The following is a 288,358-nucleotide window of genomic DNA, read 5'->3' on the forward strand; positions in this document are numbered from 1 at the left end:
AGGCTTGTCAGGGTGTATACTTTATAAAGGTAATCTTGCATGATATTACCTAATATACTATCATAACCGATTTCTTTCTTAGAATTACTTTATGCAAAAGTTTTAATGTTAGGGGCATTAAGTTAATGTAAAGCAGTTATTTGTTATATGTTAGCTTCATACGGCTGTCTGTTCATCAACATGAAAATGTTAGCATAAGAAAAAAAAGTCAATAACCCGAAATCTTTCAGCAGGTTGACTTTCCTTCGTTAGGGTTAAGCGGTAAATGAACATTGTAGGCATGTTTTTTAGATATATGGTCGTAGTAACGAAAGTTAGGCATTACGATTTTTTAAGAATGAGCAAGATGGTAAAATAGCACGTGTTTAAGTGACAGGACATAAAGAAAAATAGTAGATTAAAATAACCACATATAACAAGAACGGGTTAAGAAATAACACTGAATATGTGAGCGATTGGAAACAAAGAGAGAGGGTAGTTTGAAACAACTACATTTAACAAGAACGGTTTAAGAAATAACACTGAATACGTGAGCGATAGGAAACAAAGAGAAATGGTACTTTTGAAATAATACTTTACAAAAGTATATGTTAGGTACTAGAAGTAAAGCTTAGAGCAGTCAGGGGTGTATTTTTTATCAAATACAGGATCTAGAAGGGTGAAAAATTAATAAGAAACTTAAAAAATTAAATCCAAAAATAATAAATATGTTTAAATTATAAAATTAAAAAATAGACACTAAAACTTCTAATCGAGAGATTAAATAAGTTTAGTTAAATAATAAGAGTTAAAACGTTACCAATGTTGTTGTGTTTTTAAATCGTTTTAAAACAGAAATTCCTGGGATTTTCCAGAAGTTCTGAGTTAAAAAAAAAAAACGAACGTTATTAAGACGAGGGTTAAGGCTCATACCATATAATGTGATAGTATTTTAAAACCTTCTGTTCCTCTGACGATTTCTGACTTGAACTTGATTTCATTATTAATGTGTTTGAAGGGATAACATGGCAGGTTAATATATGGGACAAAAGGAAGGTGTTTGTTTTTAGTTTTTACAGAAAATATATGGTTAGTATTAACTTCTGATCAAAGGAAGTTAACTACGTAGATCAAAACTAGATATATTTCCCTTATAAGTTAGTATAGCTAATTAAATGTGATATTCAAACCATATTACTTATAATGATTAAAATGCATTATTTACTCTATTGGATACGGTTAGTAAACTGTTGTCTGAGAGTATTCTGGGTTTATTCGAAAATACGAAACCCTATATTTTTGTCTTTAAATGACGTTTTCAGTCTACGTGTTTTCCCTGACATCGTGCTGTTGGATTGTCGTTTGTGTGTTATATGTGTTTTTCTTCGCTCTATAAGATAAATCGTGTTTTAATTTTGAGTATACAATGGTTTTCTTATACCATTCTGGTTTTTTCATATTGTCGTTGTCGTTAAGAGAAAGTACTGGTTGTTTCTATAAATTATTGTACTAGTCTTACATGAGCTTTGTTACAAGGCGAACAGCCACTCTGCGGCACAACATAATTCACTTTTGCTTGAACAAGGATACACGAGGTTGTTAATAAGAGCTTCCGAGTGAGAGTAAAGAAGTGTAATAATACGTAAATTACGCTATAACTCCTATATACAGAACCTTTCGTCTAATGTCAGGGTTCTTCAGACTCAATAAAGATTGACATTTAGTAATTGAAGCAAATAATATTTATGGTTAGGGCTTTGGATAATATATTATGACCAGAAAAACTGGGTTACTTGCACGAGGTCAGCTTGATTTAGAATAACAGTACGTAAAATATTGTTAGATTTTTTTTCAACTTGTTTTATATTCTAACAATCTTATAACTCATTTCTTTTACGAATATTTTAGCGTCTCATCGTGTGTTTCGTAACCGTTAGTATAGATCTTTAACTATAATTAATATTTTGTTTGATTGTTTGTTTGTTTGTTTTAATTTCGCGCAAAGCTACTCGAGGGCTATCTGCGCCAGCCGTCCCTAATTTAGCAGTGTAAGACTAGAGGGAAGGCAGCTAGTCATCACCACCCACCGCCAACTCTTGGGCTACTCTTTTACCAACGAATAGTGGAATTGACCGTCACATTATACGCTCCCAAGGCTGAAAGGGCGAGCATGTCTGGTGTGACGGGGATTCGAACCCGCGACCCTCAGAATACTAATCGAACGCCTTAACCCACCTGGCCATGCCGGGCCATTTTGTTTGATGTGTTCTAATTTGTCTGTGCGTTTTTTGTACAAATAACTGTGTATAAAGTGATTTTTAGGAACACGCTGACATTAAGAAATTTTGTACGTATTCGAGAATTTCTAGTATGCATTTTATTGGCTGATAGGCAGTATTTTTATAATAAAGGTTAATGGATAAGGTTTGGACAGTTCACATGAAATATTCATAATCAATGTATTGTTGTCAGAAGTGTAAATTGACGGAACTTTTCTCTCGGGTTGGATTTTCAGTCCCACCCATAAATATGCTTGTAAAGTTAGGGTCTATTTTAATGTTCACAGTAGTACCATTAATTTGAATTTAGCTATTAGTAAGAACTTCCGAATAAGACTAAAGAAGAGTCTAAAATAATATCTTTGTTTCAACATTACATCCAGCAGGAGTATATACCAATATGTAACCAACACTATATCCAACACCTACAAGGTTGTTCGCCAGGGTTCTTGATACAACAGACACAGTAGTGGTTGCTACGCTATTGTTCGTAGTTGAATATAAAATCATTTATGGATAGAAAAATGCTGGTTAAGTCAATTACTTTATTCAAATCAGAGGCCTTTAAAATAGTTGAGATGGTTATAAGATATTCCAGCCATTTCTCATGTAGAATATCAGTGTCCACAGCACAAAGAAGGATGTTAAAAGTGGACCATGTCAGTGTCCACAGCACAAAGAAGGATGTTAAAAGGCAGTTGATCATTACCATTGATATTCTGAAAAATATTGACACATTGGAGATTGATAGAAAGAAGAGTACAAGGAATGCTTTTTATGTAGTGACCAATGTAAGCAGATAGCTCTTTCAGTAGCCATGTTAGTGTAGGAAGTTTTGGAAGAACAGAATTGTTGGGTTTGTGTACTTTTGGGGGGAGGGTTCTCTCTGAGCAGGTTTGTTTGATTGTTCAAACATGTTTTTTACCACGTTTGTTCGTCTAGGAAAGTAGCTTTATTAGAGTTACGGTAGTTCAAGTTTTAATCACTTATGTATGAATGTAATATTACACCAATATATACCTTTCTCTTTGTATAAATCTTACTATCAGAATATTATCTGTAATAACATCTTCGTACGTCGCTCTCATGCAACAACGAGAAAAATAATAACTGAAAAAATACATCATGCCGATTTACCAACATCCGTATCTTTCATCCAGATACGCTCCCCACTGGCAAAGCGGTATGTCTGCGGACTTAAAACCTTGGAATGGGGGTTTCGATACCAGGAGTGAAAGAACACAATGTGCTTAATTATAACAACTTTATACAGACAAATGAGCGTGATCTTTACCTAAATTTAGTCAAATGACTCCTGATGATATTTGACCTTTCCTCCAAGTCCAACTAAACTCTATTACACGCTTTCCAGATAGTTTTTAAGTTACAAGTCCTAATTTTCGGTCATTTGGGTTTGCTGGATGATCAGGGTGAAAATATTTTTAATGGCCATATACATGCATACACTGCAGATATTTGAACTCGCCCTTTCCTGGTCACACATGATGTCCCACAAAAGTTTGATTTTTGTATGTCCGCCGGATATTGATTGATGAATGTTTATGGTACAAAACAATATTTACCGGAACCTGGTGAGGAAACATGGCGGAGAATCAAGCGTGAAAAGACAACAATATTAACATTACTCATACCGGTTTCGTTTATGTTTACTAAGCACACCGCTGACAGGTTCTCTGAAATTGTAAAATAGTAAACCAGAAACACTCAGTCAAACTTGTTACGTTCTTTCAAATTCATATGGACGACTTGGCATTCTAGTTTTAGTTCATCTAATTGTTTCTGCTTTGTCTGGTAACATGATCTTAAATAGTAAGTAGTAAACTAAGTGAAAAAAAAAATCATATGTTTTCAATTGCAGATTAAATTATTCTTACTTCCACCCATCTTAATCTACATAGGTTTATTTGTAAACTAGACCTTTCAGAGTCTATGTAGCTGCAATAAGGAATAATGTACACTGGATCTTTTAGAGTCTATGTAGCTGTATAAAAAAACATGTACACTGGATCTTTTAGAGTTTATATAGCTTTATACAAGAATAATGTACACTGGATCTTTTAGAGTCTATGTAGCTGTATACAAGGATAATGTACACTGGATCTTTTAGAGTCTATGTAGCTGTATAAAAAAAAAAAACATGTACACTCGATATTTTAGAGTTTATATAGCTTTATACAAAGATAATGCACACTAGTTCTTTTAGAGTCTATGTAGCTGTGTACAAGAATAATGCATGGTAGATGTTTTATAGTCTAAAATAGCTGAATACAAGGATGACGTTCACTAGCTGTTTTATAATCTATATTTATATAGCTTATACAAAGATAATGCACACTAGTTCTTTTAGAGTCTATGTAGCTGTGTACAAGAATAACGATGTTTTTTATAATCTATATAGTTATATACAAGAATGTCGTATACTAGGTGTTTTATAATCTATTTAGTTGTATACCAGAATGATGTAGTTTTGATATTTTATAACTATATTGTTATATGCTAGGATGATGTACATTCCATCTGTCATAATTTATGTAGTGAGATACAAGTATGATGTCCACTCAATTTGATATAATTATATACAAATTTGACAACATATCTAAATAAGTAACATTTTATCTTTTCAAACGAGGCTCATCAATTTCATTTATTTCCCCACGTTATAAAGGTGTATTTATGGTTAGGTAAAGAACTACACAGTCTAATGTACACTGGATCTTTTAGAGTCTATGTAGCTGCATACAAGAATAATGTACACTGGATCTTTCAGAGTCTATGTAGCTGCATACAAGAATAATGCACTCTGCTATCCTTGTTGTGTCCATCATAGGTGTCGAAGTCCAGTTATTGGTCTTAGAAGTCCTCAAGCTTACCACTGTGCTACCAGGTGGTTGTGGGGAGCGCACTTTAAAGAAGCGAGTGAAAGAATTACCAGTGGCTTTCCATTCCAATGTAAGATGGTAACCACAGTGTAGTTTCTATAGATAATTTAGTATTGAGGTTAATAATAATTACGGAAATTGACAACGTTCCTCACAATTACAAATACTCCATAATATCTAGTATTGAATTTCTTGAATATAGTAATCTGAAAACATTGCATTTCATAACGCCAATAGACGTTTCGCAGTTTATTGTTTATTTATAAATTTCTGTTTGCAATATAACTGGTCGATATATTTTGATTTACTGTTATTATACTTCTGCACTCACTTTTCATATATTAGACGTTTATTTACGATTGCCGGCAAGTTTAACATTCTGTCTAAAACAAACGCGAAAGGAAGTTCACGGTTAAAGCGTGGTAAACGTGTTTTATTATTTTGAAATTTGAGTTATATTTTATTTTTCTTGTCAGAAAGTTGGAGTTTATGTCAAGCTGACCACACTTTGTTAGGTTTTTTTTGCTGTTTAGTTTCCAGTCGCCGAAGGAAACATTATTTAGCAAGAAAATAGGTTAAGTACTAAGTATAAAATAAGCTTTCACTGCCGAGAGGATGTACAGCAGACTTTATATGCTAGTTTTCAAGAAATAATACAGAGGATTTCATGTGCTAGTAACAACCATATAATACAGAAGATTTCATGTGCTAGAAATAACACGATAATACAGAGGTGTTTATGTGCTGGTAATAACAAAATAATACAGAGGTGTTATATGCTAGTATCAATACGATAATGCTGAGAATTTTATATTATCTTCAGACAATAACTCAAAGAATTATCCGTGGCATTCTTCAACTTGTATAACAGTAAATTTTAGATGCTATACTGTTAGTTTTCAGATGACAGTAGTCGTTCATTAGCAGGGCCATGTACATACAAGTAAACAACATTACACTCACAAAAATGGCCGAGTCCGAATGCATAGAATTATTGGGAGTAATGGTTTTCCTTGTTTACGTCTCTGTAAGAGAACAGATCCTCCAGTCAGGAAGAAACGTAAAATAAATGTTTTGCACAAATGTGTTGATTCTCTATAGATTTTTCTTTATTACCAGCATATTCTTTTAATACCAGAAGAGATAAAGAAGTAGAGAAACCCTAGTAGGTAACATTAAAAATAGATTTTAAAAAAATTTTACTTTAATCTCCAGTGTAAATTAATATGCAGTGTGAACAGTATATGAGCTAAGCTTGCTGATTAGGGGCGCCAATAATTAAAGGTATGAGAGCAACAATCCCCCACTCTTAATTCGAAATGGGGTTCCAAAGAGCAGTTTCCGTGAGACATTTCTAGCTAGGCTGGATTAACATACATATATATCCAAATTCTCCTTAGCAAAAAGCCCCCAAGTTAGTTTTCGATTACTTTCTCTGGGACTGGCATGGCCAGGTGGCTAGGGCGCTCGACTCGTAACCTGAGGGTCGTGGGTTCGAATTCCAGTCGCACCAAACATGCTCGCCCTTTCAGCCGTGGGGGCGTTATAATGTGACGGTCAATTCCACTATTCGTTGGTAAAAGAGTAACCCAAGAGGTGGCGGTGGATGGTGATGAGTAGCTGCCTTCCCTCTAGTCTTACACTGCTAAAATAGGGACGGCTAGCGCAGATAGTCCTAGTGTAGCTTTGCGCGAAATTAAAAACAAACAAACAATCTGAAGTCTAATTTTTGAATTACATTAATTATTTTGGTAACTTGTTCCCTCACTTAAACTTTATCTCTTAATTGATTTAATGTTATTTTCAGTTACTGTATTCACACTAATATTGAATCGTAAGGTGATAATCAGTAAACCCTATTAACATGAAGAAAAAATTAATTGTTGTATAGAGGTCACTGTCCACTTCATCTCGGCCCATGCCGGTAGCTTTCAGCATAACTGTTGTTAGGCAAAACGTTATTGAGAATCGACAGAATTTACTGTTGTGGTTTTGTGAACATTATTTGGAAACACTCGGCTATTTAACTTCCCAGAATTTTCTAGTTATGAGTAAAGGAAATTTTCAATAGGATCATACCATGAAGAACACATTTTACTAAGGATTAAAGTAACGATAAAAAATAATATATCATAGTTTTGACTAATAAGGCTGACTCATGAAGGCTCTTCTCGAGGAATTATGACGTCACAAACGAAACCTCTTTTAAGAAACTGTATTACCTAATTTGGAAATACGGATTCATAGTTCATGTTTCGAGGTGCTTCTTTATAAAAAATTTTTTCTGCCGATGTTCAGTGGCTTGTATATTACTGACATATGATGACCTTTGTCACAGTGAATATATATATATATATATATACCATTTTCTTGACCGTTTTCACTCTAACAAAGAAGTGTGATGACGTAAACCGTGTTTTTTTTTGTGTTTGTGTGACTGTTTTCTACTACTTTTTACTACTCACTTGTTACTGAGTGATTTGTAACACTAAACGCAGGCATGGTGTAGACACACAAGTGTACTTTGTATGTTACACTACTCAGACTAATGAAAAAGTGCCTTTATGATTGTAATGATAAGCACTTTATTAACAAATCCATACGAGCTTTCGAACAAGTGTTTAGATCACGTGCTATATGTGTAACGTAAACTTGTCCAAAACACCCCTCTCTAACGAAATGTCTATGGACCCTTCCCCTCCTTGGCTGACTAATTTCCTTTTTTCCTCTACGCGCTGGCTTCCGTTACTGTCGATGGCTCCCTGGATGCTGTTTGATATCTCTCTATTTTCCGGCGTCCCAGCCGGCGCAGAGACCTAGAGAATTGTCTGTTTGTTATAAGAATGAAGTTTATTATGTCTAGTAGTGTTTTGAGTTAGGGATTTTTTTTTTATGTTAAACAGATACTTTCACGCCTAACGAGCGACCAAAGGATAGAGTAAGTGCTGACTTAAAACATGCTACGTGGAGTATATGTAGACAAACTATCCCATTTCAAGTTCTCAGGCCTAATGTTACGTAATCAGCCATTCGCTTAGGGCAGATATGGCTACACGTTGGTAGTCTTATGGAATTTTGTCATGCGAAATTACTTTCTGTACATAGAAAGTCGTGTTTTTTAATTGAATTATAACATGCAGAAAGTGGTAAGTAAGCTATTATCTTTCATTTATAGTTGAACATGTAACTTTCCATCCTTGTTTTAGTAGTTTCCTGTGTTTTTGAATAATATTTAAAGATATGATGTTCTTCAATACTTAGAGAACATTTTTAAACAGAAAGCTTTCATCTCCGAAACAACTGTGCGCATCACGTGATAATGGAGACAGGAATTTCATCTTGGTGTAGATCCATCCATCCTCAAGCAATTTGTATTATTTCTTTTTTACCGTCAACGATAAACGTACATTAATAGTTTTACGCTTACACGCCGCAAAAATGTTTGTACGTTTTCAAACTGTGTTCAAGCGCAGGTCCACTTCCGAGAGAAGAAGGCGTGTACCTATGTACTACTGTAGCTGGAAACTAGTTTATTTTTAGTAACAAGAACGATATAGTTTCCTTCCTTCTTGCCAGCGTCAGGCCGGCTCGTTACCATAGTAACGCTGCGAGGGTGTTCTTCCGTTAGTGGGACCCAGTTGCACGTTGTGGTAAAGCTGTGGAATTTGAACCAATATTCATACTGGTTTATAAGCACGATATACGATAAGGAAGGCCACGTATTAGCTCGCTGGTACAGAAGGTGATTGTCTGATACTGTTTTAACCACGTGACTTACAAAGTGGTGTATCAAGCATACATATTAATGTAGAATCGATACCATCCGCTCTCTTTTAAATACGTGACCAACTACGATGTTACCAAACGTTATCGATACGCGGCACATTATAATCACAAAGTTGTTTCTCTTTAAATTCCTTAACTTACCCAATCTTTGAAATGTTGTATATAAATATAATTTATGCTAATCTGGTGGTAAATATCTCAGGTGTAAAGTGAAGGTTAAAAACTATCTTACAAGCCGATTAGGCCCGGCATGGCCTAGCGCGTAAGGCGTGCGACTCGTAATCCGAGGGTCGCGGGTTTGCGCCCGAGTCGCGCCAAACATGCTCGTCCTCCCAGCCGTAAATACGGTCAATCCCACTATTCGTTGGTAAAGAGTAGCCCAAGAGTTGGCGGTGGGTGGTGATGAATGCCTTCCCTCTAGTCTTACACTGCTAAATTAGGGACGGCTAGCACAGATAGCCCTCGAGTAGCTTTGTGCGAAATTCCCAAACAAACAAAACAAAACAAACAAACAAGCCGATTATGAACGTACGCGTATAAATAATACAATAGCCCTAGAATGTGTATAAAAACAAATTAATGTATTATATTTTCACTGTTACTTTAACACTAAAGCTCGAATGTCCCAACAAAGCAGCGCCCAGGAGGTTTTACAAAATATTCAATTTTCGTTGCCCAACTTTGTGAAGCAAAGTGCGAAGTAATATCTTCGAACCTTTTCACAAATAAATACCTCAAAAAATGTCTTGCATAGATATTTGTGAAGAAGTTATAGGCAGAGTTGGCTTATAAGAAAACGGAAGTTTTGTCTTCTGGTTTGGTAACATTACATTAGAAACTACTTTACAAAATATTATAATGGCGCACCATCTCCAAATATATTTTTAAAAAGTAACTTAACGTTCGTGAAATTTGATTTTAAATATTCATTTGTTTTGGAGTATTTAAAAGATGAAACAAGAAGTCATGAGATCAAATTATTCCACCCCACATACACATAATAACAATTTATATTTCCTATTGCCAAGAACAAAGCATAAATAACTCTAAAGTAATTAAAAAAGATAAGAATCTAAAAATATTGGAAATAAATACAAAAAACTTTAAGTTTTATATTAGAGTGGTGTTTGCAACGGTAATTCTGAGAGTTTATAATGCTAAAACTTGAATTTCGATATTTGCGGTGGGCAGAGTATTGATAGCCCATTGTATACTTTTGTGCTTAATAACAAACAACATTTGATGAAGCTTAATTGAATGGACAGTAGGTACCTGTTGTAGAAACACAAGTGTAGAGGACGTTTCCTTCCACCTTTCGTTCGTAGGTCAAAACTTTGTTCTGTACTTTATTTTAATTAAAGTGCTAATACTCATACCAGCCGTCTTGAGAATACATTTTTACTTCTCGTCATCACGAATAAACTTATAATGTTTGTACAGTTTATTAACATTATCGAAATTGAAATTTTAAGAGGAGCAGATTGTGTTATCATAAATATTTGTGTCACATGCGACTTTAATATTTTAGATATTTAGATATTCGTATTGGTACATCTCAAACCCATAACTTATCCTAAAACTACACAGATCTGTGTCAAATGTATAAAAGAAGACACCACTTTTCTATACACATTTAAAAGTTATTTTCTTATTCTCTTTTACCTTTAAATTTCTGGAAACTTGAAAAAGATTTACATTTTTAATGAATGAAACATAATTTTTCGTTTTAATTCAACGGTGCTGATTCACCTTTTAAAGTTACCAGTATATGATGTCATTAAAACACGGAGTTTCAACAAGACTTGACACGAAATGACAAAGCTCGTTAACCCTAATTCTTTCGAAAGATGGACCGTTCTTCAGGTTGAAACTGTTGTTGTTTGAGAGAACCTTACAAGTAGCAATGTTTTTTTTGTTCTTTCATCTTTGTACTATTTTCACGTTTTATTTAAAATGTCTACTACTTTTAGTTTTACTGTGCAATTCACGTGTGAATATATGCCTTTTATGTAAGCCTTTTGATTGAAACTTAAACCTCTAATATTCAAGTTTCAAGATGTTCTCCGAAACAAAAATGCCAACAGAAGTGTTCATCAACCATGCTATAGTTTTTCTTGCCACACTTTAGCTTTTTCGTACCTGTGAGATAGATAATGTCTTCATCCTTGACCTCTATGTTGCAATATTATCTTCATCTTTGACCAAAATATCACAATACAGTTGGTCGAAGTTGGTTGTTTTGTTTTAACAGTATACACATATTATGCTTGAATTCTTCGAGGCTTACTTGGAGCTGGTTATTGTAATAAATGGTATTTAAGTGTTTGTAGTAAGCCTAGTTCTCAGTAAGTTATAAGGAAGATAAAATTATGTGATAAGAAAGTGTTAATATTAACATCCGATCAAAGCAAGTTACCTGCATAGATCATAGAGAAAAATCAACACAATAACGAGTATAGATGATTAAAAACACGTACAAGGATTAGGATATATATTATTTTATCAGAAATCATAGCTGTTATTTTCGCCAGTAAGAGTTTGAAATTGACACTTATAAAGTTCGAGGTCCCTACCTATAGCTCTAAAATACCACTACCGTGCAACACCCTGGCCAAGTACGTAAATGTGTTTAATGTGTGTGCGTCTCTCTCTCAAAAAGCATAAAATCGTAAACAAATATTTGTTTTGATTCTAGATAATATTATTTAAGACGGTTTTAGAGACTCACCACGTCGTTACAATACTTGCTGCCACATCTGGTCGTGCTCTATCTTATGGCTCTACATCTTGACAATTGTCTTGCAGTGTAGTTTACATTTCAAAAAGACTCGTTGTAAGATTGTCATGTTTAACACATACAATCCTGCCTGATTGGTTTCATTATGCCATCTCAGTCTATTCAGATAACAGTTTCTCATTGCGGGTTTCCACAGTTCGATCACACAGAAATTCATAGGAATTACCGTTAACTTGACTGATTTGTCTTCGTATGGAATATCATGAATATTCATTTCATTTTACAACTGCTTGTAAACTAAATTCTCGAATACAGCACAACTTGATGATCTAATTAAATGAATATTTTGCTTTGGATATGTCTGTTACATAACGTGTCTTAAAACGATAAATGCTTAATGACGTCACACTCTACCCAACACCAAACATTTCAAAACATACTTTGAATACATTCCGTTCCACCGCAACTTTACATCGGCTGCATGTCTCGTGACTTACTGATTTGCATATTCAAAATAATTTTAATATAACGTGATTAACCCTCTAAATAAAATAAAAACAAATAATAGCTGGGTTTTTTTTTTTCAGCACAAATACTTTATTGGATAATACCAGAAGTTACACCTTCATAATGACATATTTGGTGTGTCGGAGGTACTTGGACATCTTGTATAATTAGGGTTTATTAATTTTAAGAATGAATATTTAATTAGAATACTTCTGGGTTGTCATGGTGATCTACCATTACACCACTCCATTTTTGTTCTCACACATTTCTTTTTGTGATCATTTCCAGTTTGGCCTTGAAAGGTCCGTCTATCTAAAACGCTTTGATTATAGAGTTTCACATTTTTGTATTTAAATGAATTTAGCGTATCTGTGCTTCGAAAGTAATTTTTATTAATTTTCAGTTCAAAGTGCTCTTGAAATTTCATATGATAAAAATACCTTTCAGAACATGTGAAAATCTTGTACTCCTACAGGTTGTTCGGAAAGTCACTGTGCAGTTTTGAAAGCAGCGATAACAGCATTCATTCAGTCTATTTCAATCCAGCAACTGATAGCGGTGTTTAGAAACAAAATAAGAAGGATCCAAGCCTGTATTGATGCCAACGGGGGTCACTTTCAACATTGTTTATAATTGTCATTCATATTTACCTCCTGTATTCTATGTTGAAACATGTCTGTTAATAAATATATAAGTGTACAGTGACTTTCCGAACACCCTGTAGTTTCCACTGAATATTTTACAATACAAGTTTTGCAAAAAATGCGTTAGTTAAATTATTTTGTTTTAATCCATCTTTTTGGCCATTTGAATATGTACTTAAATGTGTTTTGTAAACTTTTACACCAAACATATTTAGTAAATTAGTATATATTTAACGTAGGATCTTCTATGTATTTCTATGTTTATAGTTGTTTTTAGTTAAATACGAAACTACAATTGTAGTTTACCTGTGGCGCACCGAATTTTGATGTTATAAGCCTTTAAACATACTGCTAAGCCACCATGCGGAGCTCAAAGGTCTACTGTTATATCATGTTATGGCATGATTTCTAGTGGGACTTCTCTATAACCTACGTAGCCTCTTTTATGTGTACAGTGTAAATTATCAGGGACTTGTCTACAGTTTGGAATGATAACGAACTTGTGTTTCCACACAGCAACAACTAGAGATTCCTTCGCCTTCTAGCTTCCTTAAGCCAATTAAAACTGGCTATTTGAGGAAGTATAGTCAACGAACTTGGTTTCTTCCCGGCTCTTGGAAGCGAAAATTTTGTGTTCTGGACGGAACGAAGATATATTTTTATGAAAATGAGGTATGGAACCGCATCTCTGACTTACAATAATAAATAAAGGTACCAGTTTTTGATTTCTAAATCTTCCGCAGTAAAATACACGTTGGTCATCAACTAATACATTAGTATTAAAACGTCTAATTTCCACACTCAACAATTCTAGGGGTAATAATCAGCTAACACCAGCCATACGTTTCTAATAAGTGTCATCCGATGTTTTCATTGTAACCCTTACAGTAATTGAGAAAAATTGCACTCATTACGAAGTACCACATCATATTAGCAGTCATAATAGGTCATGATCAGATGGTTTGACTATTACCATGCACCGAAACAAACTTATTCCTATCGCTTTTGCGAGCTAATACACATCAAATATAAACTCATATATTTGACTAGCACTGTTGATAGTTTATGTGATTGAATCTTGCAAAACCGTTTTTCTTGTTTATCAAGGGTCGTCAGTGTTTATGTGAAGGTTCTTAAACTATGCATCCAAAACCGAGATGAAGTCTGAAAGATTACTGTTATGATTGTTTAGTCGATCTAATGAATATGGAATATTTATGATTGATTTTTCTATACTTTACCATTATGAGCAAACACATTTCAAGTTATTTGTAATAAATTATCTGTTTATCAACATTTGTTTCTTTCTTTTTTTTAATTTGTGAGTTTATTTTCTCACCAAGACTTCAGTTTCACGGAGTAGAGTTAACCTGGAAGTCTAATCTATTTCCCATTCACTATTTCAGTTGTAGCAGACTAGTTTTGGATTCACAACACTAAAATCAAGGGTTCGATTCCCCTCGGTAGACTCAGCAGATAGCCCGATGAGGTTTTGCTATAAGAAAAACACACATACAAACACACACAGTTTCGCTAAATTCACAGTTCATTGGGGCTCATTGATTTAAGTTTTAATTTGAAGTAGTAAAGACTCTCGGCCCTATTCCACGTTTTTTTTTAACTTTCCTTGTTTCTTTCTGTCCGCTTCATTAATCTTGAGAGAAGTCACTCTCAATATTTACATATTTTAAAAAAAATCGAACTTGATGTTTCGTTTTCATTTTCGAATTATGTAATGTATCGACGTTTTATTCTCTTATCTAAGAAATTACACAAAAAATGCTAACACCTACCTGAAGTATATAAACAACTTCATTTTAGCGTTGTATAAAATCACGATTTAGAGTATAACCTGTACGTCAGGTTTTGGTTTCTTTTCGACAGAAATATTTCAAATTATGTTTATTTTTCTTTTATTTGTCAAATATACTAAATGTATCATTAACAGCCTTACTGGTTAATATTTGCTGTTTGAATTCATTATCTGTTGTAGTGTCATATACTGAAATTAACTGTAGCTTCATAAAACTAAAAAAAAAAAGAGATACAGCTGGAGAAGAGGACAGGTTTAGCTTGAACATCTCCCTTGAAAGTTGTTTGTAATATTTGGTTGTATATATCACGGGTTTAAAATTAAACATCTCTCAACGATTTGTTGTTCTCAGGTGAGTCTGAGACAAAGTTCCATGGAACTTTAGTCGAAGTAGACATAACAAGGTTGAGAATTGAACTGCAACTGCCTGTTTAATGAATAAGGGACGACGTTTAAGTTTCTTAGGTCTTTTTACGTTAAAAATTGGATTTCGATACTCCCGCTGGGCAGACCAGAGGTGCCTCTATACACAGCTTTGCTTCTGACCACAAACAAACACTTGATGGTTTGATACATGCATGGAAATTAAGTTGATTGATTTTGTTAAAATTATTCACAAAGCTATACAATGGGCTATCTGTTCTGTGCTCTAACCACCACGGGTATCGAAAGCCGGTTTCTAGCGGTGTGAGTCCACAGACATACCGCTGTGACATTGGGGGTTAAGTTGATTGAATAAGTTTCTTTGCAGAACTGCTTTTGTAAATTCTTATTTTTTTTGCTCAGTTACTTTATGGCTGTTGGTAAGTTATGGATTATCACAGTCACGCGTTTATTCGGGAATATTCCAACAGATTAAGAGTTCTTCTGTTTTGGGTTGTGTTTTTTTTTTTACTGCAATTGTTGTCACACGTGGGCGAACCCTTATTCAAGTATAACCAATTAATCATAAAACACTATCTCAAATTTTTTAAATTTACCTATCTTTACATACAACATTATACACTAGAATCAACCTAATAATAACTTATTACGTTTATTTGTATAGTTGTTAACACATTAGCACCAACTTAGAAGTTAATATATAGGTCATCTGTTGATATTTCAAACATGTTTTTTTTCAGTTGTATATATATATATTTGTAACATGCAGGGATGTAAGGGTACGGAAAGGTCAGCAGGTGTCATTAGTTTGGACTATTACGACCTCTGTTTCGAGGGTAGCACCAAGGACAACAAACGAGCTTCGAATGTCTTCATTATTTCTTCTTCCGTCCGGGGATTCTTTGATGTAAGTTAAATTAAAATTAATGGAGTAGCAAGGTGTTTGCTACACAAATGTTACATTTAAGAATGCAGACGTCAGTTTGTTTTGTCTTAAAAGTTATTATTGTTATTTGTTATGAAGCACAAAGCTACACATCACCACAGTATTGAAACTCTGTTTCTATCGCAGACATGCCGTTGTGCCATTGGGGGAAGGCCGTCTTGAAAGATATTTTGTTTTCCCTTGAGATACAGTTACAGAGTTTTCGTATTATAAATGCCTGTGTGTGATTTTAATGTTTCAATGTATTTTCTCATGTTGCCATTCAAACCTAACATGATGTTATTTATTATCAAAATTATTTCAGTTTACGTTTAATATATTAAACATCTTGTTTAACCCTCGTACAATTATTAACATGATTCTACAAATTGTAAAAATACAAATAGAAGTTAGTCATAAACAGATACAAAATACGCTAATGAAATGAGTACTGTAGGTTATATTGTCGACTTATTTTCTTCCAGCGAGATTTATGATTTAAGTTTTCCATAAAACATCGTTTTCACTGTTTATATCCAACCGCTTGCAGACACAAGACAATTCATTCTCCACCCCAACCCCCCGTGTTTGTAGTTATGCGCATGCGTATTTTAAAGAAATGTGTAACAACAACTTCGTGTATTAATGTTAAGTTTTGGGCACACGTTTCCTGTATCTCCACTAATGTAAATACAACGCTAAGGGTTTATTTACTCTTCTGCGGGCCGTCATGCCCAGGTGGTTAAGGTGTTCGACTTGTAATCTGAGGGTCACGGGTTCGAATCCCCGTCGCATCAAACATGCTCTCTCTTTTAGCCGTCGGGGCGTTATAATGTGACGGTCAGTCCCACTATTCGTTGGTAAAAGTGTGGCCCAAGAGTTGGTGGTGGGTGGTGATGACTAGCTGCCTTCCCTCAAGCCATACACTGCTAAATTAGGGATGACTAGCGCAGATATCCCTCGCGTAGCTTTGGACGAAATTCAACAAACAAAACTCTTTTGCAATATTATTTCGATAAGAAAACTAGATTCATTAGTTTATTTCACTCAGAAGATTATGATGCAGCATTATGTAATAGGTTGTAATTAGGTTTATTTGTTTTTTCTAAAGTCCAACGTTCTGGTCGCGATTATTTACGGACTTAAAACGCTAAAATTCAGGGATCGGTTTCCTGTGCATTTTACAAAGCGCAGACGGTCAGTCCATCGAGTAGTTTTGTTTAAAACAAATCTACCTACCTATCCACTGCAACTGATAGAAATATATTCGTATCCGTTATTTTGTATCCCACAACAATCACTACTTAAATGATATATTCGCAGGTTCAGCTTTGGCATTCATATTGTTTTCGTGACACGTTAGAGTTGAGTTGCACAAGCGTTTCTTGCACAAGACTTACTACATTTAGGTTAGTGGTTTGTTATAAGGTTTTTCCTATATCCCCTTCTTCCACGTGTATCAGTTTGGTTATGGAGGTTTAAAAAGGTAAAGAATTATTTACAACTGCCTTATTTTGTATTATTACAACTTATATAGGTAAGGACCAATGACGTAGTTGTTGTTATTCAGGAGGTGCAAAGCCTTTACAAATCAATAAAAAATTCATATGTACTTTGATTCCACCATAACGCCAACGGAACGACATATCTCATAATATCCGGATAGAAGAATTTTTTGTTTTGTTTTTTTTGTTTTCTACTTTCTCTTTTTTTCTAGTTAAAAAACGTTTTACAGAAATGGTTTAATACAAGCAATTTGGACAATTAAATAAACGGAAAACATTCTGTGTGGGTTACAAACATTTATATACTCAAACCATCAAAGGAAACACAAAGTTTTAAGTTTTTGTTCGCGTGATTTTTCCTGTGCTTTTCCTAAACTAAGTTAGTTATAAAATTCATTTATAATGTATGCTTGATATATATATGTAATCAAAGATTGGTTTGTTTGTTTGTAATTAAGCACAAAACTACGCTGTTCTCTACCTGTGCTCTGCCCACCACGGGTATCAATACCCGGCTTTTAGAGGTGTGAGTCCACAGACATACCACTGCGCCATTGTGGGGGATTCAAAGATCGGGGAAAAAAAAAGTTAATCTTTAACGTAATTATTCTAAATCATCCAAAAAATATCTTGAGCCTATTAGTTTCCACCAGGTGGCGTTTAACAGGAAAATTTAATACTATATTTCTAAAAGTGTTAAACAGTATTGGCAAAACTGATTTTGCGAATATGTTGAGTAATTTAATTATAAAAGTGATAATTGTTCTAATTCATCAAAAATATTTGGATCTTATTAGTTTCCACCAGGTGGCGTTTGTACATGATTATTTAATATGTTCTCACTGAAACTGTCAAAGAACATTGTCAAAAAGGAATTTTGGGCTCGGCATGGGCAAGTGGTTAGGGCGATTGATTCACAGTCTAAAGATTCGAATCCACGTCCCACCAAACTTGCTCGCCTTTACAACCGTGTGTGCATTATAATGTAATAGTTAATCCCACTATTTATTGGTAAAAGAGTAGCCCAAGAGTTGGCGGTGGATGATAATAATTAGCTGCTTTCGCGCTAGTCTTTCATTGCTATATTAGGGATACCTACTTCAGCTAGCCCCCGTGTAGCTTTGCGCGAAGCTTAAAACAAACCACACCAAAATGAATTTTATACACTTGTTGATTGTACGTTATACCTCCGGTAGAATATTTCAACATTAAAAGTTGAGGTGTTTATCCCGATATCGTCTTATTTTCCTCAGTAAGTGAATCTCGTAACTTATTTTTTGTTATTAGATGCAGCACTTGTTTTCAGCTGACACTCTGCCGGAGATGTCCGAGTGGGTCACGTTGATTAAAGAGGCGATTTCGGAAGCCAGAAGCAAGCGAAGCAGAGCTGGTCGAGCTCACGGAAAAGATAAGCGTAAAAAAGAGCCAATGAGACCTCGAAGCGTTGACAGTAGTCCAGTTTTCAAGGTGAGGCTTTTAAAAAATCAACGAATATGATTGTATACTTTATTAATGTTACAAGCTGCAAATACTGTTAGTTAAACAAAGTTAATACTTCTAAAGAAGTTGCTTTGAACTTACTGTAAGCCAGAATAATTTCTTAAGCCTAGTTTTAGATTCGTACTACTGATTTAAAAACTTGTATCTTTGAAAGAAAGTAAAGTCATAGAAGATGTAATATGTCGTTTTTAATTATACATATTATTCAAACTCGTTTAGCAGTATCAGAAAATGATAATACGAGGTGACTAATTTATTTTGTCATTTAGACCATTTTTCTTACTTGGGTTTGGTGATAGTTAATTATTGAAAATTCGATGAAATGTTTCTTATAATTTACATTTAAATAGTTTTCTTAGGAATTACAGTGTTTCCATTTTAACCTATGTTAAATAATAACATATATATATCGTTTTCCATATTAACATATGTCTTAAATAATAAAAAAAATGTGTCGTTTTCCATCTTAATCTTTGTGTTAAATAATAACACACACACAGTCACACATATATATATATCATTTTACATTATAACCTTTGTGTTAAACAATAACACATTTATAATTTATTAGCCAACTGGTTTGGCAAACGTGTATATTCTGTTGTCCTGAAGCTATGATATCATATTCATGGATTGTCTCAAACGCATAATTGTTAGGGCTGTGAAGATTACACGATTAACCGGTTACGGTTCGGTTACGAAGCAAAGATTAATCGGTTACAAAAGTCCGTAATCGTCGCAGCCCTAATAATCGTGGGTAAATTAAACCCTTTTTGTTGGAAATAAATAAGGTATTTACATTACTAATTTAAAGAAGACATCGAGGAGTGAAACAAACTTATTTGTGGTTATCCAAAACAGCTACGTACTTAAGAACGTATTCTTATGATTTATTAATACAAGTTTCGAGAAAATAAAAATTACTATTAATTTTAAAAGAAATAAAAAATGTCTTAGAGTCATCACAGACACAGTTGAATTGCGTTGAGGCATTACAGAAACAGGTGAGTCGCGTTAAGCAATCACAGAAACAGTTGAATCGCGTTAGGCTTTATTCATAATTGCACTTTTTTTTTGGACAACAATAATTACAGACAAACTCTTGTTAACATCCTGTAATAACTAGTGGTTTTACAATAAAAATTACAGTCGAATTCTTGTCAACATTATGATAAGTATAGGTATTACAGCAAATGTTACAGTCTAATTCTTGTCAGCACTGTGATAAGTGAAGGTATTACAGCAAATGTTACAGTCTAAATCTTGTCAGCACTGTGATAAGTAAAGGTATTACAGCAAATGTTACAGTCTAAATCTTGTCAGCACTGTGATAAGTAAAGGTATTATAGCAAATGTTACAGTCTAATTCTTGTCAGCACTGTGATAAGTAAAGTTATTAAGCAAATATTGGTGTAATTCTTGTCAGCACTCTGTGATAAGTAAAGGTATTACAGACGAATTACTGTAAACATCCTGTGATAAGTAGAGGTTTTACAGCAAATGCTACAGTCTAATTCTTGTCAACACTGTCATAAGTAAAGTTATTAAGCAAATATTAGTCTAATTTTTGTCAGCACTCCGTTTTAGTAAAGGTATTACAGCAAATATTACAGACGAATTATTGTAAACATCCTGTGATAAGTAAACGTTTCACAGTAAACGTGACAGACGAACTTTTGTTAACACTGTTTGTTAAATAGCACGTATTAAAAAAAAAAAAACTAAGAGAAATTGTAAATATTTGATATTGTGCCAAGAAACAAACAATCTGCACACACTCAGTAAAAATACAAAAGCTTGTGAAGTAATTGAGTTAAAAAGGATATTAAATATCGCGCCGCTGCATATGGCAGGTAACGAACATATTGTTGGTCGTTGTTTATAAAGTGTTGTTTGAGAAATAAAATTGTCAAAAGCTCGGTTTTGTTGACTTTATTTTCAACCTCTATTACTGTTGAAATTATTACGAAGATATATCCTCCCCTGAAGGATGGCTGTAAAATTATGTTACCATTGTGACTATTTTAGGTGTCTACCAATCGACCCTCGTCGCACGGAGCTCTGGAATTGCCATCTGGAGAACGTCTTTATACACCAACCAAAGACAGAGACCGAGGTCCACGTGGCCGCCGACTTCCTCAACGGAAGACAATGATGACTAGGGTAGAGTGTGACTCTCTGAAGCTCTGAGTCTAAGGCTATAAATTCGTCCAGCAGCTAGCTATAACAGTAGTAATGTTTGGCTCCCTTTTGTGTGAACTGTGTGCATGAAAACTTGAGTTGATGAAGAATGCAAACTCTGTCAGCTAGGCCTAACTCGCTTGAGTCCTTTGTTCACTAACTCTTGAGCTAAAATAGCAAATTAAGAGAATAATGGATTAACCCCTAGCATGAACCTCTGCTTGTGCATGAAACCTCTTTATGTATATATATATATTTATTTATTTATATTGTAGTAAATTTTGTTGATGTTGTTTACGAAGGGAAAAAAGTTCTTCACTGAATTATTTCTGTTCTTAATTATGGTTGCTAGTCACACCACTTTTAAAGAACTTGTGTAACCCAAGCTTTACGATACTGATATGTAGATGTATGTAATACAAGTAAGCAAACAAACAGAGATTTTGAGTGTTGTATATAGTAAGAATTTCACAATAAAAACTAGTTATAATATAAGTTCACTGTACAGCTGTTAAAAAGTGGTTTCTGGTGTGTTTTCATATAACCTTTTTTCTTTTTATCTAACATTTTATGCCCTAGTGATTCAGTGATAAATCTTTAGCCTTAAAACGCTAAAAATTTGTTTTTCAAATTAAAAGAATCAAGTTTTCAACATGCCTAGTGACTCAACTTACAGATGCAATATGTTTACGTAATGTAATTAGTCACTTCCAAATGTAATATGCTGTTTGCATAATTTAATTAGTCACTTTTAAATGTAATATGTTGTTTGCATAATTTAATTAGTCACTTTGAAATGTAATATGTTTGCACAATTTAATTAGTCACCTTCAAATGTAATATGTTTGCATAATTTAACTAGTCGCTTCCAAATGTAATATGTTGTTTTCATAATCTGAATTACAACGGGAAAAGTTTGTTTGTAAATAGGTATAATTATTCTCGGCATTTAATTTTATTGTTCGGGAAAATTATGTTTCATTTCCAAAAATAAAATAATGCCCATTTGTTCTAATGTCTAGCTCATTAAGTAATCGCAGATGTTACACATTTGTTTTAAAGAGAATCAACTAAAGTTTGTTGCCAGTTATTTTAGCAACTAAGTATTTGTAACGCAGTGTCTCGGCAATTTGCTTTCGATTAGTTCATCGTATTACTTTCAACTCCATGGATTTTGCTTTTAATGTACTTTTTCCCACCTACTAAATCAGCCTGACAGTATCGTATCGTCATCTCACTAAGACAGTACACATTTCAAACACCTTATTACTAACAAACCTAATACGTGTTTCAAAATATGCGTCTGACTAAATGCATTTCGACTGTACGTTTTTACACCGCAGACAGCTGCCACCAAAGTATTTTGTTCACTTCTGTCTGTTTGTACAATTGCAAAGTGTGTGTGTTTCAAATAGCAAAGCTACATCTGGCTATCTGCTGAGCCCAATGAGGGGAATCGAACCCCTGAGTTTAGCGTTGTAAATCCAGAGACTTACCGCTGTATTAACGGGGGGGTGTTGCAGAGTACAAAGAAGATATACGTTTAGAAACAAAAATTATGGCTTTTCTCCTTCTTTGAAAAACGTTATTGTTTTGTTTCTTGTCTTTTTGGGGGTTCTGCTTCTTCTACTCTTTCATAATACTTACAGCCCCCCGGTGGGGTATCGATAAGTCTACAGACTTACTACACTAAAATCCGGGGTTCTATTCCTCATGGTGGATACAACAGATAGACCCATGTGGTTTGTCTCTAAAAGAAACAAATAGTCGTACTTATATTATGTTGAAAATTTACTTTTAATGTGGATATAATAATTTTGTTATATTAATTTATATACGTGTGTCTTGTGTATCAAAGATGTTTTATAATAGTTTCTTCGACTGTTTAACAAAAGGCCACACAGTTTCTAAATACAAAGTTTCTCAACAAAACTACCAATGATCAGAAGAAGAATACTTATAGTTATTTGCTGTTGGACCAAACCCAGTGGCTCATCGGTAAGTCAAATGGGCAGATTTTAACGATGAAAATCGTCTTACGATAATCGTGATGGGCACAACTCTGATAGCCCACTATGTAGCTTTGTGACTGACAACAAAATAACCAAATTTTACTGTTAACAACCACGTTTCTTGACAGCATGGCCACGTGGTTAGGGCGCTCGACTTGTAATCCGAGGGTCACAAGTTCAACTGTCCGTTACACCAAACATGCTCGCCCTTTCAGCCATGGGAGCCTTATAATGTGACGGTCAGTTCCACTATTCGCTGATAAAAGAGAAGCCCAAGAGTTGGCGGTGGGTGGTGATGATCAGTCACCTTCCCACTAGCCTTACAATGCTAAATTAGGGACAGCTAGCGCAGATAGCCCTCGTGTAGTTTTGAGCGAAATTCAAACAAACAAACAAACGTTGCTTGAAACGAGAGCGCCATCAATAGTTCAGTGTTTATGTTCTGTATTAATATTTCTATTTCAGCTACAAGCATCAGAAATTACGTTCAATATCGTTTAGTGTTATATAGAAGGTTTGCGTCTCTGTCCAATACAAACACACACACACAAAATAAAACCTCACACCAACTAAACTAGGATAAAACTAGAAGAAAGTATCCTTTTACTAAACAAACCGTGTTTTTCCACTAACAGTAGTTTGGATGTTTTCAGCATCTTTAGTGACTGATACCAATGTTCAGCGGCGAATGCCACGTGCTTAGTGGCTAATATCAAAGATAATTTAAACCCTATAACCCGAGCCCTTTCAAAAGATAATCTTTTCTTGATACGTTGCATAATTTTACAAGGACAAGATCGTTTTGTAAAACACAAATGGTGTCTCTAGTGTCCGTGAATTGGTATTTATATATTCATAAAACATTAAAATAACACCATCACACACACATATATGTATCAAAATAAGATTTATATTTAGTCGTTTAGCGATAATAGGCGCATCACTAAAAATTATAATAATACTTTTCAAATATCCCATTTGTACGTTTTCTTCTTGTTTATTCGTGAATTTAAATATAGAGACATTGGAACTAGTGACAACAGGAATAAAAAAAAACAGCGTACAGACAAACTGTGTAAAATTGTTTATTGGTTCTCTTGTTGTTTGCGTCAGTAACCGTGAACGCCAATTGCTGGGCTGTTATTATTTATTTTATTTTCATTTTCAGACCAGGTTGTAGCAAGGAAGAATTTTCTACTTTATATTTGTTTGTCTGGTGATAATGTTTCTGAAGTTTTTATTCGACAAGGTTTTGGTAACTTATGGACAATATTACAATAATATATATCCTTTAAATAGATCTTTTTAAAAACGTATTGCTGGGATTAAGTCAGACTTGCTCATGCAATTTTGCAACAGCTAAACCCTTTGTTTGTTTGAAATATTAACTAATTATTCCTGAATGTTTCTTTAAATTGTTTGATTAAGTAGAATGAAATTTCCATGAAACATCTGGTAAAACCTGGTACCCATTTTCTGCATTTCTGACCATTTCTCGAAAATTCTCAATTCTGGTAGAGAAACGTTGTGTCAGATTGGAACCGTGTGCATTTTATATCTTCAAATGTTTTGTCTTCAACCTAATCAAAACGTATTAGCTGAAATTCGAATTTTATTTTTGAAAAAAAATTAAGTGTATGCTCACACAATTTCTCAGTTGGCGACTTTAAATAATTAAAGGCGAATTAAATCGACCATCAGACAATCATTTTCATGATTCACTAAGTCACAAACTACATTTACGAAGTATGTATGTACAGCATTCTACACTTTATCGTGATTTGACCAAACCATACTATTTGCAACTGAGCGAATAACTGACAATTAAAAAATACTGACACAGTTTTGGTCAGTATTTCGTTCAATGAAAAGATTTAAAGTTAATTATTCTAACCATGTAATTTACGTGAGTCATCCAAATGTATATAAATTGTTCGTGATTTTAATATATTTGTGTTTTTTTATGTGAAACGTTTATAGATTTTGCTATTAACAACTTCTATCTTTGCTTGGTTTGGAGACATCTGGTCCTTCAATAATAACCTGAAATATTTTAGATGTTTGGATAATATGTGATGTCTTTTCATCACTGAAATTATAGTTTTGGTAAATAAAAAAAATTTGCAAATAAATAAATCTGATAATTTTTCGATCTTCCATAAAATCTATTAACTTTTAAAATGGTAATCAGTTATTTATTTTATATAAGTGATGTGTACATATTGAGATATGTAAAACAGTTAGTTTAGAAGATCATTGAATCTGACTTTCATGTCTTGTTCTGAAGTTACAAAATACGAAGTTAACTTAATCCTGTATTCTGTCGGGTCAGAGACAAACTTCTTGTCTCCGTAATGTGTATTTCATTGCTTACTTGGTAAAGTCAGATTCTGTTTATGGAAGAAGGTAATACTTTTTCCCACCATTACACATTTTCAATATTTAAGAGAGAAGATTTTTTTTACAGAAAATTGTATCGCATCAGATGAATAGCATTTACTAATAAATGAGCTGGTGGTGTGGTTATTATTTTATCTTTTTGTTGACTGGGACATTTTTATAGGTTTTATACTTAGGATTTCTATTTAAGTAAGTAAATCATCTAGGGTTAAACCATTATTGTTATTTAAACACCGGTCTGACAGTCAGGTTGTCTGCCATAGATATTTCATTTTATGGTATTCCACGAAAAAATAAATTAATGTGTTTCATGTATTTCGCCTGTTGTTATTCTAAGCATCCTATAAAAGCTAGAACATTGAAGTTAGAACAATAAGATATGTAGTCAATATCTTCCCTTTCTGAAATGCCCTGCAGACAAATCTTTTCTAGTCTATATAATTATTAATTAAAATTATTTAACAATCAACTAGCTTATGTCAATTTCATACCTTAAGTTTGCACAGCAGTATTTCTGCAGACTTACAACTCTAGAAAGCAGGTTTCGATACCTGTGGTCAGCAGAGCACAGACAGACTTTTGTGTAGTTTTGTGCTTAACCATAAAGAAACAAATACATTAAGTTTAACATCTATAGCAAACTAATTGTTTTTATAGGCATCTCTTTTTCCTGATTAAATAGATTACTCCTATATTTAATGATAGAATTTTCTCTAAAGACAGAAAGGGTTAAAAATATTCCTGCTTCATCTTAACAAAGTTCAAGCTGAGGGTCACAGGACCAAACTCCGTTGCTGAACATGCTCGCCTTTCAGCCGTGATTGTTTTATGATGCGGTGATCATTCACACTATTCACTGGTAAATAGTAACCCAAAAGTTGGCGGCAGGTGACGTTGACTAACTATCTTCTCTCAAGACTATTACTTCAAACTCAGGATAGCTTGTGCAGATATTCCTCAAGTAGCTTTATGTGAAGTTTAACAATCAACGTCTTAATGTTTTATCTTGTTCTAAATGGCAAGCACCACTTGACAGCTAAAATGTTAGTGATACAGGCATCAGCCAAATGATAAATAAATTGTTCTTTCTTAATAGTGTGAAATATTTTCAATGTGTAAGATAGATACTAACGTTACCTTGATTATTTACGTGGTGTCCCAAGCTTTCCTTATAAATAACAATTGAACAATTTAAAATAAAGGTTACATATTGTTGTGAATGAGTATCCGGCATAGCTAGGAGGTTAGGGGCGCTCGGCTCGCAATCTGAGGGTCGCGGGTTCAAACCCCATCACACCAAACATGGTCACCCCTTTCAGCCGTGAGGGTGTTATTAAGTTACAGTCAATCCCACTATTCGTTGGTAAAAGAGTAGCCCATGAGTTGGCGGTGGATGGTGGTGACTAGCTGCCTTTTCTCTAGTCTCGGGTGTGGCTTTGCTATAAGAAAACACACACACACCCTATAGTCTTACATAAATTAGGGACGGTTAGCTTTGCGCAAAATTAAAAAACAAACAAACAATCTTGGGAGTGAAAATTTCAGAGGAAAATCAGATGAAATTTCAGTCCTTAGAACTGATAATCAATCTTAAATCAAATATTTTAACTGTGCATCATACGAATAATTATCAGCTAACTTGCTTATGTTGTCCATGTGGTTCCATCTGTTTATAACAATGAGTGTCTTGGTTATCATGATTTTAGTATTTCAACATTCTCAGTTTTGACACAGAAAATATGATGAATTTAACCAACCTGTGTGTAAAAAGTCTTCTGTCGTGATAAATCATTTTCACCCTTAATACTGATACATTCAACAGAGGTTTGAAAATGTTGTTTCAAAACACCTGCACAGATTTATATCAGATTCTTTTGGCAAATCATCAGGCTTAACCTTAACATCCATATATTTAACTGCAGGTGAAAGTAAACTCTCCTTTTGCCGTATTTTTTTAATTGCAGTTTCTGTTGTGTGCTTTAGTAACTTTTTAGGATAGGGGTATCACACCATTCATTACCTTTTAGTTAAAGTAAGTTCTCCTACGCCAGTTTGGCTGTTTTTTATTGCAGATTTTCTTGTGTATGTTTTGATAACTTTTTGGTATAGGGTTATCACACCATTCATCACCTTTTGGAAGATTTGACCACTGTTTATCTTTAATCCTTTTCTCGCCTACATACTGTTGAGTATTAATTAATATATTATGTATAATTGTTTGGTTGTATACTAACACTCATGAATTCCACACCAGAAATGACGTGGTTTTACATGGTTGATTTAGTTTTGACTGTTACATTTATGTCTGTATGTTCTTGCGCTATTAACCACACACAGCTTTTGGATACTTAGGGTCGGTGTGTACATGAAGTGATCTAAGTTAGGATGTGTTATTCGCAGGAAATTTATTTAGCGTATTTTCCAGTTAATAGTTTTTAGCTTCTAATTCTAGTTAATTCGTGAATGTTATCATTGTATAATTTATATACGAACCTGTAACTAGAAGCAAATCAAGCCATTTTAATGTTTTTAAGCTATTTTTTATGCATTTAGGTAATTTTTACGTAATTTTGAAATACTAGACATATGAACCGGATCTGTCAATCAGTAACAAGAAAAGACCAGCTGGTTAGGTAAATCCCATTTTTTAGAGTTGACTAACTGTTTTCCCTCTAGTCTATCACTTCAAAATTAGGGACGGCTAGCCCTGATAGCCCTTTAGTAGCTTTGCGCAAAATTCAACAAAAGAGCAAACCAGTACTAACAACAGAAACGTTGTCTTTAATCGAGTCACTACATGCGAGTAATTCTAAAAGTTTCTAAATGAAGTGATTATGAAACATTGTTTAAGTTAATAGAACTCGAAAGTGTTATATTTGAACACCAATGAATCATAGTGTTAAAATTATCAAAATATTTCTTTTTGAAGAATAATATTTCATTCCTAGCACCACTGTTAGAAATATTTTATTTTGTTTTTTGTAGCTTAACTAACTGTTAGTGTTATGAACAAAAACGATTGAATGATTAGATAAAACTTGTATTTTAAGCGCTACCTGTTGGCTACTGAATCAAGGAATTAGAAGCTACATACATAGCAGTCAAGCTTCTTACAATTCATTTAATTAAGCTCTGCTGTACGTACCACAGAAAAGTCATGTGACTCGAAACAAACTTTCGTTCGAGAGTGTAACACTATATATCACAATAAAACATACCTTTGTCCGAAGGTGTTATATTGTACATCATAAGGAGTTAGAACAACTGGGCCATTGTTATTATAAGAGTGATTAAAAGTACGGATATTTGATTATGGAGCTTTACAAGTATATTGCTTTTTGTAAATAATGTATGGGTACAATTCAAACAAACATAACAAAACTGTTATGGTAATTTTTGTCACGTGTAAGTTTGATATATGTGATGTTAATCCCAGCAGAGTTTAAAAATGGTATGCAAATTATTAAACCAAGTTTTTCATGTGTACAGTAGTTAAGATTGTGAACATTTTATACTACAGTTTGTACATAAAACATTTTAAATGTTCGAAACCTGTTACACACACAATCATAAATCCTGGAAAAGGCTTGTCGCACTAAAAATCGTGTTTTCATACCTGCAGTGGGCACAAAAACAGGTAGCCCATTATTTAGTTTAGCAACAAACAAAGAATTTTGAAAGCCATTATCCCTTCCCCAGTGGTACATTGGTATGTCATCGGTTTTATATTTTGAGAAACCTGGTTTCGATACACCTGGCGGGCAGAACACAGATAGCCCTTTGTGTAGCTTTGTGCTTAATAACAAAAACAAGAGCATCCCGTAGCTCTGTGGCATGTCTGAAAACTTATAACGCTAAAAATTAGGTTTCGATACCCGAGGTGGGCACAGCACAGCTAGTTCGTTGGTAAAATTATCATTCGTTTAATTGTGGTTGTACTGATAACATTTCGTATCCAGTTTGTTTTGAAATATGTGATCATAATGTTAGAACTTTTTATCTGTTTGTTTCTCAAACATGCGAAATATGTTACTTTTATATCGTGCCATCCACATACCTTCTAAGACGTGACTATATTGTTGTTGTGTCAGGCCATGCTTATTTTTAAAGTTCTTAATGGTAAAGTACAATATTTTGAATGGCAAACTTCTCGTTATTACAGTACACACATAAGGGGCTAACCCTTCTTACCCCTTTTTTAAAAAAAAGCGTCCCTAAATAGACACAAACGAATAATATATATATATATATAAAGTTTTGGAAGTATAAAACTTGAAACTTTCAATTACTAATCTGTAGGATGATTTGATTTTTCCTCTACATGGAAACAATTTTGTAGAACAAATATTTTTAACTGTTTTTGATATACTCGTGTTTTTAACAAATAACCTTTAGGCATTGTCTAGTAAATATTTATATGTTAAGTATCTATATAAATATATAGTTACATATACAGTTCATGCATTTTTTATTTATGTAATCGAATATTTCTTTTACTTTAGCTTGGAGAAGATGGCGACCTAAGAATTCGAGCGAGTAGCCTCTCTGCTTTAGAAAATGTTGATTCTGCTAAGTATGTAGACTTTTCTGTTCTTTTGTTACCAGAGTCATGTAAATAACAAAATATATAAATATTTATATATGCTTACCAACTGTAACAGCCATTCTGACTTCCATTTAAAATGATTTATTTGTTGGCTTTGGATATTCCGCGAAACTATCCCAAGGCTATCTGTGTCAATGTTGAACTGGAAGATTATGGGAAAGGCAGTTAATCAGTAGCTACTGCTTCGATTTTTGTTGTTTTTCTCTCTTCTAATCAAATAACAGGATTTGACCATCGCGGTTATAGCGCACCTTAGACCCTAGGGTGCAGAATGTGATTTTCCGGCTGCGGAATGCAAACCATAAATCTCCGAATTCACGCTTCAGTCAGTGCTTTAACCACTAAGTTACCCACTGTCCTGGTTATAATTAAATATATATGTACAAATAAATTTTTATATTGATTTCTGCAGGAATCTTAAGATGCTGCTAATTAAAACGTCTTGAATGAATAAAACCCAGATCTGTAAATAGAGTTTGGCCAACTAAAGAGCAAGCCTCATGTGTCTACCCATTATTTCTCAAGAGTAATAACCTGTAAACCGTTTCCACTGTCTGCATGGCAAAACTTTGTTTGTCTTAGACGCGCGCTCGTTTTATATAATAATTGATTAATTTAATAAGTTTTATTTAACGTAATTCAATTCATTAAAGTTTCATGCCGACGTTAACTTCACTGAGTAACTGAAAAACGTTTTTCTTGTGACTGACAAACAGTAATTATTTTATTGTGAAATTCTAGGTATGACTTCTTAACATTTGAAAATAACTCAATAAACACATAACTTCAACTGACCGAATAATACAGAAATTCGGTCGTTTTCATAAATGTTAATATTCATCGTGTTTTTTTAGTTAGTTCAGTTTGACTGCACCTTCCTTATGATTAATATAATAATTTAATTACATAATTTCATGAAGATGAGCTCATTTAATTCAGTTACAAATTGTAATGTAATTAATTGAACCATGTCAGTTTTTTTTTTCCTTTACGATAAAAAACCAGAAACTCTTAGGGACAGTGAAAATCAGAGCAGCCATTAATTGTACAGGGTGTTTGGAAAGTCACTGTGCAGTTTTGTCTGTTAATAAATGTATAAGTGCACAGTGACGTTCCGAACACCTGTAGTGTCTTTACTTAGACCTCGTTCTTACATTACAGAAACAAGACACAATGATGCCTAAATCCTGTTTTAATCTTACATGGGCCTGTGTATATAAATCATAATGTTCAGTCAATAGGGTTGTTAAAATGTTTGCAAATGCTCGCCCTCCCAGCCGTGGGGGTGTATAATGTGACGGTCAATCCCACTATTCGTTGGTAAAGAGTAGCCCAAGAGTTGGCGGTGGGTGGTGAAAAGTCTTACACTGCTAAATTAGGGAAAAACAAACAAACAAACAAATCAGTCAATAGGGTTGTGCGAAGAAAATATCATAATTTGTTAATACAGAATTTAATTGCATGAAGTCAAATATCCAAGTTTGATTAAGAACCAATACAGTAATATGTCATACGCAGTCTGCTAATGGCTATCACATTATTGCTAATGAATTGTATAATTTTAACTAAATTTCCGGCTAACCCTAGTCGAGTTAACGTTATGACTCTCATAGCCAAAGCTCTGCACTGTGCCGAAATTTGATAAATGATTAGAGGAAAAGTACGTGTTGTGAGGTTTCATAGAGCTCATGACGAATAATTACAAAGAAGCTAGGCCTACTTTCAGAACATATATATATGTCTGTCATTTTGTATGTGTGTCAATAGCTATGAAAAGGCATAAGAATAGTATGGTAATATATAAGACGTGTGTTTACAACACTCCGTGTTGAAAAGGGGAATTTTAACAAAATTGCGCTGGTGGCACAGAGGTAAAGGTAAGAGTTTAATGAGCTAAATATTTAATGTTCGATCTATGTGGTAGACACTTCACACAACTTATGGACTGAACAACAAACAAACAGATGTCATGCAACAAGTGGGCCTGTCATGACCTAGTGGTTAGGGAATTCGACTTACAATCTCATGATCGTAGGTTCGAATCCCCGTCACACAGATCATGCTCGCCCTTTCAGCCGTGGGGACTTTATAATATTATGGTCAATCCCGCTATCGTTGGTAAGAGAGCGGTACAAGATTTGGCGGTGGATGGTGTTGACTAACTGCCTTCTCTCTACGAGAGCTGTTCAAAAAATACGCGGACTGACGTCATAAAACAAAATGTACTTTATTTAGAAGTTACAGGTCTGGGACCCCTTCAAAGTACTCTCCTCCCCAATGCACACACTTATCCCAACGGTGTTTCCACTTGTTGAAACAGTCCTGGTACGCTTCTTTTGTAATGTCCTCCAGCTCCTTCGTCGCATTTGCCTTAATCTCGGGAATCGTCTCAAATCTTCTTTCTTTCAAGGGTCTTTTGAGTTTGGGGAACAAGAAAAAATCGCAAGGAGCAAGGTCAGGTGAGTAGAGGGGGGGGGGGAAGAACAGTGATCGAGTGTTTGGCCAAAAACTCACGAGTTCTGAAGCACAAATTTCGCAGCAACGCGGTGCATCTTCAATTTTTCGGTCAAAATCTCGTAACAAGATCCAACTGATATCCCACACTCTTCAGAAAGCTCCCTGACAGTCAGACGTCGATTTGCCCGCACCAAGATGTTGATTTTGTCGACGTGTGGGTCGTCAGTTGACGTGGAAGGACGTCCAGGACGATCATCATCTTCAATGGACTGTCGACCTTCCTTAAAACGTTCATGCCACTTGAAACATGCCGTACGATTCATAGCAACATCACCGTAAGCCGTGTTAAGCATTGCAAAAGTTTCAGTCGCAGATTTTCCAAGTTTAACACAAAATTTCGCAGCAAGTCGTTGCTCCTTCAGGTCATTCATTCTGAAATCCGCCAAACGAAAAAATCGCACTTCACTTAAAACCGCGTAGCTAATACACAAATGAAGATATCTGCAATCGGGAAATGGCGTCGTAATTAGCTGATCTGTGCAAACCTAGCGACACCAAGTGGATTCCCCTGGAACCAACTGGAGCCGCGCAATTCAAACAGTCCGCGTATTTTTTGAACAGACCTCGTAGTTTATCACTGCTAAATTAGGAACAGCTAAAAATTATTGTATCAAAAAGTGTAAAACTCAACTTTCGTCCCATGTTTTTGTACATTTCTTTGTGTGAAAATGAGTTTAAATCGTGTTTGTATATCATCTGAAACCTGTAATGATTTTATTTCGCGCAATGTCTTGGTTGTAGAGCATCGAAAATTAATGAAATTGTAGCAGTGACTGTTAATGCTAATTACCGTAGATTACATAGCGGGAACACACATGTTTCGTGTACGAAGAATGTTTAAAATTTAGACGTAACCGTCGATTTTTAGACGCTTGTTGGAATTTGTATTCAGATATAATGACACTGCACTCTTTATAAGCCACAAAGAGAATTAACTTAGTGTCTTTGTTTATGTTACTGAAGTAAATGTGTTCAGTTGTAATGTTATAAACGTTATAGTTGTGTTCATATAGAATAGATCTGGCATGGCCAGGTGGGTTAAGGCGTTTGACTCGTAATCTGCGGGTTCGAATACCCGTCACACCAAACATGCTCGCTCCTTCAGCCGTAGGGGTGTTATATTGTGATGGTAAATCCCACTATTCGTTGGTAAAAGAGCAGCCCAAGAGTTGGCGGTGAATGGTGATGACAAGGTGCCTACCTTCTAGTCTTACACCGAAAAATTAGGAACGACTAGCGTAGATACCCCTGTAGCTTTGAGCGAAATTCAGAACAAACCAAACATATAGAATAATGCATGCTAAACGTCGTTAACTTTTGCACTCGTATAAACATAACGGTGCCACTGTACGATTAGCCAGTAGGAATACCGGGTTTCCATGTGAGTAAGCATTCATACACGCCTGGACTGACTGACAAACACTACTTAATTAATTACATAGGTGAACGGTACATTCTGTTCTGGTGTTTTAAACTCCGTGTGACAATGTGAAATTTTACTCTTCTACTTTTGTGTATAATCTTTAATAAAATCCCTAAATACTATAAACAGGAATGAATCCTGGTTGAAATACTCGCCTAACATTTCTGGCCCAAGACAAACAAATAGCGGAACTGACCTAGCTTACCAGTACAGTTCCAGTGAGGACAGTGTCACGGAAGAAGACGTCTCTACGACCACTACACAAGGTTTTCCATACTCTGGAACTGCATCCTCGAGGTCCTCCACCTTAGGCCATACGCGCGGATCTGGTATGCAGAACGGCAATCACACCAAGAGAACAGCTTCAGATTCCACCAGTGCAGCGAAAGACCCTACAAGGTTCCAAAGAAGGGTTGTTCCGATAGGTTTTGGATCAGAAAACACGCAAATGAACGCACTTATGAAAGAAATGGAGAAGAAAATTGCTTCAATGGAAAGAAGTTCTGCTGAAGTAACTTCTTCACAAAGAAATTCTCTGAAACATCGGATCAGCAGCAGTGACTCTCAACGAAGGTCACGGTGCCAGGTAATGATTGAAACGATTGATGATAGGTTGTCTACAGTCCAAATGGCTGTAGATGCACTTGAAGAAGAGGTGAATGTAGCCAGGAATGACGTCAGCAGTGTCCAACATCACTTGAACACTATAAAATCGAATGCTGAAATCACGAATGAAAGAGTTGAGAAAATCAACTCACACATCCACCTGTTAGACGACAGGATGATTTCTACGTTAAAGGCAAGTTCTCTGTTCAATAGAATATCATTGAAAACATTTACATAATTCAATCATGCCTTATAAATAGTAAATATGAAGTACCTATTTAACATATTACAGGATTTTAATATTATGATAACATTTATGAATTTTAATGTGATTTTTTTGTTTTCTGATTTTGCTTTTGTGCTTAGTAATCTGTAAACAACAAAAACTGACTTTTTAAAAATGTTTAAATTAGTTTTCTAGAACTTCAAAAGCTGAACATGGGTAGTATTATGAAGTGCATTAAGTTTTGTAACTCGGGTGGAAGCAGTGATGTTAAACCCTGATACGTTCACACATACATCGTAACATTTACCACAACTCATGACAACCAGCAAGAGACGTGTTTTTTGTGTGTGTTTTTTGTTGCTTTTTTCTTATGTTTACATGATTGAAAGCAGCCAAGATGAAGACTACGAAATCACAAATGGCTGAACGTATATATTTGGGGAAAATTAACAAAATGGATTTTAATACGTAACAAGAGATTATATATAAATATCTTAAGTGATCAGTTGTAATCAGAATTAAATAAATAGTATTATGATGAGGTATCATGATACGCCTGTGATCTGTAAACACTCGATGAGGTATGATGATATGCCTGTGATCTGTAAACACTCGATGAGGTATGATGATATGCCTGTGATCTGTAAACACTCGATGAGGTGTGATGATATGCCTGTGATCTGTAAACACTCGATGAGATGTGATGATACGCCTGTGATCTGTAAACACTCGATGAGGTATGATGATATGCCTGTGATCTGTAAACACTCGATGAGGTATGATGATACGCCTGTGATCTGTAAACACTCGATGAGGTATGATGATACGCCCGTGATCTGTAAACACTCGATGAGGTGTGATGATACACCTGTGATCTGTAAACACTCGATGAGGTATGATGATACACCTGTGATCTGTAAACACTCGATGAGGTATGATGATAAACCTGCGATCTGTAAACACTCGATTTATTTCATCTTTATAATAATCATCCGTTTAAAATGAAAAAAAATCAAAGTCTAAAGTACTTTATCATCAACAAACATTACACCTACCTTTACCAAAGTTGATTTGTTTACACTCTTAACAAACAAAATTCATCGTCTCAAAAAAAATTATTACCTAGCCATAAACAAAGAAAAGAGAATCCTTGACTGCTGAGCACTTAAAATTAGTTTAGGCAGCATTAGAGTAAATTAATATATGAGACAATGTTTTTTATTGGATGGCCTGGCACAGTCAGGTGGGTTAAGGCGTTCGACTCGTAACCTGAAGGTCGCAGGTTCACATCCCCGTCGTACCAAACATGCTCGCCCTTTCAGCCGTGGAGGAGTTATAATGTGACGCTGAATCCCACAATTCGTTGGTAAAAGAATATCCCAAGAGTTCGCGGTGGATGGTGATGACAAGCTGCCTTCCTTCTAGATGATTTCCCTCTAGTCTTACGACGCTAAATTAGGGACGGCTAGCGCAGATGTCCCTCTTGTAGCTTTGCGCGAAATTAAAAAAAACAAACCTTTTATCGGTTATGCTTTTGTACAATAAAAATACCAAAGGGTGTAGGCGTAAACTCGATTCAACTTTATTGTTCATTAGGATCTATACCAACTTACCCTCACATTGAAATTCTTTCAGACATTAAGCTATGAAACCTTGGGTGTGGTCAAATATATCAATGAAAGAGCTTGACCTCCTGAGTCCACAATTGTAATTAAATATCAAATCGGTCAAAATATAACGGAGCTATGGGCTAAAAGTTTGTACTTTAAAAAAACAAACTCCGAGCTGTTTAACGAGCCTGTGTCCCGCTGATAAAAAAAGACTGTATAAAAAAACTATGCATTAATCCCGTCTATCACGACATGCATGATTGTGTTTAACACTCCTACGAAAAGTGGGGCCTAATAGGCCCCAGAGCAACTTGAAAGGTTATTAATATTAGGCTAATAAATTTGTATTTAAATGAAATTGCCATTTCATTTGATTTCATTTCATTAAATATCATTTAAATTTCATTTAAATACAAAATTATTAGCCTAATATTAATAGCCTTTCAAGTTGCTCTGGGGCCTATTAGGCCCCACTTTTCGTAGGAGTGTTAAGGATGGGAGATTACAAGTTCGTAAGTTTATGAATAGGTTTCTTTGTTGTTAAACACAAAGCTACGCAAAGGACTATGTGTGCTCTACTCAGCACGGGTATCGAAACCCGATTTTTAGACTTAACGCTGAGCTATTGTAGGTATGTTTGTTGCACCACAGCTGATAATCGAACTCCAGATTTAACCGTTGTATCATTGTGGGCCATTTTCTTAGTGTTAAATTGGATGTGTTGCACACAGGTATTATAAATAATTTTACTGATTTATTTTCCTCTTACAGTCAATGAAACTATGATATAAGTTTCAAGAGTAAAATGAGTAGAAAACTGGAAGTTAATTAGGTTTCTCAGAAGTGCTTCAGATGAAAACTAGGGAGTTCGGAAGTATGCATTTCCGGAAATGGTTAATGACTGGAATGGAAATTGAAACAGTGAGAGTTAATAGGTGATAGAAATCGGTGTGTGGGGGACACAAACACGAAAAAACGATATTAATATGAAAAACAAGTAGTTTCATGACCATCTTACATAACCTTCCTTTATTTTATTTTTATTATCTTTATTTTTATCTCTAGGTACGAAATTTACTTAAAACGGCTTCATTTGTTAATAGTGAGTCATTATTTTAGATAAAATTCGATTTAAAGAGTGTATTTCCCCTTATATTTAAAATAAAGCTTTGCCCCCCTCCATTCTTGGCTCCCCACCAAGTGCTATTCGTTTCTTTGTTGGTTTTTATTTGTGCATGGTCAAATAACGGTTAACTCAGCTAATCCTAGAAGAACAAAGTTTCACTTGGAACTTCTTATTCCATTATCATGATCAGGTGGTTAGGGCGCTGAGGGTCACATGTTCAAATCTCAGTCACAACTAACATGCTTGCCCTTTAAGCTGCGGAGACGTTATTGTGACGGTCAATCCTACTATTCTTTGGTAAAAACTTATCCCAAGAGTTGGCAGTGGGTGGTAATGACTAGCTGCATTCCCTCTAGTCTTACAATGCTGAATTAGAGACGGTTAGCGCAGATAACTCTCGTATAGCTTTGCGCGAAATTAAAAAAACAGACAATCCATTATCACTCATTCTTAGACTAGCGACTTGGTTATGTGTCACTCTCTGACATTGCAATTTCTGTTCCAACAATCTTCTGCAGAGAGCTTACAAGAGCAAACTTAAGCATGCCAAACCCAAAACCACAAAATACATTGGATTGCATCGGAAGACTTGTCAATCTTGTGGTTCAGTGGAATTTTTGCATGCTTTTTGACGCCATCTTTCTTACGAAAATAGTCGTTTTTAGGTGTGACAGGAACCTTATCAAGTTTTGACTGTCGAACCTTAGCCATTGTTCATTATCTTGTTAGCAACTCTAAAGTACGTTTGCTTGTAGTTAAGCAAATGCTGCACAATAAACTGTCTGTGCTATATTCACCATGGGTATCAAAACTCAGTTATAAGTCCGCAGAGCTGCCACTAGAGGGTCCAGAATGCGAGGAGATTTAATCATATTCACTGTAATAATTCTTTAAATTAGAGTGTTAGTATCTTTTGGTTTTGGTTTTCAGCTTGTGAATACCAGCATTGTTTCTGATTGATCTGAAGAATGTGTATTCATAGCTTGTTGCTGTGTGAGATTATAAAACTGAAATATCTCTTTCTATCAAAGTGTTACGTCACAATGAAGAAGCACAATTTGTTTCGTCGAAAGGTGGATAAGATTCCACTTTAAAAGAGTTTAAATGAGAATGGATCAAAATATACACGTATGCAATCATACAGCAGCCGTGAGCGTTACACAGGTATTTACTCTCTCGTACAATGACCCATGAGATATTTATAATAATCTCTTCAGTAACATGTACAGCCCAAAGAGAACTTTTAACATGCAGTAACAGATGTTCCTGTTCCTATGACAAAAAGAGAGACTTTAAAAAAATGTGTGTGTATATCCAATGCTCTGTATCTCCTGAATGGTTAATTATAGACAAAAATAGAAATATTTATTTTCAAGAGCAAATCACAGGAAAATGATCCATTTTTTTGCAATGTCTGAAATTTCGCATTTATCCATCAGTCTTTACATATGTCATATTCATCCACCAGTTTCTACATATGTCACTTTCATCTATCAGTCTTTACATATGTTGAAAAGATAGTTAAGAATAACTCTTCTGTGTGTGTGTGAAGGACTTTAATGAAAAAAATAAACGAACTTTCTTCTGTCGACTGGGCCCGGCATGGCCTAGCGCGTAAGGCGTGCGACTCGTAATCCGCACGGGTTCGCGCCCGCGTCGCGCTAAACATGCTCGCCCTCCCAGCCGTGGGGATGTATAATGTGACGGTCAATTCCACTATTCGTTGGTAAAGAGTAGCCCAAGAGTTGGCGGTGGGTGGTGATGACTAGCTGCCTTCCCTCTAGTTTTACACTGCTAAATTAGGGACGGCTAGCACAGATAGCCCTCGAGTAGCTTTGTGCGAAATTTCCAAACAAACAAATTCTGTCGACTGATTGAATGAAATGTTTCGAAGGTGGGAGCACGAGCGAACAGAGATGATGTGTTAAAAGGGGACGTATCTGTATATATATTTGATGTTGTTCAGTTTATAATTTTTTCATGTCAGTATTATATACATGCATGATTTTATTGGAACACGTACAATAGATTTAATTTAATTGAATATCTCCCTTTGATATTTTTTATAGAAATTATAACTTCGGTAACGGTCTATTCTTATTCTCGGTAAAATGATAAGGGTCTTTGTAGCTACTTAGCAAACCCAAACACTGCATTGTGTTGTATGCACCCATTAAATCGAACCCAAAATTTTTTCCAACAATGCATTTTAGTCGTCTCCTTTGCTTAAAAACAAAAACAATGCGATTTTTAGGGTCGGCTATAATTTAGTTATTGTAGTTCACATCAATAAGGTAGTTGTTTGTACAGTTGACGAAATAAACGACGACCAACCCACAAGTTAGTTATTGTAGTTTACATCAATAAGGTTGTTGTTTGTACAGTTGACGATATATACGACGACTAACCCACTACTGTGTCTGTCATATCTTATCTTGGGCTACTCTTTTAACAACAAAATAGTGGGATTGACCGTCATAGTATAACGCCCCCACGGCTTAAAGGGTGATCATGTTTTGTATAATAGGGATGCGAACCCGCGACCCTCAGATTAGGAGTCGAATGCCCTAACCACCTGGGTAATGTTACTTACCATCAGGGCTTTTTTCAAGTGCCTCCCGACAGTAATACAGCAATATGTCTGTGGACTTACAATGCCAGAATTCAGGTTTCGATATCTGTGGTGAGCAAAGCACAGATAGCCCATTGTGTAGTTTTGTGCTTAATTTTAAAACAAACAAATTATTTCAAGTATATTTAACACACCAGTACTTTTTACTTTATGTCAATCTTTTAAACTTTAACATTTTAAGAGTCTGTTCGATGAACTTAAAAATTCAGACTGTAGGATAACTAACATATTTTTTTATTCTTTGTGAGTTTGTATACAAACTTATTTTTGCTTCCATTTTACAGGAAACTCAAGCACTGTGTGAGAAAACTCGCGAAGTTTTGGATGATGCTACAAAAGCTAAGAAGCAATATGAGGAATTAAAAGAAGAATGCCAAGTGTTACTTCAAGAGTTAAAACAACATATTAAACATGAATAAGTTTCATATTGTCTTCAGTAAGTTTAAGCATAGTTTTTAACAAAAAATTCATAAGTCTAATCGCCTTTGTTAATACGAAGATACCTAAGCCTATTTGTGAGAAGAGTTCCAGAACTATTTTGCATCGAAATAGTCGTCTGCATGCTGTAAAGATTAAGCTTTAATATTTTTTTAAAACAAATTTCACTAGTCATTGCTTTGCAGTAATTAGAACTTGAAAATAAATTAGTTTAAAACCGAGTTTAGGGAAATGTGCTACTGTTAAAACGTGTTTGTGTTCAACTTTTCAGAGACATTATTCTGTTAGATTTGATTCTTCATGTAAATAGATTTTAATTTCGTAAAGAATGGTGTAAAAAAAAACCAATGTTCCGTCGCAGTTCATCTTGCGATAGTATTAAGAAATGTATTGTATGAAGCCTTAAATTTAAAATACCGTTCATTCTGTGATATGTTTTCTGCTAATCTCAAGATTTAGAAAATTGTGCCAAAAATGAAGAAACTACAGGTTTTTTTTAAACAGAAATGTCATCAACTGACCTAAGTGTATGCAGTTCTATTCCTTTTATATAAAATGCAAATTACGCCGTGGTATATATGTGTGTATGTATACATATGTGTGTGTGTATTCTTCGTTTAAGTCACATAGCACTACAGTTTGTGCATATTACAATTAAATTGCTATAACTAGTAGTAGACATCATTCCCAGATGTTATTACTTTCTATGACTACATCTGGTATCTGATCTTTAAGGTTCTTTTCTTCGGTCCTAGAGGATAGAACAAGCTATTCGATGTGTAACCTGTGTTAAATTACAAATTACGCCTTATTACTCATTGCGTGCGTATAGGTACATTAACAGATATATTGAGATGAGAGATTACGATGTTATACGTTTGACTTTAAATAATGGTATAATTTCTCTTGCAACAAACTGAAGTATTTTTAAATAGTTATCCGTGAGCTAAGCTAACTAAAATCCCAGTGATTGCATTTAAGAGGGTTATTTGTGGAATGATTTATCCCCCCTAAACACTGATTACCTAAAGCAGTTTATTCTAAAACCAACTGATTCGAGGAAATAGGGAGGCTGCCTGGTTTGGTTTCATAACATTTTGAAACTATACAAATATCTGCACTTACTAAAGGAAACTGTTTTAAGAGTTTACTCTTGGTAGCTGATAAACAACAGTTTATTTTGCAGTTGGTTGAGATGTATATTTAGTTGCATGTTTAATACATCAGAAAATTAATTTTAAACAACAAAAACATTCCTTGCTGGTTCTTACAGTTTTTTCCGATACTAGTTTCGGAGCTAAAATGAAGGATTAGCAGTTAACTGTTGTCTTTACTTTCAGTGTTTATTATATTAACTATCCAATGAAATGTCAAATATATTACTAAGTAAAAAAAAAAATGAATTTTGATTTACATTTATGTGTAAATTTAATTTGTCAACAAGGAAGGTGTTTGATATTATTTGTTTGTTTCGTTGCTAATCGCATAAAATCCAATTTTTAAATATATGAGCCTTCACTCTTAATACTCTGGTGGGGGGGGGCACAATTCGATCAGGACCGTTGATTCTTGTTGGGGTGGGGGACGTACCCATATTAAACACACACACACTTTATACAATGACATGCATATATGAACTATATCTATATCACCAAACGCACATACGTCATATGCATGAAAATAATAGCATTACACATAAAATAAATAGCTGCGTCGGTATGCACAGAGTTTCTGGTCCCCTGTCTCCCTATCTGGCACACACCCCTCTGAAGTATCGGTTCAGCAAATGCATTTAACTGTGTCACATTTTGAGTTGTTTATCACTTTGAAGCGGACAAATATGTGATACATTACTGAATTTATCTGTTTTATTTTCACTCCAGAAAACTAAGAAAGATAAAAAAGTCTGAAGTCAAATCTTACACTGTTTCACAGTGTTCGGCAAGAATTCTTGAGTGGGAGTGACTGTAATATATTGGTGCATTAGTTAGAACTTTTTAACGCACTCTTCTTAACAAATATTACAAAGTCTACGAATTGTTCCTAAGCCTATTACTCATTTTAACTCATCATTTATAGGATTAAGTTTTTGTTAGAGTCATCATTTGGGGGGGGGATATTTACCATTTAAAACACTCTGCCCCCATTCCAGTCCCCTGTGTAAAATGTAATTGTAGATCCCGTCGTGATTTTACAGAATTTCCCAATTTTAAAATAATCTAAACACTAAAATTAACTAAAAGGTTTTTACAAATACCAGACGTTTGTCCATGTTTCGCTAGAGAGGTCTGTTAAACGACATACATATATTTTTACTATCTTTCTCTAACGATTATGAAACATTGATTTCTAACACGTTTTCAGTTTCTTCGCAATGGCCTCGCAAGTTTGTAGAATACTGATTAAAAAGTTGGATTTAAAAAGTTTAATAATGTTTTCAATGGTTGGAATATTTAGTTATGTTTTGAGCTCAACTTGATGGTTCAAGAACTGTGTTAAACTTTGAAAGTATTTGTGAAATATCTGGTATGAAATTATGAAAGAAATTGTTTTTTTTTACGGTAAACGCTCATTATTCTCACTAACTGTGATTTTGTCTGTTCATGTTACACCATAATGTGGTTTTTACGCTTCTTTCTGAACCATCCAAACTAAAACAAAAATAATTCTCTCAGTTCAAATATAATATGTATGTGATTTGTATGCATTTTTATAAGAGATTTAAGTTGATATTGGTATTTCTAATGTATTAAAAAAACGTGTTTTTGTGTGAATTTTTTATTTATAATATTGAGTAAAAAATGTTAAATTACGTGTAAAAGTAGGAAATATTTTCTTTTCTTTACAACCAACCAATCAATCAACCAAACAACCAACCAATCAATCAATCAATCAACCAACCAGCCAATCAATCAATCAATCAACCAACCAGCCAAACAATCAACCAATCAATCAAACTTTATCGTACAGCAATTTATTTTATTTTTGATAACTTTGAATACAAAAAATACTGTATGCAAATTTATTAATGCTTAAATGGAATTATATACGATGCAATAAAGTTTCTTAAACAACTTGTGTTTGGTTTGATTTGAATTTCCCGCAAAGCTACACGAGGGTTACCTGCGCTAGCCGTCCCTAATTTAGGAGTGTAAGGCTAGAGGGAAGGCAGGTGGTCATCACCACCCACCGCCAACTCTCTTGGGCTACTCTTTTGCCAATGAATAGTGGGATTGACCGTTACAGTATAACACTCCCACGCCTGAAAGGGCGAACGTGTTTGGTGTGATGAGGATTCGACCCCGCGGCTTTCAGATTACGAGTTGGGTGCCTTAACCACCTGGCCATGTCAGGTCACTAGTGTTTGTATGGAATGAATATTGAAAAGCAGTTTTCAAACGAATAAGCAGATATAATATTCCGCTGTCATTTAAAATATATGAAATTTTTGTCATATACATTTTCAGTAAGGTCTCGTAATTAACTACGATTTTGTTTTCCTCGCCAACGTGTGAATTTCACCGAAAAAGAGATGATTTAAAAATCTAATACAATCTTTGATTCGTTACTTCTGTTGCGGTAAACTTGTTTTCCCGAATTCATCGGATCTGCTTTGTTTGTTTGTTGTTAAGCACGAAGAGACAAATGATATATCTCTGCTCTACCCAGATAAACCCGATTTTCAAAGCCATCATCAGTATAGCTTGAGCTAGCGAGGAAAATGTGTAAACTCTCATAACTCCGTTAACTAATAATGAATGATTAATTGTGACCGTGAAATCACATGTTATTCAAACACTTGAAGTGTTTTAAATATTAAGATACCATGAAGGAAGAATCAAACAAAAATGTCTGGTTAAGTTAATCGTGACATTTTTAAATAACTTATTGATGCTCACTACTATTTGTAGGCTCTAGCACGAACTACTGACCTCAGATACAAAACAATTAAGTTTAAATTATTTTATTACTACGCACATATTAGTGAGCTCTGATTAAGATTACCTAAAAATACAATATCTGAAAACTAACAACACTACCCAACTAAATTATACATAAAACTAATAACACTACCCAACTAAATTATACATAAGTTTAAAGTTGAAGAAGAAGAAAGCACGAACCTAACACCACAGATGTCAGATTATCAGAGAAGAAAAAAAAAACGTATTTATTTTCAACACTATAAATCAACCTTCCAATTACAGTTAAATTGTAACTTTTAATCAGCCATGTTTTGGTTTATTTCTCACTTTGTAGACTTCGTAGCAGAGCAATAGAGAAATTTACCACCACAGAGGTTGTGAACTGTCATGAATTCCGTTGCTAGGGATTTAACTTTCTGTTTAAGATTGTGATTTTCAATGTCAGTTTTAAGGGATGTGTAGGGGCGTTTTGATAATATGTGGTGCACAAATTAAAAGTAGATGTTTTAAAGTAGCAAATATCTATTTTTCAGAAAAGGTTGAAAGAATAGGTAGAAATAACTTAAATTATTTAATTTATCACTGAATTCACAAAGTAAGTGTATATAGAATTATGATTCGGTTCTCATGTCTTTGTAGAGTGAATACTTTTTTTTCTCTACTCAATAAAAATGCGGATTCAGAACTTTCCGAATCTAAAAGTAATTCTGTGAAAGGCAACTTGGCATTATTGTTTAATAAACTTTTAGAGAGCTAATATGAATAACCTAAAGAAACGTATCGTAAGATAACCTTATACGTTGTCACAGGAAGTTCAATCTTTAGTTCATTGTTAAGCACAAAGTTGCATAATGGGCTATCCGTGTTCTGCCCACCACAAATATCAAATCCTACTTTTAAGAGTCGTAGATCTGCAATCTTTCCGCTAAGCCACTCGAGGGCGCTACAGTAAATAAAATTCATGCGATAAAAATCGTTTGCCATACCAATTCTAGAGATATGTTAAAATTTGAAACAAAAAACGCTTTAGATTTTGATAAGAAAAGAATCCATATGTTACTTATAGTTACTTTTAAAATACAAGGAAATATCAAAGAAAACTACACAAAGTTTCCATTATCGTACTTTCAAAATTTTCGTGGAACGAAAAACGTGAACTTAATCTTTCGTGAAATGTTCAAGGAATATATTTCTAACAATGAAAACTAGGGCTGATGAAAGCAAGTCTGATAACAATATATTTCAAACCGCTGAGAAAAACATCAACTTAAAGTAAAAGCGATAAAACAAATTCTTGAAAGAAAACCGTTATGTTTTATAAGTTTTACTAATGTTCTCAGAGTTATACAGTAACAAAGCACGTTGAATATTGTTCATAATAAAACAATTCAATACAATAGTATATTGATAATCTACGTGTACAAAGCATATGTCCTTTAATACAGTCTCACACATTTATAACTTATAAAAGTAAACAGTTGAGGAGAGTCCCACACACATATCCTCAAGGCGGGACAAGTTATATATGAGTCCACGTATGCAAGTGAAATTTGAAAATAGAAACTAAATCACAAATGTGATTATTTTGGAGTCTTCTTCACTTTCACTCCTAATTTTGAAGATATTTTGTGTGTTTATAGTTAAGGGCAAAGCTACACAATGGGCTATTGTGCTGCGGCCATCACAGGTATTAAACCCATATATTTAACGTTATGAGTTCACAGATTTAAGTTTATTTTAAAAAATATAATTGAATAATAAACAGCATCACCTACTGAAAGTAAGAATAAAAGGATTAAAAATTACGCATTTTAGGAACGTACGTTTTATAAACTTCATAAAAGCGATAAATTTGCTCAGGTTTCAGTTGAAAGACCAATACGATAATTTTAACAAATGTAATTTGGATCTATCAGAATTTGTTCCAAAATATACTTAAACCTTCTTTTAAAATTCATTCTATAAAAAGATGAAGGCAAATTAAGATTAGTATTCCTTTAATTGAAAGCAGTGGTTATCGTAAGTGCTACTCTGATATCATATAAAGTGTACATGTGACCACAGTTTTTGTAATATTTGTAAGACAGTTTTACTTCTGGACAAATGATTTTCTTTAACTTTATCTGGAAACAGTGTTTGTAAATGCAGAGACAGCGACGATGATTATATCTTAAAACAACTCTTAACTGTAGTGTCTTCTGCTGGTACAACGGTAAATCCACGTTTTTTTACAACGCTAAAATCAACGGTTCGATTCTCCTCGGTGCTATAACAAAACATACACACAATTAACTATAAATGCATTAGAATAGTATAAGCCATAACACATTTGAGTTACAGGAAATTTTTGTAATTTTTGTTTTTTCTTTCCATAAAATACATTTTTATATCATTGTAAAAATATAATTCAATATATTAGACTCTTAAAGTTCAAATTTCTTAACTCGCCTGTTTTTTATGAATAAAATATAGCTTACTGTGATTATTAACAGTAATATTAATAAAATTGTTTAAAATGTTGTTTATCGTGCCGTTTTAAAGATAATTTCATAATAAAAATGTTATTCTATGGGTGATTTTTAAGCTAATATATTATCTTAGTACAATTTTTTCTGACAATAAGGCCAGGTGGTTAGAGCGCTTTACTCGTGATCTGAAGGTTGCGAGTTCGATTCCACTATATCACCTTTCAGCCCTGAAGGCGTTATAATGTGACGGTCATTTCCACTATTTGTTGGTAAAAGAGTAGCCCAAGAGTTGACGGTGGGTGGTGATGACTAGCTGCCTTCCCTCTAGTCTTACATTGTTAAATTAGGGACGGCTACCGCAGGCAGCTCTCGTGTAGCTTTGCCCGAAATTCAAACCAATCTGACAATAATATTTTCTATTTTCGACAACTTGTTAAGTTCCTACTTAATACCATCAGCAAAATTATCATTGATATATGGATATGTCCCATTGATGTATGGATATGTCCTTTTCTTTGTTGTTTTTGAACCACAAATGCTAGAAACGGAAGTACTTCATGTTGGTTCAGTGTAAATTGTTTGTTTGTTTTTTTTTGAATTTCGCGCAAAGCTACACGAGAGCTATCTGCGGTAGCCGTCCCTAATTTAGCAATGTAAGACTAGAGGGAAGGCAGCTAGTCATCACCACCCACCGTCAACTCTTGGGCTACTCTCTTACCAACGAATAGTGAGATTGATTGTAACATTACAACACTCTCACGGCTGAAAAGGCGAGCATATTTGGTGCGACGGGGATTCAAACTCGCAATCCTCGGATTACGAGTCGCACGCCTTAACCCACCTGGCCATGCCGGACCACGGTTCAGTGTAAATCAAATTGAATTGTGATCTGTTTAAAGTACCGCTATGATATGCGAAAAATCCATCTTTGGGTCTTCTCTTTCATTTTTTTTTTTCGAAACAGAAGGAATTGTCGAAATACGCGATAACATTAAGAAATGAAACTGAGAACAATTTTTTTTAAATTTGTTTAACTTATGGTATTCGTATAGAGGGCGCAATGTAAAGAGAGAGAGAGTTGGAGAGTTGTTTTAATTAACAAAGCAAGGTTTTTTTTCCCTTACTGTATCTGTTGGGGCGCACGTAGTGTGTAAACATTTTATTTAATACCAAGTTAATATAATTCGCAAAACTATTTACAATTTGGTTTTTTTTTTTATTTTGTGATTTAACTTATTAAGAAAACCAAAAACAAATCGCCACTATGTTTAGCTAAACAGCCTAATTCATGAGATATTTTGGAAATAATAACTGTATAATTTGAGCATATAATATCAAAATAATATTACTTAAAACTAACAACAGGTAGCGCTTCTATTCTATAACACGTGAACATTCGTTTTCCTGTAAAATGCAGTATTCATTTTCAGGAGTGATTACAGTAAAAAAAAAAATATTACTATTATTTTAAACACATACAATGTTTTAATGTGTAATGTGACATTAGTGTTAGAAACCTATGGCATTAATATAACAATAATATTTATTTCTCTTCTCTCTCACTTTGTAAAAAAGTTTATTTATTTACTTTCGCCAGATCAACGACTTCGTGTTTTGGAGTCATACTTGAATAGTTGCGAGTTCGAGACTGGCTCGCACTATCGTCTTTTGCGTTGAACAAGACACATTGCCCTACTTGTCCCAGACTACCCAGCTGTAGGATGGGTATCATCTGTTAGTTGTCAACCTTAAGAAGGTCGAAACGTTGTTCTGTACTTTAGCTTATTTAAAGTGTTAATACCCGTACCAGCCGTCTTGAGAATACACAGTTGTGGATTAGTCTGTGATAGACGGACTGGCATCCCTTCCAAATCTGCTTTTGATTTTTGAAACCAGAATGCAAAAGCACGAGCCCTACGTTCCTTGTAAAGACGCGGCAAGAATTTAACTTGGATAAAACTAAATTCTGAGATTGCAGCTGGGAATGTGAAAAAATTGACTAATTATTAATAACTAAAAATGTTTTAAACAATGAAATAACACTTGTAGAGCTTCAGGGTGAGATCGTCCATACTTATCATATTTGCCGCCATTGAACAACATGGTAATTCTAGAAAACTTTTACTCTCACTGTCCGGCTTTAAATTCAAGAATATACACATGTATCCTAAATATTTTAGGTCAGTTTCTCATGATGTTTCAGGCCTTAGCAAACTGACTGGCAATTTGTTATTGTTATTTTTGTTATATGTTACATGTTTATAGCATTTAACAGTTTATTTGTGGTCTATTTTACTGTTATTTTATTAAAAACATTATTTTATCCACTCCCTCAGTTTGATGACCTTGGATACATACAGATACCCGACACAACCATTTCCACTGTAACAAGGAAAGCAAGGCTAGTGTTAGTCATCAAATCTTTGTAAACTTTCCATAGAACATCTACTATACTTGGAAAGCTCTCCTGTGTAAATCACTCCACAAGTCTCTCCTTGATGGAATTGCACTGTCAAAGTATCAGGAGTTTACCGTAAGCCAAATATATGGATGTTAGACCTGTCAACAATGATGCCAAAGCTTATATTTTTAATCACATGCCACTACATCAGTGCATATGCATTACTCAAATAAAAGACAATTATGTCTCTACAATGACTTCAAAACTCACTACAAATTAAAGTCCGACTTCCTAGTTTTATTTTTACAAAGCGTGTAAGTAAAAATAAACTTTCAAAGCATTAGTCGGCCCGGCATGGCCAGGTGGTTAAGGCGTTCGACTCATAATCTGAGGGCCGCGGGTTTAAATCCCCGTTACACCAAACATGCTCGCCCTTTCAACCGTGTTGGCGTTATAATGTGACGGTCAATCCCACTATTCGTTGGTAAAAGAGTAGCCTAAGAGTTGGTGGATGGTGGTGATGACTAGCTGCCTTCCCTCTAGTCTTAAACTGCTAAGTTAGGGATAGCTAGCGCAGATAGCCCTCGTGTATCTTTGCGCAAAATTCAAAAACAAACAATCAAAGTATTAGTCAGATTATACACAATTATGAGCCTGAACAAGAACCTTCCATGGTCAAATACAATAGTTTTTAACTAATATAAAAATGTCTGTACTGGATTTTATATGAATTCTAATGTTCATGTTATCCAAAATATTTTCTTTTGATATCTCAAAAACATAGAAAATAAAATACAACAGTTTCTTTGTTCAATATGTCACCCCTTAAATTTAGATAATTATACAAAATGAATTACTTGTGGTAATAGGTAGAATTGTTTGTTTTGTTGTTGTTTTGTGTTATATTTTGCTTGATAATTTTACAAAAATAGCTAAGCCTTGTGAAAATGTACACGAAAACTAAGTACGTAGTCAGATTTTCGGTTTCGGCATTCTCTTTTACTCTTTTGGTTATATTATTTACATTCCTTAATTACCATTTACATTCCAGAAAATGCTAAGTATATGATCCTAAAACGGTTCACTTTCACTGTTACCACCTGACATTTTATATTGTTATTTTAGAAATTATTTTAATTATATTCCAAAGGAAAACATAATATGTGATCCCAAAATTTCAGGTTATTATTGATTATTCATTCATTAAGTTTAATGAAATTATCCTCATTTAAGAGCGTTTAGTATCACGTGATATTAGCTTAAGCAAATTGAGTAAATAATGATACTTAATATGGCTATACAGAGTGCATGCGGGTGATGACAAGAAACTCTTAATCTAGATTCCATGGTGTTACTATAAAGAAAGTTATTAACAGTGATTTAGAAAGGAAAAACTACCACTATGTATTTTAAAGAATCTGGATGGTTCTGTAAAATGTGGGTACGTTCCTAAAAATAAGGTTGTAATCGTATAGACAATGTTGATTATTATCGAGTCTCACTTTTTATTTGCTGTGGTTTGCTGGCGTGTATTGATAAAATGTTTTGTTTGTTTTGAATTTCGCGCAAAGCTACTCGAGAGCTATCTGCGCTAGTCGTCCCTAACTTAGCAGTGTAAGACTAGAGAAAGGGAGCTGGTCATTACCACCACCACCAACTCTTGAGCTACTCTTTTACCAACGAATAGTGGGATTGAAAGTCACAGTATAACGCCCCCACGGTTGAAAGGGCGAGCATGTTTGTGTAACGGGGATTCGAACCCGCGACCCTCGGATTATAAGACGAGTTTTCTAACCACCTAGCCATGTCTGGCCGTATTGATAAGAAGTCATGATATCTAATTAAAAACATCTTACGTGTGAAAAAGGGTGTAGCCAAAAAAGGATTGAACGTGAAACGTAGAGGAACGAAATCAAAATTGGTGGCCAAACTGGTAGCTAAACTTATAGCGTTGATAATAGCTTTTACAGCAAATATTCATTCATTACTCAACTAGGTCTCGTACTTTGTTTCACTTACCATCAAGTTGGACAAAAAACGCGGCCTAGCTGATTAATGAATGAACATTTGTTGTAAAAAATATTTTCAGTATTGTAAGTGTAGTAACCAGTTTGACACCAATTTTGATTTCATTCCTATAGGTCGTACACTCTACTTTTTTGACCGCACTTTTTTCACACCTAAGATATTTCTGATTACATGATGACTAACTGAGTTACATTTTCGAGAGTGCCATCTGTTGAAACTTTACACGACTTTTAAGAATAAAAATAACTCAATTTATTTCACGTATTCCAAAAGAAAGATTGAGACTCTTCAGTTGTATATCCGGGCTTTGCTTGCCAAGCGAACTGTAATATGAAAACATATAAGTTAACATTAGTTAGCAAAACACGTACTCTGGTCAAAAGACATTTACGAGTTGGAACAATATCAGCTTTTATCAGCCTTCATGTGTAATAGCTTAAATTTTAAGATGTAAAACAGTATCGTAGAATGTACCACAATCAAGTATGTTGACATGAAAATACAATTGTCGTAATAAAGTTGTGTTTTGTTTGGATGACTTTCTCTTCTTCTTTCATCCTTTTGAACTATTGAAACTCATGATTAGATTACTTCTTCAACTGCCCTTGTGAACAATAAATTAGCCAAACACAAATATGACGTAATTAATAATGCGAATAAATTTGCTGTTATGAATCATAGATGAGCGGCGCAAACTAGAAAACGACTACTCAAACAATTCTAAAGCAGTTCATTTGAAATGATGATCTAATTACGTTAAAAATGTAAGTATAATAATGCATATCTTGTTTACCTGCTTGCTGCATATTAATCTTTTAATCAAAGCGATTATTTTATTTTGTTTTAAACGATTCATCATTTACTTGTTCACAACAATGATACGTTATATCTTTTATAGTAGATTCCGAACATTTATTATGTACGCTCTGTTTGGAAACTACATTCTGTCTCTATTATGTTCGATTTTCTGTATTCAAGTAATGGAGTTTTAGTTCGTTTTATATTCTCGTTAACAGGACAGTGTTCCACATTCGTGTGAATTTTGTCCCAGTTGAACATCTGTTACTTTATGCAGTAATTTGTACGGTAATATATACCTATTTATACTTTATTGTGGTTTTTGATCAAATGATTGTAAAATATAAAACGTGAGGTAGTAATGATGTTTTTAAAAACAAACACACTTATTCTAACACTAACTCATCACTATTGCATACGAGTCATTATTAACAGTTACTAAATGTTAAAATTTAGGCTAGAAAAACGTAAATCGCATAAGGCAGCCTATTTATTTAGTTGATTATTATTTTTATTTAGTTATTACTTCTTTACAACCAAGATATATATATACAATAAAAAAAGTGAAAAATGTAACTATATGAAAACTAAGTCACTGCTTAGCCCAAGTTCTCTAAAATTTATGTACTCGTACATGTGGACATCCTTTTGTGGTACACGATCGCACATTGACCAAACAATAGGTCACTTTCTTAATCAATGAGATCAGAAAATCGAAATGCGATGAACAAAGACAAGTTTTTATAAATATTTTACACAATAATGGTTTGTTTGGATGGATTTATAAAGTAGGCATTCAGCTGGCATAGCATTATTGCTAACAAACATTACAGGTTCTTAGAATTATATGAACATTTATATAGCAAGTAACACACTACTGTTCATTCTCTTTGTCTACACTATATATGGTTAAAATATAAATATCTCAAAACCGTTCAATATAGGTCACGTTTCATAATTTGGAAGAATATTTTTAAATATATCTTTTCTTTTATAATATTACTTTGCAAACGAAATTAGCAATTTGAAATAATGAGAAAGAAAACAAAAACTGGGAATTTAAAAACTGGCAAATACTGATTGGTTAGTTTTGTATTTCGCGCAAAGTTACAAGGGCTATCTGTGCTAACCGTCCTTAATTTAGTAGTGTAAAACTAGAAGAAAGGCAGATAGTCACCACCACCCACTACCCACTTTTGGGCTACTCTTTTACCAATGAATAGTGGGACTAACCGTCACACATAACGCCCCCACGGCTGAAAGGGCGAGTATGTTTGGTGTGACGGGAATTCGAACCCGCGACCCTCGGATTAAGAGTCGAATGCCTTAACCACCTGGCCATGCCGGGCCGCAAATATTGATACTAAAAATCAAGCAAACAAGGCTAGAGATACTGTAGATATCATTTACTTAGAATATACCCCCCTATTTTTGACTCCATGCTGTTACCTAGAACTACATTTGAAGGAGTCAAAATAAGGATTTGTAGTTTCATTACATAATGTCTACAGTATCTTCAGCCTTGTTTGATTACTTTTACGTTTCGTATTTGTAGTCTTTAATTTCCAAATTTCTATTTATTTTGTTTACTGACATTTTCACGCTCAGCTATGGGCAAATGACTACTTGATATGGGAGCTAACTTTATATATTCTAATGACCATAAACATAGCTAGTAACTAGCTAATACGGTCCATAATGATTGACTATTTGATCACATTAATTCGAAATGTAAAACGTTAAGCTGCTACTGGAAATTGACATGGCGGTTTGTCTGAGAACATAGTATTTGTACCTTCCGTGTAACTAGATTTACTGCATATAATGCATAGCAGTGGGCAATTGTATGCCCAGACTAAGACAACAATCCCCCACTAAGCGCGTATAAAGTTTCAACAGTAAAGAAGCAGTTTTCAAGTAAAACATATGTGCCTAAAACATGGCTTTAAGTAAAACTTCGTGTCTTCTAAAGTAATTATTGTGCGAATGTGTGTTATAAAATTTGAATTTAATGTACTAATTTTGTTACTCATTCATTTAACAAATAATAGAGGTTTTGACTCCCTAAGGATACCGTTTGTACAGGTTCAAAATATTGAGCATCCTACATGTTAGAGTCATCCAATGCTCATCTCTTATTAGCCGGTAATTTCGATTTCACTCTGTACATTAGGTTTTTAAGGGACACCGGATAATTCGTAAGAAAGCTACTTCTAGGAGTATTGAAAAAATAATTTATTGTAGAATTATAATGTTTATTAACTTATGTAAAATATGGAAGAAACGAATCGACTTTTCAAAACTCTCTCGACCATCGCATACTTTATTTAGAGTATCTACAAAAGGATTAGGTGCAATATACCAAACTGTTTTTTTCTTTGAAGACTGACAAGAGAATAATGATAATAAAAATTAAAAATGGGTTGTTTTAAGTTGATTTTATTTTCCTTGTAAGCCTAAAATACGTTCTTATTTTTGTGCACCTTTACATGTGGTTTGGTTTGTTTTAAATTTCGCGCAAAGCTACTCGAGGGCTATCTGCGCTAGCCGTCCCTAATTTAGCAGTGTAAGACTAGAGGGAAAGCAGCTAGTCATCACTACCCACCGTCAACTCTTGGACTACTTTTTCACCAACGAATAGTGGGATTGACCGTCACATTGTAACGCCCCCACGGCTGATAGGGCAAGCATGTTTGGTGTGACGGAGATTCAAACCCGCGACCCTGAGATTTCGAGTCGAGCGCCTTAACCACCTGGCCATGCCGGGCCGTTTATAAGTGAACAACCTTAACAGTCAATAGTGAAAGTTTTAAAGTGTTACTTGAACTGGATCTTCACTGTCTAAAATGCTTTTTGCTTTAACGTTCTTCTAGAGGTTGTTTTTGCAATTCCTTGCGACTCCTTCAAAGTTGTTTTCTTCAATTATATTATCATTCTACTATTTTGTGTTTAAATATTTATTGGCTTAGGCTTAACCTATTCTGCCACATTTTTTGTTTTTAACTTTTATTTACGCTTAAATATTCAATTCAACTATATTTATTGGGAAAACTTTACCAATGATAATTTAATTTTGGTTAAAGTTTAACTCTGTTTCTGTAATATATGTATTATATATGTACGCGTCACTAAATCGTCGCATTTAGGCGATATTTATTTGTTAGCTTCACGAAGTTGGCGCAACTTCGCGCGTAGACCTCATTTGTCTTTTGGATCTGTTGAATATGGGTAAATGAAGTTAAGGAAATAGAACCCAAAGCAGAAACAAGATGAAAAACTGAAATAGCTCTAGCGTATACACCGTTTGTTTAAGTGAGAAATTAAAATGATCTTAATACATGAACTATTCATCCAAAGGCGAAATTAAAATTTCCGTAGTACATTAGCCGTTCTTTCGGGGGGTAGGGGAGAATTGACTATGAATCTGAGTGTTTATGGTTTGCGTCCTGTTTCAAAATCAGACGACTAAACATAAATAGTCCTAGTTAAGCTTTAAGTGAAACTCTATAAAAATAGTCACACATATTAACTTTCCTTGGAGCTTGCTTTTGCTTATTTTTTCTTTAGTTTTGATTTTTGTCAGATTCAAATAAACTTACTATTGTTCCCCGCTGGGACAGCAGTAAGTCTTCGGATTTACAATGTTAAAATCAGGGGCTCGTTTCCCCTCGGTGAGCACAGCAGATAGCCCGATGTGACTTTGCTATAAGAAAACACACATACATAGTCACTATTAATAAATTAATCAACTGGCGTAAATTAATTAAATAAATCAGGGGAATATCTAACGGTTGCAGTAAATCTTTGATTTGTATGTGTGTGTTGTAACGGATTTACTGTTGTATATTTATTTTAATATCTATGTTTGTTTCAGTTTAATATATATTAACAAATGCATATAACTTATATTGTTAAATGTGTATTTCGAAAATCACACCTATTCTCTGAATTTGTAGAACATTCTCGAATATAAGAGTCAACAATGTACAGTGGATGTAAAATTCCAGCATTGTCGCCAACTGAACTTTCGAGAACCTCGACTTAAATTTTATAAATTACTACAGTCAGTATACTATAAATCCCGGAAGCAATAATCGTGATAAACGCTTATTAATCGGAAAACTGCAGATATTTGACCAGGAACTTTTATAGATTTCGAACACTACAAACCATTAAATTTCAGAGAATTAACTTCGAACGAGGACATCATATATCTTTCTCTGTAAAAGTGAGCTTCTAAACCGCGCGCGACCAGCCAAGAATAGAACTAGCTAGCTTTCCCGTCAAAAGAAGTGTGCCTGTGTATCAACATAGAATTAATTCGCTCTCCGTGAATTGTCGATAAAAGATTGAGTTTCAGACGAGATAGAAGATTCAGGATTGTTTTTAAGGTTGTAAAACTATGTATATAAACCATTACTTGTAATAAGCGTTATGATAAACTGTATTGTTGTTTGTATATTAAAATATGTTTGTGTTAAGAATGAAATGTGTTTGTGTATCAACCTTGATAGCAAATATCATAAATTTAATACATATCGACATTCAACGAACCTCTAAATTTAAATTAAAATACCCAGCTATTTGAAATAGTAATACGTAACGTAACATAATAAATTGGAGACTCGCCGAGAAAAATTACAATACATTAGAGTGTGTAAACACAAGTTAAACAAAGTACAAACTGAAATTGTTACTTCATGATATATATAGAACTACTGGAAAGATCTATGCAACTTGTTTACTATAATAGGCGTGGGTTGATTCTATTTTGGAACCTTGGATCTCGGAATTGTCGAACTGGTTTCAAATCCATGCGACATTTCAAGATATTTCCCACACTCTAAGTTGTGAATGCATCACAACAGTAACGTCCAATTCCTAAGCATGGATGATGGATGCTGTTAACAGGCTGGTTTCCCTCTGGTAAGAATTCCAAAACTGGGTCGGTAGTAGACAGCTTTAGTAAGCTTGCCATACATACAAATACAAAGTTTCTACCATATCAAAAATAATGATGAATCTAGTATGGTACTAACCCTAAGGTTTCAAACATTTTTGTATTTGTTTTCATTTATATTATAAAAATAGCCAGTACTTTGAGAAAACAGGAGGTAATGAATGGTTGTTGACGGGTAGAGAAGTGGTTTTGAAAGCTAACAGTTTAAATATTCTTGAATTTGTTATTTAGGTTTTGAGAGGGGAAGTCTGTTATTTGGAGGATGGGATGGCTGTAGGATTGTAATATGCTGTTGTTTTTTAATTTCGCGCAAAGTCGTTCCTAATTTAGCAGTATAAAACTAGAAGGAAGGCAGTTATTCATCACTACAAACCGCCAACTCTTGGGCTACACTTTTACCAACGAATAGTGAAATTGACCGTGACATTATAACGCCCCCACGGCTTAAGAGCCTATTAGCTGGGTAGAAAAAAGATTATAAAGGCTGTTTCAACAAACTAACGCTAGTGAAGTACGACATACAGTACATATATTACACTTTTGACAAAATTATTTAAAATCCATTTAACTTGTAAATTGAGAATTCGTACACCATTTATTATGAAAACAGATAACCATTGGCCATTCCATAAGATATGCACTTGTTTTGTATTTATATGAAAGGGATTTACAAGAAACATTCACACTCTGTACAAAACTAAATGTAAATGAACGGAAAAACAATGAGTAACAGTTGAAATATTAGGCAAAATGTTTAATTATTAATGGTATTCTGATAATTCAGGTTATGAACATTTCTCCGAAATGTGAAGTAGACTTCTGTTGTATTATTTCAAATGTATATTATTTTATAATCTATCTGTTTCTTCGTAAACATTAGGTCAGTAACATTTAATCCCCCACTGGAACAGCAGATTTACAATCAGGAGATTCGATACCTCTTGGTGAACACAGCAGATAGTTCAATGTGGCTTTGCTATGAGAAAAACACAGTAGCATTTAAAAACAATTATCATTACTTCTTTTATTTTGTCTTCTACAATGACTGACCGGGATCTTAAAGATAGTTGTAGGATATCATTCGTTGATTTCGTGATATTTCAGATATCCGCAGAGCCATGTAGATGTGATGGTGTTGTCATGTTAATGTGTAGGGTTGTATGTAAAAACTAGGATCTCTTCGAGTTTTAAAATAACGTGATTATTATCCAAGACTGTTTCTTTCCATAGCTGTCCAAAAACATTTGTCATTTGACTATATAAACAAAGAAAACCAAAAAGAACACGTCTAGATGTATAAAAATACTTGCCTGGTAAGTTATTATCTCAACGATGTAAACTGCTGTATGAGATGTAGTACTGTTGGAAATATTTTCTGTATGAGATGTAGTACTGTTGGAAATATTTTCTGTATGAGATGTAGTACTGTTGGAAATATTTTCTGTATGAGATGTAGTACTGTTGGAAATATTTTCTGTATGAGATGTAGTACTGTTGGAAATATTTTCTGTATGAGATGTAGTACTGTTGGAAATATTTTCTGTATGAGATGTAGTACTGTTGGAAATATTTTCTGTATGAGATGTAGTACTGTTGGAAATATTTTCTGTATGAGATGTAGTACTGTTGGAAATATTTTCTGGGCGAGGTTGGATTTCTTTATTCCTTTAGGAGCAATAATTTCCAGAGTATAACTGAAAATTGTTACCACTTGTGCCCTATAAATATGGCTTCTGATGGACTTAACGCAAACATAATAATCCACTAGTGACTAGTCACTACGTACTCCCTACTTTGGTCAGTATTATTTATCTTAATATAAAAATGTACAAAACAATAGTTGGGTTTAATAGATAATTCATGACGAGCGACAATTTATTTAATTTGAGGTCTGGAAAAACAACAATAAAGCAACTAAACTATATCAAATTTTTGAAATATGACACTGAATGCCTGATTATTTGAAGCGCATTCAAAAACTTGTGCAACTTAAAGTGATTCGTCTTGGCTCTTGAAGTCTTTGATATAGGCTACGTAGTTGTTATTTAAACTTAAATAAACTTCAAACAGACACTGCGCAGAAAATACTTTATTCTGTAATACTCCAGAAACACAGGAACTCGAACAAACACACGTTAAATTATGAAACGTGAACTAAGTGCTTCTCAATTTGCTATCCTAATTTGTGAACCTATTAAAATATAATATTAAACACTGCAAACAATTTATGAGTGTAGTGAGAATAATTATATCGTAGTGCATCGTACGTAACAACATTTGTAGATAGGTTATAGTGGGAAGAATTATAATAGTTACACATTGCAAAATTTGTGGACATCTTGTAACAGGAATAATTCTAGTAAACTATTACACACTCTTCGAAATTTGTGAATACATTATAATAGAAATAATTGTAGCTGAGCTACATTCGATCAGTAAGTAGTTATAATTTACATTGACCAAAAAAATAAACATTTGTTTTAACATCATTTTTGTTGACATTCTATACTACGTCATAAAGTTTACCACGATTCTAAAATCAATGCTAAGACACTAAATTTATATTTAACAAAAAAATTATTAGGCGATGTCAGTATCGGAACACCAGGTTTCAATGTTTATATTTTGTATTTCACGGGGGACTTGTCCCCCTAACATGTTCAACACTAATATACTTTTAAAATTTGACGCAGTGTCTTCATGCATCGCCCGACTACAGAAGCTATCTCCCATATCAAACCAAATTTACTCCACTCTCTGTGTTTATTTTACATTGGAATGTATTTTGCTTAAATACATTTATGAAATAGTAGGTATTTATACTTGTAGGTGTGTATACTTGAGTAATTTAATTGATACGTTTTAATACATTTATCGTAAATTTGTCCAAGCGTTAAGATTATGGTGGAGACAACTTATAAGTCCGCGATTAACGTAATCATTTTATTATATTTATGTAAAAGAGATATTGCGTTGAATAAACAATATATTTTTCAATTTCTTTGTTTTTGTAGCTGAAATAAAACGTACATCAGTGAACAGTGTTTTCTAGACAGTTTTCTATAATTTGATAATTAACGGTGTTTACCTTTCAAACAACAATATTGGAAGGAACCAGTTACGTCCTGCTCTGCGACATAGTAGTAGTGGTTAACCAATATGGTGTAGTTACAAATCAGTTAAAGATGGATTTTGTTAAGCAAAACACGTCGTTAACATGCTAAAACAACAAAATAAGTAACGACGTACTTGTCGGATTATAAAGTGTGTGGATTCAAATATGCAACGCCAATATATTCAAACGTTTTAGCTATGGATCAACCCTTTGATTTAAACATTGCACTACACTGGATTTAACTGCGCAACGACGACACCATAAGTGAAAAGTGCTCCGCCTACGCTCAACAAAAGAGGTTTATCTAATGAAAAAAAGTTCCAGGCAGTCAAATTCATTTTACTTGCCATCAGATCTAGAAATAAAGAATGGATTTCGAGATCTTTATTTATATCATCCGTACAGTTATTTTCTTCATTTACCATTCCTCGAATGTGTTGAAACGACTCTGCTGAAGCCCCAGATAGCCCAGCAGCATAGAAAGTTATAGAAAGGAAAAATATGGTTGGAAATGCGTCGAGTATGAAAGATTCGAGAAGTAACAGAATTACGGCGTCGTTGTTGATACTGTAAACAAGACAAATGGTCATTTGTACAAGAGATGCGATAACAAAATGCGAAACCCATACAAACACGTGTGGAGAAAATATGGAATCCAGCTGAGAAACCGCGCTTTCAAAATTACAGTGGTCTCTCCTCAAAATTTTCAAAGTCTTCAGGTAATTCAAGCTCCTGACACCACGTTGAACTGATTCTCCTACGTCGCGTGCTTTCTGGTTCCAGGAGTCGACCGCTGTTTTGAGGATAGTGCAAAAAGAAATGTAAAGTGCTACTATACCAGACATCATTCCCCATTTGACGAAAATGTCTAGACAATAGTCAATACACACAAGGGTGTAAAGAAGAAACGACTGGTCTGGCATAACTTTCATCCCAAAAAAGCTTTCTGATAAAGATGTTTCCAGAGGAAGAAGTAAAACACTGATCACACAAGCACCGATAACGGAGATCAAAATTGACGCTTTGCACATGATGGTAAAATATCTTAATTTTTTTTTAATCAAAACCTTTTGAGGATCTTCTAGAGCTGGAGCAATGGTCTGATTGAGAAAATGTATAAATTCATCTAGAGGTTTTTGTCGACGCACCAGGATGTCTGCTGTGATGGTAGCTACAAGAGATGTCAACAAATCATTTTGGGTATTTCTTGAGATTTTGGAACCATTTCCAGCAAACCACTGGTAACCAGTTGCTAAGATGGTTCGAGCTAACGCAAGATGTAAGAACACCAACACAAGAGCTCTACACCAGTGAAACCTTGCAGGAACCTTTTCAGTGGTGCTGTCCAAAGAAGGAGGCTGAAACCCCAGAATCTGCCTAAGACCGTTCAAAGCGATAAGATCCTCGGTTAGACTTCTCTTGTTTCTGGGATTTTGATAATTTATTTCAGTTGGCAGTGGCGGTGCCGGACTTACTGTAAACACACGTCTCATCTCTAACGAAAAACGTCAACTGATTATCTAACATGGAAGTAACCTGTGAAACTATACAATATATTATGCCTCACATTTTGACCAATGAGATTTAACTTGAATTACCAATTTCTCTGACGTCACGTTACCTAGTAACTGTAACAGTTTGTAAATAACGTCAAATAAGTTAGTTTTAGAACCTGCTGTCCAATAAATATAGTTTACTTCAGTATATCTCTCTATTTCTTTTTTTTTTTCGCCAATAATATTACGAGCGTAGGGTTAGATGATTCTCATTGCGGGTAATATAAATTTCATGTGACATATTGATAAATATAAGTCCATTTTTAGAAAACAAGGAATAACATAGGTTTTCAACCGTTAAATCTATAATCTATTCGATAAAAATTGGTTCTTTGTTCAAAATATATACATAAACATAAGTCAAAGTTCCAGCATATGCATTAATTCGCAGAAATTGCGTATTAAAGTTTCAAGACGACTGTTTTTATTATTATTATTTGTTTAACGAAACTTTCAAAAACAACATTTTTTTAATCCAAGGACATGAGCTAAGTATTTATACGTCCAAGTACTTGTCTTAAAACGTTACAACCTGCATTGTGAAAAGCTCTTTTTAATAATTAAAACTAAACGGTGCATTCAAATCTTTATAGGAATAGAATATTTAATCAACTATTTTCATAACAGGTTGATTTTTATATTACATTTCTGTGACTTGTTTTGATTACTTTGGTTTGTTTTGAATTTTGCGCAAAGCTACATGCGGGCTATCTGCGCTAGCCGTCCCTAATTTTCCAGTGTAAGACCAGATGGTAGGCACCTAGTCATCACCAGCTATCGTCAACTCTTGGGCTGCTCTTTTACCAACGAAGGGTGGAATTGAATTATAACGCTTCCACGGCTGAAAGGGTGATTATATTTGTTGTGACCGGAATTCGAACCCGTGACCCTCATATTACTAGTCGAGCGCCCTAACCACCTGACCATGCCTGGCCTAGTTTTGATTAGAAATTGTAAATTACATGTATACAAGTGTTAAGTATATTATATATATATATAATATGAATTACTTGTTTAACGAATTACATATTTCTAAAAAGAATAAACATTTGTTTAATAAAATAAGCAACTGCCCGGCATGGCCGTCGCGCCAAACATGTTCGCCCTTTCAGCCGTGGGGTGTTATAATGTGACGGTCAATCCCTCTATTCGTTGGTAAAAGAGTAGCCCAAGAGTTGGTGGTGGGTGGTGATGACTAGCTGCTTTCCCTCTAGTTTTACACTACTAAATTAGGGATGGCTAGCGCAAATAGCCCTCGTGTGGCTTTGCGCGAAATTCATAACAAAACAAACAATTTCTTGAAAGTATGGATATTCAGGAGTCAATTTAATTAATGATCAAAAATATTAAAGCATTGAAAGATATTTGCATTTTTGTTCTTTGACTATAGGTAAAGTCGTGGTTTACAGCAGCTAATACAGTTCCTGCTCCTTGTCAAAGTATTTGAAGCATTTTGAGATCTATAAGGAAATAAAAAAATATCATCTCTTGAAGTAAAGAAGATTTTTGGATCACTTGTGATACTTATTGGTGGAATTCACTGTACTTCATTTATTGATGACGATGCCCTTATTGAAACTAAGTTTTAAAATGTTTGAGGCATTGGAGAAGCAAGGTTAGACTTTTCAGGGATGATTAAATAGTGCAATTTGGAAGACTTTGTTAACTCTAACACGTGAAAAATTATTTTAAGTTATCAAGTTATCTACACTATTTCTTGAGAATTATGTAAAAGAGTGTCCTAAAGATAGCATATACAATTCTGTTAGTGTTAAACACACTATTCAGTGTATGAAGTTTATAAATGATACTGCTGAATGAGTAGCATTTATAGTTTGTCTGAAGTTAAGCACAAAGCTACACAATGGGCTATCTGTGCTCTGCCAACCACGGGTATCAAAACACAGTTTCTTGCATTGTATGTCTGCAGACATTTATTTATTTGAATTTCGCACAAAGCTACACGAGGCCTATCTGCGCTAGCAGTCATTAATTTAGCAATGTAAGACTTTCAGTAATGTCGAGAAAACCCACTTGTAGAGAAATATATATGCAAAAACGGCTCGTTTGGGTTGAGAAAATATTTTACATAGAAGAGCGAACAACGTTTCGACCTTCTTCGGTCATCGTCAGGTTCACAAACCGAAGAAGGTCGAAACGTTGTTCGCTCTTCTATGTAAAATATTTTCTCAACCGTTTTTGCATATATAAATGTAAGACTTTAAGGAAGGCAGCTTGTCATCACCAAGGCTACTCTTTTACCAACGAAGAGTGGAATTGAATGACACATTATAACGTCCCCACGGCTGAAAGGGTAACTATATTTGGTGTGACTAGAATTCGAACCCGCGACCCTCATATTACTAGTCGAGCGCCTTAACCACCTGGCCATGCCGGACCTATTCGCATACATAGCATTAACAGAAGAGTTTCACAAGCCTCTGGCAGTCAACAAATCCTGAAAGAAAGAAAAAAAGAACACTGTTCAAATTAAAAGAAATCAATATAAACATTTTATAAGAATTTAAAAAAAAAATAGTTTGTTTTCGTTTAGTTTTGTTTCTGTCACCCTAACACATCGAATTGTCGAAGCGGTAAAAATAGTATAGGAGTTAAAAAATAATGGCTGGTAGAAAGTTTTTTTTTACTTGGGCGATTTTTTTAATACATTCATACTTAATTACAATTTGTCTGTTTGAAGTTAAGTACAAAACTATATAATGAGGTATCGAAACCCGGTCTCTTGCATTGTAAATCCGCAAACGTACAGCCGTATTACTAAAATATTGAAATTTGGATAGTAAATTCTACTTGTCATTCTTTAATATTAGTAATTATTTGTCGTTATATTTTCAATCTCATTATTTCGTTCATAATTATGGGCCAGTATTAAAAATTACTGAATCACAACGCTAAAATTCGAGGATCGATTTCCCGCGTTGGAAAAAGCGCAAACAGCGTGACCACCACAGAATAGTCACTAGAGGAAATGTATTTTCTTGTTACTCCCAAAGTTCCGTTATAAGTTGTCTTTTAATGCGTGATCATTTCTACCTGGAGTATACACATACTTTTACACTATACACAGCAGTTATCTCGTTATTCATACTTTAGTGATCATAATACCGTTTGCTTACAATGACTGACCACATGTATTGGTAACCACTGTTCATTATTCATTTGTTTGATGTCTTTTCGGTTAATTTCTTGACGTCACACGCTTATGAGGATGGTGTTATTTTAAATTTAGTTTATTTAAATATAATTACTTAGTACTAAAATTATTATTTTGTTTAAATTTTAAGTGTTACCAACGTGGCTGTATTTTATCAATGATAAGTGAATACACTATTCCAGTAATAATCCTCACGTCTTGCTCGAATATGCAAATAGTGAAGTTTCCACACAAATTGTCAATGTAAAATTTATTCGTCAAGTTATATCGATTACGCCGCCATCTAATGTTAAGAATATGAGATTCTGTTTGAGGTTGCACTTTGCTTTCGTTCCTAAAAGTTCTTACTTTTGGTAATCAAATGCTACAACAATTTTACCACAAGGCCATAGTTGTGAAAAAAGTATTCTAATCATTATGCATTTTGATTAATAATATTCATTCTCAGTCTCTGGTTACCACGTTGGCACTGCATCCAACTGTTAAAATCATGTAAAGTCTAGATACAATTTTAATAATTTGTTCTTAAATAACTTTAATCACTATTACCTATTAGTTTAAATTAAACTATTCCAAATACACGTATATGCATTTCAAACCGTCACTGGTCAGCAAATAATATTAAACAAAAATAGTTAGTTATAAATGTGGGATGAGCAAATTGGTTGGTTGGACTTGTAGGATCAATTAAATGGAAAAAGGGAGCTTTTTGGAATGGATGGTTTACTTTTAACTAGGATAGAGGCTGGCTTGTTTGCAAGAGCTATTAACACAACTGTAAGGGAAGTCTTAAATTACAACCTGACCTAATAGTGGTGAGGGGCAGGATAAACTAAATGCAAAACAAATATGATTTAGAGAAACGTTTTGCACAGTAAATAAAAATAGCAGTGGTTCTAAGATTAGGTGTAATTGTTACCCTTATAATAATGCTAAAAGTATATATTTATACAAATATAACAGTACTATCTGTTGTCTATCCAGAATGAAGATGGATCTTCACCAAAAATTGGTATGGAGAGTCATTAGGTCCATGCATGCATACATACATACAAGTTTTCAGTTTTGCATTTTGCAATTTCTATGAGTGTTTTTCATCACTACTTTTTCTCCTGTTGATGGATCTTCAGCAAATATGGCATGAAGGTTTATTGGGTCCTTGCATAGATACATACTCATTTCTTGTTTTGTATTTTGCAATGTTCATTGGCATTTTTGCAATTATCACTACTTCATTCCTTGTAGATGGATTTTCAACAAATTTTGTATGGAGGTTCATCGAGTCTATTTGGAGGTACATACAAATGTAAAGTTTTGCATTTTGTAGGTTTTATGGGCATTTTTGCATTTTTTTTACAACTACATGCAAGGAAAACAACTTTTTATATCTTAAGAACCTTTTATTAATAATTAAGAAATAAAAAATAGATGAATGGAGGATTACAATATAATTCAAATAACTCAAACACAGCTAAATGTAGATGATTCTGGTAACAGCAATGTCTTTGAAATATTGGGAGTTGGGTGAAGTAGTAGCTTTATATGTAAAATATGAGTTACATCCAGTTGACATTAAGAATATCTAAGATAATAGCAAGAAGACTAAGTTTATTACAGTTTCTTTTGGGTTGTGATTAACAGATATAAAGGAAAAGGCTTTTATTGGAATTTATTGCAGACCACCAGATGATAATGATAAAATTAATAAGAAACTTTACATTGAGATCAAAATTTTAGCTGTTAATAAGTCATAATTATGGATTAATATAATTTCAGGAATATAGTCAGAATCTAGAGTCACACTATGAGGGAGAAAGTTTTCTGGAAAACTGTTCAAGATGGTTTTCTTCACCAATTTGTCAATGAACCTACTAAACACTGCTATTTTATTTTTAACTTCATATATATAAAAGATTGAGAGGGTAGAAATAAGTAAACATCTGGGTGAAAATGATCATTGTTCTATTAGATTTTATGTTTTGGTACACATGGAAATAAGGAACAATGATATTATTGTTACAAATTCTAAAGGGATGTGAATTGGGCAGTTAAATTATTTGAGACAATGATCAAATGTGAAAAATTTCTTTAAATGTTCAAGATAAACATATTCATTACAGAAAGAATGGGTGGATACAAGTAGAAAAAAACAGGTTGGCTCACACAGAGTATAAGGGTTAGAATTAAATAAAAGCATCATTAATTTAAGAAAATTGACTGGTATGGTGGAAGATTTAGAAGAATATAAAAAAACCAATAAAGTTAATTGAACAGGAGATTTGGACATCAAAAAGGTTAAACAAAGAAAGTTGGCTGAAATGTAAACATTAACAGTGAAAAATTCTTAAATCCATTAATGGTAAACAAAATGTTGGGAGGGGGGGGGGTAAGACCCTTAAAGAATGATAGATGAAGGTTCATATCTGATGATTATAAGATGGCTGGGCAATTAAATTATACTTTTTCCTTCAGGTTTAACTAATGAATATTTAAGCCAAATTCCAGATCTGGAACAGTTGATAGATGGAAAAAAGATCAAGATCGTTAAAACAAAATTAGGAAGTTTAAAGAATAATAAGATTTCTGGATCAGATAATGGTTCCTCAAGAGTGCCACTGAAGGAGGTTAAAAATTGAATATGTGAGCCACTTGCTATTGTTTTTAGTATGTCCTTGAATAGTGGGCAGATACGAGAGGATTAAAAGTTAGATAATGTCACTTCTTTTTTCAAGGTAAGTGATAAAAATTGTCACAGTAATTATCGACTCATTAATCTTGCATCAATTGTTGGAAAACTTTTGGAATGTCTGATAAAAAAATTATAGTCTGAAAAGTCATTTAATAAACTTTAGAATTTCATTGGACAGTCAGCATGGTTTCAACTAAAGGAAAATCTTGCCTTATAAGTATTTTGAAATTATTTTAAAATGTTACTGCTTATGTAGATGGAGGGTAAAGGTGTAGATTTGGTGTGTCTAGATTTTCAAAAAGCATTTGACAAGGTGCCATATAAAAAGCTTGTAAAAAATATCTCTATAGGACTGCAGTAGCAAATGAGATAGAAGAAAGGCTAAATGCAAGAAAGTAGAAGGTTATTATAAATGGAGTTCAGCCAAACTGGGTTAATGTTACAAGTGGGGTACCTCAGGGTTCAAGTCATAAGACTCCTGATCTTTTTAGTTTACATCAATGACAGATGAAAGAATGACCAATAAGTTACTTAAACTTGCTGATAATATTATGCTCTTGGGTGATGCTGGCTGTGAAGAGGATGATACTGATTTACAACAGAATTCAGATCGTTTATTGAGTCGGGCAAACAAATGACAAATGGGGTTTAATGATAATAAATGAAAGATAATGCATGTATGTTATTATAATTTCAATTATAAGTATTATTTGGATGGAAATAATCTTAGCAGTATCATGAAAGAAAGATTTCTTGGTGTAATAATCTATCAGTCTCTTATTTCATTCAGGCAGTGTGCTATTGTTACTGGTAGGACAAGCAAGAATTTAGGTTGTATCTAGAAAAATATTGATTACAAGTTCAAGGCTAAATTTCATTTAGAATACTGTGCTCAAACTCAGGTCCATAAGAAAGACATTAAGTTGTTGAAAACGGTTCAGAAGAAGGCTACTAGAATGATGAAGTTGTCATATTAGGAGGGGTTGAGATCTTTCAAATTGTTTTCTCTTGAAAAAAGAAAGTTTGGGGAGATCTGATTGAGGTGTTTAATATTATAATGAGAATTGACTGTGTTGATGCATCAACACTTTTCATACTTAATGGTGAGAATATTAGGACTAGGAGATGAAAGTATACATTTTGGCAAGGTAGGAGTCATTTTCAGTTCAGGCAGTTTTATTTTTCTAACAGGGTGGTTGGCATTTGGAATGAGTTGCCTTCTAACGTTTTGGAGACAGTAAACTTCATTGAATTTTTAAAAGAATCTTGATAACTGTATGAATAATAAGGACTGGTTTTCTTTTCTTTTTTTTTTCAGAAAATTTATTTATTCAATAGTTTAGTTTAGAGGATGGAACAGTCAAGATGAATGAATAGGTCCCTTGTTGTCCCAAAATATAATGTTAAAGAATATTAACTTTTGATCAAAACAAACTAGATATTCAGAGCAAAACTATAAGCCAGTTTGGCAATCAGTACAGCTAATTATATCTTATTTTTTAGAATACCTTGTTTCACCAGTTGGGTACCCTCACTGTTAACAATATTTTGACTGTAATCTCAATAACATTTCATGAGAAGTGATCAGGTTAGGAAATTTAGGCTGGCCCTAAATACACATATTAGGCTAATACTTTGAAATAATCATAAAGGTAAAATAATAAACAGTAAATAAAAAGCAATAACACTCAATATACTAAATAACAGCAACAACAGATAAATAATATAGTAAATATTTACTTAGGTAACATAGAAACACTACACACTGGCTTGAACTGCTATTGTAATTTATTTGGGAAATCTAAACTTAGTATAATATGTTTGTTTTTTATCTAATTATTTGTAGCCCTTATTCAGATCAAACAAAACTCGTAAGATCATCCAAATCCTTTCCTTCAACTTTCAAAGTCAACTTTTGTTATCTGCAAAGTATGTGAATGTGTACAAAACTGATAAAACCTACACCCTTAACTCTTAAGTGTCTATGATTTTTAAGTTTCTCAATCATTGGTTTCATTTTCTCTCCTTTTCTTTGTTAAGAACCTTAAAAACAAACTTTTCAGAAGATATTTTAAGTACATATACAACATGACAATATTTTCTTTTTATTATACTTCTTTATTTAATGGTACAAAGATCAAATCATAATTTAGATAATGCAACTAGGAACTTAAAGAGGGAAAAAAATGAATTATATACCAAAGGTGCTTCCAAAGGATCTTCAAATATGTTCTATTTCAAGAGTAGATAAAATCAAAATTAATAGTAACAAATATTTTTATTTCTTTCAACTTCATATGTCATGCTATGTTGAAACCTACAGAGTACATAATTCTTCTTATGATTCATGGCACATGCACATTTTACTGATGTCATGACAGTTCAAATTTTAACATTAACTATGCCTATGTGATGTCATATTAGTGTCTTTTAACTGACTGACAGACAATACACTACTGTGGTGCAAGTGGTTAAAAAAAAGTGTTCCCTCCAGACAGCCTTAACCTCCATTTGAGAAAACAAAACAAAGTGCGAGACAAATTTTGGTTTGACATGAAAGATCTAAGTTTTCTTATATGTCTGAAAAAATAAATAAAAAACAACTGTCTAAGTAATAAACTCATAAAGTAAGTCTGTAGAATAAAAATTCCTGAATTAAATTCCTTAAACTACAAAAAATTATTTAGAAGTTATTCTATAAAATTTATGACTGAACTTGCATACACTAAGATATGTATATATATATACACAGTCATGTGAAAAAGTTAGGACACCCTATGAAGGTCTGTGTATTTTTGTAACATTTTTGGATATATAATCAGTGATGTCGAGATAACCCACTTGTAGAGAAATATATATGTAAAAACGGCTCATTTGGGTTGAAAAAATATTTTATGATGAGGAGCAAACAATATTTCGACTTTCTTTGGTCATTGTCAGGTTCACAAAGAAAGAAAGAGGTAAATGACTGGAAGCTTACCACATGTTTGAAAGGGGTTGTGTAACTGAGTGTCAGAATGTAGAGGGTGGTGTTAGATGTTTGAATATATAATTTTATATATTTATTTTATAATTTTTAATATAGGTATAAAGGTGTTCCTTTGTATTGGTTTATTTTGGGTATAAGTTGTTGTATAAGTAAGGCTTCTTTAATTTTGCGCAATTTTGGTCAGCTCACAATCATAGAATCCACCATGAATTCTACTGTGTATTAGAGAGTGCTTGAGGATCATGTGAGACCATCTGTATGAAAATTAAAGCTGAAGCGAAACTGGACCCTGCAATGCAACAATGACCCAAAACAATGACTGGCTGAAAACTAAGAAATGGAGAGTCCTGGAATGGCCGAGTCAAAGCCCAAATCTTAAACCCATTGAGATACTGTGAGGTGACTTGAAACGAACTGTACATGCAAGAAACCCCTCAAACATCTCACAGCTGAAAGAATTCTGCATTGAGGAGTGGGGCAAACATTCTTCAGACCGATGTCAAAAACTGGTAGATGGCTACAAGAAGTATCTCACTGCAGTTATTTCAGCCAAAGGGGGTAACATTAGCTATTAGGGGGTAGGGTGTCCTAACTTTTTCCTCAGTTAGAATATGCATTTCTGTGGAATTACATTTACAGAAGATATTGAAAAGTTTTTTTGTCAGTTTTAATTGTTTAGTTATATTCCAATAATCTCTCAGTATTGTTGAAATTGAAATTAAATATCTATATATCAAAACATGTTACAAAAATACACAGGCTTTCATAGGGTGTCCTAACTTTTTCACATGACTGTATATATATATATAATGAGTAAAAAGAAATCAATAACATAATAAGTGTAAATATATTTAAAACAGTTCAAATCTTTATTTAATGGATCAAAAACTAAAACGATGATTATTTTCATATTGCTTTTCAAAGTTATCAAATTTACAATGAAAGTCAGATGTTTTCCATCAAATTATTTGTACATTAAGTTTAAGGAAAGAACTACTTAACTTACATACACACACACACATATATTTTACTTCATAAAAACCAAACTGTCACAGGCAGACACAAAACTTAGTCAAATCATTCTTTACTAATACAACCCTATATTTTTGAATCAGGAATTTATTGCTAATACACTAGAAGAAATGAAAATTTCAAATCCTCCAGTCATATTTTTACATGTTGAAGATGTGATGCTATTTACAAATCATTCAAATTGAAAGCTTAGCCTTTGAATGCCAGAATCTAACCTACAGTCACTAAAAAAAGTTACTCAAAAATTAAATAAAGAACAGTAATATCCTAATGAATGAATAGATTAGATAAAACAAGTAATTCTTTAACATCTTTCTCATAAGCATTTTGAAACACCACACATTCATCCATTTAGATATATGTAAAATATTCTTTAGATATAAGATGACATTATTAAGAAAACCATATACAATATTTGAATCAAAGCAATTTCAGTTGGTCAATATCATTTCAATAAAAATAGATACAATTTTTTACATCAAAATAAACTTCTGAATTCCAACACTTATCCTGATTTTTCCAACATATTATTTTTCTTTGATGCCAAGGAAAATGATATACAATGCTATGCCCCCTGTCAGTATCAAAACCTGATTTTTAGTATGAAAAGTCTTCATTCGCTAACGAGCCACTTTTCATTTATTTCAAATTAATGTTAAACTTCTAAGAACAATTTTATACTTTCAAAATGGTACTTTTCAAAAGCCTTCTAATGTTAAATTTCTAAGAACAATATTGTACTTTCCAAATGATCATTTTAGAAGCTTCTAACGTGTAACAATTTCTTTTTGAAGAAATGATTCTTGGTAAGAAAACTTTCTATACTACTTTTTAAATTACTGATACATTTATCAGCACTAATAAAGCCATCAATCAATATTTTAGCCATAAAAAAAAAAGAGAGACCAGATATGTCACTGTAAAACTTTTAAGAAAACTTCCATACAACATCCTGAAATTATTGTTCTTAACTAAATATCATGTTTCCCCAAAGCTATAACTGTATCTTTTATTTTATCTTCAATATTAGTAAAGTATATCATCTTGGTCAACATTATTTTGGCATCTTCTAGTCTGTTTTCCCTAAATGCTAACTGAACACTGGTAACCATTTCTTGAAGAATATGAGAAATCTGATTAGCAACTGCCTCCAGTTCTGATAAATCTGTGATTTCAGAAATTTGTTCATTAAATTCCATTATCTGTGTTAGGAATTCCTGCTCCATATTAATCTCTTCCTCCTCAAGTGGGCATCCAACTAACCTCAGAAGGTAAAGTCCTCGATTTAGTGGTCTCTGAAGAGTCTGATAAGCTCTATTTACAATAGCTGATTGACCTTGGGAGTATAATTTTTCTTTCTGGAAGGCAGAGAATATTATCACAATGACAGCTGAACTTCATAAACATATCACGTGAATGTACTGATTTTTAAATGGCATACATTATAAGCTTGTTAAAAAAATGTATTGAGGTGCACATGTATTATAATGGATAAATTGATACTAGATCACAAAATATACTTTGTCTTCTAAGTTCTCTTAACTTGTACACAAAAAGAAACCTGCTGTTATAGATATCATACATGTAAATTCAACCAAAATAAACTTGCAAAATATTTCATAAATTACATGAGATTTCACAATAAAAAATACAATTTCATGACATTTTTTAATGTAATTTTTTGATTAAACCTCATAGACACATTTAATAATAATGTAGGAAAATTGTATCATTTTAAATGTACCTTGATTGATTAGAGTAATTGGAATAAGTTTGTTTTTCGAATTTTGTGCAAAGCTACACAGAGCTATCTGCACTAGCCATTCCTAATTTAGCAGTCTAAGACAAAAGGGAAAGCAGACAATCATCATCACCTACAGCTAACTCTTGGGCTACTCCTTTACCAACAAATAATGGGATTGACTAAAACATTATAACTCCCCACAGATGAAAGGAGAGCACATTTGGTGCAACAGGGATTTGAACCTGAGATCCTCAGATTGTGAGTTGAGTGCCTCAACAACCTGACCATGCTGGGCCTATTAGAATAAGAAAACATTAGCACTTAGTATAATGTTGATACCAAATCTCACAGCCCTTTTAAGTTTTATACATAATTATATATTACACATAACTTACTTTACTGAACTACTTTTAATAAGTATAGTTCCTCTTACTTTGATCTATATCTCACATTTTATTTCAATATATTTATATTACATTTTAAATAAATTTATCTATGTATATTTGTGTTTATTAATGTTTTTATCTGGTTGTTTTTGTGCACATCATGCATGCAAAATCATTATAATATTTTACCTTTTTTTTTAAAGTAACATTGCACATGTCACACAGTTGTTATATATTCACTAAGCAAAAATGAAAAGACAGTTTCATATTGGTAAATTCCAACTAAGCATTCACTATAAAATTATTCTGGCATATACCTGAAACAACTTCAAGTGGCTAGAAGAAATTGGGAAAACAAGAAAACAGTTAACATAAAAAAACTCAGAAAAAAAAATAAGAAATACCATGAAATTAACATAAAGAAAGTAAAAACAACAACAATACTGCAGAAATATTAATTGTAAGTTTGTAATAAAATACAATCCAGAGAGAACAAGAATTCTCAGACCTGAGAGATTAGGATAAAATGAAACAAACTGGTGAATGACAAGTTCCAGAGGAAATGTTAAAGTACAAAACCAAACTAGATTTATTACACTAACCATGGAAAACAAAAGTTGGAACCATGAATAATGATAAGAAGATAAAATAGTTGATTAATATATGCTAGTATAAAAAAAATTTCTCCAAAACAAGTATATAAGCTCTGGAAAGAAATTTAGCATCTTATGAACCCAAATGTTACAAACTACGGAAAGGATAGAGTGCAAAAAGGCTCAGAAAAAATAGGAAACCGAAAGAAACATGTATAATTATCCTGAATTTTAAAAGAAACCTTCTTCAAGAAAGTAACAAAAGAAGTGAAAATGAGAAACCCAACTTTGATATCTTCAATGTTAAAAGATCAACAATTTGGATTGATATTTTATACCTACAAATGATAAAGGTAGAAGACAAAAAATTAAATATATCCTAAAATAGAGACCACCAAAAATACAATCACAAAGGCAAGTAGTTTATGAAATAGCTGTTAATGCATCACAATTTGCAATAGAAATCTCATGCATCATGAAGCAAGTAGGAAATTATACAAGACATCTTCTCTCTGCTGCAGCACTAGTGATGACAGCCACTATATCTTGAAGGCACAAATGGAATCAAAGTTGACAGTTTTGGCAGGATGCCAGTAAAAGGACTGAAGGAAGTGTTGCTCACTAAAGCCACGTGGTTTAGTTTTATCTGGGTATTCAAAAAGGACATCAATCAACATCTGGTAACCATTATGATGGGTTATTAAATATCTTCATTAGAGTATGGTTTCATTACAAAGGACAAGAGATCCTCTTTTAATAATGATTAAATGGGTAAAATGTCAGGAATGGGAGTGTTGGTGGCCTAACCATGGTGTTAAAAGATGCCTTGACTAAAATGAATTTGAAGCCCCAGGACAAGACACAATACATGGTGAGCTTCAGTGCTGATGGAATCAATGTTAATGTAGGATTAAAAAAGAGATGTGGCAACCATGTTACAAAAGAGTCATCCGTGGCTTGTCACTGTGCAATGCTTCAACCATAAGAATGAATAGATGTTTCAGATGTGATAGATGTTTTCAAGCATGCTTGTTAGGAAAATAAATCACAACTATCCTAGACATATTCTTTATACTACAATAGCTCTAAACAATGTTGGATACATGAACTAGCAATTGTCACAAAGGCTGCATTTCTTAAGCCAAAAAACATTTTTGGACCTTGTTAGATCTATCACAGGCTGCTAGCTATCAAAGCTGGTCACATATTTGATTTCAAGGCTGCAGACTCAAAGCATAATCAAGAAAGGCCAAGGGTTTGCTCAACAAGATCATCACAGTGAATCTTGTAGTTTATGTTCTTGTCTAAAAACTCCTCCTACCATTGTAAAAACTGTCGCTGGGTTAGCAAGGTGCTGCAATTTTAATCTAACAAATACTTTCTGCAGAGAAAAAAACTCAAGGCTACTTTGGAGAATTTCAAAACACTGTGCATGTCAGAAGAATATAGCAAGTTGTCAGCTCTTTTGGAGACTGAAACAACAACAGGGGAAGCAAGCTACATGAAATATGTAACTTCATGCCTGGCTTTTTTTCAACAATAATTACAAAATGTACACAACAAAACTAAATGAGTGCAAGCTTGATGGTGTGAAAAATGTATTAAGCTATGTGTTCATCCTGCATACAAACTTATGCTCATCTCACCTCAAAAGTCTATGTAAGAACTGCATGTTAGCCTGAAAGTGGCTACAGACTACATTATTGCAATCACAGACCTGAGTGAAAATGGCACAGAAGAGTTACTCAGCCAGTGGCATGAGCTGAAGGAATTTGTCTCTGCAAATTTCAAGGGGCAGGCATTAGTCAAGTTTGGAAGAAAGACTATGCATTCTGTGTAAATCACTAACCTATCATTACATAAATTGATGTGATGAGAATTATGCCATTTAAAAATGGCATAAAAGAAAAATATGGGGTTAGAAGTTTACCACTTCTCACCAGACAAAGCTGTTGATGTGTTCTTTGAGAAGAAATTAAATTGTCCTAATGTACAGCCATACCACACTATGCCAACATTATATGATGAAGGTAAGAATAAGAAATTCTTGTCAAAGCCTTGACAAAATTATTTACATCATTCAGGGCTATCTGTACTAGTTACATGATTATAGTGCTCAATTTAACTTAAACACTCAAGTTAGCAAGGTCTAACATTCTGTTTAGGTGTTACTATGTGCAAGGTCTAACATTCTGTTTAGGTGTTACTATGTGCAGACGGTCAAAGTGTGCATTCCACACCCTTGTATTATGTATTTGATGTCAAGAGTTATCAGCTACTCATCTTACCCTACTTTTCTAATTCAGTGATAATTTTCTGATAGGAGAGAGTAGCTACCAGATACAATAAGTAGGGATACTGAAGAAAAACTGTAGATACGCATTTTGAATGTTACAGATGCTATGCAAATGCAATAAGCAAACTATACAGTGTAATAAGTCAGAATCAAACTGACATCAGCTATTCACAAACACATCTCCATTATAAATACATTTAACACATCTGAGTTTTTATGTAGAACAGATTTGTACATTTTACTAGATGTTTGCCACATTTTGTGTAGATACACTTAGTAAATTCAAAATTAGTCAAAAATTCCTTCTCCAATACAGGGACTGATTCTGTGCACCATCAGTTAATATATTAATTCAAAGAACTTATGAGAGAAAATAAAGGCCTTAGACTGGTGTTTGTGTTTATTCATCTGATAAAAGTAAAGTATGAACCATTTTTAATTGCATGGTGTTAACTCTACAATCTTTATTACAAGTTGCCAGCTGGTAATCTCAGATGTTACCATCAACCATAATGTTTGTACCATCTTGCATAAACATTTCATGTTTATTAAGTTTCAACAAAATTTTCACAGACTTCGAGGTTTAGCACAGAGTTTATTATACAATAACAGTGTTAAACAAAAATATTTTATTATAGTAAAAATTTGAGTACCTGTAAATAAGACATACACACAGTTTACTGTGTTTGTTAGTAATCCTGACATAATAAATATATTATGTACTAAATTTACTTGTGTGATATATTGAGATTAAAGAATGGCTTAGAAAAAATGTCTTTAGAAACTTTGTGAAAAAGCATAAAGGTTTTGATGCTCATCGTTGTTTGACCAAATAAATTTAGTTGACCATATCTGTTAATATACTAATATCTTTCCATATTATCACTAATCAAATATGCAACCCTATCCTTACTAAATTTATATTATACAGCCTTTCTATGCTTTAGTTTTATTCTTGACAATTCCTCTATCTCAGTTTGTCTAAATAAAAGAATGCCATATCTAAGTCAATTCATCAAGAAATCTCACCAGTTTTAAAGCTAAGACTTTCTCTTCATGTGTTTAATACTAGAAGTAGATGCTACAGTAGAATATACAGTGCACTGAAATAATAATAAATGTATTTATGGAAAAGTGGAAAGGTTGACTAATTTCATATTGTTTTATCACACAGTTTTATACAAAGCCTACTTAAAGAGTGAATCATTTTAATATTTTTAATTCTAACTACATCACCACTACTTTTGGTGATTTTATTGATATGGAATGCAAGGAGAAAAATGATGATGTTTATGATTTTAGGGAAATGGTAATGAATACATTATATAAGTCATTGCAAATACCAAAGTAGTCTGAAAACATCTTAAGGAATGTGTAATTTGTTATTAAAATGGAGAATGCTAAGGTTTTGTGAATATTTAAGCATGAAAAGTTGAGAAAACTATTGCCAAAGCTGTGATGTATTGTATAAGGATTTTAGTTCAAAGTATCATATGAATAAAGTGTATTCAGGTCAAACTGATCATTTCGAGATTGATTAAATAGACCCACTAAATAACAAGAGAATCAAAAACATACCTAATGTGATGTAATTCTGAGTTCTCTCACTTTGACAGAGTTTGTGAAAATGAAATATAGAGAATAAAAACAATGTAAACACAATAAATAACTTTTATTTTAATACAAATATAATGTGTGTGCACTTGCTTAGACACTAGACTGGCACTTTAACTAGAGCTGAATAGTATCATAATTTTCTGGAATTAATTAGTTATTCTGTATGCATGCAATTTTCACATAATAAATAGTCAACAAAGTTAAGTTGATTTTGTTCTAGCTGTCCTTGTTCATTTTTCATTATCTAGAGATAACACTTGTTTTGTCCATAGGGGAGATAGGGATGTAATGCTTCCCATGGTGCAAGGATATAGGCAGCTTTTTTTCTACAATGATAGGCCAGTTGTTACCTAAGCCCAGCATGGCCAGGTGGTTAGAGTACTTGATTCATAACCATAATGCTCATGAGCATGAATTCCCATCACACCAAATATGCTTACCCTTTTAGCCATGGGAGCATTATAAAGTGATGGTCGATCCCACTATTCAATAGTAAAAGAGTAGCCCAAGAGTTAGTGGTGGATGGTGATGACTAGTTGCCTTCCCTCTAGTCTTACACTGTTAAATTAGGGATGGCTAGTGCAGATAACCCTTGTGTAGCTTTACGCAAAATTCAAAATAAAAACATTTCTTGAAAGTATGGATATTCAGGAGTCAATTTGATTAATCATCAAAAATATTAAAGCATTGAAAGATATTTGCATTTTTGTTCTTTGACTGTATGTAAAGTCATGGTTTACAGCAGCTAATACAGTTCCTGCTCCTTGTCAAAGTATTTGAAGTATTTTGAGATCTATAAGAAAATGAATAAGAAAATATCATCTCTTGAAGTAAAGAAAATTTTTGGATCACTTGTGATACTTATTGGTGGAATTCACTGTACTTCATTTATTGATGACGATGCCCTTATTGAAACTAAGTTTTAAAATGTTTGAGGCATTGGAGAAGCAAGGTTAGACTTTTCAGGGATGATTAAATAGTGCAATTTGGAAGACTTTGTTAACTCTAACATGTGAAAAATTATTTTAAATTATCAAGTTATTTACAGTATTTCTTGAGGAATATGCAAAAGATTGGCCTAAAAATACCACATATAATTCTGTTAGCTTTAAACACACTATTCAGTGTATAAAGTTTGTAAATGATACTGCTGAATGAGTAGCATTTATAGTTTGTCTGAAGTTAAGCACAAGGCTACACAATGGGCTATCTGTGCTCTGCCAACCACGGGCAGTGAAACCCAGTTTCTAGCATTGTAAGTCTGCAGGCATTTCTTTGTGTAAATTTTGTGTATAGCTACACAACAGCTATCTGTGCTATCCATCCTTAATTTAGCAGTGCAACACTAGAGGAAAGGCAGCTAGTCATAACCACCCACCACCAACTCTTGGGCTACTCTTATACCAACAAATAATGAAATTGAATGTAACACTATAGTGTCCCCACGGCTGAAAGGGCAAGCATGCTTGGTGTGATGGAGAATTAAACCCATGACCTTCAGTTTATGAGTCAAGTACCATAACCACACAATCATGCTGAGCCTAGGTAACAACTGACTTACTATAGTAGAAGAAAGCTGTCTGTGTCCATGCACCATGTGAAGCATTACATCCATACCTCCCCTATAAACAAAACAAGTGTTATCTCTAGATAATGAAACATTAACATGGGCAGATAGAACAAAATCAACTTAACTTTGTTGACTATTTATTATGTGAAAATTGCACACATACAGAATAACTAATTAATTCCAGTAAAATATGATACTAAAATAATAATGTAGAAAATGCATGGTATACATAAATACTATACTTTTTCTCAGCCTGAAAATTATTTCAGTTTTAAAACTAATAACATCTGTATATGCATACTGGTCAAGGAATACTTACCTTTCCTTGCCCTTACAAATACTTACTGACAATAAAACTTTTTAAGAAAGAAATGTAGTAAAGAATATTCCTTCAACAGTGGTTCACTTAATAAATATCCATATTATAAACCCTAATACCATTCAGCAATGATTACAGAAAATAAATATGCATTAACAATGAAACCATAAAATTTACAATTAAAATCAACATGCAAAAAGTACAAATCTGAATATACATCATATTGCAAACTATTCACCAGTAATTAAGATAAAGACACTGAATGGTTTAAAAAAAATTACCATTTAACAATCAACAAGAAAAAGGCCCTTTAAAAATCACAAATAAAACCAACTCACTTCAACAACAACAAAATTATACACAAAAAAATAGCATTCTAATAACAAAGCAACAAATATAATGCCAAAACTTCAAAGTTATAAAATGCAAAATAGCTCTTTAACAGAGACTAGGAAAACATCAGGAAGCTAGTCTTTAAATTAAATTCAGATATAATAATTAATACAATTATTTTTCACAATTATTCTGAACATTCAAATTAAAAATACAAATAAATATTGCCATAATAAACAAAAACAAACACTCTAAAAACATAAACTAATATTAGTACTTTTCCATCAAACAAACCAAACACTCTATGAACCATAGCAAATTATATTCAATTTATGAGAAAATGCAAAGTAATAAAGTTGTCAAAATTCAGATTTCCATGTACATCCAACACTTCATCAATATCAAAAGAAAACAAGCAAAACTCATATTCAAACTGAATACATGTGCACACAATAAAAATACAAACAGAATTTACACCCAATGGCAAACATGAGATATAACTTCCCTCACCTCAACCTCAAAGACCTTCCAAAATAGCAGCTGAATGTTGACTGGCCACAGTAACAGCACAGTTTATGTCTTGGTCCTAAGCCAAAGCTTTCTTGATCTACACTAGCTCAACAAACAGCTGTAATATTTCTTCTAACCAAGGAGGCAGTACAACAATCTGATGTAGCTAGTCCTCCTCTCAGTTATACAATGCCCTGCTTTAGCTCATTTTGTGGCCACCTCTTGCTGCTTCAACAATAGCATCTGCTGCAAAATAGGTTATATGATGCTTAAGATAATTGGTAGGTCAGTTCTCAACTGCTATAGCAGTTTCTTGTGTGGCCTTTTGGCCATAGTGGCTTGACCACCTTTGAAGTTGGGAGCCCTTTTTCACCTCAAATGTTTTGACCACTGATGATATTGCTGGTTTTATCTTATTAGTAGTTATTCTGTGGATGGTTATCTTATCACAAGTGAGATTCCAATCAAACATAAAACTGACTACAGCTTCAGAAATATGTTTCATAGCTTTGAAATGTAATAGTCCTGCTGAAGAGAACACACATCTGATGATGATTCTTGTAGGTGGTTAAACATGGCAATGGGTGGCTTCTGATATCTGGACAACTGCATAAATTCATTCTCAAGAGCTGGGGAAGGTAACAGGGATATCTTCAACCTTTGGGTTATCTGTAGGCTTGTATCTACCCATGTTTTGGGTCTGCTGAATTTTCAGCTGCTGTTAAGACTAAAGTGGTTTTGGCTTCAACTAACTTATCCATGAGGAATATTAATGTTAATGAATGTTAACATCCATGGTTAATGAGCAATACACATTCATGGGAAGCCTCAAGTCTAGTTTGACAATTGACATAGTAAGGTACCACATTTTATATGTATCAACTAACAACAAATCTTTAATATATGATCTCCATAATTTTGAAAATTAGGTCCCAACCCCCACTGATGAGGTTTTCTTAGCCAATCTTCTGTGTGGCAGCTTATCAAAACTTTTTGAAAATGTATTTACACTTTTTATCTCAAAGGTAATACCCTTGAAAAAATTAACAGATAAATAAAACATTTCCCTGTGGTGAATACATGTTGGCTTTCTTTTATATTGCAAATATTTTTTAAAGATTTTCTTTAATATTTGTAATTACTAATATTTTTTCACTACAAATACAAGAATAAATAGTCTATAGTTTCCATAACAATTTTCAATAATAAAAATAGGAGTAACATTTACAACTCTTAAGTCCTTAGGAATCTTTCCACTATCTACTGGACTATAAAAATGAAATGGACAGGCTCACACATCTAACCTTTGACTTCCTTTACAACTCTAGGAAAAAAATTTTGTCTGGTCTTTGTATTTTATTTTTAATCTCTCCATCTTTCTATTTAGCACCTATAAGAGCATGCCAATTCTAATATTTTCCAAAGTATGTTCAAAATGTTTATTGTTACCAGGATGGTATAAATTATGCAGATTTATTTTTCTTAGATTTTTAAAAAATATCTGATAAAGTGCCAGACAGAAAAATAAATAATAAAGTCACATCATCACATTCTGGAAAAAGACTATTTTATTGGATTATAGGATGGCAAGGGGAGGAAAAACAAAATGTTATTAGTGGAATCCAGTCAGAGAGAGTCTTTTATTACAAGTGATGTTCCTCAAGGTTCAGTGCTGAACCTTTGTATTTTCTTATTTATGCTAATGACACTGACATAGGCATAGTTACTAAAATATGCTGATGATATTAAAATGTTGGATATTTAAAACCATATTTAGGAAGCTGAGGTACAGTAGAATGACTTGGATCAATTGACAGGTTTCAGAAACAGTTTGCAGATGACTTTTAATAACAGTATCATAGCACAAGAGCCACCTGATCCACTAAACTATAAAAACAAAAAGCCAGCTTTTATCACTTATTTATTCTTCAAGCGTACCCATAAATCTCCCTTAACCCTTAAATGGCAGCCATCACCAGCTGATGCTGCTACCTTTGACAAACTTAAACACCTCAATGAGGTTCCCTCTAGCTTCTTTTGTTTTTCAATTATCATTTTTCAGAGACCTTAATCTCTTCTCATACAACAATCTTTCCATTTCAGGTATCATCCTAGTTATCCTCCTCTGAACTCTTTCCAACAATTCAGTGTTATTTCTAAGGAAACAGGCCAAGGTATTGCATGTGAGAGTTTTTATAACTTTAGAGGTAACATGTTTAAGTTATGAAAGTTGAGATACAGTCTTTTTTTTTCCAATTTTTTATTAATATTCAAACACTTGCTGATGTTTTGCTGTTAATTAAAATTGTGTTGGACATATATATGGATGTCAAGGGCTTTTATTTAAGTTTAGAGGGACTGGCAAAATGGTTGCCTGCTACCTTTACTGCTGTTTTTATTACCCTAAATCATCTTTTTTTTTCATTGATAAGGATTAAATATAATTGCCCAAAAGGCCTTTTGTCACTTTACTTATTGTATGTAATGTGGCACACCCTCCTAATTTTTAGCACATTACATATGTGATACTAACAAATGTTTACTTATAATTTATTATGAAATATTTAAAGAGAATACAATTTGAAAATTAGTATGACTGTAGATAGACAGCCTTTTCTTTCTTTAGTCTTCAGTGAAGAAGTAAACAGCATTCCATATACTGAAAAATTACTAGTGAGAAGTACAATCAATCTACATGAAGTTAAATTAATATAGTATTGGAACAGCCACAACAGACCAAGAAATCCCTCAGATTTTATATTGAACAATACTGTAATAATTAGAAATAGTATAATATTAATGATACACATTCCAAGGAGTAATTTACAATTTCTTACTATATCGAGTTATCAGAGTTATAAATTACAAAGCCTGTGGTCTGACACTTTAGGCCATACTGGTATGCATTAAGTGTTTAACAGCCACTTCCTCTTGAAATTGAGAAAGTGGCTGTGAAACAATTAAATACATACCAGTACAGCCTAAAGTGTATATTACAGGCTTTGCAAAGCATGAAAGAAGTTCTATTATTTCATACAGTTTGTACAGTAGCTAGTATCTGTAATCTTCACAGATTAATTGGTCTTCTGCCATCCTTTAGTTCTTGTTTGTGCAAACTTAATAACACAGGAAAATATCCAAGATTACAGATTTATTTAGAAACATTGCTCAAGCCATTTCATTCTGTTAATATGTTGTGCTTGCAATATGGGAAAAATATTTTATAAATTTATATGATCTATAAAAGTATTGTTATTATAAAAGTATAAAGTAAGCATTTGGTATACATGGATAAAAGGAAGAAGTTTTTAATTTTCTAAATAAATTTCTCTCAAGATCATTGAAAAAAGTTTGATTTGAATTGCATATGATATTAATATATATTTTACAAAAAATTATATTAGCTAATTGCTCATGTTAAATAAATATCAGCATACCACTGAAAAAACAAAACAAAAGTAACACACCACATTTGAACTCTGTTGTTGGATTTGGGGAAAAATTTTGAAACCATACAAAAATCTAAATGTAACTTGTTACCCATAAAAACCACATCTATGAGTTAATATTCATGTATAAACTTCTACCTCTGCAATTTTATAAAATGATTATAGGTTCACAATGAATGGCATACATACATTGTGGTACCATTAAATATTATAGCTATAATAACATACCTTAGTTTTCTTCACAGATTTATCTGGATGAAGTTTTTGTTGAAGTTTTTTGAATCTCATACTCAATTCAGATGAATCAATATCAAATGTAGGATGAAAGCCAAAAACTGCAAAATAGTTTGAGCTATCTTCAGGTTTTTGAATAGTATCGCACGAAGTACAGACTGGTTCATTTCTTTGAAGATCAACTCCACAACTCCAACACTTAATCAAGTTATGTGATGTTTTAGTTAAATTTCTAGCTGATAAAATCCTTGATGTTGAAAACATTCTTTGTGAACCTTTTGTATGCTTGGTCAAACATACGTTTTTATGAACAGGTGTCACAATTTTACCATTTTTCAAATTCCAGAAATTTATGGATTTATTACTAATAACAAAGTGTTTATACACTGTATCTGTAAAATAAATTTTCTCAAGATCTTGTTCAAAATTAAATGTTCCATGAAAGCCGAAAAATGTTCCAAGTTTAGTCTTTCTATAAAAAGTGTTTGCTACTGCTAATGTTAAAAAAACTTTATCTTTTAACTTACTTTTAATTTTATCACATGACTTGTTTCTTTTCACCTTATAAAAATCTAAGCCTATAGTTTTAGCCTTTCTACTACATTCATTCAAAACATTAGTTAGGCAAAACAAAGCTGGCCATACAACAGATGAATTAACGTTTGATTTTAATATCATGTTAGGCTTACAGCTGAGTTTTGTCCAATTTATTAAAACTTGCAAATTGCAAAATTTAGGCTTAATGTTTATCAGTAACATTGTGTTAAGAAATAAACTACATGCATTTAGCTGTTTTATGCTTTTTATAGTACTTAACCCACAAAAGCGAGCTTTGTGCAGTAAAGTTTTTTTCACTCACTCTCTGACCCAAACTTAGTTGCATATACGGCGACGTAAAGAACTGCAGTTAAGTGTAATAATATCAGTCAAAACAAATTTACTTTTAACCTTTCGGTAAGCTCTTGATATTACTATCATAAATAACATAATACGATACAGCGAAATATGATAAAATACAATATTGGTATACACAGGTACTCAAATATTCTATAATGTTAAGATAACTTGAAGAATATATAAATTTTTATCAACGAAACAGAGATACGTGGTAGGTCAATAAACAAAACTCTAGCTTTACGAAAAGTGTCAAAATACTTTTAGAAAATATACATATGTTACATTTGTTCCCAAATACAAGAATTAATAATGCTTGGTATAAATCAACGTATCACGTTTTATTACGACAGATGAAAACAGCAGTGAAAACGAGAATTCCAACAACGAATGTTTCAAGTGGCAATGCAACTCATTGTCAGTAAGTATACATATCGAAAAATATTTTAAGCGTCATTTCAACGAGTTGAATATTTTAAATTTGAAAGAATAAGAAATTAAAATATATTATTAAGTGGTTAAACTACTTCTACATGAAGGTCACTCTTCGCTGCATATATATGTGTGTGTGTGCATTTGATAATAGTGAATATTGTTATTTTTTCTTCGGGTATAGTACAGTTTCCAAACTCTGATTTTTACCCTGAACCCTAAAAATTTATGTCTTAATGGTTTTAAGTACTTTTTATATCTCTGAAGCTTTTGAAATACCTAACACCGGCACTGGTATGGCCGTCGTGACAAAAAGTTGAAATACCTTGCCTTTCACACTTCCTACGATAACGCGTTTCGTGTATCACATAATTTATTTCTGACCTTATTAAACGAAGTAAAGCATGTTTATATCACTATATATGGCAAATGGATCCTAAAATTATTGCCAAACATGAATAAACTGCCAAATCTTGCCTTTTATTCCTACATTTAATGCAATTGGTGTTCTTGTGGGTTTGTGTAATAAAAATGGATACAATTTTAGATTGGTTTATTTGTTTTAAATTTCGCGCAAAGCTACACGAGGGTTATCTGCGCTAGCCGTCCCTAATTTAGAAGTGTAAGACTAGAGGGAAGGCAGCTAGTCATCACCACCCACCGCCTACTCTTGGGCTACTCTTTTACCAATGAATAGTGAAATTGACTGTAGCATTATAACGTCACCACACCTGAAAGGGCGAGCATGTTTGGTGGGACGGGGATTATTTAAGTTATTGTATTGGTTCAGTACAGAAAAAAAAAAGTGTGTGTGTGAGATTTTTATAGCAAAGCCACATCGGACTATTTGTGGTTTCCATCGAGAATAATCGAAACTTTGATTTTAGCGTGTAAATCCAAAGACTTACAGCTGTACCAGGGGGGAGGACGAAATGTTAATCAAATAACAACTATCAAGACATTTTAATAAACTATTAACTTCAAATCTAGTACTTTAACGGATGTGTAATGTCAGTCTATATTGGCTTTTAACTTGTTTTGTATCACTGCCTATCTGCTCACGCAACCTACTTAATGTATCTGTAACAATTATAGCAACCCATATTATTTGTTAGAAACGCGAGTCGGTTAATTACAACAAACATCAACAATTAGTAGCATATCTATATATATATATATATATAGTGTTTTTTTTTAATATTGCTAGAAGTCAACATTGCATCTGACTCTACCAGGTCTTGAAATAACATTTAAAGACATAAAAACTCATCATCAGTAAATCTAATACTTTTATGAATGAAAGCAAAAACTTGTATTATAATAATATGTCAACCACACTGTAGGGGTATTTGCTGTTTACTACGTAGGACTTATCAAATTTGAGGGAACAGGGCAGACATAATTGTGATTGAGACGCCATATGTGTATGTTATTAAGTGACATAAATAACAACAATTATGATGAACTAAATTAAGTCGATGAAGTATAATTTCCATGAATTACATACGAGTCATTTACAAATCATGTCTACGGTAAGGACAAAAAAACCCTATTATTTGTTTTAACACCAATTACTTATTACTTTTCTTGACTGACTTTGACCGAATTAAAGAAATAAATCAGAAATGTGTAAAAAGTTAATAGAAATATTTAGTGATCAATAACACAAATCAAAGTTAACTAGTACACGTCAGAGAGAAAATGCGAAAGGCTATTTCATGAGATTTTTGCTAGATGTCGCTGTGACAAGTTTATTTCATGCAATCTGTAGACACCATCGGTGAAAAGGTGCGATAGTATATTGTCTAGTGACATACTTCTATTTAATAAAACATTATTTTTGCACATACAATGGTCAAATTAAGTTGTACAGCGAATTAAAGCTCTTTAAATAAAACGTTCGCTAACTTGCATTACAAAATAGAATAGCTTTACGTATTTTGCAGATTGATTTATCTTGAAGTTCTCACCTGTGCAAGTCTGTTTTTCCATATATCACTTTAAGAAATCGTAATATGTAGGTGTAGTCAGTCACACACAGTTGTATCCTACTAACAATATAGATATTGTTCAACCTTGGCATATTATCCTTTTAAATTAATAAAATAATTTTGATATAATTTTTTTACAACTTGGTCATCAATTTTATCATTATTTGCATTCAATTGACAAGGACTTGCCTTTAGAAGATTATGTAATTATTATATAATTTTTTACTTAAAGTATACTGCTAAAGTGTTTTTATGTAAATATTTTGCTAAAAAAATTATCTCGCTGTCATGGTTAAAGCTGATTTTACAAAGGGTATTCTAATTCCGTGTAGAATTGAGCTCGGCAATCACGTCAAAACTGTAAAATGTGAAGTATAGTTGGTCTACAAGAAATATGGATCCAAGTGTTTGATGAAATATTTTGCATAACTTCTGACAATTTGGTGAACGCTATTTTGAATTCAAGATGGCTGACAGAGTCAGTTATGGAAACGCTGTAACTAGATACGGGGTAGCCAGAACGATCTTTCACAAGATATATCTGGCAGTCCAAAAATGTGAATATCGATGAAGTAAGATTACTTATCACTTGACATAGAAAAGGAATAATATTAACCTACAATACTAATGTCTTTTCAAGCTCAATGAAACGATCTGAATAAAACTGGAAAAACAAATATCGATCGGCGAGCCTATTGCTACACGTATAAGTTGCCAGGAGCCATAATCGAAATACTAGAAACCCGGCAGTACGTAATTTCCTTATTATAATATTGATAAATTTCCTATGTGATAACTTATTTTTAATATAAATTGTGAAAATATATAATTCTTTTGAAATTATCATCAGTATTTATTATTAATATTGTTGCTGTTATTGTTAATTAACATTATTATCGTTGTAGCTTATCAATATTGAAATATTTCGACTTTCAGTTATTTAATATTTGAAAGATCGTTTGTAGCTGTCCCGACTGCGCTTTTAGAAACATGTTTAGAGTAATTGTAGTGAGAAAATCATGCCACTGTAACAAACATTAATGTTTTTAGAACAATTTAAACACAGTAATATTCTGTTTGCTATCTAGCTTGTGATTAACCAAATGGTTATATATTAAGTATGCTATAATATTAACCTGGGCGTAAAAAATGCCTCCTCTGTGAGAACATTTTTTCCGATATCTCGAAAACTAATAGCCTTGGGTTATATATTTTAAGCTTCGTATAAAACAAATTCAAAATAAGAATTTCAATTAATATGAACTTTTGCATGAAATTGCCATATCTAAAGAAGACAGACCAACGTTCATTTAAAACATGTAGTGTATTTTGTCCAAAATAAATCACTTTATCATGCTTATATATTGTTATTTTCCATCGTATTATTATTTCAGCATAATTTGTTTTTCTACTCAAGCACCTATAGTGTGGAATAATGAATAGACCACTATCTGATTTCTCTTACACTGCAAAATTAGGGATAGCTCATATAGCCATCGTGTAGCTTTACGCGAAATTCAAAAATGAACAGTAGACCTCTTAAGGTAATTTATTATTATTGAAACAAAGATTCATTGCTAAATTTCAGTCTACGTTAACGAAAGCCTAATTTTCAGGCTCATTTTGGCCTTCCAGGAGGTAAAGTCACTTCATTTCCCTGTGAACTACTAAACCATTCTGATATTTCATCACCTGAATTAACTGGACTTGGTTAACATTATTGTTTAGCTCACTATCAGTATGTTTTGTCCCTATGAGCTGGTTATAAAAGTTGCATATGATCTGGAAGAAATTTTCTCAGATTAAATTCTATATTGTATGGCTTTATATTGTACTTTGATTTTTGGTGCTATGAAACAATTTTTTTCAAAGCAAAATATACACTACATTTTCAACAAATGTAGTCTACCAGTCATATGTACATACCTGTACTCTTTGGAAGGGCCTTTAACAGAAAACTTAATAAATAGTGAAGCAAATTGTATACCTATGTGAGGCTGTGTCTGCACTATTATCTGGTTCTGGTCCTGTAAAACCTGTAGAGTTTTGTTGGGTAGAATAAATAAAAATGAAAAATGTACTCTTTTTATATACCACTGAAAGTAATAAGCCTGGCTTATTTTTGTGCATTTCCATGAACATAATATGTTAAAAATAAACAATGTCTTGGAGGTAAACAGTATGAAAAATGTTTTTTATAAGTTTACAACTGGAAATGTCTACTTTTGTTGCTACAGCTGCTAAACTATATTGCTTCAGTTAATACTCACATATAAAATTCAGTGATTCAGATTGGATGTTGTAATAGTTTGTTGTTGGTTTTTTTTCCAAAATTCTTCAAACAGCATGTTAAAGGATTCCTATTGGTTTTTGCTTATAGTTAAATAAAATGTAATTTTGTTTCTCTTCCTTGTGACTTATTTTTTGATCTTAATATGATGTGATGCTGCAGATTTTTACAAGAGGTCAAAACTTTTTTGTCAATGATTGTTTATTATTTTTGTGATGTCAACTGGTACATGAGTAATTTTGAAGTCTTTTGTAAATATAAAACTTTGACATCTTTTTGACACAAGCTAGAAGTGCAAGAGCATTAAGATGCCAAATGATTGGTATTGGTATATTGGCAGAATTAATAAATTTGAAAAAACTTCAGTAGATAGTGCAAACTATTCCACAGTTGGATCATTAGCAGGTGAACTAGTATCATAAAACTATTTCTTCAGGAGTTTGGTATGGTGTGCTTCTACAAATACATTTTTTACATGTTTTTAACTCATAAATGCAGAGATTAATGGAAAGAATTGATATTGTTAGTAATTTAGCCATTTAGACACATCAGAACTGTTTGTTTTTTAAATTTCATGCAAAGCTGTTTAAGGGCTTTTTGCACTAGCTGTCTCTAATTTAACAGTGTAAGACTAGAGGGAAGGCAGCTAGTCATCACCAACCACTGTCAACTCTTGGGCTACTCTTTTACCAATGAATAGTGGGGTCGACTGTAACATTATAATGCCCCCACAGCTGAAAGGATGAGCATGTTTCGTACAATGGGGTTTCGAACCTGCAATCCTGATTACGAGTCGAGTGCCTTAACCACCTGGCCATACTGAGCTGTCACATGAGAACTATCTTCAAGGTTGAAAAAAAAAAAGGTTTTGAAGGTGGCTGCTAAGTAGTAACAAAATGACAGAAGGATTACAAGTGTTCTAGAATGGTAATAAACTAGTGTCATTTTGGAAGAAGTGCCCTACTAGACATGAGTCTGAATCAATCATTTCTGCACAGTAGTGTTTCTTTTTTTTTTTTTAATGTTGTAGTGGAAAGTCTAATGAAATTTGGAGATGGACTTGAGTTATTTTGTGATTACATATGTTCTTTTTTGTTGTTGTTTAGATTCATATATGAAGTTCAGACATTTAAAAATCATGCATAGTATTTGCTGTAGCACTGATGTTGTTGAGTCAGATGTTAACAGAGTTGTTGTTTTGGTTGAACTTAGTTCTTCAAGACACATTTAATGCTATTGGAATACTGCTTTTCACTTACAAAAGCAACTTAGCTGTGATATATCTTAATGTTTACATTGCCCTCAGAGTGCTGCTTATTCTCCAGTAGATGTATCTGCTGAGAATTTTTCAAAGTTAAAATTAATTAATACCTTTGATTATCCATACACTAGAAGTACCTCACACTTTAATAACAGTATAACAACATGCAAATGAAAAAAAAAAACTTTTTCTAAGTATATTAAATAATTTTCTCATTTTTGCACCAAATGTATGTAATACAAGAGCAAACTGAAATAATGTTACCCACTATTAATAGCAAGCAAGGCACAATTTAGAAACTTAAACTACTATATTCTCCCCAGACATGCCACTGGCGGGATTTATAAGGGAACGAGAGATAATATGACCTGTGCGGCTGGTGTGAAACATACCGATAGTAGGCTTTAGATGTATGGTTCATTATTTTAAATCATACAGGGATACAGTGGTTTATAGATTTTTACTAACTTGGTGGATAAAATACTATTTATTTAGATGCCTAATTTTTCTGCAGCTTTCGGAAAAAGTTACAAATTTAAAAAGTCAAATGAAGAGAAGAGAGCTTATAAGTTATATTGAGCAATACTATTTTATTTAACCGTTGTCCAAAGAAAAGAACTGCTGTAAATTAACAACCCAAAGACTTAACAAGGATGAGTGAATGCAGAACAATCACGGTAAGTGTTGCATGCCCTGTAGCCTTGACATATAATAAATATATATGTAAATACATATATTGCATATTCGTTTACTATTTTTATTTGAGCTTGTATAAATGTTTGCTGAAGCAGCTTTTTTTTTATGTTGGCGAACGCAACTTCGCGCTGACACATGACAAAAAACGTCGTTTTTTTTTATACAGTGCAATTGTGTACCAACTGGTTACTCATGCGCATTACACTCCTATACACTGTAAATGTACGAGTAGTAATTTTTCGATTAGTTTCTCCTGTCAGTGGAATACCTCGCTGTCTTTCAGCTGACATTCTAGTCGTTGCTATCAAATACGAATAGCCAGAGCTTGTGTATTATTTACAATTTAGGAGTTACTTACAAGACTCAATAAATTTTTTTTTAAATTCTACTATTTCTGGTGATTCCATAGCATTTAAGGCTGTAATATTACGAGGTTGAACAAAAATATTTTCTCATAAAATTGGGCCTTTTTTTTTTAAATAGCAGAGTTATCTGTTATTTATTTCTTACGTAACCTTTATGTTACTATAATCTGCATTTTAAATTCCTTATAGTTTGACCGGTATAAATACTTGCATTTTCACATTTTGTGTTGTGAATCCCAGTTTTATCTTCTCATTATATTTTATCTTTACTGTTCTACAACAATTCTTTCATCTAGTTTAAACAGATGAAAGTTTTATTGCTTCTTATTCTCAAAAGCTTTAAATACCTGATTGTTTATCCTGAAATAGTTTATCCTGTATTAGGTAAGCCGAAATTTTTTTTTCTCTCAGAAATAGGCCTCAACACAATAATTTTAACTAACAAGTTCCTTAAATGCTGTATCTACTACAATTTGTTTTTCAAATCCTCGACTTGTAATTTGAGGATTGCGGGTTCGAATCCCCGTCAAACCAAACACGCTCACCCCTTTCATCTGTGTGGGCGTTATAATGTTACGGCCCATACCCTTTTTTTTTTTTGGTAAAAGAGTAGCCCAAGAATTGGCGGTAGGTGGTGATGACTAGCTGCCTTCCCTCTAGTCTTACAATACTAAATTAGGGACGAATAGTGCAGATAGCCCTCGTGTAGCTTTGCTTGAAATTCAAAAACAAAGAAATCTTTCACCAGTTACACACTTAATTAAAAACAATTCATTATTTAAATCTTCCCGTCTTGAACACATTTTTAAAGTTTTGTGAACACAAATAAAATCCAGAGGTTTTTTTTGTGTGTTTTTCATATGACATTATTCCTGCTTTTAAAGTATAAGTCTCCGACCATTTCGACAAAGTCTTTACAACTGTTTAAATGTAAAAATCTCGATTTTAATTACTTGCCCTCCATTGGCACAGTGATGTCTGGGGACTTATACTGCTGGAAACCATGTTTCGATCCCCGTGGTTGGCGGGACTCAGATAACCCTTCGTGTAGCTTTGTGCATGATAATAAAACAAACAAATATATTTAATTATTTATTAAATTTTAGTTGCAACTAATCCTTCTGATAAAGGAAACGAAGAAATTTTCAAAAACTGTGGCACTTGAATTTCTTTTAGACAGGTTTAGAGTAAATTAATCTGTGAGACCTTTTTTTATCATTTTAATTAGCTACTAGCTGGAGTACTCGTCATTGGACAGGTTTGTTTGTTTTGAGTTTCGCGCAAAGCTACACGAGGGCTATCTGTGCTAGCCGTCCCTAATTTAGCAGTGTAAGACTAGAAGAAGGCAGCTAGACATCACCACCCACCGCCAACTCTTGTATTCTACTCTTTTACCAACGAATAGTGGGATTGAGCGTTACATTATAACACCCTCACGGCTGAAAGGGCGTGCATGTTTAGTGTGATGGGGTGTTGTACAGGTGAAATAAAAACTCTTGTAACAAAGGATAGGAAAATGTGCTTCTATATTGTTTATTAACATAATAAGCATTAAAAGAGAAATAAAAATACGTAAAGATTCCGATACTGAATTAAAGAATGCTGTTATTAAGAATACTGTTAATAATTAGATTATTGTATTGCGCTAGCAATATTGAGTGTGGGGAACGCTTATACCCGATTTGGTTTTATCACTCATCAGGATCTCTGCCATCCTTCCTAAATATTGAAATTATGTTATGCAGCATTAGAATAAATGAATTTATGAGACCATGGGCCAGGTCAAATACATCATTCGCAAGTGTTTGACGCTTTGAATCCAAAACTGAAATTAGATTTCTAGTCACTCAAAAGATGACGGAGCTATGAGCTGAAAGTTTGTACATGAAAAACATACAACCATTCTATGAACCGCTTTGCCGCGGTTAAAAATATTCTGTACGAAAAGCAGGAGTCCTCCCCCTGTTATTTACTATAGTGATAAAGTAATAGGGTTATAGCTTTTATTGCCTTAAATGGACGGGCCTCTGTGTTAGCAAGAATAACAAAAGTTCTAAATAATATTTAATCCTTCAAAGTTGTCCTCGGTGAAACTAAATATCTAGACCCACCCTTTACTTATTTTCAGGACATTATCGACTCTTCTTTTCAGCTGTTGCAAATTGTCTGCTTTTACTATTGCCGAAGACAACCCATTCCACAAGTATTTACCATCCTGTTAGGGCAATAATACTGTCTTATACACATAGTTGTATCTTTAACACTATAGTGTACACTTTCACTTGTCTCTATGAAGACAAGGGGGATCTACCACCATTACTAAAAGGAGTGAGTAAGTGTTGAAATACCTCTGCTACATTGCCTACAGTTAGATATATTTAAAAACAAATTGAAATGCCTGAGAGTATGACTGTTTAAATTGGCGGGAGAAAGACAAGGTTGTATGTTTTCACGAGTAATTATAATATTTGGCCAATTTACGGATAATGAAATAATTAAAGACAAAAATTACATATGTTTTTACAAATTTGCTGTTCAGTGTAGAAGTGAAGGAAGCCATTTTGGATTGGACAAGCAACTCAAAATAGTATAAAAAAACATGCCAATGGTAGAGGGTATGGAAGCATGACTCCAAAGAAAATTTTGAAACATTTTGTGCTAATATTAGTATAATTTATTGATAGTATTAATCATTTGCAAGCACCTCTTTATGATTCATAAAGATAAGTGCTTACTAGCACATATGCTTACCATTGCTATAAACAAGCACAAGCATGTACACTCGCAGATTACACATGTAATATATTACGCATCATTATACTGATTCATACATACTATTACGAGTTTATATGGAAACAATTTTTGAAGTGTAAGTTAAACTTTAAAGTACCATACAGTTCTGTGACAAAATGTTATTGCGGCTAACCTTTCGCGTTTTTTCTCCAGCACCCCTTCTCGTGCACCTGTTGCTGATCAAATAATTCTGGTAAATAATGGAATAATGTTATCAAGGTTGTTGGGTACAAATAATTGTGTTTAAAAGATAATCTGAGCTCAAAAATAAAGCACAAGGTAGCGTAGTTAAATTGTATAATTAGAAAGAATGAAAAATAATAATAAACTGTCGGGAGTTCTAAATATACTGATCTCTATTCATAATATGAATATATTATGTACATATTATATTATGTATGAAGATGTTAATTTGATTTGTTATCATTTTCCCTTTAGATACACGTGAACTCTTCACTAAATGGTCGGCGAATATTAGCAGACAGTATCAGACCTATGACAAACCAGGGAATGTGCTATTAGCAGACACTATCAGACCTATGACAAACCAGGGAATGTGCTATTAGCAGATAGTACCAGGCCTATGACAAGCCAGGGAATGTGCTATTAGCAGATAGTATCAGACCGATGACAAACCAAGGAATGCGCTACGAGCAGATAGTATCAGACCTATGACAAACCAAGGAATGTGCATAAAGCTCTTCCCTAGAAATGATTATGTCGAGAGGTCAAATTCAGTTGGAGTTACCTAGCCATGGAGTAAGGACGTGTTTTTATTCTGCCCTCAACCATCACATTGCCGTTTTACTTTGTGTTTGTTTGTTCTTGTTGTTGTTTTTTGGATAAAGTTTGTTATGTTTTAATTTTAACTAGAATATTTCACCAAAATGTCCTTTTCAGGAGTATCTGTACACAACATTTTTGAGACCACCACCAGTTGCATTATGTACCATGAGGTTAAGAAAAAGAAATCCTGACCTACCACTCGCTCTCAAGGAAAGCCCTTCACTAAATAAAAATGCCTGGACCTTTATGCAAAGCCCAAGACAATCTACACGAGTTGTCTATAGATAATAACATTAACTCAACTGACTCAAGCATTTCCACCATTAATACAAGTTCTAAACCCTCTCCCGACTGGACCACAGACAAGCAACTTCAAGATACGGCAACTGATCCACCTCTAACAACAGCAAATACTAACAACAGTCAATCCAATACAGATATCAGTCTGGAACAACCACCAGCTATTGTAGTAGAGGGTATTCTGGCCAACTTTGACAAGCTTCAAGTTGCCATGAAGCTTCACAGACTATTGCTGAACCTTGAATTCAAGAATGTGTGATAATTTCCCCGAGGTGGAATCATAATTAAATGCGTTAAGGTCAAAATACTACTGTCGCTTCCTTAAGCTCTGCCTGAACAATGCCTTTGGTGAAGCCACTACCAATTTCCATGTCCCCAAGGAAAACAAGTCCAGAAAAAAACATCATTGTTGACGTAGTTCCAATTGATACAATGCAGGATGAACTTGATCAGGAACTTCAACTCTGAGGTTTTAAAGTCGCACCCACCAGTAGAATGAAGTCCACACGCATATCAGAATTAACACTACAAGTTCGAATCACCCTGGCAGGTCCAAAACAAGTCATAGAAGCCATACAAGACGAAATCACCCTTTGGTTCAAACACTTTTAGGTTGAGGAATCAAAAAATTTCAACCAACCCGTCTTCTGGTGCTTTAACTGCCAGAGATTTTTAGCCATACTCGTGATGCTTTCACTGCTAAAGCTCACTGCACCAGAGAGCATCAAGTCACCAATTGCTAAAAGAACAGATAAGACAACACCTGCATCATCTGCGGAGGTACAGCATTCTGCCTTCTACAGAGGATGCCCTAAGTTTCAACTCGTCGCTGGATTCAGATCCAAAACTCTAAACCTTACATCCATATCTGTGTGTTTTCCAGCCATTTTCCCAGCACTACCATGAGTACCACAATCTATCAACAACAGTCGAGATCACCAAGCAACCACACATTAACAGACTCAACCAGCCTCTTACGCCTCCGTCACCAGCCACCAGACACATCCCTCCCAGCCTCAATAGACATCTTAGATTTGGCTTGTGCTTCACTTGAAAGGATTAGTCGTCTTACCCCTGTCGTACAGTCAATTATCATAGCCTTCATCGTTGAAAACGATTTCCCCACTTTCCTCACCAGTGTTTGCCAGACAGCCCAACACCACATACAGATCCGTGGACTTTCAGCAAAATTCCTGATGGACCTAATGGCTCAGGGATACAAAGACCAAGTTCAAGGGTAAGTTCAACAATTTTCTCAGTTTTTTACATGTAAACATAAAAGTAGGTTTAAGATGCAAAGAAATTGTGTAACCTAGCTAAAAAGATCAGCCCATCAGTTACAGCAATAATGAAATTCTACTAAACAGTAATTCTAACTTCAAATGACCTAATTTTAAATCTTATTCTGAGCCTAGAGACCGAAACAATAGAGGAATAGCTTCACTGTATGGAAATAACCAAGGTATAGCATTTATTAATCATAAAGTACCCGCATACCATAAACATATACTAGGCCAGACTAACACTCCACTGCTACCAACCATAACATTACTTGCAATATACTTATCTTCCCAATATAATCTTAATACAAACATTCCATAATCTAGTCTCACCGAAATGAAGTTATACTCAGTGATTTTAAACGCCTCTCATCTAGTGTTTCACAGCAACACAACTCACACCGCTGACAGAACCATCGCCAACTTCCCACATAATTACAGCCTTATAGTACATAATGACAATTGTCTTACACGCACACACTCCACAACGGATCACAAAGTATAATCGACTTTAGTTCACTTAACGAGCAATTTTTAAGTACACAACCACACAGGGGGTGATCACTAACCCACTAACTAATTTCAGCATAATCCGAACTTCAGCGCAACATTTCTTTATTTATTAAAGTAAACTGAACTGAATTCAATAACTATCCCGATCAGTTACTCTGCAACCTAAATTAGCGGTTAACAGCAAAGAAGGATTAGATCAGTACTACATAGATATAACAAAAACTTTATTTAAAACTATTAAGGAAACCATACCAATTAAAACAATCACTGTGTCACTCAACCTCTGAGCACTAACGCACGAAATAAGCAACCTAATTTTAACCAGACTTTAGCAAGATACAGCAGCCACCTTTCTAGACGTCCCAAAAGCATTTGACACCGTTTGACACAACAGTTTAAAATACGAACTTATAAAATTCCTATTATTTTCACGAAATTGTTTTCTAACTTTCTAGAGAATAGAACAGTAAGAGTAAAAAATTATTTAAAAAACATTATTTCTACATCATTCACCTACAACGTCGGAGTTACGCAAGGCTCATTCCTCAAACATCTCTTGTACACACTCCTAACAACATCCGTAACATCACTCACGGACCCGTCCAAGTATATGAATGACATTGCTGTCTGGAGCACTTCTTGAGAACCCTATTTACCAGCTTGAAAACTATGAAAATTAATCGGTAGAATTATAACTTAGAAAATCAACCCGAATCCAAATACGACTCGAGCTATAATATTCCATAAAGGCCTCAACAAAATAGTTGATCAAAATCATACGGAAACGTAAATGAGATCAACAACTTAAACCAATTCCTCAACTGAAATGATTTTTTTTGTAGTTAAGCAAAAAGTTACTCACAGGGCTGCTTCACCCATCACAGGTATTAAAATAAGCTGAAACGGGGAAAGTACTTGAATACTTGAAAATATTATTGTATCAATAGTATTTTGAGAATTACACCTGAAAGTTGAGTTTCTGATACTTTTATAGCTGTATTTAAATGATGGGCTAATTATTTGAAAACGAGTAAGATACTCTCATTAAGTATCCATTTGAAAACATCTTTACTAAAATTATATGTATTTAGATTCGTTGAAAATGATTTACTTTAATGTATATATTCACGGCAACATGTTATAGTACAACAAAGGAGTTGGCTGAATCAATACTCACACAATACAGCTAATTAGCTCAAATAAATTATTTTAAGCGCATGTGTCTTCTACGAGCGTGTAACTGATTGTATGTCGAGTAGAGAGACGATTTTTTCTTTTCTTTTCAAGAGTCTAGATTCATCTGCATGTTTAGATTGGGATTTTCACTGAGAGAGACGAGTGGCAGATAGGTATTCTTGTAGAGAACGTGTTTCGAAACCACGTTTTGAGATGCATTTTGCCAGACGTGATGAAACTTGGAAAGTGATGTTTTATATTGCTGAAGGATAAAAAGACCACTGTTTTCCTTTTGTTTCCGTAGGTGCATTCTTATACTAGGTACAGTTTCACCACAAGGAGTTTTAGTCTTTTTTTTTGTTCTCACCTCATCATATATTCCAAATAGTTAACTTTGCAGGTCTATGCTAAGTTTAACTGTATCAAGAAGGTTTACTGTCTTGTTCGAAGTTAGGCACAAAGCTACACAGTGGGTCATCTGTGTTCTGGCAACCATGGGTATGGAAACCCGGTTTCTAGCGTTGGAAGTCCGCCGATATATTGCTGTGCCTCTGGAACGTATCAAGAAGGAACAGGCAAATTTAACGAGAGTATGCTTTAATAAGTAGAACAACACCTGAAAAGAGACAGATCAAAATTCATTAAAAACATGTAGTGTGTTCTCCTCAAAGTAAAGCACTGTATTATGCTTATAAGTCATTGTTTGCCAATTTATTATTAACCTACACACAAGGTTCGCGGCCATCTTGGAGAGCCTGCTATTTATCATGTAATAGGAAAAAAACACTGTAAGTGGTGTTTTTAATTTTCCCTATAATCTATTGATTTTTTGTTTAAAAATCAAAAAGTGGAAGATCAGTTATTATAATGAAACTTGAGACATATGAATAACATTTCCGAGTTTTTTCTGAAGTTTTTTTCTCACGTGCAGAGAGAGAGGATAAATGAATGTAGAGAAACACGTACGTCAAAATCAATTCAACCCATGCTACAAACGTTTTACACGTTCTACTTCACTTTGTGGTGTTCTTAGGTACATCGAAATCCTGTAGGTGAATTGCTCTAGTAGAAAACAAAGTGCAGGGTTTGAGTTCTGAATTTTACCAAAGGTAGAGACCGATTCAGCCAACAAGATAAGATGTGCACATAAGAAATTTAATAATGGCTCTTCTCTCTGCTACAAGAGCTGGGAAGGATCTCTTTTTGAGTGATAGAACCAACCACTGCTTGAGAAATGTAGGGAGAAATAGGTATTTCAAATTTCTCCACTACACTTTCACAAGACTCATATGATTAGAAAAACCACAAATATACCCAGGTAGAATTACAAATAATTTATGACTGGGTCAAAAATAATACAATTTACTTGGTTATCTCGACGCAACATGTTAACACCTGTAATCGTGATTTTTCTTTTCTTTTTTATTTTATGAACGCACTCTAGTGCAGGAATGGACAATTTATTTTTCATTGTGGCCACAACTCTGGCTAATGAAAAAAACGTTGGCCACACTATTAAAAAAAAAAATTGAAAGATGTTAGTTTAATCAAAATAATTGCATTTCAACTAACCTTCAATGTGCAAATTAATGGAGTTTTCATCAACAAGTTTTGTGAAATTTGGCTTAATATCTATGCTCAATAAGCATCTTAGCTCTGCCTCTAAATTTATGTCAGTAAGCCGAAATCTATATCTAGACTTGAGAAAATTTAGTGTAGAAAATGTTGACTCATACATTTATGTGGATCCAAACATAGAAAATAATTTTGAAATTGCTATTTTTAAATTTGGAAGACTTTCATTTATCAGAATAGTGAGCCACATCTATCTGACAGAATATTTTTGTTTACCTTTTATGTGTTCTACACTTTGCAGGGTAAGCATCTCGTCTTCAAATCCACATTTATCCATTTATCCAAAGGTAAAACATATGTAATTTTCTCACTGAAACTTCCTAAATCAAATTGAAATGGTTCATGCAAAAATTCAAATATCAATTTCAAAGTTTTAAATTCGGAGAAATGTGATTCAAATTTTTGAGATACATTTTTGATCCAGTTTACATAGAGATAATCTTTAGCATTAGAGAAATCATAGTCCTTATAATTTTCTAGAAAACTATTCAACTTTGCAAAATGTGTCAAATCATTCTTTTGTAATTGTTCCACAAGGAGGTTTAGCTTCAATTGAAATTCATGAATAGACTGTGATTGCTCGCTTATTATTGTACCTCTTCCCTGAAGCTTCGTATTCAAATTATTCAAGTGAGCCATCATGTCGCACAGAAAATGCAATCACGCTGCAAAGACAAAGTTTCAATTTCAAGAAAATTTTCAATCTTTTCTTTTTCAACAAGATATTCTTTTATTTGAGGAAATAAGGAAGTAAATCGTTCCAAGACTTCTCCTCTACTTAACCATCTTACATTTGCAAATTCAATAAGATCATCAAAAGTACATTCACTGCTTTTTTCAAAGACTCAACAAACTGTCGATGGATGAGAGAGCTTCCACTTCTAATATAATTCACAATTTTTACAACAATGTCCATCAAGTTTTTCAATTTATCACTTTTAGACATCTGAGCACATAAATTTTCCTGATGTAAAATGCAATGGAGAGATGGCAGCATGAACTTACATTATTTTCAGTTAAATGCTGCTTCAAAAGAGAAACAAATCCTAATTTCGCCCCAGTCATGGCGGGAGCACAGTCTGTTGTGACAAAAAACAGTTTTTTTAAATCCAGATTTGATTTTTTTGAAATTTCAAGAAATTTGTCAAAGATGTTTTTTTTTTCCACTTGTTCGATCTCGTAATCCACAGAGGTCAAGCATTTCTTCCTTCACTTGAAGATCTGAAGTTACATATCGAACCCAAAATACCAACTGTACAGTGTCATTAACATCTGTTGACTCATCTAGTGATAAAGAAAAATACAAACAGTGTTTTAGTTGTTCAAGCAAATTATTTTCTATGTTTTTCACTAACCTTAGCATTCTGTGGACAATTGTTCTTCGACTTAGTTGAAAATTATTTACCTTTTGAAGAATATCACCTTTTATTTTTCAATCATAATTCTTTAACAGAGTTTCAATGACCACAATCAATATTTATTTTACTAGTTCAGCATCAGAAAATGATTTTTTTTTTATCTAGAATCCAAGCTACTTTATAGCTAGCTAACGTAACTAGTTCTATCGATGATAAAAATCTTTTTAGGTCTCTCTTTTGTTCATGAAGTTATGCTTTCAGACAGCTAATTTCATTCATACGATTTTTACGATTGTTAAAGCGTTGCTTAAAGTTGTGTACTTTGTTATTCATAATAACTTAGTTACACAAAATACACACTGGTTTATTATTTACTTCAATCACTGCAAATTTCAAACTCCCAACTTTCATTAAATTCTCGTTTCACGTTTTTCCAGTCACGCGCCATTTTCTTTTCAGCAGTAATGCCATATTCAGTTAAATTGTTTTTATTTTCTGAGTATTCACCATCATCTGGATTCTTTCGTTTTTGAATTATCTACTTATCTATATTATGGGATTAAAAACAAAATATATTTAGACACTTGAAAGTTGCACAATAAAAATATGTTTGTGAGCGCATGCAAAACAACGCACACTCGATAACAAACATCTGAACCAGACTGACGTTATAACATGAGCGGAGTCTGTGGGAGTGATGAAGCCCGCGACATTAGCGAAAACGTGAGGCAGTGCATTTGCTGATTACCAAGTTTGGTTTTGGTTTGTTTCGAATTTCGCGCAAAGCTACACGAGGGCTATCTGCGCAAGCCTTCCTGAATTTAGCAATGTAAGACTACAGGAAAGGCAACTTTCATCACCACCCACCGCCATCTCTTAGGCTACTCTTTTACCAACGAATAGTTGGATTGACCGTACATTATAACACCCCCACGGCTGAAAGGGCGAGTATGTTTGGTTCGACGGGGATTCGAACCCGCGATCCTCGGACTACGAGTCGAGTGCCTTAATCACCTGGTGATTACCAAATTTACGATAAAAAATAAATGATGGAAAAAGTTGATTCCTGAAATCGAGCTGACTACGACTATGCTATCCACTGGCCACATGTGCCAGTGGCCATGGAGTTGTCTACCCCTACTCTAGTGGTTCAGTACTAAGCGTGAGGACTTATAACGCCAAAATCTGTGTGTGTCCGATATGCCATTTGTGATTCTGAATACTAACTTACAATATAATGATAGCTTCGAAGCAGTACAATACCACTTTACATATATGTATTGTAACATTGTTCTTCCCACATTTTTAGTCCCCCGCTGGAACAGCGGTAAGTCTCTGGATTTACAACGCTAAAATCAGGGGCTCGATTCCCCTCGGTGGATACAGCAGATAGCCCAATGTGGCTTTGCTTTAAGAAAACACACACACACGCTTTTAACATCTTTCTCCCAATGTTATAAAAATAAAGTTATGTTTTAATTGTTTTCTGTAAGTAGTAGTGCCATGCATTTTCTACCTGTTTTTCTTTCTTTCTTGTATCCTTCAAAGCACAAGTCTAATGTCACACTTTAACACTCAAATAACTTTTTAAATGGCTCCTAAATCTCAAGAACTTTACTTCTACCTGATTATTAATTAGTGACACCGATAATATCAATCAAACTGTAAAGGAACATTTTAACAGTTTTCCGTTATATTGCACAATAATTGTTCAGCAATCCACTCTTGAGTTCTAAACCTTTATCTTGATACTCTTTAACTGTTTTTCCTTTGATTAGCATTATTATGACACAAGGAAAGCTCGAACAGGTAGTAAATTTTTCATTTCTTCAAATGAAATTTGTTGTTATGACACGAAACTGTTCTTCATTTCTTTACGAGCTGTATCACCAACGAGTGGCAAAATACGATTAATGTTGAAATGCAACGAACATCCACTGATTTTTTTTTTATATTTCTTAATAGTAAAAAAAGTAAAATGAAATGTTTTTTTCAATATATTTTACGTGGATACCGCTGTTTCCGTGAACTTCATCTAATAAATAATTTCAATATGGTTAGTAATTAATCATTATTTTGTGTAAGCAATCAATATTTATTCATGTTTATGTAACGTTTTGAACTACGTGGGAACATTGGTATATGTTTTTGAATAAACCTGTGTATGTATATGAAACTATATATATATGATGTATATTCTTTTAGGATTGAAAAAAAACAAAACACTCCTCACGTGGCATAACCAGCAAGCAGAAACCAATCGAGAAAAAGAATACTTTTGACGTCACCAAACCGGTTACTTCTAACTGGTTATCAGCTAGCTCGACGAACTGCAACGTAGTTTATCAGCAAGCTCTGGCAGCGAGGAGAGCTATGAGGCCAGTGTTATATTAATAATTATATTTAAAATTTTAGTTTAAATAAATATGGCTTTAATATTTAAAAACAGAATAATGAATATTTTTCATTATTGTGTAATATATAAACCACAGCTGAAGTTAGGTTTTCGAGCTTTTCAGGCCTCTGCTAGTATTTGTAAAGCTGAAGATCGAAAAGCAATGATGGCGTCTCTTCCTCGAAAGGACGAAGGCGTACAAGGAGAGAAGTCTGTCGACATTGATTCTTCTAAGCTGATGTAAGAAGTTGAACATGGTTTCTGTTCATGGCTTAATATTTATTTTTTCCTTAACACACACTGTTTTATGTCTGAAGAAGATGTTTCATGAAGAAGTTTTTAGTTAATGTTGTTCCACATTAATGGTTAAGAGAAATGATATAGCACAAGTTTTGTCTTTGTCTAACTGCATATTTCAATATGGCTACCGATATTAGCTTTCCTACGGAAACAGCAGCAGATCTGCTGCCACTAGTAATACTACATGGCATTACAGCTGAGCAAAGTTTCAAGGAAAGAGAGTGCACATTTCATTCGTGCAGGATCATATTTTTGTGGTAAAATGATTATGCTGTCTTATTAAAAAATACGCCCTTGTATTAAAATAAAACCTATTATTACACTTTTTACAAGTTTTGAGTTTGCTACACGTTTTTTTCTGTCTTATGAACTTGGTAGACTAGGTAGTTTTATCAGGGCTGTTTTAACTGTACAAACTTTGAAATAATAGGTATTGAACTATTATGTGACTTAATAACCAAATTAAATTTTGGAATTATTATTATTATTTAAAGGTAAGATAGTGTTAATGTGTTGTTTTTGTGTTGCAGTAATGCAAATATGAAAATGACCTTTTAAGCTCCTTATACTTGTTAGAAAAAGCCCTTAAAATTAAGTTTAAAAGTATGATGTGTTTAACATATTGTCTTAAAACAGTAAAATGTACTGTTTAACAGCTTTGTTTGATAATATTAACAAGTAGCATGTATAATGTATTATTTGCAGTACAGTGAAAAACTAATTGAATTAGAGGGTGTAAATAATTTATGGTAGAGTATTATATCTCAGTCAAGTGTACCAATCATGTTAATTAATAGTAATAACTTTTACTAGCAGAATTTGACAATTCTGTGAGTGGTTATATCATAGTCTCGTACATTTTTATGTAAATGAATTTATAAAATGTCAGCCCCTTTGGTAGGTATAAGACATTTTTTAGTGATTGGTGGAATAAACTAAAAGGAAAGTGGGAATTATTATTTTAGTGATCATAAAAAATGATATGTAACTAGTACTGTTATATACATAACTTGTGAACAATATGGGAAAAGTTGTGTACATTTGAAATATGAAAAGTACTAAGTTTCAAACTGTTTATACATAATGGTGCAGTTGTTAGACCATTAATCAAATGAATGGTTCATAGGAATAAGTACAGGCATGTTATGTTTCTAAGATGCTCAGTTATAAGAGTACAACTTACGAATGAATGTCTCTTCTGCAAGACATTTAAGTATTTTATGCAATTGTGGCATTCATTTTTCAAAGTAAGTCAAAGAAAAAAAAATTAAATTTTATTTTGTGCTGAGAGGAGGATATGGTTAGAAATATTTATGTTTGTGTGAACTGAAAAATAGGAATTATTCTAATAGATTCAATGGTCATGTAAAAGTGTATTATTAAACATAGTTCTGTTATTTTATTTAACATTGATTAATATGTTTTGATCAATAAGTTTTAAATGGGCTACAGAGCTCTTAAAATTCTCATAGCATTGAAGAAAAATATTTTGGTAATGATTTTGATATTTTTAGATTAACTTTCCGACCTCTGTTGTATTCTGATGCTTTGAAGAGACGTTATAGCATGGTTTTAACTAAAATGTTATTGAGAAACTGAATGCAGGATAAAAATATGTTTTTGTTGGTACTTTGTTTTTAAGTGAATTTATGTTCAGAAACACCACTGACCTCTGTACCACAAAGATCTATTACTTAACTTGTAGAAACTGCTGCGTAGTTCATGTAATTATGATTAGATTATAGCCCTACAACAATAAAAGGAAAACATCTCCAGATACAACCAGGCTCATTTTTTTCTTTAACATTCCTTTAAGTATTTTCTTGAGATTTACCAAAATATACGCGTTTAGTGTTTTAACTTTTCTTTGCTTCCTTAATTTTCTTAATTATGTGAAAGAATATCAAATTTTAAACTTACTGTTAGAATTTTTATTCAAATTATTTTCAGTTTGATTTTCTTTTAAGCAATTTTGTATTTAGTCACATCTGTTTTTGTTGTTTAAACCAACACAGGTTTTGTTTTAGGATTTTTCAAAGTTGTCAGTAGGTCTGTTTGCTACCACCATACCTAGATAAAGTTCTTTATAGCTAATAAAAGAGGAATAAAATGGATCATGATAACCTTGGTTTCACGGATGAATGTTCTCATGTTTCTGGCATCTGAGGATTTAACACTTGTTCACAGATAATATGGACAAAAACTTATTACAAATATTAACAGTAAACAATACCAAGCTAGTTCCAAAATTAATATAAAATTGCAATATTTTTCTGCCTAAATAACAAAGGACAAATAACTTATTCACATGAACAAACTTAACACTCCTACGAAAAGTGGGGCCTAATAGGCCCCAGAGCAACTTGAAAGGTTATTAATATTAGGCTAATAATTTTGTATTTAATGAAATAAAATCAAATGAAATGGCAATTTCATTTAAATACAAATTTATTAGCCTAATATTAATAACCTTTCAAGTTGCTCTGGGGCCTATTAGGCCCCACTTTTCGTAGGAGTGTTAAAATGAGTCTTTAGTCCTTCTCTGTTGTTTTTATGTGACTTTTCTGCACCTGTTTTCCATATTGCTAGTGTTTCTGTGTATGAATTGCTGAGGACCACAGTTTATTTGTGGAAGAAAACAGCTCTAAGTTCTTGGACAGTTAGATGAACAGGTCCTCTGTCTTTAAGTGCCCTTCCTACCATGTCCCATCCATGCTCAACTAGATGTTGGTCTAGTAACATAGCAGGTTATTCCACAACCTGTATTCTTTCATACTAAAAATTACTGCATGTTCCTGGAAGTGCTAAGATGGAACTTATCCCACTGATACACAAACTCATCTGTGATAGCGCCAGCAAAAGGGTGAATAGTAGGATGTCATCTAGGTGAAGGCATCAAGAGGTTTATTCTATTCTAATCTTGTATTCAGAAATCAGGACCTGCTTCTGTTACTTCTGCTGAGCTTGCCTCATCCAGTGGTGATTTTCACTGCTGTTATGAGTGCTTTTGCTTCTTGTTCCCTCTTCTCAGTGTGGATTTAGTGGTTCCACTTTCATCAGTCACTGCTTGGATTTCATAGGTATGTGCCTTTTACTTTCTCTTTCTCCATTAATTTTTTGCTAAATTTTGAGTTTCCTTGTGAGATTTTCATTCACTACAATCATTTACTTGAGTTCAGGATTTCCACTTTTTCATTTTTATCCATATTTTACTCAACTTCTTCGTTACATTCTTTCCATTCATTTTGGGCTTTCCATCATGACTTTATTTTAATGAGGTGATGTGCAAGTACATGTTTTTCCCTTTTTTTTTTCTCAGTTTTGCCCCAGTTATTTTGGCTACTTTGTGATTGTCACGTTGCACTATCTTCCTAAAACTTGTTTTTTTGGGTATTGGGGTATTGTATCTTGGCATCTTGAACTGATGCAGCCTTTTCACTTTAGTTCTTCCCTTTGGGACCAAGGGGTCTCACCAGGTTTCTCATTATACATAGGTGTTTTTGTGGAATTGCACCTTTTTCTATTTCTTGACCTCTTGCTACTGTCTGTGGTGGCCTCCTTATTTGCATCTGGTGCTTTTGGAGCTTTGTTCTCCCACTTTTCCATCTGGTAGACTCCCTTTGCTTCATATTATGTCTTTGAGGTTTTTCCTTTACTTCTACTTTCAGCTTTGTCTGCTTACAACACCATGTGACCATTCCTCACACACTGGGTTTACCCCCCTTTTTTTTTATTGTTTCCATCTGTTCCACATGTTACATTTAGTACTCCTTTTATGGAGCTGATACCTGGACCCTGAAGAATAAAAGTTTGTTAATAGGAGTAAAATTGAGAATGGTGAGGTGGCTGTTGGAAATGTTATTAAAAGAGAAGAAAATGAATGAAAGGGGATGACACAAGTTTGTGGAATCAAGGAAGGCAAAGAGAAATGGAGATGTTTGGTCATGTAAAGAGAAGAAGAACAATCAGTAAGGAGACTATTAGTGCTTCCAGTAGCCAGCAAGAGAAGACAGGTATGGCCAGTAAAGAACTCGAAGAATGGAGCCAAAAAAGACCGGTACAAAAAAGGAATTGCAGAAGACCTGGCAGTGAACAAAGATTATTAGAGGAGGGCATTGTGTGTAGGATGATGACTTCTGCTAAAGGGAACAGCTGAAGAACATTGGTCCACTAATTTATGTATGTTTGGCCTCTTCTTGCCATTTACATTGTATCTTCCTCTGTTGCAGCCTCTATCCCTTTCTACTTCAGAAATCATCTTGTTTGAGGTAGCTGGTGCTGGTTTGATTCTCCAATTCTGTCATAACACCCATCCTGTATCTCATTCACTTAGAAGTTTCTCACTTTGTATGCAGGACAGACTCAGTTTACCTCTTTGAATTTATAACATGGAACATATGATATTGTGGCTTTTATAACTCCTTCATTTCTGGTATGAGTCTTGTTTCTCTGAGATGTATCACCTTTTAGTGGTTTCTGGCCTGTCAAAACAGATATTTCCAAAGATGCACTGTCTTTGTGGTGGTTCACACAGTGCTGGACATCCATCCCCCACCTTATACAGACATGCACCTCTTTGGAGCTCTTGGAGATTAGTTTGTGGATGTTTTTCTCTTACATATTGTCAGTTTATCATGCCACATAAACTTGGGCCTGGACCTTTCTTACTGAGGGGTTTCTTTATTGTATGATGTTTGTGGAAGACTTGAAGCCACTATGGGTGTCTTATCATTACTGCCTTTCCATCTTCAATCAGTTGGTATTCAATCTCAGACTGTATCTCTAGTTGAGGATGCTCTAACAGCTTCTGCAAAGAAATATTTCTAGAGCATATGAAAGGAGGCTAAAATCTGCTTTGGCATCCTTCTGCAAAGTTTACCATGGGAACAGGCTAATTTTTCCCAACTATGTCAAATTTTTGGTAGCTTGGAAAGGTGTTTGGATGTTTACTTGATTCATATAAATAGGAGGCATCTGGAATAGGCCCTTTGGGATAAGTGAGCTGTTCACTGTGTGGCTAGAGGTAACCAAGAACTTGTATTAGTTGTAGTTTCATATCTGATACAAGTTTTTGTTATGGTACTCATAAAACCTTTGAATTTGTATTGTATCTCAGAATGGCTGTTATTGGTATTAACCTGAAGATGACCTAGGAAGGTCGAAATGTTGTTCTCTTCTTAGCGATAAAAGTGTTAATACCCATAACAGCTGTTCTGAGATACATTTTTATTTCGAGTGGGTTTCTTGTCATCAGGAAAACATTTGAATTGCTATAGTTACTGTAGGATATTGGTGGGTGTTGCCATTTGTCACAAAACATTTCTTTCTAGATAATCAAAATCAGTATAACAGACTTATAGTAACATATTTTGTCCCTACACTTCAGTTTCTCATATTAGTGTAGAAGGTTACAAGCTCCAGTGGCACACTGGCATGTCTATGGATTTACAAAGCTAGAATTTGGGTTTTGATACTCATGGTGTGCATAACACAGTTTCATTATGTAGCTTTGTGCTTAAAGGACAAACTTCAAGCTTCAGAATTGCAATAATTTACATCTTGGATGGTTGAAGTGTTATGTCCATACAACTAACGAAAGAGAAAAGCCAATGAGGTGGCCCTTCAAAATTCTTTAAATTTTTTAAGAGTATTTGTTGATAAGGTTCTTTTTAATATCTCAAGAATGGATATTCTTGCTAAACCAGTTAAGGAGTAAAATGCTCAGGAGAGTTTTCACTTCTAATGACAAGTACCAATGCTAACTATATGCTGATCTTGACATTTACCATGACTACCAGATGAGGTAATGATAGTGTAGTTGAGTTAGTGTTTAGCTGTTGATGGGAAGTGTTGATTCGTTAGGTATGTTCTTGAATCACAAATGTTTCTTCAGTACTGGAAAATATATGCATTACTATGTCTAGTATCAAACTTTTACTGCTATAGATCTTTCCATTAGTTCATCTTCTGATCATCATCTCTATTTAATTGGCTAAATGCATACAAAATAAAATACAATTTATTATGCAATATGTAATATCTATATTATAGTAAGAATATCAAAATCTTAATGTAAACCATTGTCTTTTATTAAAGGAAATTTGCATTTCCCGAAGAAAATACAAATGATATGGTTGTTGAAGGAACTAGGTTTGCAGAGCTCCCGATATGTCACATTCATGTCTCTCCCAACAATACAATATTAACAATTTCGGACTGGAAAGGTTCGTTTTGGTAAGCTAAATTTACCTTTTGTGCTTCTTATCTCATTGTGTAAGGCATTGGATAAATATTGCAAACTTGTTTGATATTTTGAAAAGTTTAGTAGTTTTGGATGCATAATAACATCTTTTAATCATGCTCTAAGATTAAACTGTTAGTTAAATATTTTGGTGATGAGGTGACTAAAAATTTTGATTTTTCTGGTTATAAAGTCACTTTTCACAGTAATTTGAGTGATAAGCTGTTTAATTACTGATAACTACTTTTATAAAATTTCATTGATGTGGTTCATAACATTTTTTTATTACCTAATTGAATTTTCTTCATGAGAGAAAAATGTGCAAAAAGTGAAATGGGGAAAGTAATGTGTACTTTTATAATAATTCTTAGTCTTGGTTTAAAGTAGAATAGAAAGTGGTTAATTTCCTATTCAGAAATTAATGTATGGATAATCATTTTTAATTCCAATATTACATAAGCCTAAATACAAGAATTTTAAAACTTGCAGAAGCATGAATGTGGATGTTTTAGTCTAATAATCCATTGAACTTGAACTAAAAATCAAGATTTATTTACTTTCTCATCACTGACTAGATGCAATCTACTGGCTTGAGTATGAACGATACATTGTAAATCAGTACTATATACTGATCCGTTAACACCATGTTAAGTTTCTCAGTAAAATTTATTTTTAAAATAATTAAACTCTAAGGTTTTGTTAGGCTGACTTAAATTATTTTCTAAACCTAAATATGTAACATTTTGACATTCATATGTTGACAACGACCCATGTTCGTACTATTTAATAGTGAAGGCTATAAAAAATATTAAAGTTGATCTGACTAAAGCTGTGATTTAATTTTATTTTTTTAATATGATTATTTGTATGAAAATTTTTGTAATTTACATTTCGTGTGTTTTGTAGTGTTACTGCTGTGTGTGAATAATAAATGTGTTGTAATTTTGATGTTTTTTTTATGCAGGTCGGCCACTGATTAATAGGTCGTGTGTAAGTATCTTTTCATGAAAATAATGGATATTTACGGAAGAACATTTAATGAACGTTTCTTTATAGAAGTAATTAAAAATACCTGATGTTGAGCATAGTTTACATACAAATGTGCTTTCATATAAAAATAAATAGGTTTTAAAGTTCATTTAATTAGAAATATTTTAATATAGACTATATTTATTGGATTACCCAAAAGTAAAATTATAATATTAAGTCCTTTTCAACATCAGTTACACCTTGGAATAATAATAATAATAAAAAAAAGACCATCATAGTCAAAGGTTTAGCTTAAATAATTATAATCAGTTAAATAATCTTGTACTTTTACTAGGAAATAAATTGTGGATTCTCACATAAAGTGGGCATGACATCTCAAGAAGTTCAGAGAAATCTATTTTTCTATTTTCCAAATGTGCCCTATGGAACTTGAAAGAAGATTGTGTAAACAGAGCAGTTAACCTAGATTCTTTCTATACATGGAAGGTTAGCTTGAGTCAAGAACTATTCAAACTATAGACACAAAATTTAACATTTGGTGAACTTTAGGATCAGGAGAGAATGAAACAAAATTCTTATGAATTTTTATTTAAGGTTTTTTTGAAATAAGTGAACTAGAATTTGGGTAATATAAAACTTTGAACTGTAGTGTAAATTTTAAATGTAATTAAAAAAATCTTTTGACATGCACAAAAAGGGTCACTGTAAGAATGGAGTTAGAAATATTTTTGTCATATAATTATTTCTTTATTTTGTGCCTAACATTATGTAAACCTATCCAGTAGTTAAAGTTTTTAATAAAACTTGTTTTTTTATGTTCATACAAATTCTTACATTTAAAGACTTTGTAAAAGCTTTCATCCCTAGATGCAGAGCTTTCACTCATATTCTAGGTATACACAGATGTAGATGACATTTTTCACAAGTATGTTTTTGATTAAACACATTTCACTAATAATTAGTTTGTTTTTAACAATTATAAGGAAATGAGTAAAAAATTTAACAATACAAAAAAGTTTGTTATCTAAATAGGTTGCAGTCATAGAACACAAGCTTACAATAATCACCGTTTCTAAATCTTCGGACCTTAGAATATCCTTATAGTTGTAAAACACAAGTAACTCAAAAAATGTTATCACTTACAAATGTGTAGCCAAAAGAAACCAACTTTTCATTAAAATGTACACTATATGATGTATTTTCTTTGTTAAACAAACCTAAGTGTACCAATCATCTCTAAGTGTACAGACAGTTAATAAAGTAATTTTCCCACTGTCCATAAATTTATAAGTAGAAAAAGTTTTCTTTTGATGATGCCAATAAAAAGAGAAAATACTATAGCAGAAATATATAATTAAGAATGATCTGTTCATGGAAAATGAGTGAAATTGATAAAACAGTCTTCATAATTTATCTATCACTCACTCAGTATCTGTGTTCTATTTGTGGCACAGTAGTCTTAATACATTTTAGTATTAAAATAATTATGGAATAAAAATAACATTAACAGGTATTACTCCTAATTTTGAATATCATTATTAAAACACAAAAATGTATTTTTTACTTTGGTTTTTATTTATACAATTTACATGTGTAACTTTAGCTTAATTTGCTTTGGCAGCCAATGTCTATTAAGCTAATGAATTTAGTACAACCATGTTATTGTTGACAAAGTATCAACCTCTTTTGAAAAATGCATAACTTGCAAGATTTATACAGATATTAACAGCTTTTTTTTTTTCATTGAAGATTCAATATTTAACTTTTACTGTACTTTTCATATGTTTAAAATATTAAATATTTAATAATTTTGAGAAGGTTTTGGAAAAATGCATTGCATTTATATTTATTACCCTGGCAACACCCCATATATACTGTTGTGAAAATTAATGTGTTTACACACACATCCATATATTGTTTCCATGAACCACACTAATGAAATCAGTAAACATTGTTTTCCCTGGCTGACCTGACCCTAGGGTTTCTCCCCTTCCCCTTGTATCCTTTGGAATTCCACATCTGTAGTTACCTCTTATTTAAAGCTTATGTGCAGATTTAGATGTGATCCCTTCAGACCCTATTATTTATTAAAATACAGACTTGTTCATGAAAACCAATATAGGATGCTTGGAATCTACTATTTTACAAACTGTAAGACATTACGAGTAGTGGTGTTAGATGTTGCTTGAGGTACTTTCAATATACATTGTCACTAAGCTTGTTCCATATGACAGTATTTTCATTGTGAGGTGTTATTGTATTGCAAGATGTATAGGAGGTTCTTGATACATGGAGTAAGTCACAGTTCATTTGTAAGTACAGTACAGTATCTAGCACAGATAGCAAACTAGTTTTGGATGATAATTTCATGATTTAAAGACTGGAAGCTTTATAAGTGTGAAAATGATTGTATTGGTCCCCAAGCTTTGGGATAACTTGAGTGTTTTGACTTCAAAAATGTCTCAAAATGACTGAAATACAAGCATGAATAAAGGTGCTTATGGTATGTCAGTTATCTCTGGCATAATAAATTTTACATTGTTAGAGGGTACACTTTCCATCACCCTTTGAAGGACATTTACTTTTTCTCCTAGTCGAACCACAGTAGATATATGTTAAATAAGTTGAGTGTAAATTTTTGTTCAGGCAAACAGTTTGAAAAAAAAAAAAAAAGTAACTGAGTATGAAGATTAACACTACACCTGTTTACAGATTTAAAGAATATAACTTACTGTTTATATTAAGCTGTATTTGAGAAGACTGTTATAAAAGTATGTTGTATGAAATAGAACAACTACATATGAAATTATTTTTAATTGTAGGGAATGGAAGGATTTAAGAATACAAAGAAAGGGACTAATGTGGCTGCCCAGGCTGCTGCATTATCCTTAAGTTTGGTAAGTTGTATTAATTCTTTTTGAAAACAAAATGAAGAACCTTTTTAAATAATACCATGAGAGAACATTAAGGCTAAATTATTTTCAGAAGCAAATTTTATGGGTTTTCGCATGGGGGAGTGTAGAGTTAGTATTAAAAAGTTTGAGTGTTTCAGTTATATTAATAAAATTAAAAAAAAGACAAAATACTGCAAACAGTTTTCATAGTTAATTACAAAAGATGCATTTGTGACTGATGTGTCAGAAATGTTTATGTGGCACTGGGTGATAAAGTATTGTGTTCTCATAATTCATAAAGCTAATTCAGCATGTAAATGTTATCATTTAATTATGTCTACATCCAAATAGTACTGAAAATTAAAATTTCCTATATATGAAAAGAAACTGTGAAGATAAAATAATGTTATTACTTTTATAATCATGAATACAGTAATTACAAAATAAGCCTTTGATTAACTAAGAATGTTAAATTTCTGTTTTGTAAGCAACTAAAGATTTAAATAGTGTTGTGTTTTTAGTTCTAGCTATAGAAACCTGATTTATAAAAAGTTTAAATAAAAGTGATGGTATTAACAATCCTTTTGTTTAGCTTGTTTCACACATCATAATAGCCTCTGAAAGTTTATTATATTTGTAGTGCATATGAGATCACTACAGTGCCTGTCATAATTGAGCTGGCCTGTTAAGTTTTGGTTGTCAGAAAAGATCTTTTCAGCATTGAATGTAGCAGATATAGCATGGTTGATATAAGATATTCCACCTTGCTTTCATGTATGAGAATTTATATATTTGTGTGCATATGTTCTAATGGTGCTTTTGAAAGGTGCTTCAAAGCTGCCTTTGCTTTCTATATTTATTAAATTATATAGGAGTTGAGAATATAGTATTAGGTCAGTTTTGGAACCTAACCTCATCATTACAGTCCATGGTACATTGTTCAATCATACTTTTATATGGTAGCCTTGCAGTGTAATTCTCATTTAAAAAACAAAATAATGTAAGACGGTAATGTCAGCAGTGGCCTGTCCTTACCAAGCAGTTAGAGGGAGCTTGACTCTTATTAATCTGAAGCTTACAGATTCATATTCCCATCTACCCATTTAACATTCCAGCTACTTTTGGTGTGCAGTAACTGAAGAGATATGGAACTAGTTTGTGTACAAGTGATTTGTGAGCCTTCTTGATTATTGTTGCATAATGCTACTTATAAGTAGTTGGCTTTCAGCTTCTATGGGCATCACATTTTGCTTACAACAGTTGGGTAAGACTTGTTACAGGTCTCTTTTTGAATGGTTTTGGGTTCCCAATTTGATCTATATTCCTCTGTTTTATAATATCACAGATGAGAAGGATATCCATCTGAACACATCTTTGAATTGAGTATAAGAGTACCATGTGATCAGTTTTTACTTTCATCACCCAAAGAGATTCCGTACGGTGTTACAATGTAGTTCTGATTCACCTTGGCAATAGTTGTTACGTGAATTGCTAACTTGCATATTTAAAAAAATAGTTTTAATATAATGCAGCAGTACTCAAACTTATAGATGTGATGTAAATCATGTACAAGATGAAGAAATTATTATTGGTAATGAAAGTATTAGAATATGGGTAAATTTAAATTACTCATACATATCACCTAATTAATTACAGTGTGTTAAGTGTTTGAAGCTGTATACAAGTGGCTGTTTATGGTTCACTTAAAATATTTTTGGCAGTCTAAAAATATAAAACTGCCTACATTGATTTTGAGGACTTTTTTAAACAATTGTAGTCAAAAGTTTTTACAATTCAGCTTGAAGTGTCTTAAATGAATTTTATCTTTCAGATAGCGCAGGAGAGGGGGATCAAACATATACGTGTTTCAGTTAAAGGATTGGGACCTGGAAGAATGGTAAGTGTTGTAGAGTTTTTTATAACTGCAAACTAATTGTTAAATTACTTGCTTCTTCATTTAGCTGTTTAAATTTTGTAAACAAAAATTGAAATCTGAATATTATAAATTGAGAATCCAAATGACAAATAATTTTTTGACTTTTAGTAAAGCACAATAAAATATTCCTTCATCAGTGATTGAATATAGTAACAATAATGTTTAAGTGGCATCATGGTGCTATTTGTGTGACATGGTAGAGGGATGAAAGAGGCTTTAATACTGGACTACAACTGTGTTTATTGTTATAATCTCTGATATTGACACTTAACTTCACTTTTATTTTTTAAATTACTTTGATCTAACAAAGCTTATTTCTTATTTTACATATTTATAAAATAATTAGCTTAAATTCTAAGAATTTCAGTGTGGAAGTGTTTATTTTTTGTACTTTTTGGAAGTGATTTGTCATATTTATGAACTGGTACTTTGTATTTGAAAGGGTGGGTGAATGTTTTATTGTCATGTAACACCTCTGGGAATGTGTTTGGGTTTCTTATACACAGTTTACAAAGATACCAAATTTTATTTGAACTATGGAAGGAGGTTTCTGAATACATTCTTGAGAGTTATATAATGGTTATATACAAATTTAATTGTGCTAATTACCTATGTATCTCATATTCCAGTGCTAATGAAATTGCCCATATTCAAAATAGTTATTTCAAGTTTCAGTCTTGAAAAAAAACACCAAAAAACATAGTTACAAGTTTATGATAGTTCATAAACATTATAAATGCTCCTTAGTCACATAGTTAATTTTATTTTCGAAACTGTATGCTTCAGTAAATGTATTTTTTTAGGCCCACCTCTATCACTGTTAGACATGCTATCACAAGCTTCATTTTAAAGCGAATTGCTTATTGCAATAAAGTAAGCATTTATTTAATTCTGGTGAAGGAAAGTTATACCATCCAAAAGTGCTTTAATTTCATTAAGTGTTTTTTTAAACTGCTATTAATATTCAACTTTCTAATTAGTACTGTGAAACTTTTCCTAACGACTTCATATCACTTACAAGTAGAACTGTTCACGATGAGATTGATCCAACTTTCTGCTAAATTATGAATAAAATTATCACAGCTAAAACAATACACATTTAATATGTAGGGGTGGCTACAAACGTTTACTACTTAAGTGTGTGTACACGTGCTCATGCACACACACACACACACACACACACTACACCTTTAGCAAGCTATATTAAGGTAAAAATATTAGATGCAAAGATTTTCAAGTTTTATAAAGACATTTAAAATACAAAATGGAATAATGAAATAAGTATTTTAAAAGTGGTGTAGAATGCAACAGTTGTTACATTTGGGTAAAATACTCTTGAAATGGTATAGGCATCTTCATGTGTGTTAGTGGATAGTTTAAATGTTCCAGTTCAGTCTGAAGAAAGATTTTCAAAGTTAACTTTGGAGTTGGGCAAAGTTTTACTATTGCTGAGTTACCAGCATTGTAAATATTTAAAGTTTGTTAATGGTTGTCAGTTGATGTTGAGAAACATGCCTTAACACCTGTTGTGTGTGATTGTTGTTTTTTTAATGTACCTTTATATTTGAAAACTAATAAGTGGAAAGAGTTCTTAATTTTAATGTAATGAATAATTTGTTGTACTAATAATTGTTAAAAAAAAAGTCTTATTTCAGTGTATAACAACAACATTACAAACCAAAATTTGTTTTGGTGTAAACATTTTGGCTGTTATTGTATGAAACCACAAATAAAGGCTCCAACTTTTATGAATTAATGTTTCTAGTGTGTTTGATGAAGATTCACTAGCTTACATGGTATAGTTCAACACTGCATAGCTGTTTTATTAAACATGAGCTGTTTACGTCATGGCTTCATGTTTTTTTGTTTACCATTTCCATTATTGTATAAAGTAGCATGAATGCTAAAAAATAGGTTTTTGATTCTACAGTCTAATTCCACTCATTTACTAGCATATTGCAATGGAATTTTAGTAAAAAGAGTTTTATAATGAAGGTACAGATATTAGTGCTTATGGACAAATTACAGTATATTGTAATGTGGGTTTTTATCTGGTTGATTTGTTGCATTAACCCTCCTCATGCTGGTGAAAGGCCATGACATCATGTTTGTTGACTTGCATTGTACATTTTATTGAACTATTGCATTTTTCTGTGCTATGTGGTATGTTGATTGTAACAGTGGTTTTAATTATATGTTTGTGATGTCAAAATACAAAGAATATATTTTCGTACCAACTAGAAATACAAATAGCCATTGTTGACAAGCTATAATATAAAAAGAACCTGTCTTTTATGTTTGTTGAGATATTGCTCATGTACTGTATCAAAAACAGTGCCGTCCCCAACTCTTTCCATTTATGGAAGTGCTCCCATATATACATTGTTTGTGACAAGTGAATAACCAGTCAGAAGCTTAGAATGTCCTGCTAGTGGCTTTCTCAGCTATTTTCAAACATTGCAGCAGCATCATTGTCTTTTGATGTATAACTTTGAACTCAAACTTTCATTTTTTTTTTTTAAAGATGTAAATACAGCTTATTTACAAAGCTTATGGTTATGGTATAGTAACTTAAAAATTTTGGATATATAAAATATGTATATAAAAGAAAATTTTATTTTGCATCCTCCTGGTACAAAACTTTATAAGCCTTAGCCAAGGTGTCACAAGCAGCAAATCAATGTGAAGGTCAATAACTAGAAGAAATAATAATTTACCTTACTTATTTACTTCTATGTTTTAAGAGAAATAAGTTTAAGAACTTTTTAAGTTTTTTTTAAAAGAAACATTTCATAATTATCTGGATGCTATAAAAGGTTTGAAACATCCACATCTCAACACATCGAACTCCTCTTGCATTCATAGACAATTGGGGATATACCTGTTGAGGTTACACCTCGTGCTACTTTGAATTCATCATGAGGAATTATTGAGAGGGATTTGAAGAACATCCCCAAATCAGAGATTCTCACTGGTTTCTCCACTCAAGGAGTTCCTGCAGTGAGGCTATCTTCACTCACAAATATGAAATTATGATGCTGACCAATATCCTCATTCTGACATTTACATCACTGCATCCACCTGCCACCATCAAGGCAGGTTATCTTAATTGCAGGGTATGGCTATACATTTCAAACCCTCTTCGATGTTTCCAGTGTTAGCAGTTTGGTCACTCAAAGACGTGATGTCATGGTTCCTTGACATGTGCTTGTGGTGGCGGCAAGGACTATGATGCCTATGATGAAACACCCTCAATTGCATCAATTCCAATGACTCTCATCTGTCTTACTTTCATTATTGCCCTAAATGGTTGGAAGAAAAAGAGATGCAGCATTTGAAAACTGTTTATAACATTACTTATCCTGAGGCTTGAAAGTTGCTATCCACCACTTAATCTGGAATGTATGATGCTGAACTTGTTACAAAAATTTTGTGGGAATTCAAATGGATCTCTCTGTGCTTCTGAAAGATTCTCAAAACAAATAAGTCTTGTGACTTCCATGGTTAAAAAAGTTAATGAATCAACTTTGACACCCATCTCTGCCCCTTACATACATTCTAACAGATCCCAAGATCCACTTCCTTTGGTTCTCCCATCCCAAGATGCAAAATGATCATTCCTTCGTGTCCTCTGTCACTGGAATCCCAACACCAAAGACCTGCCCAATCGACCCAGGGCAGGATCCATGGAGGTCGATAGACCTTCCTGGAATAAGGAAAGTAAAGAGAAAAGACATGGTCGTAAACAGAAGGGTTCTCCACCCAATTTGCCTACATGTAAATAAAAATGGCCACCTTGATACAATGGAACTGTCGAGGTTTACATTCTAATCTGGATGACATCAAAACACTGATTGCTTTCTGGCTTCCTGTTATGTCTTTCCTTACAGGAAATATTTCTGAAACCTCCCAATACAGTCATCTTTTGGCAATTTTCTTTGCACTGAAATGACAGGCTGTGCGATGGACGAGTGCATGGAGGGGTGGTACTGTTGGTTGATCAGCATGTGCCCACCCTGTCTTTGACACACATTTGGAGGCTGTAGTCATCCATGTTTCTTTGGGTCATACCCTCACTGTTTGTTCTCTCTACCTGTCGCTTGGAGAGACATATGACCAATCAGACCTTGATGCTCTCATTGAACAGTTTCCATCTCCCATTTTAATCCTGGGGGACTCTGATGGACATCATCCCCTTTGGGGAAGTGCTATTATTGATAGTAGGGGCTGTTCTATAGAGTGTATGCTCTGATCACAACCTTTCTCTTTTCAGTACTGGTTTCTCTACTTATTTTCATGCACCTAGTCAGTCCTTTACTGCTTTTGATCTCCCAATTTGCTCCCCTCCATTATTCTCCCAATTTTCATGGAGGGTTGAGAATAATCCATGAGGCAGTGATAATTTTCCTATAATGTGAGAGAGACTGGCCGTGGTCAATGCCACCCAACCCGCGTGCCCCAGTGGAAGCTGGATCATGCAAACTGGCCCTCTTTCACTGTTCTTGCAGAACTTGATCCTGCCATCGCCTGTAAGCCATCAGTAGACGACTGTGTGGCAGCAGTAACTGACTGTATTATACTAGCAGCTGCTCAGTGTATTCCTAAAACCTTGACACGTTTTCCACCATAACCTTGTCTGTGGTGGAATCCTGCCTGTCACATGGCACGGAAGGCTCAAAAATGGGCCTGGGATACTTTCCGTAGATATCCTACGCTCTCGAATCGCATTGCTTTCCAACAGGCTTGTGCACATGCTCTGTGGGTAAAACGTCAAAGTCAGAAGGAGTCTTGTATTAAATTTACAACCAGCATCTCTTCTACCATCAGTTCCAAAGTCATATGGGACAAGACTTGAAAGATCAATGGGCAATATAATTCTGTCCCACTCTCAGTCTTGCTCTCTGATGATAAGGAAGTAGCTGAAACCTGGAGCATCGCCAATACTCTAGGTGAAAACTTTTGCCAGGTATCTAATACTTCTGCTTCTTCCTCCACTGTCTTAGCCATCAAGACTGGTCAGAGTGATCACCTTTTGAACTGATTGTCTCTATGACTATAATATTCTCTTTACACTGGTGGAAAAAACTGGCCCTTTATCGGTCTGGCAGTACATCAGTTGGACCTAATAATGTACACTTTGAAATGCTGCGCCATCTATATCTATCTTCTCTATACTTCTGATTGTTTTTAACCTGATCTGGCAGAAGAATGTTTTTCCTCATACCTGGAGCCAGGCTATTATCCTACTTTTCTCTAAGCCTGGGAAAGATCCCGAGATTTCTTCAAACTACCGTCCAGTTGCTTTGACGAGCCGTGTGTGTAAGACCTAGATAAGATGGTTAATGCTCATCTTGTTTGGTTCCTCGAATCAAACAACCTCTTCTTGCCTACTCAGTGTGGGTTCCCACGATAGCACTCCACCGTGGACCACCTGATTTGACTTGAAACGTCAATCAGAGAAGTTTTTCTGAAATGATGGCATCTTGTATCAATATTCTTTGACATTTGAGAAGGCTTATGATACAGCATGGAGGTATGGCATTTTGTGAGATCTCCATATATATTGGTTAGGTGGCCATTTGCCCATTTTTATTAAGAATTTTTTAATAGACAGGAGATTCCAAGTACGTGTGGGTTCGACACTTTCCCGTTCTTTTCTACAGGAACTTGGAGTCTCTCAGGGCTGTTTTGAGTGTCACACCTTTCAGTATAAAAAATTAATGCCCTCACTGAACAACTCCCTCTCACTGTTAGAAACGGGCTGTATGTCGACGACTTTCACATCTTGTCAGTCGTCGAACATGAGGTATATTGAGCGGCAGCTACAGACTGCCCTCAATCGTTTACTGAAGTGGATCACAGCAAACAACTTTAACTTCTCTCTTTCTAAAAACTAGACTATGCATTGATCATAGTTCTTTAACTCATCATTTTCTTTCATCCGGAACTGATGAATCACTGCATAGTCTGTGTGACACTCAGGTCACAATAAGCCACATTTTATTTTATTTCCATCTTTACGACTTTCAGCGACGGCACCATTTTAAACATGTTCTGTCTCAAGGTCTGTCCATAATGTTAGACTGTTATTGGTGATGTCCACCTTGGTAATGTTTTTAGTTTATTTAAAGGCCATTAATTTTTTTAATGCAATTTAAGTTGTTTAATTTATACATTAGATCTTTTCTTAATGTGATTCCCTTTTAAGAATCAAAGTACATCTAGTTCGATTTGAAATTAGAAAATGACCATAACGTTAAATAACTCAAAACCAGGACTGGAAAGGCCAACTTCAGATGCTAACGCTACTGTTTAAACTACCCGTTAGTCATCCTGGCGAGTTTTTATTAAAATTTTGCTTCAAGTCTTTTAAAACTTATTTTTTGAAAATGGCCATAATGTCAAATAACTCAGAACCAGGACTGGAAAGGCTAACTTCAGGTGACTGACGGTGGTTTTTGTTCTTGCCTGGCGAGTTATGGTAGTTACAATTATGCTACAGAAAGCCCTATACAACTTGTATTACTTTAGTTTTTCTTTTAACGTTGTGGACTAGATGTAAACATTTGTTTTATGCTATTTGTGTTTTATTTTTTACCTTGATTTCTTTTATGAATTTTACTAAATTTACTTTAATTTTAACTAACTAATCTGAAATTTTCCTAAGTGTTAGCTAGCTTGTTCACCAATGTTAGCTAACCAAACCTGAAAATACATTTCTGAAAGTGAATTCAGTTTAACAGTAAATAATGCATTAACATTTTCGTCAAACAGCCCATATACAACAAGATGCACATATATATAAGGATAGATAAAATTATCTTTCAAAGTAGTAACAATAGAATATTACACAGTTGAACAGGCACCTGTGTATATTGAGCAGCACGTGTCAGTTTTGATATTGTATCTAAAAGTTCACAGTCAACATTCCAGTACTACAATTTAGTTTATCTAGAATTCTATGACTCAGTTATTGTAATTTCATAGGAATTCTGTGCTGTGAAGAGTGAATAGTAGCATACAGATGCTCTCATGGATGTAGCTTAGAGGTTATTATGATTGTACACGAACGTAAAGTAATTTAATATTTATCTCCCAAATGCACACAAGTATATTTGATGCAAGTCACTGATGGATTTTTCCCATTGGGGGGTGGACGTTTTATACCAAAAGAAAATTTTCTTACTGCCGATGTATAAACTCACGTTGTTATATGACAGAATAACTATAAATAAACACAGTATGTGAGGTTCTTTAAAAACGTAATAAATGTGTCAAGTAAGAGATTGTATTTAATTTGACTTTCCTTAGTAAGTAAAGAATATGGTTAGTATTCTATGACAGATATTTACAGTGAAATTAGACTGTTTTAAAACTTGTATGTGGGCTTTCCTCTCTCTCTCTCTCTTTCTGTATTTATTTAATTTTTAATATTAGGCCATAAATCAGAAAAAGAAAATTCTTAAGTTTTTTAAGTTCTGATGATTAGTTTGTAGAAATATTATTTGCGTAAAAACTAAGTGAATGTATATATTTTAAGAACAGATACAGTACTCAAAATGCATCGTTGTTGAGCAAGAAAGTTCAAAAGCAGATGTGGAATTTTACGATAAAATTCGTAATATATTTGCTATAAAATTTCATTATTGTACGACTTATCGAGAACATTATTTGATGGTCATGAAGGCAAACAAACAAATAATGGACTAATAATGAAACGTATGCTTCATGTAAACCGTATGGGAGGAGCTATTATAAATTGTTGCGCTGAAGTTGTCCGGACATAGGGTATGCATGAAATTTAATTTTTAAGACGTGCGTGTATGTAGATGGCGCTTCTTTGTAATATTGAAGTTAATCGTTATTATTGAATAAAACTTAATATGAAATCATACAAAAGTGTAAACAAAAATCTTTAGCTGATTGAAAAATATGCTTTCGTGATGCGATCCGAAGGCATGACAGCATAAGACTTAGTTTGATACCATTAACTGTATGGATCACGGCTACTACCCGTGATTGGTACTGCTTAGACGTAGTAAATAAACTAGCATATACTTGCATGCTCTTAGCCTGAGCATGTCTGAAGTAATATGGAATGTTATTTTTCAGTAGGAATAAAAAAAATAGTAAACTTACTACACAGTTTTAAATATTTATAGCACTGGCCGTACGAGTTACAACAGTTTCGAAATGGATGTAAAATGTTGTCAGAAATAGGTGTGCTTTGATAAAAAGTACAAATGTTTAAAATGACCATTTTCAAAATTATTGAAATGAAATATTAGGAATATAGAATACTTGGGTTCAAAAGTAGGGTTAAAAAAGATACTGTGTTGTTCGGTTTTTGTATGGTGTTCTGTGCTACGCTTCTACATGATTTCTGTGTTGGCGGTGAAAAGTTAAATTAATGTTATCACTATATAATATACTAGCGTAAGTATTTTCTGCGCAAGTAGTAAATTGACCAATGTACAGTTTTTGTGATTCATTGATACTATTCCATATGGGCATGAGTTGCCACACTTTCTTATTTGATTCAAACCTGCAATAGGTAGTTGTGTTAGTAGTAGTACTGCCACAAAATTCATCACCTAAATTGGGGGCCCAACATGGGGTTTGCTGTTAAAGCTTTACCAGTTAATATGTTAGGGGTTCTTTTATTTTTGCACCATTAACTCCTTTATGCAAATTGTATCAGTTTTACCAGTTAGTAAAAACTATAATCCATCTTTACTTAAGTTTAATAATAATACGTTCAAACATGTGTTTTGTTAGTTATCACTTTGCCCGTAGCGCTCATTAAAAGCCTAATAAAAACCCCTTTAAATCACTAGACTTTTCACTCGCCACTCCTGTCCCGGCATGGCCAGGTGGTTGAAGCGCTCGACTCGTAAGCTCAGGGTCGCAGGGTCAAATCCCCGTCACACCATACATTCTCGCCATTTCAGCACTATTATAAGTTATGGTAAATGAGCAATTCAAGAGTTGGCAGTGGCTGATGATGACTAGCTGCCTTCCCTTTAGAGGCTAACACAGATAGCCCTCCTGTAGCTTTGTGCGAAGTTCGAAACAAACCAAACATATGTTTGGAAAGATACCCGCGAAGGTTCAGGAGTCGTGAGTAACTACTTTTGGGCAACTTTTAACAAAAAATATGAAAACAACACGTTACAGTCATACAAATTTACAAGGATGTCGAGAAAACCCACTTGTAGAGAAATTTTTTTACGTAGAGGAGCGAACAACGTTTCGGCCTTCGGTTATCGTCAGGTTCACAAAGAGGTAACTGACTGGAAGCTGACCACATATTCCGACACTCAGTTACACAACCCCTTTCAAACATGTGGTCAGCTTCCGGTCAGTTACCTTTTCTTTTTTTGTGAACCTGATGATGACCGAAGAAGGTTGAAACGTTGTTCGCTCCTCTGCGTAAAAAAATTTCTCAACTCAAACGAGCCGATTTTACATATATAAATTTACAAGGAAATCACGATTCTTTTTTTCAAAATAAATAGTGCTAATAATTTATACGTGGATTTTTTTAAAACTTTAAACCTGATCGTGCGTACGTAACGTCATCTTATTTGCATTTCATGAAACAGTATGCGTATTCGTCTCGTAATGTTTCTAATTCTGTACAACATTCGAATTTATGCTGTCTTTTCACTAGACTGAAACGGTTTAGTTCCTTTAAAAATGTATTTAGCGAGAGCGCTCACCTATCCTGAACTGTTTCTTAGGCCTGATTAGGGCAGTGCAACAAAAGTAGGCCTAGTGCTCGTTGTTCAGGATTGCAACACTTCAAGGTAATGAATGTTATCGCCGAATTACTGTTGAAATCAGTGTCGTTTCTACTACTTTTTCTTTTCTTAGATTTTCGTCTCGGTTGCAACACTTTCTAAATTTGTGAATATGAATCTATTCACGGGAGTTGTATATTATAATTAATTTGGATTGCTTTTCAAATAATACTGTAATTTGTTTAGCTGTAGCTGACCGTCATCCTTAATTGTGACTAATGAAGATGTAAATCCGGGACATCAGGCAACAAAACTTTTTTTTCATATTGCAAGATGTCTTAAAACATTCTAGTCTGCACTATTGTTTCTGATAGAAAAACAGGTAAATTTTCTGTCAAAATTTATGTTTTTATAGAATATCTTTACTGCTATAAAATAAGCCCTTCGTTAATACGTATGTATATATTAGCAGCTCTGTTTTTTCTGTTAAGGTTGACATATTAAGAATTTTAAAAAGTATAAATTAAAATTGACTTCACATTATTTCAACAATTTTTCCAAAAGATAAAATAAAACTAAACACAGCGTATCCCATATTTTCTCGCTTCACAGCGCCACTAAGCAAACAAAAAAACCTGACAGTTACGTTTATTAAGTAGTTAGGTCCAAACAACGTAATAGACGTTTGAAAGAATAATGCACGTAAATTGAAAGTAAAACTATTTTTATTTCATTTTTAAATAACCAAAATTACTTACGGAATGTGTGCACCTGTTGGGCACTGCACAGCTTCTCAAACTTTGGAAACAGACTGGACACCGCGACCCTCATTTCCTGTTCCACATTGATTTTCACGTGGTACTTGCTTTTTATCACAGCAACCATCGAAAACTCAGCTTCGAAGAGATATGAAGTCGCAAATAGAATTAGGATTCGCTGAGCTTTAGCATTTAAAAGCGAATATTCATCTTTTACTGATATCCAAAACTCAGTTCCATGCTGCCAAATTTTGTTTTTAAACACTTGTCACAAGACAGCTCAAAAGTATCTCCTGCAAAGGTACATGTAACTTCTGATGGGGACTTAACTTTGAATGGGTCTTGGATCCATGCAAACTTCTCCATATATTCTGGAAAGTAATTTACAAACCAATCACTGAGCTGTAGTAGGTGCTCCTCTAAAACAGATTTTAGTTCATGGGTCAAATAAACTTTACTTATTGTTACAAACTGCTGCAACAGGAGGAAACGGTCTTTGTCAGCATCTTCATTCATTTTTCTTCTCCATACTAGTAACTTTTTTCTGAGGACTGAAACCTTCTCTGTGAGTTTCAGAATGTGCGTGTTACTTTCCTGCGGAGAGAGATTCAGTGCATTCAATTTTAACTTTCTGGTAAAATAGTAACGGATAATTGGTTTCTAACTGGCGTTTTAGTTTACTTGGAAGCATGCACCCTGGAACCAAAACTTTTAGACATAATACACACTGCGAACACTTCTTGATTGAAGTTTACCGAAGTAAAACAAAAATCTAGATAACTATCGTCGTGTTTTCGTTTCTTCACTTCTCCACTTCTTAATAATGTTCAAGTCTTTCCATTTTCATGCCCAAGGACTAATAATTCATTGAACTTCGCTAGACCTCGCAGAAGCTTGATCGTAACACGCTTTGGTTATTTCGATTGCTGACGGACCCGAAGAGTCGCCAGAAACTCGACTCGTAATCCGAGGGTCGCTGGTTCGAATCCCCATCACACCAAACGTGCTCGCCCTTTCAGCCGTGGGGGCGTTATACTGTTACGGTCAATCTCACTATTCATTGGTAAGAGTAGCCCAAGAATTGGCGGTGAGTGGTGTTGACCAGCTGTCTTCCCTCTAGTCTTACATTGCTAACTTAGAGATGGCTAGCGCAGATAGCCTTTGTGTAGCTTTGCGCGAAATTCAAAACAAACAATCGACAGGTATTTCTATACATAATCTAATAAACAAGATAATTCGAGAAGTTGCTGGCGTAGCCGATAGTACAAGTAAACAAAAACGTATCTCAAACATTCGAGAACGTTAATCGAAAGGAATGTAGCGCGATCAAATGTTAAAACTGTGAAGTGCCTCGGGCTAGTAGTTCGTGTGGTGTCCGACAGATGTCTATATCGCTGTGTTTCGCGGCGCACAGTTGGGGGAACATGAGATAACTGCTGTTTTAACACACCACATCATGTTCACAAACCCACTATCGGAAATTTGTACACCAACTTCTCAATGTGTTTGTCAGAGCAAGTTTTCTGTAGGGAGCTTTGCAACTTCAATTAATTGAAAATGCATTTTAAGAAAGACATTGTTTACTGAAGTTTACATATTTTTTATTTTCTTTCCATTTATACTTTTGATGAAGGAAAGTTACCTTCCTAAAATGCTTAATTGTTATTAAGCACGTTTTCAATTTCTTGTAACAAAAATTGAATCACATCTTCCTGTATCATGAGTGTGATTCGTATTTGTTTTTTTAAATTCTTTAAGATACTTGAAAAAGGTACACGTAAGTGGAGGGTGTAAATTTTCCAAGAAAAAGTTCATCAAAACTCCGTTAAAACCTGTTGATAACTGATTTTACGCATAATAATTGCGTTCTGGTTCATGATTATCATGTCTTCGAAGTCCCTAGTTATTATGTTACTTTATTTGATAATTTTAGGATTGTGCGCAGTTGGACAAGTAATAACGATAAGAACGAGTCACTAATTACATGTTGCCCTTTCAGCTTTGAGGGCGTTAAGCTGTAACAATCAATTTCACTTTTTGATAGGAATATCTCTAAAGAGTTGGCGTTAAGTAGTGTAGACTAGATGCTTCCCTCTAGTTATTTCAGGAACAATTAGCACAGGTAATTCAACAAATAAACACACGATCATAAAAGCCATTGCGAGTCAGTTTGACAACAGTAACGCCAAATACCTTTTCCGACATTCTAAAAAAGGTGTTAAAATATCGAAAAGGAATAAAATCAGAAACTTTTTATACAGTAGGGTACTTTTAGATTCTATACTCTGTATCGTAATCATCATGCATCACATTATTAACACTCCTACGAAAAGTGGGGCCTAATAGGCCCCAGAGCAACTTGAAAGGCTATTAATATTAGGCTAATAATTTTCTATTTAAATGAAATTTCCATTTAAATCCATTAATGAATGGATTAACGAGATTCCCACTGTCCCTATCTACTGTCTAGCGAAACCACAGCCAGGGGAACGGGCTTGGAGAAATCAGGACTAGAAACGTCTTTTCGTAGGAGTGTTAAATCATTCTACGTGGAAATTGATGTTGTGAAGCTGTAGTTATAAGCTGTAGATATTTATTTGATTAGTTGATACCACAGTGCCAGTTAGGAACGGCCAAAAAATAAATTGTGAAGCATGTAATTATCCACTTTAAGATTACATATCAAGTACCATTAGAATGTATGTTCGATGCACTATAGCCCAGTTGAACTCGTCATTGTTACCAGTAGCCACTGAAGTGATGCTCCTGCTAGTACATCGGTAAGTCCAAGTTCGGTGGGCTTATCAGATAGATTGATGTGGCTTTGTTATAAGAAAACACACACGTGAAAGTGATTGTTGTGGAACACCTCTGGTCGTGTAAGACTTATCTTCACGAACGCCTGAACCAGTAGCGCCAGAGATACGTTGTCTGTTGTCTAAATGGGAATAATCATAGTAAAGGCGTCATAATTAGGCCTAACCGGCCAATGGCAGCAAGAGTCTAGCGGAAAATTTTCCAATTTCCCGGTAGGCCAGTCACCATTGTATTCAGCACTTTTGCTCCTGCTTATGGAAACGGATATTAACTGCAAAACGCGCAACTGGTAATTTATAGTAACGTATTATTGTCTACCACGTATATATCGCTATTAGTATCTCCAGGTAGAAGCAAAATATGTACATTAGTCACACTGGTTACTTTGAAATTTTTACTCTTCCGTATTATGTTCGTTTCACCAATACACATGTAGTAGTTTTGTTTTTATCTGCTCAGCATCTACCAACTTTCTAAGCGAACGAGCTCTTTTCTTTTTTCCATTTTCGTTTGATGTATTCGAATAGCATTGTGATAGAGCTTGCAATATATTTGTCACATTTGTAAGCTTACTGTAGAATGAAACTAGATTGTTTGTGTACATTGTAAACTGATCTTGACGGGTATTCTGTTATACTAAATTCAGTCAGAAAGACCCGAATCTTCATGTTGAACTGTTCTAGCTGGATTGAGCATGTTTCTTTAGTTATTTACTTAATGTTTTAAATGTCTTTTATCTTACCCTGTCCTGTTTGCATGCAGTCCTGTTGATTGAAGGAGGCTATCCAAGTTTGGTTAGCGACGCACGAAAAAAATGGATGTTTGTTTTAGAAGATGAATCCCGGTTCTTACCCTAATATATCTTCATGAAGTAGTTACTCGATTTGCAGAATGTGTAATTAACCGTAGATAATTTTGGAACCTGTTATTAATTAAACGAAATATGAAGACTAGTTGAAAGTATTTTATTTAATGGTTATGAAATAAAGATGTATTAAATGATTACCAGATAAACTAATTTTGATGTGAATTGGTCAGCGCAGTAGCAATACTCTGGTTAAAACTTTGTTTTCGTTAAGTAGTCAACATATCAACGATTGCTGTATTTTAAATGTGCTTTAATGTTTTCCACCGACAGGAGTTGGCATAACCAAATGTTATTCATAACTAAATAGAATAACGTGGATAAGATTACGGGGAGATGCTTAGCAAAAAACTAAAAGTAGGATGTTGCCCTGTTTGGTGTGTAAAGAAAACACACGGCCTTATGCAAATTTTGTTTTTCTTAATTTCGCACATTTACACGAGGGTTATCTGCGCTATGTAAACTCCACCACTATTGCTATAGGACATGGTAGTATATTATTAAAGCTTTTGCGGAATTTTTTCTTAACTGTAATTGATGAAATGCCAGTCCATTTTATTTTATGTGATATATGTATATTGTATTTAGGGTAAAGGTACTAAGGTTATCTGTCGTGTCCTTTCTTTTGAACGAACTGACCGGAGCGAAGACAGCCGTTAAGCAGCACTGTAAACCATCTACACTAAGGGATTAACTATCATTTTTATAACGCGCTCGTTATTTCAAGTGTAGGGAAACTGTATTACGATCCTAACCCCTGTTAGAAGCTTCTATTTTGTACAGTATCTTGTACACTGAGATAGAGCACACTAGTAAGTCATTATCTACTGTAAACAAACCAACGTTCTTTCGTCTTGAGTTTTCCTACAAGGTTTGCCGTGAAGATAGGAGGCGCTTGATTTATTTAGCATTAAATTAATGCTTTGTTGTATTTATAAACGACATTTTCAAAGAGAATAATATTATGGAACAGGATTTAATGTTTAAGTGTGGTTAAATGAAAGTAAAATTCGAAACTTGGAATGAGAAATATTTGTAACGTAGATTGAATGTAAGCAAGAACACTGAACATACAGCTCTTATTGTGATTTTAATATTTCAAATATGTCTTGATTGACATTGTGTTGTACGCTTTGCTTCTGATGTGTTGAAATAATATACTATTAGAAGAAGCGTTAGGATTGGTTGGTTTATACCATGGTTTTATGCATCCGTGGCCTGTAAATAACTAGACCGATGCCACAGAAACACCTGTTTGCTCCAGTTCAACAAGTGCTTGTTTGGAGTAGTGTATTGTAATAAGAGGGATTTTGCAATTTTCAATAAGCTGTAAGCCTAAATGTAAAACAACGACATAAGTAGATCCGTGTAGCAGTTGATAATAGGAACATTCCTTCAGTTGATGACTGTCATGCTCCTTATGTTGATAACGTTTGAAATATCCTTCTTAATTGATATGAAATTGCGAGATTCCCAGGTTATTAAAGATTACGTTGTTTGTTTATTTTTAATGTATATTTTAATTCCGTTTGCAAGTTCAAATAACATTGTTTTGTAGTGCTTGTAAATAACCTGTCGCATAGGGTTTTGGTTGTGAGCCTATCTTAGGACATGAGACGTACATATTGACTCAACCCTTCTGATGAGCGAAGTGTTTTGTGTAGATTGAAAATTTCCCCCACATTTCGAACGTGAAGTTCATGATAAGCTAATTAATAAGAACGAGATTACAACAACAGCGAATGTTAATTCATCACATTAATAAGGCCTAAGTATTTTCGTTGTTTCGCCAGATATATTTATATTTATGTAAATATAAGTTTTTATACCATTATTTTAATAACTTATTAAATGTAGATATTGACAAACACTCTTTAGACTTTTTTTCATAGAAAATTGTATCATGTTCTTAATATTGGGATTCATGGGGGGCCTTATTGGAGCCATGAAAACTTGTTATAATGATTGAATAAGTTTTATAAAATACTTCATGGTTGTAGTATAAACGCACTCTTTGTGATGAAACAGTTCTGTTCTTCAGTAGGCTCAGTATGGCCAGATGGTTAGGGCGCTCGACTCACAATCTGAGGATCACAGGTTCGAATCTCTGTCATACCAAACATGCTTGCCCTTTCAGCCGTGGGGGTGTTATAATGTTATGATCAATCTCTATTTGTTGGTAAATGAGTCCAAGAGTTGGTGGTGGGCGATGATGACTAGCTACCTTCTAGTTTTATACTATTAAATTAGGGACTGTCAGTGCAGATAGCTCTCATGTAGCTTTGCGCGAAATTAAAAAGGTAAACAAATACTTTTGAGACGTTTTTCAAGAATTCGGTAACTTATTCAACGCCATTAGAAAGTAACCGTCTCTATTGATATGCTGAAAGACGCTGTTTTTGTGAATACGGAACGTTGATGTACGGACTGCATTAAATGTATTTACTGTTAGTGTGTAAAATAACCTGTGCTTTTAGTTACCAGTTTCTGAAATTCACAGTGTATAGGGATCCAATTGTTAGTTGTGGAAGAAGTTCGTTCATTCTGTATTTTTGGAAGATTAACTTCACTTTTTTTTCACTGAATTTTATTCTATTTGTGACATACCGTAGAATCTTAACTGAATGCTCTAGTTTAAGTGAAATGTGTTTATTCGAAATATTGGTTACCATAAGGTTTAAACATGAATGATTATAAGTGATTGATGTTTATATTGTCGACCATTTTGCTTATTCAGCTTTGGAGGAGTTATAATCGTACCATAAATCTCACTATTCCAATTCTTAACCTACTCTTACCAATGGAAAAGTGGGATTGGTCTTCAGGTTTTGAACTGCCAGCCACAGAGAGAGCAACCGGCTGGTAACACTCACAGCCTTCTGTATGGCCGGCAGTTTATAAACTAGTACGGTAGTAGATAACTTTACTAGCTCTCCATAAACACGTTTTTGTGTGCTTATACGAGGGCTGTTCAAAAAATACGCGGACTGACGTCATAAAACAAAATGTACTTTATTTAGAAGTTACAGGTCTGGGACCCCTTCAAAGTACTCCTCCCCAACGCACACACTTATCCCAACTGTGTTTCCACTTGTTGAAACAGTCCTGGTACGCTTCTTTTGTAATGTCCTCCAGCTCCTTCGTCGCATTTGCCTTAATCTCGGGAATCGTCTCAAATCTTCTTCCTTTCAAGGGTCTTTTGAGTTTGAGGAACAAGAAAAAATCGCAAGGAGGAAGGTCAGGTGAGTAGGGGTGGGGAAGAACAGTGATCGAGTGTTTGGCCAAAATATCACGAGTTCTGAGGCACAAATTTCGCAGCATCGCGGTGCATCTTCAATTTTTCGGTCAACATCTTGTAACAAGATCCAACTGATATCCCACACTCTTCAGCAAGCTCCCTGACAGTCAGACGTCGATTTGCCCGCTCCAGGGTGTTGATTTTATCGACGTGTGGGTCGTCAGTTGACGTGGAAGGACGTCCAGGACGCTCATCATCTTCAATGGACTGTCGACCATCCTTAAAACGTTCATGCCACTTGAAACATGCCGTACGCTTCATAGCAACATCACCGTAAGCCGTGTTAAGCATAGCAAAAGTTTCAGTCGCAGATTTTCCAAGTTTAACACAAAATTTTACAGCAAGTCGTTGCTCCTTCAGGTCATTCATTCTGAAATCTGCCAAACGAAAAAATCGCACTTCACCCAAAACCGCGTAGCTAATACACAAATGAAGATATCTGCAATCGGGAAATGGCGTCGTAATCAGCTGATCTGTGCGAACCTAGCGACACCAAGCGGATTCCCCTGGAACCAACTGGAGCCGCGCAATTCAAACAGTCCACGTATTTTTTGAACAGACCTCGTAATGCTACTACATCTACAAATGTGCGATAAGTAAAGCTGATGTACACGGTACCCAGCTGTTGATTTTATTTATACACACACACACACACACACACACACTGTTGCCGTATTGCTTGAATTTGATGAAGTTAGGACAGAATATTTAGGTGTAAATGAATTGCTGAGTTCTTGTTATTTTTCATAGTTTTGCAAAAGATGTATATCCGTGCATACACGAAGCAATCTGTCAATTTTGAGAGTGATATTTTTTTATTTTTGGTTACACAGTTGTGCTACACATTTTAATTACAATGAAAAAACGCTTACTAATCATCTTTTCGCTGATAAACTAAGTGAACAGACTCGTGATAGATATGTTATAGATATACATAACTTGTTTGCAATTTAATATTTTATTTCTTCTTCACTGAAATATTGTCTTGGTGGTTCTTAGTCTTTCAGGAACGTACTTCCATGAACATTTTCATTTAGTGTATGTCTGTGTGTTGTATTTATGTGAACACATTCTAAAGCAGTACCATCCCACTATCAGGCCTAGTTGGATAAGTTACATAATCATGAACATCTGTGTGATATTCATTGAAAGAACTACGAATAAGCTTACGTATGGGAATGAATTTCAGTGAGGAAAGTTACCTTACGTCTAAACATGTAAATTATGAAAGTGTCTAATCCACCGAAGGCAAAATAATACTCTAAAGCAATTTGACCTTCTCTCTGCTTAACACATTAGGTTAATAGAAACTTCTAATGTGATTATTAGTTTGATCAGTTTTGTATTTTTCTTTTTTTTTCATGATATTTTATAGCCAGAGGGATATGTAAGGGTGAAAGAGAGATCATGAGTACCTGATCCACCTTGGCCTGACACGTTGTTTAAGCATGAACTAGGCATTATTTCTCTCTTGCTTGTCAGCAAAGTAGTGGAAACTGCTCTTTTTCATCTTTCATACATTTTAAAAAATATTTTAACATTTTTCAATTTTGTAGATGTCAACTTGGTTATTAATATCACATCCTTGTTTTTCTTTGTCCTTTACCTAGTTTGTGATTCATGATGACGAAAGGTTATCTTTGAGATCGGTCTGATGCTGGAACTTCCTTTCTACAAAAGTAAATCGTAAACTGTCCCTCAAAAACAAATCGGTAAAATTGAATCGCGTAGGGTGTCTTGGTAAGACGTTAATGTGTGTGTATGGTATTCTTATGGCAAAGCAACATCGGGCTATCTACTGAGCCCATCTAGGGGAATCGAACCCTTGATGTTAGCGTCGTAAATTCGTAGACTTACCACTGTACTAGCGGGGAGAGACGTTAGTAACAAGTCAAATATTTATGGACATTTTTATTTTCTCTTCTTACAATACAGATTCTGGACAATTCCGTAGTAGTGTCTGTTTTATTCTTCAACGTTGTTTTAGTTTTAGTTTTAAAGTTGTTAGTTACCTTTGTTCTGCAATGTTCACTATCTCTAACTCAGTACCCTTAAATATTGGATATTAGACACCCACTTATTAATTATATATACATTTTACATTTTAACCATAAATTACCTGAGTAACTCATTGCTTTTAATGAAACTAAGACGAAAGAAGCTTTGGAACTTTATATTTTGAAAGGATATGATGTTAGTTTCACTTCGTTCAGAGATGTGAATTATGTGCACTAACAATTCTTGAACCACATTGTGTGTAATATGTGTGTGTGTGTGTGTATATATATATATATATATATATGCACTGAAGTAATTACATTAAACAAACTTTGAAATAATTTGATTTTGTACAGTTCCGTCTCAATTGAATTGTAAATTGTTTCCGTTTCATTTTCCTTCTTAGAATGGAACTGTGATCCACCACATGTTGCAGTTTTAAATTCAGTTTATGTGGAGTTAGACTTTTACAGTGTTTTATTTTACATTACATTTTAGAAGAGTAAGGATAAACAGTCATACATTTCTTAGTCTGAAAGGCCATGAGATAATGATTTTATAACGAAATACCGTTAGAGTTAGTATGAACTGTTTCCAGCATTGCTGTGACAATTTATTATCATAATTCTGTCGACCTTATAAATGTGTGACCCAGTGCACTTCGTACGCCAAGGCCTAGTGTGGCCTGATAGTTGGGAGCGTAACTCCCATTCTGCAGTTGTGGGATCCAAATCTCTCATCTTACATACTCCTATTTTCAGTTGTGGGATCATTATAATGTCCAGCACCTTAATCGTTGGTAAAGAGTAGCCCAAGAATTTGTGGTGGCTGGTGACAGTTAGCAAAGCTAGACCTAGTTTTACGAAGCTAGTTTTACGCTAAATTTAGAAAGTGAGATAATTATTAGAAAACATATTTATGCCAGCCTGGGATTTTTATTGTCTTGATTGGTTTATATTGGATTATCACAAATAACCATATTTTTGTAGCTTCTATAATAAGAACATAAGCATGAGAGTACTGAACATCACGCAAAATGTTGCTTAGGCTTTTAGATCAGTGATGTTAATTTTATTCTTAGGCTTTTAGGCTTAGCATTCGGGTAATTTTCTTCTTTGTAACAAACCCTAAATTCGTATATATTTAATTGCAGTAATTAAATGTGGCCGAGCTAAAACAACGAGGACACAGAAATTTTGAAAATGTGGTGCGCGTAACAAAAATATCGTTGCATATGGGCGTTAAAAACTTGATCGCCACGTTAGGCTTAGTTATTAAATGTTGCAACAGTAAACCAACTTGATGCTTTAGCAAATTGGAAAAAAAAAAAACTTTTAACCAGAATAATTTCTTATTTACATCGTTATTAATATGAAATCAAATATTTTTACTTTAACTTGGTTATAACTAATTTACTTATTTATTTATTTTCAGTCTTCTGTGAAAGGCTTACAGATGGGTGGTATGGAAATAGTTTCTATCACAGACACAACTCCAACACCAACAACAGGAACACGGCCACGAAAGCGAAGAAGAATATGAGAGAGCATATTGGTTTTGTGTCCAGCCTAACCGGCGAATTATAACAATAAGGTTCATACAGGATTGGTGAATTTGTGCGAACATTAAATTTGGAATGTACCAATAAAAACTACCATTGCTACTTAAAATATTCGATTGAAAAAGCGTAAGATTTGCAGTAATGAGAAGAATTGCATGTGTGAATATCTTTCGAGAATGTATTTATTTCTAGACGTGGAAATAAAAAAAATTAGTGTTCGACAATGTGATTTAATTGTTGCTTCATTTTAGTAGCATGTTATGACGTGCAACAGTTAACGTTATTGGGTATTGGGTGAGTACAATCCCTTCATTTGTGAATTTTGGACATATCCTATTCATGATTTTACTTCTTGACCTCCTATTGCCATTTCAAAAAACACAGTATGGCGAGGTGATATCCACACATTTTGATTAGAAGTAATGAAATATTCAAACTTCCCTATATGTGTAATTGTGTTGAGTTTAAGGAACAGTTTGATTACCGTATACATACTAAGAATAACACCCCATTAAACTGTCTCACGTTGGAGTAACATTTAAAAAACAGAAGTTATTAGAAAATACTTGGTTTTTGTATAATTATTATATGTATTTCATTTACAGTTTTATAGAGTTAATAATATACCACATTGGCTCAGCAAATTAGTAGTAACAGTATACGTATCTTTAACTAATATTCCATAAGAATTGCTAGACATTTTTAATCACATAAACGACTTGTGTTATGATTTAAGCAATTTTTAAACCCATTGCTATTGGACACTGAATTACATGACGTAATACGTCTTTTTTTCTTACCTCAAATGTTTGTGTGTTTAATGTGTGACGTATGTTTCCCATAATTACTGTAAAATATTTAATTTTCATAATTTAAAATTGTTTGAAGGCTGTTTGCACAACCTTATTGTATTTTGAGACATAAATTTTTAATTATTGTGTAAAAAGATAGGATTATATTATGTGAAATGGAACTGTCCAAGGTGGACTGTTATTTGGAAAGAATACGGCACTTGGCATGATCACGCGCGTGCCCTCGAGAAAAGACTAACAACGTCATTCGTGGACGAGGAAGGAGGCAAATATGGCGGAGTCATCGAAGTCTTGTGAAATGTTGTGTCTCATCACTTGATTTGTGATACTGAAGTGTTGTACAAGTGTAGTTTGGAATATTCGAATATTTGTAAGATTTACCATATCAGTTGTCGAAATACGTTATTATTTCAGAGTGATTGTAATGATATTTAAAAACAAATGAAACCAGATTTTCACCCTTTGTAACTTTTGTTTCCGCATGAGCTGGGAGCTTCACTTGTCGCTCAGCTGCATGTTCCGCCATTGTGGCGAGTGAGTACGCCGGCTGCCATATTGACTTTTGTGTAGACGAACCTCGTTAAGACTTTATTTAGCTATAATATTATGAACTCTTTGTATTAAAAAGTAACAATTAGCTGAATTATAATATTCTTGACAATTTTTTTGCAAACAAATTATCAAATTTAAGAGTTTGTAAGATAGAAGAAAACTACTGTTCAACATGTCTGAGGTAGGAGGCCATTTAATTTTTTAATTGTTTTGTCTTCTTTTTATTAATTGTTTATTTAGTGATACTTCATTTAGCATATATTTCGATATATTGAGTTTTCTTAGATCATGCACGACTTCCAACAAAAGTTTTGAATTGTGATTTAGATTAATAAAGGCGACGTGTACTGAATGTGAAGCATTTGTGACCACATTAAGTTTTTGTTGTTTTTTTAAATTAAAGTTATCATTTATTTAATATATCGGGTTGAATTTTCTAACTTTTATCTTTTCGTTGGGTATTGAACTGTTTGAGGATTTTGATCATTTCGGTTCTTAAGCTTTATTAGTTTGTTGCCATGTGGCTAATGCATTGGGATGTTTATTGTTAGATTATTTCAAACACGAAAAAAAATGAATAATAATTAGCGTTCCACGTAATTTTTATCACCAATCGTTTCTTTGCATTCCTGTGTATCCTTTGCCTTATAAATTTGGAAATTTTAAGAGGGACCCATTTTTGCTACAAAACACTGAAAATCAACTTGTAATTCACCAGGCTGTATGGTCAGAATTATATCCAACCAAGAATACATGGAACAACACATTTTGATCATGCTAACTTGCAAGTGAAGTACTCTTGGCTAATAACAAAGTTATAAACAGCTTTTCCATAACTCTGTTGGATGTAGTTAATTTTAGACAATAGAATTACATTTAAGTTAATATTTGTATTTAGTGCACTGCCAGTTAATTTATTAACTTGAGGTAGTCAGTTGGAGAAAGGTCTCTTAAAAAGAAGCATATTTACTAATAAGTTTATTACACTGGTATAAGAGTTGTTATTATGGTCATATTAATTGTATTGAAGAATGAAAATATGATGTATATTAACATATACAAAGTAATGCTTGCTTAGTTTTTAGGTTAGTGCTTTGTAAACACACCAGTCAGTTTGAAGTCATGGCCCTTGTGAACAAATTATGGTGAAATATGTGACAATATTTACACAGTATGTCTTCAAAACTTACCAAACACTACAGCTTATTGGTATAATTTGTAAATAAAATGTTTGATTTCCCAACAACTGAGATAAAATGTTATTTTTGAAAAAATTCTGTTGGGTATTTAAAAATGCTTAAGTAGAATAATTTCTAAATATAATATAGTTCAATAAATATAACTTTATTTATACTTTTCTCTGGGATGTGTATTTATGATTTAATTCTAAAATGTTTTACATTATGCTTAGAACACAAAATATAATTTCGTAGAACTGTGTGCATGACCAAACATTGGCCTTGTTCTTATTATCAATACATTAAATATCAGAACTGTATGGCATATAGTATTTATGTGAATAGCAGTTTCAGTCACACTAAGGGATTGGTATTTGTGTAGATAACTCAGAATAAACAGTTTTCTAATTATTTAATTTTGTAGAGTAGGTTTTTGATTTCAGTAGTGTGTTAATTTTGAAACAGTGTAGAAAGGTATGGCTATACAAAAGTACTTGTAAATAATTTTGCACTTTAAATTAATATTAAAATTACATATTAACCATTGTATATAGACAGACCAGTATAAAGTTTGAACTTTGGACTGTTTTTGTCACTAACAAAAGTATATTAAGTAGTAATTTTAAGCGCATTTAATTTTTCTTAAGTCAGTTTACACATTACTAAACTGAAACACATGTATTTTCAAAAGGTTTTTTAATGTTATATGATTGTACAGTTTTTGTTTTTTAGAGAAGCCACATGATTTTTTTAGCTAATAAATATAGAATCTGAGATTTAAAATGTATTTTTAAGAGAGAGTAAATAATTGTAGTGTATTATGCTGCTAAACATAAATATTCTGTTTACCATGGATATTACAAATTTTAATATTTAATTATACTGAAAAATTGTTTAGTGAGAATGTTAGGCTTAACAATATTGTTTGTTTTTTAATCTAAAAATACATAATTTTAAAATATTTCTGCATGTACATATAATAATATGCCTAATATCTGTATTCAGTCGCATGTAATTTGCATTAACTCCAGTACACAAGCATCCATGTAAAATGAAATTTACCGATAAACAAAAGTTTCAAGTGCAAGACTCATCCTTTGAAAATATTTAATATTTTAATGAAGATTAATAATTCCATTTTGGAATAAATCCTATGGAGTTTCAAGAAAGCTGAAGATATATTTAATATTTCAGTTGTCATTTACCATTTATAATTTCATTATACTTTGAACATTTGAAACACTTATACTGCCAGCACTTAGAATGAGAAAATCAGGTAATTAAGTGTTTAAAGTAGCTGATTTTTTTTTCATTTGTACATTTATTCAAAAGAGAGAAGAATATAATTTGAAATTACAATTGATCTTTTAAAACACGTTAAGTTGACAGATACTAATCATTAAAACTTTCAAGTTGTATCTCAGGAAGATAATAGTTTAAGCTGATATGATTTAGGTACAGCAACATGATTTTTGTTAGTAAGAAAGAAAAAAACATTACATATTATTAACTTGTATCTAATGAAAAAGGTTTGAAGTATCATGCAGGATGGGAATACTTGTGTACATGATAAATGAAAGAGTAACTTTTACCAAATAATCACATTATTAATGTGACATGTAACTCAATGATGACCCTGTTTTGTTTTGTTTTCTCTTCAGTTTGTTAACATGTACCTTTTACAAAATAACCAAACAGTGTGTGGCCAAGACTTTAATTTGGTTACAATGTCCAAATGACATAAATATAGAAATGAAGAAGCATCATTAATAATTATCCCAATAATGATATTAATGAATTAGGAAATCAATTATAAGAAAATTTTAATATGCAAGATTATTGAAAAAAAAAATCACTCTCCAGAATTAAAGAGTTAAATAAAAAAGTTTGCAGTTCGTTCATTTAACATTCAAATATCTTGAATAAAGACAGCTTTCAACAGCCTAACACATTTGGGTAGTCTCGGGTATTTACTGATATATGCCAGATAAACCTAGTGTGTTGATGTTTCTTGTAAGAGGCAATGGGTACCTGTCAGCTTTGGAGATTTAGCTCATGTATAGTTGGTAGCTGTTAATCTTCATAAGTGTAACTACTGGAGATGATGAAGAAGAAGAGGAGGGATCAAACTATCCATTATGGATTATTTCAACTTGGTGGGTGAATTAATGATACAGTTTACTGTTTGTTTTCAGCAATGGTTTCAATGTTATTTTCAGGCTTACCCCAAAAAAAAAAAAAAAAAAAAAAAAAAAAGAAAAAGAAAAAAGGGCAAACATTAACAATCTTTCATTTCCATTTATATTCAACTACTGACTGCATTGATAAGTTTCATTTGGAATTACAGTCTGTTTCGGTGACACATCAGAAAGTTCATATTAACTTGTTATAAAACCTAAACCACTAAGACAGGGTGTTCTTGAAGTTTTTACAACATTTTATTGGTCTGTAATACTGTTTATATACCAACAATATCAAATAAACAAGAACCAGCTGACAGAAATTTTAAAAACTTCATTGGCTAGAGGTATGATGATTGATTCTTTGAGTTTTTCTGATTCTTTCTCTTTCCAGTGTGGTGTGTCTGTAGGCCTATAACACAGAACACGGAGGTTTAGATATGTGGTAGGCATCACACAGATAGTTGTGTAGCTTTGTGCTTGATTAGAAATTAATGAAGGTATTTGGCTTGTATAAAAATAACCACATAAGTACTGTAGCGTTTGATAGTATGGATTGAAAAGAATTCCTAATAATTCATTTGCCAAAATCCATGCTAAGTGAAAAATCAACCTTTGAAAGAATTGTTTACAATGTATTATTCACATATATACTAATAAGACACTAAAAAAGTGGTCAACATTTTTTTGCATGACAATTCAAGAGTTTCTAAAGTAGCAGTGTTTTTTTTGTCTACTATTTACCTACCTGATCACCTCAGCTGGGATAGTGCCAAGACAACTTGAACTATTGCTACGAGATTTCTTCATTTTACTTAAATTGTCATTGGGTATACACTTGATATTCTGGTGAAAATCCATTGATATACATATATGGTAAACGTTGTATATATATACAGATATCTTTTCAACTCCATGGATGACATTACATATCAATGGATAGACATGCAACAGTTTTCAAAGGTAAAGTGTATAATTTATACAGCTATAACAGAAGTCTACAAGAGTCTAAAAATTATGAATTTTAAGTGAAATAGAGATTGTGCTACGAAAAAAGTAACAAACAATAATTAAAACCACGATCACAAATTTATAAAAGTAATCCTTACATTGAGGAGTACAAGGCTGCCAAAGTGGGGATTACATTTTAATTTATGATTTGTTTGAGTGGTTTAAATTCTTGTTTCATTGCAGGATCTCTTTTTCATTATAAAGTGCATAATTTTTAATACTATTTATATTGAAATATCACTTAAACATCAATTTTTTTAACGATACCTTTTATCCTAATGATGTAAACTGAATAAAATTAAATGATGAGGGGCATCTGATTAGGTGTGTAAAGCTTTTAAAGGAAATTATAGTGTCCATCCATTATCCTTTCTTTGTATTTAAACAATAGATTGTAGATAAGGGGACACACATACATTTTTGAAGGGTAGTAGTTATCTTTGGTTTAAGCATTTGGCTTTTATCGTGAGTTGCCTTTGGATGTGACTTGTCATTAAATTTAAGGGCATTTTAATGAAAAGCTAATAATTATTTTTTTCAAATAACTACAGCCTTCATGGACCAAAAGTTCTATTGTCCCTCAGATACCATAGTTGAAGTTTCTTTTGCATGCATTTATAAACACTTAGTACCTGTTTAATTACTGTGAGGAATAACCTGTAATTCATTGTATTGGTAATTTTAATTACATAAATTTAAGTATTTTATCCATATACTTATAAAATTCGTTGTTGGTGCTGACAGTTTATTTTTAATGTTATTAATACTTTTTTACATATTTGTATTGGGTTTGTACAAACTGAATTTTCACAAGACTTTTAATTAACACTTTTTTTTTAAGGGGATGTAACTGGTAACTTATGAAATACTGCCAGACTTCAAATTTTCTGGCAGTTAAGGTAGTGTTATTAAACAAAATACCTAGGTCACATTTTTACTTGCAAACAATTAATTTGGAAGCAGACATGTAGCTCTTTGTATACACAAATGATTACAACTAACTGCCAAAAAAAAGTTGGAAACTATGTTTCCATTATGTAGATTGGATCCATGTAATAGATTATTAAAAAAAAAAATAACATCATTAAAAAATTCCTTACCCTAAATAATGTGGTGTGACATTAATAAAATTGATGAAAAAGTAACACTTTCATTTGTTAAATCCAACTCACATTTTGTCACCAGCTAGGTTGCTGTTTTATACATCCTAGTAATTCTGTAGAACCATGTTATAAGTGAAAAAGTGTTGGCATTTGATATAGATCATATAGTGTGTTATGTAGATTAATACAATGAATTTCTGATTATCTGACCCCAAGTCTTCCAGAGGTGGGTTGGTTAATCAAAATATAAAAACTTCTTAGTATTAAAGATGTTTGATTTCACAGTACATACAGTGTAAAAGCAAAGATATTGTTCTGTTCTTTTTTTGGTATAAGTTAAGAATGAAAGAGAAATAAGGGAAAAATGAACAATCTTTTCTAAATGTTAGTGCAGCATAGTAGTAAATTAATATACAGTTTATTTGCAAAGAATGAAAAATCTGGACTTGTGCAATGGGATGGGCTGCTTTGAAAACTTATGGTGGTGTGGACACTTAAGGGTGGGTTGTCTTTTGTGAGGACGAAGGTGAATGGATTCAGTTGTGTGATCTCACTGTCTGTGGACATCTTAGAAGTTCTGATGCTGGGACTGGCCTTCTGCTAAGATCTGTTAGTGACATAGATGGATTTGGACCACTGGTTGGTATCCACTTTGAAATCCCTTTTGGACACATCCAAGTTTGTTGCTTCATAGTCTCACTTTTTTTCTGTTGATGTGTGTGCTGCAGTTGCATAACCTTTGATGTACAGTAGTATTTGGTGTGTTCAACTACTTTCAAAATTTTTTCAGTATGACATTTTACATCTTTCCATTTCATTTCTCTTTAATATCCTCCTCTTTCAAATCATCATCATGAAGTATATGGTACTGTGGATTCTTTAACAAGTTCAAAATCTTTGTTATAAAACATCCTCATCTAAATCTATCCAGTCTTCCAAATGTTTCTGTTTCACTTAAAATTAGTTCTTCATGTCTGGTGCCTAACTATTTTTTGCTGGGATCTTTTTCTTTTTTTGGCACTACTGATGTCTCTATACCAACAAATTCTTTTTCGTCTTCATCTGAAACCTTCAATTTTATTCAAGCTTGCTGGTGTGTATGTTTTTTTCATTTGCTTCTAAACCTTTACTACAATCCAAATCCCCTTCTGGCTGGTGAAAATCTTCCTCTCAAATTCTTAAAATATACCATTATGATGGTACAGATATCTGCAAACATCTTTCCTGTAATGATGTTTCATGTTTTATACAATGTCATGATCCACCAGTTGAATGAAAAAAGTTGTATTAGGAGGCAGGAAGACTACACAAGTATTTCCAAAACTTGACTCTCTATCTCTAGGATAATCTGTACTATTATCTAGAAAAAGAAGTGATTTGGTGTTCGTGGACTTACTGGTTTTTAAAAAATGATTTTCCGCTTCAGGCACAATATAATTGGTAAATCAGCATTGAAATAACTGCTGAACCATTTATATATGTAAAAATGGGTAGAGAAAGCACTATCTATACCAGCCATTTTTACATATGTAGTTTTCTCTACAAGTGGGTTTTCTCATCATCACGGATACTGATCCATTTATAATCTTAGTTGATTCCAGTACATAACAGGAAGATGACAAATATTTTGCAAAACCCTGAAAGAATTAGATTTCTTGATAACAATGTGATGTAGTTTGTGTATCCTTGAACAGCACAATACAACTTTCTGAACCATAAGCCAAATTACTGGTTAATAATATTTATCACCATAGTCTTGTTTTGTTGGCATTATAAAACTGACATGATTCTAGCTTGTGTTGCTCACTAAGTGGCAGGTTCATTTGAGTTTTTTCTCCCCTGCAGTCTTCATCTTTGGTATTCTTTGATGTATAAATTTTTCTGAAAAACCTTTTAAACCTGAGGCATGTTGTTCAAATTACTAACTAATTACCTATATTAATAAGAATATAAAATAAGAACCTCGTAAATTTTTATTTTGCTGAGGTATGGCTTATGTGCTGAATCAAACATATTGGCCCTGTTCCTTTTTTTTTCTGTTTTTGACATGGTCCTTTATATATATATATATTTACTTCAATATATGATGTGAATAACCAATAGACAGTTTTGAATGTCACACTAGTGGTTTTCTCAGCCATTTTAATCTGTGAAAAGGCTACCATTATGAGATTTCGAGAAGGTAGATTGTGTCTTTAGTCCAGTTGAAGTTTCATATTTTTTTTAAATCTAAATATACCCTGAGCTTAATAAATTATAGTGGAATTTTCTAGTGTTGGTACAGTTATTTATGATTTTTTGGTTATTTGACTGTATATATCAAACCTTAAATTTGTTTGATATCCTCCATATGCATAATTTTAAAAGGCTTAGCAACCAATGTCCAACTCCAACCACATTCAGCCAAGAAGAGGTAATTGTTTGTGTTACTTCTTGGTTTATTTTTGTATATGTTAAGAAAAAAAAAACAGTTTAATTTATTTCTAAATAGTAATAATATACAAACATAACATATGATGATTGAAATGTATTACAAAATACTAGTCTACCAAAAGACAGCCAACACAGGTTACTGTGTAAAGACTAAAGGTCAGTTTTAAATTACTAGATATGTAAGGAGTGCACTTGCATCACACTGTGTCAGTGCAAGCTATGTAGTGTAAGCTAGGTATGACTGGAAGGTCAGTATAATATATATGTATATATATATACACACACACACACACGTTGCATTATGAGACTTGAGCTACTTGTACTTTAATATTGAAATGTATTGTCAGTCTATCATGAAAAAGCATAATTTATATTTAGTGATATCGAGAAAACCCACTTGTAGAGAAATATATATATATAAAAAACGACTCGTTTGGATTGAGAAAATTTTTTATGTAGAGGAGTGAACAACATTTCGACCTTCTTAGGCCATCGTAAGGTTCACAAAGAAAGGAAAAGGTAACTGACCGGAAGCTGACCACATGTACAAAGAAATGACCTAAGCATGGGCAACCCATTATCACCAGTTCTAGCCAATATTTTTATGACACAAGTTGAAACACAAGCAATTAACACAGCATTACATCTACCACTATACTGGTACAGATAGGAAGACGACACGATTACGGGATTTACATCTACGGAACACACACTAAATTGTTTCAATCACATTAATGCTATACATCCCAACATCAACTTCACATGTGAACAGGAATAAAGCAATCAAATATCATTTCTTAACCTCAAAATTACAAGAACCAACACACAATTCAAAACAGAAATCTACCGAAAAATCACCCATACTGGACTGTACATTCCTTGGGACTCAGCACATGAAACAAAACAAAAACTCAACATACTAAGAAACCAAATAACCATAAAACTATGCTCACCAGATAAAATTAATGATGAATTAGACAAAATAAAACAATACATCAACATTAATAAGTTTCCTCCACAAACCGTAGAAAACATTATATGCACTCACCTAGACATAAAGCAAAATCAACCAACAAAAGTAAATATATCTCACAAATCAAAAAATCATGAAACCATATACTCCCGACATCAGCAGACAAATAACCAACATTTGGCAAAAACTAGTAACAAAATATGACATTCCAGTTAATACCAAATTTATTCAAAGACCAGACACAAAACTGAGGTTTATACTATGTTTGTTTGTTTGTTTGTTTGGGATTTCGCACAAAGCTACTGAGGGCTATCTGTGCTAAAATTTAGCAGTGTACTAGAGGGAAGGCAGCTAGATCACCAACATCACACCCCACGATATTATTTATAAAATATAATGATATTATTTATAAAATATAATGTGATAACTGCCACGACTTCTATATTGGAGAAACAAGTAGAAAAATGGAAACCAGATTTAAAGAACATAAAAAGTCATCTTCACATGTTTTTCAACACTGTAAGTCAAATAAACACAACATAACCATAGAAAACACTCAGATACTAAATAAACAAATGCAAAATTAAAGAAACCTTACTTATACAACAACTTAAGCCCAAAATAAACCAATACAAAGGAACACCTTTATATTAAAATATAATAAATAATAATTAAAAAATAAATCTAAAATTGTATATTCAACATCTAAGCCCACCCTCTACATTCCGACACCCATTACACAACCTCTCTTTTTTTGTGAACCTGACGATGACCAAAGAAGATCAAAACTTTGTTCACTCTACATAAAAAATTTTCTCAACCCAAATGAGCCGTTTTTACATATATATAATTTATATTTATTTTCTGTTGTTTTTTATGGTTACAAGGTTGGTCAATTGACAGACCCCCCAATGTTAAGAGTGTAGAAAATAACGTAAAATATAAAACCTGACTTTTATTTATATGCAAAAACGGCTCGTTTGGGCTGAGAAAACACTTTACATAGAAGACCTTCTTCGGTCAACGTTTGACCTTCTATGTAAAGTGTTTTCTCAGCCCAAACGAGCCGTTTTTGCATATAAATTTCTCAACAAGTGGGTTTTATCGTCATCACTGATAAAACCTGACTGAAAACATGTTTGAAATGTATTTAGGTTTTTGTGATTATGCAAATGAGATTTGTGTGATGAAGAATATTTTTAATTGTAACATGAAATATTTGCACTAGTAATGAAACAGACTCAAAATTTTCACAAATAAGTCTTAAAAACATTTTATTATGATTGGATTTTTTACATACAAAATACCTGTAATCTTTACTAAAGGTCTACCAAATATTATGAAGATACATTTGCTGTAGCAAAAGTTATAGTGTAAATACTTAATGTCTGCAAGCATGTAAACAAACTCGTGTATTTTATACAAAGCTAGAATTACTACATATTATAACATGAAAATATAAGTGTTTAATGTAAGTTGCTTAAGTCTCATAATGCTATATATATGTATTTTATATTGACCTTCAAATCATGTCTAACATTACATAATGTGCATTGATGCGGTGTACATGCACTCATGTTATGTATCCCATTATATAACAGTGACATGACCATGGCTGTGTTTTAGTGAACTAGTATTTTGTATTATACAGCAAAATTTAAAGTATTATGCATTATATATGTATGTAGAATATTACAATTTAGAAATATGTTGAGAGACATTTTTCTTAAAATATAGAACAATAAAGAAGTAAAGCAAACAATTATTTCCTCTAGCTATAACCTTTGAAGTTGTTGCTGGACAGGGGCTGCTAAGCTTTCTAAAATTTCACATGTGGAGGGTATTAAAAATTTTTTTAGATGTCATAAATATAGTTGAATAATCAACAAATCATAAATAACTACACTGATACCATAGAATTCTACTATAATTTATTAAGCTTAGTAACTAAGATGTATTTTGGTTTAAAGAAATATGAAACTTTGAGCAGATTAAAGACATAACTTCTTGAAATCATGGATGGAAAGAATGTAGTAGCCTTTTCACAGATTAAAATGGCTGAGATAACCACTAGAGATCTTGCTAAGCTGTTGATTGGTTATTTACATGTCATATATTGAAGTATGTGTGAATAAGAGACTATTTTCTAAAATGGAAAAAGGTGAATGGAGCCACTGTTTGGTTCAGCACATAAGCCATATCTTGGCAAAATAAAAATATGAGGTTATTCTTGCTTGATAGTATAAGTAACTTGAGTTCCTAATTTGTACAAAACTATAGACTTAGTAATTTGACATCACAAATATCTAATTTTAAATAGTGCTGCATTCAACATACCATGTGACTCAAAATCCATATTTAGATGTATTCTTTTAATATTTTTAAATTACCAAGTTAACTTTTATATAATATTAAAGATGGAATTGTGATCTGCAATTTGATTCCAAACTTATTGACAACAATGCATAAAATAGTAGTTCAATAAAATTTGAAATGAAAGTCAACAAATGCAAAGACATAACCTTTGAACCATGACCTCTCACAAAAAAAAGTTAAAGTGTAACAATTTTCATCTGCCAGATTTCTTCTTATAACTTGTATATTTGGTAGATCAGTCTCTTGAGCCATCTAGGCAGTATGTTGTTTGCAGTGGGAAAGCATATATGATTTTGGGTTGAATATTGAGTAGAAGTCAAGGGGGATATTTTTTTTTTCATACAATCTCTAGTCTGGTTTTTTTGGATATTGTGCTCCTAACTTTGAGGACATTGAGGATGATTCATTGGATGGAGAGACTTGTATGAAGACAGATTAAAACCCTTAAAATTAATTATCCTTGAGAAAGGCAGGTTTAGAGGGAATCTGAGTGAGGTGCTCAGAATTATAAATGATTGATGAATCATCCTTCTTCATGTTTAATGGTTAAAGTGGCAGGACTATGGGATGTGAATTAATGATTTTGTAGAAGTCTGTAAATGGGGCAATTTATTTTTTGAACAGGTTGGTATAGATTGCCTTCAGTTGTGCTAGACACAACAGGATTGGGAGAATTCAGAAAAGGTTTGTGTGAATGTCATGCTGGATATGGCCAGATGTTGGTTCTCAGTGGTCCAAGAGGCCTCTTTTTTGATAATATTAATGCTCGAAAAATGGTAACATTTCAGTTGTTTCTTTTGAAAAGAAACCTTAAGGTAATGCAACATATGAAAATATCAAATGGGAAAATCTATTGAAAAATATTTTACACTTAATCACTGTAAATATCACATCAAGGTACAAATATTACTGTATTTGTATGTAACTGTGGGAAAACTGAAACTATGGTAGTCAAAATCCGACAGTTATATTGGATAGTTATATATTTGTTCTACTATATTTTTGTTTAAATCTAGTTAGTTTTACTAAATCTTATTGTTATGTTTAAAGTAATGTTTTGATCATAGTTGTAATAATGAAGGTTTTTCTCATTGGTGGCTTAGTTTGCTTGACCTAATGAGGTATTCTTAGAATAATAAGTTAAGGTATTTTAATGATAAGATATTCAAATGATTAAATGCATTTTAATCTCTACAGCTTTTAGATTTCTTTATTAATAATTATTACATTAAGCACTTGTAGGTAGTAAGGTGTACCAGAATGTCATTGTTAATATATTTATTTACGTGCTTTATTTTTGATTAATATAATTACCTTATTTTTCATCGCAGGTTCATTATAATTTCCTGTTAAATTACAAGTTAACATTATTATCCTGTTCTCAGGAAATTATAAAAGTTTTTCTAACTGTAAACAGATACTAGAGAACCTGAACACTAACTCTTCCAGCTTCATAAATCAACATCTTAAGTCTGCTTAAGAGCTGTGGTTATATTTTAAATTGGTTAGCTTCAACTTTTATATTTTACTCTTGCAATTCATATTAGAAAAATAAATTTTCTACTCAGCTACTTATATGTATATGTATTTGTGTGTATAGATACTCAGCACATAACTTAGATGTGTAATTTATGTTTTAAAGGTAAAAAAGGAACTTCTTTGTAACATTGGAAATTTTTCTGGGGACCAGTAAACTTTACTATTCAAAAAATGTATAAATGGCTTATGAGAACCATTTACTGGATTTTAGTGATTAAAATATTATACAGAAACTTTTTTAACAGGTAGAAGATAGTGTAATGGAAGATGTTGCCAGAACTGAAGAAGTCAGATCAGAAGGGGGCTCTGAGCATAAATCAGAACCAATGTCTGACACAGATTCTTCAGATTCAAGCCAGTCCTCAGGATCTAGTTCACAGTCTGGAAGTGAATCTGAATCAAATAGTTCTTCAGAGTCTGAACAGTAGGTGTTGGATTTTTTTTTGAAAATTGTATCTAATACAGGATGCTACTTCTCAATCAATCTGATGTTTCAACTGGATTTTTTCTTTGAAAAATAAAGTTTATTGAACCTCAATCCTTGACAATATGTTAATATCACCCCACCCCAAAGAACGTTTCCTTTTCTTGTTGTTAAAGTTGTTTCATGTCACATTGGTTGATAACAACAAGAAGTGACTCCAGTGAGTGCACTTCCATATTTTCATACACAGTTTATTTACATGTAGAGAAAGTAGCTGAGGATTTGTGTGTGTGTGTGTTCTATGGAAGGTAATGTGTATTTAAACTTATATTGATTTTGCATTTTTTTTTTAAAGAAAATGAAACTTTTCTTCATGTTGGATGGAAAATTAAAAATTACTTCCAATGAGAGAATGAATTGGATGCTCAAAATCCTGAATCAGCAACATGTTAAAGTTCTCAAATTACTATGAATACTAGCTGTGAATACTGGTGATTGTTATGAGCAGAAAATATTTGATATTTTTTTTATACTAAAATATTAGTTACTTCAAAATAACTGAAGGATTGTGTTGTGAAATTTTGAGTGATTTTGTCAAAACTCCAGTAGTATACTCTTTCATAGAGGAAGAAAGGTTTACTATATATTTTTTATATTCATGTGCTATTATCAGAGAGAATAAACCTGAAAAAAACATTGGTTCTGACAAAGAAGATGTGTCAGAGAGCTATAGCATGGATTCCAGATTGGATATTCATTCAGAATCTAGTATGGGTTTAACTACTCCCACAAAACTTGAAGATGTGGATTCTAACTCTCAGAATCCAGATAGTTCCCGGGGAAATCGCCAGTCACGGCTAAAAGATCTGAAAGTGGTATGCACGTTTCTAAAATATTTACAATTGTGTTTGATGTATCAGTGATCCTTTTTCTATTATACATCTTTGTTATCAGAACAACAGTGTTAGAAGTTAAATGAATTACTCTAACATGGTGTTCACAAAGAGGGCAATAATCATTGTAATCCATTTTTAAACTTTTAAGAAAAATGGTTTTAAACATAATATTGTGTTTGAAAATTAATGCCACTATGTGTAATGAAAATAGATATATTGAGTATTTTATGAATGAAATAATTTATTTCGATACGTTATTTAATTTTTAAAAGTGTGATCTTTGTTTTTCTTTAATTGGTCTGCCCTTTTTTTATATAATTTAACACTTGTAACTAAAAAATTATGAATAGATTAAACTTTAATGTGATTTAATTAGTTCAAGTAGAACAAAACTGTGATTTGCCTTTATGGTTCAAAAACCTTTACTGAGCAAATTATTTTTGTATGTTTCTTTGTTATTTTGATTTCTGTATTCAATTAATTTAATCTTTTTATAGATGTGGGAAGAAAATCCTGATATGTACGGTGTTCGCAGATCTGGTCGCTCAAGAAAAGAACCAGAGCGATACACTATTGGTGAGGTATGGTACTATTACTGATTTTCAGGATTTTCATAGAGATAGTATAATTATTTCTTTCTTTTAGAAATGTTAAGTCATGCCAAATTTGACCATTAATTAAGCTTAGGAAGGACAATAAAATGTGTGCATACTAGTATGTGTAATGATAAATCACAAGATTATTGTTATATACATAGCTGCTTTTGGAAATGAGGAGATTACATGATGTAAATCACTGACAAGTGTTGACTTTTGGCAAAGTTGTATCAAGACCTTGAAAGTTTCAGAACTTAGACCAAGGGTTAAGAAAATTTGAACGTAAAATAGTAATTGCTTTTACTTTAAGTGATGAATTCTGTTTTTATAATTTAAATGTACAGTATAGTAAAATAAAAGAAAATACAATTTGCTAACTTTTGTAGAATAAAAGAGAAATCATGTTCCTAACAAGATTTTGTATTTCAAATGGCACATTAGCATAACAGTTTTTTATGATATAATGAAACAGCTTTTCATAAGATTTTGAATTGATTGTCCAATTCAAATGTCTATTATGTTATAATGTAGAAATGGATACAGAATGTAACATTTGTAATAATTATGTTTCAAGTACTGTTAAAGTACTAGTTAAATCATTTTAATTGTAAAATATTGTATAAAATTTATCTGTTTTTCAGTATTAGGAATGCATTAGTAATTCTTTCATATTATATATGAAAAAAAATTTCATTTAACAATAAAAGCAACAACAAGGTTTTGAAAAATTGCTTACATATGATGTTAAATTTAATGTCAATAGTCTTGGCTAACAACAAAGTGTGCCAATAAGTCTACCTTCATTATTATGCAGTTACTGAGACTTTCAAGTCTATTTTCCTTTGATCTCACTTATCCATTACTGATGTGATTTTTTTAACAAATAAAAAGAAGTGACATTAAAATTATTATGATTGTGATGAAACAAAAGCTTTACTTTTAGGACTCGGAAGAAAATGATTCAAAGGGACATAAGAAGCCATCGAGAAGACAGAGAGAGTAAGGCTGGTTTTAAGTAGTAGTTATAGGTTTGTTTATTTATATTCTCATTTAAGAAAAGTTGGCTAGTAAATGCTTCATGCAAGTTTGTTGTCTGATTTAGTGAGTAAAAAAACTTAACTGTTGAATTTCTAAACTATTTATGCAGTGCACAGAATTGCATGTTGGTTCATGACTTCTTAAGATCTTTAATAACATGAGTCATGCACAGCAAAAAAAAAGGTAAACAATTATACTAACAGTATTATAATTAATACCACTAATTATTGTTGGGATTTCCTGTGTATTTGTAATGGAAGATTACAGATTTCATCCAATTACTGAGTCATTTCTTTATATTGAATGTTGAGACAGGAAAAGGAAAAGATTACTCAATAGTTTATTGGCCTCTTTTTTTATTGTGAATGTTGTCTAAACAAGTAATCTGAGAGTTACAAAGTAGGCTAGAGTGCAGGGAAAAAGGTCTAGTTCTTTATATTTGGTGGTTAATAATGTGATGGTTTTTTTGAAATTTGTGAAAACTGATTACGTTTCTTTAAGGATTCTTTTGTGTGTACACAAAAAAGTGTTTCAAGTAATTATTTGAAATTAGTAATTTAAAAAAGTTAATATATTTTTCAAATATACAGATTGTCTTGCTACTAACTGTATTTGAATGTTGGTAATTTTTAATTTATGGTGATACTGATGAAAATCTTTTGTGTTTGTTATTAACCAGTTTTGATTTTTGGAATTTCAGCTCTGGAGAATGGCAAGCATCTGATTCCAGTGACAAAGAGGAGAGTGAACAAGAATTTGCAAAGAGTCGACATAAACCCAGTGTAGGTGCTTCTACGTTTGGACGAAGTAACCGAAGTTCGGGTCGTTCACAGAAAAAGAGGCCTGCCCACTCACGGAGACAAAGAAAACATTCTAGCTCTTCCGAAGATGAAGACGAATATGACACCGATGAAGATAAAGTCCGTTCTACTCGTCGTGCTATAAAAAAAGTTAGGTATGGAAGTTATATATGATTGACTGAAGTATGGCAGTTTCTTTCTTTTTGTTTTTAGGTAAAATATATTGAATTAATATAATTAGTAAAAGTATATTATTAAATATTTATAACCAGTAACATTTTGTTCGCTTCTTCCAACATATTGATCTATCAATATGAGTATTTTGAAATGCCCATTAAGTATAATAAACCATTTATGAACGTTCCTGTTGGGTAAAAGTGAAAATGTAGAAGTTTTGTGGCAAATGGAATTGTACACTGAAATCAAATGAACATTAGTTTGGATTTATTCCCATAAATGTGTATGAAATTGGGAAAAAAATATTATGTGTATGTAACAGAGGAATATGGTTATAAAAAAAGAGCTAGTCCATAATTTTCATTTTAGTTTACATTTGATAGTTTATTAGTAATTTTCTTTCTATGCATTTTTATCAAATGTTTGTTATCTGCAGGTTTTTAACAGTATTATGCTATTAAACTAATACCTTTGTGATCTGGTATGAAGGGAGGACATTTTACTTTGCCTTTTCTTACTTAGAAGAGCTTTTACTAATAAGATTTTTCACCATTACATATAAACTTGTTTATAAATCTGTCATAAGGTGAGAACAAATGGCATAGAATTTTTTCTTATGATGTTATTTTTCACATGTAAAAAAATATATAAAAATCTTCACAAAACAGAAATGTAAGATTTTAAGACCTAACATATATAGGCATTTTCAATGGTATCATTTTAATTCTAATTGCTATATTTGCACGTATATTAACAACAAGATAGTATTAGGCCCAATACAAAAACGTCACGTAAGGCTTAACTTAAGCGCTACTTTTAATGAAGTCCTTGGAATATATTACTTTGATCTGTATCTGAAGATCAAAGATATATTTGAAGTCTTCATAAAAAAAACTACAAAAATATAAATAACAAAATATTAATTAACTTTATCACAATGTGATAAGTGAGTTTAAGGCATTATTTTTTGTAATTAATTCTCAAGTAAAGCTGTAGTATGGGTTTCCATAGACTAAACTCAAGTGTATAGTTTCTCGTGAACAAAAAATAATGACATCCCATAACAATTAAAAAAAGATTTCTATGATATCTGATAATAGTTAAACCACACTATAACAACTCATAATAGTAAAAACCACTGTGTAATATTTCATGATAGTTAAAAACTCAAATTTTTGTTGCTAAGTAACATAAAAGCCATTGCTGAAACTCAACATTTTGAAAAGACATATGCTGACTCTTATGTATTTCATGTAGCATGCTTTATGAAATTGTTTCATATTGTAGACAAAATGTTATGTATGCAATTGAAATTTGTTTTTAATCACCTTATCTACTCATAACACTTTTAAACAATTAAAACATGTGGTTAGAGCACTCAGCTTGCAACCTGCAGGCTGTGGATTTGAATCCAGTCACTGAGTGCACTCACACTTTCAGCCATGGACGTTATCATGTGATAGTCAATCTCACAATTTGCAGGTAAAGAGTACCTTAAAAGTTGGCAGTGGGTGGTGTTAACTAGGTTCCTTCCCTCTAGTCTGTCACATCAAAATTAGGGACAGCTAGTGCAGGTTACTCTTGAGTAGCTCTATGTCAAGCTTAAAATTCAGCTATTCTTCACAACAGCTTACTCAACCACAAGTAAAATATAAACCAATAATTTTGGATGAAAAATTTTGAAGAAAAGGTGTTTTTCCTTTGAATTTATTTACAAACAAATTAAAGTAAAAATGACGTCCTTGTACTTAGAAAAGTATTTCGTTTTCAGCTTAAGTGATTTCTGAAACCAGACTTATGCACCACAACACACACTTTATTTTACTGCATTGCATTATTTGGTTACCTTGTAGTATTCCTCAGGTTGGATATTTTATTAAGTTCTGATTGTCATATGAAATAAATAAAAGTATTGGCCTCAGACAGTTGTTAATTTATGTCTGACCTCTTTTTTTTTAAGTTGAAATAAGTTCTGATTTTTTCCCCCCACTTGTCATAACACAATTCCTTCATTTATAAATACCAATGCAGTGTCATTAAAAGGTATTTATCCATAATACTTGTTTTCTGTTTTAGATTGTACATTAAGAAAGAGAAGTGCATGTATATCATGTTTAAATTTGTATATCTATAAAGTAATGTAATATAGAATTTACTAATGCTCACCATAATTGTAAATTCGTGCTGTGAAGTGTGTGAGACTTAGATTTGTTTATTTTATACCTGTATAATGTTCAAGAAAACACACCTTTCCTAGCTGTTAATTAATTGAATATTTTAAATTGTGAAGAATAATTATTTTAAAAAATGACTGAGTTTATTCAGTTTTTAAATGAATGAAGTATAGAAACTTGTGTGTGTTTATAATTTTGAATTTTAAGGAATTAGGTTAACAATAGCAGATGTTGATAAAAATTTAGGGGAATTAGAATATACAGTTATGTGAAAAAGTGAGGACACCCGATGAAAGCCTGTGTATTTTTGTAACATTTTTGGATATATAGATATTTAATCTCAATTTTAACAATACTGAGAGATTATAGGAATATAACTAAACAATTAAAACTGAAAAAAAGACTTTTCAAGATCTTCTGTAAATGTAATTCTACAAAAATGTGTTTGTAACTGAGGAAAAAGTTAGGACACCCCCACATTTATTTCCACTTAAAGTGGCTCACCTCACAAACAGGTGTATCACACCAGGTGCATATGATTAGAAGATCATTACTCAGCATTTTGAATCAGACTTGCCCTATTTAAACCTCAGACATTTAGTTTGGTGTACTCCTGACTGTTGAAGTGAGAGTGAGCACCATGGCGAGAGCAAAAGAGCTGTCTGAGACCTTCAAAAAAGAAAATTGTAGCAGCTTATGAGTCTAGTAAGGGATTTGAAGAGATCCCAAAAGATTTTGAAATTAGCCATTCCACTGTCTGGAAAATAGTCAACAAGTGGAGAGCTTTCAAAACAACTGCCAACATGCCCAGGTCTGGTTGTCCAAGCAAGTTCACCCCAAGAGCAAACTGCAAGATGCTAATAGAGGTCTCTAAACATCCTAACATGTCATCATGGGACCTACAGCAGGCTCTGGCTACTGTTGATGTGAAAGTGCATGCCTCTACAATCAGAAAGAGACTGCACAACTTTAACTTGCATGGGAGGTGTGCAAGGAGGAAACCTTTGCTCTCTAAGAGAAACATCAAGGCCAGACTGAAGTTTGCCAGAGAGAATGTATACAAAGACCAGGACTTCTGGAATAATGTTCTTTGGACAGATGAGTCCAAAATTGAATTATTTGGACACCAGAACAGAGGACATGTTTGGCATAAACCAAATACAGCATTCCAGGAAAAGAACCTCATACCAACTGTGAAGCATGGGGGTGGAAGTGTCATGGTTTGGGGCTGCTTTGCTGCAGCAGGACCTGGACAGCTCACAATCATAGAATCCACCATGAATTCTACTGTGTATCAGAGGGTGCTTGAGGATCATGTGAGACCATCTGTAAGAAAATTAAAGCTGAAGCAGAACTGGACCCTGCAACACGACAATGACCCAAAACATACCAGTAAATCCACCAAGGATTGGCTGAAAACTAAGAAATGGAAAATCCATGGCCGAGTCAAAGCCCAGATCTTAATCCCATTGAGATGCTGTGGGGTGACTTGAAATGGGCTGTACATGCGAGAAACCCCTCAAACATCTCACAGCTGACAGAGTTCTGCATTGAAGAGTGAGGCAAACTTTCTTCAGACCGATATCAGAGACTGGTAGATGACCGTCTCACTGCAGTTATTTCAGCCAAAGGGGGTAACACCAACTATTAGGGGGTAGGGTGTCCTAACTTTTTCCTCAGTTAGAAACACATTTTTGTAGAATTACATTTACAGAAGATCTTGATAACTTTTTTCTTCAGTTCTGATTGTTTAGTTATATTCCTGTAATCTCTCAGTATTGTTGTAATTGAGATTAAATATCTATATATCCAAAATTGTTACAAAAATACACAGGCTTTCATAGGGTGTCCTTACTTTTCCACATGACTGTATATGCTACACGTAGACAACAAGTGGAACTTTAAAAAATACAATCATATTTTATCCTCAGCAGTAACAGAAGAAATTACTGTAGATGTTCTTAAAGTCTGTTTAAACAATAAAAGTGTTTACAAATTCCAAGAAATTTTCAAAGTTCTCAAGATAGCAAGTGGATAAATTAGTTTTAACAAATTTTTCTTTATTTGTTAATATTTTACTAAAAACTAGTTATTGAAATGTTATTTGTAGCTATAAAGAAGAACAGAGTGGAGGTGACACAGATTCTGAGGATTTGGTTGAGGTCAATTATGGTGATATGCCAGAAGCTGATAATTCAGAAACCATTGAGAAGATCATTGACCACAGAATGGGAAAAAAGGGAGGTAAGAATGAGAAAGGCCAGAATTTGTGTTGCATACAAAGAAACTCAGAGATCATTAATGAAAATAACTAATCAGAAAACAAATCTGTATGTTCCCTGCTGGTACAGCAATAAGTCTACGGATTTACAACACTAAAATCAGGAGTTCGATTCCCCTTGGTGGACTCAGCTGATAGCCCAATGTGGTTTTGCTATAAGAAAACACACACAAAAATCTATATATTAATGCCAGAATACACTGGAATTTAAATTCTCTTTATGTATAATTGATTTTTGAATCTTTCAAGACTTAAATCACAAATTTTAAACACCAAGGTAAAGTGAAAGCACAAATAAATTCACTCTTGCAAGAGTTTGAGCACCAAGACAATGTTTACTTTTGTTGCAGCTAGCTGTATGTGTAAATGTACATTTGTGTGCTGGTTTGTTCAGTACCATAAAGTTTGTGTGGTTTATGGTGTAGGCTGCAGCTCTGAAAGTCCAAGGCTCAAGTTTTGATATCCTTCAGAACATACACTTCACCTTTAGAGATGGAGATGCTGTAACTGTGATCACCAGTATACAGGGGGTGGACAAAAAAGTACAGCAGGTGCACAACGCTTTTTATGAGAAAATGTAACTAAAATCATGAAAAGTTCAGGTTTTTATGAAAGCCAGTGTTAAAAGTCAGATGTTATGTCATATTGGAACAGATTTTTTTTTAGAGCCTTCTAAGAAAATATAGTTTTACATATTTTTCTGTTATCTAATAAAAGATATAACAAATTAATTATTTTCAATTGGGGGCTACATTTTTTTTTTCTTCACCTCCTGTTGGTGGTAGGTGCTATTGATTGTTTTATTATTAAGCCAGAAATTCTAAGTTAGACTCTGGTTGAACTTCTGACTGAAAATTTTAGCTCATGTTTCACATAAGAGGTCATTTAGATTGAAAATATCAAACTCACAGCATGGTACAGTTAAAAATATTCAGCCAAAATGGAACATATAGCTCAGATTGTCAAATAATGACATTGGATTTGTTTAGCATCAACCAAAATTGACCACTATATTTTTGCAGTGTATTTAAAATAGCATAAAAACCATACTGTGGATGAAAATTGCTGTATTATTTCACACAAATAAAACTGCTTCACTAATTAATTACTTAAATTTTTTTTAAAGGCTTTGGAATTGAGTTCTGTTAAAGGTAACTGAAGTTTTACACTAACACAGACACAGGCTTGAGTTTTTAAATATAGCTTTGTTCATTGTATTTATTAAGCTTAAGAATCAACTATATATAGTAGCTGCTGTTATATTAAAACAATCATTTGTTTACAAGTCAATAAGTTTTCATACAGCAGGTTATTTTGTTCAATATGAGAAATGTTAGTAAAATTTGGTATTATATAAAATATGTATCTTGTGCTGTATTTTTTGCATCTCAGCCTTATTGTTTTATTCTACTGACCCTGTAGTTCATAAGAAACAATTAGAAACATAATTTTCTCCCAAATTTCTAAAATGTAATACTATCTTTCATTCATACATACAACATAACCAGGTGATGGACTACAAATTTATCAGATGTTTATGATTTCCTCATTTAAGCTACTTAAATTTTGCTTTGTAGTGTTATTTATATTACTGAGACAGCATTTTTAACTATCTTGTAGTAATTCTTTTGAAACTGAAATAATATAAAAATTGAATTATAAATTTGTTTCTCATACGATATATTACTTCTGCTTATAAATAGCTTTCCTAGATTTACATTGGCCTCTTTAGGAGCAGATTTTCACTATCCTTGATACTCCCACCTACTATTATGGATATATTATCCAAATGATACTGCAGCAACTCTCCACTATTGAAGTGTAACACACACATTATCATCACTAGCACCCTCTTTTGCAGCTCTTTCTTCCGATGATCGTCATTTTTATTGTGTATCTTACCACCAGATTAATCACCTTACCATTTCCCTGGCTGCTAATTTTCATTACCCATTGGAAAACATCATTAGTACCCTAGATTCTGTCCCATAGATGTAAGTTTCTGACATATATGGTGATGGTTATGTTGAATGTGCACACATGATGATTCAGCAAAGGTTCCTTCTTTGTTTCTACCCTTAGCACAACACATTTTTACATGAGTGATAAGTATACCTTCCTCAAAAGGTACAGTAATATCACAGGATTGTTGCCATACCTTTATTCTCGCATTTCATGATCTTCCTTTCATCACTTTCTGACAGGGTACCATCTTTCCCTTGTGTATTCTGCCAACTCATCATGGAATTCTTGCTATTTGCGAGAAGAGATATTATATTGTATTGAAATTTAACATTTCCCTAAGCTGAAAATGTATTTATAATAGATATCTCACATTTCCCACCTGATCTTCCCACTTCTGGTGTAGGTTTCATATGTACTGTCCAGACTTAACAGGACACCAGTGATGATAGGAGTTGTGTTCCACTCTTATTGGTGGAGTGTTGCTACATGATTATTTTCATATCATGCAGATATCTCATGAGGGTATGTGTAAGTATCAGGGCTAGTGGTGAGTGAAAATTTACACCTTTAGAGGGCAATATAATTCAGTAAAAGCTATTTGTGAGAGAAGGTAGGAATCTATCAGAAATACAAACTCAATTCAGGACAATTTTAACTTTCGTACCAGTTTTATTGATTAACATATATATAAGATTAATTGCATTTCAAGGTAATTTTGTATTAGCTTCAATATATAGTTTACTAAGTATTGAAAGTTTTATTTATGGTAGAAAGTAATATTATTGTTTTGTGGCTAGCAGTTTGCTGGTGAAGGTGTGCTATTTTCAAACAGTGTGTTGAAGTCTATTAATTCTCTTTTTAAATATTACACAAATAGAAAAATAAACGTTATGCTGACACGTTTTCTTCTTCCATTATCACAAAAAAGTTTGCAAACAAATGATAAATTTCACTTAATATTCACAGTCCAGAAACCCTTGAGATATATATTTGTGAAGACAAATTGTCAGTTTTAAATACAAATATGGTATTTGCCATTTTAACTGCTGTTTAAGTTTTTAGTGTTGTATACTTTGTTTTTTATCAAATTATGTCTACAAGAAAGATTTAATTCCCAATGTGTACTTCAGACAGTAAATACATCAGTTATAAATACTGTTTTGTTATAGTAATGATTTTTTCATGTGTTGCATTAATAACAGGATGAACAACCAATTATTGAAGCCATAAAGACTGCAGATTATTTTTAAAATAATAAGCGTGTGATAACCACAAAAGTATAAGGAAACAACAAGAGCTATGGTTTACCCAATCATTAAATCTTGTGCACATATCATAAAAGTTAAACACTTCAATATTTGATAAGTTTAAAAATAGGTTATCAGATATGTTTTTTTTTTTTTTTGCTTCCTCTGAAGTGTAATAGAGAGATAATGATCATCTGAGTGTCGAGTTTTATCGTTTTTCTGTACATTTTATATGATGAATGTGTTGGAACTATAAATCTTTAGAAGTTATTTTTGTTCAAAGAGCAGTTGTTTGATAAAACTATTCCATAAATTTTACTTACTTATATTGTATGATAAATGAATAAAGAGAAACTTAATATTCTGCATACTTATGTTCAAAATCTAAATATTAAAGGTTTAACTGTGTTAGAACTTGATGTATTATCAAACTTTACAGCAACTGGAGCTGACACGACTGTGTATGCTATTGAAGAGAAAGGGGATCCAAATGATGAGAATGCCCCAGAAAAAGAATTACAATTTCTAATTAAGTGGAAAGGTTGGTCTCACCTTCATAACACCTGGGAATCTGATGCGTCACTGCGTGCCAGGGTGCAAAGGGAATGAAGAAGGTTGAAAACTACATTAAAAGAGAAGAAGAAATCAGATTATGGTAAAGAATTCTGCCTTCATAAATGTTTTGGTGGTGCGAAAATAGTTGTAAATCTAAGCAACTCTTAACATAAAGCATAGTTATTATAAAGTTGTACTTTGACTCTATTCTTCACTGTAAAAAGGAACTGGAATGTGTGGTTCACATAAAAACTGAAATGATATCAGTCTCTTATGTTTTTATTGTGAAACCAAGAATTTTATGGTGTGGTGTGTTTGGTTGACTTTGTTAGATGAAATGTTATCATCTCACTTTGGTGTTGAAGACATCTAAAAGTTATCCTATTTTCATGGGACTTTGTGAAAGTTTTCTTACTTACTTAATAAATGTCTTAGATAATAACTGCAGCTTGAAATCTGTTGTTTCTGTGATAACATTCTGATCTTATAACCTGTGAACACCTTTTAAGTTTCAAAGTTGAACTTAAAAATATTAGATTTCTATATTTTAATTATTTCAAATTTCAAAGTATTTTGGACACTCCCTGGTGGCACAGCAGTATGCCTGCAGACTCTTACCACTAGAAATTGTGTTTCAATACCTGTAGTGGGCAGAGCACAGATTGTCCATTGTGTAGCTTTTTGCTTCATTGTAAACAAACAAGCAATCCAAAGCATTTTGGAATTCATATTTTGTGATTTTGTAGTGTTTACGTAGGGTATAACTTACAAGAAAAAAAAATGAAAAAACACATTTTCTTCATATTTAAAGTGTTTTTTTATATAAACAACACTTCATGACCTTTTAAATATTGTCTACACATCCAAAACATAGGTTTATATTTGATAAGACACCATCATCTTTGGAAAATATCATGATTCCTTTTTGTTTTTCACAAGGTTTTTATTTCCTGTTATTAATTTTATTATAAAATTTCTTGTTCCCACCTTTTTATAACCTTACAGCATTTTTCAAGGTTAGGTCCTAGGTTTTTGATAAATATTTGTTTTATTCACTGTTGTTACTACTTACATCAGGAATTTGCAACTACTGTAGTCAGCAAAACAAAAAAATATATAAAAATCAATTAATTTGAAATTGGCTGGATATATAAAATTAAAAATTCTGATTGTCCAAATATAAAAAGGAAAAATTGAAATTCTATGATGAAAGAAAATATTTTTGGTGTTTTGTAAAAAAAGAATATCTCACAGTAGAATTATATACGATTTTTAAACCATCCACATATTGTTTAGTACTTGCATATACAAGACAAAGATTTATAATCATAATGAAATAACTTAATATGTATGCTTATATTAAATTATTTCATTATGCTTACAAATTAGTTTCTTATATATAAGCTTTCTCGTGTACGTTTCTTCTAAGTTTCATACATTGGAGTAAGTATTTCCACTCTGAAAAGGGTAAATTCAAAGGAAATCATTGGTGTCCTTCCAGCCTAGAAAAGCTGAGTCATGAGTTCTCACTTCCCATAACTTGTGTACATTTACAAATATATTTCATTTTTAATTTCATGTACACTGCACTTTAACAATCCATGATATTTATCAAACGCAATAACTTTTAATTTTAGCAAATGTTTCTCTGAGATTACTTTATTCTCCTGTTTTCCACTATGATAACATTATATTTATGGATGTTGTCTTTTGATTAGGTTTTGTTTATTATGAGCTCAAATGGTTTCAAGATAAGTATCCACAATAAGATTTTGTATTTATATGTTATTGAGTGAATCAAGCACTTACTGGATGCAAATAAAAATACAACACAAATTTATTAATATAAAATAAAATTTTGTTTGTAGTCCTTTACTGTTTCTAATCTGATTGATCTTGTGTACCCAAGTGGCTGATGGAATTGATGTTTTGGGTGTTATGATGTTCTTGTTAATTTTGGCAAGTAAAACTCATTTAGCTAACATTAGGCACCTAGTTTTCCATACTATTTTTTACAGTTAAACGATTTAATATTGGGAAATAAGAAAGATACCTGTTCATTAAGACGTTTGTATTCAGTTTTGAAATTAACATATGACCAGAGTAAAAAATTATGTATATTCAATTTACATTTGGTATTGAATTTTAACCTATACAAGTTTTTCAGAAAATTTGTCATTTTTCAGATTTCCAAAATAATTATGAAAATTATCGTACACAAGGTTATTTGTTAAGAATAATATTTCATTAGTAAACTTCCAAAATATAACTCTTCTGCTTCTTTCTTAAAGCTATTGCTTTTGTACAAAAATCACAAAAGTATATCCTCATTGCAATAAACATGCATAGCACTGTCATTTTGTTTTAACCCTGAAATCAAGACTTGATTGTAAGGAAAATGCCATATTTTAATAGCAATATGACTAAGAGAACATTAACTGTATCAGTCTCTTATAAAACTTTATGTAAATTTAGAATTGGAGTTCTATCTTTGAAGAATGCAAAGAAACTCTCAAAATGTTGTTTTGGTGTTGATGGAAGGCCTAAAACAATACTACTTTTGCTCAGAGCCATTCCATATTGATCCTGATTTGTATTGCAAAAATAGTCTTCAATGTGCTCACGATATTTAAGACACTGTGAACCTACTAGAAACAACAGTAAATGTTCTGTTATTTCATATCCTTATCAAGTCTATCAAACACTGAGTGATGTAAGACATTAAAAGCTGTTCTTGTGAGAACAAAGTATCTGATTCTGACTATTCCTTCTGTTTCATGTTTTTTTTTGTTTTATGCTTGTCTTGTAATGTTTTCAGATGACCCTTTCTGGTTGTTTTAATTTGAAGAGAAACCTCAGCATGATTGCATTAATAGCTTTTGCATTTCTTGCAAATATTACATCTTCTATATTTACTCTCACAACTGAAACTACAACAATATATGATTTTTGGACATTCTTACGTTGTTTATTGACTAGTTCAGCAATGAAATCATAAAGCAAACATTGAATTATTCAAAAACTCTAATGTTAAGTATTAATACTCTAATATTAAATACAATTTTAGTGCTTTTTATTATTTATTAATTTTTGGAATAACCAAACAGCTGATACTTCTCTATGATCAATATTACTTGTTCTTCATATTTAAAATGTTTTCATTTTTTGTAATTTTAGGAAAGAAACAGCAACTCGAGAAGACATAGAGTATTATGACTGTCAACAGGAAATGACCACTGAACTTCAAGAGAGACAGATGTTGGTTGAAAGAATAATAGGTAGAAACTCTGAGTAGATTTGATTTTAATAAGAGTTATTCAGGTATAGACAAATCAAAATATTAATATCTCAAATTATGATTGCAGGTTTGCTTATTAGTACTTTGTTATTTAGAATGCTTAAAAAGAAGGGTTACTGGCTATAAAATGTCAAAGTAATCACAGTGTTTTGTTACATCTAACTCTAGTTCTTACTGTTTGTGATGATCCTAAACTAAACAGTGAAACCAATTGTATTTAGAATCTTCAACTTTCATTTCTAAGATAAAAAATTTAAAGTTAAATTTGTTGTATTGGAACAATTTTGAATGGCAAATTATTAAGTCACATGACAAACCCAGCTAGTATGAAGTTATGGTAAAAATTGCATGCATCAAAACTACATTTTGACATTATGTGTGTAGTGTGATATCAACAAAATTTTATTGTTATTGGCAAGAGTATGTAACAGCCATTTCCAGTGTCAAATAATCATATGCTCAGTTATAAAGATGTGTTCTGGCCTGGTATTTAGAATTTCTAATATGGAGATATTGAAAAACAAAGTAATATGGATTAACTTGAAACACTAGGACTTTTCAGAAAAGGATCTGTAAGAAGTTGTACCATAGCCATGGGAAGCAAAGTGTTGTGTCTTGTAAAGTGAGAATCCATGATCACAAAAGTGATTGTTAAAAGCCATCCACATGAACCAAGTGACAGTGTGAAATCAGGCCAATAGGTGTTGTGGGTTCACTGAGATAAGGATTCCAATTATCTCTCCCATTCATCCATAACATACCTTAAACAGGTATTCATGATGTTATTGCAAAGATGTACTAGTCAAATTCCCTCTAGATTTCTGTGTGAGTGGACTATTAAAACAGGTGCTAGGAAACCAGCATCCTCATACATGAGATGAATTATGGAAAGTCTGCATGGATGAGTAATGCGTTTTTGTGAGCTTTATGACATCCTTTTATAGTGGAAGATACAGTGCAGAGCTATTATCAAGATGCATGGTTGTCCAAGAGCTGAGATCATAATATGTTTACAGTACTCGAAAGAATAAATATAAAGACAATTTTTAGTAGAATTTTTTCATCCTCATTGTATGCATAGACTGAGGAGCTGTAACTTTTCTGATAGTTTTAAACTTTTGAAGGCAAAGTAATATATTATTAATAAATATTTTTATTTATAAAATATACTAACATTCCATATAGAAAACTCACTTTGACTGAAATTAATTTTAAATTTTAATAGCAGAGAATAAGAATGAACATGGACGAGAGCCAGACTACCTAATTAAGTGGGAAGGTCTCCCTTATTCAGAATGTACATGGGAGGATGGAGCACTGGTTACACGCAAATACAAGAAACATATTGATGATTTCTGTTCAAGACAAAAAAATCAAAATATTCCAACTAAAGTTTGCAAGGTAAGTATCCATTGAATTTAGATAGTTTTAGTTGTTTTCATCTTAAAGTTTTTTTTTATTGTTGTTGGAATATTTGAAGAAATAGCTTTTTTGTGTGTATGGGGGAGTATATTTGTCAACTTCTTTTGGTGCTGAAATATCTTGTGTTTTTTTTTCTGAATTACTACCCATTTTTAAATTAATAAGCAATTTATATTATTGGCAAAACTGTTTTATATGATTAAACCAAAGCATAGGTTTATAATTATCAAGAAAGTATCATCCCTTAAAAATATAACAATTCACCCTTGTTTACTTATCATAAGATTTAGTTTTCTCTGTCAGTGTTATTTTTTTAATGCAGCCCTTCATTACTAATTTGTTTAATAATGTTACAACACTACTAATGAAGCTCAGTTGTGAAGATTGCTAGAACCAGTACTGAAATGATTACATCGAAGAGACTCTTATCTTTTTATGTCAGTATAGAGTAAATAGAGGGAGTTGAAGCAGTAATTTCTAGTTAACCAAAATATTGATTTCCTGAATCTCTCATAGATGTAAATGTACAACTCTAATAAAAAGTTTATGGCACTTAAGAAGAACAAATCACAGACCTTGGAATTGTTCCACAGTTTTTTTTTTACATTGTTTTCATTCCTTGAAATTTTCATATTGAATTATATCTGGTTAAACTCTACAAGAATATTATTCTATAAAAAGTCATCAAAACAAAAATTGTTATATTTAGCAAGTACTGTATTAAGGGATGGCAAACTATTGACATGGCTCAAGTCTCTTTTTTATCAAGTATTATTTATTTAAAAGAAACTGTTAAATATAAAATGATTTCAAACAATAATTATTTTTTTCTTGACAAAAGTCATTATATATGTATATATCAGAATATTCTAAGTGTAACATTCACTCTAATCTTCAGGAGTAAAGAGTCAAGTTTACTTTATCATAAATAATATGCTCCTAGACTTTTGCAATACTTTGTTGATAAGAATGTTGTAGAGTCCATATACCCTAATTGAACTTTGGCCATAGTGTTTGCAATCACAGCTGGCAAATTGTTAGAATGTTAGAGTTTCCATAAAATCATTAAAAATGAGTTTATCTTAGTGCTTGGTATGTAGAGAAGTAGTACAGTGATTCAGTCTCAAAATTTCAAGGTTTTTTAGTGATATTTCTATATCCTCTGATCCAGAAAGAACCTTAGATGAAACATTACATTTAAGTATTAATATTTCATTATGCTTGTTTTATACTTATATATGTGGTAAAACTTTAGTAATATGTTTCTATTCATAACAAGTACAAATTGAATGATGTTGAAACATGGAGAGTACCTTTTTTACAACCACTGATTTATTTATAAATAAAATTATAATTGTATATTATACAGCTTTGATAGTTGAGTATTTTAATATGTTCCTTTAGGTATTAATTGTTTTAACTCTCTTTAGGTTTTGAAAGTTCGACCCAAATTTGTCCCTTTTAAAACTCAACCAGAATACATCGGAGGAGATAATGGACTGGAATTACGAGATTATCAGTTAGAAGGTGTCAACTGGCTGGCACACTCTTGGTGTAGGTCAGTGTTCATTCTTTGCTTAATTACAAGATTATCAGTTAGAAGGTGTCAACTGGCTGGTATGCTCTTGATGGAGATCAGTGTTATTTGCTTGTTTAATTACGAGATCTCTAGGGCAAAGGTTTAAGTGTGATGTATGAAATACAGCCAAAATTACTTAGTGTTTCAATAGTTTTGCATGCAAAATAAGTAGTATGTGAAGTGCCTTGCACCCCAATTTTTAGATTTATTTTTATGTTTAAAAACAGAAATGGATTATTTTGTTTCATTAACTCTTTCACTGTGTATTTAATTGTAGGTGGGCTGATTTTCAAAAGGTGTCAATTATTCACCAAAAAAAATAAAATTATAAATTTGATCCTTTGTATTACTTTTTGAAAATTCAACAAAGCTGTATTTTCTATACCTCACAGTAATATTCCTTGAAAACTGTATTGGATAGTGAAAAATAATGATTGAAACAAATTGAGGAAAATTAGGAAAAAAGTATTCTTCAGTAAATGGCATAAATATAGATAAAACCAAGTGAATAAGAGGTCAAAATCATTATAGAGCATAAAACAAATTAATTGGATAACAATACCAAAGATATAAAGAAGCTGTCTTTATGTAGTTTCCATATGTGTTTTTGAAAAGTTGGAAATTTTGTAATGATGCATATAAACATCCAGGTTTCAGAGTAGAATGCAGGTTTGGTGATTGTTTCAAGTATGGCAGAATATTCCTGCATGTCACAGCAGAAGAAAGGTTTTTTTTTGTAACTTTATTGTAAATCTAAAACTATGAAAGAAAGTGGCTAAAATGGGAATTCTTAAAAATTTGGCTTTGTGTTTACTTTCTTTTGGGTTTTTGTTTATTTGGATAATTGGTAAGTGCATTTCTTTCATCAGTCCTGTAGAAGATTGCTACTAAATAATTTAAAATAAACCATTAAGCTTTTGAAAATGTGAAATAAATCGTGGTAAAAGTAAAGATTGGTTTTTAATTTTGTTTTCTAGGCAATCTGACATCCGAGAATCTAAATTTGTATTTGATGCTGTCCCTATTAAAGTTCACATTCACACATTTTTGTGAAATGCTAGTTTATCAAATACTTTCTTTTGTTGCTTTTCTGTGTAATTCAACAGGTTTGATAGATTTTGCTGTATTATTGAGTAAATGTTCAAATACAGTTTAAATTTTATTTCTCTGTTATATAGAGGAAACTCAAAAGGGGACTTTATTTTATATTATACAGTGGTTATTAGAATGCAGAGAATGTACTTTACAAAATTAATAAAAACTACATGTATTGACCCAGTGTTTTATTTTTCATGTTCTGGGATTCCATTTTTCAAAGAGTGATGAAAAAAAACTTTATGATAAAGAACTAATAGCATCTATAATATAAAAGAAGAGCTCAAAGCTGAAACTGTGCTGTATTTTAGTTCATCACTTTTAAAACACAGAAACATGCTTTGTAAACTGTTATCAACTTACAATAAGAAAAAAAATAATGAAAGCAGTTTCCCCTGTATTGTTAAGATAATGTTTGTTATTATTTTCTTCAGAGATGAGATAGAAAATGAAAAATTTGTTATAAAAAATATGAAAAAGAAAACTAAACCAGAGCACAGTAGTTTTGTGTGTTTTAGTTTACATTTGGAAAATAGTTTCTTTAAACCACATAAATTTAAATAAAGATTAAATATATGAGGTTAGCACTTCTCTGCCATTAATTTTTAGCCCAAAACATTGGTGGTAAAAAGTAAAAAAAAACATTTAAAAAGATAAAAACCACTAATATTAAAAATTAAAGGCTATTATGCAATGCAAGATTTCAGTTTTGTGTACTTTTACCTGTGATGCTGACTATTGCTTTGAAGTCTTGAATTATAGAATATAAGAGCACATACCTATTTTGTGAATTCAACACTATGTGTATAAAAATGATTACGTCAGTTTCAAATATGGTCCCCTGTGGGACAACTGTAAATCTTTGGGTTTATAATGTTAAAATCAGGGATTTGATTCCCCTCAGTGGATACAACAGGTAGCGTGACATGGCTTTGCTGTAAGAAAATAATGATGAAAAGCTTCAGGTATATTTTTACTCTATGTAAATATAAGTATTAACAAAATGATTTATATATTTTAACATATAATTAATAGTTTTATTACGGGTAATTAAAATAACTTTTATTCTCTTTTTCCACAGATGTGATTAGTAATTTTTTTTGCTCACTAAATAAATAGAGAAGTATTGAATTAGTTGTAAAGAGATGCATTTGGTATTTATTAAATTTTGCTTTGTTTCTGTGAGAACTTACATTTTTACTCATGACCATCTTTTAATTTTGTTAAATTAAGATCATTATGGACGTACAGTAGCGTATTTTGTCTGTTAAGGAGGCCTTCTTCTTAGTATATATTATTGTACAATGTTTGTACTGTTTTTGTGTTTTTTTTTCTTACTAGAAGTGAATTAAAACCCTTGAATGTAAAAGAAAGTTTTATTTCAGAGAAAATGGTGTGATTCTAGCTGATGAAATGGGCCTGGGTAAAACAATACAGACCATAGGGTTTTTGTCTTCCCTGATGAACCAGCACTCCCTGTATGGACCATTTCTTCTTGTTGTTCCTCTATCAACTATGAACTCCTGGCAAAGAGAATTCCATATTTGGGCCCCAGAAATAAATGTTGTGGTGTACATTGGTGACATCAGTAGTCGAAACATAGTGAGTACTGTTAGTGTAGTCGAAACATAGTGAGTACTGTTAGTGTAGTCGAAACATAGTGAGTACTGTTAGTGTAGTCGAAACATAGGGAGTACTGTTAGTGTAGTCGAAACATAGCGAGTACTGTTAGTGTAGTCGAAACATAGCGAGTACTGTTAGTGTAGTCGAAACATAGCGAGTACTGTTAGTGTAGTCGAAACATAGCGAGTACTGTTTGTAAAGTAAAAGATGAAGCTGTTGTGATCCCAACAGTGTTTTTTTTTTGGCAAGAACCAAAGAGTATCAACAGTTTTAATAGGGACATTAAGGCTAACCTTAACAAAATTCAGTGTTGGATAATTATTATTATCCATTTGAAAAAAACTTGGAATTCTTGTTAATGTTGGGCAATGTTAGATTGTACATTTAACATTTTACTTCTTCTTCTTGGTAATATCAGCCTGAAAAGGATTTTCATAAAATTATATTTATTTTTGATAATTTCAAAGAATAAGTTTTCTGTGCATCTTTTTAAAAATGTTACAAAAATAAATAAATCTTATGAAAGAAAAATTTTACTCACTATTTACACCAACACTAAGCCTGAAACTAATTTGTCTACTAGCGATTGATTATACGTATTTAACATTTTCCTTGCTGGGTGAGCCTTAAAAGTCTATTTTGAATTTTGGTGACCTGTGAGCTACCCAAAATGTTAAAGTAAGTAACAGAGTTAAAATTGAGTGTTAATTAACCAGTAATATACAAAACTTCAGCATAACTTATAAAAGAAATATTTAGAAGATATTTAATTTTTTTCAATTGTACGAAGAAAGCAATGGAATGATCATCCTACCAATTAACTTACCAAAATCTTATATATATTTTTTGTTTCATGAGAAGATGAATAAAAAAAATGACCACCTGAGGACATTTTCCTTAATGAAATAAATTAGCAAGAAGAAGTTTATATTTCTAGAAACAAATTTTGAAAAGTTGTAATTTCTTCAAGAAAAAAGTATGAAATTTAACTTCTGAAATTAGTTTTAGCAACTTAAAAACAACCAAGAAGTAACTGAGATATGATTAACCCAGAATACTTTAATTCCTTTTAAATTTCCTGGCTTACAGTGACATATAATCAGAAAATGGACAATATATGATTAAAGGTAATTAGTATAAATTCAAGAAGTGTCCAGTTTAATTTTGCTGATTTGGTAGATCATGGTAACTTTGGAGTCTGGGATTCTTATAATTTATTTCCTTACCCTAATTCTGGTTTGTATTGACTTAAATAACATTGTTAAAAATTAGACTTCCTACAATGAAACTCTTGTTGTTCAGGCAATTTGATGATATAAATATCATTTGAACCACTTCTGTGTTGTATCTCAACCAGCCTGTTATAATACAAAAGACCTCATTGGCACTAGATATAGCACCTATAGTAAAGTTGACATATTATTACAGACTTGTCTTTTCTTTCATTTCTTAATAATTACTGACATAAAATGTTTTTATAATAAAGTATTTGTTACATTTTGGGATATTTTCAACTACTAAAGTAAAATGAAGAAATTAATGCCAACTGGTGCTGAAATGTTTCAGTTAATGAGCTGCACTTTTCACTGTGAATTAAAGTAAAATGTTAAGATGTTGATTTATTAAGCTTGCATTTCTTGTTCTCAGATACTCTCGAAGAAAAGTACAAATATAGGAAACACTTTTGCTTACCAATACTGTTATTACAACTGAAACTTGTTTGGAAGTCAAAGCTGTTCATATTCCATTTTGTTGATAAATTGCTTACATGTTTCTTCTAAAGAATCAAAATAGCCCAATTTAGCCTGATTTTTGTAAAAGTGAAAAGGTTTACAGGTATTACATTCTTAATTACATAAACTTTACATGGTCATAATTGTAATTAGAACATTTTGCTAAGCTCTAGTATTTTTTGGAATAACTTATGATTTAAAAAACATAAGTGGTTTAGTGCATTATTACTAAGCATTTAACATAAAATACTCAGTTGCTGCATGAATGGTAGTGAATATAATAATGCAAGGGTTAAGGTTGACATATATTTGAGAAAAAAGAATTTTTGTTATTGTACCAAAAATGTATTTCGTGTTTATATTAGAGAGGTATCTGATTGAAGTGAATTTAAAAGAAAGCTTGATAGATATATAAATGATAAGGACTGACTTTAAATGTCTTTTTTTAATGAGTATATCTCAAACCATTGATATATATACATATATTTAAATTAAATCCTGATTGGTTTTCAAAGATACTTTAATGTAATTTTTGTGTTATTTAATTTTACTCTTATAAAACTTTGGGAAGTTGACAAAAAAAAAACGATAAAAATTATGTTTGACCATTCATTAAGATTATATCTTTAGCTTCAATCAAATTATTCCACCTAGCTTGTCCCCTACTGGGACAGTGGTAAGTCTATGGATTTATAATTCTAAAATCAAGGGTTTGATTCCCCTTGGTGGACACAGCAGGTAGCCTGTTGTGGCTTTGCCATAAGAAAAACACACATGCTCCACCAAGCTTTAGTTTTTTTATTAGATCAGTTTTTGAATTAACTTGTTGTGAGATTTGTTGAGATTTTATCAAACCCTACATTATTGTTAATATCAGTTGTTATTATTGTCTTTTTGTTTGTTTGTATCAGTGAGAGTGAATGTGTGACTGAAACTTTTACACAACAGTTTCAGTGTTATAGTTAACATATCAAAATCAGTTGTCAAAAGAGAAAGCTGCACTTGTTTATTTTTGGTGGAATATTTAGAGTTGCTTTTATTATTTCTGTTTTTGTTTAATATGTATCTAAATAAGTTTGTATATTTTGTGTAAATTTTACCTATATTCACATCTGAATTTTTTCACTTTATGCTGATATGAATATGCTTGTATATGGCATGAAACTTCTTAATTCAGCATTAACAGTTATGTTTCTTATTACAATTTGTATCACCATTTTATGAGTGTGTTATTAACTGATGTAAAGCAGTATAAACTTATGATGTCAGTTCTTATGTTGTACATTACAAGATATTTTTTATTTGTATTGTAATTTAACCAAAGATGCTATTAATAATGCTTCATAACTTTTTATCATAAGAAACACTGAAATATTTAAATGTAAGAGATTATATGATTCACTTGTTGTTTGTATTTAATTATCTGATCTTTTTATTTCTAAGGATAAACATATATGTTAGTTTCATGGCGAGGCTTATTAATATGTTGTAACAGATCCGTCAGTACGAGTGGTGCCATCCTGGCAATAAACGGCTGAAGTTTAATGTACTTCTCACAACATATGAAATTCTCCTGAAAGACAAAGTAAGTAGAACTCTTTATTTTAAATTTTACATTTATTCTTTATACAATCATAATAAAATACATGCAAATTTATACTAAAATATTCACTGACCCTGCAGCTTGTAAACATTTTCCGTAACCTTTGTTACAGGTTGAATTTCATATTATTGTTTTATTTGTAAAATCTAAGAACTGATGGGGTTATACATCAACATCCTCATCCATGGGAAATTAGATTCTTTATATCAAATAAAACTATAGCTAGACAGCTTCAAAAAAAACCTAAAAACATGACTTTAGAGTTGAATTATCAGCAAATCTTTCATCACTTTTATGTGGTTATCATTGCATTTTTTCAAGGCAAACAAAAAGTTGTGTTAAACCCAAGATAATTAAAAACTGATGTTTCTAAAGGCCTGTAAACTAAAATTATAAAACAATAATTATATGATTTGTTTATATGAAATTTGAGATGCTTGTCTACTAAAATATGTTGAAGTCTTAGAGGCAAGGGTTATGTGTTAAAAACAAACATATAGAAAACTTCTAAATGTATACTTCCAAGTCTAAAAATTTATGTCATGTATTTATCCATACTGAAGATTAAGTTTTTTATGTATGAACTATTAGTATTTGAAAGTTATGTATTTTGTACAGAATAAAACTATTTTATTTGAAACAGTTTATATTTGTATATAATTACAGTGTTTCTAATATTTCAGAGTTTTCTGGGTGGTGTTAGTTGGGCTGTTCTTGGTGTTGATGAAGCCCACAGACTGAAAAATGATGACTCTCTTCTCTACAAGTCTTTATTTGAATTTGATACAAATCACAGGGTTCTGATTACAGGAACTCCACTTCAGAATTCTCTGAAGGAACTATGGGCACTGCTCCACTTTATAATGCGTGAGAAGTAAGTGATATGTACTATTTGTACAAATCTAGAAACCAAAGACTTTTTAGATGAAATACAATGTGAAATAATAATAAGTAATATGTTTAAATCTCATTCCATGATTAATTATGGTTTAGATGTTCACTTATATCTAAATGGTAAGATTGAGAGTTTATGACTTAAATTTGTAAAGGGGTTGTCATTATGAGGAAAAATTAAGATCCTTGAAATTGCTTTCTCTTAAGAAAAGGAAAGTTAGGGGGATCTGGTTGAAGTGATAAATATTGTAAAAGGAATTGATACATTGATGCATCAACATGTTTCATAAATAACAGCGAGAATTATAGAACTATGGGACACAAATATCGATTAGGCAAGCCAGAAGATGTCTTCAGCTAAGGCAATATTTTTCAAATAGGGTGTTTGGCCTATAGAATTGGTTGCCTTCAGGTGTTGTGGAAGTGGTAAATTTAAGTGAGTTTAGAAGGAAGCCTGGTAGATATATACGAATGATAAGGGCTGGTTTTATATATATATATATTTAATAGTTTTAGTTTGGCTTAGAGGATAGGACAGCTGAGATGTTCCAACAGGTCCATTGTAGTCCCTGAACATTATGTTATGATAAATGGACACAGTGTTGATTTTTCATTGTGGAGTTATGTGCTTAAACAACCTACAGAGAAATAATGTATTAGGTTATTTCTAATTAAAAGAAAGTGGTATTTGATAAATATTTGTGGTATTTTATGCTGTCCAACCTTTTGTAACTCATATAATTTGAACACTGAAAATTGCACAAACTTAAACTTTAATGAATTTATCCATTAAGATGCATTTAACAATTTATTTTGTTTAGGTTTCCATCATGGGAAAGCTTTGAGCAAGAACACAAAGATTCAGCTGATAAAGGTTATTCAAAATTGCATAGGCAGCTGGAACCATTTATTTTAAGAAGAGTGAAGAAAGATGTTGAAAAATCATTACCTGCTAAGGTTTGTTTATTATTAATCATTTGATCTTAATAACAAATAATATTTTTTTATGGTAGATGTTACAATATTTTTTGGATAGGTGAAGTATTAAAACATTTGGAATGTTTTAAATAGGTTATGATTATCTTAATTACTCAGTTTTTTTTAAACTAGTATGGCTATATTTGTGTATTGGTGTGACTAAAATATAAATGCCAACTGTTTTATGTTTTGTTTTCTTTTGAAACATTCATCTTTTGTCTGTCACCAAAGCCAAGTTTGGCCTCTGATCTCAACCATATTTATGTTTTCACATAAAACGTTTTAGTTTATTAAACTTACCTGAATTCACACATTACCACAAAAAAATGCCAATAGATTAGTATAAATCTTTCAAATGATATTTTTTTTATATTACTTATAGATTTTGAATGGTTACTAAAATTTATTAATGTAAATATATTTTGAGTATTCTATTGCTCAAATTCTGCCATAGTTGAGCCTGTATTTATCTGACATTACGTTCATTTCTTTATACCTGATGCATTCTAAGGTATTTTTTTCTACTCAGTTCTCCCTTTGCAGTTCTGAAAAGTAGTTTTTGAATGCTTTGATGTTTTGGGCTGCTGAACCAAATATGGCAGTTTAATTAAATTATTAATTTTGTTTTTTCAAACATGAAACTTGTATATATAATATCTGAATTATAATTTTCTCACTCTCCACATTCAGCTATTTTCTACAATCAATGTACATATGGGAAGCCTTTATATATATTTGTTTGTTTGTTCCCTGCTGGGACAAACAAGTCTATGAATGCTAAAATTAGGGGTTTGATTCCCATTGGTAGACACAACAGATAGCCTGATGTGGCTTTGCTATAAGATAAAGAGACACATGTGCATTTGTTTTTGCTCTTGGTTCTTTAGCCTCAGTAGTTTTACACTCAGCCAGATATTTTTTTAAGATATATTTTTATTTTTTCTGTGCATAATTATACGAGGAAGTGGGCAGAATTTTATTATTTCTTGCCTTTGTCAACTGTTTTCTGTGTTCACAAGTGCCAATGGCACAATTAGTCAATATATTTCTTGTTAGGGTTGATCATTTTGCCATAGCCACATCCAAAAACACTAATTAATCCTATAGGCTAGATTTTTATTTGCTTTTTGTATAATTTAAGTTTTTCAATTAGTTCTGTTTTCCTAATATATTTTCAGGTGGAACAAATTCTTCGCGTGGAAATGTCAAGTATCCAGAAACAGTATTACAGGTAAGATAGTAAAGAACTGAAAACACTTCAAGCTAAATATCTTAGTACACTGAAATGTTGCATACCACAAGTAAACAGGACCATATAATGCCTGAATAAACAAATGATTTGAATAAATGAATATGAAACATATACAGTTTACTTCATTTAAGCATTGAATTTGTGGTAGGAGAGAATACAAGCATTTCTCAACTTTTTAGCATACAGATAACAAATAATAAGTGATAGAAAGCGTGGTTGCTTCCTATATTTTTCCTTTATAATTACAAGCAAGTAAAAGTCGTGCAAGTATTTTTTATAAAAGTTATTTAATTCTGTGATATAACTTTTCAATGTTAGCCATTTTGAATGAGTAATGAATTAAAAATTTTTGTTTTTTTTTAAGTATCAGCTATATTGATTGCCAAATATAAGTTAATAGAAAGATAATTCAGCTTAAGTGCATTCTGATTTGTGAATTAGTGTTAAAAAAATGAAAGCTAACAATAATGAATTGTTATTTATGAGGGTTTCACAAGTTCATGTATTTTCCTCAGATTTGGGATTTGTTGTTTTTCTGCAGTTGCTTTAATAATTGCTGGAATTTTGTTTTACTATAACATTTTAACACAACTGCAGCACTTAATGTTGTTCTGTTAAATATCGACTTCCATTTTATTTGTCTTGAGAGTGTGTAGGATTTGTTTTTATTACAAAATCTGTCAACCCTGCCATTGATTTATGACTAAATTTAGTCTTTCATGATTATTTTCTTTGTTCATTCCCTTGAGGTTCACTGTTTCATGTTGGAACAAGCACAAGAAATTGTTTTGCTAAATCTTTTCTTAAACACTTCATTTGTTTTTGCTTTTAATGAGGCTCTGCAGACTGGCCAAAATGTTTATTTAGTAGTCCAAACAACTATACCCAAAACAGAGCCCTTATGCAGTGTTTAAACTATTACTACAATATTTTCTGAGAAATTACTATTGCTTTTTCAGGTGGATTCTGACAAAAAATTACAGAGCACTTAGTAAGGGTCTAAAAGGAAGTGTTGCTGGTTTTGTAAACATCATAATGGAGTTGAAAAAGTGCTGTAACCATGCGTCACTAATTAGGCCTCCTGAGAACATGGGAAATGCAGATATCTTACAAGTGAGTTTTGTGTTGTACCAATATTTTTTAAATAACAACTTACATTATAAATAAAGTGCAACTATGTGTAATGTCAGAGTAATAACATTTAATTTCTATCCTGTAAAGGAGATTTAAAGATTTTAAATAGTTTTTGTTATATAAGTGCTGTAGTGTTTTGTTATTTGTATTCACAGATGGAAATTTACGTGTGTTTTGATTTTGTTTGTTTTTGTGAAGAAAGAAAATTTTCATTACATTGAGACTACTTTTCATTATTTGTTATATGGATGTTAATTTTTCATCAATAGTCCATAAAGCTACTTGTTACAGTCATTATATAAGAAGTTTTCTAGTTCTTGTCAAATATTGAAACTTTTCTGCTAAGAAAGAAAGCAGAGATAGTTACAAGATGTTCTATCTTATCTTTCCTTTACTTTCAATGTCAGACAGAAAACATGCTGTGATCACTAATCTTCAATAAAACTTGTATTTCTAATGGTTCTAGAAAGTAATTTGCAAGGCTTCTGCATCTTTTATGAAAGTTTTTTGTTTTTTTAATGGCTGTACAAAGTATTATTATATTTTTAAGGAAAAAAAGTTACTTGTGCAGGTAATAGTACTGGGTTCAAAATTGTACTTCTGTGTTTCATTAAGTGATTCCCATTTTTTTCATGTCTAGAACTTAATCCGTGGGAGTGGAAAACTGATCCTGCTAGACAAGCTATTATGTCGTCTAAAAGAGACAGGTCACCGTGTCTTGATCTTCTCACAAATGGTTCAGATGTTGGACATTATCAGTGATTATTTACAGCTTAAACATTTTACTTTCCAGGTTAGTTACTTTTTTTCTAGTAACTTTTTCCCCCATTTTCATTTCATGTGTAAGTACTTCTTGTGTCACAGGTTAACATATTTTATGTCAATATAATTTTTTAAAATATCTTAGGCATAATAGGAGATCTAATAACAATAATTAGAATTCATTGTTTTATCATGTAGGTACACTCACCATTAGTGATATTTTTTCCATATTGTCTAAATCACAAAATAATTCTTTTAATTGATAAACCTTTTAAAAGAAGTTTTTGGTTTTGGTTTTTTGACTGTGAATAGCCCAGTATGGTAGGTAAATGGGGGACTATCAACAGCAAAGGTTTTAGCTTATTTTGTTACTTAAGTTTTTTAAATGTGAAACTTGTTAGATTGTAAAATGAAATAGGTTATTCTATAAAAGTTTTTTTAGTTGCCTAATTGGTTAGATGACAAGGGTCAATATTCAACGGTCCACAGAGATCTAAAATTGTAACTGTTTTTGTTGTATACTATCTGCATAATACATCTGCTCTAATTAAATGGGATGAACCTGCAAGCATAATTGTTTGATAATTCATAAGGTTCCAAAAACTTCATCTTAAATGAAAATGACAAAAATATGTATTTAAGTTTAAATCAAGGTAGAATAGTTTTTATCCCAAATTTGAGGATAATAGCATTTTTTTTACTTTAAAAATGCTGCTATTAATCTGTTACTGAAAGGCTAATAGTATTTTTTTATACTTGCATAAGAATAGAAGTATATCTGTAAAGGAAAAAAAAATACATTTACTAGTCTTAAGCAAAGTCTTAGAGCATAGAACTGTACATTTTTATAGTACATGTTACAAGATACTGCAGCATCCAACATTGTGGTTAATTAAGGATATATGGCTTGAAAAGTGTTGAACTAGAGACCAAACCTATGACAAAGGAAAAAAAAAAACTGTGAAAAAAAAAGATAAATCCTGAGTTTGAAAAATTAGCTGCATATTGTTTTGTTTTATTATAACTTTAAAAAGTGGTGAGTGTACTCCTTTAGTAATTAATACAATCAAACATTGTCTTAAAACTTTCCAGATATTTCCTTAATAAATATTAGTCATTTTCTTAAAATTTTTTTTTCATTAAGAATGTAAGTTTTCTGCTGTTAAACTTTGTCAGTAAAATTAAATGACATGTACAACCATGTAGAATAGTTTGGCTTTTTTATATTTTATTATGGCACTATTTGACTGTAATAACTACAATGTTGCAATGATTCATTATACTAATTGTGTGTCAGTGAGTAAGTAACATCAAGTTATGAATGTTAACTTGATAAAATTTTGTAACAAGTTAATGCTATGCCAGTGTTTCTGTAATTAGTAATTAGATTTAGTGGTTTTGATACAATCAGTTCATTTATTTCATATTTTTTGCAGTTAAATATATATGAAAAGGGAAATACATTTTCTTCTTACCTTAATATCTGTAGAGGCTAGATGGATCTATTCGAGGAGAACAAAGAAGACAAGCACTAGATCACTTCAATGCTGAAGATTCACAGGTAACTTTGCATTTCATTTTATGTTACAAAAACTTTGAATTTTTTCTTATTTTCGTTTTTTCATTTCTATTGACAAAAATGTGAACATTAAAAACACTCAACACAAAAATGGTTATTATTACAGGGTCTATATTTGTTAAAATACTAGAGATAATTCCTAGTAAAATTAATAAATCATTTACTTGTTCAACATTCCACCAGGATTTTTGTTTCATCCTGTCAACAAGAGCTGGGGGTCTTGGCATCAATTTGGCAACAGCTGATACTGTTGTTATATTTGACAGTGATTGGAACCCACAGAATGATCTTCAAGCCCAAGCCAGAGCCCACAGAATTGGACAGAAGAAACAGGTGATAAGAGACATTTAAAAATATATAATACATACTAAGTTATTCTTTTGCATAATGCTTTACATATCTGTTGTTTTATGGTATGTCATTAACGTAAATATTGTGTGTGTATGTGCATTGTTGATGCTAAATTCTTTGTACTTTAGTTGATTATAACGAATTTATTTTTTCACACAGTTGGAACAAAGAAGTAATTTAGCTTTGATATAAAACTTAACCGTATCTGATATGTTTACTTAGAATGTTGTAAGGATTATCCAAATGGTAATTATTCCCCTCGGTGGGCTCAGCAGATATCCTGATGTGACTTTGCTGTAAGAAAATGCACGCTCAAATGGTAATTATTGTAAAGGGATATGGGTTGGCTATGTGGTGAGACTGTGGAATTCAGAGTTGACAGGGCAGATTCAAATCTGTGTATTGCCACTAAATATTCCATACACCTTATGTTATGAGCACTTACGAAAATGACAGTAAATCCTTTAACATTGGATAGGGGTGCCTCTGATTGTCTTCCACCTTGTTAGTAGTTCAAAATTAGGGGTGATAGCAGATAAACTAAGTAGATTTTCTAAAAATAAAATTACAATTATTGTAAAAATAGTTTTTGGAGTTCCATGGTTTTTCTCAATACTTAGAATTTAAGCATAGGATTGATTTATTTAGGATAAATCTATATTAAAGGGTAGAAATATATTTTTTATTTCCATGTAGGTGAATATTTACAGGCTTGTGACGAAGGGAAGTGTTGAGGAAGATATTATTGAGAGAGCCAAAAGAAAGATGGTACTGGACCATTTAGTGATACAGAGAATGGATACAACTGGCAGAACGGTCTTGTCTCGAAGTACAAAACCTACCAAGTGAGCATTTTGACGTTAGTTAAAATTGATTCTGAACATTTTTGGAAGGGATGTTGTCTCATGAAGCATAGCCTGTATTAATTTTAATTTTTTATGATTATTTATGCCTACTCATTCTATGTACTTGTGATATTTCAAAATAATGTTTCATGGTTCAATAAAATCTCTATTATTTGATTTTAAAAAATGCTTTTTACATAGAGCTATCTACTTTGTCATAAACTGTAAATAATTATTTCAGTGAACAAAAAATCAGATGTGTGGGAAAGTATATGTTTGAACCACAGTGTTGTTTTTGTTTGTATTCTGTGTTATGTTTGGTTATAATTTTTATTTTGTCTGAGTAGAGTCTCGTTTTAGTAGTGATGAAAATACTTAACATAATAAGCTAACCAACAAATGCAATACTGAATGAAATAGTGATGCCATCCTTTTCAGTATTTTTGTAACTCTTTATTGATTTAAATACTGATGATCTTTCATGACAAGAATTGAATAATTTATTAAATGCCAATTTATAAAGCATTCCTTAATATCGGTGATAATACTTTTATGCTTCAAGCCACATTTCTACTTTTATATTTTTATAATGAATTTGCAAAGCTTGAACTTGCAAAAAATATTTTAAAACTAAATTACATATTCTCTTTTTGCTTTGTGTCCAAAGACGTGAATCAGCCTACTTTATTCCATTTTGTTTTTGTCAGTCTGTCTTTTTAATCTTTAGTTCATACCTATGCTCTTGATCTCTCCCTCTGTAATTCTTTATCAGGTTTCTTTGATTTTTACCTTTTCCTTTTATCATTATCTGACATCTGCTTCAGTGATGGTTTTGTTTTTTCCTTGTTCTTTCCAGTTGTATGACCATATAATTTCCACCTATGTTGTTTTGTACTAATATCCATTTTAGTTTATCCAGTTCTTTTCAATAACAAAAATATTGCAGACTCTGTTCGGCATACCACAGATTTCCCAAAAGCTTGAAGTTTGAAAATCGGGCAGCCTTATCATTTTCTTCTTTAAACTCCAAACATTCTGATTAATACAAGTGAGCAGATTTAACACTGCTGTTTAATGTTATAATTTTTGTTTTAGTTGATTTCTGTATTTTTTGTTGTGATTAATAGCAGGCTGTTGCATATGAAATGTTGGATTTTCATGTGCAAATTTGAAACTTGATTTTTAGTGACTGAAAGAGAAGCATTATAATAAATTTTTCAGAGTAATATAGTACATTTGTGGTTTATTTCCAGGTCACTTTATTTTTCTTATGTCGGAAACTAAATCATATTTATACTGATTTTTATCACCATTGATAAAATTCGTATTCATGTAATTTCCTTGTACAAGTTTAAGCTTGGTCACCGTGTGGTGAGGGCAGCTTATAATATCAATCATGCATTTGGTGATGGAACAGCTAATGAGCAAATAGCACAATATTCACAGTATTGGTTTAGGAGATTTTGCTCTGGTGACACAAGCTTCGGTAATGAGCCTTTGAGTTGCCCTTAGACATCCATTAGTGAGGAAAAATTGAAGACCTTGCTTCAATCAGATACCCACCAAACAATGAGAGAACTTGCAGGCAAATTTAATGTTCATTATTCAATACTTTCCTGACATTTTGAAGCAATTAATGAGGTGAAAAGGCTCACAATGGTGCCTCACAAGTTGACTGAAAGCCATCAAACAAGACATGGTGAAATTTGTTCCTCACAGCAAAAATGACCAGATTCTTACTAAATTGTCATTTGTAATGAAAAATAGATTATTTTTGATAATCGACAACAACTCATACTGTGGCTTGACAATGAAGAAGCACCAAAATATGTACCAAAACAAACCGTTTATTTTTAAGAAGCTTATGGTCAGTATTTATGGTCTTTAGCAGATGTGATTCATTATTCCTTTTTACACTCAGGATAAACAATCACAGCAGAGAAATATTGTTGTGTACTTGGAATTACACATTAAAAGTTGTCATAAAATCATCCAGCAGTAGTCAGTCACAATAGTCCCATATTACTTCAAGACAATGCTCAGCCTTATGACTCATATTACTGTCCAGAAACTAAATAAACTTCAGCATGAAACTTTATCTCATGAACCATCCTTTCTGGATCCTCCCCTACAAGTTTTCACTTTTTTAAACATTTTGATATTTTTTTCAAGGTCAATTGAAAGTGCCTTCAAAGATTTCATTGCGTAAAAAGACGTCCAGTACTTTCAAGATGACATTTATGAACTTACAACTCATTGGCAGAAATGTATTGAGTTTAAAGGAGCTTATTTCAATGAATTAAGTTAAACAACAAAAATGTACTTGTTTCACATTTTCTTTTAAAAATGTGATATTTCATACAATAGTGTGAAAAGGATATTCACTTTAGGAAAAAGAGTCATTATGATAGTATGGACCCTTTAAGTGTTATTTCTGTAGATTTATGCAAAGCTGCAAAAGACAAATATCATGTGTTTAGAAATAATTGATTACCTTTATCATTATGAGTCTTTTGTTGTTGTTGTTGCAAATGATGTTTTCCCAAAGTGTGTAATGCATGCTTTCAGAGATATGTATTAAAGCCATTCTTTAATAAACCAAAATGGCAAATGAACAAAACATTACTTATTTTTTATTATTTCCTTTTAAATTACTGAATAGTAATTAATTTATGAAAATGAGTTCTTTTTACATACCAAATGTTCTTTTTGCATTCTAGCCCCATAGTCATTGTGTGTTATTCCCTTTTGAATTCTTTTAGTAATATCCTTTGCTTTTCCATTATTTTTGCTAAGTTTACTGTGATAAAAACTGCTGTTACATCACCTTATTGTTCAAAGAAATGTTTGAAATGTCAGCAGTTGTATTTTCTTTTTGCTGGCTTTTCTGTCACCTCTTACTGCATGTTTACTAATGGACCACTTATTGGTAATTCTGATAAGTTTCAACAAATTGGGCCCTTAATTCATACTATTTAGTTGTATGAAACTAAATTGATGTATATATTGCAGCTGTATACAAATAGTAACATTAACGTATTTAATGAAAAATTAGTATCCTCAAAATTTAATTTTTTCTTTAATTTTATCTGTTTAGTAACACAACCCCTTTTAACAAAGAGGAGTTGTCGGCTATTCTCAAGTTTGGTGCTGAAGACTTGTTTAAAGAGAATGAAGAAGGAAATGAAGAACCTCAGGTGAACAGTGTTCTTCTTTCTGTTGTCTTCTCTATTCTAACATGTAGATTCTATTCATATCCTGTAGATGTGCTTTTCTTATCCAGTTATTACAAATATCTCTATTGATTAATTTTTTTGTAAAATAAATGTGTTTTAGTTGAAACCAGTATTTTATTTTACATGTGGATGTGTTTCTCCTAATTTTGTGGAGAAGATAATATGCTCCAGTAATTTATATTATTCCATGATATCTGTTTCTTTTCTTCTTCATGCTGGATATTTTGTTTTTAGGTTGATATAGATGAAATCTTGAAAAGAGCTGAAACACGAGAAGACCAGTCTGCTTGTGCTGGAGATGAGCTCTTGTCCGCATTCAAAGTAAGTTAATTCTTTGTTTTCAGTGAATACAAAGTTGTTTAAACTTTTAGAAGCTGGAAAATAACAAAAATAATATATCTTTTAAGCAACAGTTAAAAATGCTATGTTTTCAGTATGACAAATGATTTAGTTTGGATTCAAGTTATTGTACTTAACATCTTTGACTGTGATTTCATTACCATTTTTGCTGAGGAAAAGGCTGGTATTATACGCTGTGTTTGGCAATACAACCTACTTTGGCAGCCAATATTTATGTTGATAAAGTTGTTTTTATGTTATTTTCTTATAAAGTAAATATTTGAATTTCCAAAATAAATGAACTGGAGATAATTCAGTGGAATTTAATGAAATTACATGCTATTCACATGCGAATTGATATGATTACACAAGCTTGTCTTGAAATGTCTACATGTTTGACAATAATCCCTATATGCTTTTCTCCGTCATACAGATTTTTCACAAAAAGTTGTGTGATTTTATGTAAGTGAATCATTTTCATTGAAATTGAGTTACATTTTGTTGTGTTTAAAATGTTGACAGCCACTGGCTATAGATTTCTCTAGACCAGAATTCACAAGAAACACACTACTATTATATAAATAGTTAACAAGCCACATGAATTTTCATTTCTGGAATTGATGAGAGAGCTGAGGGTCCAGACTTTGGGCTAAGAACATACTTTCTCCAAGGATGTAATTTTACTGATACAGAAATTGTGAGACGAAGTTTATATCATACGTTTTGCAAGTAGGTTCACTTGTTTATTACAATAATATTGCTAGGAGCTGCAGCTTATGAAGCAAGTGAGTGGCAGTTGTTTGTTGAATCTTCCAAAAGGTGTTCTTCATAATGGTGACACATATGCATATATTTCTATTGTTTATTGGACTCACTTGAAGGAAATGTATGAACATCTTGAACTTCTTCATAACATTAAATACAAAGACATGTTTGGGTACTTTGTGGAGAATTTAAAGGTTCAATATTTTGGTTCTACAAAGATTCTGTTTGTTTTTGTGTGAATGGGACAGCAGAGCATGAAATCAGCACTGGATACAGAAGCACTGGCCATGCACAGTGAGCCTGATATGAGGATCAAAAAAACATTGATAGCAAAAGTTTGATTGACACAAAGAAAGTCTGCATAAAATTGGGGATAATGAAGTTGTTTGTAAAGGTCTTAGGCAAAGATGACAACTATTTCAAGTATCTGTGTGGGCAGTTCCTAGGTTTTTTCAGAAGCTAAAATGATATTTGTTGGGCCTTGGAAGGAAAATCAACTTTGTATGAATAGTTTGAAAGAAAAAATGTAGGAGTTTGAAAAACGAAGCATGGACTACCTTTAAAGATGTTATTGACAATTTTTTAAGAAACAACAAGGACTTAAATTACGAAAATATTGCCAATAATGTGCTCAATAAAGTTGAAGAACTAGGTTGTAATATGAACATGAAATTTCATTTCCTATGCTTACATATTGACTGTTTCCCTGAAAATCTCAGTGGAGTTGTCAGCAAAGGACAGGGGGAAAGGTGCCATCAGTACATCAGAGTAATGGAGGGATGTAACAGGAAAGGTGGACCATCAGCAGGATGCCTGATTACTGCTGATCATTGAAATGAGATGCTCCAGACACAATACATAAAATAAATACCACAATGCATAGTTTTGAGACTAAAATATGTAGATTTCACAAAACAAATCAGGGTGTATGAGAATTTATATTTGTTTGACATCAATGTTTTTTCAGCCTGTTTGTAATTTTGTTGAAGAACATAATAATAAAAATGTTCATTGTAATAACTTGATCTGAGTATGAGTTTTTTCTCCCCAATTTGTAAAAAATCCTCAGGTGATAAAAAAAAAGAATATTTTCAGAATCTTCATAACTGAATTATGGAAAATCTAAAACAAAAACAACTTTTATAAAATTTAACTTCATAGTCCTGTGTTATTAGTCCTTATGGAGAAGTTCACAGCCTAATACAAGCATGCATTAGGTTATCATACTAAAAGGCATGAATTACTGCTGTCTCTGTTTCTAAGTAAAAAAGAATTAATACTAAGTTACTTGTTGCACTTTATGTAATCTACACAACCATCTTTTAATAACAGGACCTCATTTTAAAATTCTTTATATTTCGTGGTTTAGGTTTTCAACTCTCAATCTGTGGTGGGTTGAAGGTTCAAATCCCTGTTCCACTAATCATGCTTACTCTTTCAACTTTGGAGGCATTATAATGTGATAGTTAATCCAAATGTTCATTCATAGAAGAGTTGATGGTTGGCGGTGATAACTAGCTGCTATTCCTTTGGTATATCACTGCTAAATTAGGAACAGGTAGTGCAAATAGCCTTTGAGGAGCTTTGCACAAAATTCAAAGCAAAGTGAACCAATCTTTATGTCAAACAAATTGGTTTCTTTGATGACCAGGCTTTTTTTTTGCCTATACTCTGTCTGTAATTGACCCATCAAGCTTAAAAACTGGTTTTTTAGTTGTGTATAATTTAAAAGTAATAATTTTTTGTCAACCAAGCTTAACTTGATCATGTTTTGTACCAGTTTTTATTTAAAACAAAATAGAACTGCATGACTTTTTTATTACTCCAGCTTTCATTAAATGTTTATCAAAATATATTTCTTGAGCAAACTTTTCAGTTAAATATTCTGTTTCTATATGTGATTCTTTTTTTTCATACCACGTTTAAACAACTTTATATAAAAAGTAGGTTGCTGAGACCCATTTAATAACCACAGATTATGTACTTTTGGTGTATATTTTATAAACAACAAGACTTTTATACTTTGTATCATAAAAGTTGTTAGTTGTAAAAGTTCAAAGATTATGGGTGTAATTGGGTATATGAAAAATATCTTGGCTTGATTGTAATATTTTTCTTTATTTTGTCAGGTAGCTAGTTTTAACTTTACGGAAGTAGAAGAAGAAATGACAGTGGATGAACCAGTTGATGAAGAAAGAAATGTAGAAAAACACTGGGATGATATCATTCCAGAAGAAGAGAGAAAAAAAGTTGAGGAGGAAGAAAGAAAAAAAGAAGAAATGGAACTGTTGTTACCTCCTCGCAGTAGAAAACCTGTTCGCCAGGTTTGTTTAGCCTGATTTTGTTTTTGCACAGTTTACGTTTTTTTTTATTTATAATTTTATTCTTTTTAAGTAAAGGAAAAAAAAATATTGTTAAAATTGTGTAAACACTTATTTATAAGATATGTATGTAATGCAATATTTAAAATATATACAATCAATGAGAAGTGATCATTTGGTCTCGGAAAACATTCAGGTAAAATTTAAATTGTACAAAACTAAAGCTTAATTTTCATTTTTCTGGACCTTAGTTAAAAAAATAAGATTATTTTTTCATTATGTTTACTCTTAAGCAACATTTACTGGTGCTAACCTTTTAAAACTGGGATTTAATTTCTCATTTACAGTGGATCTGGCAAGGCCAGGTGATAAGGGTGCTCAACTCGTAATCTGAGGGTTGTAGGTTTGAACTTCGTCACACCAAATAATCTTGCCCTTTCAAGCATGGGATTATTATAATGTTACAGTCAATCCCATTATTCATGGAAGTAAAAAAAAAGGGGGGTTGTAGTTTGAGTAAATAATGCCTACAGTATCTCTAGCCTTGTTTGCTTATTTTTTTAATATCAGTATTTGTGACCCGGCATGGTCAGGTGGTTAAGGCACTCGATTCATGATCCGAGAGTTGTGGGTTCAAATTCCCGTCACACCAAACATGCTTGCCCTTTCAGCCATGGGGGGCATTACAATGTGACAATTAATTCCACTATTCATTGGTAAAAGAGTAGCCCAAGAGTTGGTGGTGAGTGGCAATGACTAGGTGACTTTCCTCTAGTCCAGCACTGCTAAATTAGGGGTGGCTAGTACAAATGGCTCTTGTGTAGCTTTGTGAGAAATTAACAAAAACAAATACAGTGTAATTATTTCCAATTTTCCTTTTCATGAGTTCCTTTGGTACAAGCATATCTTCATATTTTGGTAAATAAATATTCATCATTTGGTACCTTTTGTTTTAAAATGCTTATAAGATTGTAACATAAGTGCTGTAGAATGTCATATTGGAAAGTAATTTATTACTCCTACCATGTTACCTTTTTCCAAAGTATTTTTACTGCTTTATGTTTTCAGCCAGGACATTCAGATAGTGATGAAGATGCAAAGAAAAAGGGTAATTGTGATGCTGGTGATGAAAGTGGTTCAGAGAAAGAACAGTCTGATGATGATAGACCAAGAAAACGTGGTCGACCTCGTACTGTGAATCGAGATGCCATTAAAGGATTTAATGATTCTGAAATTAGAAGGTACATAAAACCAAACATTGTGTTACAAAAGCAACACTTATTACAGTATGCTTTATTAGATTTGAGATTATTTATAAACACATTGATGGTTTTTTCAACACATTTGATACTATAATAGAATCCTCCAAATTGAATTTATTTTTTTCTTCCTGATGAATCAGTATTTGCTTAAAAGTCAAAGCTTTTAAAGAAAAATGAGTGATCTGGTTTTTAGCTGTTATGGTAGTAACTAGAAATGGAAAATAGAAAACATGATGTGATTTTAAGTTGTTCATTGTATAAATGGGACACCCTGCTGGCTGGTTACATGACACCATCAATCAATCACATGATTGAAAGTAATGAATATGATGTTCTCAGACTTTGCTACTATATACCTGAATATTAGACATTCAAGCCTAGACTAAGTTGGCATGTTATGTCCCTGTTTGGCCATCTGATTTTTATTGTCACTGTTACTAGTAATAATTGCAGATATGTTATAGTCATTTTTTGTAGTTATTTAGTTTTGAATCATTGTAATAAATTAGTTTCGATTAATGTAATTGGTTAAAAGACAGAGCTTGTTAGTTTTTCTGTTTAAAAACACAAAAATCTCCCTGAAGAATCATCATTTGATTAATTTTCAGGTTTGTTAGAAGTTTCAAGAAATTTGCATCTCCTATGAATAGGTGAGTTGTTATTTTTAACTTTCCTGACTGGATAGGTTTTTGAAGATTTGTATTAATTTATGAAGAGTTTTAAGTATAAAGAGGACTAATAAATACAAGATAGAGTAAATAATTCATATATAATCAAAATACTAGGCTGTTACAAGATGTGAGGACATAAAAAGTTAGTTGAGAATTTCCTTTCTAGTGTGAACTTGAAATGTTAAAGGAACTAAAAATGCTACTTATGGCACTTGAATCTAGTATCAACTGGGTGAAATGTGATATCAGCTTGTAGGCTTAACATGATAAGATAATACTTTTCTAAGATAGTTTATAAAAACATTAGTCACAAGAATTGAACAAGTGTTGCAAGATGAAGCTTTCCAGTATATAAGAATAGTAAGATGGGAAACTTCTATTCTATTATTGTCTGTCAGAAAAAAATGCTAAATTCACATGGCAGTTCCATTATTTTTGAGTAATTCTGTTTAGAAAACATTAAATGAAACTATTTTGCAAAGTAGTATAAGAAACAATATCTGTATGTAGTTGATAAAATATAAAATAACTTTAAGTAAGTTATTAAAAAAAACGTCATGGCTTAAACTTCTTGCCATGGATATCATTTACTGTACATGACACAAAGTTGTAGTGTCTTTACACTCAGTGTTTTATTAAATTGCTTTTTGTTTATGTTATACCAATTAGTATAGCATAAAATCTTAGTTAATAATTCATATTTTAATAGTATACAAGTTCTTAATATACAAGGCAGTATTTAATAAAATCCTGAAATCTCCTAGTGTGACACATTTTCTCTTGATGTCATTTCTGTTTTATTATCTATCATCCCTTGAAAAAGTGCAAAAATTAAACATAAATTATTTACTTTAAAATTGTTATTGTTCAGACAAAACATAATTTTTATGGTCTTCAATTTTCTTTAATTACAGAGCTTTCAAATAGAAAATCAAGCCCCTCATGCCACATCCCCTTCTCACAGCCTCTCTCTCAGAATTTGTTAATAGTTCTCTCATACATTACTTATAATCTATCAGAAGTTATTGTTTTCATCTATTAAATTACTCAGAATACAAGTTTTGTTCCTGAGAGAAAGTTAACAACCAGTTTGGATGAGCTTGTAATGACTCTTATTGCATATTTGGAAAGCCAAAAAATATTTGGGAGTTAGGGGAAATTGTATATTTTTGCATGTCATTAGTCCATGTTATTTAGTGTATTATTTAACTGAACAAAAACTTAGTGCATTACTAACATTAGTATAAAAAAGTAGGGTTAACTGTTATCTATAATCAACAAAAAAAAGAAATTGGACAAATGCTTTATTTTGTCTTTTTCTTGTGTATTTTTTTAAAGATTAGATTAGGTAAAAGAAATAATAATAACAATAAAAATGGAGCAATTGACTGGGCAACTCTTAGTAGCTCATGAGTAATGTAATTTGATAATGTAACATGAGCTTGCATGTTCCTTGTGTGATTTACAATTTATAATAGCATAGAGTAGTTAGATGTGGTTCAAAAGGAAATAAAAGAGTAACATTTAATTGTAAGTGGATGTATACTGTAATGAACTTAAAGCTACTTAGAATAAATGCATGTAGTTTCATATTAAAATTTGAAGCTGTTCTAGAAAGGAAACAAATGGGAAATTTAGATTTATTTTGAATTTTGTGTGGTGTTTATGAAGCTGGTCTAATTGACCATACAGAGATAGGGTAGAGAAAATAACAAATAAAATATAAAAGTTTTCTGAGAAAAACAAAGCTTGAAATGTAATTCATAATTACACAAAGGAAATTTGAAACGAGGAAAAGTATTTTTATTTTTACACAAAAATTACTTTGCCACATGGTCTATTCAAAACAAGTGATCAATATATTCATTAACAAATCTCTTATTTTGGTCAATAACTCAAGCATTTGTGAAAGATGAACCTTTTTTAGAGCAAACATTCCCACTTTCCCCCTAAAGAAGTAAGATTCACCTTTTGAAAGTACTTTTGTTATAGGGTTTTTATCATTTTGTATCAAGACTTATTCACCATATGTGTTTTTCTGACATCTTGAACTCATTCATTTTCATTTGCTTTGTCTACTAGTGTGTCAGTGGTAAGCTTCTAGAAAAAGCCAGGGTTCAATTCCTTGTGGTGGACAGAAAGTAGCTAGCCTGCTTTGTAGATTTGCACTAACAAACTAACAACCACAAACCTTAACTTAGTTTTTGGTACTGAATCTGTTCATATCTTTGAGTAAATTGGTAGTTTGATAAATAAGTGAATAAAACATTTATTTTACTGTTAAGACTGGCTATCCAAGGTAATCATACCACATTAACTTAACCGTGATTGGATTACTTATTTGTTTTATTTTTTAAATTAAAATTAATACTTCCATGAATGAAAGTAGCATAAGTTCTCTGGAGTTTGTGTTTTTTTTATAGATTAAATTTCTTTTACCTTCAGAGTTTATTATTAATTAGCAACGTTTATATGAATACTTAGTATTTTGAAAAGAGTTGTGAGTACAGATTTTGGGCATAATGGTTGGGAATGATAATAATTTTTGTTAAAATAATATAAAAAGGATAATAAGATAATGTTTATTTGTTTTGTTTGTTTTCAGGCTTGAATCCATTGCAATGGATGCAGACCTAACAGAAAAAGCAATGAGTGATCTGAAGAGGTTAGCAGACTTACTGTACAATGGTTTTCAGACAGCTATGTCTGAACATACATTGAAGCAAGATAATCAAAATGAAGATAGTAACCGTAAGTAAAAATATTGTTTTGCTGTAATTAGAAGTTGAAATAGGTAGTGTAATTTAGGTATTGCATCATAATGTAAAAGTAAGTTATAAAATGAATTCATTTCATTTTTACATTGTTTTATTAGAAAAATTTACTTATTTTATTCATATTGTAATAATGTATTTAGTTTTGTATCCAACTGTGGCAAAATACTATATCAAGGCTGGCTAGAGAATAAAGTATAGACTATCAGAAAAAAATACTTCTTCAAGTAACATGAAATCCTATTAGATACAATGAATTTTTTTTGTAATATTATTTTAAAATATATGTTTTTTTTTGTTAGCTTACTGAAACTTACAAGATGATTGATTATTGTGTAAGAAAATAACTCCAAAATGTAATTAGACTTTGACAAAACACTGTGATGTGCCTGCAATAATGAATAGTTGACTACTAGTTCTTAGCTAAAATTTACATGTATATTTTTTATTTAAACAATTGCTTCTTTGTTTTTCAGCTGAAATGTTTTTTTGTTTAATTTCTTCCTGTTAATTTTATGTTTAGTATTTACAGCATTAGATAAAGGTCATCCTATCTCTGATGATTAAAGAACTGCATTATTCATTAGTGGGACATCAGTTGTAATAATTACCAGACTATCTAGTCATTGACTACTTGAAATAGTGCATTATATGTCAAGATATTGATTTTTCAAAGTGAAACATTACATCTATTATTACAGTCATTTTGGGGAAAAGCTTTTCTGTCACTGTTACTAATATTGGTGATTTTAGGGAAGTTATTAGAGCAATAAGGGCTTTTGATTTTACCTATTTTTAATTTGGAAAAAATCAATAACATTGCTGCCATCTTTGATTGTAAAGTAATCTATGTTATAGGTCAACTCTTGTCTAACTCAATAAGTATTATATGAGCTGTGTTATACAACCTGAACATCTCGTACTTTATTATTTCTTTACACATCAGTTTCAGTGGGTACAGCTACTGGCAAACGTCGTGACAGAGGACCGTCTTTTAAACTGTCTGGAGTTACAGTAAATGCCAAGACAGTTCTTAATGCAATGAAAGATCTAGAACCCCTTGAAACATGTCTTCCTACAGATCCTAAACAACGTTTGAGGTAAACCATTGTCAAGTATAAACAGCAAATTGGTAGTTAGTTTCTTTCTGTGTTTTTGTTAAATGTGAGGAGTAAACTTGTTGTTTTGTCACTCTATCTATAAATTTTAAGGTTACCTTCATGACAGTGGTAAAAGAGATAGAAAACCATAAAAACAATTTTTATTTTAAATTTTGGCTGAAATCAGTTTTATCTTGAAAAGAAATAAATATATAGAGATGGTAAGAATCATGATAGTGTAAAGTAATGACAGTCTTTAGATAATGTCTGTTTCCTTTTAAATTAATAATCTTTTTGGTTTCAGGTGGGAAATGGATACGACATGTAAAGACACACATTGGGATGTTCCGTGGGGTAAAGAAGACGACTCTCGATTATTGGTTGGTATTTATGAATATGGAATGGGAAACTGGGAATCTATAAAGATGGATCCAAATTTAGGTCTAGGAGAAAAGGTAAGGATATAAATTGATAATTTTTTTAATCAACCTTTTTAAGATATTCAATAAAATGTTTTGTTTTTTTCAACTCTTACTCCTGGTGGCTTAGCAGTAAACTACACTAAAGAGTTTAGAGTTTACTACACTAAATTTAATTTTAAGGTTTTTAAGAATAAGCACTTATTTTTACTACTAAAAAGTGTTCTAAAAGCTTATTTTCTAGCTCTCCTTTGCTTGCATGTTTGTGCAATAACTGAAACAGGACAATTTTCCTTTTACACAAGTTGTTGACTTGAAAATTACTATTTTCTTTTCAGTGTATGAATAAGGTTAGTCAGGTATTATAAGAAATGTATTCTCTTCAAGTTCAGTTATTGTTATACTCTTATTCTTTTCTTGATTTTACAGATTTTACCAGATGGAGATCAGAAACCACAAGCTAAACAACTCCAAACGAGAGCAGATTATTTATTAAAAGTCATGCATCGAACCTTAGAAAGGCAGAAAGCTGGAAAGGTATATTTGTTTACTTTCTGAGCATTTTAATATTCTTTATAAAGTCTTGCATTTCGTTTTGTTAAGTGCATTTACCCATGTGTTATGACCATGGACTGTAAAATGTCATCTATAGGGTATTGCTTTTAACAAAAACTCTGTAATTATAAACTAAAATTTCATTAAAAGGACAAGAAAATTAGATATATTAGTAAATGTAAGAATACATTGTTTGATTTCATCTTTCTTTCAAACAAGAAAAATCTGAGTATATAAGATTGCTTGGATTATTAGTAGCGACCAAACAAATGAAAAAAATTCTGTCAACTTACTGTGATATTATTTTTGAAATCTTTGTATTATTTTTATAATAGAAAGCTTTGAATGCTTAAGAGGTGACAAAACTAACAGTATTACATTTTTATAAGTGTTTGTCTTAATCTGTTTGTTTCACAAGTTTTCACATCTTATCATGTTTAATGTAGGATTTGCATGTGGTGTGCATGCAACAGTAGTTTTTTTACTAAACTGGAAATTTATAAAAACTATTTAAATGTAACTGTGTGTGGTTGACTTTTTTAGTTGTTTGTATTCAGGCAAGTTATAAGATTGAGTAGTTCATTGATAATTAATTGTTAATGATTACTTATAAAGTAATGTAGGTAAGATTGTTCTGAAACATATATATGAGATTAAACAAATCACATTATGCTCTGTGTTCTCATTTCTTAGTTGTTTTTTTTCTAGCACATAATCTAAAATTCTAAATAGTTAATATGTTTCATATTTCTGAACAAACTTTTAGTGAGAGAGTTCCACTATTTTCTGTGTTTGATTGAAATAGAAACAAAGTTGAAGAAAACTGATAGGACTTGATTTTGCTTAATCTCAAAATTACACTTTTAGGTGTTTTTTTTTTTAATGTAAGACAGTATATTTTTAAAAGGTGAACATCATGTTATTGTGTATAATAGTTTTTGAATATCCTACTGTTGTAACTGGTCATGAGTACAAGCTTTCATTGAAATGAAAGAGTGAATCATAAAGGAAAGCTTGTCTAGATCCAAACCAAGTGTTTCTCATGAAACTCTTAAGTAACATATTCAGTTAAGAATTTTAGTGTGATTATTTCACATATTTATTCTTTTATATCAGGAGAAGTCAAAGAAAACTAAGGGTCCAAGAAAATCTCGTTTGGATAAAACAGCCATTAGTAAACAATTTGTAGAAATTGAAGACAGCAGTGACAGTGATTTATCTGTAAGTATGGTTTCAATCTTTTTTCAAAACTAGTTAATTCATAACTAACATATGTGTATCTAAAGAAGTTATCTGTTGGTACATTTTCAGTTTTGTGTTGATATAAATCCAGTTTTAGTGTCATATAGATAGCCATGAATTATCATCATAATATGATTCTTGGAAATTATATTTTTAACATTTATTTCATTGATAATGGACTCGTATATCCATATTTTTAAAGTATATGTGAATAAAATGGTGGACTGAAAATATATATATACAATACTGTGCTTAAGTGTTAGGTGTGATGGACTTAATATCATATATTTATTTTAATGTCAGTGTTTGTGTTAGTTAAGCTTATATTTAAAAATATGCATAACTTACTGTTAAATTGGTATTGCAAAATTCTTGCCTATTCACTCAAGTTGTAGAAGATTCTTGAGTATAAGAACTAACAATGTAATATGTGTAATGTAAATACTAGTGATTGCCGGTATTGATGTGCAAGCTGAAATTTCTAGAAACTTGCCTTATGCCTATAAAATTAATCAGTGCAATACACCAAAAGATAGCATATTTTATTGGTTTGATACAGTCGGTACACTGTAAACCTCAGAAGCTGTAACTGTGAGTAATGCTCATTAATCAGGAACCTCGAACACTGACCAGGAATGTTTATAGCTTTTGAACATTACAAAACATTTAACACTCCTACGAAAAGTGGGGCCTAATAGGCCCCAGAGCAACTTGAAAGGTTATTAATATTAGGCTAATAATTTTGTATTTAAATGAAATTGCCATTTAAATCCATTAATGAATGGATTAATGAGATTCCCACTGTCCCTATCTACTATCTAGCGAAACCACAGCCAGGGGAACAGGCTTGGAGAAATCACGACTAGAAACGTCTTTTCGTAGGAGTGTTAACTTCAGCAGATTAGCATCAGATGTTAGTATTATTATGAAGACATATATAAATTCAGCTGTGAAAAACTCGCATATATTCAGCAAAGAGCCAGCTAGCTTCCTGTTAAGTGATATTTGTTGATATCAAATCAGTATTAATTCATTCATCGTGAGCACTTGATAGCATATTCCAGAGTAGAAAGAAGACTATGTATATATATCATTATTTGTATCAACTATTTGTTATAACTGTTATAAATTACATTGTTACTTGTATATTAAAATATATTTGTATGAAAAGAGAAAACTGTGTATCAATCTGGTTGGCAAATATCATAAATTTGATGTTTCGACATTTATTTAACTTATAAATTTAGATCATCATTTAACTCGGTTTTAAGCAATTTAAATTGTAATATATAACCTAATAAGTTAGAGGATCCTACAAGATAATTCGTATTGCATAACATAGGATCAAAATCAAAAATTAGATTTCAGGCTACTTTAAACGAACAATGGAAGGTAAATTGCAGGTGACACATCAAAATTGTATTAATATTCATGTTTAGGACAACAGAAACTTGGTTGAAATTGTTGAGTTCAGCAAACGGTTAATAATGTCCTCCTTTTGCTTCAATAACTACAAGTAGTCTTTCAGGCATTGTTTCAGTATAGATTCAGTTTGAGTTAGCTTGCTGATAAAGTATACTTTTATTATAAGTTAGAGCTTTTACAATAAGTAAAATTAGTTTTTGGAACTAGTTTTTGTTCAGTGATGTGATCATTTTGAAGTACACAAGTTTATACAGGAAAGAAAGTTTTAGTATTTAAATTAACATTCAAAATCTAAGGATTATTTTTACTGATCCACCAAACATTGGCTTCTCTGTTGCACATCATAAGAGCACAGTCATCACTCAGTTCAAATTTCTTATCTGTGTGAAAAGAACAAAGATACTAAAGAAAGAGGGGGAAAGAGTTTACAGTTACAGAAAGTGTTTAGATCAGTTTTAGGGAAAATATTCAAGCTGGTGAAACTATTAATTCTGTTTGTTGTATATAAGTAAAGCATATACGTCTCAATACATATATTACTATTAAAAATTATATAATTACCACAGACCTAATATAACACTTAAGTTTTTCAATAATAAAAAAACATAATTAACCTGCAATCAAAAAGGTTGCTGATCACTGTTGTAGGATGTACTTGTCAGTGTTTGGGGAGCATTTCAAGTTTGCGGCAATTTGCCAGAAAGTCCAACCAGCATCACGTAAAGCTTTTATATAAAATCTCTGCTTTATTGACAATTCTATATTCTCTTTTGGCTGTGGAGTGACAACAAAACTTAATGTATAGTGTTAAACAGTTTTATTATCAAGGTTTATTTGTGCTAAAATTGATTTCTCCTAACATATACTGGTGCCATATACATATCTAGCTCCTTGCTACATTCTTTATATGTAGTTAAGACATTGCATGTGGTACCATGAGAGTTATTTAAGACCCAGAATTTTATCAGCATGTTCATTCAAGCACAAACTTTATGATGTGTCCTTGGTACAAGTATATGGGAATTCTAAAGAATAAGTATTCTCACCTGGTTCATTCAGTAGTCAGTAGGGATCAGTGAAGTATTACTGTGGTATTTAAACTGACATTCTCTAATGACATGGAAGAATTAACCCCATAAAATGGAAAGAATGACAAAATATTCTTATTGCCCCAATACTTTTGCATAGTACTGTATGTCTATATGTGTGTGTGTGTGTCTATACATATATAATTAAGTATGAATTTAATTGTTTTTGAAGGACAGAAGTATTTTTTATGCTTGTAATCTAAAGATTTGTTTTATGAAATAAAGACAAAGAAACATGAAGAACGCCTGAAAAGCTCAGACCACAAGATAGCCGAAGGTGCTGATAAATTGAAAGATGGTAACAGTGTTAAAGAAAAAACAGCAGGCAAGAAAAAACAAAAGAAACAAACATCTGAGAAGAAAGAGAAGTTAAATTCAAAAGAAAAATCAAAGAAAGAAAAACATAAGAAAAAGGTTAGATTTATGATCTTTAAACTGTTTACATGGAATTGTTAGAAGTAGATATTCCAGCCTTTTCTGTGTATTACATTATATCTTGACCCTATTGACCACTGTAATTCTTAGTGTTTTGGTGAGAAGTACTGTTTGCATGTGTTTCACGTCATTAGTTAATATAAGTATAAATTAACCTACCTAGAGTATTATGGACAGTTTGTATGCATTCTAATTTACAACTTGAGTTGAAATATGTAATCATAAAATTTCACTTTACAAGAAAATGAAGAAATTAAAAGAATGTGTGTGCTGGGACGTTGATTCAATGAGCATTGTTTATGGAAAATTAAAATATATTAATATACTCAAAAATGTACATATAGGACATCACAGATGTGGTACCAAAACAAAAGAAGTCTGAACCACCTGTTATGCATTACACTGCTACAGCAGAACCACAGGTGATCGATTCATCAGGAGATCTAGAACCCAGTATATTCAAGGAGGTAAAGTGATTTAAAATTAAAACCATTTTAGTTTGAATAAGAAAGCAACACTGAATATGTAAAAAAAAAGCAAAATGCCCATAGATATGTTTATATTTTGGGATACTCTTCCAAAACTGTAACTTTAGCTGCTTTAAACATATTTTCATAATCGTAATTAGCTCATTTGGTTTTGTGGGGATTCTCCAGATACTATGGGATATTGAGGACTGGAAATGGTGTAAAAAATGAAATGTATGAAAATGTTGGAAAAGCTGTAAATTATCAAAACAATGACTTCACTTTCTCATCAAAATGATGGGAAAATTGAAATAAATAAAGGAAAAAGTGCAGAGAAGATTACTGCAATGCAAGCTTTGTCAGTGAATGTTTAGATATTTTCGGTACATACACAAATGAAACAAATTGTAATGATTCAATTTACTCTTTTTTCAAATAAAACTAACTTGATCATGTTGTACAATTAATAACTCTCAATGCTGATGCCTACTTCATTACATGGATGATGCACAATCTGGAATTCAGTGAAGGATTTGGTCCTCTTGACAAAAATTCTATGAGCAACACTTTATCTCGAATATGAACGTAGAATAGTGCCCAGTTTGTATCTGTTGAAACATAAATTAGGCTTTTATTCAAAAACTTCTTAGCATCAAACATAACATTGTTGTCATTCTAATCCTTTCACTGTGGCACAAGTTTTCATTCCCTGTGCAGAAATTATTATTTTTTGCAATGTTTGAAGTTTGCACAACATAGTTTCAAAGCCACTGAAACAGACTATTTATGATTTTATTATAAAATCCTTTGTTTTACAATATTTTCATTCATCTTTTAGGAGCACTTATAAATAGTGACATATCTGTGTATACTGCTTTCACTGCACTTTTCATGCAATGCATACTTTATTGTTTAAAACTATTAGCATCTAATGTATTCAAAATATCTTAGAGATAAGTTCTTGGAGTTCTGGGTTTCTCTGACATTCTCTTCTCTAATATTTCTTGGATGATAGAGGAGAAGCCACTTGTATAAGTGAAAGCATTATTGATGCTGTTTTCTTTTCTCATTTCTTTTTTAAAATTTGTTATGCTTAAATAGTAATACATAGGTGCAAAAGCAGTGGATGTTGGTGAATATATGGGATTTGTCCCAGAACTGCTCTGAAACCATGTTATTGTGGTAGGCACATGGGTTTGTCATGTGATATAAACAATATATAACCAGTAGAAAACATAAACATTAATACTATAAAGCATGGAAATTACCCTGTGATGAATCGTGTGTTGTAAGTCTGTTGTGGGAAAAGAAGTTAGACTTTAACAAAACACTGGGATGTTCCTGTAATAATGAATAGTTGACTACTAGATCTTAGCTAAAATATACATGTCAAATATTTTTTGGTACAATGCATATGTAGAAACAGGTATCATTGCATAAACCTTTACTGCTGTATGTCTGGAAGTGAATAAACTGTGTTAAGTATACTGAAACAGAAACTGAACCTGCTAACTTTTAGATGGTTAGGTGATCTAACATGTTTTAAAGATGCATATGTGTATAAAACAGATTTAACTATTTAAGCTAATGTAGTTTATCACAGAATTTTGAGAGAGCAATATTCTAAGTATTAAACCAGTAAACTACAGAGATACTGTGGTGTAGTAGCATAAATATCATTATGTACAAGAAGCTAAAATGGAATTAATAATCCCTGATGACAAGAAAACCCATTTGTAGAGAAAATATATATGTAAAAACCACTGGTATGGGTTGAGAAAATGTTTTATGTAGAAGTGAGAACAATGTTTCGACCTTCTTTGGTCTTCATCAGGTTCACAAAGAAAGAAAGAGCTAACTGACCGATTGCTGACTATATGTTTGAAGGGGGTTGTGTAACTGAGTGTAGGAATGTCGAGGGAGTGCTTAGATGATGGATATATTTATTAATATAGGTATAAAGGTGTTCCTTTGTATTGGTTTATTTTGGGCTTGAGTTGTTGTATAAGTAAGGCTTCTTTAATTGTACATTTGTTTCTTTGTTTAGTAGTTGGGTGTTTTTTATGGTTGTGTTTATTTGATTTGCAGTGTTTGAAAACGTGTGAAGGTGACTTTTTGTGTTCTTTGAATCTGGTTTCCATTTTCCTACTTGTTTCTCTGATATAGAAGACATGGCAGTTATCACATTGTATTTTATAAATAATGTTGGTGTTGTGTTTCTCAGTGTAGTTTTTACATAATATAGATATAGACCTTAGTTTTGTGCCTGGTTTTTGAATAAATTTGGTATTAACTGAAATGTCATATTTTGTTATTAGTTTTTGCCAAATGTTGGTTATTTTTCTGCTGATGTTGGGAATATACGGTATGCAGCAGTATATGGTTTTGTGATTTTTTGAATCGTGGGAAAAATTTTCTTTTGTTAGTTGATTTTGCTTTCTGTCTAGGTTTGTGCGTATAATGTTTTTTATGGTTTGTGGAGGAAACTTATTGATGTTGATGAAGTATTGTTTTATTTTGTCTAATTCATCGTTAATTTTATCTGGTGAGCATAGTTTTATGGCTGTGTTTATTTGGTTTCTTAGTATGTTGAGTTTTTGTTTTGTTTCATGTGCTGAGTCCCAAGGAATGTATAGTCCAGTATGAGTGATTTTTCGGTGGATTTCTGTTTTGAATTCTGTGTCAGTTCTCGTAATTTGGAGGTTAAGAAATATTTGATTGCTTTCTTACTGTTCACATGTGAAGTTAACGTTGGGATGTATAGAGTTAGTGTGATTGAAAAAATTAAGTTTGTGTTCTGTAGATCTGAATCCCTCAATCGTGTTGTCAACATATCTGTACCAGTATAGTGGTGGATGTAATGCTGTGTTAATTGCTTGTGAAGAAAAATATTTTTAATCTTAGCATGAAAAAATAACATTGCACATGATTTATTCAAAAGAATAATCAGTATATTCTTGTACAATCTTTCAGTTTATTAAAAATACTTCACTAAGCATAGGATTTTTTGTATGTGAAAGACTTGTATTGTTAACTGAAAGTCTACTAAGTTTTCTGAAGATGTATACACATTTTATTGAAAGTTAAAATTATTGAATTTATTAAGAATTTAAATCAGTGCAAAGATGTAATATGATCAGTTATACTTTGAATGTTTTTATGTTAAATAAGAGATCAGGATAAGGTAGAGTATTGTTAGGCTTAGTTTGATCACTTTGCATTCATTCTTTTAAGGTTTCTTTGTTGTTTATATGAAGTCTTCTGGGACTAAAATTGAATGGGGAGAGTAAATCATCAAAAATATATTTAAAAAAGTAGTTATATTAAATAGGTTTAGAACTGTTACATTATTAAATGAAACTTTCTGATTACTAATGGGGAAAAAAGACTTGCTTATAATTTTAGCTTGGCAACAAAAAAAATACTGTTTTTTATACACTGGAGATTGTGTTCACAGTGTGCAGTATTTATTGATTTAAAACAAAGGTAAATTTACAGTATTATGAAATTAGAACTATGGAAATTTTTTTACAAGAATGCAGGAAGACATGAAGAGCAGCAAGTGAAATTTACAACAAAAGTAATCGTTTTTAATTATTTTTTAAAAACACATCACAATGAAACCACCTGACTTTTCAAGGTTGTAAGATTATACATTCTTAAACATTGCAAATTAAATTTTAGCATAAACAATAAGGACATTTCTAGTATTGAAAGATGTGAATAATTTTGATGTGTGAACGTGCATACCACAAACCATATACAGTGACGTGCATACCACAAACCATATAGAGTGACGTGCATACCACAAACCATATGGAGTGACGTGCATACCACAAACCATATGGAGTGACGTGCATACCACAAACCATATGGAGTGACGTGCATACCACAAACCATATGGAGTGACGTGCATACCACAAACCATATGGAGTGACGTGCATACCACAAACCATATGGAGTGACGTGCATACCACAAACCATATGGAGTGGTCTGTGCCCATTTTCCTTATCAAAATCTTTACCTACATGTCACTGTTTGGTCGAACTAAATGGCCTTGAAAAGAATGGAAACGATAAGTTTTGTAACTTAAAAGTCAATGTGTGTGTGTGTGTGTATATATAGTAATATGAAACTAAGCAGACATTAACAAAGTAGAACATGTGAATGGAATTTTAACGTTTCAGAACATTATATACATTTCTGTTATGTGAAACATACACAGACTGACTAAAAGAGAATAACTTCAGAGTCAGATCAACCAAATCACATTTCTTCCTGTTAATTTTTTGGTATTTATTTTTATTTCCACTATACATTCTGGCCAGCTAATTTCCAAGTTGAACCCAGTTTTATTTATTACAGTATTGTTATTTATAATGTTTTTATACCATTGTTTTGTCAGTAACCCTGGTTTTATAACATTTTTAAAATGTTGCATAATAAGTTGAAGCATTACTGCATATTTAGTTTGTTTGTGTGTTACATTTGTTATTCCATTAATTGATGAGTAATTCATTTATAGTGCAAAGAAAAGATGAGACCAGTGAAAAAAGCATTGAAACAAATAGATAACCCTGATCAAAATCTAGAGAAAGAGGAGCAGCTACGGCACACACGACAGTGCTTACTGAAAATAGGAGATCGCATAAAGGAATGCTTGGCTGAACTTAATGATGCTGAAAAAATTAAAGAGTGGAGAAAGTAAGTAATAGAAGTTGAATATTCTGGAATGTTCACAGCTGTTATAATACTGTGATAAAAAAGTTAAATTCTCTAGTTTTTCAGTCATTATTTATTACATATACATGGTTACTTGCATGGGTAGTGAAGGCATTTGTTTGTGGTAATATGTTTTGTTATTTTTTAAAGATTCTGGTTAAAGTTAAGTATGTTTTTATGTAAATTTTATAAAATTAAAATATTGGTTATTGTTATGATCACTTTGTCACTAGGTGTTTGATTTTTAAAAAAATTATTTAAAATTTAAGCTCTTACATGAATTATAATGTTTTAAGTCATTTGGATTAAAATTAGCCCTTGATTTTTAAAATTGATGCATGCAAGTAAGCAAGGCAAAGAAACATATAGACTATATGTACATGTCACTGGTGTAAGTATATTTACAATCCTTTAGTATTTTCACAAAGTTATCTTTAGTTTTGGAGATTGTTATATTAAACACCCAAGACTGTAGAGTAATACTAAAAGTTTTCAAGGTGACGAATATTTTCATATTTGTACAATTTTCAAAATCATAAAGTTAAAATGTATATGTATGTAAGGTTGGAAATCTCTTTTTTTTCTTACATGACTTTGAGTGTAGTTTGTTGAAGCTATATTGAAGTTAAATTGTTGTTCAGATTTTATAAACTGTTAATATTACTCACCAATAAATGAATGTTGTACTACTTACTTTGATCTGTTCTTTGGGACTGTGTTTAATATTTATTTTTAATATTTCAGCTACTTGTGGACATTTGTTTCCAAGTTCACAGAATTTAATGCTAAGAAACTGTATAAGTTATACAAACAAATTGTAAAAAGATCTGTTGAAGATAAAAGCCACAGTCTTAAAGACAAAGAGGGCCATCGGCAACGCACAGAAGAGGCAAAGTCTAAGCATAGGCTTCTTGTAGATAAACCAAAGTCACATGATGAGGTAAGTTTCTGACAAAGTTGCATTTTCTCTTCTTATTTGAACATACGATGTATTTGTTGGGGCACAATAACAAGACAATAGCATTGAATGTGGATTTCCAAACTCTGTAGCCACAGGTGTCTTATAACAGTAGCAGTCAAATCCCAGTATTCAATTATAGGAGCCCAACAGTTGGTGGTGAATACTGGGTGCTATCTTTTTTCTAGTCTAGCAGTTAAATGTTATGAATAGGTAATTAATGTAGCCATTTTATAGCTTTTATTGAATATCTGAAATAATGAGAAGAGAATGTAGCTTTTGTGAGTTTGGGTACGTTAACATGTGGAACAGTAAACTACTTGGATACAAAGAAAAGCTAACTGTTATGCCATTTTGAAGAACCAGTCAGTATTCACTAGTCTTTAAAAGTCATTTCATGTTATGTGTGTGTGATTCATAGAACATGTTGGTTGTTCAGCCGGGGCCCAGCATGGCCAGGCAGGTTAAGGCGTTCAACTCGTAATCTGAGGGTTGCGTGTTCGAGTCCCCATCACACCAAACATGCTCACCTTTTCAGCTGTTGTGGTGTTACAAAGTGATGGTCAATCCCACTATTCTTTGGTAAAAGAGTAGCTCAAGAGTTGGCAATGGGTGGTGATGATTAGCTGCCTTCCCTCTAATCTTATGCTGCTGAATTATGGACAGCTAGAGAAGATAGCCCTTGTGTAGCTTTGTGCGAAATTAAAAAAAAACTTGTTCAGCTGGAAAAGTAAAATATCAAAATATATGTTGATGAGAACACCAGACAAGTTAAAACAGGTTAGGAATTATTTTTTTCCACACTTTTACAACAAAACTGCTGCAATTTCACAATCTAAAAAGCAAAACAAATCATATGAATGTTTTTTCACTCATAAATTACAGATTAATTGCAATATATGTACCAAGTTTCATGTAATTTGGTTAAATAATTTTACTGTAAAAACATAAAAGTTCTGCAGGTTCTATCAGAATCCCAGCTCTTGTTAAGAATTAAGCCTAATTTTTTTTTGTTTAATTGTACACAATTTCTGTCTGTTTAGCACAAATGCTACACCTCTGTATTTTGTTTGTCTTGTTGTCATTAATTTTTATTTGAGACTTGTTTTTTTACAGTCTAGTCAACACAGTCAACACTCTGCTAAATCTGACAGATCGGGTTCATCACTAAAAAGGCAATTCGAAGGAGAAATGTACACTTCAGAAAGACCATCAGCTGGAAAACGTTTCTATGATGGAAGAGACAGGTATCTTGAGAGGAAAGGTGACAGAAGAGAGGGGCAAGTTTTTATTGTCTATACTGATTAACCTTTTTTTGTTTTCATGGATGATAACATCATACTTTGACCATAAATTGGTCTGTGCTACCTTTAAGTAAAAAAATAACTACTAAAATATATTAATGACCTCAAAACATTTATTACAAGTATGTTAACTAAATGTCTCTAATTAATTAACCATTAATTATAAGATACCATTGATAGATGTAAACCTTGGCTTCCTACTGGTGGTAAATAATTTATTATTACATATAAGATAGAACTGTTAACAACTTCTGAAAGAGAGAATGTGGCAAGAGGGATCTGATTTTCTATTTAATAGCTTGGTAACTAAAGAAAATTGAAGGCTATAAAAATTATAGTTTGTCTGAGTGATGACAGTTTTATAGTGAGTAATTTACATTAAATTTCATACTTGTTGGAAGAAAGTAGAATAAATTAGAGAACAGGGGTGCCTAGATAAAAAATGTTATTTCTCACTAGGAGAAATTCAAGATTTTTGTTTTAATATTGCCCTATAAAATTAAGAACTTGAAATGTACACACTTTTAAAATATGTATCATTAGCTATGATTTTATGCAACACTGATTGGTGTAACATAAACAAAAAGTAGTTTAATTGAATTTTGAATGTAAGCTATTACAAACCTGGTAACATTGCAGTAAAAGATACTTGTGGCAAGGGGGTCAAAGGAGTAATTACTTCTTACCAACATTTTTTCAGTTCCTTGTAAACACGACCAAGAAACAAAAATATAACATCTTAAAAGTAAATACTGACCTTATTCCAATTAGTTGTTTTTTTGCCATCACTGTAAACTCAAGTTTTAAAATACCATATTGATAAAGTGTTATTTTTATGTGTTTTTCAATACAAAAATATTTGATTTAATTATCCTGAACTCCTTCCCTTCTCTTTCCCTGTAATTCTGCATATGCAAAAATTAATACGTTTTTGTATGTCTGCGAGAAATAAGTTGCATCTTAATTCATCTGATAAGAACAGTTATTATAATAAGTTGAATAATATCTAATTTTACTAAATGGTTTTCATTCAAGTATGTGTGTAATGTGCAGTGTTGTACATGATTCAATATTGATAAATATAACCTTTATACAATGTTTAGACAAAATCCATCATATCAGCGAGACAAAATGTCATCATATTCAGTAATGAAGGGAAACAGCTACCAGAGAAAAGGACAAACAAACAGTTATTCAGGGCCTCCTCCAAGGAAGCACTGGGACTCCCATGAACGATGGCCACACAATAATCCATCATCTAGCTGGGATAGGTACTTTTTTATTTATTCACTAACAACTTGAGAAAGATTACTCCAGTAAACTGCATAAATTTAATTTATTAATGGGCTGAAATAAATATTACTAAGGTTTGTATGGATTTACTTTTTGTCTCTTCAAAAGTACAATATTTTAATACTGTCAAAATAACAGTATAAAAATTACAATAAACCAATTTTAAGTAGTATATAAAGTTAAAAGAAAAAATACTTTTTTTTTATTTTTTAAGTATAAACTCAGTCTTGCTTCCAAAATGTAGGTTATAGCTTATATACTGCAAAAGAGTAAAATAGCACATTAACTATTAACTTCTTTATATGTTTATTACAAGGTACTTCTTCACACGTGGGGTGGGTACGGGTTAACCTCATGGTAGAGCTCTTGGTTTTAGAGCTGATGAGATGGGTTTTAAATCTATAAGGTAACACAAACTAAATAACAAAACTTAAATAACATGTTTGTGGCAGGTGCTGCCAGAGAGTTGTCTTCCCTGTAGTTAGCAATTCAGCAACAACAAATAAAAAAATTGTTGTCATGTGTTGGTGGCCAGTTTCCTTTTCACTAATCACTTGCTTAAAAATAGTGAAAGTAGTGGACAGTCTTAATAGCTTTTTAACAAAGACAGGGATAAGGAAGGTTTGTTGCAAAATTTTGATTCTTTGAATACTTGTAATAATTCAAATTAGTAAGAATCAGAAACACTAATTTTGTTTAGTTTATTATTTTTGCAGCAGCTGATATAATTTAAATTTTGATTAATTTACTTGCTTGTGTGACAATAATCAATGTTAATCACTTCTCATGAGTAACAAGTTAATCAATTAAATTGCCCAGCTGTAAAAAAACATTAAACTATACTCATTTATTTGACATTTTGTTATAAATACCAAGAATTATTACAGGTATATACATAATTCAAACTTGTTGTTTTTTTTTCTGAGTGTTATCAGTAATGAAAGTAACTAAAAAAACTCAAAATATCATAGTTATTTTTTTATAAAGTTTTTCCATATTGCCTGTGACTAAAATTATAGTTACCATTAACTACAAATAAACTGTTATGGATATTGTGCCTGATGCTGCTATAATTGCAGTGTATTAAATATTTTATGTATAGTAAAGTATTTACTTTCTCTGTAGACATCCAAGTGATTTTCGCAGGGATACACAACGAGGCTATTTTAGAGAAGAAGGACCATCGGGAAGTTATAAACGAGAAAGAGAAGCCGTCCCCTATCCTGATAGAACACATGCAGAGATAAGAGATCCTAGGTGAGGCTAAATTAATGGATATGATATTAGAAAAATATGGTGTGACTAGAATTTTGTAATTTAAAGTTGTTTATAAGTTTGTTATAGACCAATGAGTGGTTTTAAAGACAATCTAGAAAATTGTTGTCCATCAGACATGAAATAAAGCCAACTAATTAAGATCTAATGTGATCTTCATGAAGAAAGAAATAATTGGATTCTTTTCTAAAACAAATTATGTCATTAAGTGTAGCACAAGAAATCAGAATTTTTGAAATATTCTTGCTACAAAAGGAGAATGTGAAAAGCACTGCTATATAATGACCAGTTCACCTTTCATGTTTTGTTTTATGAACATGATTATTGAGGGTTATTGAGGAGTAATATAAAACAATGATAAATTCTTATTACAACTAGAATGTGTTAAATAGTTACAGTTCTGAGGGGAATTTTAAAAAAAGATGCATTTAAAAAAAAATGTGTTACTTGGAAGTTTTAGCAAGGTCTAATAGTTATGGGTCATGTATCTGAGAATTCATGTTCTGTACCCCATTGCTACAATATGTTATAAGAGCCATTTTTCTAATCCCTCTAAACTACCAGTCTAAAATTAGGGGTCACTACCCTTGTGTAATTTTCTACATATATCTAAAAGGAAGAAAGACTCATTTGAAATTAGAAATTGTACTTCTGTTTCCAGAATTACAATAGTGATTGAAAGAAGCCAATGATACAGTAAGAGAAAATATAGTTTTGCTTCTTTAAATAAAAAAAAAATATATAGCAGGTAAAGTGTACTACTGACACTGATATGGTAAATGTTAGCTGTGCTATAATTGGTTGATATGCTTACTTGTTCTAATCATTTTGAAATGTGTTTGACTCACTGCACGTGAGTTTCAACCCACTACCAGTTAAGTACAATTCAGGTTATAACAGATGTTGATACTTCTAATTTATTTTAAGTATAATATTTATTCAGAATATTTGCATATGCAAAGAGTGAAGACTAGTTGTAAATTTATTTAAAGCTATATCACATTCACTGGCCTTCCAGTCATGCTCAGCTCACAATACAGAAGTTACAATGATGTGGCACATGTGCACTCAGTGTTTCTGTATCCAAGGTTATAATACTGACCTTTATGAAGTCACCTGTTTTGACTGTGTTTTAATGGACTAGTATTTTGTAAAATACAGTTTCATTTCAGTTACTATTTATTATTTAAGTATACAGATCATTACTATATACAAACAAGTTCATAAAATTATATTTCTTAAAACTTAGAACAGTAAATAAAGAAGTAAAACAAACAATTATCTGTCTTTGTTATGACCTTTGTACTCAGTTGCTGTTTCTTGTAGCTTACTGATCCTTAAGAAATTCCACATGTAGAAATTGTGAAATGAAACAAGTTTTGGGTTTTATATATATGTTTGAATAACCAAAAAAATTATAAATTACTATATCAATACCACAGAATTCCACTATAATATGTCAAGTTTAGCAACTGAGTTGTATTTGTGTCTAAGAAATATGAAATTAAGCAGACTAAAGTCGCAACCTTCCTCCTCCCCTCGGTGTGGATTCCTGTACGCTGTGAGGGGACCTCCCAGGGAAAGTTCTGTTCTGTCTGGTTACCTTCTCTGGAATCTAAACATCCATCCACGTGTTTGCTGTGCGTGGCGGGTGACCTGTGAAGGGGAGGAGAGGATCCTGGTGGTTGAGGGGTCCAACCCTAACACACCACTTTGGCCTTGAATTCCTGTAGATGGGCAGCTTTTGGGTGGCCCCCCTTGGGTCAGTCGGCTGGTCCACTTGGGCAAGAGTCAACCAAGTACCAGTGTTGGAAGTTCTCAACAGGTGTTGTGGATATTGTGCCTGATGCTAGTATTTGGGTATAGTGCTCACAAAACCCTGGCATTGCTGCATTGTCCTTGCATGACATTGTAGGGCTCCATGGTGGGTGGGATCAGTGGGTACCTAAATTTGTCTTTTTTCCAATCCTCCTTCAAAAAATTTAAATAAAATAGTGAAAAAACAGTCAATAGGTAAACGGTCACGTTTTGAAGACTCTGAGCAGCAATCTTCAACATCTGTAACACATGTACCTCATTTTCTTATATTACATTCTCTTTTAGAAAAACCTTAAGGCAAATGTCCCCCTTTTTATTCAGAAGAGACTAGAGGGTCTTGCTGGCTCTCCAAAGTCAGTAAAGAAACTTCAATCTGGAGATATAATAGTTGAAACATCCACAACCCAATACAGTGAACTCCTCTTGAATTCAACGGCAATTGGGGATATACCTATTGAGGTTACCCCTCATGCTTCCTTGAAGTCATCATGAGGAGTTATTGTTGAGAGGGATTTGAAGAACGTCTCCGAGTCAGAGATTCTCGCTAGTCTCTCCACTCAAGGAGTTTCTGCAGTGAGGTGCATCTCCACTCGCAAAGATGGAGTTACACTGCCAACAAATACCCTCGTTTTGACATTTACATCATCACATGCACCTGCCACCATCAAGGCAAGTTATCTAATTTGCAGGGTATGGCCATACATTCCAAACCCTCTCCAATGTTTCCAATGTCAGAGGTTCGGCCACTCAAAGACATCATGTCGTGGTTCCCTGACATGTGCTCATTGTGGTGGCAAGGACCACGATGCCAGTGAATGTGACATGGATCCACATTGCATCTTCTGCAATGATTTTCACCCTTCCTACTTTCCTTCTTGCCCAAAATGGTTGGAGGATAAAGAGGTGCAGCATTTGAAAATGACTCATAACATTAGTTATCCTGAGGCTTGGAAATTGCTGCCCGCCACTCCATCTCGGACATATGCTGCTGCACTTCGTTCCACAGCTATAGTGGGAGTGCAGACAGATCTCTCTGTGCATCCAAGAGAATTGTTTTCAAAACAAATGAAAAGCCTTCTGACCTCCATGGTTAAAAAGGTTGATGAATCGACTTCCACACCCATCTCTGTTCCTTCCATACATTCCAACAAACCTCAAGATCCACATCCTTCAGTTTCAAATGCAGGCATTTCTTCTGATACATCTTTTTCTCCCTCCCCAAGAGGCAAAACAGTCATTCATTCGCATCCTCAGTCACTGGAATCCCCTTCCAATAACAAAGACCTGCCCAGTCGACCCAGGGCAGGATCCATGGAGGTTGATAGACCTCCTTCGACTAAGGACAGTAAGGAAAAAAAGGCGTGGTCGTAAACAGAAGGGTTCTCCAGCCACTTCACCTACCTGTCATTAAAAATGGCCACCTTGATACAATGGAACTGTCGAGGTTACGTTCTAATCTGGATGATATCAAAACACTGATTGCTTCCTACCATCCTCTATGTCTTTCCTTACAAGAAACATTTCTAAAACCTGCTGATACAGTCACTATTCGGCAGTTTTCTCTGTACAGTAATGACAGGCTGTGTGATGGACGAGTACATAGAGGGGTGGCACTATTGGTTGATCAGCAAGTGCCCACCCTGTCTTTGTCACTCAACACACCCTTGTAGGCTGTAGCCATCCGTGTTTCCTTGGGTCATACCATCACTGTTTGTTCTCTCTACCTGTCCCCTGGAGAGACATATGATCACTCAGACCTTGATGCTCTCATTGAACAGTTGCCGTCTCCATTTCTACTCCTCGGGGACTTTAATGGACATCATCCCCTTTGGGGAATTCATGGGAGGGGTCGCTCTGTAGAGTGTATGCTCTCTGATCACAACCTTTCTCTTTTCAATACTGGTTCTTCCACTTATTTTCATGCACCTAGTCAGTCCTTTACTGCTATTGATCTCTCAGTTTGCTCCCCTTCATTATTCTCCCATTTTTCATGGAGGTTTGACAATAATCCACTAAGCAGTGATCATTTTCCTATACTTTTGAGAGAGACTGGCTGTGGTCAATGCCACCCTACCCGTGTGCCCCAGTGGAAGCTGGATCAGGCAGACTGGTCCACTTTCACTGCTCTCGCAGAACTTTATCCTGCCATCGTGAATCAGTCATCAATAAACGACTGTGTGACAGTGGTAACTGGCTGTATTATACAAGCAGCTGCTCAGTGTATTCCTAAAACCTTGACACGTTTTCCACGATATCCTCGTCCGTGGTAGGATCCTGCTTGCTACTTAGTACGGAAGGCTCAAAAATGGGCCTGGGATACTTTTCTTAGATATCCCACACTTTCGATCCTCGTCGCTTTCCAACGGGCCCGTGCACATGCTAGGTGGGTAAGACGTCAAAGCCAGAAGGAATCTTGGATTCAGTTCACAACTGGCATATCTTCTACCACCAGTTCCAAGGTCGTATGGGACAGGATTCGAAAGGTCAGTGGGCACTACAATTCTGTCCCCCTCTTGCTCTCTGATGGTCAGGAGGTGGCTGATGTCTGGAGCATCGCTGATACTCTAGGTGAAAGCTTTTGCTGGGTATCTAGCACTTCTGCTTGTTCCTCCATCTTCTTGGCCATCAAGGTTCGGGCAGAGCGTTCACCTCTTTCCTTTAGAACTGACTGTCTCTTTGACTATAATTGTCTCTTTACACTGGTGGAACTGAAAATGGCCCTTCATCGGTGTGGCAGTACATCTGTTGGACCTGATGATGTACACTATGACATGCTGCACCATCTATCTCCTACTTCTCTTGATGTCCTTCTAATTGTCTTTAACCAGATCTGACAGGAGAATGTTTTTCCTGATGCCTGGCACCAGGCTATTATTTTACCTTTCTCTAAGCCAGGGAAAGATCCCAAGATTCCTTCAAACTACTGTCCAATTGCTTTGACAAGCTGTTTCTGTAAGACCTTAGGAAGGATGGTTAATGCTCGTCTTGTTTGGTTCCTCGAATCAAACAACCTCCTCTCGCCCACCCAGTGTGGGTTCCGACGACAGCACTCCACCACAGACCACCTAATTCGACTTGAAACATTAATCAGAGAAGCCTTTCTCAAAAGCCAACATCTTGTATCAGTATTCTTTGACATTGAGAAGGCTTATGACACAACATGGAGGTATGGCGTTTTGCGAGACCTGACCTCCATACATATGGGTTATGTGGTGATTTACCCATGGTTATTAAAAAAATTTTTATTGGACAGGAGATTCCAAGTTTGTGTGGGTTCGACACTTTCCCGTTTTTTTGTACAGGAACTTAGAGTCCCTCAGGGCTGTGTTTTGAGTGTCACACTTTTCAGTATAAAGATAAATGCCATCACTGAACAACTCCCTCTCACTGTTGCAAATGGGCTGTATGTCGACAACTTTCACATCTCGTGTTAGTCGTCGAACATGATATATATTCAGTGGCAACTACAAACTGCCCTCAATCGTGTACTGAATTGGACTATGGCGAACGGCTTTAATTTTTTTTTCTCTGAAACCATTTGCATGCACTTTTGCCGCCAACGGGGTATTTACCCTGATCCTGAACTTCATATCGGTAAAGTTTCGCTGCCAGTGGTCCCTGAGACCCAGTTCTTGGGGCTTATCTTTGACCATAAGCTGACCTTTATACCACACTTAAAGCAGCTACAGGTCAAATACACAAGAGTGCTGAACATCCTCCGTGTCCTCTCTGCTGCCAGTTGGAGAGCAGATCGATGTTCTATGTTAAAGGTATATCGTGCTCTTATTCGGTCAAAACTCGACTATGGATCAATGGTCTATGGCTCTGCCAGACCCTCGATCTTAAAGATGCTGGACGCCATTCATCACCAAGGACTTTGACTGTGCACTGGGGCTTTCCACACCTCTCCAGTTAAAAGCTTATATGTTGAATCTCATGAACCTTCTCCGCACCTTCGCCATTTGCAACTATCTTTACTATATTCTTTGAAACTTCGTTCCTTACCAAAGCATCCCACCTGGGGATGTGTTTTCCTTCCTCAGTGGGCCATACTTTTTCAGAACAGACGATCTGCCATTGCTCCTTTTGGCCTTCGCATCCAGGCGCAATTGGATGAATTGGGTCTGTCCTTGGATGATAACATTGCAGAATCCACAGGTCAGCCCATCCCACCATGGCTTATTACAGCACCCAAATGTGACCTTTCTTTCAGTCATCTGAAAAAGGCAGATACTCCAGATTGGAAGTACCGTCTTTCAAACAACCATTCCGTTCCAATTTATACAGATGGTTCCAAATCAGGTAATTCAGTGGGCTCTGCCATGGTTTGCTGCAGTTTGGTGGTTGCTCGGAGAATCCCATCTACAGCTTCTGTGATCACTGCTGAACTGTACGCCATATCTCTTGTCCTGTATCATATTGAAGCTGAGCAGTACTTCAACTGCACTATTTATACTGACTCGCTTAGTTCTCTACTGGCCCTGGAATCGCTACACGTTGGCTCACACCCTGTTCTCGCTGATATTCAAAACCGATTGGCCCATTTCTCATTAACTGATACTTCTATCCAGTTTTTCTGGATACCAGGCCATGTTGGTATTTGTGGGAATGAGCTTGCAGACACGGCAGCTAAATCTATCCGCTCAGGCACTATTACCACTGTACCTATTCAATACATGGACTATGGTCCTGTATTCAAGGCTTGGCTCTGTGCCAGCTGGCAGTCCACTTGGAATGAGCAACGCGACAACAAGCTTTTTCAAATAAAACCCTATATTGGGCTTTGGCCATATAGCTTCCGTAAGGTTCAGAAGGAGGAAGTTGTTCTAACTAGACTACACATTGTTCACAGTTTTTTAACTCATCGTTTTCTTTTATCTGGAACTGTTGCACCAGTGTGTAGTTTGTGTAACATCCAAATCACTGTAAACCACATTTTACTTTCTTTCCATCGTTAGGACTCTCCACGAGGGCACTATTTTAAACGTTTTTTCTCAGGGTTTATCTGTCACATTGGACAGTGTTATTGATGATGGTGGCACTGTCCACCTTGATGAAGTTTTAGTTTTTTAATGGCTATTAATCTTTTTAATCTCATTTAAGTGTTGGATATTTATTCATTACACCTGTTTAATTGTGGTTCCCTTTTCAAAGTTTCAATCTCTCTAGTTTAATTTGAAATTGGAAAATGGCCAGAACATTAAATAACTCGACACCAGAACTGGAAAGGCCAACTTCAGATGACTAACGCTGCTGTTTGAACTATCCGTTTGAACTACCCGTTAGTTGTCCTGGCAAGTTGTTATTCCAATTTTGCTGCATGTCTTTTAAACTTTTATTACTTTACCCTTTGGTACTGACCATAATGACACATAACCCGGAACCAGGACTGGAAAGACTAACTTCAGGTGACTGATGGTGTTTCTAGTACTTGCCTGTTAGTCTTCCTGGCGAGTTATGATCATTACCATTCTGCTACAGAAGTTCTTTACAACTTTATAGACTGGATGTCAACATTGGTTTTATGCAATTTTCTGTTTTCAATTGCTGTTTTGTTTTTACCTTCGTTTACTTTTACAAATTTTACTACATTTATTTTACTTTTATCTTTTTACTGGACATTTGGCTACTCTTTATTACAATTCTGCTATGTGTCTTTTAAAACTTCTATTCTTTTACATTTTGATACTGGTTGGTATGACACACAACCCGGAACCATGACTGGAAAGGCCAACTTCAGGTGACTGACGGTGGGTCTTGAACTTACCTGTTAGTCTTCCTGGCGGGTTATGATTATTACCATTTTGCTAGAGAAAGTACTGTATGACTTCTTTTATTCTGCTTTCTCTCTTAACATTGTAAACTATATGTCAACATTGATTTTATGCTTTTTCTGTTTTTCAATGATGTTTTGTTTTACCTTCATTTCCTTTTCTGTATTTTACTACATTTAATTTGTTTTTACCTTTTACTGGACATTTGGTGCAGATAGCCTACCTGCTTTGTGCCATAAAACACTAAATCAATCAATCAATCAACCTTCCTCCTTGAAATCTTGAGTAATCTGAGTTCGTGTCGGTGTGAAACTATATTCTTTGTTGTTGAACATCATAAACATCTAATTTGAATCAGTGCTGTATTCAGAATACAATGTAGCACACAAAATTAATGTTTAGGTGTTGTTCTTTTTTATATTTTCTCTTAAGAGATCAAATGATGTATAATACTAAAATTTTAATTATAATCTACAGTTTGATACTAAATTTATTGACATAATTTCATATAATAGTCGTATGATAAAATTTTTGACATAAATTCATATAACAGTAGTACAATAAAATTTTGAATGCAAGTCAGCAAACATGATGACATGACCTTTGCCATGTGGCCTGTAGTGAAAGGGTTAAAATATTTCCAGAGGCCCATAAAATAGGGTAGCTTATAAATATGAAACAAAAGTGCTTAGATATATTTTAAATTAATGTAGAATAGATGTTTTTAAGTAATCTTGTGCTGGTTCTTTGTATCTTCTGGGTTGTTATGACTTGTATAGCTAAGACTTTTTGAAGTTTTACATCATTAAAAATCGATAGATTTTCTAGGATAATCTTGAACTGGTTCTTTGTATCTTCTTAGCTGGTATGGCTTGTATAGGCAAGGCTTACTTTACATTAATAAAGAATAGATAGATATTCTAGGGTAATCTTATACCACTTCTTTGTTTTGTTTTTTCCCTTAGTTGTTGTGGCTTGTATAAACAGTGTTTTCACATAAACGTTTTTGTTGGTACAGATTCCACCACCACATGGGTTCCTATGGAGTCTATCAGCCCCAATATCCTGGCCAGGCAAATTATGGATTCATGCCCCATCAACCACCACCTCCAGGGGTGGAAGACCGCAGCCCTTACCAAGGAGAAGGATGGAGAGGAAAATGGGAAAGTGGTCATTACTTAGCGAAGCACTGATTTTTCTAAAAACTCAGATGTAAAATTACTGTACTTATCAGAGACACAATGCCAAGAATGGAGGAAGACTTGTGCATATTTTAGTGGTTATGCATTGATCTGTAATATAAATATATATATATATAAAAGGGTGAATATGACAAGCTGTGATAGTATGGTCAAACCATTCTTTTGTGTTCTTATATAACTGGTGGTATGACCAATCTTCAAGAATTTTTTTCTAATTTTGAATGGGCAAGCTTTGATGTATTTTTTATGAGAGGAATTGCCTAATTTATGATTGTTAGTTGACTTTTCAAATACGTGTACAATTATATAAAAGAGATTTTCAAACGACCAAGAGAGATCCTGCTGACAAAATCATGATGGTTGAGGACTCTTGTCAGCTGTGGACCAGAAGATCAGAATGCCACTGAAGAATACTGTTACATTAATTCCATGTGATTTTGGTTACATACCATTTACCAGATATTCTGTAATTCTGTAATGCTATTACTTTTGTACATTTTGTTTAGTTTAGAAAAAGCCTATTTTTCAAAGCTGGTTTAGGTTCATTAAACCTGTAAATGAACCCCGATTCAGTTGTGTTGTTGTAGTCATCCTTATTTCTGGCATCTTGGAGAGAGGATTTTTTTAAAGGAATTAAAAGGTTTGTTTCTATAATGATCTCCGAAATCTGTGCATGTAAATCAAAAGTGTGTTTTAGGTTAATTGTTTTAATAAATATTTAAAATACCATTGCTTTTAATTCACAAACCTATAATTGTAAATAAAAACTTTGTTGCAGTTACGGTGATGAGCTTAGTCTTGCAAACAGCTTCTAAACTAGGTGGACTTGTAACATATCCAAATGTTTTATATATAAAAAAATTAATGTATGTAACTTTGTATTATTCGTCACTGAGCTTACTCATGGACTAACATTGTCTTTATCCAGAGCTTCAATTCCTACATATAATAAAAAAAATAATGATAAATTCATCGTAAACCGATCTGATCTTCATTTAACCACATTATTCAGTACATCTGGCTGTAAGATGAAGTTAGTTCCCACTCTTAAGAATGAATACTGGTTGACCATCCAATTCAATGTTCAAAACGATTTGGCAGACTGTATTCTTTCCAAAGGTTTCTCATGACAGTTTTTTATTAGTGAAACACTACGTATTGTTTTCAAGGTTTCACCAGATGTCCTCAATAATTTGTACTGGCCAATCCAACTGTAACAACTTTACATAAAAACTTTCTTCATAGCATCCGTTGTAAAGTTAAAAATTCACATTGCTTTGTTAGTTATACATTAGTACAAATACTTAATTTTATACCTTTGAAAGCTTAAGTATGCATTTGGACAACTATGGTTTCATATTAAAGTTTTTCGTTTTCTTTTAAAATGTTCCAAAATTACGTATGAAAAAGAGTACATTGATAAAAGAAATAATGAATGGTCTGAGAATTAAACCACTTAGATATCTGACTTGTGGTTTCCAACACCGATCTAATATTATGAAAATTTGTTTGAAAGATGCACATATTTTTTCTCTCACTTGTACAAAAAAGTAGTAGTAAAGACTTCCATTTGTATAAATAAACTTTGGAAAGAATCATTTTTTAGCTAACGTTTTATTCTCGCAGAAGGAACTAGTTTATTACACACTCTAATATACTGAATCGTAAAGAATATGGTACGTAAGTGGATTGAAACACTATTTAATATACAAATTTAATAATTACGAGTTAATTATTTGGAAACTATACACACTTACGACCAATACCGTTTGTTTTACAGATATTTTCTCAGTGTAACTATACTGTAAACTTTATCAAAGTTGGTATTCACAGCTTTACAGGATGATATTAAACGTGTAAGATAGCAATTATAAAAATTTTCTTGTGTGAAAACAAACCTGAACATCCAGTGATGGCATCGGTTTTATTGTGATATCATGACTAGGAAATGCTATAGCCTTAAGCACCATTATTTTATCAGTAGATTTGTATCGTGTTTCCAAGACGTAATAAAAGTGTGCATGCAACACAATTCACAAGTTCGTTGCGTGTGCGTGTCAAACGACAGTTCCAGTATGTCCTGATATTCGCCACCTGAAATTACCATGGTGATGAGTTAATGTAGAGCTGTTTCCAATTGCCTTATTTTACAGCATCAAGACGCCCCATATTTTAGCAAAGAATATTTAAGGGAAAAAAAGCATTCAAGTGTATCAAAGACTTTTTTTCGTTCTTGAATGAGATTCTTATAACAAACGTGATTTTTGTTTTGGATAGACAAAAACAAGTGTTATTCTATCTGAAAAAGGAATGTAGCTAGCATCCTACATGAGAATAATTTGTCTTTCCATCCAACCCAACTGGCCAGGTTGTTAAAACATTTGACTCGTAATTCAAAAGTCGTGGGTTCGCATCCCCGTCACACCAAACATGCTCGCCCTTTCAGCCGTGTGGACGTTATAATGTGACGGTCAATCCCACTATTCGTTGGTAAAAGAGTTGGCAGTGGGTGGTGATGACTAGCTGCCTTTCCTCTAGTCTTGCACTGCTAAATTTGGAACGGCTAGCGCAGATAGCCCTCATATAGCTTTGCGCGAAATTCAAAACCAACCCAACTGACGAGGTATGGTATTAAAAGAAAGGCTCCTTGAGCAGTGAATTGCGATAAACAAAATACAGATCCCTGACCCTTTCAAGAAATCTCTGATTTTCAATCCGCAATGGACAAATTGAAAGTAATGCAGGTAAAAAACACACACAATTTACTTGATTTTTTATCAAAACTTTTAGTCTAAAATTTCTGTGAGTGCGTTCGTGGATATTGAAATTACTGAATTTCCCACGTAATCTTGAATATATAGTTTGGTGTTATAAATGTTTTATTCGTATAAAGTAAAAAATAAAAATAAAACCTCTTTTTTCTAACATAGAAGTTTAGGAAGAAATTTGTTTATCGTTTCTAACCGTTCCAAAATTCCACAAAACGACACATTGATACAAAATGTAGTCTTTCTGTTACCGCAGTTTGATATGACGAATACTGGTTTGTATCAAAATCATAATCTGAAGTATACGTAAACTAAAAAATGTAAATATATATGTATCATATAAAAATGTTTTTTTTTTAATTTATGTTTTGATACGTTTTATCCGGTTGATTTAATTATTTATATATCTTGTGAAATAACTTCTTCATTTCTCTGGCCCTCTGGGACTTATTTGAATGTTTTCTGGCGTGATTAATCGGCCTTGATCGAATGCGTGTGTGAGTAGCTTATCAATGGACTTTTGTACCTATTATTACTCCCAGAAGAGAAATTAGTCTAAAGGGGTATTTGGTATATTAATTTACTCACTACATTATAAAACTAGTGTGAAGAGATATTCGATATATAAATATACTTATTACAGTATAAAAGCAAAAGCTCCGCGAAACACCGATTTCAAAGTATCTACGTAAAACTAAAAATAAAATTCCAGAAAAAACTCTGACTTTAAGATATACAGGGTGTTCAGAAAGTTACTGTACACTTATATATTTATTAACAGACATGTTTCAATATAGAATACAGGAATTAAGTATGAATGACAATTATAAACTGTTGAAAGTGACCCCCGTTGGAATCAATGCAGGCTTGGATTCTTCTTATTTTGTTTCTAAACACCGCTATCAGTTGCTGGCTTGAAATAGACTGAATAAAATCTGATTACAAAACTGCACAGTGACCTTCCGAACACTCTGTGTAATGAAAACTATAAAACAACTAGAAATAAATATCGATTTTTTAAAAATGGAAATAAAAACAGAAGCCCTAAATACAATCTGCTGCTGAACCAAACATTATCGCATTTTTACTTTTGAAAAATACATAATTACAAGAACCTAGAGGTCCTTGGACTTCCATAAAAATCTAATCCTCTTCTGAGAGAGATAGTAATCTGTGACATTGTTTAATGGTCCATAAAACATAAACAAACGTCTGTAGCTTCGTAGATTTTTATAACAAATGTTGATAAAATTCGAAACACCAACTCCTTATTGATTTGACTGCTAGCAAACTTTCCAAACAACAACTAATGGATTTAGTAAATGCATTTTTTTTTAAAATCACAAACTTCTTTGACTTATACTCAAGACAAAACAGCAAAAACAATTCATTACTCATACATTTGTGTTTTTGTGAATAACAAAAGTGCATTTAGTCATGCAATTTCTACATACTTAGAAACATAAAATGTGATTTTAAGATCGTTAAGATAAAACATCAACACCATTTCCAAGGGAAAAAAAATCTGTTGGTAACATGAAGAACTAAGATTTAAGTAATGGAAAATTAACTGTGCAGGTAGTAGTAGCCTTTCGTTTTTTAAAGATAATTAACACCTGATAGAAAATTTATCGTGTCAATAAGTTAGTTTTAGATACGAGCCCGAGTTGAAAATTACTTTATACATATATATATATGTGTGAATAATATTAACTTTAATTATGTTTTTATTCCAATAGTCGTGTTTCGTTCCTGGTGATTAATTTTTACATACGTGAACTAGTTGACGCTTTAACATGTAGTTTATTTCAGTAAAAAGGAAAGAAATCATTAGAACTTAAGAACATTTATTTACAAATGTTGTAAGTTTTTTACCAGCTGGTATCGTAACAGATGGATATTTTTTATATAAGTATTAGAACGTACATGAAAAGGGGAGATAGATAGATACGGCTGAGTGTAGTTGTCTAGTAATATTTTAAAATGACACCCTAGTCTCTTCCTTAATGCATTTAAATAAAGCTTTATGTAAAACAGTAATGATGTACATTTTTTTTTGGTTTATTCCCTGTTGTTAAGGTTTTTACGAGCATTGTAGAGAATGGAAAATTATAGTGTAAACAGATGAAGGACACACGACGTTCTCACGTACTGCTGTTATAATATGGAAAGGTCGAGAAAGTTTAATGGCTACTAAACGCATGGATGGCAGGATCCGTCAGCCCTCTCTCGTCTTTCGCTGCTTGGTTGTCGAGTGTGGTTAATGTAAACGTCGGTAGATAAAGCAACTGAAAATAGATTAATCGATCTTATTCAAATTTGTACCCGCCTTATCTGATGTTGTATAATTCCTGATGGAAAAACAGAACTTAAATTTAGTCTTGAAAAAACATGCATCATATATTCTTTACAGAAAATCACAGGGTTTTGCCCATTAGAAGTGTTTGTGTGGATTTAAGCGCACAACTACAAAAATGAGCTCTCTGTACTCTACCCACCCACCACGGGTATTAAAAGCCGGTTTCTAGCGTTTTAAGTCCGTAGACTTATTGTTGCGCCAGTGTGGGGCTGTTAGAAATGGGACCAATAGTTGTATGTCTTTTTAATTATTTAATATAATTGTAACAAAACTACAGAAATCGTGCGAATTTCTGGGCACCTTTAGTGTAGTAAGAAAATTTCTCTTTACGTCATATTGAAAGTTACATCTATAAAACAGAACATACAATACCTAGAACACTGAAATCTAAAGTTTCGTAGTTTTTTATTATTTCTCAGTTCTTTACAATTAACAAATATATTTTGTGTTTGATATAATCTTTTGAAATACATGTGTATTATATCATTCTGCAAGTTTAAAAATTTCAGATATCTAACCTTCTACAAATATAACGAAGTATTTTTGCTAACAATGAAACTATGAAATAAAACAAAACTTGCAATGAAACTAAGCTAACTAAAATAATTAAGACAACAATGACATTAATAATATGAAAGCAACGAAAATATTATCACTAAAAATTAAACTAAGAGTAACAAAAACAAACATATTCTGACCAACAATGAAATTAGGAGTGCGAAAACAATTAAATTAATTCCATCAACAATGGAACTCGGAGTAGGATAGCAAAGATAATAATTTCTCTTAACAATATGTTTTTATGGCAATATTGTCACTTTATTCTTTGTTTTTTGAAGAAAAACAATTAAACTCCATTATTGTATAAATTAGTATTACATTATGTTCAAAGTACTATTAATAAATGTAATGATACTTTTAGCAGAATAATAGCATCGTAGTTAAGTGTTCATCATGTCTACTAAGTTAAAATAATTTTCTTATACTACACATGTTTATAATTTTATCATAATAGAATTTAAAGTCGATTAATTTTGGTTGGAATAAAATTAAACGTTGGCCTTATTTTTAACATTCTGAGTTTTTTCGAAACCGCGTTCTAGTTAGTGCTGGTGGTGTCCCAGTTGGGACGGAGAGTTTATAATGCTAAACACTTAATGTGTAGCCCTACATTTTGCACAAAATAATATTGTGGATCGAATCACAATGTTGCAAAATGAAAATATCATGAGTTAAAAAAAGCGAACAATAATATTTTTGAAGATTTACTAAACTTTTCTTTCTATGAAGCCTGAATATTTTTTTCTTTGTCACAGAAACTTGGATTTTAAAATTTAATTGTATAACACGTTAGACATGAGAACATGAACTGCTAAAAGGTCATATTAGAGTCAGATATTTTGTTGAATAAAATCAAATAAGATTATAAGAGCTTCTTGTGTCAGTACAAAAAAAAAAAAAAAAAAAACAATAAAAGGATAGCAGAAACACACTTTAATGTTAACGTGGTTAATGTTACAAGGCTTAACTGTGGCTTAAATGTTATCACATAAGAACGAAATTATATTGAATGAATATAAAACTACAGGAACGTATATGCATCTTTGAAATTTTTGACAGATGTAGTTTCAGACAAAAAGGAAACACAGTTCTATTATATAATCAGTAAATTCTGTTATTCACATATGTATACACGTAAATTGATGTTGCTTAGAATTGCGAGATATTGTTAGCACTCTAGTTTCTATTTACCGCCGATGGAAGTCTCTGCATTTATAATATATAGTAATTTTCAAAGACGTTGTACAGTATTGAAAATAATTGGAAAAAGGCGTGGAGTGACAAACAATTAATAATTTTCAGTTAAATAGTAAATTTATCATTAGCAAAAACATTATTTCAGGAAGCAAAATAAAATGTGAAAGGTTGTTAATTGCTTTTGGTCTAATATTTCACAATCAAGTAGTAAAGAAAAAAAAACGCGTTATAAGGAGTGAAAAAGCACGTTGTTTGGTTGCCGTTTGACCATCTCAATTTTCAATTTAGGCTTAATAATATTCATATCTGGACTGTGTGCAGGTAAAGTTATGGATGTTAGTGTTCCATTAGCTTGTTTGCTTTCCAGGTTTCGGTTTACTACATTTTCTATATACTTGGCAAGAGGGTTTTGTTTTAAGGTGAATCCCTGACTGGCAAGTCTTGTTCCATAGTGGGAATCTGTTTATATCTGTCTGACTTTAGTGTGCCATCAACTTTCTGTAGATGTCGAATTGCTTGTTTAAATCTTTCAGCGTGTTTAACTGCACAGAACAAACTAGATTTTCACCAAACAATCTGTAAAAAAAAAAATACTTTCCTTCGCCTTTGCTTATCCCACCATTTGAAGTCTATCCCTAATCAATGTTTTTTTTTGTGGGCAGCTACTCACCCATTGAGGCTGTTATATGCCTTATTGTTCTGGAGATAACGTTCACACCTGTACTTGCAACTAGATTATTGATTGGTAAGCTTTCAAGTGATTTTTTTTTTTTCACGTATCGTATAGAGAATTAAACCTTGAGATTTTTAACATCACTTTTGTGGAGTTTCAATTTTGGCTTCTACTGTCAACAGTTCTTTAGTTTCATTTAATTTCAAGTTTCCTCTTTAGTTTTCATGTAGATTTTGCTGAAATATTGAATTCCAATATTTATATTTCCAATAATATTTGAATTTTTTATTTATCGTATTTACAGTTTCCATCGTATGTTTCCAGTAATGCATAGTTCACTTATTAATACCTTTGTATTAAGTTTACTTTTCGACGATGTTTGTTCTCCTCGTTTCTGAGTTCGAGACCAAATCAGTCAAGTGTTCTTTGTTTGTTTGAAGATAAGCACAACTCTACACAATGGGACATCAGTGCTCTGCCCACAACAGATACGGAAACGCTTCTTGCGCTTTAAGTTTATAGACATCTTGCTGGGTCATTAGGGTTAACAAGTGGACCTACCAACTGAATAAGATGACAAATCTTTCAGTTCTTGCTAGACTAGCAATGCCAGTAAGTCATTTTTAACAATTCAAAATGTATTCCTCCATAATAAACGCCCCAGTGGCACAAATTAACAACACGTTTACCCAGAATTTAGCTGTTCTCATAAGACTAAGTCTCATTTGTATGATTTTTTGCATACTTTTTATATTAAATGTTAGTTTATCACCAGAAATATCATGCCTAGGGTAATATCTTGGTTTGCGGTGTTAAACTCATTAAAATACACTAGAACCTTAGAGTTTATAGGAAATATAGCAGGTTTGTGAACATCTGACTGTATATTTTGAGAGTGAGGGCGCCAAATTGTGTTTCGCCCCCGGGCGCCAGACACCCTCGCTACGACACTGCACCATACCATCCACCAGCACCCTCGCAAAGGAATTTAATGTTACTTTTATAAAGCACCCACAACTTCAAGTACAATGAAGTTTTTGCGCTATCGCTCGAATTCTACAACGGCTCTTTAACTACGAAATTCGGGTTGTTTGTGTTTGAATTTCTCGCATAGCTACACCAGGAATAATTTAAAAGTGTAAGCATAGAAGGAAGGCAGCTAGTCATTACGACCCACCGCCAACTCTTAGGCTACTCTTTTACCAACGAATAGAGGAACAGACCGTCACATTATAACGCCCCCGCGGCTGAAAGGGCGGACATGATTGGTGTGATGGGAATTCGAACCCGTGACCCTCAGATTACGAGTCGAGCGTCTTAACCACGTGGCCATACCGGGCCTGTAAATTCGGAACCATGAGTGTAATAAAACTAGCTCATTATTTCGTACAATATTCAGAAACAAGGCACTCTGAAATCACTGAAGGACCGCCCGTTGGTTTTCGCCCCTGCTCCAGACGAAGATATACAGAAATTTGCTGAAATATGTCGGTAACAATGCTTTATCAAAATAAAAAAAAAAGGTTGTCCAAACAAAAGTTATGTACTTAACTTGAAAAGGCTCATTAAAGTAAAGTTCATTTGTTAAATACTGTGTGTGTAGTTATTTTAACGTATTATATATTACGCCATGACTCTGACCTGTAACGACAAGTGAATCATATAAAACATAACATATGAAGAGCGCGAAACGATACTTTGGATCAACCAAAACTATTTTGTACTTTCCTTTTCGTTGGCGAGGCATACATAGCATGGCCTTATGGTTAGGGTGCTCGACTTGCATTCTGCGGATCGCGGGTTCGAATTCCCATTACCGAACATGCACGTATTTTCAGCATCAAGGGGATATTATAATGTTTCAATTACTCAGTAGAGTAAAAGCTAGCGCTACATATAGCGGCAAGGATGTCAACGTTTCACAGAGGGGCGAAGAAAATTTTAACGACCCTCTATGTTTTTTTTTAAATAATGAAATTAGGCTACTGATTAAACACTAGAAGGAAGGCAGCTAATCATCACCACCCACTGCCGTACAATTCTTTAATAAATAATTTATATTGCCATATAGTAATTTAGTTTACCAAGTATTAAGAGTATATTTTTTGTATTTCTGTTGTTTAACATTACAAACATAAAGTTGTAATTGTCAGTTATAGAAGTAATTTACTGTCTGCACCACTTATTTCAATTTTTCTCATTCTTGGTTGGTTTGTTTTGTTACTTGCTTAGAGCGAAACTAAAACTCAATTTGGAAGTAAGTATTATTAGTATCTCCGCCACTGAAGGTAAACAGAGGTTGTTTTCACCCCTTGTGTAAGTGTCTGTCAGAAAGATTTCTGGAAACTGGCTGAACGCATTTGGACGTATACTTTTATACTATGACCAAACTTTGAAGTATTTAGTCTTTAGAATGTGATTTTTAAAGGTCAAGATCACAACAAGGTCACGAAAATAAAAAAAAATATCTTTATCTGTTAACATTGGAGCTTGATGAATATATGACGAATATTAATTCTCATTGTTTTGCCAGAAAAGGTTCGTGTCCATTGATAACGGTGGACATAGAGACACATTTTCTTCTTTTCTTGAGGGCCGATTACGATTAATGCTGCGAGGCATGGAGTCGACTGAACGTTCCCCTAGTTTAAATATAATTTTCTTACGTTCTTGTTTATAAGGAATATTATGCATCGTTTTATCGTATGGATTGTTTGTTCGTTTGTTTTGAATTTCGCGCATATCTACACGAGGGCTATCTTCGTCCCTGATTTTGCACTGTAAGACTAGAGAGAAGGCAGCTAGTCATCATCACCCACCGCCAACTCCTGAGCTACTCTTTTATCAACGAATAGTGAAATTGACCGTCATATTATAACGCCCTCACGGTTGAAAGGGCAAACATGTTTGGTGTGACGGGGGATTCGAACCCGCGATCCTCGGATTACGAGTCGAGTGCCTTAACCACCTGGCTATGCCGGGCTTTATCGTATGGAAACATTCGCTTTTAACAATATTTTCGGCCGTAAACCCAATAATGCGTCACGAGTTTAGGTAAGCTCAGAAATATCAGATTCGTATATTAAGCTAGCAATATGAAATAATCTATAGGACAAAACTATAATAACAAAAATTAAACTTGCAGTAATGAAATTAGATATACCAATATATTTTAATCAATATTACAAAATAAAAGTAACATTAGAGGAATACACGAGTATACTTTAGTACTAGAATATAACCAGACCAAGGCAAGCCACAAGACAATTCTTGGCTGGAGTTGGCAGTGTTGTTGCTGATTTTGCTACCTGAAACAGTGTATATATACATGTTTGAAAATACAAGTATCTCGGAGTTATTAAAATAACATCCAGAAAACCTGGGTCACTATAAACGGTATAAAGTTTAATTAGCGCTCAACAGAGACTAGAAAAAAAATCCTTCCGGACCGATTTAACAACTGAAGATCTTTGAGCAGTCATGCAAAAGCTTAGTGATTCTACAACAATAGTCGCGTATGAACAAAATAAAAATATATGATTGGTTGTTGCCGTCTGGGAGTTAACTCCACAAGCAGAGTTATGGGTGTGACTGCGTAGTGTGAATATGCTACTTTATAAACTCAGTTTCCTAATTACGTTCTACCTTTTCTATTAGAATTCACTAGCTTACTCTAGTTTACATCATAACAGTCGTTGTTCAGGGTTGTTCAGGGAAGTTGCTATTGTAAACAGTGCTTAAACCCATGGGGTTTGCTGAAATTTTATCATCGGGAGGGAAGTAGTGTAAAATTGTGAATTTAATTAAAAATTATAAACAAATGAATAAAGAAAGAATTATACTTCTCGTTTTCTGAAGGGGGGTGCCCCTTTTATTAATAGGCGTAGGGGCTTAATTTTGACCAGGAAGGGGCAAGCAAGTTTTGCCAGAAATTATAAAATAAACCTTAAAATCAAGTACTATAAGGTTCAAAGATGCTTGAAAAGAATGGTTTCAATGCCTTCCATGGGAAACCTTACGATTCTAAAGGATTACAAAGGTGCAAGTGAAAACGTCACGTGTGGATAATATATTTTCTCAAAAAGCATAATCAGTTTGCAAATATAAAATTTATAGACACCTACAGAGCTTTTGTCTGAATATTTTAGGTGAGTTTTGCCCGAAAAAATATTTGGGCCAGAATTTGACCCCTTTAACCCTCCTCCTATGTTTCCCCTCCCTGCAGCAGGTCTGAGGAGCCGTAGTATTAGACGAAAGGCTTCATCAGCAATGGATTAGCAGATGTATTGTGGTTGCCTTATTGCAGGATATTCTTAATGAATTATTACTGTCTTAGAAGCAAGTTTCAATATTAATAAAAATCAATGAATACATTTGTATTACTTTAAAAATCTCAGTGGGTTTTATTTTAGTGGTTTAAATATTTATCTTTCAATTATTATTTCACTATAAAAAAACCATCGGTATCATAATAAAATACAAAAGTATTGAATTAATAATAAATGAAGTGTACACATTCGGGGTAGACAAAAAATGAGTATTTTAATAATACATAACAGACATACAGAACTCCGTATAACCGATTCATAAGCAATAGCTCACATCTTAGATGTGGGGGAAAAAGCATATGATAAATTAGAAAAAAAATATATTAAAATAATAGAATATAAACCACACGTGGGGGAAAAGAAATATAAAAGAAAATTTCCACATTCACCTAACACTTAGTCAATCTAGTACAAAAGTAATAAAATATGGATACCTACTTTTGAAAATATTCAAATCGTAAGTTGATTCAAGTTTTAATGGTGAAAACCGCAGTCGTTATTAATGGGTAGGGAAACAACATTTTATAAACACAAAGAAAAGTTTAATTTTTGGCGGAACATGCTACACGTTTCCGTATGACGTTATTCTGTCTCATTCAGGTGTAACCATCAAACTAACTTTGCAGTTGTTTTGTTTTTGAATCTCACAAGCCCCTGAAAATTAGGAGCGCTCAGAAACGTTTTGTTTCAGCCCCATTCGCGGAATTAGAGTTAAGGTTCTACGAGGGATGAAAATTTAAACTACTGAGCGGGTATGATACCTACCGGGTAATGATTCACAGGCTGAGAAATTTAGATTAACATTACTGATGTTTGGGAAAGCCGTGAGCGTCTGGCCAGTACTAACCAATACAAGGTTGATAAGAAGACAGAGAAAAGGAGAGAATTGTTTGTTTGTTTTGGAATTTCGCACAAAGCTACTCGAGGGCTATCTGTGCTAGCCGTCCCTAATTTAGCAGTGTAAGACTAGAGGGAAGGCAGCTAGTCATCACCACCCACCGCCAACTCTTGGGCTACTCTTTTACCAACGAATAGTGGGATTGACCGTTACATTATAACGCTCCCACAGCTGGGAGGGCGAGCATGTTTGGCGCGACGCGGATGCGAACCCGCGACCCTCAGATTACGAGTCGCACGCCTTAACGGGCTTGGCCATGTCGGGCCAAAGAGGAGAGGAGGACTGACTTGGCTGAAAGACTTTGACATCTTGGGTATTGGCTGAGTGGTACATGAATAGCAAGATAACGAGTTAAAGCATTAAAGAATTAACATTGAGTATTAATCAGTAGTGGAAAGTGGCCCACTGGACATTAGATTAAACTATTAACTTGAACAGTAGTTTAAAATTTACGTTATAATTATTAACTTTAAATTTACATGGCAAGTCGTTTTTTTCAGGACAGGAATCACAGGCTGATAAATTTGTTGGGCGGGCGTTGGTACCCCTTTTTGATCATGCCCGGAAGAGATTGAAAAGGAAGAAATACAAGTTTCTAATCAGTACTAACCAATACAAGGTTTATAAGAAAGACAAGCGTCTAATCAGTACTAACGAATGCCAGGTTTATATGAAATACAAGCGTCTAATCAATACTAACCAATACAAGGTTTGTAAGAAAGACAAGCGTCTAATCAGTACTAACGAATGCAAGATTTATATGAAATACAAGCGTTTAATCAATACTAACAAATGCAAGGTTTATATGAAATACAAGCGTCTAATCAATACTAACAAATGCAAGGTTTATATGAAATACAAGCGTCTAATCAATACTAACAAATGCAAGGTTTATATGAAATACAAGCGTCTAATAAATACTAACAAATGCAAGGTTTATATGAAATACAAGCGTCTAATCAATAGTAACAAATGCAAGGTATATATGAAATACAAGCGTCTAATAAATACTAACAAATGCAAGGTTTATATGAAATACAAGGGTCTAATCAATACTAACAAATGCAAGGTTTATAAGAAATACAAGCGTCTAATCAGTACTAACAAATGCACGGTTTATAAGAAATACAAGCGTCTATTCAGAACTAATCAATACAAGGTTTAAATTTCGTCACAAACACAAATGACAAGGGATTAGATGTAACGGAAATGGTGTCAGCAGGTGACAGGATATGTCAGATGTTTAACTGTAGGAACGGTGATGTTGCAAGGGTCATTACCACGGTTTAACCAGAGAACGTTTTCTTTGATGATTTCTATAGTGTTTAAACAGTTTCTTTCTTTTTAAGTTTTTGGTTTGTGTGGATGACAAGGGATTAGATGTAACGGAAATGGTGTCAGCAGGTGACAGGATATGTCAGATGTTTAAGTGTAGGAACGGTGATGTTGCAAGGGTCATTACCACGGTTTAACCAGAGAACGTTTTCTTTGATGATTTCTATAGTGTTTAAACAGTTTCTTTCTTTTTAAGTTTTTGGTTTGTGTGGAAGAATAATTTCATCCCAAACTATTTTGTGTTCTTAGTGATGTCGAGAAAACCCACTTGTAGAGAGAAATATATATGTAAAAACTGCTCGTTTGGGTTGAGAAAATATTTTACGTAGAGGAGCGGACAACGTTTCGACTTTCTTCGTTGAACCTGACGATGACTGAAGAAGGTCGAAACGTTGTTCGCTCCTCTACGTAAAATATTTTCTCAACCCAAACGAGTCGTTTTTACAAATATATTTTGTGTTCTGTTTTATGCTGATGATATGTTAAGACAGATATCTGGAATTTACATCTGCGCATGTGATCTTGCGTCATATGCCTAAGAAATGTGACGTTTGTCCTTTAAATTTCTTTCTTTACGCTCATAAATCTTTTTTTTTTATATACACCTACTATTATATTAGCGCAATGTGCTTCCTCACTCAAGGACCGTGTTAATTGAGTCAAGTACTAATGGAGGAATACGGAAGCTAGTTATTACACTATGTAACAAAAGTTTTACTTTTTCTTGTTCCTGGGCAGAAAGTGTTGTTTCCCAATTGCTTATGTCTAAAGTAAATGGAAAAGACCTATTTTTCTCTTCAAACTTTACTTTTGTGACTTGGATAATGAAACTTTCAAGTTTATCCATTTTCCAGAACATTACAGGTAGATTCAGTGCTGAGTAGCTGATAGAGAATTTTCTCGGACTTACAATAATTTTCAAGAAGTTTCTAGAATGTTGTAGAAGAGGAGGTAGACGTTGAAAATCCAGATTACAATTTCAGAGATTGCACCTGTTGAGAAAAATCCAAACCTCCCCAACCAAAGAGACCTCAATAACTTTATCAGAGATCTTGGTCTTGGTCTAACAAAGTCGAATGCCGAGCTTTTGACATCTAGGCTCAAGGAGTGAGATTTGTTAGATGAAAATGTGCAAGTCGCAAGTTAGAGGAAGCAACACCGATATTTTTCAAGCTTCTTCACTCGTCAAGATGGGCTCTGCTTCTGCCACAATGTATGCGGTCTGTGTGAGGTAGTTGGAATTGCCTGTAACCCGAAAGAGTGGTCTCAAAGCTATGCTGCTCCATAGCAGGAATAAGTATCCGTCTCTTCCTCTGGCTAATTCGGTGCATCTCAAAGAGGAATACATTAGCGTCAAGACTTTGCTAAAAGCCTAAAGTATGATGACTATGGCTGGGATGTTAGTGGCGACTTCAAAATGGTGGCATTTCTGATGGGTCTCCAAGGAAGCTTCACCAGGTTTCCTCGTTATCTTTGCCTTTGGAACAGCAGGAACACCGCAGCGCAATACAACAGGAAGCACTGGCCACAACGGACAGAGGGAGGCACAATGTCAAGTGTGAGCCACTAGTGGACCTCCAAAAGGTGTCGTTCCCACCATTGCACATAAAACTGGGTCTTATGAAACAGTTTGACATAGCTCTTGATAAGAAGTCTGCAACCTTCAAGTGCCTTCGAGACTTCTTCCCTAAGCTGTCTGAGGCAAAGATCAAAGCTGGTGTCTTCGTTGAATCACAAATAAAAACGATCCTGGAGTGCACAGAATTCCCCAAAAAGCTAAGTAGGAAGAAAAAAAGCTTGGGGCAGCTTTGTCGTAGTGGTTTGGGGCTTCTTGGGCAATCACAAGGCCGAATATTATGTGAAACTGGTTGAGGCTCTGGTGAAGAACTACGGCAAAATGAGCTGAAAGTCCATATCCTTGACGCTCATCTTGATAAATTTAAGGAGAACATGGGAACATACCCAGAGGAGCAAGTCGAGCGCTTTCACCAAGATATACTGGACTTTAAGCGCCACTACTAAGGAGCGTATAACAAAAAGATGATGGGAGACTATATTTGGGGCTGATACATGAAAGTGATTTACATTACAATTACAAATCTCGAAAAACAACTCACTTCTGAACATTTTTGTTCATTTTTATATAACTTTAGTATAAATACATGTAAATATTGATTTATATGTTGTTTTATTCAGACCCTATGTAAATGAAAATGTGCAAATTTGCCCGTTTTTACATAGAAAATAAGTTAATTTCTAAATTTCATTATCCAGGTCACAAAATCAAAGTTTGAAGGAAATAACGGCCATTTTCTGTACTTTTACAACATAAGCAATTAAGAAATAATACGTACTATTCAGGAACAAAATTTGTGTTATATAGTGTTATTAGCTTCTAGTTGTTAAATTATTAATTAATTAGTTTTAATGATCATATAAGCTAGTAACCATAGTGATAATTGATATCCAATTGCCAGAACTTTATATAAATATTTAATGAGATGTGAAGTTTTTACTGAAGGTTAAGAACTCTATGAAAGATCCATAAGGAACATTTGCTGAAAAGGCTTGGCATGTCCAGGTGGTCAAAGCGCTCGAATCGTAATCTGAGGGTCGCGAGTTCAAATCCACGTTGCACCAAATATGCTCGCCTTTTCAGCCGTGAGGGTGTTATAATGTTAGGTCAATCCCACTATTCGTTGATAAAAAAGTAGCCCAAGAGATAGCGGTGGGTTGTGATGACTAGCTGCCTTTCCTCTAGTCTTACACTGCTAAATTCGTGTTTCTTTGCGCGAAATTCAAAAACAAACAAACAATCTGCTAGAAAAACTGTCCCAGTATGATAAAATATGAAATCCGTATTCAGGAAATAATAATGCCATTTTGTTTTACAAGATGCATGCGCTACTTACTTCACTCACATCAAAAAATAAGCGAGGATGTATCCTTCAGATATTAACTCACCCCCAGTGAAAAAACACTACCGCTTACTTCTACGTATTATGTTTGGCTTTGCAGAAATCTTTCCTACGAAAGAGCGCATGTGATACCTTAAGTGAATGACCCAGATCAATTGGTGTATAAAACGAAAGGAACTTAGACGTTTCTTTTATCAAAGTTATATGTTAAACATACATTCGCTTGTGATTATATTTGAAAATTTTGTACAGTGTTATGTGAACTAAAACGAAATAAATCATACGTAAAACACTTTGCACAGTAACATACTACATATTGAAACTGGTTTTATAAAATTTACCTCATATCTCTAAAGATCTTCATGTTTTTTACTTTTTTCACGAGCAGCAATTCATTTGAACTTTCCTTTAAAATTTTGATGTTTTATATCAGAACCAGTTCTCTAGAGGTTAGTAAAATATTTGGTTCAAAGTTCTTCATAGTTCTATAAAAATGTCTTAGCTCTAGTATTTTAATTTTGTCATAAAGTTTTAAAAATGCGAAAGATAATTTGTAACATATTTGTCAATGACCAAAGTCTTGTATATACCTGTCCTTGACTCGGCTTGGCTAAGCGATTAAGACACTCGACTTGTAATCTAAGGGTCGCTGGTTCGAATTCCCCTGACACCAAACACGCTCGCCATTTCAGCTGTGGAGGCATTATAATATGACGGTCAATCCCACTTTTCGTTGGTAAAAGAGTATCCCAAGAGTTGGCGGTGGGTGGTGATGTCTAGCTGTCTTCCTTCTAGTCTTACACTGCTAAATTAGGCGGGGCTAGCGCAGATAGCCCTCGTGTAGCTTTGCACGAAATTCAAAACACACCTCTTGGTGGACACAGCAGATAGCACTGATTTTAATGTTGTAATCCCGTAGAGTTACCGATGTACCAGCGTAGGACAGAAAGAAAGCAGTCTCTAATTTCACTTTTTATTTAACATTTTCTTTATTATAATTGGTTGGCAAAAGGGTAAATAGCTCATTCATTAATAACTGCTAACAAAGATTTAAAGTTCCAACCTACCTTGATCGGATTCTTTGGAGTTTCTGGTAGAGAAACAGGAGTAGACATATTATTTTATTCACACCATCATAACATTTATAAGCTGTGTTTTTATATGTCCAATTTGTGAAGTGCTCCCTTACTCTGAGAAAGTCACTCACTAAGACTCTTTGTTTCTGATTAACATTACTCAACTTTGTTCATTATTTAAAGTAAGGAAATTGAACAATAGGCCAAAGAGTTGAACAGTCATTTTGTGAAACTTGAATCAAATAATTCTAAATTTTGGAAATAATGTATTCGTTCTAACCTTTTTTTTTTTTTGTACTACAGAATGTAGTAGGCTATACTTTAGACGTTAGCTTCTGCGGCGTTTGTATACGGTTCAATAAAAGGAATTAACCATGTTCCTTTTTGTAAGTAAACTAGCTGGTATCAGTTTTACTGAATAATCCTAAAGGAGGACATTCATCCATAAAATCCGTTAGAACAGCGGAATTGTTTTAGTATAAATAAAATATAATCTAAACTTAAACATAACGTCATGTGCTCGACCGAAGTGAGATGGGAAATACACGAATTTAAGAAAGGAATTCAAGGAAGAGAAGAAATATCTAAAAGGAATTATGAACAAAAATAAATTGGATTGAAGACAAGATTAGAGAAGCCACAAGAAACGGACAGAGAGATTATAACCAAGAAATCTGTGAAGTACAAAATCACGAGTATGAAATACAGAGAGATTATAACAACAAAATCGAGTTTGAAAAGAGACTTTTTTTTTTTTTATTTCGTGCAAAGCTACTCGATGACTCTCTGCGCTATTCGTCCCTAATTTAGCAGTGCAAGACTAGAGGGAAGGTAGCTAGTCATCACCACCCACCGCCGACTCTTGGGCTACTCTTTTACCAACGAGTAGTGGGAATGATCGTCACATTATAATGCCCCCATGGGTGAAAGGGCGAGCATGTTTGGTGCGACGGGGATTCGAACCCGCGATGATTCTCATATTGCAAGTCGAGTACCTTTTCCACCTGGCCATGCTGGGCCTGGAAAGAGACAGAATATTAAAAGAAGAATTAAGAACAAAAACAAATCTGCTCAAAGACAAAATCCACGATACTATTCTGAATGTATAGGGGGAGTGTAACAAAAACAAATCTGATTAAAGAAAAATCCACGATACTATTCTGAATGTATAGGGGGAGTGTAACAAAAACAAATCTGATTAACGACAAAATCCACGATACTATTCTGAATGTATAAGGGGGAGTGTAACAAAAACAAATCTGATTAAAGACAAAATCCACGATACTATTCTGAATGTATAGGGGGAGTGTAACAAAAACAAATCTGATTAAAAACAAAATCCACGATACAACTCTGAATGTATAGGGGAAGTGTAACAAACACAAATCTGATTAAAGACAAAATCCACGATACTATTCTGAATGTATAGGGGGAGTGTAACAAAATCAAATCTGATTAAAGACAAAATCCACGATACTATTCTGAATGTATAGGGGGGAGTGTAACAAAAACAAATCTCATTAAAGACAAAATCCACGATAGTATTCTGAATGTATAGGGGGGAGTGTAACAAAAACAAATCTGATTAACGACAAAATCCACGATACTATTCTGAATGTATAGGGGGAGTGTAACAAAAACAAATCTGATTAAAAACAAAATCCACGATACAACTCTGAATGTATAGGGGAAGTGTAACAAACACAAATCTGATTAAAGACAAAATCCACGATACTATTCTGAACGTATAGGGGGAGTGTAACAAAAACAAATCTGATTAAAGACAAAATCCACGATACTATTCTGAATGTATAGGGGGGAGTGTAACAACATGGCTGAAGAAGTTCTGACAGGCTGTAATAACATACTTGAATCAGGAAAGCAATCAATGAGAAAGAAAATCTCAACTAAGACACAAAAAGTGTAAGTAAATTTGTAAATGCAAGGTTCAAGTCAGTCACACCTTCATCTACATCTGCTCAAGAATTTTAACCCTAAACAACATTAAGTATGAAATATGAAAGAATATATTGCATTTTATCTACGCCAGTTACTTCCAGTATTCAATAATATCGCCCGCTCGAAAAACAACAGACCATGATGAAAAGGTATCATGGGAGACATATCAGACTCAGTTGTAAATATTTTTGAAGAGAATATATGGAATAGTGAACAAAAAGCTATTTATCTTGCTGTCCATTCAAAACAACCAGCCTTAGCAATATTAAGCAATCTGAGCACTGTAGTAACTATCAATCATTGGTAGGTGCCTTATCAAACAGGTTTGGAATGACACACCAGAGAGAAGTTTCAGATACAGAGGAAATAAGAGACTTTAGTTGAGCTTGCAGAAGTTGGGCAAATGATATTGAAACTTCAGCTCTTTGTTGTTAAGATTTACAAGAGTTCAAAAGATTTATTAGACGATTGTTAACTCAGAATGAAAGAAGTAAACCATATGAGAGAAAGTGTTTCACTTGTAACTGAAAGGGAATATTGCCAGAAACTGTTGATGAAAGCTTTTAATTAACGAGCTGATTGCTGAGAATATAAGTAAAAAGGGCGAAGGACAAATGATGCTAGAAATTACACGACTATTTTATTTAAATTTAACACCAGAGTTATGATTTAGATAAAGTGTGAATTTTAAATTTAAGATATTTTTAGAAGGTTTGCTTATGTAACTCTTTACGAATCATTTGTTGTACAGTTCGATTACCATTAATTGACGTCACATTAGTCCAATTTTCTAACGTTTTGCCTAATTTTTGGCAAAAGGAAATGTCTAATAATTTTTTTCACATGTCTTGTTGACACCTGAATGACCTCCCATGGGGAGTTTGTGTGCAACTGTCAATATTTCAGAATGGTATGCATTGGGAACAACGATCTGATAGCCAAGTTCTCTTTGGCTGGCACGTCTGGTAATCTACATTTTCTCATGAGCACACTATTTTTGAAAAAGTAATAATGTAGAACTTCCTCCAGTTCATTCTTTTGAAGTACACATTTAAATATTGAAGAGATCTGTGGATCATTTTCTTGCTCAGTAATCAGTTTACTTTTAAAAAACGGAACTTGGCCAGCTGAACCAGATACCTCACGTCCATTATTGTCACTCATCAAAGAATTGTTTGCAGGACAATTATTCAAAATATTTCTGTTGGATCCTCCCCAAAAACAAAAATCTGAGCCACAATTATAATATTGTCCTCTTAACAAGTGTATCCTTTGTTTTTGGCTCAGTGTCTTAGCCTGAGCTCCAGTCACAGCACACGAGGGAAACACGTCTGGATTCTCCTCAAAAACATCATCCTTCGATGAAACAGTGATCTGCTCTCTAAACATCTTAGATTCCACAACAACGTTTTCTTCAGCCAAATCGTTTCCCAACAACAATGATATACTATTAGTTTTCAGAGTAGGTCTTAAGCTAACCATAATTGGTCTCGAAGCTATGTCTGATGTTAAATAAATGTTATGAAGAAGAACATTAACAAAACCACCATCAATATCCTGAGCAATAACAGACTCACTACTGCAGAAACTAGAATCTAAAGACGTATTACCCTCTATTAATAATGACTGAGTCGCCCCAGTATCACGTAAAATACGTATGGGATTAGCAGCGTCCGTTGTCAAAGACACAGAAAGAGCAGACACAAAAAGTCTAACTTCCTCCCGAATTACATCAGCCATTTTTTCAGTGGGAAATCAACAAGTAATCTGGTGAAACTACGTCCAGACACGAACGCAGTGGGTGTTGTCTCCCTTTTCTTTTTCAAACTACAACAATCGGACATAACATGACCAGGTTTGTTTACAAAAATTGCAGACAGGCTTTGAGGGTTTTGACGAAGTTTTATCCTGACTCTCTGAAGATTTTGAACAAGATGAGTTGGATTGTTTTAAAGAATCAACTTTGTGGATTTGACAGATACAGGTGTGTGCTAACAAGGCAGGAATTTCTTTTATGAAAAATGGTTTTTGTGTTAAAGTGCAATCAACAGAAAAAGTAGCTGCTTCTTGTAGTGTTTCAACTTTCTTATCATCCAAATAGGTTTTGAGGTCGTTACTTGTACAGCATTTAAATTCCTCAATTAGACATAATTGTCGAAACTGTTGCCAATATGTATAGAATTACACCACCAATCGAAATGAACCTCTTTTTCGTGAGTAAATTCCATATATGTGAGCTGCCTTGCTTACGATAATCTCGAAACGTTTGGCGATAAGCCTCTGGTACTAACTCATATACTTTGGGAATAACTGTTTTGACCTTACCATAACACATACAATATTCTGTAGAAAGAGCGGCATAAACTTCTTGTACTTTACCAATTAAAACATTTTGCAACAATAATGAGAATGTTTCGGTGAGCCATTCCATAGTTTGGACAACCTTCTCAAAATGTTGAAAACATTTATCAACTTCATTTTCATTAAATGGTGGTACTTTAAAATATCGATTCAGATTAAAGTTGTCATTTTACCTTGGTTGATCGGAGGTACAATTTCCATATTTTCAACCTAATTTCTTTCTCGTCTTCAATACGGGCTTGTTCGCCCTCGAGACGTTTACTTTCTCTTTTAACTTCGATACGGAATTTTTCTTTCTCTTTTTTGGCTTCGATATGGGATCGCTTAAGTTCGACTTGTTCAATATTAACCTGATTTCTAAATTATCTTTATCATTTAGTTTTGATTGGCTAGTGGAAACACTAGATTATTCCTTTAATACTTCCTCAGATGACAAATCATCTTCAACTAATATTTAAATAATACGTTTCTTTAGTTCATTTTTTCTCATTGATTTCTTAACTTTTAATTCTAAAATTTTGGCAATTTCAAGCAATTCACTTTTGTTATATTTTTCTAATAATTGTTCGAGGAAGAGTGATTTAAGAAAATCTTGATAATTAGACATGATGAAATTTTGTTTGTACTGATAAATATAAATTGAATTTAAATTTGAATTTTATTTAAAACGATTTTTTATCTCGGAAACGAGCCCCTAATTTATTAAGTTACGTATTATAATTTATCTCGGAGGAGTCTCTGATTGATCATTTTACTTACGTTACGTATTACGATTCAAATAGCCGGAAGTTTTAATTTGAATATATAGAAGTTGATTAAATGTCAATATGTATTAAATTTGTGATATTTGTCAACAATACTGATACATTAATTTTCTTTCTTAACACAAATACATTTTAATATGCAAACAACAATACCATTTACAATAACGATTATTACATGTTGCTACAAATAATGATTTATGTACAAAATACAAACTTATAAATAATGTTATGTCCTCTACCCCATCTAGAACAGAATATTTTGTCGACGGTTCACGGGGTGTGAATTATTTATACCTTGATAAACACTTCAAGTGAATACTGGCTAGCTCTATTTTTCACACGTGCGTTTTTTCCCGACGAAAATATCTAATGTTCTTGGAGAAACACTAACGTCCGAAGTTAATTTTCTGAAGTTTGTAATGTTCGAAATCTACACATTCCTGTAGTTTGCCGAGTAATAAGCGTTTGTCACAATTATAGCTTCCAAGGTTTATTGTATACTGACGGAGATATGAGTCAAAAGATCGTAGTTGAAGAACTCAGAGCCATTCTACGAGCTGTTATGCCCCTGCTAAAAACGATACTTCTTTTCAGGGGCGTAAATACAAAAGATTCCTCCCGCATAAAAAGTAACTGAATCCCCATACATTTATTTCCCTTGTCAACAATACTTAACTTTATCAGGCTTTTCGGGTCTCCTTTTGGCTCGTTCCTCAAGTAGTTGTAGGAGCTGTAAGGACATACTTGCGCTATTGCGTCTTCCTTTGTCTGACGAAAGCGATTGAACAAAAACTCCGCTGTTGTTCTGATAGCTTAGATAATATATTTAAACGTGTTTGTTTGTTTTTGTTTTTGAATTTCGCGCAAAGCTACTCGAGGGTTATCTGAGCTAGCCATCCCTAATTTAGTAGTGTAAGATTAGAGTGAAGGCAGCTAATCATCACCACCCACCGCCAACTCTTGGGCTACTCTTTTACCAACGAATAGTGGGATTGACCGTCACATTATAACGCCTCCATGGCTGAAAGGGCGAGCATGTTTGGTGCGACCGGAATTCGAACCCGCGACCCTCGGATTACGAGTTGAATGCCTTGACCCACCTGGCCATGCCGGGCCGTTAGTTGAACGTGATGTTCAAATGGACAAACAAACTTGGGTTGGATTAAAATGAATTAGTCATTCTCGTTGCTAAGCTTTCGTTAGAAGGCTTAACTTTGCTATTTAAAACAGGAAGTTAGGGTGCCTGACATGTGCGAATTGTACTTATCATATTTAAGTTCAAACCTGGTATTGTTGAAAATAATGAGATTAAAGTAAGTAAAAAAGGGTTGAATATGCAGATCAGCCAATTACAACCAATATAAAGTCGCAGTGGAAAGGAATGTGTCAAAAGTACATTTTATCATTAGTCGGAGTAGGTGTAGTGTGATGACACCGAAAATTGATCGCTTTTGGGAACGGCAAGTTACAGTTATTTTCAAAGTAAAATATTCATAAATTCAAAGAATAAAGATGGGTTTTAATTGGGTAATCACACTTTCCAAGACAAAGGTATCCTTTGTTCTTAGAAGCGTTGGAAAACAAGGAAATATGGATCAACTTAAGCCACAGAACCACTCAGAAAGAGACCTCCATCAAGTCATATTCCATCCATGGTAAACAAGGTGTAAACCTTTCAACAGGTGGGCATCTACAACCATAAAGACTAATGAGAAAAACTATTCATGTGTTCGCACCATAATAATCAAGCAGGATCTACGCCTGAAAAAGGGAAACAAGTTGCTTCTACGACATATCTCTTCAACTGTTGCATACCTCAAGGAAATGGAAAATAAAATGGGTAGTAACAGAATTTCGTATGAAGATATACTAGTAGAGTCACCTATATATTTTTGTATGAGCGAATTATTTAAGTAGCTGCTGAAAAACCGTCTAGATATAATTGGAAAGCATTTAGGGTAGAATGGTTTGATTGAGGCAAGACGGTCATATAATGGAGACTTTTGTAACTATGCTGCAGGGTTTTTCAATATGTACAGTTCTCAAATAGAGCATGACTAAACGTGGGCCATAATGACATGGTGAGGATCTAAAATCGATTTCATATGGCGCACTTAACTACTACATATTGTATCTTCGTAACTTTGAACATATCATGTTGACAATGAAAAACTCGATGTTTCATGCAATGTAGGCCTTAATTAAGATTTTGTGATTCGTTAGTAGAAACCCCTAATTACCACCACACGCAAATTGCTGGAATTAGTGACACGCAATCACAGGATTTAGCAATAAAACAAAATCGAATCCTACCTAGCGTGATTAATATTGTAAAAGGTGGGTCTTGTATCATGTGTATGTGGTAACGTCTTGATGTTATACTCAAAACGCACATTTAAATAATTTGAATTATGTACGTATATATGTATTTGTCATAGTATTACTTAGAAACAACCATGAAAACCCTTTGACAAATTTGTCTATAAAAACCACCCTCAGTTTTCTTCAGGAATCTCTTCTTCCCCAACCGTATTGGAGAGCTAGTTTCAAAACAATTTTCCTGCTGTGTTTTTAATTTCCAATCCATTCTTGGCCCATATCTATATTCACAGTCACCTTTCTAAGGACCTGATTAAAATACAAGGATAAAGTGCATTAGTGATAAGAGTGTCGGGATACAGATTGAAGGGTACAAGGTTTGAGATCTTTATTATATACCCTTCTTACTTACAGCTAGGAAGTTATAAAAACTAACATTTCTGTTATCTGATTCACAGAGCGAGATAAATTTCTTTTACTCTCGAACCAACAAAGATTCGAAATTATTGATTTTTCAAAACCAAATAAATAAAAAAGTTAAGACATTTTGACAGGAAGGTTTTAGATATATAAATTTTATCGCGTATATTTTTCAACTTCCATACACAACATTAGTAGCCGCATGCTTTATAAAGAATTATCATTAATGCATTGAGCTATTAATAAGAACCTATTCAACGCGTTCATTTAAAGTATCTGTAGAAATTAAAACTCGAAAACAGCTAAAGATGAACACAAAAAGCAGAAACCTTGAATATACTCCATTAGATGGGGTTAATAACAACTGGATCTATTACTTGGTGTTGAAACGCACTAAGAGACGTTGAACTATGGAGATGAAAGGGTAGGCAACAGGTACTGGATTTTTCTAGATGAAATGAAGACAATGTTAGATCAATCACCGAAAGATACATTGGCACAAATGTTAATAAATACAGTTTAATTTCCTTCAAGAACCGTTCGCCAATAATTGCTGAAAACCAGCCAATAGTCAAGAATCACTCAGTTAAGAAAATTTCACGAGACGTATGAAGAACCAATTCATAAATGATAATTTAGAAGCTAGGCCTATGTTTCAACTTTGTTGTACAATATTTCATACTTAGTTAAAATTCAATATGAAGTGTTCATTCGAAGTATTTTAATTTTTTGAATGTTCTCGGATTTCCCACGGAGTAGTTTGTTAGAACCTACTAACTGGAGGCTGATGGAACACCAAACTAAGCAGTGTTTTGGTATATCGCTCCGAAATCTGAATGAGTTCATCATGAAAAATATAGTTGAAACCAATACGTTTTAACATAACAGTCCTTGCTAACACACAATTAAAACCACAAACACAAGATACCAAAACAAAATATGGACAAATGTGTCTGTAATGAGTATATTGGACTGGACAGAATGGGATGTGGAGTGGGACTTTAGTAAACCCTCTTCCACCAATCTAGTGTGTGCCTCATCTCTAAATTATAAAAAAACTATAAAATATAACTGAAAACAAACTCAAGGATAAAATATAAAACAAAGTCTCACCCTGTAAGTTAGAGTAAAATCTAAAATGGAAACCAGGTAAAAGTTAAAAGTTCCAATGAAATCTGTGCTATTTCCTTCAAATAAAGCTCTAGTTAAACTTTATTAAAAAGGTGTTTTTGTAGGGCAGAACTTGGGTTGTAATAGTAACATACTATATGACTAGCAAAGCTAGATTTTCATACTACTGCACCTGAAACACGTTGACCTTCATCCACTGCAACCCGAATGCAAGGGCAGGGCAGCCCTGAACCAGTGATTAACTTGCTGACAAAAAAGACAGGTGACTATTCTGTGATAGTATAAGTTGTGCTTCCTGCAATGATATGGGATTAATTGTCAATTAGAGAACGAGCTTCTAGGCATAATAAGATAGGTCTGCTTGACTGGTTTTCTGTGTCCGAATTTAATTGAAATTTCGATAAACTATAGTATTACATGTATTGTACTGTATCACAATATGATATTATTAATATATTAATGTATACTGCATACATTAGTATATTTTTTATTGATAATATAAAATATTATATAGCACTGTAGATGCAAAATGGGCAACAATGTTCTTTACCTTGAACTGGTATGAATATAACAAGTATAAGATAAAAATTAGTATTCTACAATATATATTTTACGATGAAATTAAGATATCACCGCATACCTAATCTTTTATGATTTACCGAAGAAACTGTTTTAAAAAAAAACTTAAGTGTGGAACCTAAAAAAAATTACCTTTCTTTAAAAAGAAAATATAAATCAAATGAATGACAATTAATAAGAAAAGAACTATTGTATATTTGATATGTCATACTTTAATATAGTGCATTCACAAGGCTCAATATAAAATACAACAGAAACTTTAATGTCAGTTATATGAACAGCACATTAAACAGTATTTTATTATTTTCATTTATTAAATACACAAAAGCATATTCATCTATATTATGTAAATTTCGGAATCAGTTAGAAGTCAACTGTACTCGGAAGTGTCAATGGAGATTTAAATGTTCTTTTCGCCATGTCAAAAGATATAATTAAATGGTCTGTATGTAAATATGCAGTAACGGAAAAGTTTTACGAAAGCTTCGAAGTTTTCTGGAGTTATAGGTGCTACAGATGACACTCATATCCACGTACATTTCCCAGTATTATCTCCAATTCTCAACTCTACTTGTATACACTATCGTTTTATGATCCTTCAAGCTGTCAGCAACAACAAGATGACATTTCTAGAGTGCTATACAGCGCAATCAGATTTTGTACACGAAGAAATTCAGATCTTATTCAGTTAACGTCTAACAAGGAGAAATATTTACAACGATAAATAATTTATCGGTAAAATACTTTCAATATAATCTATCAAGCATTTTCTTATTACAATCGAAACAAAAATACAAAACTGTAATTTATCCATACGTTAAAAATAATTCCATACAATTCTCTAATAAATAATTTATATTGCCATATACTAATTTGGTTTACCAAGTATTAAAAGTATATTTTTTGTATTTCTGTTGTTTATCATTACAAACACAAAGTCGTTATTGTCAATTATAGACCATTCTTGGTTTGGTTTGGTTTGAATTTCGCGCAAAGCTACACGAGGGCTATCTGCGCCAGCCGTCCCTAATTTAGCAGTGTAAGACTAGTGGGAAGACAGCTTGTCATCACCACCCACCGCTAACTGTTGGGCTACTCTTTTACCAATGAATAGTGGGATTGACCGTAACATTATAACACCCTCACGGCTAAAAGGGCGAGCATGTTTGGTGCAACGGGGATTCGAATCCGCGACCTTCGGATTACGAGTCGAGTGCCTTAACCACCTGGCTGTGTCGGGACTTCTCTCAGTCAGTTACATTATTCCTTCTTGTCACAAATTTTTTTTCTCTCTTATTGGGCTTTTTATTTAAGTTCACTCTCGCTATATTTTGACGCTTACATAACATTAATCAAGTCTCAAATAGAAAAATGTGTATCTCTATAGCTAGACTTATCTGTTTATGAATATTTACTCTACATTTATTTGTAGAACATCTTCTATCGTTGGGCGTGTCTTCATTATCATTTAGTGATAATAATACAAATTCCAGTTCCTCTAAAGATATCGAATTAATTTATTTCTTCAACAATGTTTTATATAGACTACGTCCACTAATAGTCCTAACTTCAAATCAATATTTCAACGGAAATTCTGAAGTTAATATATGCCTATATCACAAATAAAGCTAAAGTTAATTGCTTGCATTTAGTGGCAATAATTCCTCATTAGTCAAACAATAATAAAATTACTAACTCGATCACTGAAGAACAGACTCACTGACTTTCGTCGTCTGACTCATTAACTCATACTGAATTGATTAAGTAACTCACTCACTGTGGTATTTTAAACTGTACTAATCTGGTATACACTGTAGAAAGTTTTCACCAGTAATTATTCATGTAAAAAGCAAACTTTATTTAATGAAAAAATACATTGAAATAATATAAAAGTATGTAATCCATCACAATATATACACAGCCCAGCATGGCCAGGTAAGTTAAGGCGTTCGACTTGTAATCTGAGGGTCGCGGGTTCTAATCCCTATCGCACCAAATATGCTAGCCCTTTCAGCCGTGGGGGCATTATAATGTGACGCTCAATCCCACTATTCTTTGGTAAAAGAGTAGTCCAAGAGTTAGCGGTGGGTGGTGATGACTAGCTGCCTTCTCTCTAGTCTTACACTGCTAAATTAGAGACGGCTAGCGCAGATAGCCCTGGTGTAGCTTTGCGCGAAATTCAAAAACAAACAAAACAATACATACGTGTGTCTGTGTATGCATATAATGTAGCGCAGTCAACGAGGCGAATATTTGTAGAGTAGCAGATATCATGGTATTTTAAAGTTTTGTTTATGTTTAACCTCGTTCCGATGTTTTCTTCATGAAAAATTAACCAAATGATGAGTAAGGTTTTTTCATTTTTAGCTGCTGCTTAGCAGCTCATAGAATGACTTTGAGTTGTTCCATGTACAAACATTTAGTTTTACCACGTCCAGTCTCATAGATTAATTTACTCTTATCTTGCATGAAAGAATTTCAGTTTAAGGGTAAGCTGGTAAAGTGTAATAAAACTGAAACTCGCACACCACGGTTGGTGTTGCTGGCGCGCAAAAATACAGATGCCAATAAAAAGCAAAAAAAAAAGAGTCGAAGATCAATTTGCTCTAGTCCTGCCTAAAAGAATTTTAATGCCGCAGCTACTGAGTATTCCTTTTTGTTGGTGTTTAATTCATACATGGAAAAAATATATTAAAGTAAATAGTAAATGCCAAAAGATTTTTCTTTCTTTCTGTTAAAGCACTTGAATTATACCACAATAAATGGTTATTTTTTAACCATAGTGAAAGTACAAAATTAACTTTTTTGATGTAACCATAACAGCCCCACGCTAGTACGGCCGTATGTCGCCGGATTTACAACGCTAAAATCAGAGGTTCGATTCCCCTCGGTGGGCTGAGCAGCTAGCCCTTTGTGGCTTTGCTATATGAAAAAACACACACACGTAACCATAACAGCATGCTAACATTTCTGATGCGTGTATCAGATGAAAGACTGAATATTGTTTATGAGTTTCTAAAGGTTTTGTACATAAATAATTATTTGTAATAACCGTTATTATAAATTGTATTGTTGCTTGTATATTAAAATGTATTTGTGTTAAGAAAGAAAATTGTGTGTATCAATCTTGTTGGCAAATACCATAAATCTAATACATATTAACATTTAATTAACTTTTAAATTTCCGGCAATTTTAAATCGTAATGCATAACATAAAAAATCGTAGCCTCCTCTGGGATATAAATATTAATACCTAACAACACTTACAACGCCTAAACCGAGTTTCAATACTCATGGTGGGAAGAACACAGATAGCACATTGTGTAGCTTTGTGCTTAACTTCAACAAAAAAAAATATATATCTTATTTGTTCATACGGTACAAAGTGAGTGTTATCTAAAGTACAAAAGAGAAAAACTCGATAAATTAAAAAAAAATTCATTTGCTATAATGAAAACTCTCGAGCAATGTCAACAAGTGTTTTAGATGAAGAAGGCCTGACATGGCCAGATTGTTAAGGCACTCGACTCGTAATCTGAGGGTCGCGGGTTCGAATCCCCGTCACACCAAATATGCTCGCCCTTTCAGCCGTGGGGGCGTTATAATGTACAGTCAATCCCACTATTCGTTGGTAAAGAGTAGCCAAAGAGTTGGCGGTGGGTGGTGATGACTAGCTGCCTTCTCTCTAGCCTTACACTGCTAAATTAGGGACGGCCAACTCAGATAGCTCTCGTGTAGCTTTGCGTAAAATTCAAAACAAAACAAACCGGTTTAAATGAAGAAATACAGTCTTCCTTGTGATATATTTTATCCTCCTGCGTGTGGACGTTAAGAATTTTGTTACAACACTTAATCTATTCTGGCTCAGGACTACAACGATTGTCCACCTCTGCGTCAGTGGTAAATCTTCCGTTTCACAACGCTAAAATAGGGGTTTATTTCCCGTTGGTGGGAACAGCAGATATCCCGACGTGGCTTTGCTATGAGAAAACACACACACTAGAACGTTTTCTCTTCTTTCTGGTTTTCGTATTTCAAGGAACTGTACCGTCTCGTTAGCCTGCTGAATTAGCTCGTTTATTTCACGTATTATCACTATTATGGTATGTCACATCTTTGGAGGACTTGCCGATGTAATTCGTTAAACATCCGGTGCTGTTCCCACCAAAATACCCACGAATTCTTGTTATTTACACTCTTGTCGTTGGCTCGTTCAGTGGTTTTGTACGTTTCTTTAAACGTTTCCCGTTGTTACTGCATTGCAACCAGACAATATGGTAATCATGTTCTTGGATATTTTTCTTTCTGTAACTGTAGACTATACATTTTTATTAGTAAACTTTGGTGACTCAGTTTTTGTTTTTTAACGACAAATAAGGAAATAGTTAATTTAACACACCAAAGTGGTTAATCATCCTTTAAAACTACTCTTATTTTCAGTTATGATTTCATCTGAACTTTAAGAAGTTGTACTATAATGTACATAATTCAGAATATTCGTGTATCAGAGCAAATAAGAGTGTCACATTTACAGGATAGACGAAGAAAATTGATTATCTGAAGCACATGTCTTCTGCTATCATTCTAAAATTATTTCTTATTTTGAACAAAACCAACGTAAAAGAACTGCCGTACATTTATATAGCTTCCAAAGCTTTGATATCTATCAATACTAATACTTATTATAACACCGACCACATGATAAAATTACTCTACTCTCAAAACAGAAAACCCATTTCCCCATCAAATGAACAAATACACGTTAGTGTTCCAGCAAATACTTTTTAGACTCTCTAACTTTAAGTATGGCAGATATGGCGTGGTTAATATAATATTATACACTTTTCTGTACTTTCACTCAGTAACTGTCACAGTCTTCAAACCCACTCCTAATGGCAAAATGATAAGTGTGGAGGCTTATAATGAAAAAAATCCGGGTTTAAATACCTGCGGTTGACACAGCACGTTGTGTAGTTTTGCGCTTAACTACAAACAAAGGAAAACTTCTAAGTCCCAGATTAACTCGAGGGTTTGCCAACTCTTCTGAATTATAAGACTAAGCTTTATAAAGTTTCAGTAATCAACAAATAAACAAATTGTTATCCTAACACCGATATGTACTGACTTAAATAAAATCCATAAAAATTTAAGTTCGCCAACTTAATCCAGTTCATTTCAAAACAGTTGATCCAATAACTTCTGAGCCTTTTTTACTCTGTTTTTATTATCCCTACAGGTCTGGAAATTCTTGTTATTGGCCGATAGGTCTCGTCAACATTGAATTTAGTGGGTCTGATATTATTCTTTACATAAATTCAGTTCTTATAATTTAACATTATTTAAAAGAAATACTCCAGAAATTCAAGCATCTAAAACATCACTAATAAAAAAAACACGTAAAGGCCAAAAATATTTTATTGTGAGATTAACTAGTTTTCATCCGGTTTCGAAAATATTAGTGTTTGTGAGTTTTTTCTTATTGGAAAGCAACATCGGACTGTCTGCTGTGTCCACCGTGGGGAATCAAACCCCTGATTTTAGCCTTGTAAATCCGAAGACTTACTGCTGTCCCAGCTGTGGACAAAAAGACTTGTCTGCATTGTCATGTATCCATATAGTAAAACATTAGTATTACTGATAAGGAGAACATCCGGAAACTTCTGAAAACTAGATAATTTACAAAAAAATGATGAAAGTTTTATTTCTTTATTTGCTGTGTGTATGTTTTATTATAGCAAAGCCACATCTGGCTGTCTGCTGAGTCCACCGAGGGGAATCAAACCCTTGAATTTAGCGTTGTAAATCCGTAAACTTACCGTTGTTCTTCTTTTGGAATCTAACATTACTACAGCACTAGATGATGCAATAATATAATGGATATTAACAGTGATAACAACAAACGTTTGTTGATAAATTATACTAAAATGTTTTATGAAGGCCTGAAATTATTTCTTTATTTTTTCTGAAAAATAACTGAGTCATGGTTATTCTTATGTTAGTTCACTCACCAGATCGTCTTTATCTTGGCATGACTAGGATGACCAGGCAAATATTTCTGGAAGATAACAAACATACACACATACCCCAACACATATACATTTATGTACATAAGTATAAATTATGTTGGTGGTACACAATCTGTTCAGTTTAACTTTAACTTTTCTGGCCTCACACGATTGAAAAAAGAGCAGGTAAGGGTGCTATACTCCACAACACCCACCTCATTACCACCCTTCGTTGTCTATTGTCAGATGTGGAAAGATGGTTGCTCACAAGAAAAAATGAAATAACATAATATATATATGTAATAAAAAAGCAACAAATAATATAGTTCACTGGCGAAACAGCAAAACTGTTCTTGAAGTTAACATTTCACCCTCCAATACAACATTTAAACATAAATACTAAGATGTTAAGGTATTAATAAACTAAGCATAATCAGTATTATTTTTATAGTAATACCTTAACATTTTGGTATGTATGTCTAAACATTATTCTGGGAGATAGAATGCTGACTTAAGAATTCTATAATTTCTTGTTCTTTTGTTGTTGTTTTTTTCTTGTTAGCACCACCTTTTCACATCTGGATGCAGATAACGAAAGATAGCAAAGATGCGGGACATTGTTTGTTCTAGAACACCACATCTGTTCAATTATTTTTAATCATTTGAGGCCAGTGAAGTTGAGGTTAAACTGGAGAGATGTTGTAGTCCCAAAACAATCTGGTTCTTATTGCCACCAGTACCTCTAAAAACCAGAATACATTACATGATGACCCACCTGATGATTTGTTCTTCTGTGTTGTATGTTTGTATCGTGGCTGCAATTTATTTATTTATTTCCATAAACTTACTCTTAATTAGACTTCATTTAAGGTGTGGACAAGCTGCGTAAAGTTCGTCGTGTCCTTCCTTATAATATACGTTTTTTTTAAGTTGTAAGCCTCCCTAAATACATACACACACACACGCATATATATGGATTAGGAATAAGTTAAAGGGTATTAAGTTGGGGGTGTTATAATATAACGGTTAACCTCACTATTCATTGGTAAAAGAATAGCCAAAGAGTTGGCAGTTGGTGGTTATCACTAACTACCTTGTCTCTAGTCTTCTACTGCTACATTAGAGATGGCTAGCGCAGATAGCTCTCGTGTAGCTTTGCTCGAAATTCAAAACAAACCAAATCATTTATTTTATGCTTTTTCGGTGTTTCTGTAAGGTGCCCTCTGCCCGGAATGACCAGGTGGGTTAAGGCGTTCGACTCGTAATATGAGGGTCATGGGTTCGAATCCTTGTAACACCAAACATGTTCACCCTTCCAGCCGTGTGGGCGTTATAATGTCCAATCAATTCCACTATTCGTTGGTGAAAGAGTAGCCTAAGAGTTGGCGGTGAGTGGTGATGACTAGCTGCCTTCCCTCTAGTCATACACTGCTAAATTAGAGAAGGCTACCGCAGATAGCCCTCGTGTAGCTTTGCGCGAAATTTAAAAACAAACAAACAAGGCGCCCTCTCGTTTTTGTTTTCTGAAGTTTACGAAGAATCTTTCTCTATGATTTATTACAACAGCCCTGATTTCTGGTCCACAAACTGTTTTATTGAAAATTGATCGAAGACAGAAACATGTAGACGTAATTCAGTATTTAAATACATAATAAACTAGCCGTTAGGAAAAAGATAAATGTTTTCTTGATTAAAGAAAGATGTTTTTCCATGGCACTAACATTGCTTTTCCTTAGCTTATGGTTTTCTGGTTATTATAAGATATAATGGTTTCTTGGTTTCCCTCACTACAGATAATATCCTTCCTCTCTAGACATTGATTTAGTGCTGAAAATACAGGAACGAGTATTATGTCACTAATGTCATTAATTTTCCCCCCGTATTATAACTTTAAGGTTTCTTCAGTTTCATTCTAAGATTTGTCTGGCATTATTGTAAAGTTTTTCTCATTAACTTAATGTGTTTTTTATGTGCATTATGTCTTACAACAACATATTCAGAAGTTCTACTCAAGCGTAAATATGTTTAGAGGAAATAGAAACTGTAATCAAGTCTTCTTCTTGGAAGTTCTTCCACTGCTTACGTTTGTTCCTCAGCCTGTGATGGCATTTCTCAAAGTCGAAAATCACTCTATTATTCTTAGTATATCAAAAATTAAAGTGACTTTGACGTACATTCTAAGAACTTAACATTGTTATTATTTTAATCATATAACTGCTACTGTCACGTGTTTCGTTTACTTCCGAATATTCAATTTGTTCATCAACAATCATTTTCATTGCACAAGACATCAAGAGTTTCGCAGATGTTTCGCCAATACAAAATCGTGAAATCCCACGTTTTTATTTTACGTGACAACACACGTTAGAACTACACTGTAACTTATCTTAGTTACCAACACACGATAGAGCTATTCTACATTTCTTTCTGTTAACCAACACGCAACTAAACTACCGTATAACTTATCCTAGTTTCCAACACATAATCTAGCTACCGTACACATACTTTAATTTTACTTACCAACACACAGTCGAAGCTACCCTATAATTTATCTTAGTTGTCACCCTGTAAGTTATTTTAGAACGAAAGTTCGTTTCAACAGCACTTGTATCTATTGGTGCTCGTGGTGTTTGTAATTATAAGTGCTTAATGTTTAAAAATGTTTTTATTTTATTTTGAAACTAATTTAACAAAACCGTTGTAAATCGTTACTTTGTCTATTAAGAACAAGTTTGCACGTTTGTACTTACATCAAAAATTTTGCCCTGCAAACAGTTTGATGGGTATACTTACTAGATTGCAGCCATTTCTACAAAATAATAAACATCTGTGTTTTCTTTTTAAATTTTTGGATACTTTTGTCGCTAGACGATACGAGAACGCTTTCTCTGAGGATATTGATTAAATGACATTAGGGAACACTGTGGAAGTTGAAGAATGCCTTTACAAAATGAATGCTTTATTTTGACATATTTGTTTCGTGTGTGCTTGCAAGAATTGTACTATACTTAAGACAGAAACGCGAAGGATCAATAACATGGTAATTTGAAATTCCGCTGGTGAAAAACTTAATGATTGGTATAGTTTGTGAACTGCTTGGCGTACGTACGTTCAAGGGCATATACTTTATATATGCTGAGGAATAATTCGAACCTTTGTTTCTTTTCATGCGCATACGGGAGCCAGATAATCAAGAATGAATGGTAGATTAGCTGCTATAGCTTCGGAACGGTGTTAAGTTTGAAGTCGTCTAATTTGTTATGTTTGTCACGACACAAATCGAGAGAGCACAATGTTAAAATATGTATACACCGCCACCAAGGAAAGCCAGTGTACGTGTTGGGTGAGTGTAAAGTTCTGGTATATGCTTCACGTAAAAAGCTACGAATTCCGTGCGCTTGGATAAAACAGTCAAAGTGGCGAAGTTTAGTAATTTTAATAAATGATCTGATATATTTATTTTCAACAGACAATAGTGAAAATTTTCTAGCCCCGCGAAGTCTTTTAATGTTCGTCTTGTTTCATGAATATGAAAATCTATGAATGAAAAATTTTAAATTCATAGGCACATACTGATCTAGATAAATGCAAATAATCTTATGGTTATGTAACAGGAACTTATGAGGGTCTACGAAAAAAAATTGGCGTATGTTTTTCAAGTTTATTTATCGAAACAGCAAAAAAATAAGATATATTTAGTTTTGTGTTGTTATTCTAGTTTATTTAGATACTGCTTTGTTTGTTTGAAATTCGCGCAAAACTACTCAACTTGTCACTAATATTGCCCCCCCCCCGCTGGTACAGCGGTAAGTCTAGGGATTTACAACGCTAAAATCAGGTGTTCGATGTGGCTTTGTTATAAGGAAAACACACACTAATACTGGAGTGATAGTTATTCAACACCACCCACTGCTAAATTCTGGGCTTTTTTTTAAACGAAGAATTGGGATTGACTGTTACATTATAATGCCTTCCACAGCTGAAAGGGCATCCTGTTTGGTGATGCGACTCGCATATTGCGAATGAAGTAACTTAACCAGCAGGCTATTTAACATGTAATAATATCGCATGGATTCGAAAACGGCTCACCATTTTTGAAATTCAGAGCTCTACCTTAGAGTCAAACCATAACCAATTAAATATTGCATTCTATGAATCTCGTTGAAAGTTGATATTGTTGTTGTTTGTCATTACGCACAAAGCTATACAAAGGGCTTTCTGTGCTCTACCCACCACCGGTATCGAAACTCGATTTCTAGCAGTAAAAGTCCGCATGGGGGCCACATTTCGAAAGTAAGTGTAAAATGACAAAAAAATGTGTTAATTGTAAGTTATTGTTATTTTGAATTAAGCACAAAGCTACTCAATGGGCTATCTGTGCTCTGCCCACCACGGGTATCGAAACCCGGTTTTTAGCGTTGTAAGTCCGAAGACATACCGCTGATCAACTGGGGTCGTTAATTGTAAGACATTACGTGTTGTTTTTTGAAAACTTAAATGAAGTAATTTATTATTTTTGGAGTTAATTTGTATTCTTATAGTTGTATCAGTTTATTAAATTATAAAGAATGTAAAAATTTAAGTAGTTGTAACAAACAGAACGGATTTTTTGAAAGTTAAAAGTTTCTACCTGGAGAAAAATAACTTAGAACAGGATAAGAAGGTTTTGTATTTTTCACAAACATCGTTTGTTTGTGTGTAGTTAAGCACAAAGCTACATAATGAGTTATCTGTGCTCTGCTACCAAGTGTTCAAAACACGGTTTGTAGTTTTTCTAACACTGCAGGCATACCCCTGTGACATAGGGAATAAATTGTTTGTTTGCGTTTGAATTTCGCGTAAAGCTACACGAGAGCTATCTGAGCTAGCCGTCCCTAATTTAGCAGTGTAAGACTAGAGAGAAGGCAGCTAGTTATCACCACCCGTCGCCAACTCTTGGGCTACTCTTTTACTAATGAATAGTGGGATTGATCATCATATAATAACGCCCATACAGCTGAAAGAGCGATATGTTTAGTGTGACGGGGGGTATATTCGAGAGAAAACAACTGTAGTACTTATGAGGAACTTCGTCACGTTGTTTTTCTGTGGTTGTCATTCGTTGACGACTTCTTTGTTGTTAAGTGCAACGGTACACATTGGACTATCTTTGGTCTGCCCACTGGAAAGTATCGAAACCTGATTTTTAGCGTTGTAAATTTGTTTGTTTTAGTTCAAAGTCACAATGAGTTACCTGTTATGTCCGTACTTCGACGTTGTAAGTCCGTAGGCTTACCACCTATCTACTGGATGGGCCCTACTGATGGCGATTTGATGTGATAAACGTAATAAATGTAAACAGCAAATAGGAATAGTGAACAAAATAAATACAATGTAAAACCAACTTCGGATTTTACTTTCATAGCTGTCAGGTATTATGCTAATTTTCTAACAAAATGATTTGGTGTACATTTCGACTTAACTTGCCTAAAAAGAAAATGAAATTATTCGAAATTTCAGTTCTCATATATTCTTGATATAGGTTTGTTTCTTACGATATTTCGCACCAGTAACAGCTGTTACTTTGGCCAGTTAGGACGGTCCTTCCTAAACTATTTCATCTCGCAGCAAAATTTTAATGCCTCAAGCTTTTTGCGGCACATCTTTGACCAAAGAGTATGATTTTATTTGTCACTCTTATATGGCAGATCTTTGATTCTAAAGTGCAGAGGGCGTTTTTGCAGAAACTATACGTGTATAAGGATTCACTTTACCACGCCCATTTCAATTAGACAAGCGAATAACCTGGAAAAAATTATGTGTATTTCAACCAGAATCGTAAAGCAAGAGTTGCCACGGTGGTCTAAGATCACATTTTCAAATGATAAGGCTCTTAACCTGTCTAACTTTACATTTAATCTGTCTAATACATTAGGCCCGGCATGGCCAAGCGTGTTAAGGCGCTCGCCTCGTAATCCGAGAGTCGCGGGTTCGAATCCCAGTCGCACCAAACATACTCGCCTTCCCAGCTGTGGGGGCGTTATAATTGACAGTCAATCCCACTATTCGTTGGTAAAAGAGTAGCCCAAGAGTTGGCGGTGGGTGGTGATGACTAGCTGCCTTCCCTCTAGTCTTACACTGCTAAATTAGGGACGGCTAGTACAGATAGTCCTCGAGTAGCTTTGTGCGAAATTCAAACAAACAAACTATACATTTAATCTATTTAACATTTAAGAGATTAATCCATCATCGTTTCAGAGAACTTTTACACCTTACTATACATGAAATAAAACAGACATTCCGGACAGGAATTTGTTTTGTTTTTTACAGTTTTTATTATACTACGCTATATGTTTACTTTATTGTATTCCAACACGTTGAACGAGGTTCGATCTACCATGGCTGGTCGCTAATCCTATTTTAACTAACCACAAGGCCAAACAAGGGTAAAATCCGGTCCCATGGGTCGTGCAAGAACTGAAAACTTTCAAAGTCCCTCAGTGGCTTAGCTGAAAGTTTGAGGGCTTATAACAGTAAAATTTCTTGTTTGAGGCTCTCGGTAGACACAGTGGGGCCTTGGGCTGAAATAAACAAATACTCTAAAACTGGCTTATAAAATGTTATGTATGAGATATATTTCACTGCTATTGATTCAATGAACTAAGTATTTCACAGAATAAGAATGAAAATATGGAAACTGAAACCCACTCTTAGTATTACAATTTATCTCGAACGAACTTCAAACTGATGATGTTACCTGTGTATTACAATTTCAAACTGCCTGAAACTGAGTTAATTTGTAATTTAAATTTTGAAGTTAATTAATTGTCGATATTTATTCAATTTATGATATTTGCTATCAAGATTGATACACACAGTTTGCTTTCTTAATACAAATATATTTTAATAAACAAACGACAACACAATTTATAATAACGATTATTACAAATAATGATTTATATACAAAAGTTGTACAAACTTACAAACAAAATCGAGTCTTCTGTCTGGTCTGGAACTGGATATCTTGTCAAGGGTTCACGATGAGCGAATTAATTTTGAGTTGCATGTAGGTACATTTCGCTTAACTGGAAGCTAGCTAGCTCTTCGTTGATCACATGTACGTTTTCCACGGCTGGAGTTATATAATCTCTTGGTAAAAATACTAATGTCCGATGTTAATTAGCTGAAGAGAAACGGTTTGTTGTTTGAAATTTATAAACGTTCCTGATCAAATATATGAGGTTTCTGATGATTAATAAGCGTTAATCTCAATTATAGCTTACGAAGTTTATAGTATAACTATAGCAAACCATTAATATATATGGTCTTTTGGCGCGTCGCGTTGGTTACATTTATAGGCGTGAGAGGAGTTTCTAGAAATCTCAGCACACAACAATATAGACGATATTCACTAGTGTTTACGTACAACACATATATTGTTGATTCTTACACTCGAGAGTTTTCTACAACTTTAGTGAATAGGCAGGAATTTCGAAATACAGATTTAATGGTGAAAGCTGTGTACATTTCTAATAATAAATTTAACGTAAACAAACATCGATATAAAAAAGATATATTATAGTAAATCTGTCCACTACTTTTATATGATACTCTAACAAGAGACTGCCTGACAAAAATTAACTTTCGTTTATCAGTCGAATTATTTGATATCAATTGCAATACAATCACAATTATTTACTCTATTACTTGTTAAGCCTTTTTTAAACGTTTCGATAAATCATCCATGTAACCTCAAAACTGATGAAAAGAAGACAAGAACAGAAATGTGTAATGCAGTAAACAGAATTCTACATAATATGCATTGCACAAATTCTTCCTCCAGAAATTGCACTTAATTTCATTGTTAAATTTTAATTTGACATTGCGAACTTTATATCCATGTCAGTAAAAAATGGTGCATTACTTGTTTTCGTGTTATTATATACTCTTTCTCCCGCTACACAAAAGCCTACATCATATTACTTATGAAAGGTCAGTTATAAAGTTTAAACATAAACCAGCAACATATATGTCAAATTTCAGCTCTTTTCCATTGAAATTCAGTTTATGCACTAGTAAGCCTACTAGGATTAACCGTTAAGTTATTTTATTTACTTCAACTTACGCAAAATCAAAGAAATAAAATTTGGTTTATCTCCATCTTGGAAATAAACGGTTTTTATCATTGGCTCTGAGTTAAACAAACACAGAGAAGTTACAGAGAGAAAGAAAAAAGTAGAATAAACATGGAACCATAGCAACGCGGCCATAGATTCTAAGTGAAGTCAGGCGAGGTTGTTTCCTCCCTTGTGGTGGTTCATAGAACTCTATAAGAAGTATTGAAATTAATGATTAATTTTCAAAGCAGCCAACTGAGAAAAGAAGGCAAACACAAGTTTATGATAAAATGTATATTTTTAGAGAAAATTAACGCTGACAGAGTTAAGTATTATCAAAAAACTGCAGGCCAAGAACATTCGTTTGCAAATAACTCTCCTATAACTTTGCGCGAAATTCAACAAACAAACCAGATTTACATATGGTCACAAGATTTGAGCTTGGTGTATTTTGTATGTTTTAAGCGCAATTTAATTTTAACGTTCTAAGTGAAATGATTAATTAAAGTTTGCATTAAAACAATTGCAGCTTTTAGACTAAAGAGCAGGTATTAAAATGGTTTTACTGTTATTTTTTTATCCTAACATGTGATCATGATTTATACCTATGAAATAAAATACTTGTCTTTGATTCAAAAGTGTCTTCAAATCGAGAATGTTTTCATTATATTAAGCGTATAATTCTCTTATTTATTTATAGACTTCTAAATTTCTAGTGAACTATCTGTGCTCTACCCACCACGGGCATAAAAACCCAATTGCTAAACCGCCGATATAGCGCTGAGCCATTGGAAATTTAAAGTTTCAAAGGACCTTTCGAATTATTTAATTTTTCTTATATTTAAAAATCAGGAGGTTCGATTCCCCTCGGTGGACTTAGCAGATAGCCCGATGTAACGTTGCTATGAGAAAACACGCACATTAAAAATCCAATAAAAATGGTACCACGAACTAACTTGTACCAATATATTTTTCTAAACTTTTAATTTTATACCAAAACTTTAAAGCAAAAGGGTAGATATTCTATGTTTTTACTCAATATTTTTTTCTCAAATAAATTCCCTAAATTTGTCTAATATCACGAATTATTATTCAAATATTATTTTACATACCCTTGCAAAACTGACTTCTTTGACAAGTAAATAAACTAATGCATCATTTTCGTGGGTATTATGTAAGTACTAGTGGCGCAACATATTTTGTTACTGTTCCATTTCATTTTATATACTAAAATATTAGATACGTGGACATGCAAAACATAATTCTAAAATTTAGATGCTAAGTTTTAAGTTTATTATTTATGTTTTGGTAATGTCTCCGTCTGGAGTTCTCCAGGAAAACAACACGTATCGGAAATAAATCATAACTCTTTTCATTTAATCTAGTGGATCAATTGTAATAAATATTCTTCATTTGTCAGAAACTAACCCGTTTTTCCTCTAAGTATGCTCACGGTAATTATCCCTGTATTAATATTAATTTAGTTGCCCTCTGATCTTTTTCTCGTAGTGCACGTTTCATAATCTATCTTGCTAATAGCATAAACTTGTAGCCACGGTTATAACAATTTATCTGTTTTATCTTCTTTTCAAACTAATGACAGCCTGGCAGTCGTACAAAAAAGAACGGAAGGTGAAAAAAATGAGCCTGTCTTCATGAAAAGCAATTCATTTTCTTGAGATAAATAAATTCCAACGACGTTTGAACATAACAGTCTTGCCTTCTGCTCGGAAAGAAGAAAAACGTTACAATCAAACACAAACTGAAATTAAGAAATAGTTTTGTTTACTTCCCGTTTAATTTATTTCGAGATTGAATTTGCAAACAAAGTAAAAGTAAAAGGTTTAACATTATGTCTATATATTCCTTTTAGCATGACGAACTAAATTTGGATTTGGTAAAAATGTTATAGAGTATTGATTAGTTTCAAAGTAATATTATCTGTATGCTTTCGAGATTTCGGTTGGTCAGCGCTAAGCTTTATGGTATATAACGCTAAAATTTGGAGATCTATCCCTACCATTGAGCTCCTTTGCACTTAAACAATTAGACACATTCTTTGTTTTGAAACGCTCGATTGTTATTTAATATTAACATAGCGGTGGAGAGACGACATTAGAAGAGATTTGGGACTGTTATTGACGAGAAAAACCATGAATAGGATCAACCGTTCACTGAGATTTAAATCCATATGCACCTAGGAGGACCATGTGCAAGTTTGACATCTTCCTCATCATGAATCTTTCTCAGCGTCAGATTTAGGTCTTAAAGACCTGTGAGGGTCAGGTTCGAATGAATTCTTTCTTCCTCAACTGCTCTTGTTTGTTTGTTTTGTTTTTGGAATTTCGAGAAAAGCTACACGAGTGCTATCTGCGCAAGCCGACCCTAATTTAGCAGTGTAAGACTAGAGTGAAAGCAACTAGTGATCACCACCCACCGCCAACTCTTGGACTACTCTTTTACCAACAAATAGTGAAATTGACCGTCACTTTGTAACCCTCCCACGGCTGAAAGGGCGATAATGTTTGGTGCGACGGGGATTCAAACTTGCGACCCTCAGATTGCGAGTCAAGTACCATAACCACCTGATCATGCGAGGCATGCTTGACAGAGGTGTTATATTCTGCAGTGGATGAACGAAGCGTAGGGGAAAAATGTGGAAATAAAACATCTCACTACTTATCAAACCTCTTGAGCATTTAACGAGGTTATCAGGGTTGTTATAAGGCACAACGTACAAAAATTAGTAAGAATAAGAAATTATTCTTATGTTCTTATTCTTCACTGTTATGTGAAAAGTAAAAACGTGCAGACATTGATCACTAGTAAGCCTAAGCGACGTACATCTGGGTTTTGTTTGTTTGTTTGTTTTGGAATTTCGCACAAAGCTACTCGAGGGATATCTGTGCTAGCCATCCCTAATTTAGCAGTGTAAGACTAGAGGGAAGGCAGCTAGTCATCACCACCCACCGCCAACTCTTGGGCTACTCTTTTACCAACGAAAAGTGGGATTGACCGTCACATTAAAACGCCCCCACGGATGGGAGGGCGAGCATGTTTGGCGCGACTCGGGCGCCAACCCGCGACCCTCAGATTACGAAGCGCACGCCTTAACGCGCTAGGCCAGTACATCTGGGAAAAAGTAGACAAGGCAGTATAGAAGAATCGCAATAAACGTCTACCAGTTCTATTAATAAACGTCTACCAATGCTATTAATATTTAACAGTGGAAAAGAAATGTAACTTTTATAGAACCGTGAAAATAAAATGCCCTTAAAAGGGCACCGTAATTCTACATAGAAGCTTTGAAACGCGTATTAACAAATACATCTAAAACTCATTAAGCATTCTTGTCTAATTATAGATTTCCCAAAGACTGATTTATCAAGCCAAACTGCGTTAAAGTTTAAAATGGTCACGACTGGTTAATCTGATTGAACATTTCTTAAGTATCAGTTGTTTTAACATTTTCTCGCATTAAGCTTGATAAGAATTATCTCTTTAACTTTTTTTTTCGACACGAATTACTTGGATATTGTAACTAAGCATGAAACAATACTGTTGTTTTTGAAATAACAGAAGAACGACTAAAATTGTATCCAAAACAAACTCTTCATCATCTCACTAATTGGAAGGTGATATTGTTCGCTCGAGGGAAGCGGAAAATAAGAGAAAGTTCTATTTAATAGGTTTTTTTTTCATTATATAAAAATCAATGTTGTCACATAGTGCAACAGAAAAATAAAACGCGTGTGTAGGATGATATTAAGGTTGTTGATTTTGCAAGAAAACTTGCAGGCTCTTGTTTTATAGGGTATTATATCTTTGCGTTAAATTGGTTTCCTCAACCTATGTGTTTTCTTGACGTCAAGAGTATACAATTAAAAAATTATTATCATTCGTGTTTATTTCTCTCATTATAGGCTGTTTTGTTTCTTTTTTCATATGTGGCCTAGCATGGCCAGGTGGTTAAGGCTCTTGACTCGCAATCTGAATGTCGTGGGTTCGCTTCCCCATCGCACCAAATATGCTCGCCCTTTCAGCCGTGGGGGGCGTTATAATGTGGCGGTCAATCCCACTATTCGTTGGTAAAAGAGTAACCCAAGAGTTGGAGGTGGATGGTGATGACAAGCTGTCTTACACCGCTAAATTAGGCACGGCTAGCGCAGATAGCCCTCGTGTAGCTTTGCGCGAAATTCAAAATAAACCAAGTAAGTCTTCGAATTTACAACGTTAGATTCAGGGGTTCGATTTCCCTCGGTGGACACAGCAGATAGTCCTGATTTTAATGTTGTAAATTCGTACACTTACCGCTGTACCAGCGGGAGACAAAAAGAAAACAGTCTCTAATTTCACTTTTTATTTAACGTCCATTAACCAAGAATTCCAAGTTTTCGTTCTATCCACTCAGAAACTGTTGAGTTTCCAGGGAAGACAATGAACTTCAATGTTATGAGAATTTTATTTGCTTGGGCTTAGGCACAAAACTACACAATGGGCTATCTTTTCTCTGCCCACCACGGGTATCAAAACGGGTATGAGTCTTTAGACATACCGCTGTTATAAGAAAGTCACACAACATTTTACTGCTGGAGTATTAATATCCTCCGTTGAAACATCAAATTTCATAATATCAAGCTTAAGGCCATCGGGCCAAGTGTTTGCTCACTTCCATACACAGAAATATGTACACTCCCCCACGTTCAGAGAATCTTCTGATCCCGACACACTTTCGATCTCTTGCCTTTTGTTTTATTATCACTTGTCAAAAAAGGCGTTTTTTGATAAACAATGTAAAGGAGACACAGAGAGGGAAAACATTTAGTCATTTTCGCGCATAGGTTGTCTCTATTTCAAATCCTTTTAATTTATGTCAAATTTGAAATTTAAAATAACTGATTTTGCTTTATACGAGTCACAATCAAACACAAATATTATTTTATTTCTTCTCAATATTCTGAAACGATACTGCCTGTAGCTTACCACCAAATACGAGGGCTCATAACGCTAACAGCCAGATTTCGGTACCCGTGGTGGGCACAACACAGATGACCCCATTGTGTAGCTCTGAGCTTAACTACAAAAAAAAAAAAAAAAGACTGTTCCAGTTCACCAGTTTTTGTTTCGTTTATTTTCTGTCTATGGTATTTTTAAATTTGTTTTTAAAAAAAGAGGTTTAACACCAGGACAGTGTTGTTTCGTTATTTGATTATAACGGATCCATTTTATCTTGCTCCCTAAACATTCTTAGAAACGTTCTGATAGTGTTAGATTTTAAATTGGTGCTCCAGATATAATACCAGTAGAGTACTCTCTCAGAAAAGGCAGATGAACTAGTTTCATAACATAACTAGAACATAATTAGAAACCAGCAACGCAACGCTACATACTGTTCTCGTTGTTTTGCAACATGCATTTATGTGCATCGAAAACAAGCAGCTCTACGTGATTTTACAATAAACATAGGCTTTGCTGCTCATGAGAAAGAAGAAAAAATATTAAATTACAAATAAAGTAATAATATAAGAATAAGGTGGTTTGGTGCGTGATTAAAAAAGAGCAGACATTATGATACGTGGAAACTCTTGGTTTGTGTGCAATACAAGGAACAAAACGTGGCTAAAATAACAAAATAATATTTTCAATTGAATATCTGATGTGTGCATTAACGTTTTGAGTTGGAGATGCATTGTATTAAATTTTTTCTTTGGAAAAAAATATTTTGTTAAGTAATAACAAACCAATCCAGTAGGTTGCTGGAATTTTTATTACCTGCACGATCACTTTTGTGGAAAAAACAAATATTTTAATGATAAGAAACTGGAATTCGAAGAAGAATATTATTCTTAGAAAAATTTTCTTTTATGGGCTATTGTCGCAAAATCGTGAAACAAAAGCTATGGTAGTAAACATTTAATTACGAAGAGGGAAGTTGATTTACGCATCAGATTTGGGTCTACTAGTTAGTATGCAAAAGAATGAGTAAGGTTTGTGGTTTGCATCCCATTTCTTTCCGAAAAAGACCAAACTCTGAGCCTTGGGTCCATTACACTGGTAACCCAATATATATATATTGGGGGGGGGGGGGCTATTGACTAGCTGTCTTTCCTGTAGTCTATCAGTTCAAAATTAACGCAACTTGCCCATGTCAATATCCAAAATAATTAGTCTCCATATTTAACAAAGATACACAGGATAATCTAACATTAATTTTAAACATAAAGTATACCTGCATGTGTTTTATTACAGAACACTGTAATACTTCTGCCTGTTTCTGTAATATAGTAAAAATGTGTTTCTCTTCTAAAATTTGCATTTTGGGTTTATGATACTTTTATTGGTGGACAATTATTGAAATGCACAAGAAAGCGAAGACCATATATGTGAAAACCTTCGTGTTCGGAAGATTCAACTAGAGTAGCAGTAAATGTTTAGAGATACATATTTCAGAAGAAAAGAAAGGCTGCACAAACAAACTGAAACTATGCCGTCGGCAATAAGACAACCATCTATCAGACATTGATAGGAGATATACACAGAATTAGTTCTTGTGAAAATTTCATAAATTTTGTTACTCAGACGTCGGTACCTAAAAATGAATTCAGAAGTAATTCCCAGACACTGAGTCTAGCGTGTTCTGAGACCTTACCGTCGATAACTAATAACGTATAAAATGAGAAACGTGGGAAGAGAGAAGTTTATAGAACATGGGGGTTATTATCCGTTTCGAAACATCTTTATTAGTAGCCAGATATGTCTTGATCACTGAATTAGCAACAGCTGCTGATCTAATTAAACATGTTTTATCCATATCCTGACTCTCTCGCTCAGAATTCATCGGAAATTGTAGTCTCGTAAACATTAAACATCGATCTTGGAAACCGTTCCTTCCCTTAAAAAATTGCGTGTTTGGCTGCAGGGTCAAATATTGATGTTGATAAAGAAACGTTACATTGTCTCCCTTACTTCGTACGTGTGTATATTACAGCTAATGTATCCCGTCACCTTAATTACTGTGTTGTGTTTTGTAACTATGAATTTTAAGACCAATTTGCTCTGTCTTCCTTTTGTACTCAACTGGTTAAGGTATATTTTTTACACGTGACACATAATGTGTCACACGATGAATATTTATTCACACATCTGTATTTTCTGTACTCAACATTAAAACAAACACATTTTTTATGATTCCACGAGACCTTCCAGCGTTTTTATTTTTAAATTCTTATGTCACAGGTTTACATTTTAACAAATAGATAAAATTAATGGATGCAAGTTTTTGTTGATTAAAGTGTCATGATTACTTAATATTAGACATATCTTATGAGCAGACCACAACAACCTATGTAAAATGACTAATATTTATTTAGCTTCGGCCAGGTGGGTTAATGCGTTCGACTCGTAATCTGAGGGTCGCGGGTTCGAATTCCCGTCGCACCAAACGTGCTCGCCCTTTCAGCCATGGGACCGTTATAATGTGACGATCAATTTCATTATTCGTTAATAAAAGAGTAGTCCAAGAGTTGGTGGTGGGTGGTGATGACTAGTTGCCTTCCCTTTAGTCTTACACTACTAAATTATGGACGGCTAGCACAGATAGTCCTCGTGTAGCTTTGCGGGAAATTAAAACAAACAAACAAACAAACATTTAGCTTTGAAGATTTGAAAAATAAAAAAAAGACATTTCATTGTGCAATGTGTAGATGTCACAAGTTAATAATTTCCATAACTCAGCAGATGAATGTACAATATTGAAAACAGCACAAAAAAAAAGAGAGTATAAAATGCTAATATTTTGGGATCACATCCCCTCTATCGTTTGAAAATGAATTATATTGTATTAGAGTATCTTTATATGTTGACGATGTTTACTGTTATTGGCTGTCATCGAGCCAAGAAAACAATGCTAAACCAGCATAATGCCTATAAACCGACATGAAGTCGTGTTATTTCGCAGTGGTGTCGTAAATGCGCTAATGATTCCCAGTATAGAAATGTCATACGAGAACCCTGTAGAAATCACGGTTTTTTATATTTTATTTTAATCATGCATTTGCTAATCCATGCGACAGGTTCAGAAGGAGTTTTATGTTTCAACAGAAGCTATACGGAAGCTCTGAAGAGGATAGTAAGACTAGTGCTGTTGACAATAGAAGTAACCAGGTAGACAAGCACTATTTATAGTGATGTCAAAAACTCAGGTGTGCTCTTTACATGTAACACAATAATCTAGTGAAAATCTTGCGAATAATCTAATTGAAAGTACAGGTTTGAATTTCTATTAGTTGTTAAGCTCGAAATTACCCTATATGCACACCACAGGTACCGAAACCACAATGACTGAGCCACTGAAGGGAGTTGAAAAAGTTAAGGTAGTAAGATACTCATTAACATGAACTGGAGGCAATGAACGTGTAGCTGCTTTAAAAATACATTTTTAAGAGAGATAACGAAACCTAAAGGTTGAAATTAGCATCAGACTTGAAACAAGGAGATGAGCAATGTTTGAGAAAAGTATTCTTCACAGGTAAACCAAAACTATTGTCTGATAATAGTGAAGGTTTTTTTGCCCAATAATACATTAACGTACAACATCTCTTCAGTAAAGCATGTTGGGGTAGTACAAATAGGCTACTAGATGTCCTTCTTTTTGCTAACAGGATGACTTCGTCTGTACAGAAATACTGATTGGAATATTATTGAAACCCTATTATGCGTCCACGGAAACTGAGAATGTAAAATGACAGTGTAACAATTTGCTTGAGTTGTGAGGGGTAATACAGTGTTTTGTATTTTCTATGATAATGCATTGCATTATTAATAAAAAGGCAAAATTGTTCATGACTTCTGTATATGCATCATCTGTGATTTTATATCGTTATTTCCAATTGCTCATATCTTTAGCTACTTTATTTTTATTTCAATACCAGTTTCTGTATGCAATTAATAGTTTTGGAGAAGTAGGATATGTCCAACCAGGAACCTCTACCCTTTTGAAATTATATATTATCAGGAGAACAGTAACAGATGCTTCTTTCTCTATATGTAAAGCCAGCATGGTGGCTAAGTCATTGATTCATTTCTTAACAACTATATGGCGTGTTTATCATGTAAGGACACAAGAGATGCTGAAAACACTGGTTTTCCATTTTCTTAATTGATTCAGAACGGATGAGATGGCATTCTGGAAAATTCTGTTAGAGTTTAGGATTCAACGTAATTCTAAGCAGCAATAATTTCCTTTTCACACGTGCTCTGATAAGCTCTTGGTGAAGTTTTCCCATTTGTCCAGCAACTAGGAGTTCAACTTACAAGTAAATATAATATTTAAAGCATTTCACGTGCCTTTTATAAACAATATGTTGTTTTAAACAGTCTCTTTCGTTTGTGGTAAAGTTACATTTATTTACGAAAACAAAATTCTCTGTCATTTTGAGTTGAGCTTGTTTACCAGTCCTAAACTTGTTTGACCAAATCTACCGTGCAATATCAAAACAATTACCATCCTGTTATTATACAATCCTTCCACGATCCTTGTCTTATCAGAGTGTTTATAGTACGACCAAATAATACGATGGTTGAAGCTTTTGCAGATTTCGCTCGTTTGTTTGTTTGTTTTAGAACAAAATTATACAAGAGCTGTAACTAACTGAGAGAGTACCAACTGCCAACTTTTGGATTACTCTTATCCCACTAGATGATGAAAGGGCTAGTTGAAGTTGGACTAGAATGTTCACAGCAATATAGAATGAAGGTCAGATTCCCTGCATCTTATATTAGTTACTGCTCTGTCACTAGGGTAGAAAATGCTGTCGTATTCTCAGTTGTTTGTATTGTAAATGGCATGATGTACATCTAACAATCCGTGTAGTACACTTAAATTACTAATATCTACACAGTCTTATCTGAAACTGCTTGAATATTTCGATTGAATTTTCTACGAACGATAAACATTAGTGGAAGTCTCATGTAAGGTTAGAATTAACGTATTTACATTTCAAGAGTAGCGTCAAGGCTGGTTTGTCCAAACAAGTTACTGTTTGTAAGACAGCACGTGTTCTCATCATTTACTTTAGTTTAGCTGATCTTGTAATTTTGAAATCTCTCGATTCTTGGCACCGCCAGTACTTTCTAAGTTCTGTTTATTCAAACCAGATTGAGAACCGGTTTGTTTAAAGGTAAGTTGTCAATTTTTCACATCTCTGTCTTACATAACTTGCATATTTGTTTGCTTCTAAAAAGTTAAAATTTAGATTCTGTAAAATATTCAGTTACTGAAATTTAGAACACAAACGAAATATATTGTGAAAAGCAAGTTTAAAAAAATCAATATTATCAGAAATATATCCTTAAAATTAGTTTGTTATTGACTGATAGTGCTGATAGACAATTGTTTGTTATTGACTGATAGTGCTGATAGACAATTGTTTGTTATTGACTGATAGTGCTGATAGACAATTGTTTGTTATTGACTGATAGTGCTAACAGACAATTGTTTGTTATTGACTGATAGTGCTAACAGACAATTGTTTGTTATTGACTGATAGTGCTGATAGACAATTGTTTGTTATTGACTGATAGTGCTGACAGACAATTGTTTGTTATTGACTGATAGTGCTAACAGACAATTGTTTGTTATTGACTGATAGTGCTAACAGACAATTGTTTGTTATTGACTGATAGTGCTAACAGACCATTGTTTGTTATTGACTGATAGTGCTAACAGACCATTGTTTGTTATTGACTGATAGTGCTGAGGGACTTGATATGTTAGCGACTAATGGTGCTGACAGACTTGGTATGTTACTGGTTGGCAGTGCTGGAAGTGTTAGTATAATACTGGTTGATAACACTAGAATAATTAGTATGTTACTGGTTGACAGTGCTGGAAGTGTTAGTATAATACTGGTTGATAACACTAGAATAATTAGTATGTTACTGGTTGACAGTGCTGGAAGTGTTAGTATAATACTGGTTGATAACACTAGAATAATTAGTATGTTACTGGTTGACAGTGCTGGAAGTGTTAGTATAATACTGGTTGATAACACTAGAATAATTAGTATGTTACTGGTTGACAGTGCTGGAAGTGTTAGTATAATACTGGTTGATAACACTAGAATAATTAGTATGTTACTGGTTGACAGTGCTGGAAGTGTTAGTATAATACTGGTTGATAACACTAGAATAATTAGTATGTTACTGGTTGACAGTGCTGGAAGTGTTAGTATAATACTGGTTGATAACACTAGAATAATTAGTATGTTACTGGTTGACAGTGCTGGAAGTGTTAGTATAATACTGGTTGATAACACCAGAATAATTAGTATGTTACTGGTTGACAGTGCTGGAAGTGTTAGTATAATACTGGTTGATAACACTAGAATAATTAGTATGTTACTGGTTGACAGTGCTGGAAGTGTTAGTATAATACTGGTTGATAACACTAGAATAATTAGTATGTTACTGGTTGACAGTGCTGGAAGTGTTAGTATAATACTGGTTGATAACACTAGAATAATTAGTATGTTACTGGTTGACAGTGCTGGAAGTGTTAGTATAATACTGGTTGATAACACTAGAATAATTAGTATGTTACTGGTTGACAGTGCTGGAAGTGTTAGTATAATACTGGTTGATAACACTAGAATAATTAGTATGTTACTGGTTGACAGTGCTGGAAGTGTTAGTATAATACTGGTTGATAACACTAGAATAATTAGTATGTTACTGGTTGACAGTGCTGGAAGTGTTAGTATAATACTGGTTGATAACACTAGAATAATTAGTATGTTACTGGTTGACAGTGCTGGAAGTGTTAGTATAATACTGGTTGATAACACTAGAATAATTAGTATGTTACTGGTTGACAGTGGCGAAATATCATAGTTAGCTTTAAGATTATGCTATCATGAAAAAACACACCCCAAAAAACAAAGTTTAATTTATGTTTATGAAGAGCCAGTAAAGATACGAGATACAAATTAGCGTCAACTCACAAACACATAATTACAAACGTGAGATATAAAGGAGAGTGGAAAGTATGCAAAATAAATTGTTGCTTACGTGCAAAAAAGTAAAGAAACAAAAACACTTGATTTTATATGAGTTTATCACAACAAAGTGTTTCTTGTTATCTACACATTCAACGTAATAGATCATCGAGTTCTGTTCCCATTCCGGTTCTGAAAGTTTAAAATATATTGCTGATTGATTTTATTATCAGAACTTATAACCCATACACACAGAAGGCCAACATTTCTTTGTGAAATTACGTCATACTGCTTAACGTTATTATATATTAAATAAATATATAAATTTTATTCTGTAAAAAAAAAGTCAAAATTAATTACACATGTAATGTTCTTGTGATTTTCATCGTTTACGCAAAGTTTTGTTGCTTTGTATTTATTTCTCAATACATAAACTTACGAGTTGAGCTTATATTTTCTTATCGTTAACTTTCAAAGCATTTTCTTAGCTTAGGACACTTGAATCTAATCTATTTCCAGTAGTCTCTTTTTACAGGCCTGGCATGGCCAAGTGGTTAAGGCACTCGACTCGTAATTAGGGTTGCGGGTTCGAAACCCAGTCGCATCAAACATGCTCGCCCTTTCAGCCGTTGGGGCGTTATAACGTGACTGTCAATCCCACTATTCGTTGGTAAAAGAGTAGCCCAAGAGTTGGCTGTGGGTGGTGATGACTAGCTGCCTTCCCTCTAGTCTTACACTGCTAAATTAGGGACGGCTAGCGCAGGAAGCTCTCGTGTAGCTTTTCGCGAAAAAAAAAAAAAAAAGATTTCATCCAATTGTTTTTGTCAGATATTTACACTGAGTGGCGTATCAGTGTAAATATAAACATACTCATTATAATGCAATATGTAGATTATTGACATGCTGTACTGTATCGAGTGAATTTATATTTTGCTTGATACGGCCTGAAATTGTATACAAAGAAGCCGGCAATTTGAGACTTAAAGCACAGTTTTCGATTTCATTTACTTTTTCGTGTTTACACTGCAAAGTAACTGTAGCCCCAAAAAGGTGACCGGATATTTGTTGTTCTAGATCTGGTTCGGAAAACCTGTAAACAATCAAAGTTTAAAAAATAAATTGGAAAGACAAACTTTTAGAAAGATTAGTACATAGTGTTCTCTCCGATATTTATTTAGACCAGTAAAATCAAACTGTTGAAAAGTATATTGGCCAAAGTTATTTTGTCACGTGACGTTTGTTTACGTAGTACAGATAAAAGTGAAGGTAACTGATGAACAGCAACCTTCAAATGGCGTAAATGGCTGCCTTTCCTCCAGTCTTACACTGCTAAATTAGGGACGACTAGTGCAAATAGCCCTCGAGTAGCTTTGTGCAAAATTCAAAAACAAACAAAAAATTCTCTTTGCGAAATCGTAATGCCGTAATTATTACGTATATTTCCTTTTCAGTAATAACGATTTAAAAGCGAAAAAATTATTAAAGATTTAGTTAAAGTAAACTTAAAAAATGAATAAATTGTATATATAGTGTAAAATACTGTATAAAATTCCATGACTGATTATCAGACCTGTTTTTACGCAGAAATAAGTATTTAAAAAAAGTGAAATAAATAAAGAAAATAATTGATTTATTCTTATTACCTATATAATTAATATGAATGAAAATATTTATCAAAATAAATTGTGGTGAACTTAAAAGAAAGTTTAATTTTTTGTTTTGAATTTCGTACAAAGCTACTCGAGGGGTATCTATTCTAGCCGTCCCTAATTTAGCCCCCACGGCTGAAAGGGCGAGCATGTTTGGCGCAACGGCGATGCGAACCCGCGACCCTCCAATTACAAGTCGGACGCCTTAACACGCTTCATCATGCCAGCTCTCTGAAAGAAAATTTAAATTTCTAAAATGATTCTCAACTTGAAATTAATTTTCTTGGCGCTGTTTCACTTACATTAATCATAGAGTATTAAATCAACTTAAGATATAAATGTGGTTTAATAACATGATTGAGAAATAACCCAATTCACGTACTTTAAATACATGACCAAGGACTGACCATTTCGCGTTTTTAAAAGACGTGGTTGAGGAATGATCTAATTCAGTGGTTCCCCACCAGGAGTGCTCGCACCCTTAGGGGTGCGAGATAACATTTGTTTTAACCACCTTGGGCTACTTTTTTACCAACAAATAGTGGGATTCACAGTCACGTTATAACGCCACCACTGCTGAAAGGGTGAACATGTTTAGTGCGACGGGGATTCGAACTCGTGTTTCTCAGATTACGAGTCGAACGCCTTAATCCACGTAGCCATGCCGGGCCTGAGCATTAAGTAAAGATGTAGAAAAAGATTATGCTTCTTACCGTTTCAGTAAACATAGGGTAGAAGAAGTTAAGACCTGAACAGGTTGTGTTCTTTAGTTACCCTGAAACACTTAAATATTTCAACAAACCACACTTTACTTGCCAAGATGGGTACGCTCTCCTTAAAAAGTAAGTGTGATAAGGATTTATATTACACTTATTTTGATGGCCAAGAAAAAATTTGTTAATACAATATCAAAAATTCAACCCTAATCTTCATTTGAAAACTTTTAGTGTGAATTAATTATTGCAAAATCGCATTGCATTTCCAAATGTTTGACCTGGCATGACCTCGTGGTTAGGGTGCTTAACTACAATATGCAAGTCAGGGGTTCGAATCCCGTCACCAAGCACACTTTTTCTTTCAGCACTGAAAACGTTATAATGTATTGGTTAATATCCCTTCTCGTTATTAAAGAATAACATAAAAGTTGGTGGTGTTGATTAGATGCCTTCCAACTATCAAATTATGGACAGATAGCGCAGATAGCTCTTCAATAGCTTTAAGTGAAATTCAACGAACAAGTAAAAGTGAAAGAAATTTTAAACTTTTATCTTAACTTGAAAGGATCGTGGTGCTCGATTAAAATATCTATACATATATCTTAATATGCCACGAATAACTGAATACCTTAAGAATACTCTCTGTCAAGAAGTTACGATTATAACTGCTGGACCTCCCACTGTGTCTACTATGAATACTGATGGTGCCTTCACAATTATTTTTAAAACTGGATTCCAGATAGTTGTTGATAAAGCTATACCTGATGTTGCTTGAAAATAGCATTCCCCAAATGCAAGTTTTATCACTTTTACAATGCTTGATCAGAGTGTGAACCAGGGGGCCACTTATTGACGATCAATGCTGTATACCTTCCCGTTTACAGATAGGTAACAGTTTCTCATAATGGCTGGTTTGGGTATTAACACTTTTGATAAGCAGAGAACAATATTTCGACCTCCCTATGTCATCTTCAGGATAACCTGAGATACATTTTCATTTCAAGTGGGTTTCTCGTCATCAAAAAGGTAACAGTTTCCTTTGCGCTGACCTAGTTAAGGTCACCCATACCTCATTATACAAGTAAGAAGAAGGAAGATCGACTTAGGCTAAACAACAAACATATCTTAAGACAACTGTCACGTAATGATATTTTAACTTAAAATAAAACCAGAAATAACAGCAGTTATTATGTTGATTTTTGTTTATTTCAGATAAGCTCAACGCTGAGCAACGGGCTATACATACTCTGCCCATTGAAGGTATCGATATTCGATGTTTAGTGTTATAAGCCCTCAAGAGTTATTTTAACCCATTAGGGAGAGATTGTGGAAAGAATAGTTTACTTTCAATTGCGACAGGAGGTAAGTTTGGAAATATCCAAAACATTATTACAAAAGACATCATTCTGAGAGAAACTTAATGTAGTCACTTGGTACAGTTACTAATTCTTCAGTGTACAGTGGATTCCTTCCATCAGTCCTATTAACAAATAAGCATGGACAATAACAGGGAACTTTTAATAAGTTTAACGTTACGAAATGTCATTTCTCTTATTTTGTGATTGAGGACTAATGAACCATCACGTAATGTGGAAAATTTCATTACACAGTGACTTAGCATGCTATGTTTGAGAGATTGTGAAAGGTGACTTTTAAGCCTCTGTCTTTTACTGGCAGCGTCAGAAGCACGAATATCATTAAAGTATTTTAACTATACGGTTCACTCACAGAGAATTATTATGAGGTTGAGGTTAGTGGGACCCACGGAGACGTCTAACACTTTCCACATAGCTTTCTATTGTGTTCTTGTTTAGTCTCTTTTATCCAGCCAACTTCCTCCTGTTATTTCCCATGACGAGAAATGACCGTCTCCCAAGATGATAATTTCGATCTCATTACTATGCCATTTTTAATGAATTAGTTCTGTCGTCATTTAAGAATTAACACAATCAATCACATGCTGTAGGACCAAACTCTATTCATAAAAAATTATATTCGTTTTTTTTTCTCCTCTACTCTAAAACAAATAATATGTAAAAGTGGGAAAGATTATTTTGACTATCTATTTGAAAAACTTAAGAAAATGTAAATTATGCCAAGAACAGATAATTGTGCACATGTAATTAATACAAAAATAATAATATATAAGGAAAATAAATGTAGCACATTTATTGAAATGCAGATACAAGACGTTAAATACAGATAGACACATTAGGTAGAGATATAAAACGTTAAGTACCCTGCTGGTGCAACGTAAAGTCTACGGATTTACAATGTAACGCTGACATCAGGGGTTCGATTCCACTCCATGGACTTAGCAGATAGCCCGATGTCGCTTTGCTATAAGAAAACACGCGAAACGTTAAATATAGAGATGTGATATACAGATACCACATATTAAATATGTTCATGAAAAATTATTGCACTATAAGCAAAAAACAATGTTTACTTCATTCTATGTCTAAGTTCGTTCATTCTTATCTTTTCTCACTTAATATTAAAGTGCATGATTTTTTGTTTAGATTTTTATGACTCGTTTACGCACAAATATCTATTCAAATCGAAACCCAAACTGATTTCGTACATGCTATCCGGTGGGATAGATTCGTGGCACTAAAAAAATGTACGGTGTGAAACTATTTCGTATAAACGGTTTCCTTTGCACATATATTCTCTTTACATTTTATTTCCTTCGTGATGCATCGATGTTTGTAGTGTGAATAACTATAATCGAGTGTGCAATATTTAACCAATAGACTTTCATACATATAAAATCGTTGTCGTTTCGCGGGAAAGCCGCGTATGTATTGAAAAAATAAATCACTGGCGTCACCTACCGTTTCCTGTTGAATATATGTTGAAAAGCACAAGGAATTTCGTTAAAAAAAGTCTAGGATAGATCACATTCAACAGTACTCAAGACAGTCGAGCACAAGACAAATATTTAAGTATAACTTCCATTACAGAAATAAACATATAGCACTTAATTTTGTCTCTTCGAATTCATTTAACAAATATATAAGTTTATTACTTTTGAATTCATCTCAGAACCCATATGTCGTCTTTTGCTCTTAAATTTATAAAACAAATTCACATACACAGTTTTGATACTTCTCAGTTCATCTCAAAAGTCGAATTTAATATTTTGTTACAGTTCAGTTAACCACAAAGCATAATGTACAACTTCCAGGTGTGTAAAAATGAATTTCAAAGTAAGAATGCTTAACTAGACATGCAGATTGAAATTATAAATAGCTGCTATTAGCAGTTACCATGCTGCCAAAGACAGGTCAATCTGGGAGTCTTAAGACATGCCCTTCCTCCAAGAATTAATTCAGTAACACAATTTACAGTTCCTGTATAAGTCAAACATATAAGAGTAGAGTGCTAATGGAACCCTTGTTTCCAACGCCTCTGACTTTAGTACTTTTCATTTATCACAAAACGCAGTTTATAACTTTGATGTATTTGAATATATATTACAAAACACAAATATATTATTTTTTGTGTATTTATTACTTTTTATAGGAATTCAACAAAAACCGAATATATAATTGTGTTAATTTTTAATTTATTTCAAGTCTCAAAATACAATTACATTAGTTTTTAAGCTCACGTAATAAAACTTAAATATAGAATCTCTTAATTTTTTTAAAATTTATTTCGAGACTCAAAATACAGCTGCATTACTTTTAAACTTGAGTAACAAAACTTCAGTATAGAATTTTGTTACTTTCCAGTTCGTTAATAAACTTTAGTGTACAAATATTTTGTTAGTGAAGAGACTATGATTATTACACATAGATTATTTTAAATTAATTACTGTTGTTTTCCACGTCGTGTATTTTGTCAGGCTTTCAGCGGCAAACTTACTTCTTACAACAATAGCAATTTGTTTAGTGTTGGTGGGAGTAATCAATTTTCTATAATACTGTGAAGTGAAGACAAACAGTGCGTAGATCTTTGTACCTAACACGTGGAAGTCGTTATTCCGCATTGCAATTAAGAATAAAGCAAATTTATATTGTTTCTATGTATGTTACTTATATCATACACCATGTTTAGTAGATTTTTTTTTCTTCTCAGCAAACCCGCAATTTCTCATTTTCGGTCTTTGTTTCTGTATACCTTCTAGTATTTGTTGAGTTAAAGCTGTACGCTGCCCACCGCTGGTATCGAAACCCGGTTCTTAATGTTATAAAACTTCAAATTTACCATTGAGTCACTGGCGAACAAGTGTTAAGAGACTCGACGTTTATTTCAACAAATTCGAAATATGGAAAATTAAACTTGTACGATATGAATGTTTAGAAGTTGAAAATTGACAAAATCAAACAGTGAAGGTAGAAAAAGGTTTGGAAATGGAATACTAAATACCATTGAACAAAGTCGAAACCCCTATGTATGATAGGAATCACGCATAGCGCTGCACCCCTGTACTTCAATCCAGAAGGTGCTACTGCACCCTCATCACCCCTAGTTCTTGAGTCTTTGATTAATTAAACATGATACATTTGAACCGATTGAAATAAAAAGCTTAATAATAATGCTTGGAATTACGGTATTCAAATTTAGATTAAGCGTATAAAAAAGAGACTAGCAGCTTCTAGATTTATTCCACAGAATGGAGCAAGGGATTTTAAAACTAATTTCCATAACGTTTTGGCTATTTAAAACACGAAAATATGCTATAAATGATCAGTGCTACTTTGGGACACGTTTCGGCCAATTAAAAACTCTGTGATTCCAGAGACGGTGATGTTTCATCTCGAAATGTCCCAAGTTCTTTAACTCGTTCATTTCATTCCGGGCCCGGCATGGCCAAGCGTGTTAAAGCGTTCGACCCGTAATCCGAGGGTCACGGGTTCGAATGTCAGTCGCACCAAACATGCTTGCCTTTTCAGCCGTGTGGAGCGTTATAATTTGACGGTCAATTTCACTGTTCGTTGGTAAAAGAGTAGCCCAAGAGTTGGCGTTGGGTGGTGATGACTAGGTGCCTTCCCTCTAGTCTTACACTACTAAATTAGGGACGGCTAGTGCAGATAACCCTCGAGTTGCTTTGTGCAAAATTCAAAAACAAACAAACAAACATTTCATTCCCTTTCTGACGTTTCAAAGCACTTCTAACTTTTGTGTGTAGCTCACGAAATCAAAAGAGGAATATTTTCTAAATTGTTAATTTCATTTTGAATGAAGAGGTAACATTGTATTATTTTTTTCAAAATTCTGATGTAAAAAAATGTTTAAAAATAAATAGGAAACAAACTTCTGATTTCAGTATAGATTTTTAATGACGTCGTTAAGAATAAAACTTCCTGTCTGTAAGATCAGTACGGGTATTGATAATAGTAGAGATTAATTGTTGGTATGAGGGGGCTAATTGACAACAAGAAGAATGATAACCAAGATGGCGTGATCAATCAGAAACTTTTCTAATATCGTAGTAGAGGGCGTACTGATAGGTGGCAGAAATTAAGATAGGAATTCACAACTTTCGCACTGAAGAAGAAACTAAATATCGCTGGTTATTATTCTTCGAGTCCCTTAATTTTAATTGTTAGATCATCCCTGAGTCTTCTTGTTTTCGAATAATTGTTCTTGATGTGAAATTTATAATTGCTTCGTTGTGTGTTGTTGACAGGTTCAACATAGTATTGAAGCGGAGCTCATTTAAGTCCACTAATCTGATAATCACAGCTTTCTTTCAATCGCCGTTCAAAACTTTGTATCTCCGCTTGTGCAGGAGTTTTTAGAAACTTACGCTCTTCTGTTTAATCTCATTTAACTAGTCTTAACGGTAGTTTGGGAAATGCATTTTTTGTTATTAGTAAACTATCGTAATTGTATAATTCTAAAATATGCTGTCTTGCAATACTTGAGTAGGTCGCAATAACATATGTACAAAAGTACTGGGTTTAATAGTTGGTTTAGGATAACATCTTCTACACATTTTTCTTCCATGGTTATACCTTTTTGAGTTGTGTTAAGTTGTTGGTTACTAAAAGGTTGTAGTGGTTTTATCAGCATGTAGTTGTGTGGGTTTGTTGACGTAAGATGTAATTGAAAATGTTCGAGTTTTATCTCCGTGAGAATCACACGAGAAATGTAATATTGTCAATGTAGTTCGTTTATTAACAACAGTAAAATGTAGCTATAGTTCATACTACTGTTACAGTTCATACTTTTGTTATTATTACAGTTCATACTTCAGTTATTGTTCATACTACTGTTACAGTTCATACTTCTGTTATTATTACAGTTCATACTTCTGTTACTGTTACAGTTCATACTTTAGTTATTGTTACAGTTCATACTTTAGTTATTGTTACAGTTCATACTTTAGTTATTGTTACAGCTCATACTTCTGTTACTGTTACAGTTCATACTTCTGTTACTGTTACAGTTCATACTTCTGTTACTGTTACAGTTCATACTTCAGTTATTGTTACAGTTCATACTTCTGTTACTGTTACAGTTCATACTTCTGTTACTGTTACAGTTCATACTTCAATTATTACAGTTCATACTTCTGTTACTGTTACAGTTCACACTTCAGTTATTGTTACAGTTCACACTACAGTTATTGTTACAGTTCACACTACTGTTATTGCTATCTCTACATTTAATTTTTGTTTCTACAATTAAAATTCAATTTATTTCGGTTTTTCAAGATCGCATAGCGGATATAAGTCGATGTAATAGCTGCATTAGAAAATTCATGTTTTAATATATATTTATACGTTTTTTGTTAGTGAAGTATTTTAACACAGTTAAACCATTCCTTAGTTGGAGAAGCTTGTGATGGGTCATTTCCATTACTGAATCCTCAATACACACAGATAAACATAATTCCTCTATCTGTTTAACGGAACATTTAATTTTTTAAAATCATTATTTCTATTCAAATTTTATTAATTTATTTTACTTTATAAAAGTTTAACGAAGTACTTTGTAAGCAAAGTCTTTAATTTTTTTATATGCTAATTAATTAACTCGTTTTTTCTATATCAATATTATTATCCACGTGTTTTTACAACATTTTCCTTCCCATTATAATTTATCTATAACTCGCTTTGTGGAAATAATAGTTTGAAAAGGTTCCTATTCGATTGGTGTGATCAAATAGAATATTTATTTGAAAAGTTGGAATTTATTGCAAACTTCGAGTTTGTGTTTCTTCTTATAGCAAAGTCACATTGGGCTATCTGCTGAATCCATCGAGGAGAATCAGACCCGTGGTTTTAGCGTTGTAAATCCGTAGACTTACCACTGTACCAGTGGGAAACTACAGACTTCGAATTTTTTAGTCCAAAAATATCTGTATGGTGCGATGTTATACAACGGTAATTTCTTAACAATAACCAAAACCAAAACCAAGACATGCTACTAAATACCCTAACAGTTGTTTTTGTTAAATAAATAAGTAAACATACCAGTTTAAAAAAAAAAAAAAAATCCAGACATTACGATACCATAATGGAAAAAACATTCTTCTCGAATTTATTTCCGTAGCCTTCTATAAAGTGTTTAAAAAAAGATATAAAAGTCACAAGTCAACAGACCTTTGAAAATGTTTCTAGGGAACAAAAAATGATTTCTTATTAATTTGATTCTTAATTTACACCTAGCACAAATTTTGAATTAAAATAAACCGTGCATATAATTCTTAACCTACCCGGCATAACCAAGTGGTTAGGGCGCTCGACTCGTAATTCGAATCCCTGTCTTACACTGCTAAATTAGGGACGGCTAGCGCAGATAGTCCTCGTGTAGCTTTGCACGAAATTTAAAACAAGCAAACGATAAGATAAACGTAAGTTCAAGAAGTATTGATACAAAATGGTAAAAAAAATCATATAACCCGAGCGCTTTCAAAGGTAGATTTTTCTTCTTCATGGGTCCACCTTTCGAAAGTGGACTTTTCTTCTTCATTGGTGCACCTCTTGAAAGTGGACTTTACGACTTCGTGGGTCCACTTTTCGAAAGGTGGGCCTTTCTTCTTCATAAATTCACCTTTCGAAAGGTGAACTTTTATTCTTCATGGGCCCACCTTTCGAAAGTGCTCGGGTTATATGATTTTTTACCATTTTACATTCTTGTTTATAGTTATTTTGAATTTAGCCCCCCTTCTCTCAACAATAATTTCGTAACTATGTCCGTGTAGTCTTCTGTACTTGCTATTAAGTGGAAAATGTTAAACATAAACATCGGTTGATGATATATCAGCGATATATGTTGAAGAAAGGAAACTTATTAAAATAGAAAGTATTAGCATAAAAGGTTAATTGTACTGCATAAAACGACACTTGAGGGCGCTCTGCCCTTGGAATGACTTTCCCATTGTTGATAATGTTCATTTTCATGATCGTGGTTACGTTATGTAGCCCAACAATTCCCGCTGTAGCAAGCTCTTGCGAAGAACGGCGAGGTCAGTCTCAGACCACACATCTTGGCAACAGTTTCAGAGACCTCCCACTACACTAGAAGTCGGCTTTTAAGACCAAAAGCACAGACGTCCTTGGTTTAACAGTCAGGTAACTTCTCAGGTGTGTTTGAGTAGGGGACAGCAGTTTTTATTCTCCCTTATTTCACAGAACCTTTGTTGTAAACTTGTACATGTGACTTATATGTTCTTGGCATCCTGATACGTGTTATGCATCCTGATCACAACTGATGTCCACGTGTTCTTCTGTAACTATAGTAACTATAGAGCAACGGTGTCTAAAAGGATTTTGATCCTTGCCAAACATTTGACAATCGGGTCACCATATTCGTCACATGATACAAATTATAAGCAATACTAATATAAAAATAGCATAATGTTTTGAAAATCGGTTGGAGGTTTTAAACCACCAGCAAATAAGACGTGAAATTTACGTCCGACTTACTCTCAATCTCATTGTTTCTTTGGTCTGACATAGCCAGGTGGTTTGGGCGCGGATTCACAAACTGAGAGTCACTGTTTCAAATCCCCGTCCCACCAAACATGCTCGCCCTTTTAGCGGTGAGGGCGTTATATAATGATGGTCAATACAACTATTCGTTGGTAAAAGAGCAGCCCAAGAGTTGGCGGAGGGTGATGATGACTAGCTCTCTCCCCTCTAGTCTTTCGCTGCTAGTCGTGTGGCTTTACGCGAAATTAAAAACAAACCAAACCATTTTGTGAGGTTAAAAGTTAAAATTCCCATTATATGAGAAACCCAAATCAACCGTGAATGCCTGTATCATATTAGAAGTTGTTTATCGTTCAGTGGTCAGTATTAAAGTGACTGTCTTGGTACAGTCGGTCAAGTATATGGAGAAACTTCCATCTCTCATGTGCAAGGTGTTTATCGTTCAGTTATAGCAGGGTGGAATTCCTGAGCGACAAGTTTGCTAGGGGTTGAACTAATAGCGTGGGTGGTTTTATACTGTTGTAAAGCTGTCCCTTGTTGTCGGGATTTGAGTATCTTTATTTAACTGCTATAACAGTATTCCTCTCCAAAATGTATTTGACTTTTACTATGGCAACATACATCATAAACCTAGCATTTAGGCAAGAAACATTCCGCCAGTGGCATCAAGACTTGGGGGCGCAGCAACACCCTACTCCATCAGCATATGCTAGTTATTTTCATATTGAAGAACACGTGCTTTAAGAGCTGGTGTTTATAAGTTTAAGTGCATGCTGTACTAGAGCTCTGGTGAATAACAATAATTCCAAGACAAATTTTGTTATTTGACTCCCACTCGTTCTCACGAATGTCGTTCTTAATTGTAGTAGCAACGTTAATTAAACCTTGCATTAGATCTAGTCCAATCAAAGTAAAACTAGAATATACAGTTTCTGGGCTTACAATAAAGGCACTAATCGATATCTGTATGGCCTTCAGATGCTCAACGACGCTCTTGTAGCAAAGAAACGTTCAAGACAAAGGCTCGTTCCGACTTGCAAGTGGTTTATTGAATAACTCCAAAATTGAACGATATTCTGTAAGAAAACTAATAGAATATAAAATCGACGAAGTGTTGTAACTCTCTCACTCTTTTTTTGTTGTTGTTTCTCAAATTGACTTTTCCTTGGTCTTTTTTTTTTTTTCACGAATTAGTTGCCTTCAAGTCACAGCCACAGATACTTAAGGCACCAGTCATAATGTATTGAGGTAAGTAAATAAGTTTTGGGAATGTTCAAGATGTTTCATTGTCAGTGGAACCAGTTACGCTGCTCGTATTAACTTAAAATTTGTATTTGGTTGATTTCTTCCATACAACTTCAGTTCATACTATTGGTATTTCGGCACTTTTTGTTATATGACTATACCGTTCTACATGCCACTCAGAATTGTTGTCCAACTTAATGTTTCTTTGTTCATCCAAACGACACATGATAAACTAAATGTAGAGATCAGGAATCTACTTAAACGATTCAGGCGCGAAGCCTATATTTTGAATAGTGGTCTAAAAGTGGGTGATTCCCTTTTGGCAGCAACCACCGACTCAAACCACTAACTTTTAACCGAATAACAAGATTACTGTCACTCTTATAACGCGCCCATCAGTGAAATTGCGTTACGATGCGTTTTTTGTAACACCGCTTTTTGAACCACGAACTCTTTCTGTCCAATACGCTAATCACTTGACCATCCCTATGTTTAGGTGGAACAGCGGTAGGTTTAAGAACTTATAACGCTAAAATCTGGGAATCAGAGTTCGACTTCCCGCGGTGGACGTAGCAGATAGTCCAGTGTGGATTTGCTTGAACACAAACAAGATAATAAAAAAACTGTTCAGGTGTTTCTAGCATCAGCTAAAATTCTTGGTTACAAATGTTAGGTTTCATTTCATATACTTTTGTCACTAAGACTTATTTTGCCAGTTTG

General features: G+C 33.2%; 4 protein-coding genes across 6 annotated transcripts; 3 read left to right on the forward strand and 1 right to left on the reverse strand.

Moving 5' to 3' along the window:
* Nucleotides 1-7,877: 7,877 nt before the first annotated feature.
* LOC143236054 (uncharacterized) lies at nucleotides 7,878-43,810 on the forward strand. Its single transcript, XM_076474309.1, has 8 exons — nucleotides 7,878-8,304; nucleotides 13,349-13,504; nucleotides 15,799-15,936; nucleotides 18,747-18,926; nucleotides 20,988-21,122; nucleotides 30,055-30,125; nucleotides 34,228-34,897; nucleotides 40,583-43,810. The coding sequence occupies exons 1-8, from the start codon at nucleotides 8,293-8,295 to the stop codon at nucleotides 40,715-40,717; spliced, it is 1,497 nt and encodes a 498-aa protein (XP_076330424.1). The 5' UTR covers nucleotides 7,878-8,292; the 3' UTR covers nucleotides 40,718-43,810.
* Nucleotides 43,811-69,949: 26,139 nt separating this feature from the next.
* On the reverse strand, nucleotides 69,950-85,856 carry Hsc20 (iron-sulfur cluster co-chaperone protein HscB-like protein, mitochondrial). Of its 3 annotated transcripts, none has more exons than XM_076474312.1 (2): nucleotides 84,919-85,856; nucleotides 69,950-73,231 (listed from the first exon to the last, which is right to left on the reverse strand). In XM_076474312.1, exons 1-2 carry the CDS (start codon nucleotides 85,681-85,683, stop codon nucleotides 72,845-72,847), a joined length of 1,152 nt encoding a protein of 383 aa, XP_076330427.1. In that variant the 5' UTR covers nucleotides 85,684-85,856; the 3' UTR covers nucleotides 69,950-72,844. The 3 variants fall into 3 exon arrangements, 2 of the variants coding, with proteins under 2 accessions (XP_076330427.1, XP_076330428.1); XM_076474313.1 differs by lacking the exon at nucleotides 84,919-85,856 and adding an exon at nucleotides 80,071-80,127; XR_013019434.1 differs by lacking the exon at nucleotides 84,919-85,856 and adding an exon at nucleotides 81,242-81,366 and having other exon boundaries at nucleotides 73,094-73,231.
* Nucleotides 85,857-97,142: 11,286 nt separating this feature from the next.
* mRpS11 (mitochondrial ribosomal protein S11) lies at nucleotides 97,143-138,714 on the forward strand. Its single transcript, XM_076474314.1, has 7 exons — nucleotides 97,143-97,969; nucleotides 104,900-105,329; nucleotides 111,486-111,613; nucleotides 112,595-112,620; nucleotides 115,443-115,517; nucleotides 117,346-117,411; nucleotides 138,364-138,714. Exons 2-7 carry the CDS (start codon nucleotides 105,121-105,123, stop codon nucleotides 138,469-138,471), a joined length of 612 nt encoding a protein of 203 aa, XP_076330429.1. The 5' UTR covers nucleotides 97,143-97,969; nucleotides 104,900-105,120; the 3' UTR covers nucleotides 138,472-138,714.
* Nucleotides 138,715-139,547: 833 nt separating this feature from the next.
* Chd1 (chromodomain-helicase-DNA-binding protein 1) lies at nucleotides 139,548-222,048 on the forward strand. Its single transcript, XM_076474311.1, is given in 40 exon segments — nucleotides 139,548-140,035; nucleotides 152,893-153,071; nucleotides 153,745-153,946; nucleotides 154,465-154,548; nucleotides 155,507-155,562; nucleotides 156,302-156,556; nucleotides 160,863-160,996; nucleotides 164,685-164,831; nucleotides 164,834-164,900; nucleotides 167,978-168,078; nucleotides 169,324-169,499; nucleotides 170,951-171,078; nucleotides 173,580-173,796; nucleotides 177,046-177,135; nucleotides 177,837-178,027; nucleotides 178,869-179,004; nucleotides 180,204-180,256; nucleotides 181,237-181,390; nucleotides 182,052-182,204; nucleotides 183,663-183,734; nucleotides 183,936-184,085; nucleotides 184,800-184,948; nucleotides 188,046-188,145; nucleotides 188,419-188,505; nucleotides 191,418-191,612; nucleotides 192,678-192,850; nucleotides 193,480-193,521; nucleotides 196,148-196,293; nucleotides 197,263-197,416; nucleotides 197,721-197,871; nucleotides 198,265-198,372; nucleotides 199,507-199,611; nucleotides 202,371-202,559; nucleotides 202,925-203,047; nucleotides 207,574-207,752; nucleotides 208,515-208,710; nucleotides 209,845-210,008; nucleotides 211,136-211,303; nucleotides 212,451-212,582; nucleotides 221,211-222,048. Coding segments are annotated over 40 exon segments (5,490 nt in total). The 5' UTR covers nucleotides 139,548-140,026; the 3' UTR covers nucleotides 221,386-222,048.
* The last annotated feature ends 66,310 nt before the right edge of the window (nucleotides 222,049-288,358 follow it).

The sequence above is a fragment of the Tachypleus tridentatus genome, chromosome 13 (assembly GCF_004210375.1).
Source record: "Tachypleus tridentatus isolate NWPU-2018 chromosome 13, ASM421037v1, whole genome shotgun sequence".
Taxonomy (NCBI): domain Eukaryota; kingdom Metazoa; phylum Arthropoda; class Merostomata; order Xiphosura; family Limulidae; genus Tachypleus; species Tachypleus tridentatus.

Coding starts and splice junctions, on each gene's coding strand:
- LOC143236054 (XM_076474309.1), top strand. Junction 15,937..18,746: donor CCGTCCGGGGATTCTTTGAT/GTAAGTTAAATT, acceptor TTTTGTTATTAG/ATGCAGCACTTGTTTTCAGC. Junction 30,126..34,227: donor GAAAATGTTGATTCTGCTAA/GTATGTAGACTT, acceptor TACTATAAACAG/GAATGAATCCTGGTTGAAAT.
- Hsc20 (XM_076474312.1), bottom strand. CDS start 85,683: ATGTTACTGATAAACATTAAGCCTAAATTTTGCAATTTGCAAGTTTTA. Junction 73,232..84,918: donor AATCTGTGAAGAAAACTAAG/GTATGTTATTAT, acceptor TCTGCCTTCCAG/AAAGAAAAATTATACTCCCA.
- mRpS11 (XM_076474314.1), top strand. CDS start 105,121: ATGGCTTTAATATTTAAAAACAGAATAATGAATATTTTTCATTATTGT. Junction 112,621..115,442: donor CACTGATTAATAGGTCGTGT/GTAAGTATCTTT, acceptor TTTTAATTGTAG/GGAATGGAAGGATTTAAGAA. Junction 117,412..138,363: donor GATTGGGACCTGGAAGAATG/GTAAGTGTTGTA, acceptor ATTTATTTTCAG/TCTTCTGTGAAAGGCTTACA.